Source organism: Somniosus microcephalus, chromosome 8 (assembly GCF_052327205.1).
Source record: "Somniosus microcephalus isolate GS21.2 chromosome 8, FLI_Smic_1.0, whole genome shotgun sequence".
Classification (NCBI taxonomy): Eukaryota; Metazoa; Chordata; class Chondrichthyes; order Squaliformes; family Somniosidae; genus Somniosus; species Somniosus microcephalus.
In genome coordinates, this window is record NC_140994.1 from 15,250,812 (window position 1) to 15,526,924 (window position 276,113).

The 276,113-nt window shown below is 46.0% G+C and overlaps 2 protein-coding genes across 11 annotated transcripts in view; one reads left to right on the top strand and one right to left on the bottom strand.

The window, feature by feature from the left end:
- Positions 1-21,513: 21,513 nt before the first annotated feature.
- Positions 21,514-144,201, bottom strand: LOC147113335 (metal transporter CNNM4-like). 10 transcript variants are annotated; one of them, XM_085994272.1, is made up of 11 exons: positions 142,793-144,201; positions 91,606-91,749; positions 88,079-88,216; positions 86,640-86,809; positions 78,736-78,835; positions 65,899-65,961; positions 60,343-60,506; positions 53,832-53,997; positions 36,035-36,133; positions 32,406-32,525; positions 21,514-25,627 (listed from the first exon to the last, which is right to left on the bottom strand). In XM_085994272.1, exons 1-11 carry the CDS (start codon positions 144,183-144,185, stop codon positions 25,548-25,550), a joined length of 2,637 nt encoding a protein of 878 aa, XP_085850398.1. In that variant the 5' UTR covers positions 144,186-144,201; the 3' UTR covers positions 21,514-25,547. The 10 variants fall into 10 exon arrangements, 9 of the variants coding, with proteins under 9 accessions (XP_085850398.1, XP_085850400.1, XP_085850402.1 ...); XM_085994273.1 differs by lacking the exon at positions 21,514-25,627 and adding an exon at positions 25,634-28,514; XM_085994275.1 differs by lacking the exon at positions 21,514-25,627 and adding an exon at positions 28,533-29,480.
- A 40,507-nt stretch (positions 144,202-184,708) lies between these two features.
- Positions 184,709-276,113, top strand: part of hpse2 (heparanase 2) — a 385,546-nt gene continuing 294,141 nt past the window's right edge. The window contains exons 1-3 of the mRNA XM_085994280.1: positions 184,709-185,174; positions 186,979-187,136; positions 188,328-188,489. Of these exons, the coding sequence (XP_085850406.1) occupies positions 184,894-185,174; positions 186,979-187,136; positions 188,328-188,489 (601 nt within the window). The 5' untranslated portion in view covers positions 184,709-184,893. The remainder of the gene's footprint in view (positions 185,175-186,978; positions 187,137-188,327; positions 188,490-276,113) is intronic.

The following is a 276,113-nucleotide window of genomic DNA, read 5'->3' on the forward strand; positions in this document are numbered from 1 at the left end:
CCATCTCCCCTTGACATTCAATGGCATTACCATCGCTGAATCCCCCACTATCAACATCCTGGGGGTTACCATTGATCAGAAACTGAACTGGACCAGCCATATAAATACTGTGGCTACAAGAGCAGGCCAGAGGCTGGGAATTCTGCGGTGAGTGTCTCACCTCCTGACTCCCCAAAGCCTTTCCACCATCTACAAGGCACAAGTCAGGAGTGTGATGGAATACTCTCCACTTGCTTGGATGAGTGCAGCTCCAACAACACTCAAGAAGCTCGACACCATTCAGGATAAAGCAGCCCGCTTGATTGGCACTCCATCCACCACCGGCGCACTGTGGCTGCAATGCGTACCATCTACAAGATGCACTGCAGCAACTCACCAAAGCTCCTTCAACAGCACCTTCCAAACCCGTGACCTCTACCACTTAGAAGGACGAGGGCAGCAGACGCATGGGAACATCACCACCTACAAGTTCCCCTCCAAGCCACACACCATCCTGACTTGGACCTGTATCGCCGTTCCTTCACTGTCGCTGGGCCAAAATCCTGGAACTCCCTTCCTAACAGCATTGTGGGTGTACCTACACCATATGGACTGCAGCGGTTCAAGAAGCCGGCTCACCACCATCTTCTCGAGGGCAATTAGGGATGGGCACTAAATGCAGGCCTAGCCAGCGACGCCCACATCCCATCAATTAATTTTTTTAAAAATTGAAAAAATGGGGTCAGTCCTGCCACCCAACAGATATTTGTATCTAACAGAGACGAGCTTCTGTGGGCAGTCTCTCTAATGCCGTTGCTTTGCTTAGGTCAACTCTTCTGTAACGTTCTACACCATCTTAGGTCCAGCTGGGTGTTCTTGTGCACCAGTCGCTGAAGGTAAGCATACAGGTGCAGCAGGCGGTTAAGAAGGCAAATGGTATGTTGGCCTTTGTAGCAAGAGGGTTCGAGTACAGGAACAAGGATGTCTTGCTACAGTTGTACAGGGCCTTGATGAGACCGCACCTTGAGTATTGTGTGCAGTTTTGGTCGCCTTACCTGAGGAAGGACATTCGTGCCATGGAGGGAGTGCAGCGAAGATTCACCAGACTGATACCTGGGATGGCAGGAATGACGTATGAGGAGAGATTGTGTCGATTGGGCTTATACTCACTGGAGTTTAGAAGATTGAGAGGGGATCTCATCGAAACCTATAAAATTCTGTCGGGACTGGACAGACTAGATGCAAGAAGGATGTTTCTGATGGCCGGGGAGTCCAGAACCAGGGGTCATAGTCTAAGGATAACGGGTAAGCCATTTAGGACAGAGATGAGGAGGAATTTCTTCACCCAGAGAGTGGTGAACCTGTGGAATTTTCTGCCACAGAGGGCGGTCGAGGCCAGTTCATTAAATATATTCAAGGAAGAGTTGGATATATTTTTTAAGGCTAAAGGGATCAAGGGATATGGGGAGAAGGCAGGGACAGGGTACTGAATTTGGATGATCAGCCATGATCTCATTGAATGGCGGAGCAGGCTTGAAGGGCCGAATGGCCTACTCCTGCTCCTATCTTCTATGTTTTGTCCCTCTGCTTATGGCCTGGTTTTTGATGCCAATAATACAGTATTTTTGCATAATTCCAATAGCTTATTCCTAATGCTTTTTCCAGTTATCTTTTAACACAATTTCTCAGGACTTCAAAGGTAGTAATCTCCAGATTACACCCGGTGCCACGTGCTAGTGAGTACAGAAACAGGAGGATAGAACAGATGAATGCGTGGCTGGAGAGATGGTGCAGGAGGGAGGGCTTTAGATTCCTGAAGCATTGGGACCTGTACAAGCCGGATGGGTTCCACCTCAACAGGACCGGAACCAATATCCTCGCGGCGGGGTTTGCTAGTGTGCTGTTGGGGAGGGTTTAAACTAGCTTGGCAGGGGGATGGGAATGTGAGTGGATTCAGAAGGGAGAGAAGCAAAGCTGGAAATGAAAGGCAGAAAATTAGTAAGTGAGTTTGGTAGGCAGAGGAAACAGAGGCTTGAAAATAGACAAGAAGGGAGTTTGGCAGTGCTAAATGGTATATACTTCAACGCAAGGAGTCTAGGGAATAAAGTAGATGAGCTGAGGACACAGATAGACATGTGGGTGTATGATATTAGAGACATGGCTGAAAGAAGGGCAGGAATGGCAGCTCAACATTCCTGGTTACAGGGTTTTCAGACGAGATAGAGAGGGGGGATAAAAAAGGATGGGAGGTTCGCAATATTGATTAAAGAATCAATTACAGCTGTGAGGAGGGAGGATATCTTAGAAGGATCATCAAATGAGGCCATATGGGTTGAACTGAAAACAAAAAATGCCCAATCACACTGCTGGGAGTGTATTTTTGACCTCCGAACAGTCAGAGGGAGATAGAAGAGCAAATATGTAGGCAAATTTCTGAGATGGGCAGTAATAGTAGGGGATTTCAACTTCCCCAGTATTAACTGGGATAAAATTAGTGTGAAAGGTATAGAGGGAGCAGAATTCTTAAAATGCATTCAGGAGAACTTTTTTTTAAGCCAGTACATAGCAAGCCCAACAAGAGAGGGGGCGGTTCTGGACCTAGTTTTAGGGAATGAAGCTGGGCAGGTAGAAAGGGTATCAGTGGGAGAGCATATTGGTGGTAGTGATCATAATTCAGTTAGATTTAAGGTAGTTATGGAAAAGGACAAGGATAGACGAGGAATAAAAGTTCTCAGTTGGGGAAAAGCTAATTTTATTAAGCAGAGAGGTGATTTAGTCAAAGTGGACAAGAGGCAGAAACTTGAAGGTAAATCAGTGTCAGAGCAGTGGGAGGCATTCAAGGAGGAGATAGAGTTCAGAGCAAATTTCCCCTTAAAGAAAAAGGGTGAGACTAACAAATCTAGAGCTCCCAGGATGTCAAGGGGCATACAGGGTAGGATAAAGAAAAAAGGGAAGCTTATGACAGATACCGAGGACTCAATATTGCAGAAAGCCAAGAGGAGTATAGAACGTGCAGGGGTGAAATTAAAAAGGAAATTAGGAAAGCAAAGCGAGGGCATGAAAAAATATTGGCAAGAAAAATCAGGGAAACCCAAAGATGTTTTATAAATAGATTAAGAGCAAGAGGATAACTAAAATAAGAGTAGGGCCTATTAGGGACGATAAAGGTAACCTGTGTGTGGAAGCGGAAGACATGGGTATGGTTCTTAATGAATACTTTGCATCTGTTTTCACAAAAGAGAACAACAATGCAGACATTGCAATCAGAGGAGTTTGAAATATTAGATAAAATAAACATAGTGAAATAGGAAGTATTAAGGGGGTTAGCATCTTTGAAAGTGGATAAATCCCCAGGCCTGGATGAAAAGTATCCCAGAGTGTTGAGAAACAAAAGAGAATAGCAGAGGCTATGACCATCATTTTCCAATCCTCTCTGGCAACAGGTGTGGTGTCAGAGGACTGGAGGACTGCTAACGTGGTACCATTGTTTAAAAAGGGAGAAAGGGATAGACCGAGTAATTACTGCGCAGTCAGCCTAACCTCGGTGGTGGGAAAATTATTGGAAAAAATTCTGAGGGACGGGATAAATCTTCATTTAGAAAGACACGGATTAATCGGGGACAGTCAGCGTGGATTTGTTAAGGGAAGGTTGTGTCGGACTAACTTGATTGAATTTTTTGAGGAAGATCGATGAGGGTAGTGCGTTTGATGTAGTCTATATGGATTTTAGCAAGGCTTTTGATAAGGTCCCGCATGGCAGACTGGTCACAAAAGTAAAAGCCCATGGGATCCAAGGCAAAGTGGCAAGTTGGATCCAAAATTGGCTCAGAGGCAGGAAACAAAGGGTAATGATCGAAGGGTGTTTTTGTGACTGAAAGGCTGTTTCGAGTGGGGTTCCGCAGAGCTCAGTACTGGGTCCTTTGCTTTTTGTGGTATATATCAATGATTTGGACTTGAATGAAGGAAGTATGATTAAGAAGTTTGCAGATGATACAAAAATTGGCCGTGTGGTTGATAATGAGGAAGAAAGCTGCAGACTGCAGGAAGGTATCAATGGACTGGTCAGGTGGGCAGAACAGTGGCAAATGGAATTCAATCTGGAGAAGTGTGAGGTAATACATTTGGGGAGGGCTAACAAGGCAAGGGAATACACATTAATAATAATTCAACTTTATTGTCATTGCACAAGTACATGAACAATGAAATGTGATCTTGCAAGCTCCCATGACTGGGAGAAGCAAAGCCGCTGCGTCGGTGCACGCCGCCATTCCATTTCCACCATTCCTCCTGTCCGACAATCTTCAGCCCAACGCCCGGGCCTGCTCACCAGCCACCCCTCCTTCCGTGACCTTCTCACCAACCGCCCCTCCTCGGGGCTCCTTCCGTGACCTTCTGCACCTGGTCTATCCCTGATGGTCACCCCTCCACGGTACTAACCAGGCCTGGCTCTGCTTAGCTTTCAAGCCTTGCCAGTGACCCTGTCCCAGGAAGTACAGAGGGACCTTGGAGTGCATGTGCACAGATCCCTGAAGGTAGCAGGACAGGGAGATAAGGTGGTTAAGAAAGCATACGGGATACTTGCCTTTATTAGCCGAGGCATAGAAAATAAGAGCAGGGAGGTTATGCTTGAACTGTATAAAACACTAGTTAGGCCACAGCTAGAATACTGCGTGCAGTTCTGGTCACCACATTACAGGAAGGATGTGATTGTATTAGAGGGGTTGCAGAGGAGATTTATGAGGATGTTGCCTGGGCTGGGAAATTTTAGCTATGAGGGAAGATTGGATATGCTGGGGTTGTTTTCTTTGGAACAGAGGATGTTGAGGGGGTACATAATTGATGTGTATAAAATTATGAGGGGCTTAGATAGAGTGGATAGGAAGGACCTATTTCTCTTAGCAGAAGGGTCAATAACCAGGGGGCATAGATTTAAAGTAATTGGTCAAGGGTTTAGAGGGGATTAGAGGAGAAATGTTTTCACCCAGAGGGTGGTGGGGGTCTGGAACTCACTGCGTGAAAGGGTGATAGAAGCAGAGACCCTCATCACATTTAAAAAGTACTTGGAGTGCCATAATCTACAGGGCTACGGACCAAGAGCTGGAAAGTGGGATTAAGGTGGATAGCTCTGTTGGCCGGCATGGACAAGATGGGCTGAATGGCCTCCTTCTGTGCTGTAAATTTCGATAATTAAACCTTTTTTATATTATATATGCTCACAGCAAAGCATCGGTCTCTCGCCCTCACTTTCCTTTCAGTAAATCTCAGTTTCTGACTTTATGCCAATGTCTTCAATTCCCCATTTGGTTATGTGCAGGCCATCCTTCCTGTACCTGTTCCTGATTGAGTAGAGAAATCCAACCCTTGATAAAATGAAGAGTCAATTAAAACATTCTTGCTATTTGCTTCCAACTAAGCCTTTGTTCTCGACCTGGAATCGAGCCTAGTGCTCTAAGAGCTTGTGCATATTTCTTTGATCATGGGCCTACTCTCCAATTTAAAGCTGCTGTTGCAAATATCAAGTCATTTTTAACTCCAGAAGATTCAGCAAGTTCCTTGCACTTGTAGCTCTATCCCTTTTCCTCATCTACCAGAATATGGGAATTACTCAAATTCCTGCATGAAGGGGTGCAGTATCCCATTGTTGAGAAGCCAGGCCTGAGACCTCCAGACAGCTGTGCGGCTGCACAGCTTAGCGGGAACGTTGCAATTAGGGGTAATTTTGACTTCTGGGTGATTATAAAACGGGCGATACTGGCTCGGCCACCCGTTAAAACACCTCTCTTTTGAACTTGATGAAAAGAAAAATCAGGAGATGTGTATAATGGGGTGGGCTGGCGAGCCGATATCACCTGTTTTACATGCTCACCAAAAGTCAGAATTACCCCACACCCATGTTTCTGTGCCTGTTGTTATCTCTGCTTGTTGTTATCTCTGCTTCTCTGTCCCTCCTAAACACCAAGTATACACCCCCCCCCCCCCCCCCCCCCCCCCCAAAACCCCACACACACTTTCCTCCCTGCATCTTCACTTTGGCAAAATCAAAATGTATTGCACCGTTTCCTCCTCATAATTGACTTTCCCCATAAACTCCCCGCCCCCCCCCCCCACACTCCTGCAGGCATTGGCTGCTTGCTCTGGTGCAGCCTCTAGCACCTTGCCCAAGTGGAAATTATTCATATGTAATTAAATGTGAATATGGTACATCAAAGCCCAGCCCGAGCCTGACCACAGCCATGGTCTACAAATGCTCATTTCGACCAGCTGTCCCTGGATAGTGCTTAGGAGTAGTAACCCTGTGCCATTTCTGCCTCCCTAGCTCAGGAGACACTTGAGGCCAATTGTAGCCTCCCTATTGACGGCCAAACTATAAATTAGCTAACTTGGCAGGGATCAAAATTGGGACCTTCCTAGTCCATGCGGCTCAACTATTCACTGGCTCAACTCTCTGCTCTAGCAGGAGAATCCTCAAAGACTTTTAATAAATATTGTAAAATAGACAATCTATCTCAGGAGCAAATCTTACAAAGGTTGGATGGAACACAGGCCTTTATCTGAGGCCTGGGTTGTAGAAAATAGAACATGGTTCATTGGTACAGTATAGCTGTTGATCGGCGTTTGGATTTGAGGTACACTGTTTGGCCAATGCAGATCCACCCTGCAGTTGATGCATGGTTTACCTGAAATTTCTAATGATCATCTGGTGGAAAAATTTCTGATTCTATTGTAACTCATTGAAAAGTCAAGCAGGACATCACCAAGGTTGAAATGAGGGGAAGATACATTTCAAGTAGTGCTCAAGCAACGTCAAGCTTGGATTTTAAAAACCTGTAGAGTGCAAGAGGAAGAGCAGACAGAGGGAGGTACGGAGTTCCACAGTTTCAAAATCTCTGCATTCCTCCAATTCTGGCCTCTTGCGCATCTCTCTTATTTTCTTCGCTCCACCATTGCTGGCTGTGCCTTCAGCTGTAAAGGCCTGAAGTTCCGGAATTCCTTCCCTAAACCTCTCCATCTCTCTCCTCTTCCAAGAAGCTCCTTAAAACGTACCTCTTTTACCAAGCTTTTGGTCACCTGTCCAACCACTGTTAACCTGTACATGCCTGTGTGGTAAACCACTGTTAACCTGTACATGCCTGTGTGGTAAACCACTTAACCCTGTACAAGTCCAGGCATGTCTCAGCCCCTGGCTCCACCCCTAAGCCCGGGTATAAAGGTGACTCACCACCCTTCCCCCGAGAGCTCTTAGGATGGATTCACTAGCTGAGGCATGCTCTAGTTCTTAGTCAATAAAAGCCTACTTCATTTAAGTTCATCTCGTAGTCTTTGGTATTGTTGATAGCGCATCAATTTTATTGACTAATTTTCAACATGGAGCAAATCTTGAAGCCGGAACGTTTAGACCTGGATCCTCAAGCAGCAGATGCAGCCAATAACTTTGAACGCTGGCTGAGCTGTTTCGAAGCCTTCCTGGAGGCCTCCAGCACTACTGTCACTACAGATGACGCGAAACGGCTTGTCTTGAACTCACGGGTGAGCCACCTAGTCTACTCGATCATCCGAGACGCCACTACTTACGCAACCGCCATCGCGACGCTAAAGGAACAATATGTGAGGCCTGTTAACGAGGTCTACGCCAGACACCTCCTGGCTACCCGAAAACAGCGCCCCGGGGAATCGGGCGCTGAATATTTACTGACACTGAGAGTCCTCGGCCGGGACTGTAATTGCAAAGCGGTGACGGCCAAGGAATGCACGGAAGACCTGATCCGAGACGCCTACGTAGCCGGCATCAGGTCCAACTATACTCGACAGGCTGCTGGAACAGAGGGGGCTCGACCTGCAGAAGACGGTGGCCCTCGCTAACTCGTTAGACGTGGCCCTCCAGAACATGGACGCCTACCCCCCTGACCGGATGGCCACGTGGATGCCACGGGAGCAGCCATCTTGGGACCCGGTAAGGCCACAAGCCGCCAGCAGCCCAACTACAGCTGCAATGACCAGAGGCCAGAAATGCTACTTCTGCGGCCAGGCCAAGCACCCCAGACAGCAATGCCCAGCAAAGGACGCGACCTGCTCCAAATGCGGCAAGAAAGGCCACTACGCGAGAGTGTGCAAGGCGAAATCGACCCCCAATTCCAGCAGCGCCGCGTGTGAACCGTACAGGCCGCCATTTTGGACCCCACCAACCACGTGTGAGCCATGCGGGCCGCCATTTTGGACACCACCAGCCGAGGGGGAGCCGCCATCTTGGACACCATCTCGGGACCAGGCCCTCGGCGCGGGCGAATACTACAGCGACCCACCGACCTCGACGATGGCCTCCATCACCCTGGACCAATCTAGGCCCCATCAACTAGCCAGGTCCATGATGAACGTAAAGATAAATGGCCATGCCACAAATTGCCTTTTTGACTGCGGAAGCACGGAGAGCTTCATCCACCCCGACACGGTGCGACGCTACTCCCTATCGGTTATGCGCACACGCCACCAGGTCTTTATGGCCTCAAAGTCCCATACGGCGGACGTCGGCGGCTACTGTGTAGCGACTCTGACAGTGAACGGCGTGGAGTACAGAGAGTTTAAATTCCTCGTCCTGCCACAGCTCTGCGCTCCCGTACTGCTAGGATTAGACTTCCAGTGCCATCTGGAGAGCGTCACGATGGCATATGGCGGGCCCCTGCCCCCACTTAGTCTGCAGCCAGCAGAATTTAAACACGGCACCGCGCAAAGTATGCAGCCTGTCCACCCTGAAGGTCAAACCCCCCCCCCCCCCCCCGTTGTTCGCTAACCTCGCCAAAGACTGCAAGCCAATTGCTACTAAAAGCAGGCGGTACAGTGCCGGGGATAGGAGCTTTATTAAATCAGAAGTACAAAGACTCCTGAGGGAAGGAATTATCGAGGGCAGCACCAGCCCATGGCGAGCCCAAGTGGTGGTAGTAAAGACCGGCGAAAAACAGCACCTGGTTATTGATTACAGCCAGACGATCAATCGATACACGCAATTAGATGCATACCCACTTCCCCGCATATCTGACATGGTCAACCAGATAGCACAATACCGGGTATTCTCGACGATTGATCTGAAGTCGGCATACCACCAGCTCCCCATCAGGCCTGAGGACCGCCAGTACACGGCCTTCGAGGCTGACGGTCGCCTCTACCACTTCCTCCGAGTCCCCTTTGGCGTCACCAACGGGGTCTCGGTCTTCCAAAGGGAGATGGACCGGATGGTTGACCAGAACGCGCTGCAGGCCACCTTCCCCTATCTAGACAACGTCACCATCTGCGGCCATGACTGGCAGGACCACGACGCCAACCTAGAAAAATTCCTCCATACGGCCCAACGGCTGAATCTGACATACAACAGAGAAAAATGTATGTTCCGCACCGCGCACCTCGCTATTCTTGGCTGCGTGGTGGAAAACGGAGTCATCGGCCCCGACCCCGACCGAATGCGCCCCCCCCACTGCCTAAAAGCCCTGAAGAGATGCCTAGGGTTCTTCTCTTACTACGCCCAGTGGGTGCCCAACTATGCGGACAAAGCCCGGCCCCTCATCAAGTCAACCTCCTTCCCCCTGACGGCAGAGGCCCGTGCGGCCTTCACCCTCATAAAAGAGGACATTGCGAAGGCCACAATGCACGCAGTGGATGAGTCCATCCCTTTCCAAGTGGAGAGCGATGCATCCGACTTCGCCCTAGCCGCAACCCTTAACCAGGTGGGGAAACCCGTGGCCTTTTCACGGACCCTCCAGGGCCCCGAAATTCGACACTCCTCAGTCGAGAAGGAGGCCCAGGCGATAGTGGAGGCTGTATGGCACTGGAGACATTACCTGGCCGGTAAACGTTTCACCCTGCTCACTGACCAACGGTCAGTAGCATTCATGTTTAACAACAGACAAAGGGGGAAAATCAAAAATGATAAGATATTGCGGTGGAGGATCGAGTTATCCACCTACAACTACGATATCTTATACCGGCCCGCGAAACTTAATGAGCCCCCAGACGCCCTATCCCGTGGGACATGTGCCAACGCACAAGTTGATAGGCTACGGACCCTCCACAATGATCTCTGCCACCCGGGGGTCACCAGGTTCTTCCACTTTATTAAAGCTCGCAACCTGCCTTACTCCATCGAGGAGGTCAGGACCATGACCAGGAACTGCCAGGTCTGCGCCGAATGCAAACCGCATTTTTATAGGCCAGACAGGGCACACCTGATTAAAGCCACCCGCCCCTTCGAACGTCTCAGCGTCGATTTCAAGGGGCCCCTTCCCTCCTCTGACCGCAACACGTACTTCCTCAATATTATTGACGAGTACTCCCGTTTCCCCTTCGCCATCCCCTGCCCGGACATGACCAGCGCCACAGTCATCAGGTGCCTCCACGACCTGTTCGCCATATTTGGCTTCCCCAATTACATCGACAGCGACGAGCTGCGCCAGTACCTGCTCGAGAAGGGCATAGCTACGAGCAGGACTACCAGCTACAACCCCCGGGGTAACGGACAGGTAGAGAGGGAGAACGCAACGGTGTGGAAGACCGCCATGCTCGCCCTAAAATCCAAGGGCCTCCCAATCTCCCGCTGGCAAGATGTCCTCCCCGATGCGCTCCACTCCATACGATCACTGCTCTGTACTGCCACAAACGCCACCCCTCACGAGAAGATGTTCGTCTTCCCCAGGAAATCCACCTCGGGGACATCACCACCGCCATGGCTGACGTCTCCGGGACCCGTCCTGCTCAGGAAACACGTGAGGAGCCATAAGACGGACCCCCTGGTCGAAAAGGTTCACCTCCTCCATGCCAACCCACAGTATGCCTACGTGGCGTATCCTGACGGGCGGGAGGACACAGTCTCAATTCGAGACCTCGCACCCTCAGGTACCACCCGAAACACCATCGATCACCATCCACTACCTCCACCCACCACCACTACCCACGATGCACCACCGGGGTGTCTACCACGAACTGACGACATGCCGGTGCCATCCCTACCCTGAGAGGACGACACGCCAGTGCTCCGTCCCACGCGAGAAGCGGCCGCGGGCAAAGAACCGCCGCAACCGGCACCACGAAGATCATTACGGCAGACAAGACCCCCGGAGAGACTTTCGTATACGAACTTTTGAAACACTTCACCCCGCCGGACTCTTTTTTAAACGAGGGGTGAATGTGGTAAACCACTGTTAACCTGTACATGCCTGTGTGGTAAACCACTGTTAACCCTGTACAAGTCCAGGCATGTCTCAGCCCCTGGCTCCACCCCTAAGCCCGGGTATAAAGGTGACTCACCACCCTTCCCCCGAGAGCTCTTAGGATGGATTCACTAGCAGAGGCATGCTCTAGTTCTTAGTCAATAAAAGCCTACTTCATTTAAGTCCATCTCGTAGTCTTTGGTATTGTTGATAGCGCATCAAGCTTGGATTTAAAAAACCTGTAGAGTGCAAGAGGAAGAGCAGACAGAGGGAGGTACGGAGTTCCACAGTTTCAAAATCTCTGCATTCCTCCAATTCTGGCCTTTTGCACATCTCTTATTTTCTTCGCTCCACCATTGCTGGCTGTGCCTTCCGCTGTAAAGGCCTGAAGTTCCGGAATTCCTTCCCTAAACCTCTCCATTTCTTCCAAGAAGCTCCTTAAAACGTACCTCTTTTACCAAGCTTTTGGTCACCTGTCCTAACATCTCATTATGTAGCACGGTGTCAAATTTTGTTTGATAATCGCTCCTGTGAAGTGCCTTGGGATGTTTTACTACGTTAAAGGTGCTATATAAATGCAAATTGTTGTCCTGGGAAAGAGTGAGTTAGTGGAACTGGCTGAATCCAATCTAGACTGTCATGCAGTTTCACAGTACCAACCTGTAGGCACTTCATGTTGTCCTCTGTGTACAGTTATGTCAAAAAGGAATGACTGTGAAAACCATCAGTGGAATCTATGGCCTAGAAATTGAGTTTGCGCTGCGCCAGGGCTTTAGCGCCGGAAGTTAGCGCCGGCGCTAAGTCCCTTTGCGCGCGCCTAAATTCAGTAGCACCGCGCCCAAACGGCTGCCGGCGCTACTGAAGGGTTTTAGCGCCTGAAAACTGGCGCAACGCGCCGCATTGCGGCGCTATTCCGGCGCTGCGGCGCCCGCTGCGGTGCGGCAGGCTCGGGAAGTGCAGGCCTCCTCCTTCCGTTAAGGAGGAGCTGCCTGCACCCGGCCGCGGCCCGCGCAAATCTCTGCAAAGATACATAGATACATAGAAGATAGGAGCAGGAGTAGGCCATTCGGCCCTTCGTGCCTGCTCCGCCATTTAATGAGATCATGGCTGATCCTTTAATTCAGTATCCCGTCCCCGCCTTCTCTCCGTAACCCTTAACCCCTTTTGCCCGTAGAAATATATCTAATTCCCTCTTAAATATATTTAATGAGCTGGCGTACACTGCCCTCTGTGGCAATGAGTTCCACAGGTTCACCACTCTCTGAGTGAAGAAATTCCCCCTCATCTCTGTCCTAAATGGTTTAGCCCTTATCCTTAAATTATGTCCTCTAGTTCTGTTCTCACCCGCCAAGGGAAACATTCCTTCTGCATCCAGTCTGTCTAGACCTGTCAGAATTTTATACACTTCTATGAGGTCCCCTCTCAATCTTCTAAACTCCAGTGTGTACATCCCTAAACTACATAGTCTCTCCTCATAGGTCATTCCCGCCATTCCTGGTATCAGCCTGGTGAATCGCCGCTGCACCCCCTCCATGGCAAGAACATCCTTCCTCAGATGAGGCGACCAAAACTGTACACAGTACTCGAGGTGTGGTCTCACCAGTGCCCTGTACAGCTGCAGCAAGGTATCCCTGTTCCTGTATTCTAACCCTTTTGCTATGAAGGCCAGCATACCGTTTGCCTTCTTGACCGCCTGTTGCACCTGCATGCTCGCCTTCAGTGACTGGTGTACAAGAACACCCAGGTCTCTCTGTACTTCCCCCTCTCCCAATCTATTGCCATTTAAATAATAATTTGCCCTCCCGTTCCTGCACCCAAGGTGGATAACTTCGCACTTGTCCACATTATAGTGCATCTGCCATTTATCCGCCCAATCGCCCAGTCTGTCCAAATCGCTCTGGAGCTTCCTGGTCTCTTCCTCTGAGCCCACCCCACCTCCTAGTTTAGTGTCGTCTGCAAATTTGGAAATGCTGCATCCGACTCCCTGATCCAGGTCATTAATGTAAATTGTGAACAGCTGGGGGCCCAGGACAGATCCCTGTGGTACCCCACTTGTTACTGCCTGCCATTCAGAAAATGAGCCGTTTATTCCAACTCTCTGTTTTCTATCTGACAGCCAGTTCCCTATCCACGCCAAAACTTTCCCCTTTATCCCATGAGCCTCAATTTTCCATGCTAATCTTTTATGTGGGACCTTATCGAAGGCCTTTTGGAAGTCCAGGTACACCACATCTACTGGCTCTCCCCCATCTATTCTACCAGTTACTCCCTCAAAAAATTCCAATAGATTAGTCAAGCACGATTTACCCTTTGTAAATCCATGTTGACTCTGTCCTATCCTGTCCCCATTTGCTAAGTGCTCCGCTATTTCATCCTTAATGATGGACTCCAGCATTTTGCCCACAACTGATGTAAGGCTTACAGGTCTGTAATTACCTGCTTTTTCCCTACCCCCCTTTTTGAATAGTGGGGTAACGTTAGCTACCCTCCAATCCATCGGCACTGTTCCCGAGTCTAATGAATTCTGAAAAATCATCCTTAGTGCATCCGCTATCTCTAGGGCCACCTCCTTCAGTACCCTAGGATGCATGTTATCAGGCCCTGGGGATTTGTCCACCTTCAATCCCTTTAGCTTCCTTAACACCATATCCTTAGAGATATTGATTTGCGTCAGTTCCTCCTTTGCCAATGTCCCTATTTTTCCCGATATCCCAGGGAGGTTTTTTGTGTCTTCCTTCGTAAAGACTGACCCAAAGTATGCATTTAGTTGATCTGCCATTTCCTTATTTCCCATTATATATTCCCCCGTATCTGACTGCAATGGACCAACTTTGGTTTTCACCAGTCTTTTCCTTTTGATATATTTATAAAAGCTTTTGGAGTTAGTTTTTATATTTTCCGCCAGCTTGTTTTCGTAAGCTATTTTGCCCCTCTTGATCATGCCCTTTGCCCTCCTTTGCTCTATCTTAAACTGTTCCCAATCTTCCGCTCTGGCGCTTTTTTTGGCTATTTTATACGCCCTATCTTTGGATTTTATGCTGTCTCTAATTTCCCCTGTTATCCACGGTTGAGTCACCTTTTTAGATTTCCTTTTATGCCAGATTGGTATAAACAATTTTTGCAATTTTGTCATTCTATCTTTAAATGTTTGCCATTGTTTATCTACCTCCAGTCCTCTCAGGAACGTTGTCCAATCAGACCTACTCAGTTCCCGTCTCATGGCACCTCGGACAAGTGCCGGGCTTGCATCTGTTCCGGGGGGTGGGGGGAGAAGTCCGGGGAGGGAGCTGCGGGCAGGCGGCCGGCGGGAAAGCGGCCGGCCGCCGCGCCTCCTTAAAGCGCCGGCGCAGACTCCGGCAGCACTCGTTTGCCGGAGTCTTAGTTGCGGCTGCCACTGGCAAGGCGGCCGCAACTGAATTTCGGCTTGGGGCCGGGTTACCACGGCAACCGGGACGCTGCGCACACCGATGATGTCATCGGTGCCGGCGCAGCGCTACCGGTGTACCGCCGCGGAAGGGCCCCAGGCAATTTAGGAACCGGCGCCAATTGCAGCGCTAGGCCCTCTAGCGCCGCAAAATCGGTGCTAAGGGCACTCAATTTCTAGGCCTATGTATTTTACCTGGTGAATTAAAGCTTTCAAGATTATGATGGGAAATGTAGTGAAAGAGGAGCCCCAGCAAAACTGAAGTCAAGGGGAAAACTCTCCATTGGTTGGAATCATACCTAGCACAAAGGAAGTTGGCTGTGGTTGTTGGGAGGTCATTCATCTCAATCACATGAGGAGTTCCTCAGGGCAGTGTCCTAGGCCCAACCATCTTCAGCTGTTTCATCAATGACCTTCCCTCCATCATAAGGTCAGAAGTGGGGATGTTCGCTGATGATTGCACACTGTTCAGCACCATTCGAGACTCGTCAGATACTGACGCAATCAGTGTCCATATGCAGCAAGACCTGGACAACATTCAGACTTGGGCTGACAAGTGGCAAGTAACATTCGCCCCACACAAGTGCCAGGCAATGACCATCTCCAACAAGCGAGGCTCTAACCATCTCCCCTTGACATTCAATGGCATTACCATCACTGAATTCCCCACTATCAACATCCTGGGGGTTACCATTGATCAGAAACTGAACTGGACCAGCCATATAAATACTGTGGCTACAAGAGCAGGCCAGAGGCTGGGAATTCTGCGGCGAGTGTCTCACCACCTGACTCCACAAAGCCTTCTCCACCATCTACAAGGCACAAGTCAGGAGTGTGATGGAATACTCTCCACTTGCCTGGATGAGTGCAGCTCCAACAACACTCAAGAAGCTCGACACCATTCAGGATAAAGCAGCCCGCTTGATTGGCACTCCATCCACCACCTTCAGCATTCACTCCCTCCACCACCGGCGCACTGTGGCTGCAGTGTGTACCATCTACAAGATGCACTGCAGCAACTCGCCAAAGCTCCTTCAACAGCACCTTCCAAACCCGCGACCTCTACCACTTAGAAGGACGAGGGCAGCAGACGCATGGGAACATCACCACCTACAAGTTCCCCTCCAAGCCACACACCATCCTGACTTGGACCTATATCGCCGTTCCTTCACTGTCGCTGGGCCAAAATCCTGGAACTCCCTTCCTAACAGCATTGTGGGTGTACCTACACCATATGGACTGCAGCGGTTCAAGAAGGTGGCTCACCACCATCTTCTCAAGGGCAATTAGGGATGGGCACTAAATGCAGGCCTAGCCAGCCAGCGATGCCCACATCCCATCAATGAATAAAAAAGACTCAAATACCCAGGGATGCAAGTTAAAAAGAGCAAATTAGGTGCAACAAAAGTCAGGGGCAATACATTCATGGGATCAGTTAGCTGGGATGGCCATGGAAGAAGGAAGTAGAAGTGGCTTTGAGGCAATTAGTTGCATTGCTGGTAAAAAGGATCGAAAGAAATGAGAACACTGATTAGTGGGGTTGATCTCTCAAACTGATATAGGTTTATTGGGTATACATAAAAAAATCACAATTACGACTAGAATACTTTTGCTCTAGTAAGCGGTGTACAGTAGTGGAATATTTTCATTAAATCTCATGAATTCGACCAAATGTTGTCTAGTTTTGTTTGTGGTTTGGCACCACCGAGGACTTCAAGTACTTTGATTAGGTTCTGCTGTAACTTGATAAAGATTGAATGTAATTGTGTTTAGTGATGTGATGTTATTGTGGCATAGGATCACAAAGCACAGCTGAATAAATGCTTTTTTTGGTTTGTTAACTCAATTAAGCTGGATACTGTTCGTTATTAGATTTTCTTTTGTTTAGCATTGAGAAAATGATAAAATGTTAGTATAAAGGTCAATCTTAACAGTGTACAACTTGGGCTATGCATGCACCTTGGGGCTGGAAAGGTGTCTGGAGTTTTGAGGTGTAATCAACAGAAATCATGAAATTAAAAAATCTGTAAAGAGCATTATTCACACACAATTGTTTAGTCTCGGAGCAAACACAAAATACTGCGCATTGTAGTCAAAGCTTATTAGCAATTGAAAACATGGTTCTCGTAAAGTGTACATAAAATTATTGGACTACATATCCAATCCTTTCATCCTTCTGATGAAACACTAAACAAGAGATCACATCTCCCTCTTCCAGTGATTTAGGGGAATGTCCAAGAACCTGTAACACTTTTTGGAGAGCTGTAATTCCTCCCTCAACCAGCACGACCAAATCACAGATCGACGGTTCATTCAACTCACTATTTATGAGATCTTGCTGTGTGCTAAATGGCTGGCCTATATAGAAACAATCACTGCATTTCCTCTCCATAGTTTAGGTTCCTCCTGCACCATTCTTTGGCTGAGGGCCAGTGGCAGATTGGAGCCCAGATCTTTGCCAGCTCAGCTAACTGTTCGGAGGCATAAGCACAACTTGGCTTCACTCGCCTCCCAGTTCCCTCCCTTTTCCTGCCCCTGCCAATTGACATTTCCCCCAATGGTCAATGCTGAGATCAAGAACTTGTAGAGGTCAGAAGTCTTGGCCAAAGTGTCTATACATTCTGATGCAGCAGCCAAAATGTGAGGTTGTTGCAAGAACGGAGCCATTGAACTTTTGGAGTGGAGTGACTTATATAGGCAAACGAGGCAACCTTTCTGGACCAACAATGTCTCAAACAGAAATGCAACAAATGACCAGTTAATTTGGTGGTATGGTTACCTTTAAATCTACAATACATTATAGTCCAATGCCATATTTCCTATTTTCAAAGTTATTACAGCCGCATTGAAATACTGCATTTAAAAGACGCCAGAATGTATCCCGCTGTGGTACAATTCACTCATCATCGATCTTATTATCTTCACTGATGAGCAGAGAATTACAACCAGATACAATAAGTCTTGTTCCAATTTTTATTGTTATCAACTCAACAATTACACTTACAACAGTTAGCTTTCAACTATATCAGAGTGGAACATTAGTTGTTTAAAAAAAATACATAAAAATAAAGTAAATAAGAATTTAAACTTTTTTTCGAGGTCGCGTACTTGTGATTTATTCACTGAATCTGATAGAGAGCACAATACAGTACATGCAATGATTTTTCTAGCACAAATGACAGTAAAGTGCTAATTTGATAACACAGCATTTTAAACAGTACTCCAGTATGCTTCCCTATTCTTTGTCCCAATATGAGCTATCATATAAAATCCCTACATAAAAAATAATGCATGCCTTGTAACTGCGATGTACCCAGGGTAGGACTGGAACCGTGCGCTTATTGACTAGCTTGGGCTCAAGCTACTTCCCATTATTGGCTGAACTGTGAAACAAAGCAACTGGTTTTTTTCCCCCATGCCCTTCTTCCTTCGCCTCCCTCATCATCTCTTCCTGCTGAATTACTTCCTTTGGGTTTGTTGCTGATCTTCCTTACCTGCTATTTGCATTCTTAATACATTTCTTGCAAAATGTTATGGATTTTTTTGCAATGCAATTGGCAGGCTCTGAACCCACAGAACTACAGAACCGTAGACATTTACAGCAGAGGAGGCCATTCAACCCATCATGTCTGTGCCGACTCTTTGCTAAAACAATTCAAAACTAATCCTGTTGTCCCGTGCTCTCCCAATAGCCCTGCATCTCCCTCAGCTTCAAATGTTTATCCAATTTTTCCTTAAAAGCTGCAATGGTCTCTGTCTCAACTATTCCCCAAGGCAAATCATTCCATGCTCCAAGAACCCTCTCCTCACTCTTGGTAACAATTCCCAATTGATGACCCCTCGTCACTGACTTCCCAACCACAGGAAATAGTCTTTCCCAACTCACCCAATCAAAACCTTTGAATCTCTATTAAGTCTCCTCTTAGCCTTTTCTGCTCTAGTGGAAATAGTCCCAATATCTCCTCCTAACTATAGTATTTTCTGCTCTAGTGGAAATAGTCCCAATATCTCCGCCTAACTATAGTATCTCATCCCTGATATCATCCTGGTGAATACGCATCGTATGCTCTCTATCACGCTAACGTTCTAGGCACTGTGGTTGGGTGTCATACCCATGCAGTACCCAATGAAAGTTAACTCTACATGGTGCGCCTCTCCCGGTAACGAGCACAATTTTAAATCCATGCACATTGATATTTTTTAAAACATAAAACCCAAGCTTTGAGTATTACCTATGATATATTAAAAATCATGCATATACTCAAATTCCCAATATGTGTTCCCATCACTTGATGCTCTGAGCTGGGGTAGTCAATTGTAAAGTTTACTTCATTATATAAGCCAAGGCTTGTAAAAAAGGCTCCAGTTACCACAGGAGATTGTTCTGAACAACCTTTCATTCAGTACGTAAGAATCAAAATTGAAGAGCAGCTACATAAGGCTAACCATTTCTTAAGACTTTTCTTGCCAATTTCCTCTTTTCCCCTCCTCTCCTCTCCAGAGGGCACTGTTAGGTGCACCCTCCAATACCCTTGGGCAAGTGACCACTGTTCATGAATGAGTCTAGAGTGTGTTTGCTGGCAGGCTATTCAATCGAGGAACATACATTTCCTTTTTTCCGTCACATTTTTCCAAAAGATCTTCTTTGTCAATGCATCGCGAGAACTGGCAGATTTATAGTTTGAGCGAGCCTCATTTTTCAAACACAAGGTAGATTATTATTTTGGAAAAGAGTTCCAATTCTATCGACAGACTCAAAGAAAGAACCTAGCTCAACGATACACAGGGGAAACCTCCACCGCAATGCCCTTAGTTTTGATGGTTATGACGTTGACTCACTCACTACACACGGTGCTGTCACATTGCTTGCTGTAACCTGGAGCTGTCAGTTGTCTTGGTTTTGGCACAGGCAGGCAGTTTCATTTTTAAGTGGGGTGTTTTTGTAACCCAGATACCAGTGGTCTGGGAGTTATACTTCTCTTGGCAAAAAACAAAAAAGTGGTTTTCTCCATAACTAGTCATCAAATTGCATTCTCAGAAAATACACATTTCAATGCCATGCATTCCCTTGTTTTCATTAAAAGAATGTCATTCTTCCTTCAAAAAACTGATTTTAAATAGAAGTAATTCCCCTCCTCTATTCACTTCTGTTCCTTATGACGGGAGGCACTGGCTACTAAAGTTTGCAATGTATTATCTCAGCAAACATCAGATCTCCAGCCACAATCTCACTACTACCTGGCCAGAATGGAGTTGGAAGGATGGGTCAACCTTAACCTTGGACCCATTATGTAGAGTTATAATGTTATTATTCATTGAGAATTTTAACAGGAACTTGTAGAGATAAACTATGCCAAATGCCATTCCTTTCCCTCTCCCAAAGTCTACCTAGATCATTCTCCAGCTGAGAGAGCAGCTAGCCGGTTCCTATTTCTCTCTGCCCTAATGGTCCCGGTGACTTGTACCTTGGATTTTTCTCTTCTATTTTTATGGCTTTATTGTTGCTAATAACTAGAGTCTGGCACTGATCCCGTGATGGCTCAGTGAAAATTGGGAATTCAGTCAAGTGGAAAAATCAGTTAAGTATTCAATAAATAAAGGGTTAAACAAAATAGAAAAATTTCTTGTTTGGCGTTCAGCCTTACCATCACCTCAAGGCGAGCTGAGGTCGACAGCTTCCACCTCAGTGACGCCCATTGTGAATTAGTAGCAATATATTCCAGTGGGTTGGGTTTTTCAACATTATGTGACTTGACTTTAAATAACGTCTATTTGAATTGCATTGAAAGCTTCTTAAAGATTTTGTTGCTGTGATGCAATTTGTTTCGTGCAATTGGTTCTCTTTAGGAAATACAGAGTAGTCACATCATTACTGTACAACAACAAATGCTGGAAATCTGAAATTAAAAGAAAATACAGGAAGTGCACAGCAGGTCATCGGTAGCTGAAAGAGAAAAGGCATGTTGATTTTTGGGTGTAGCCTTTTATCAGAAGTGTCACGAGTTTGGCTCATCAATGTCAATCCTCATAAAACACTGCAGCAGAAACGTTAACTTGCCGTTGTCTTTTAGAGGCTTATTGACCGGCTGTGCATTTCTGGAACTGTCTTCCCACCTTCCCAATTTTCCCTCCTGCAAGTCCTTGGATGCCAGCAGGCCCTCTGGTACCTCATCCAAGTCTTTGTGTGCGAAGCTGGAGTAAATACGAGCAGGGTATTCAATCATGAAGGCATCACCCAAAGTCAACACACACCCTCTTTCCATTAGGAGTCGCTATATGGAGAAGTGACTGATTTTACACCCCCCCCCCCCAGCCCAGGGCCGCAGAGACCAGTTGTTGCACTTTGCCACCACCATCACCACCCTGACTTAAATCAGCTGTCTCAACATAGGCCAGGAATCAAAAACGGAGAACTCCCTGGCCTGTACAAGTTACAGGAAACTTAACCGGCAAGATTCAGGAGTCGGTTTCAACTAACTTTTATAACTTTTATTACTTGCACAGCAACAAATTGAGGAAGGCAAGGGTTTGGCTGCAGCTGTTGCTAAGCTACAGAGACGCTTGCAACTTGTGGACGTTCTTCTGAAGCTGTTGCTAAGCAACAGGGTTTGTTGCTTCATACGGAGCTCTAAGGTCCGTATCTTTCACTATAGCGTCCGGTTATCCGGAATTGTTGCTGAACCGGCACCACGTCGGCCCCATCCGTGCCGGATACCAGAAAGTTTCCTGTAGTACCACACTGAGTGCTGCATTCGCTCACCGGCTCATTGAGGATTCTTTCTTGAAATTCTATTCAGATTTATCATATATAAATAATGAAATCAGTTTGCACCAATCAATCGCTTCAAGGTTAGGTGAGATATATATATATATATATATATATATAAAATCAATGCAATTTAAAAAAGCAAAAACAAATTTAAGATTTTGTTTTTTTTAATACAATATATATACAAAGCTTTTCTAACTGTTACAAGTCTTGCTGACACATCGATCGCACACGAGACATCACATTTTGTTAAAGATGCAAAACAACCTTACACAAAAAAAAGGAAGTCAGTTTCATCTCAACTTCTTCTGGCCTGCAGGTTCAACCTTACAGGCAATTTGCTGAGCTCTAGTTTGCCTCAGGAGTTTACGAAAATCTACCACTGACCTGGATTCTCACAGGGAGTACTTCAGCAGTGGCCTTAAGAGGGACAGGCCATGTCACAGCTAATGATCACAACCGTGCTCTAAGTCAGCGATGTCACAGGGGATTGGCTAGAAGTGCTGATAAGTTATTTACAAGCCAGACAGACACTGTTACAAGCCAGTGTCAAGATCCTGTTAACCTGCAGAAGCAGAGCTATATAAAACAGCCATATACATGCATCTTAAGTTAGAAAAATGCAAAACAATCTTTCGCCATGGTTTGTAAGCTACGCACACATGCGGTAATTTTCTGGCATCATGCTGTGTGGGGAGCCTCTCCTACCAATGGCGCATATTCAGGTGCACATTGAAATGAATGATTTTCCAATCATTCACATCAAGTGCCCACATTTCTGATATGCACCCCCAGCGAGCCAGACACCCTGCCAGTAATGCAAACTCTGATATTACCTCTAAATAGGGTTGCCCTGGAGTCTCCAGGAATTAACGGTTAACCTCCTTGCGAACAACCCAGGAGAACAATCATAGGGGGCAGTAAAAAAAAGAATTGGGCCAGATCTTACTGAAAAAGTAAGGGCCTGTGAACAACGCACACCGTTATTAATGCGCAAATTGGCTAGCAACTTGTAGCGAGGAAGAGATACCTTCGTGATTTGCAAATTACAAGTTGCTAGCTTTGCGAAAACGGCATCCCCATGATTTTCATTTGCACATTAATTGCCCATTAAACTCGTCACAGAAAGTCAAGTCTTGCAATTAACAGTGTAAATACCCTTTTAACAATATGACAATTTTTAAACATTTAATCCAATCTTGCTTTCCCTCTTTCTCTTTCTGTATCTGATTTGACTCTAATTCACCCTTGTTCTCAGTCCTTTGTTTATTTCTCAATCCTTAAATCTCATTGGTTAAGGAGAGACACTGTTTGTCCTGTCGTCCACCAAGGTCCCAGATACCCCGCGGCCCTCACTGTGCCGTTATCAGCTCGCACGTCCAGCAACTTTGTGGGTAAGTTTTTTTTTAAACCTAAATGTACAGGAACAAGTCTAACGGGGCTATGCTGCGAGATGCCCCGCTTCAGCAAAATCTGGCTCATTGCATTTTTTTTCATTTGCTTTGAACACTTTTGTTTATTAGTTATTAAATATTGGAGATGGGGAAAACGGTGGTTCAAGTGGACGGGGCGGTTGGGTGCGGCAGGTCATGTGGTATAACCACCAGGAATTCGTCCAACCAAAGTTGTCAAACCCACCCCTAAAAAACGGTCAGGAAGAGTAAGTACCACGTCATTACAAAAATTAATAAAACTTTTCATTATTACTTATTTAAATGCAAAGGTCCATCCCGCACACACCGTTTCTCCTTCCTCCCTTGAAGGCACCAACTGTTGCAGGGCTGTGGTTCCATGAATGTGGATAACCCTCCAGTTACTCACTGCAACAAGGGCCTTTTTTTACGTGCAAGGTGCAGACAGTATCACAGTCGACCATGGAGGGCATCACAGCCGACTGCGACATCTTACAATCTTTGATCCAAGCAATCAAGGCCAAGTGGTCAAAATTAAGAACTGCCATTTTAGTACTTGTCTGCCAATTTACCCGAGTTAAGCGGTGTGCTTATTTGTTTTTAATTGTGATACAATCCATATAAACTAACAGGATAGTGCCTCTCCTGAGGGCTCAATGAGTTTAACTTGTAAGTAGCTGACCCATACTGACCAGGAAGATATAATGTCCAATCCTACATCAGTGCTGAATTAGCAGATCTCAAACTGTGTGGTGGTACGGGTGCCAGAATTGGCCTGAAAGCCTGGGGTTAGGGAGAGGAAAATTATCCAGACGTCCTGTTCTTGCTTGCTGTCCGGTGATCCTTGCTGGAAGCGTACTTGTGTACACTTTCGGCAACAAAGACTGGGCTAAAGTGTGATGACCTTCTTGCTGTCAAACAACCTGTTATCAAGGCTGATACATGTATAATGGGCGTTGGGCCAGTTACCTCACCAAGGACTCAATGATTACAGTAGAGGAAGGGAGGCAGAAAATGGTCGAGAAAAAGAGCAGGACTACAAAAATTGTGTAATTAAAGATGTGAAAAGGTTGAATAAATCTACAATATATGCAGCCCCTGGGAGTTAAATAAGGGTATCATGGAACAGCTATGATTATGCAAAATGGTTTTTGTGTCATGATGCAAAAGCTGCGGTACAAGTTGAGAACAGTCACCAATGTGACCGTGCATTGAATTCTCAAGGGGATAGTCTTACCACTTTAATTTTCACCAGCTGCAGTATAACTGCAACAGTTGCAAGGTAAACTTTTAGAACATTTCAATGTTAGTGCAGGGCCAACTGTCCCTCCAGCTCTGTGCTAAAATTAACTGGCATTTGAACGGCTGAGCCAGCAGTATAACTTGGCGCTGTAAGATTGCACTGCTTGAGGTACCGGTCTCAAAATGGGTGACATTTTGGACAAGCAAACATAAAAGGCTCGGGAACACAAAGGTTCTGTGCGAACGTGTAGCAGTGCGATGAAGCAAAATTTGTGTCAGGAATGTTAAGCACTCCACAAAATGTGTAGCGTTTGAGAGGTAGGGCAGAAAGAGTGTGTGTATGCAAACAAAACGTGTCTGGGACTGGGGCACACGGGAAGGACAGGTGAAACAGATAGCAGAGCAAGGATACAGGAAAGCAATAGCAATGTCCTGTTTAAGACTAGAGACAGCCATTCATATACAGTACTGTTATTCATCTGAAATGAGTGAATACTTTGTCTTGGCTATTTCCTACAGGATAATGGGTAACCGTTGCAAGGCTATGGTTCAGGTGACATTATACACTGTCAAGAGCAACGTTTTTGAAACAACCGATACCACAGCGCGGAAAAAACCCTAAATATTAATTACTCTCTACAATAAATATTGGAGATAATTACAATAAAAATATTTACCTGAAGAACTACGGAGGTAATACAATTCATGAGCACAGCACTCTGCAGTGATATGAGCTGCAGCATTGCTTTGTATATATTAGACAGGATGACACATGGAGGGGCAAGAATTCCTCCTCTTGCTAGGTTAGCGACATGGTAAACATAGCAGGAAGGGTTCCCACATATACTATTTCTACTGAAATTGTGAAAGCATTCCTTTAGGACGCATTTATCATTTTACTAGGAAATGGTCCTGCTGTTTTTACAACTTTGCTAATATATTGCAACCAGAAGAAATCGGTCCCCTGGGGTATGTGTTACAAGACAAAGAATGACACATCAAAGGGGCTCATGTGATCTTGTGAACTGCAAAAGCATAGCTCAAATGGAGCATCAATGTCATGTGAAACCTGAGAGGTGTTACATTCCCGAAGCACACTCCAGTCTGTGTCACAGAAAGGGCGTGTTTACAATATCACAACACAGCACACCCAGGTTATAATGCGGGTAGGCTGACCGGAAGAGGCTTTCATGGAAAAAATAACGCGTTTTGTTGTGCAATCCTTTATATAAAATGCTAAAATCACCTAATTCAAAATCTATCCAATTTGTTCCTCTAAGTAAAATGAAACAACAGCAATGAAAGACATGCAAAACTTTAATTCTTGATCGAAAGGATCACCAAATGAAAAAAACACTATCGAGTTACTTGGGCCCCCGTTGTCACTGCTTTAGTTTACAAACCCTGCCAGTGTCGGACTATCATTGTTTGGGCTCTGGTGTAAGGAATGGTTCATAATCGGCGCGTCACTCTGCTTACAGCCCATCCTAGCGCTCCTTTGTTTTAATTTTGCTGCTTTGCTGGAGAGGTCAGATCTTCAGCTGAGGTACATTTAAATTCTCTTCAGGGCTCTTCTCACTGTCCCTGGACTTCTTCCTCTTTCTGCCACCTACACAGATTTACAAAAACAAAAATACAAATTATTTAAAATACACACACTTTCAAGACCAAGTGTGCTAGCCTGGTTGAGTTGGTAGCTCTCGTTCCTCCGAGTCAAAAGGTCGAGGGTTTCAGCTCCTAACCTAGATCGAAACTCGCCTACAATTGAAGCAATGCTCCCTTGTTGAAGGTGGAGGAGACATTAAACCCAGGCACCGCCTGTTCCTGTATTCATATGGACACCAAAGGGTCCCATTACACCCTTTGAAGAAAAGTAGAGAGTTCTCCCTGTGTCCTAGCCAAGCATTATTCCTTCAATTAATACCAAAAAATATCAACTGGCTGTCCAACTAATTACCGTATGTGGGGCACTGCAGGCACAGAGCATCTGCCCTGTCTGGTTACATAACCCTGTTCCTGGGACTAGGGACAGGGTCACTGGCAAGGCTTGGAAGCTAAGCAGAGCCAGGCCTGGTTAGTACCTAGAGGGGTGACCATCAGGGAAGACCAGGTGCAGGTGGTCATGGAAGGAGCCCCGAGGAGGGGCGGTTGGTGAGAAGGTCACGGAAGGAGCCCCGGGATGGGCGGCTGGTGAGCAGGCCCGGGTGTTGGGCTGAAGATTGTCGGACAGGAGGAATGGTGGAAATGGAATGGTGGCGTACACAGACGCAGCGGCTTTGCTTCTCCCAGGACGGTGCTATTTATGTTTAATGTTAATGTTATTTGTACTGGACTCATGGGAGCTTGCAAGATCACATTTCGTTGTTCATGTACTTGTACAATGACAATAAAGTTGAATTATAGTAACAATGGCCACTGTACTCCAGAAGTATTTGTGTGTGTAAGAACATAGGAATTGTTAGACCAATAAAGACCACGGTCCATCTAGTTTGTCTTCTACCATCCTGGTAGTTGGATGATGCGATAGTGAAGTTGTTGACTAATCGTAGCAATCAATCTCTATTAATGAGTCTACAACAGACCCAGACATGAGGCGAGGAAAACCCCCAGTGGGGGAGAGCTTTGGGAACCATAGGTCCAAAGTCTCCTGTTCCTCCCGAGCATTGCTACACTCACCACACGTCATGTCTCAAATTACTCATATACTGTATCCCAAAATGTGAGTGAAGAACTTTCAGATGTGATGAGTTTTGTAACAAATTAATTGATTTAATGACCGTCTGACCAACAGAAACACATTGGATAGCACACGAGTGGGTTTGAGACGAATGAACTACAAGAGTGTGTGATCAAATCTAAAGATTTCCTGGTCTCTATGGTTCAATACTAGACCGCACAGTGTCTTTACTGACTGAGCCATCAGGGGACTTTATTTAGTATTTCTACTCTTATATGGGACAAAAAAAATCTATCTGTACTGTACCATCCAAACAATTATTGTAGTTATGAATGAGGACAAGGTCATTTGTGTCACTCGAAGAAGTGGTGGAGAAGGTGCTAACTGAGTGGACTGACAATTGTTAGCCTTTGCTGTTGAAACAGTATCTCACTTCTTGCTATTGTCCTGAATCTCGAGGATACATGTGGACAATGTGGAGCCTGCTGCACATCTGCTTGTGGTTTCAGTCCGATGGCATGGTATCTCTCTTTTACCGCTATCTCTTCAGTGCAATACTGAGGGAGTGCTGCATTGTTAGAGAAGGTGTCTTTTGGATAAGATCAATCAAATCAAAAATCAAAATCAAATCAACTTTTATTGTCATTGTTAGTGCACAAGTGCAGTACAACGAAATGTAGGCTTGCGGCTCCCGAGAGTGTACATTTAGATTAAGACATTTAAACAGTCAACATACATTTGGCTTGTAATACATTAACATAAACATAACCATAATAAAGTGCATTGGCAGATGTGCAGGCTTTAGAGTTTATTTGTGGAGTTCAGTAGGATGACAGCCCTGGGAAAGAGGCTGTTCCTAAATCTGGTCGTACGGGTGCGAATGCATCTGTAACGTCTCCCAGATGGCAGGAGGGCGAACAGACTGTGGCTGGGGTGGGTAGGGTCTTTGATGATGGACCGTGACCTCCGTAAACAGCGTTTCTGGTATATGTGCTCTATGGTCGGTAGCCGGGTGCCGGTAATGCGTTGGGCAGTTTTGACTACCCGCTGCAGGGCTTTCCGGTCATAGTAGCTACAGCTGCCATACCATACTGTGATACAGTTCGTCAGGATGCTCTCTATTGTGCAGCGGTAAAAGTTAGAGAGGATCAGGGGTGACAGGTTACATCCCTTCAGTCTCCTTAGGAAATATAGGCGCTGCTGGGCCTTCTTCACCAGAGAGGAGGTATTGAGGGACCAGGAGAGGTCTTCCGTGATGTGGACTCCGAGGAACTTAAAGCTGTCCACCCTTTCCACCACAGCCCCATTGATGTGGATGGGGGTGTGACTTCCGCCTTTAGACTTCCTGAAGTCCACAATGATTTCTTTGGTTTTCTTGATGTTAAGGGCCAGGTTGTTATCGGCGCACCACTTCACAAGATGCTGGACCTGCCTGACTGCCTGCCTGTCCAAGTGGATGTAAAAGATCCTGTAGCACTTTCTTTGAAGAAGAGCAGGGAGTGTCCTGGCCAGCATTCATTGGTCAACCAACACCACTAAAATCAGATTATTCTCCTTATTCTCACTGCTATTTGTGGGGCCTTGCTGTGTGCAAATTGCCTGCCGTGTTTGCCCACAAAACAACACTGACTACACTTCAGAAAGTAGTTAATTGGCTGTCGAGCACTTTGTGATGTCCCAAGAACATGAAAGGTGCTAGATAAACGTGACTTTCTTCTTATATATCTTGTGCATTTTTGTGGTGCTCTTCTCTAGTTCAGGCCAGTAGGAATCGGTACGTAAACGCCTTGTAGCCTGCCGCTGGGTTTGCCACAGAAGCCTAGGAGGATCGCAAATAGGCGAGTGCTGGAAAAATAATCTAAATTGCATTTCACTTATCAAGAACTATAACTTGAACTTTAATCAGAGAGAAATGAATTTTAAAAGCAAATTAAAAACATATTTACTATATAGATGAGGAGCTCGTCAGTGCGGTTGAGAACTACTAAAACATGCCACAGATGGGGGATTATTGCATTCATACTACTCACAAGCTGGAGAGTTACCTTGTTACAGCCTGTGCAAATCAGGAACTTACAGGCCAATGCAAGTCTGAGGGAGAGCAATTATAAAAATATTCACTACAACTCTTTTTAAAATGCATCAAATCTCCTGCCCCGATTGAGACCCTCTAATTTTAGGCCTCTCTCCCCCTTCAGCTCGTCCACTGCCAGCGCTAACTGGGAACAGCTACCTATGCCCAAGAGCAACTTCATTCGTTCATTTTAATAGATTCAGAGCTTCAGACTCCCCTGGGAGCTGATCCAGAGTCTATGATCGCTGCCTCCAAACTCCAGGGAAGGAGGCCCCGGAATGGTCCCCTAGGCCAGTTCGGAATTGCGACCACCCCATCTAAAATCAATAGTGCTGCGTAGGATGTAGCGACGTTACGGGAGTGACTGGAAGGGAAGCAGCATGGAAATGGCAAACCTCTGTCATGGTGGGAACTTTAAATTATGGGAGTGCTTTGAATAAAAAAAGATACTCTCCGTGGATCTCCCTTTCCCTCTGTACTAGTTGCTAAAGGAAATTTCAAACCCAAGAACAAATGCAAGTTATGGGTGGTCGCCTGGCTCCCAACATCGGTAACCTATCAAGTTAGATTAACCCTTTGTCAGCCTACCTAATACAAGTATGATTGGCCACACATGGAGCAATACTACTGCAGGCAACAGCCCAAGTATCAGCTCTAGTTACCTTTATATCACTGCTGATCAATTTCACTTGTTCTGGGCTTAAAGTTGACCTGCAGTAAAAATTTTAATTGGTAGTTATTCTGCCTTAACTTTAATAAAATCTCCCGCTATCAGGGCAGCATGGGGCTGTGTACCAGTACAAACCTGGCAACTTGCAACATCTCATTAGTGCGAAATGCTGAGTTAACAGCAGACCAGCCACTCCACTTCGTCCTTGCACACCATCCAGCAAATAAATACAAAGGAGAACTTGGGAGGGGAAAGAGGAGGAGGTGGAAGAGAGAAAATAAATTAAACAGTGGGAAGGGGGAAGCAGTTTAAACAGAAATAAAAAGCCTCCATCTCCTGAAACCTGTCTGACAACACCACTAGGACGCAAATCAGACTGGTGCAAAAGGATCTACTGAATCATCTTCACCTTATGGTTGGAAGGTAAGCAAAGCGCACACATTCAGTAATCCAGCCCGAGCTGGGGGTTCAGGCTGATTGGAAACGAGAACAAACGGTTAACATCAGCTTAACAGGTGGTGATCTTACCGTGCAAACTTAATTTGTCCCATGGGATAAGTACAGAAAAGCAGCCAATAACCAGCATTGGCAGTATTGTGATTAATTTGTGTGACGTGATAGGGCACAGTGAGCCAATCTTTGGCTTTAGATTACCCATTGTCAACACCATATCAAATTGCATATTTTGCAAATGAATTTAGTAAAACACAAGGCTGCAAAATGAGTTACTATTTGTCTTAATTTATGGATGACAGTGAAAAAGCTCAGTGATAGTTTGAATATTTTCATGAAGACTGAAGAACAGTCCCAAACCTGTAATAATCATAATAAACAAATGATAATGTTTAATCTAGGGTTGAGAATTCAAAATTCAGATTTTGTATTCTTTGGCCCGGATTTTACAGTGGCAATGACGACGAACTGTTAACGTTCGCTGTCATTACCCCTCTGAAACTTCAGGATTTAGCGCAGATAAACGCGGAAATCCTGAAGTTGCGGTCAGTCATTCACTGCTCCACCACAGGCAGCGCTGTGGAGCTCCCCATAGCTGGCAATCAGTGAAATCAGTTGAAAACTTAAGCTTTTCCAATCTAATTACGTTGTTAAACAATCCATTGAAAGTTAAGCCTTGTTGGAACAGGTGTAACTGGAGTTTTAAGGGCTTATTGACTACCGACGACCGTTCTGGCCCTGAAAAACTAATTTTATGTTTGTGGAATGTCAAAGTTCTCCATGATGATTTAAAAATCTAGTCATTTTCTAATAATAAAAAAAAAAAAATATTTTTAAAAGATTCTTTATGAAATTTCAGCTTCTACCTTAACCCCATGGTGTATGTCCCAATCTTTATTTTGCTCTCTGTAAAAAATTTTTTAAAGTGAATTGAATCATTGCTTTTTATTTCCTGGTTTGCTGTCTGTGAGAATTCTTCAATGTGATTGGCTGCTTAGACAACTGCTGCTCTGTGCTGGGGATAGCCTTTTGACAGTGTTTTATAGCCTTTGAGTCTGACTTTAGACCAAAGGAGTTTCAGAGAAGACCAACCTCTGCCCCTACCCTTTCTTTTCCAATTTTATTTTCTCTCTCCCACATGGCAGCTGTCTTTCATTCTGTGCCATTTACACTTCTCCAGAGCCAGCTTTTGTTTCTTAACTTGCCCCATTACCATCTCCTTTTGCCTTGCACCATCTCTTAATGTCTCTTAATCTCTCCTGCCTTCCATCCTATCACAGACCTTCCCTTTTGTTCTTTCCTCCCCTCCCCCCTTTCCCCGCCCCTACACTTGCTTAAAATCTGTTACATCTCCAGCTTTTTCCAGTTCTGACGAAGGGTCATCGTCCTGAAACGTTAACTCTGTTTCTCTCTCCACAGATGCTGCCTGACCTGCTGAGTATTTCCAGCATTTTCTGTTTTTATTTCAGATTTCCAGCATCCACAGTATTTTGCTTTTGTATTAATGGTGTTCTCTACTTGGCATACTTGTGAAGTTTCGTAACAAGCACACCCCAACCAAGGCGAAGTTAAATATATCAGACCTGGCCACCCAGGTCCAAGCAGGATGTGGAGGTGACCAGAGCTGAAATTGTGGGCAGCTGAGGGATGATTTGGGTTTGGAGCTAAGGCTGGGATTGGTTCTGGGAGCATGGAGCCCACCTGGTTCACAGCCTCGATGTGCAAAGGCTTGAAGGGCAGGTCAAACTTGACCCCTGCAAGTGTGGTTGGTTGGGGTGGGTGGAGAAAGAGAAACACCCCTGATTAGCTGCAAAAGCAAATACATGCAACATTTTTTAATTGAAAAGGATAACAGAGTTGTAGATAGACCAGTTGGACGAAATGGCCTGTTTCTGTGGTATACACAATGTAATACAGGAAACACTCTGGTATCTGGCACCGACGGGACCGGGATGGTGCCAGTTGATTAAAAATTCCGGATGACGGAGAGGGTTATCTACCGAGGCTATTTTTAACAAACAAAGAGTCAGACTCTTGTTATTGAGGTGTTCGGACTTCTGACAGTGCCAAGAAGCCGAGTAGTGGCAGTTTGGCGAACTACCCACACTGACTAACTCGGCCACGGTGGGAGACTCGGACTCGGTAACATTTCCGGTTATTGAGGTGTTTTCGGAGTATGAATTTTGCCGGTTAATAGAGAATCCCGGATATTTAGGTGACGTTTAAACGAGAGTTTCCTGTAAGTTGCCAGGGAAGATTGTTGAAGTGGTCAGTATAAATGGGCTTAAGAAACAATTAGCAGTGCTTTAGGAAAAAGGGAACAAGGGATATGATGGAGTTATGTCAAAAAGGGACAGGTTTTTTGAGCATAATGAGCTGTTCCTGTTCCTAAAAATGCTTGTTTTCTCTGTCCCCAATCCAGCACAGAATCTCCATGCACTATAGCCATAATACATGTATTGCATTTCAGAGGGGCCGGGTTGTTTTTTAATAACATTAACAGTTGCACTAACTTAGTTTCCTCAGGAGCTTTTTGCCAAGTGTCTCTTCTGAACTGCTGCTAAGTGAAGTGCTGTTTTTCCACTCGGGATTGTTGACCTCAGGATCAATGTTTGTGCCGATGTTTTCACCATCTGAAAATAAACAGAAAGTTAACTCGCAGGAATGCAGCTCAAGAGGGTAAAGATCTTCGATGCAATTATTTGAAATCTTTAACTCATTACGAAAGGGCTTTGAAATGCTTTCGGTTTCTTGCCAGTTACTTCCACAGAGCGGCTCTCAAGTATCTTCCTTCCACGCCACCATCCTTTTATTTATTTCTGGCAGGCACTGTTCCCCGGTACAGAAAACAGACAGAAGAACTGCTCTCGGGACTCTGCTGCCAATGGCATCCTGAACTAACTGTTAAGGGATACAGGAGAGTAAGCATGCAGGTGCAGCAGGCGGTTAAGAAGGCAAATGGTATGTTGGCCTTCATAGCGAGAGGATTCGAGTACAGGAGCAAGAATGTCTTGCTGCAGTTGTACAGGGCCTTGGTGAGACCGCACCTTGAGTATTGTGTGCAGTTTTGGTCGCCTTATCTGAGGAAGGATGTTCTTGCCATGGAGGGAGTGCAGCGAAGATTCACCAGGCTGATGCCTGGGATGGCAGGAATGACGTATGAGGAGAGATTGTGTCGATTGGGCTTATACTCACTGGAGTTTAGAAGATTGAGAGGGGATCTCATCGAAACCTATAAAATTCTGTCAGGCCTGGACAGACTAGATGCAGGAAGGATGTTTCTGATGGCCGGGGAGTCCAGAACCAGGGGTCATAGTTTAAGGATAAGGGGTAAGCCATTTAGGACTGAAATGAGGAGGAATTTCTTCACCCAGAGAGTGGTGAACCTGTGGAATTCTCTGCCACAGAGGGCAGTGGAGGGCAGTTCATTAAATATATTCAAGAAAGAGTTGGATATATTTAAGGCAAAAGGTATCAAGGGATATGGGGAGAAGGCAGGGACAGGGTACTGAATTTGGATGATCAGCCATGATCTCATTGAATGGCGGAGCAGGCTCGAAGGGCCGCATGGCCTACTCCTGCTCCTATCTTCTATGTTTCTAGTGCCATGGGATGGGCCAATTTTCTAAAAATTCCCCATCCCCACCCAATTTTCTCCCCTCGGCTCCTGTTTGTGCCGGCACTTCCTGGGACGCTGACAGCCCTCTGATTCCTCACCCAAATGGCCAGTCTTCATGCGTCAGCAAGACATTGAGCATTGGCAGACTATTGACCACGGAGTGGGAGGGAGTATCACAGTTGAACTCAATCTGGTCCTCAAATAACAACAGAAAATGCTGGAAAAACTCAGCAGGTCAGGCAACATCCGTGGAGAGAGAAATAGAGTCAACGGGCTGGATTTTCATTCAGCAGTCGGGAAGGAGGCGGGACTACAACTTTCAGGTTTTAGTCCCGCCTCCATCGAGATGCAGCCAATCCACGCGATTTTCACTTGCTTGACCTTGTTGAGCCCGCCCAGCGGGCTCAGCAGGCCAATTAAGGGCCACCCGGCAACAGGTGACGTCACAGACTGAAATTTCATCTGTCAAGACGTGTTGACAGATGAAATATCAGTGTTTCACAGCTGCTTGAAGCTGTCAAACACTGACAGTCTTACTTCTAACATGAGTCCTTCTACGCAGACTCAGTTAGAAATCTCGCCGGCACTGAAAGCTGAAGGCTGTCACTTTTGACAGCTCGCAGCCGTTCAGCTTTCTGTGCTGGCTGAATGATGGACTCCCGAAGCCTAGAGGAAAGAAGGCTGTAAAGGTAAGTACAGGTAATTTAAACTTCTTTACACACTTTAGACACACCAAACACACTTACCTTTGCACTCATGCACCCATCACTCACCTGAACACCGACATCTCGACCCCTCCAAGTCCTTCAACCCGACGGCCCGACTCCTCTAACCGGGCGTGGTTTGGAGCCGTCGGGAATCCCACACGACACCCTTCAAAATAGGAATTAGGCTAAAAACTGCCTGTTAACAGGCAGTTAATTGGCACTAATCCCTTCCCGCCTCGGGTCGGCGGGTCCCAGTGCGGGGCGGGTACCTGCCTCCTTTGAAACTTACATGGAGGCGGGTTGGTGTCGGGACCCCTGAATTCGGGATTTTAGCCCCCCCGCATGCCTAAAAGCCCACCTCACGGCACACTGAAAATCGACCCCGACGTTTCGGGTCGAAACCCTTTATCAAGACTGAAAAGCACAGGAAATGAAACAGATTAAAAGGCCAGTTTGTGGCTGGGAGAGAACAAAAGAAGTGAAGAGACATTAAGAGGTATTCAAAACGAGATGAGATGGTGATAGGACTAAAGAGACAAAAGGCGGCTCTAGATTAGGTGTGAAATGCGCTGGCAGAATGGGAGACAGCTGCCATGTGGGAGAGAAAAAAAGGGGAGGGGAGGGCCAAAACAAAGGTGTGGATAAAAAATATAAGTAAAAATGTAATGGGGGCCGAGGTTATGATCTGAAATTGTTGAACTCGATATTGAGTCCAGAAGGCTGTAAAGTGCCTAATCGGAAGATGAGGTGCTGTTCCTCGAGCAGTCTCCACTAGTCCTATCACCATCTCGTCTCGTTTTGAATACCTCTTAATGTCTCTTCACTTCTCTTCTGTTCTCTCCCAGCCCCAAACTGGCCTTTTAATCTGCTTCATTTCCTGTGCTTTTTCAGTCTTGACAAAGGGTTTTGACCTGAAACGTTGACTCTAATTTCTCTCCATGGATGTTGCCTGGCCTGCTGAGTTTTTCCAGCATTTTCTGTTATTTCGGATTTCCAGCATCTGCAGTATTTTGCCATCAATCTGGTCCTCAGCTGATAAACACACACACTTTCTCTTGAGGGCCAATGAATGCGATCAAGAGTGGGGACTGCCCCCCCACCCCACCAAGTAATTCCCCTCCCCAGCCCAGGAAGCGGAGCCCAATTATAGTGCTCCTACTGTTTTCCCAGATGGTTTCAATGAAGGCAGCACAGACCAGAGATTAAAGCTCGAATGCTTTCGTAAAAAGTGCAGTTCAGTTACACGTCACAAATATTTACCCACTGAGCCATCAGGGAAGCCCTCGCTCAGCAACTTTATTTCGCCTTCTGGTGGGGAGGCACCTTTGTGGGCTTTTCCTCTGGATTTATGGTTCCTAGGTTCAGAGACTGTGGGATTGAGCTACCATATGATTAATGGTTATTGGCATGTAATTGCCTATGCTGCCAGTTTTCTGAAGCTAGGATGGGAACAGATAGCCCCCATGCTCCCACTTTCCCCCCCCCCACTCTTGATATCTGCCTCTCCTGTATCCTGGAATTGATTGGATCGGGGCAGTCACCAGAACATGGTAAAACCTATCCCAGGCAGGTGATGTGACAAAATAATCCCCGATTTGTTAGGCAGCACAATGGTGAACAGGCTGATTCTAAGCAGAGATTTCAGAGATCCCATGGGCACACTGAAGCTAATCAGGGCCTAAGTTTGTTTGCTCATAAGGAACACACTGTTGAGTTTAGCACTTTGTTCCTGTAATTGGTTTGAAGGTTAATATTTTGTTTGTATCCCGTCAGATATTTATTGTTAAAGTTTAATTTTAAAAAAAGAAACACTTACATTGTTCAATCTTGAGTCCAGTCATATCAGAGTTATTTACTGCATCTATTCCCAAGAAAAATAGATCGCTTGGGCTTTTCAGTCCATCCGACTTGCTGCCTATAAGTGAGACAAAAAGCTGTGCAACTGAAAAATACGTCATGTCAATGTTTGTTTTAATCAGAAAGCGATAAGTACAAAGAAAATGCACTATCGTTATATTAGAAAGTACAACAAACATTCAGATTGCACGCAGCACAAAATTGGATTCTATTGCAAGACCACAAGTTAAATGCAATTAAGTAGGACACAAGAAAGATAGCTTACCGTACAGTACACTGTGAACGCAAAGAATTAATTGCTCAAACCCCAGCCAAAAGTTGTTGGATTGTACGCTGTTGGATTAATATTCTGTTAATATCTTTTTTCTATTAATAACCCTCTTACCACCACCGATAAAAAGCTTTTGTAACAGACAGAAGTAATGGAAGGGCGTCATAAAGCTGTGAAAGGAAGTCACAAACTAGAGAAAATGAAACTTTTGCAACCTTTACAGTCATCTTAAGTGTGTCCTGTTCTTAAACCCACTGTCAACCACCATTCTTTTGGCAAAAATATTTCAGGTTTTCCACTGGAGTTTGTTTCTTCCATTATCACCACCATTGGCTGGGCAGGTTTATCCAGGCTACTTTCAGGGGAGGAGGGGAGGAGGGGAGAAATAGGAGAACAATGAAAAGAAAAATACAAAGGTCTGACTGGGTCCTTATTCTATACAGATATACGAGCTCAGTTTTACTATTTGTTGAGGTCCATCATGTTAAGCAGCAGATTCCTAATAATCTACTCTCAAAGATGCATCAACACATTGCACCAGAGTGTGCTGGGAAGGGACCCCGGTATTAATATTCAGCAGATGCTGGAATAGCTCAGCCTCCTTAGAGCAGCCCCTCCCTTCTTTTGCTGTAGAGTGAGAAAAAGTGGGGTTATGTTGAATACCCAGCTCTGTCAGCGTTCCACAACTGGTCAAGGCAACATACAGGTGATGTGGAGATGGGCCATAAATGGCTCGGGATGGTATTGTGAATGTCACTGCACTACAGCAACACTATTCAACCTACACAAAGCGGAATCTGTTTATAGGGGTTAAAAATCCCACCTCCCGTTTTACTTGCCTTGGAACTGAATGGCCCAATAATTTTGTTATCACCCACTGATGACTAAAAAAAAAATTACAGCTACTGTGTAACCCATTAGGGCCAGTGGAATGTTCCTCACAGACTCATTAAATCACTTCCTCCAATGTATTAATTATACTTGCAGAAAAGCATTCATTCCAGTTCAACTATAAGAAAGAGTCCGAGAACCATAATGTTCTTGTGAAGCTTACATATAGTTTTAAGTCTGCCCCACATCCAAACAAGTAGAGAAAAAGCCTCACAGCGTCGGCGGGAATTGCGGCAGCGGGGCTATAAAAGGCTCCAAGAGACCAGGTAGGCCTCACAGCGTCGGCGGGAATTTCAGCAGCGGCAGCGGGGCTATAAAAGGCTCCAAGAGACCAGTTAGGTCTACTAATCTCCAATCTCACAGAGAGGGAGAGAAGTAAAAAGTAATCAAAGTGTGACGTCACCAGGAAGCAGTTAAGTGATTGGTTGGTGAGTATTTCTTTTTAAACTTTAACTCTGTGGTTTAAACCTTTATAAGTTGGTAAGTTCAATTAAATAGAAGTGTGATATTCATCATCTAGAATCGGGGCAGAGGGTATTTAAAAATAATAATAATAAATTTAATTAATTACATAGAATGGCAGAGCAGGCGATGTGATTCTGCTGCAATATGTGGGAGCTGGTGGACACCATTGATGCTCACGGTAATCACATTTGCAGTAAGTGTTGGCTGCTCGAGGAACTCCGGCTCCATGTTGATGAGCTGGAGTCCGAGCTTCAAACACTGCGACACATCAGGGAGGGGGAGAGTTACCTGGACTCTGTGTTCCAGAAAGTAGTCACACCAATTAGATTAACCAATTCAGATGTAGTCCGTGGTCAGGGACAGGAGGGTGTGACTATGAGTGAGGCAGGTACGGGGATCCAGGAGGTAGTGTTGGAGGAGCCGCAGCCCTTGCTCTTGTCCAACAGGTTCGAGGCTCTTGCTCCCTGTGAGGACGGGAACAGGGACTGCAGGGAGGATGAGCAACCTGGCCACAGCACCGTGGAACGGGGGGCCATTCAAGTGGGGGGGAGTAAAAAGAAATGTTGTAGTGGTAGGGGATAGTATCATTAGGGGGATAGATAGGGTTCTTTGCAGCCGAGAGCGAGAGTCCCGAAGGCTGTGTTGCCTGCCCGGTGCCAGGGTTAAGGACATCTCCTCTGGACTGGAGAGAAACTTGGAGTGGGAGGGGGAGGATCCAGTTGTCGTGGTCCATGTTGGTACCAACGACATAGATAGGACAAGGAAAGAGGTTCTGCTGAGGGAGTATGAGCAGCTAGGGGCCAAATTAAAAAACAGAACCACAAAGGTAATAATCTCTGGATTACTACCTGAGCCATGAGCAAATTTGGCTAGGGTAAATAAAAGCAGAGAGTTAAATGCGTGGCTCAAAGACTGGTGTGGGAGAAATGGGTTTTGCTTCCTGGGACACTGGCACCAGTACTGGGACGGGAGAGAGCGGTTCCGTTGGGACGGACTTCACTTGGCCAGTGCTGGGACTAGAATCCTGGCGATTCGAATAACTAGGGCTGTAGAGAGGGCTTTAAACTAATTAGTGGGGGGGGGGGGGGAGGGAGGTTTCAAGAGAGCGAAAAATAAAAATGTCAGCGGAGAAGGCAATAGAGCAAGGTAGCAGTGGGGGAATTAAAAACCAGAGCGTGTCAGGAAGGGACAGATTATATAAAGGTAAAGTAGTAAAGGGGGTAAAAGCAGGAATAAATTGTCACAAAACATATTTAAAAGTTCTTTATCTGAATGCACGCAGCATTCGTAACAAAATAGATGAGTTGACGGTACAAATAACTACACATGGGTATGATCTGGTGGCCATTACAGAAACATGGCTGCAAGGTGACCATGACTGGGAACTAAACATCCAGGGGTATTTGACAATTAGGAAGGACAGACAGGAAGGAAAGGGAGGTGGGGTGGCTATGTTAATAAAGGATGGAATCACTGCAATAGTGAGAAATGATATTGGGTCGAAGGATCAGGATAGTGAAAGTTTGGGTGGAGATAAGGAATAATAAGGGGGAAAAGTCACTAGTGGGCGTAGTCTATAGGCCTCCTAACAGTTGCAACTCTATTGGTTGGAGTATAAATCAGGAAATAGTTGGGGCTTGTAATAAGGGAACAGCTATATTCATGGGGGATTTTAACTTTCATATTGACTGGACAAATCAAATTGGACAGGGCAGCCTTGAGGAAGAGTTCATAGAGTGCATTAGGGACGGGTTCCTTGAGCAGTACGTTACTGAACCAACCAGGGGGCAGGCAATCTTGGATCTGGTCCTGTGTAATGAGACAGGATTAATAAAAAATGTCCCCTTGGAATGAGTGACCATAACATGGTTGAATTCCAAATTCAGTTGGAAGGTGAGAGAGTTGGATCTCAAACCAGCGTACTATGCTTAAATAAAGGAGACTATGAAGGTATGAGAGCAGAGTTGACTAAAGTGGACTGGGAAAATAGATTAAGGTGTAAGACGGTACATGAGCAGTGGTGTACATTCAAGGACATATTTCACAACTTTCAAGAAAAATATATTCCACTGAGGAAAAAGGGCCGTAAAAGAAAAGACAGCCATCCGTGGCTTAATAAAGTAACAAAGGATAGTATCCGACTGAAAACAAGGGCATATAAAGTAGCCAAATCTAGTGGGAGGATAGAAGATTGGGAAGCATTTAAAAGCCAGCAAAGAATAACTAAAAGATTAATTAAGAAAGGGAAGATAGATTATGAAAGTAAACTAGCAAAAAATATAAAAACAGATAGCAAGAGTTTCTAGTTATATAAAAAGAAAAAGGGTGGCTAGTGAATGTTGGTCCCTTAGAGGACGAGACCGGGAAATTAGTAGTGGGGAACATGGAGATGGCAAAAACGCTGAACAAATATTTTGTATCAGTAGAGGACACTAAAAATATCCCAACACTGGACAAACAGGGGGCTATGGGGGGGGAGGAGCTAAACACGATTAAAATCACTAAGGAGATGGTACTCGGTAAGATAATGGGACTTAAGGCGGATAAATCCCCTGGACCTGATGGCTTACATCCTAGGGTCTTGAGAGAAGTAGCGGTAGGAATTGCGGATGCATTGGTGGTAATTCTCCAAAACTCCCTGGATTCAGGAACGGTCCCAGCAGATTGGAAAACTGCTAATATAATGCCCTTATTTAAAAAGGGAGGTAGACAAAAGGCTGGAAACTATAGACCAGTTAGCCTAACATCTGTGGTTGGTAAAATGTTAGAGTCCATTATTAAGGAAGCAGTAACAGGACATTTGGATAAGCATAATTTAATCGGACAGAGTCAGCATGGTTTTATGAAGGGGAAGTCATAGAAACATAGAGATAGGAACAGGAGTAGGCCATTCGGCCCTTCGAGCCTGCTCCGCCATTCAATGAGATCATGGCTGATCTTCGTCTGAGATCATAGCTGATCTTACCAGTTCAGTACCCCGTCCCCGCCTTTTCTCCGTAACCCTTAATCCCCTTAGCCTTCAGAAATATATCCAATTCTCTCTTGAAAATATTTATTGAATTAGCCTTCGCAGCCCTCTGTGGCAGGGAATTCCACAGGCTCACCACTCTTTGAGTGAAGAAATTCTTCCTCATCTCTGTTTTAAATGATTTGCCCGCTATTTTTAGACTGTGGCCCCTGGTTCTGTGCTCCCCGGCCATTGGAAACATTCTCTCTGAATTCAGCCTGTCCAGGCCTGCCATAATTTTATATGTTTCGATGAGATCACCTCTCAATTTTCTAAACTCCAGTGAGTACAAGCCCAAACTATTTAATCTCTCTTCGTAGGTCATTCCCGCCATTCCAGGTATCAGCCTGGTGAATCGCCGTTGCACTCTTTCCATGGCAAGAACATCCTTCCGCAGATGGGGCGACCAAAACTGTACACAATACTCCAGATGCGGTCTCACCAGCACCTTGTACAGCTGTAGTAAGGTATCCCTATTCCTATACTCGAACCCCCTTGATATGAAGGCCAACGTACCATTTGCCTTCTTAATCGCCTGTTGCACCTGCATGCTCTCCTTCAGTGACTGGTGCACAAGAACACCCAGGTCCCTCTGCACTTCCCCATCTCCCAATCTATTGCCGTTTAGATAATAATCTACCCTCCTGTTTTTACCCCCAAAGTGGATAACCTCGCATTTATCCACATTATAGTGCATCTGCCACGTATCCGCCCATTCCCCCAACCTGTCCAAATCGCACTGTAGCCTCCTGACATCCTCATCAGAGCCCACCCCTCCTCCTAGTTTAGTGTCGTCAGCGAATTTGGAAATATTGCATCCAATTCCCTGATCCAGATCATTTATATATATTGTGAACAGCTGGGGTCCCAGGACAGATCCTTGCGGCACCCCGCTGGTCACTGCCTGCCACTCCGAAAACGAGCCGTTTATTCCAACTCTCTGTTTTCTATCCGCCAGCCAGTTCTCTATCCACGTTAATACTTTGCCCCCAATCCCATGAGCCTTAATTTTGCATGATAATCTTTTGTGTGGAACCTTATCGAAGGCTTTCTGGAAGTCAAGGTACACCACATCCACTGGCTCTCCCCCATCTATTTTACCAGTTACTTCCTCAAAAAATTCCAGCAGATTAGTCAAACACGATTTACCCTTTGTAAATCCATGTTGACTCTGTCCGATCCTTTCCCCATTTGTCAAGTGCTCCGCTATTTTATCCTTAATAATGGACTCTAGCATTCTGCCCACAACCGATGTAAGGCTTACTGGTCTATAATTCCCTGCTTGACAAATTTGCTCGAATTCTTTGAGGATGTAACAAACAGGGTGGATAAAGGGGAACCAGTGGATGTGGTGTATTTGGACTTCCAAAAGGCATTTGACAAGGTGCCACACAAAAGATTACTGCACAAGATAAAAAATCACAGGATTGGGGGTAATATACTGGCATGGGTGGAAGATTGGCTATCTAACAGAAAACAGAGAGTTGGGATAAATGGTTCATTCTCGGGTTGGCAATCAGTAACTAGTGGTGTTCCGCAGGGGTCAGTGCTGGGACCCCAACTCTTTACAAGCTATATTAACGATTTGGAGGAGGGGACCAAGTGCAACATATCCAAGTTTGCTGACGATACAAAGATGGGAGGGAAAGCAGTGAGTGAAGTGGACATAAAAAACCTGCAAAAGGACATAGACAGGCTAAGTGAGTGGGCAGAAATTTGGCAGATAATGTTGGAAAGTGTGAGGTTATGCACTTTGGCAGAAAAAAATCAAAGAGCAAGTTATTATCTAAATGGAGAGAAACTGCAAAGTGCTACAGTACAAAGGGATCTGGGGGTCCTAGTGCATGAAACACACAAGGTTAGTATGCAGGTACAGCAGGTGATCAGGAAGGCCAATGGAATCTTGGCTTTTATTGCAAGGGGGATGGAGTATAAAAGGAGGGAAGTCTTGCTTCAGTTATACAGGGTACTGGTGAGGCCACATCTGGAATATTGCGTACAGTTTTGGTTTCCATATTTAAGAAAAGATATACTTGCTCTCGAGGCAGTTCAGAGAAGGTTCACTCGGTTGATTCCGGAGATGAGGGGGTTGACTTATGAGGAAAGGTTCAGTAGGTTGGGCCTCTACTCATTGGAGTTCAGAAGAATGAGAGGTGATCTTATCGAAACATATAAGATTGTGAGGGGGCTTGATCGGGTGGATGCAGGGAGGATGTTTCCACTGATGGGTGAGACTAGAACTAGGGGGCATAATCTTAGAATAAGGGGCTGCCGTTTCAAAACTGAGATTAGGAGAAACTTCTTCACTCAGAGCGTAGTAAATCTATGGAATTTGCTACCTCAGAGAGCTGTGGAAGCTGCGACATTAAATAAATTTAAAACGGAGATGGACAGTTTCCTAGCTGATAAGGGAATTAGGGGTTACGGGGAGAGGGCAGGGAAGTGGACATGAGTCTAGGTTCGGATCAGCCATGCTCCTATTGAATGGTGGAGCAGGCCCGAGGGGCCGTATGGCCTACTCCTGCTCCTACTTCTTATGTTCTTATGTTCTTTGGATGAGAACCCATGATTTCGTCCTATGTCACAGAGCAGAATGTAGTAATTTCAAGTGGAGGCTTTTATCGCAAGTTGAATTAAATGTTCCCAAGATCTGCGCTTACCTCTTTCCCAAACTGGGATGTGCTCTGGACGTTAGCTGCACGCTTTTTACAGTAGCACCCGAGGTAGGAATGAGCTGACTTGAATCAAATAGGTTTAAACCAGGATTAGAAGGTGCAAGGTTTTACTCCAATTAAATATTTAAGCTCACCCAAATAAACAAGCACAGAAATTTTACAACCCCATTTTAGATAGGGATGGATACAGACACAATTCTCAATTTGAACCATGCCTTCTGGGGAAGGGCGGGAGGGGAAACAGGGGAAGGAAAAAAATGAGCGTCAAGTAACAGCTGTATGGCAATGACACCCTCCTTCAGGGAACATTGGTGGATTGGGGGCGGTCTTATAGCAGGATTATCTCATGGCTGATCTCCCAAGATCCAGCATAGTTGAGTGCTGTAGAACATGACCTGTCTCAGTTTTCCCACTCCTCCTCTAGACAATCCATCAGAGACAGGCAAACCCAGATACCCTCGAGGGACTGGCAACGTTTTCACAACACAATACAACATGTCACCATAACCGTCATCCCAAAAATGTTTTGCCATAAAAGTTCTCCATAAGCACAGCATTATTTTAACAAATTTTAAAAAGAAATCAATTCTTTCCCTTGGCCTGGAGTTCAATCTGGGTGCTTCTTTTGGAGGGGCAGTAGGAAAGGATGCAAGTGGGTGAAGAGAAGGTAAAATGATAACTGCTTTAAATGCAACCGCAGCTCAGTTGGTTTTCACAAGATTTCATTCATTGCTACAATACAAATAATTCAGTTGCGTTCACTGTTAAATGTTCTAATTTTTTTTTTTTTTTAATTCAACAGAATTCAACATTTAGAATTCTTCATAGTTATCCAACTTGGGAAGCATGCAATGTCAGAAACAAATAGCATGAAGGGGTTGTCCTCATGCATTTCAACAGTTGTTTCAGATGTCCTGCAAGTAGAAAACAACACAAAGCAGGGGCAACAAAAACAAAAGTAGGCAGGAAGCTTGGGAGAATCCTGGGAAGCAGCGGGAGAAGGGTCTAGTCAAATGCTTTGTAAACAGGTGGTGTAATGTGATCATTCGCATTGCAATAGGTCATCGTAATACTTGGACGAAACGTCATTCTAGCATGACATGCAGCTCATTCGGCTTACCCTTCCAATAGATCAATCATGCTTCATTGAACAAATCAGTGAATTAAAGCAATGGTGACGAATTACGTGGTTTGTATTGGATACAGCATTGCTAACACTTGCCACTTACTCCAGAGTCCTGCAATGTGGGTCACGCTGAAAATGTAAATATTTAGAATTTCCTCCATAAAGAACCGGCATTAAAAAAATAAATTCTGCATTTCTGGGACTCATGAGTAAATCAGTGTGGTGGCACAAAATTTACGTCAAAAGTAAAATTTTACTGTCATAAAATACAGCAACTGGTTTTATAGATCCCAGTGTTCCAATAAAATAACAGATAGAAAGGCAGTTTGTCAAAGAAAATAGCAGCATCGTTTCCTAATGGCTCAGTGGGTGAATACGTGGCATGATGAGCCACACAGGCCAGGGAGGCCCCCATGTTGATCACCTGCCTGTGCTGGGTCAGCTGATTTGAACCACGGCGGTGGTAGGGATGTTACAGCTGGCCTCAGCGCACCTAGACAACAAGGTAAAAAAATCAGCCAGGTTTCCTACTCCAGCTTAATAGCCAGTAACCGCTGCTAGAAAGTACACACAGTTGAACACCAGGTTGAGACAGAATCGGGCTCAGCAATAATGCCCACCACTGTTTAATAGTGCAGCAGCAGTTACTATCTAGCTGACAAGTTTGTGTGAAGTACTGGAGGGCTCCCAGCATTCATGCAACTGTGTACACAGTCACTACTGTCAGGGAAGGGCAGGAGAAAATTGGGGGGAAAGTGAAAGTAGAATACTGAATGTTTATGCTTAAAAAAAAAATGTTGCTCTGACCGATTTTTAGGTATAAATAGGTTATAAGTGCATGAAGATAAACAAATACAGGAAACTCTATTATCCGGCACCAACGGGACCGGCGTGGTGCCGGTTTATCAAAAAGTCCGGATTACAGAGAGGTATAGTTTAAAAGGTACGAGAGCTCCATACACAGCAACAAATCCAGGCTTCCCTGTTGCTTAGCAACATGTGCAGGAACTCCGGCCACAGACCAAGCGTCCCTGTTGCTTAGCAACAAGTGCACGAACCCCAGTTACACGGCCATAGATCCAGGAACTGCCACTAATATGAAGTAAAACTTACCTGAACCTACTCCTGAATTTTGCCGGTTAACAGAGAGTTTCCTGTAAGTGCAATTAAATGCTGGAGAGGGAAAGGTTTATGATCGATTGCAAAAATTGGTTTGAAATCTCTCAGTGGAAGGAACATACAGAAATCATTACATGTTGACAATAGTGAAGGAGAAGTGCATAACAATGGAGTGTATGAAAGCAGGACATCTTTAAACAAGGTGCAAATAAAACAGGCAGATTAGAGTGACAGCATCCACAAAGCACAAGCCATGCAATTAAAGTTTATCTAGAACAGGTTTGAAACTAGACCCCCCCACCACCCCCCCCCCCCAAAAAAAATGAGCAGCATTAAACAAATGTTGGCAAATGCTGTAATCTACCGCTTTATTCCCAGTTGAACTGCATTTGCGCTGTGCATCCAATTACTGCTTAAAAAATCTCAGTGCTGTCAGAAATTGTTTTGCCTGCAAGGGAAAATTCCTCCAGATAAACATTATATAGTGGCCCCATTTAATATGGGCAATGACAACGGCAGACAGATGCAAGCACCACAAGGGCAGCACGGTGGCATAGTGGTTAGCACTGTTGCCTCACAGCGCCAGGGACCCGGGTTCGAATCCGGCCTCGGGTGACTGTCTGTGTGGAGTTTGCACATTCTCCCCGTGTTTGCGTGGGTTTCCTCCGGGTGCTCCGGTTTCCTCCCACAGTCCAAAGATGTGCGGGTTAGGTTGATTGGCTATGATAAATTGACCCTTAGTGTTAGGGGGATTAAATACGTGGGGTTACGGGGATAAGGTGAGATATGTGTTGGTGTAGGGGTTACGGGGATCGGGTGGGATATGTGTCGGTGCAGGCTCGATGGGCCGAAATGGCCTCTATCTGCACTGTGGGGTTTCTGTGATTCTGTGAAGACATGACACTAAAGCATTTATGCGATGTCCCTGCTGCTCAAAGTGACTTCCTGCGTTTGTTTCACTCTAAAGATTCAGCAGGAATCATGTGTCCACCTGCAGTCGCTACTATCGGTGGGCAGGGCCGGACAGCCTCAACGTATGTCTTTTATTTGCGATAGAAATGTTTTAATTACCTAGTAATTCAAATTAAGCAATTGGAATAAAACAGCGCCGGGGGCATTTTTAATGCAATTCCGATTGGAATTACTGTATCCAGCAATTCAACTTGAGCAACTTCAATTTAACAGGAGTAGACTATATTGACAACTTTTCACCTTTAGAGAGAAAATGTCCCTTTTGTTGGCCTGCAGCACATACATTAAGCAACTATTTTAGAAAAACAAATCCTTGGCATGCAAATCACCGTTTATAAACGGCAATAGATTGGGAAAATGGGAAGAGCAACTAGACCTGGGTGTCCTTGTGCACCAGTCGCTGAAGGTAAGCATGCAGGTGCAGCAGGCGGTTAAGAAGGCAAATGGTATGTTGGCCTTCGTAGCGAGAGGGTTTGAGTACAGTAACAAGGATGTCTTGCTGCAGTTGTACAGGCCCTTGGTGAGACCACACCTTGAGTATTGTGTGCAGTTTTGGTCGCCTTATCTGAGGAAGGATGTTCTTGCCATGGAGAGAGTGCAGCGAAGATTCACCAGACTGATACCTGGGATGGCAGGAATGACGTATGAGGAGAGATTGGGTCGATTAGGCTTATATTCGTTAGAGTTTAGAAGAATGAGAGGGGATCTCATTGAAACTTATAAAATTCTAACAGGACTAGACAGACTAGATGAAGGAAGGATGTTCCCGATGGCGGGGGAGTCCAGAACCAGGGGTCACATTCTAAAGATATGGGGTAAGCCATTTAGGACTGAGATGAGGAGGAATTTCTTCACCCAGAGTGTGGTGAACCTGTGGAATTCTCTACCACACAAAGCAATTGAGGCCAATTCATTAAATATATTCAAGAAGGAGTTAGATATATTTCTTAAGGCTAGAGGGATATGGGGAGAAAGCAGGGACAGGGTACTGAATTTGGATGATCAGCCATGATCTCATTAAATTAGCGGAACAGGCTCAAGGGGCCGAATGGCCTACTCCTATCTTCTATGTTTCTATGAAGCTTGCCATTTTAAAATTAATTTAAACCAGAAAAAGGCCATGGCACTGGAGAAATCTATATTCCTCCCTCTCCTGCCCAAACATCCCCCCAAAAAACACTTCCCATTCCAAAAAAAAGATATTTTGTGGTATTCAGTCCTTCAGATCATTTTTGAAAAAGCTGCAGCACTTCAAAAGCCAGATTAAGCAATATCGAGTTCTGACTAAGTCGAGATGTGTCCTTTGATGTCTGTGCTGAATTACTACCCACCCCCCCCCGCCCGCCCAATCTTTTGACTTAATGTGAACATTAGAACAATATTGTGTTAGTTGCACTGCTTCAAGCTTAACTCTTTAAAAGTGCTGGCTTTTATATACTGTCAGTTCATATCACCATGGATGGTATCAGCCATCACTGGTTCCTCTCTTTCCATTCAAGTGATAAAACTCACAATTTATGTACAGTTGCAAGCTTTATGTAATGCTATTCCCAAAATTTAATAAGCAGGAACATGGGAAACACTGATAAACAATGCATACGGAGATTAGCTCTGATGAATGAAAGCAAAAGCGCATCTTAACCAGGCTGCCAGTAGTTTTACCATGTGTAGCCACCAATACACTGAAACTGGCCACCAAAGATCATGCCAAACTCAATCGAAAGGGGTAGAGTGCAAGGATTGGAAAGTCTTGGGGGGAAAAAATTCAGTATCGCCCCGTTTGGGGCGCCATTATCGGCCGTGCGCAAAGTTTCGCGCCTGGCGCTAATTATCGCCTCCGACAGCAAACTTGGCTTTTATCGCCCCTGGAGGCGATTGGAGCGCTAAATCAGGTGCTTCACACCTGTCTTAAGGCGCAAAGGCCGAGGAGCGAGGCGCTACCTCAGAGCGCTGGCGAAACAAGGAAGGGCAAATCAAAATGAACCTGCAAAGTGCTGCTCAGCACCCAAAACCCCTTCACACAGCGTTGAATCTCTCCAGAAGTCTCTCTCTCTCTGAATGCGTGGTGCAAAAATGTCACCGACAAAAAAAGGCAGGAAGCGGTCGCCTTTAAATAGCGCTCCCCCAGTCCCTTTCTGACAGCATAACGCTCCCCTCAACCTGTCGTTGCTAGCGGCAGGCGGTAAGGGAGGGGGCGCCACTCAATATCCGGTCCAGGGCGTTGCGCGCGCGACTGACGTCACGATGTGCCGGCGCAGGAGATCGTGGCGGTAGTGTTTAGCGCCGCTGCAAAATGTCTAGTTAATTTCACGAGCGGCGCAAACATCGCCGCGCCCAGGCGCTAGTTGCTTTGCGCCCCAATTGGCGCCCTCTTAAGGAGCTAACGGGAGGTGCAAACAACTGAATTTCCCCCCTTGGTCTTCTAATTCTCTTTATTTAGGTCTTTGGAAGTTTCACTGCTCTTCCTGAAACATTTTTCTTTCACTGTTCCTCCATTAATGTTTATTGATGTTTCCTTTCTTTCCCATGATCTACACTTTCAAAACTCCTTCCAATTGTAATTCCTTGCTTCCCAGTTCATCTTTCCTCCCTTTGTTTCAAGGTACTGCCCAAAATCTCTGGTATTCCTTTGCTTCCCATGCCCCTTCCTCATCTCCAAGAACTCACAACTGAAGCCTGCAGGTAAAGATTGTGCCATTACAGCACAGTAGGAAGCCATTCGGACCATTGTGCCTGTACCAGCTCTTTGAAAGAGCTCTCCAATTCGTCCCAATCTCCCGCTCTTTCCCATAGCCCTGCAACTTTTTTTCCTTTTCAAATATATATACACAATTCCCTTTTGAAAGTTACTATTGAATCTGCTTCCACCACCCTTTCAGGCAGTGCATTCCAGATCAGAACAACTCACTGCGTAAAATCTTTTCTCATCTCCCATCTGGTTATTTTGCCAATTATCTTAAATCGGTGTCCTCTGGTTATTGACCCACCCGCCAATGGAAACAGTTTCTCCTTACTCTATCAAAACTCCTCATAATTTTGAACACCTCCATTAAATCTTCCCTTAACCTTCTCTGCTCTAAGGAGAACAACCCCAGCTTCTCTAGTCTCTCCAGAAGTCCCTCATCCCTGGTATAATTCTGGCAAATCTCCTCTGCACCCCCTCCAAGGCCTTTTTGTGTGTGTTCCCTATACTGAAACCCAAGCTTTATTTCCTGGGTACTGAACAGCAGCAAATTGTTTTAAAAAAGCACATGCATATCTTCAATTAAATAAGTTTACTTCCAAGATCCTAACATATAAAATACTGGCCCAGAATTTGCTGGAGCAGGGCATCTCGCAGCATGCACCGTCAGTTAGACTTTTCCTCTCACCCTTCAGCTTGAAAATTTGTTGGGCTGCAAAGTGTGAGATGAGAACGCAATGGGATATCTGGGAACTTGGTGAATGATGGGACCAACAGTCTATCTTCTAACCAATGAGATTTAAGGATCGAGAGAGAACCAGAGGAACGACGGAGAAGGAAATAGTGTGAATTAGAGTCAAATCAGGTACAGAAAGAAATAAAGAGAGGGAAAGAAAGATTGGATTAAGAGAGAAAGGAAAAGTAAGAAAAAAATTTAACTTTAAAAATCTCTAACAACAATTTATTACCTGTAGGAATGAGACTTCACAGTTTCATTTGTTCCCTTTCTGGGCCGGAGAGATTGAGTGGCATTGCAGGAACATAAATCTCCTCATTAAAATGGTCCTTACATTGTTAAGTGCCAGTCCTAACTTTTCTGAGGCAAATTTAATTGATAATTAATGTGCAAATGCAGCAATTTTTGAAACTCACAGGGAAGTTGAGGGGAGTTGACATTTTTCAGTGCAAATCATTCAGCAATTTGAGACGATTCGCAACTCCTCGCCACAAATTGCTGGACAATTTACACACCAATAACGGTATGCGCATTAAACTCGGCATTATTTTGCCAGCAAATTCTGGCCCATTTTCTCTTTCTCTTACGCCCACTCCCATTTTAAAAATGTTTAATTTCCCTTTAGACTTTCTTGGGCCACAGACTATTTCCTGGCTGATAGCTAGGTATTTGTGAAGAGAGCGCCCAGGCCTCTGCCAATCACGTTCTCACTCTTCATATAGGAGGTGCACAGTGACCTCAGGTAACTTACCCACCTCCACCGATTATCACTCCTCGACTCACGCCTCCTCCTCGTCATGGCATTGGTTCAGATTGGAAACTTGCATAGGGTAACACAAATGGACCATTGCCCATCATTCCATGGCACAGCATGCTGGTGCTACAGCATGCTGTCATTGTGCCATCCTACCTACCAAATCCTACAGGAAGTAGATAGGGTAGTAAACCTTTCAAAGTAAATTTAAAGTAAACAAGTTTCTGCCACCCTGCTTAATACTAGTCCCGAGTATATATTTAATCAGAAATAGCCACCTTTAAAGAGATATATCCCTTTTGTTGGTTCTTATACATTTATCTAAAATGAACTAATTTAAAGGGCAAAAGCAAAAAAGAGCAAAAGCTGGAAATCTGAAATAAAAACAGAAAATGCTGGGAAACACTCAGCGGGTCAGGCAGCTTCTATGGAGAGAGAAACGGTTAATGTTTCAGGTCGATGACCTTTCATCAGAACTGGGACTTAACTTCAAGGGCATGGAGCACCTTGCTTTCGTATTGTGAGCTTACAGCAGCACTACCAGTCGCTTATAATCACATCACACAAGAGCAATAACTTAGTTTGCTTAAAATATCGACCCTATAGGGGCTCCAGAGTTTAGTAGAGGGATGTTTATTCTCGATAACATGTTTATTCTCACTTGTGCCATCATATAGAGACACCAAGCAGAGATAAGACACTTCCCCACAGGCAGGAATAAAGTATGAAGGAGCCAGGGACGCTTCTATGCACCGATGAGTGGACAATCAGTGTACTGCAATGACTGGGGAGGGGGCAGGTCACACGGTCCTCTCACCTGGTAACGGAGAGGCGGGAAATGGAAGGGTAAAAATGTTCCGAGAGTCTATTTTCACCACAGTGTCAGCCAACAAGCTGGAGGCAGGGCGGGACTTACAGCAAAGTCTATTTAAAAAAGAGTCTCCGCGAATTGCAGCAGACAGAATTCACGTGCGAAAAATCAATCCCAGTCACTAACGCCACTTACGGTCTCCAGGCGCGATTGACGGGGGAATTACCCAACCATCTCCATTCTGGCCGGGAATAATGGTGTCACTATATGCAGCCAAAAATGTTAGCTTGTTACTAGATACAAGCCGTTTTTCTTAAAAATGCATCAAAACCCAAGATCAAGTAAATTTAGGCAAGAATAACAATAGCAAGGTGGAAATCAATAATAAGAACGCACAAGAAATATTTCAAAATTGAATTGGAATATTTAAAAAGAATTAAAACAAGGGAAATGTTCATTGTTTTAGATGACAATGTAGTTCAAGTGAAGGGGATACTCTTCCTTAAAATTAAATAATTGCCATTACATAATGGCTATGTTCATTGAGAACATAATGTCACATCACATTGACCCTTTTTTACATGAAGTTGTTATACAGATGTAAGTTTGCAGTTGAGACAAGCTTGGGGCTTTAATGGCTAATTCACATCACTATAACACAATAGGAGAGGGTAGTTACTAGCCAAAACACTTAAAGATCAAGGAATAAGTCAACATACTTAATTCTGAAAATTAGCTGAAAAACTAAGCAATAAAAGTCATCAGTCAAAAACAGCTGCCTGTGTTTACATGGTATTGAAAACTGTTCGCTAAAATAAACTATGACAAATTTTGTTTGACACAGACATCAGTCGATCAATAGAATTATCTGTTGTGTATGCAGCACTTATTGGGAAATTCCAGATTTAGTTAACATGCTGTAATTTATTCCCCAAAAGCTGAAGATAAATTCATTTATCCAGTTTTTTCAACTAATTTCAAACTAATCATAGAAAATCTCTATTATTGACTTCATGTAAATAGGGACATTGAAGTTCTTTACCCCAATGCTATTTAATCTGACTTAATTTATGCTCATCTGAAAGAATGAAATACCATCCTTAACATTAGCCTGGGACATCACTTCAATATATGGCATAATTAACGATGGAGTCGGCAATAAATCCAACAAAAGTGCACAAAGCATTATAGAATCAAGCAATAGAAAATATGTAAAATGCCAATTCTCAACAAATGTCACAATTGAAGTAAACTGATAATCATTCAGTATGTTTAAAAAATATATACTTTTGAGGTCCTTACTGCAACCACAAAGTCTGGCAACCTCATCAGTTTTGCAAAACAAAAAATATGGAATAATTGTTGAATTCCAGTAACACAGTGTCAACTAATCACATAGCTTATCACAAGACAATACATTTTAGTGAACAGATTAAGGAACAATCCATTGGTGGAGAGAGTAGGCATCAATGCACATCTTTAGAACCACCCCAGCTTCCAAAAGTTGGCATTGTAGTTAAAATGGAATCACTATCTGTCCACTAATAGTTATAATGAACAGTCCCATATGTTTTATGCTGCACTGGAGGGAGGGGAATCTTAAGCAGATTAAATTAGCTCTCAGCACCTTCCCCTTTTACAACAGAAAACTCTCGGCAACAGTTCATTACCTTGTTTGTTAATGGCTTTAAACACAATGTGCAGAAATAGTTTTAAAAAAGCATGCAGTTAGGCCAAGTTAGAAATGGCAAAAAATAAACTAATGACAAAGAAAAAAATACACAACCTTTGTGGTGCATTGCAATGCAGCATTCCAAGTGTTTTTGCAATCAGCATTCTTCACAGTCAAATACGGTTCATCAGCCTTTAATGCTCCGTGTGAGGCCGTAGACATTGTAAACATATGCAAGAAGAGTCAGTGCAGGGTTTAAGGTACAGTGGACAATAATGAGGGCAAACAACCAAGGTTACATGGTCATGGATATGAAGTTTAAAAGTACATATTAAATACCGCAGCAGCAGCAGCCATAAATCGAGGTGCAAATGAACAAGCTTGCTTCAGTTAATGCAGTGTGTTAGCTGGTCTTAAATCTCCATTTTTCCTTTATAAATTAAAAAAAAAAGCCAGAATGTTTGCCGCTGAAGTCTGTTAATGCACCGATACATCCAAGCTGATGCACTTTTAAGGACTCAGGACATCCAAGTAAGTTATACTGAATTCTCATCAAGGATACTCAGTGACTTACGAATCACATGGTTCTTCACATTCAACAAGTTAGTGGTTTCGGTGGACGTGCTAGTGGCTGGGTCTTTACTTGTCGATTCTGTTGTCGGCATTTCGACTTCAGGGGTCTGGGGAGAAATGTCCATTCGGGTTGCTGCTACTGCATTTACGTACTGCGTCCTCGTGATCTGAGCAGAAAGAAAGCCATGCAATTTTATAACACATTTGGTATGCAGGTCCTCTGAGAAATATGGTGGAGACAGGAGGGAAGCCTGAACAATTCTCAATTTTGTGAGTTAAATATCATCTATTTTTGTCTGCAAACCTCACCTAGCGTTTTTATAAATTACTCCCCATCCCAGTTTTATCCCAATTGCTCACCACCTCTCTCAAAGCACTGACTTATGTTGGGGTACAGATCAACACATGGCCACGCTCTGGAAGCTCACCCAAGTGGCTATTATACAGTACATGTGTAAGCCTGGTTGACAAGCTACTCAACATTGTATGGGGGAGGGGAAGGGACATCAGAGCCGAGCCTGACAATCTTGCCCTCACCTGAAGTCCATACACGTATACTTTGCAGCAGAAGTTAGCAGGCAACCATCAGTGGATGTCTGACCTTCTGCCCTCTTAGCCCAGGACATCAACCTGGTCTTTGTCATCTTCCACTGATTTATTGCTCGTCACTTCAATGCAAACCACTGGGTATGTTCAACTGACCTCTGAATTCTTTAGTTTCTGAGGAAAGTCAGTTTTCAACCAGTGTTGGCATCAAACAATCCTAGGTCAGGTGAGTTGCAGCATCCTGTGTCTAGCCACAACGTCAGAACAGTAACGGTATTCGAGACTGGCATTGTGAAGAAGTGTTTGGCAAAACTTGAAAACAAGAGACACCAGTCATGTGTGCACCCATCACACACAAGTGATGCAAATGATGGGTTTCAAAGCAATTTGCATCATTCCAGTATCTTTATACGAAAAAATGATTTACCAAACACTTTGTAAATTTGTCTTGGGTGGTTGCGCAAAGCAAGTGAACCTCTCTGGCCACAGGGGATGTGCCAGAGGACTGGAGAACCGCTAATGTAGTTCCATTATTCAAGAAGGGGAGTAGGGAAAAACCAGGGAACTACAGGCCAGTGAGCCTAACATCAGTGGTGGGAAAATTATTGGAAAAAATTCTGAGGGACAAAATCAGTCTCCACTTGGAGAGGCAAGGATTAATCAGGGATAGTCAACATGGCTTTGTCAAGGGAAGATCATGTCTGACTAATTTGATTGAATTTTTTGAGGGGGTGACGAGGTGTGTGGATGAGGGTAACGCAGTGGATGTGGTATACATGGATTTCAGTAAGGCCTTCGATAAAGTCCCGCACAGGAGACTGGTCAAGAAGGTAAGAGCCCATGGAATCCAGGGTGCCTTGGCACGTTGGATACAAAACTGGCTTAGTGGCAGAAGGCAGAGGGTGATGGTCGAAGGTTGTTTTTATGACTGGAAGCCTGTGGCCAGTGGGGTACCACAGGGATCGGTGCTGGGTCCCTTGCTATTTGTGGTCTATATTAATGACTTGGATATGAATGTAAAAGGTATGATCAGTAAGTTCGCGGATGATACAAAAATTGGTAGGGTGGTAAATAGCGAGGAGGGTAGTCTCAGTCTGCAGGACGATATCGATGGGTTGGTCAGATGGGCGGAACAGTGGCAAATGGAATTTAACCCGGAAAAGTGCGAGGTGATGCACTTTGGGGGGACTAACAAGGCAAGGGAATACACAATGAATGGTAAGACCCTAGGCAAGACGGAGGGTCAGAGGGATCTGGGTGTGCAAGTACACAGATCCCTGAAGGCGGCAGAACAGGTGGATAAGGTGGTAAAAAAGGCATATGGGATACTTGCCTTCATTAGCCGAGGCATAGAATATAAGAGCAAGGAGGTTATGATGGAGCTGTATAAAACACTGGTTAGGCCACAGCTGGAATACTGTGTGCAGTTCTGGTCGCCACACTACAGGAAGGATGTGATAGCTTTGGCGAAGGTGCAGAGGAGATTCACCAGGATGCTACCAGGGCTGGAACGCTTCAGCTATGAAGACAGACTGGGCAGATTGGGTTTGTTTTCCTTGGAGCAGAGGAGGCTGAGGGGGGACATGATTGAGGTGTACAAAATTATGAGGGGCATAGATAGGATGGATACTAAGGAGCTTTTTCCCTTAGTAGAAGGGTCAATAACTAGGGGGCACAGATTCAAGGTAAAGGGCGGGAGGTTTAGAGGGGATTTGAGAAAGAACTTTTTCACCCAGAGGGTGGTTGGAGTCTGGAACTCACTGCCCGGAAGGGTTGTGGAGGCTGGAACCCTCACAACATTCAAGACGCATTTGGATGAGCACTTGAAATGCCATAGCATACAAGGCTACGGACCAAATGCTGGAATATGGGATTAGATTAGACAGGGCGTGATGGCCGGCGTGGACATGATGGGCCGAAGCGCCTCTATCCGTGCTGTATAACTCTATGACTCTATGAATCAGCAGCCCTTTTTGCACTCCCGCTCGATTCTTGTTTCCACTGACCTATACCCCAGTGTCCCTTAAAGGTTCTTTGTTTAAATATGTGCAAGCTATTTGAGAAATCCTAGATAGCTAAAATCTCAAAAACATCCACAGCTAAAGCGCTCTGTAACTGTGCACGGATAGGTAGCTGAATTAGGTCATTTGAGGAGACAGAGTAGTGCTGACACTAGTGTTTATTTTAAATCAAGTACATAATGAAGCTACCAACATAAAACTGATCATATTGGTTTCCTGGTCAACAGAATTGATAAACAACAATTAGCATAATTTGCAAATCTGCAAACCAACTCGTCTGAATTTCCTGCCATTTGATATAGCTATGGCAAATGTCTGCTATGAAACTTTTTTCAGGATCACAAAAATAAATAAAGGTAAGAGGTGTTATTTGGCCTTTCTATCTCATTCTCCCACAGAAACCTCTGGTAATCCATCACTGCATTTAACTGCCTCTTGAGTGATTCCAGAGTATTTGCATCTATCCCTCTACCCTGAATATCATACTCAGTCAAGAAGTGTTTCCTATCAACAGTCCTGAATTTGCTGTTTACGAGTTCTCCCTATGTAACCTGGCACTACAGTTGTGGTTTAACTTGAAATACCATCGAGGATTTATTTTTCCTATTTCACTTAGTACATTATAGACATCTGTAACATCCTCGCTCATTCACCTGCTTTCAAGAACCAAGTTATGAATAAAGTTTAAAAAAGAGTAGAGTTTCCGCTTTGGGCGGAATCGGAGATCTGGGTGCACATTGCGCCCAAAGTCGTGCTAGTTTTGGGAAGTGTTCTCCCCCACCACCACCCAGTTTTTGCTCAAGCTCATTTGCATAGCGTCAATTCTAAAATGGGTAGCTTTTTAAGAACATAATTTACAAAAAACATATTTTTGCTTCAAAAGTATTCCTTGATATATTTAAGAGTGGTAACTTGGTGCAGTTTGATTAATACAGCTGAAAATGGGTTTATCACAAAAAATAAGCATTTTTAATCAGTGTCTCGTCCACCACGTGAGTAACCTGATTTTAAATAACCGATAGTGACTGAAAACTATGCAGAACCATTTGCTAGTTATATTGGTGTAGAGCAATCAGGTTTTTTTTAAATTAAAAAAAAATATTCAAAAGCTTTTAAAACGTGCCTATATTTAACGTGTCCTCACACCCAAAAGAACCAGCTTAATTTAGGCCTGCAAACAGGTGCAATTAGCGGAAACTCGCATTGGTGATTCATTCGATCTGGGCCTCGGCCAGTTTTCGGCATGGGGCCGGCTTCCAGCGCGATGTTTATTAAACTGGAGCAAAGGTTGCAGAAACTCAATTTGTGCTGGACGTAATTTGCACTTGAAATTCCGCAATCCTTTGCGCTGGTTTGTCCTATTTCGGGTGAATTGCGCTGGAAAAAAAACCAGCGCAACCTATTGCCGATCCTTCATCGTCGCTGGGTCAAAATCCTGGAACTCCCTACCCGGGCAGCACGGTGGCATAGTGGTTAGCACTGTTGCCTCACAGCGCCAAGGACCCGGGTTCAAATCCGGCCTCGGGTGACTGTCTGTGTGGAGTTTGCACATTCTCCCCGTGTTTGCGTGGGTTTCCTCCGGGTGCTCCGGTTTCCTCCCACAGTCCAAAGATGTGCGGGTTAGGTTGATTGGCCATGATAAAAATTGGCCCTTAGTGTTAGGGGGGATTAAATACGTGGGGTTATGGGGTTACAGGGATAGGGCTTGGGTGGGATGGCTGTCGGTGTAGGGACCGGGTGCTAGGGTTTGGATGATCAGCCATGATCTCGTTGAATGGCGGAGCAGGCTCGAAGGGCCGAATGGCCGACTCCTGCTCCTATCTTCTACGTTTCTATGTTTCTAACAGCACTGTGGGAAGCACCTTCACCACACAGACTGCAGCGGTTCAAGGCGGCGGCTCACCACCACCTTCTCAAGGATAATTACGGATGGGCAATAAATGCTGGCCTTGCCAGCGACACCCACATCCCGTGAATGAATGAATCAATAATAAAAACTCCAGGCCAGGCTCTCCAACCTTCAAAGGAGGATCCGTCATCCAAACAGGAATACAAGATAGGCAGTCACTGATGAATTTTAATAATTAAACAGCGAATAAACCGCCTTATGCCATCACACAGTCTACTTTGTAAAGGAAAGCATGCAATTTCCAATGTGTTCCAATGCAGCAATACTTTAAAGCGGAAATTATGCGATTAACCATGAAAAGCAAAGTTCAAGCAGCTGATCAATGTCATCTTCACCTCAAAAGTCATTACTGCCAGAAGATTTATTCCAGTTTTCTTTTTTTTTGCCAGTGTGGGAATCCTGGTTGGTGGCAATGTACAGCAGGCTACCATTCGTAAGTAACAAGACTTTGAAAAACAGTGGTATCAGATCTATTTAATAAATTATGCAAGGCAAAATTTGTAGATTTTGTATTTCACCACCTGCAACACGATCCTATCACCAAACTCAGCTTCCCCTCCCCCTCATAATCTCCTCTGTTCCAACACAGCTTAATGCAAGCTCAAGAACAATACTGCATCTTTCTCTTCAGCACCCTGCAATCCTCTGGTCTGAACACTGATGTCAGTAACTTCAGACTGGAGCCACAGTCTCATTTTTAAATCTGTTTTAATTTCATACCTAAGCCCTGGATTTTCCATCACTCCCAATTTCCTCAGGCCTCACTTCCTCAGCAGTTCCCACATTCCTCATTTCTTTTAATGATTTTATTTCTTCAATGCCTCTGTCTATTACTTGATCTGCGACATCATTTCACTGATGCTTCCTCTTTCTTCGATTGTATCATTCACCCTTTTCTTTTTGCTCATATTAATATGCCTATCCATATTTTTTCAGTTTTAAAGAAGAGTATGAACCTGAAATTTATGTAGACTATCTGCTCTCTCCTCAGATGCTGATTGGCCTGTTGTGGTTTTCCAGTTTTTTCTGTTTTTGTTACTGAAGAAATACTAGCAGGCCTTTATTCAAACTTCATGTAACAGCCGTAGCGCCAAAAATTTGATGGCTACATTAAGGTTAGTCAAAAGAATGGCCAGATTTTACAGGGCCGGTGACGGCGTACGCACGTCACAAGTCCTCAGAACGGCCCCGCAAGTTCCAGGTTTCCACATGCACCGCGCGTGCATGAAAACCAGGAACATGTGATCTGTCAAGTTTCTCCTTGACAGATCGTCCGCGTGCGCCCCAAAAACACTTTCGCTGGCGCAGAGTTGGGCTATTTGCCCAACTACTGCCCAACAAATGCCCACAAAACCCCTATGCCTGGTAAAAGCAAGCGTAAGGCCTGCTTCTACCAGCGTAAGGGTTAAAATAAATGTTAAATTAAATTTTTTTAAATGATTAAAACATACAAAAATATTTTTAATTAGTTCATGTAAATTTTGGGGCAGAATAAAATATTATTTTTCAAAAAATTAAATTTTTATTTTAAATGCTTAATCAAAGAGAATTTTAAATTAATTTTTTATTAGAATGGCGTTTTATTTGGGGATTTCTCATAAGCTTATGGGGATTCCATTCGCAAATGGAATCCCCTTAAGCTTATGAGGAATCCCCCTTTCTAATTGGTTGGCCTGTGTCCTGGGATCCATGGGCTTTTACGCAGGCGTACGCCTGGAGGCCCAGGACCCGAAGATTCCGAAGCTCTGGAGACACCAGCTACTTTTGGATTTTTTTTTCCGGTTCGGAGGGGTATTCTTCTGGTACGCCTCTGACCGTAATTTCAGGGCCAATGATTTAGATTTGCACAATTGCCTCAAGCTCACCATCCCATGTATAGGGATGCACTGGCCAGAGGGTTGCCATGGCGAACACAATTATGGCAATATACAGTTTTGTCACTATGCATTATTAAATATGATCAGCTTCCAGCCACACAGTGATACAGTTGAAACAACATACTTTTCCAGGATCGTAACACAGAAGGACGTTTTTACCTTCACAAACTGGAGGTCAGTTAATAGCCGTACAGAGTAGTCTGGAAGATAGCTAGAGCTACTCGGGTTTAGCTGGTGGGCACTACCCCCAAATTCAATCTGTTCTGATCGATTTACTGATTCTGACCTCTGTAATCCGTTGCTGCGAGATGGCGATCGGATGACTGGATAATACATAAAAATTGAAGACAAATAAAATGATACCCTTCAGTTGTTATCTTGCAAATAGTTTTACGTAAATGCTAGTGCAAAAACGTTAAAAGATTGGTAAGCTTCTGATAAAACAAAGTAGCTGAATTTTATCAACAAAGCAAGCTATCAGCTGAAACAGCTGATGATCCAAAGTGCTACGATAACCATTACACTTCGAAAATGGTTCCAAGGCTGGCTGCTGTTGTAAGCACCATTTCAACATTAAAAACCAGTCTGCTGAGACTCTTCACAGCGTTTCTCACTACTATGCGACCTAGTTATCATATAATTTTTTTTGACGTGAACTCATCGGTTACTGAAAAGTTTGTTTGCACTGTGGTTGAGCAACGGTTAACAGCACCATCTATTGGTCAGTAACACTTACAATTTCTCATGACCAGAAACTTTTAAGGGGCCAATTTTCCTGTGATTTCTGCCCAGGGAACGTTTATTCCTCGGGCGCAAAACACAGGAAATAGGGGCAGAAACCCACGATGTCGGAACCACAATAGTCACAAGCTAGGGTTAGTAATTTAAATGAGATGAAAGGCAATGTTCCCGACCCGTCTACCTCACTTTGTTCAAAGTTGGCCAGTGGGGTGCCCAGAAGAAGTGGGCCTTATGCCCAGCTCCTCTTTGACTGGAGGATCAGAAAGGGGCGGGTAGATACCACCAGGACCCAAACAATTTCTGTAGGGGGCACCTGGCTAGGGATTGGTGCGGGAAGCCTTCCGGCTACTATTGTTGGACAGCAGCCAGAAGGCTCTGACCACGAGTCACTGTTGCTGCTCCTGCAGGCCTCAGAACTGCAGCAACAGCAGACTTTCCTCCCCCACTTGCAGGCACCAAGCCTTGCCGGGGGAGCAGGCCTGCAAATGCAGAGGCTCAGGTCAGGCCAGGCACATCACACTACGCCTGACTAGTGCCCAGGTGTAGAGCCCATGGGGAAATTCACCCCTGAATCTCCAACCAGTCATCAGCAAATGTTAAATTTCTACCAAAGTGCACTTGGGGAAAAAAAAAAGAGATAAATACATCAAGACCAAAGAAGACTGGCTTGACCATACTCCATTTTCTCTTGGCTTTCTAGACATTCAATCGGCAAATCTGACATACAAGGTGCCCAATACAAACACTGTGCTGCTTTATAAACCACACCCAATCAATGAAATCCAAGCTGGCTTCCTATGGAAAAACAAATTGCTTTTTAACCACCACAACTCTGAACCCAGTCAGTAAAATGGCTCAATAGGTTCAAACTTGATCCTTTTCTTTCTGGCATCAGTGCTCACATCCATGGAATAAAATCTTCTCCCTCTAACAGTAGTGAAGGACCCTTGTGAATGGAATTTTGTAACAGCTTGTGGGCAAAATCTAACTCAAAAGGCTCCAATGACGGCTGGAGCAGGAAACAGATAAATAAATAAATATCCCTCCTTCTCTTCACTCATCAATGGCAGGGTCTGTCTGAATCCCTTAGCCTCTGCACCTCCCTCTCCTCCTTTAAGACCTCCCATAAAAGTTACTCCTTTGAACCTAGCTTTTGGTCACCCCTCCTGATCTCTCCTTTGGCTTAGTGTTAGCATTTACTCATGTCTCTGTGACGTGCCCTGGGATATCTTCCTGCATTAAAGGCACTATATAAATGCAAGCCTTTGTCGCTGTTGCTTTTCTGAGAATGGCATTAAGGTGCATTGTTGAGGACAGTGTAGGAGTGGTTTTACTCTGCATTATGCGCAACATCTGAACTGGAAGTGCTTGATGCTGCCTTGGACTATAAATACAGTAAGCAAAGTATTCTGTAGTCTTGCATCAACATCCTTCACCTTAGTGACACAAACTACACAAACAAACACTGATAACTGCTAACCACCTCTCAAGCACCACTTCCCACCATTAGAAATAAATGTTTGGGTGGTCAATAGTGGTACTTCTTGCAAATGCTGTGTAACTTTTATTTAAATATACTGACAAAACAAATATACAGACAGCCCAACTTTTGTTGCAATTAAACATGCCATCACCTTTTAAATAATCCATTTTTTTTTGTCAGCCAGGTATCGGACGTTAGTGGATTCCCATTATTAGGTTTTAAAATCTCCAAATCGAGCTACTGAGAAATCTGTATGTGTAGAATTTCTGTTTGCCTGCTGCATAGTGCACACTTTCCCTTCATAGGGACAGACCCCACTAACTTAAGTTCAGATAGCTTAGGTACAGGTTGGCAGAGCTGAAGCTTTGGGATTCCTAAATGTGTGCAGGGATATTGCTGGCATTTAGTCAGCTGAAACCGTGCAGCCTTTTTATTACAGAGGAGTGATGAGCATCCCACTGCTTGACTAGCTAGGGACAGCCGTCAGCTTACAGGGTTGTTTGGAGCAGAGTGGGAAGAGATCCTGGCCCCGGTGGCAGGTCTACCCCTCCATGTTCCACCAGTGAACCAATCTAGCCAGTCAATCATCAACAGTGCCTGGATACCGCAGACATTACTGGTTTGGGTATTGGATTATCAAGTCTGTCAGAGAAAGTTGGCTTTGTTACAAACTCTATTGTGAGGCACATCGTCTTAGAGCCACTTGTACCCCAAAGAATCCTGGTTGCAAGGGAATCTATGGATATGATGACTATTAATTGCAAGTAGTATTAATATTGTGTCATATGTTGCCAAATACATTATCAGAGAAATGATCGGTTGTTTCAGGTTGGACCCTTTGTCAGATGACTTGAAATGTTAACTTAACATTGTCGTTCAGACACTAACTGACCGATTGTGCCTCTGCATTATTTTCTGCTCTTATGTTGGATTTTCAGCACTAACTCTTCTTTCTATTACTGTTTTCTATTTTCTAAAGTATTTACATTACACTTCAAAGGTACTTCATTAGCTGCAAAGCTCTTTGGGGTGTCCTATGGTCATGAAAGGCACTATATAAATGCAAGTCTTTCTTCTTTCTTTTACTTACAAACATCTTAAACGTTTTTCTCATAAGCTTTTTAAAGTAAACTGCATAGTTTTTCTCTCCTATAACAAACATGTTCAGTATCATACAATGACATAAAATGGGTACGGTCATATCCAGAAAACATTCACAGATGGCTTCATTCTTAAAGCGGTATTTTTTTTTGAAGCTCTTCTAGGACAAATTGCTAGTGGTGGCTTCATATGGAAGCAAACATCCTTGACAGTGAAAGTACTTCACTGCTTGGATGAAGCCTGAAATTAAACAATCTACATACAGCAATGTTCTGGGGCCGAACTTCCCTAATAAGGACTCCTGACTCATCATTAACCAATTACTTTACAAAATTAAACAAAATGAGTTTGAGCAATCTCAATTCAGTTTCTAATGGGCATCATCCCACATGACAAAATTGCTCTTAACCTTTCACTAAATCTCATGCAAAAAGCTCACCAGAGAAACAGAAAGTGCCACACTGGTGCAACAGGGGATGTTCTTACGAGGTTGGGGTAAGAGATATCGAAGCATACGGTCTCGTACCAGCAGGTTTCGAAACAACTTCTACCCCCAGGCCATAAGACTCATGAACGAATAATTTATTATTTATTACTGTTGTCTTATTTATTATTACTGTATTTCTATTAGTATTTTTATCATTGCTATGCCATATTTATTCCAATGTTGGGAGGACTTGTAAAAATCAACATTTCATTGTGCACTACATATGTCTGCTGCATATATGACAAATAAAATTGAATTGAATTGAATATAGAGGGAACTTTACTTTGCATCTAACTGCACTGTGTCTGACCTGACTTGAGCACAGTGCTTCAGCCAATGCTAGCTCTTCAACAGGAGCACTGTTTAATACTCTCAAAATAGGTTTAAGATGAAGAAAGCCCTTCAGCCCATTTGATATTGTCCTTCTAGAATACCAACCCTACTGTCTTTCCGTTATGGCACCTAGCAGTTTTTTTTACTGAGAGGGCACTAAAAATGGAAGGTGCTCCATTCCCCAGCATTAACATTTCTTAATTTTGAACAAAGTTCACACAACCGCACGGAGATACTAAAAATACATTTGAATACACATGACAAATTCTTGATTGGTAAGTTATGGGGTTCAACCAAATAAATAAATGGCTAACAGAAGCTTATGTAAAGAAAGTAACAGACACATTGACTTGAAGAGTGTTAAGTGTTGGTTATTTTGTTTAGACAAAGAAAACAAAGAAAGAGACAGACCACACACACAAAGACAAAGTTCTTGGCATTAAGCTGTGGAATACTGGTGTACAAATGTTTAATTAATTTGTCTGAAATTCCTTCCTTGCTATTTTAACCACAGGATGTTGACTTGTTTATTTTAAAACAAACCATTACATTAACACAGAATTTTTTCTTTCATACAAATATGTTAAGCATTCATATGCTAGCACTCCATGGCGTAATCTCAAGGCCAAAGAGAACAGCAGTATGGCAACTTAAAGAAAGCAGACCATTTGGAAGACATCTGGCCTGGAAATTCCTGGGACCCTGTTCCACCAGTCTAAGTCCAGCGGAGCAGAACCCCCGCTCACCCTCTACTGCGGCCGGAGGCCTTGTCTCAAATCCCGAGAATGGGGTTATTTGCATAGACAGGGCAGCGGCTGCTGCCCGCAAGGACTCTTCAGCGCCGGTGACCTCAGCCCGAGCATGTCACCCCTTTGACCGTGCAGCAGAGTCCCCCGATACCTAAATAAAGTCTTTGGCATTCACTAGAGACACTCCAACTAGAGAAGGTAATTGATCGCCTCCAGGATCTATTAAAGGTTTTGGAGCTTCAGAAGGCCTCAAAAGGGCTCGTATCATGTCTCAACTGGTGTGAGTTCTGCTAAGGTCTTACAAGAGTGAGAGAGAAGTGCGAGAACTCCCCCCCCCCCCCCCCCCCCAATTTGCCTCCTTAACCGGACGGTCACAGGCAGAAGATCCACCCACAGCCCCTTGACCAAAATTTGACAGTCTGGTCTAAACAGGGTGACATCCTGGAAGAGCCGCGATCCAGTCCATATTCCAGGATCCCCTTGGGTGTAAATGGAACTTGCAGCCTCTCCAACCCCAGGAATCTCAGGGCAAAAAGTCGACATTCATGAAAGTTAAGCAAGGACAAGAGACAAAGATAATGGGCGAAAGTATGAAAAGCAGAAATGGAAAAATGTGCAAAATTATCAGGTGGAAAGAGACAAACAAAAATGATTACAGATAAAAGATAGAAAACATGAAACGAGACAGTGAAATTGTGTGGAGAGGGAATTTGGTGAAGTTGGATGTAGATAAATGCGATTTGTGTGTATGTCAGACATAGAAATATTTTTGAATCTATCTAGGAAGAATACAATTATGTAATGAAGCCACAGAAAATTACCTGGGGACCCAGCAAGAGATTCGCCTCTGCTGAAAGCAAAGGTTCGAGACACAGAAACGGGCACTACACAAAGACAAGGTAGAAAGGAAGGAAATGTTTTAGGGTCACACAGACAAAGAAAAAAGTTAGTACTGTAATCACAGTTCATGCAAGCCAAATACTCATTAAAACATGATAGAAACCATATTTATCCTGACAAACATACTCCATTAAATGTCTAATGCAAAGATTTGAGAAATACCTCATTCTGGTAGAGTTGTTTAATTTTTTTTTTTTAATCTCATTTATTGCGGGATAAGACTTTTAACAAAATCATTTGACGATGTATTCTTTTCATCTCTTTCCTTGGGTTTCCCCACAGAATGCACCATCTCTGGTTGAGGACAGGCGGGTGACCTGTTCCCAGACCTTGAAAGACATGTGGGAGAGTGGCCTAGTGTGATTCTCCGATTTTCCCTCTCGTCATCCAAAACTGGGGTGGGGGGGGAGTGGGGGTGGGAAGAGATTGGGAGGCACTGAAGGAACCTGGCTTCCATTCACCAGCTCCACACAATAACATGGATAAGATTGTTGCCAGGTGAAAGATCACAGTTGCAAACCAACAGCCTACCATTCCATGGCACAGTGCATGAGGGGTCCAATACACTGCGCCATCACATCTCACTATAACCCGCAGACATGGAAGCCCCTTTTCCTTTTTTACTGCTGCCGAACAGATTCATTCAATCAAATACACAGACTGGCCTGAACTGCGTGATGTTCCCAGTGTCTGTTCCTCCAAACACTTATTTCCTTCTTTCCCCCCCCCCCCCCTCTGCTCAACCCTTTGAATATAGGTAGGTAGATTAACTACCTTCTTCATTCTGTGACTATTTATCCATCATATGCTGTAGGAGCATAGCCTAGCTTGAGTTTTGAGGAAACCTCATTCTAACTACAGGAAACTCTCGATTTACCGGCACCTAAATAACCGGAAATCTCTGTTAACCGGCAAAATTCAGGAGTAGATTCAGGTAAGTTTTACTTCATATTAGTGGCCGTTCCTGGATCTGTGGCCATGTAACCGCGGTTCCTGCACCTGTTGCTATGCAACAGGGACGCTTGGTCTGTGGCCGGGGTTCCTGCACCTGTTACTAAGCAACAGGGAAGCCTGGATCTGTGGCCGTGTACGGGGCTCTCGTACCTTTTACTATACCTCTCTGTAATCTGGACTTCTTGATAAACCGGCACCACGCCGGTCCCGGATAAAAAAAAGTTTCCTGTATGCATATAAAAGTGTCATCATGACACTGTATATGGCAGTGGTACAGAAGGACTCCTACTCCCACAACACAAAAAGCTCTACATCCTGCATAACAGCACCTTTTAATTTTAAACTGAAGCCAAGCTAAAACTTAAATAACTAGCATTAGGCCCCTTAAATAATCAAGTTTTCCTTATTGGCCTCAGTTTTGCTAGGGCTCCTTGGTGCCATAGTCAGTCAAATGCTGCCTTACTTTTGAGGACAGCTATCCTCACCTCTCCTTAGCGATAAGTAGTTAATTAAGTTAGTTTAGCTTTAGTTTAAAATTAAATGGTGCTGGAGTCATACCTGACATAAAGGAAGATGGTCATGGTTGTTGGAGACCAATCATTACAGCCCAGGATATCACTGCAGGAGGCCTCGGCCCCAGCCCAACCATCTTCAACTGCTTCATCAATGGCCTTCCCTGCATCACAAGGTCAGCAGTGGCGCTGTTCGCTGCTGATTTGGTGGCATTCATTGCGCTATTCACAATTCCTATGATAATGAAGCAGTCCATGCTGCATGAACAAGAGAAAAAGCCCAGACATCTCCCCCAACCTTCAACGACGTCACCATCACTGAGTTGCCCCCACTATCAATAGGCCATAATTTGCTGTAGTGGGGCAGCTAACGGCGTCTGCCGCTAGTTAGACATGTCTTTGCATGTTTAGATTTTTAATTTTTCGCGTGGCATGTTGCTGAAAGTGCAAGCTGATAACGTCACAGGAAAACAGGGCATCTGGGAGCTGAGTGAACAGGGCAAGTAACTGTGTTGCCCCTTAACCAATCAGATTGAGAAATAAACAGCGCAAGGACTGAGAAGGAAGTGTAAATTAGAGTGGGTGAATTCAATGTCAAAACTTTTGGATATTTGTGTTTAACCATGCATCTGCCCCTCACCTGAAGTTGCTGTATCATTTGCGCATAAATAACGGTGAGTGCCATTAGCCTCAACATTATTTTGAAAGCAAATTATGGCCCAATATCTTGGGGCTCCCCACGGACTAGAACCTTAACTGGACCAGTTATATCAACAGCGTGCTACAAGAGCAGGACAGAGGCTGCATACTCTGTGGCAAGTGGCTCACCTCCCGACTCCTCAAAGCCGCTCCACCATCTAGAAGGCTCGTCAGGAGTGATGGAATACTCACCACTCACCTGGATGGGTGCAGCCATCAAGCAGCTTGACACCACCTAGGACAGAGCGGTTTTCTTCATCGGCGCTCCTGCCACTGGACTCAATATCCACCCCATCACCAACAAACTACGGCTACAGTATGTACGATCTACAGGAAGGCACTGCAGCAACTTAACAAGGTTATTTCAAGAGAGCGAGAACATGTCTCATCACGCCCTCAAGACATCCCAAAGCACTTCACTTCCAATTAATTATTTTTGAAGTGTAATCACTGTTATGTAGGAGCAAAGTACAGGAAACTTTGGTTTATCCGGAGGTTAACTGTCCGGAATGCTCGATCCACCGGCAAAAATCAGGAGCCGTTTCGTTAGGTTCTTTTCGTAGGTTTTTTTTCTTTTCGTTGCTTTTTTTTTTTAACCAGTCAGGCTCTGCAAGGTCTCGCTGAAGCTGTTGCTAAGCTACAGAGACGCTTGCAAGGTACGGCCAACTGTTTAGAAGCTGTTGCTAAGGGTTTGTTGCCAGATAAGCTCCATATGTTTCAACATTAGCGCTGGTTTGTCCGGCAGTTTTGATGGGACGGCAACAGCTCGGTCCTGTCGGTGCCGGATATCACAAAGTTTCCTGTAGTACAAATTTAGGAGAAGGGACCCCCGTTAAGTGCTGTAACATCACCAACATGCCAAAAGTGATGTGTACTGCAGTTAAATCTAGACAATAATGTGAGAGGACTGGTCCATGTGGCAGCCTTGCATGTGCGATCAATTGGAACCTGGTTGAAAAACCCCCCAGAAAGCATTCGTAGATGCAAGGACTGCCCCTAAACCTGCTCCTTGGGCCCCCTCCCAGCAAGGTGAAGCGCTTTCATATGCATGTAATTGGCTATCCGCTGATACTGCTGTGCCTTGGGTCTTGGTACAACAGAAAATTAATAACTGTCGAGACTGCTTATAATCCAAGAGATCGACTAGCATCGAATAAAATCATTGGCAGCTAACCAAAAACATTCTACCCACTTCATACATTCAAAAACTGCAGGACTTCTGCAACGTAACATGCCTATAATTTATAAAATACATTTTTATTTTGTAATTTATTGATTTTCTGGTGTTTGCATTTGTTACAGAAATAAGAGCGCGAAGCGCACGGTGTGATACTATTAGCGAATGACTTAATACAAATTTCCTCTTCTGCTGTTTAATGAAAGGTGTTAACTCATTTAAATAATTAGATTAAATAAAAGGATTAACACCTTTATTGAAATAGCAAACTAAGGAATTTCATATGAAAGCACGTGTTTGTTACTAATATTCCACAGCGCAATTTCAACTCAAACAATTTTTTATTTTAAACACCCTGGTCAGAAATGATTTGCTGTTACTTGCTCGGTCAGTCTGCGTAACTCTGCGTCTGCAGCAGTGACCAATAGCAGCCATAATACTGAGCAGAACCAAATGACCATTTAATGGATAGTCTGCTATTAATCTCAGAGCAATGTAGGAAACGTGAAAATGGTTCAAAATGGCGTCATCAAAAATATAGCAGCAATTTGGTGACTCATATCATAATAGGAAGGTAGATTGAAGCCGGTGACGGAATAGTGTAGCTTTAACAAGTAAATGCAAAGTTAGTAATGTGAACTGTACAGGAGACAACGTGAGTAATAAAAGGTGCATTTGCAAGAGATTGAGATTGTGAGTTAAAGCAAGATGCAGAGAAAGACTGCAAATAAACAAACTTTGTATAGCAGAGAATAAAAATTTGGATGCAATTTGGGGAAAGTCAAAGGCTGTGGTTGCCTTAGAGAGAAAGGGGAAGGGGGGAGAGGGAGAGAGAAGGAGAAAATAAAAAAAGGACAGGTAAAGAGGCGTAAGAACATAAGAAATAGGAGCAGGAGTAGGCCAATCGGCCCCTCGAGCCTGCTCCACCATTCAATAAGATCATGGCTGATCTGATCCTAACCTCAAGTCTACTATCACTCTCCATCCCACCCGAACCCATGTGATCTCCTGGGAGAGGCGAAAAACCAGATAAAAAACCCAATGGCCAATTTGGGAGAAAAAATCTGGGAAATTCCTCTCCGACCCATCTAGGCGATCGAAACTCGTCCAGGAGATCACTCTGTCCCTCTCCCTCAGGCACCAGTCCAGTTCTTTTCTAATTTGGGAACATCTCAAGAGAGAAAGGAAATGTCTCAATAAATTATGATGATCTTCATACTCATCAACAGTGTTAAGAAGAACTGTCTGCAGTAATTCATTAGTGGTTGTTAAGTTAAATCACGCAGGGACACCACTGCGACCCCAACTCCCCTGTTGTGCAATCGTCCTGCCCATTGAATATGGACTTTTGCCGCTCGTGTAATGATTGCAGGATTCAAGTGACACTGCTCCAGGTGATGCCAAGGGTGATGGAAATTCATGTACCTTCGAAGTGGCAAGGCAATGGTATTGTCAGAATTTAAATATATGCTTGCTCTAACCAACACACATTCAAACTTAAAATTTAGATTGCCGTCCAGTAATTAAGTTAAAACATGAGGTAAGCTTTGTGAGGTCCCATCGTTTGGTGTGGTCTTGCACAGCTGGCAGTATCGCACAATTGTAGGTGATTGTCCAAACATTGAAACTACAAAATGTACCCTTGTGTTTTGGGGTACCAGCTTCATGATAAAGTACTGTAAATCAGCTAAGTTCCATGTGATAACATTTTTCTGAAATTAAGCTTAATGGAAGTTTGCACAGCTTTAGTTTTGTGCCTGGCCTTTTTCGAACAATTTGACAATAAATGCAACCATCAAATTTTTGCAATGAAGGACAGGCATGATAGTATGGCCATGGGAAAATTATTCTATTTACAGTATTTGAGGAGAAAGAGCAATCCTTTTTTAATACGTTACCTACAAAAATGTGATGCAGTTTGGCAGAATTGTGATTGTAAACATGGTTGGTCAAATGTTTCTTCATGAAAATGGAATGCCCAGTAAAAAAAAATCTAAAAATAATTTGCAAGTCTTTCAGTGACTATTAATTAGATTAGTGCTGCTGTGTGAGTGATTGCAGCAACAGCTGGAGCATTCTGCAAGAGGTTCACCTCCATGTGGCCATAGGGTGAGGTCAGAAACTACAGATTTGTTGCATTAATTTACACTGCAAAGTGCAAAATGTTATAAAAGCAAGACAGAAAATGCTGGCAATACACAATGGGCTCGATTTTCCAAGCCCCGAGGAGGCGGGTTTGGAGGCGGGAGTGGTGGGAAAATTGCAGAATCGGGGGGCAGGAACCCATCCCGCCCCCAACCTGCCTCCATGCCAATGTCCCAGGAGGCAGGTACCCGACCTGTGCTGGGAGCCGCCTCCCCGAGGCGGGAAGGGGATTAGTGCCAATTAACTGCCAGTTTTTTGCCTAATCCCTATTTTTAGCCCTTAAGTGTGGGCTGTCCGACGGCTCTGAACCACGCCAAGTTAGCGAGGCGGACCGTCGGTCTGCAGGGGTTGGAGGGGTCGAGATGTCCGTTATGTAGGTGAATGATGGGTGCATGTGTGCAGAGGTAAGTGTGTGAGGTAAGTGTAAAGTGTTTTAATAAGTTTTACTTACCTTTACTTTCTCCTGCAGGCTTCCTCCCTTCAGTTCTCGGGAGTCCCTCAGCTCACCGGCACAGAAAGCAGAATGGCCGCTGAACTGTCAAAAGCTGCAGCCTCTGCTTTCTGGTCTGGAGCGATCTCTAACTGAGTCCGAGTAGAAGGACTCAAGTTAGAAGACAGATTGTCAGTGTTTGACCGCTTCACAGAACTGTCAAATGCTGATTTTTCATCTGTCAAAAGCTCTTGACAGATGAAATGTCAATCGCTGACGTCACCAGTAACCAGCTGTCCCTTAATTGGCCTGCTGAGCCCGCTGGGCTGGCTTAACAAGGTCAATCAAGGGAAAATAGTGTGGGTTGGCCACAAGTCGATGGAGGCGGGACTACAACCCAAAAAGTGGGAGTCCCGCCTCCAAAAGCTCCCCATTGACAAAATCCAGCCCAATAAGTCTGTGAGCGCCTGAAAAGATAGGATAACATTTTGGGTGCAGACGCTTCGTCATTTCTCAGACTCCAATGGACCTGCTGTGTTTCACCAGCATTTTGTGTTTTTATTTCAGATTTACAGTATTCACAGTCATTTTGCTTTGTATATGCACAGGACGTGACAGTAATGCTAAACCTAAGTGTACTGGAAAAGATCTTGGGATTTTTCCATACAGACCAGGTGGTCACAGATTTTATTCTCAGTCTCTACCGGGATGACGGCTGGGGTGCTATAATTGGCTTTGGTGCTCCTAGACCAAGGATGGAACAGTCAGCCAGGAGTTCTCACTCCATATTGCTATCCAATGATCCCCATATGGACATCATGTGGGGACAGCTTGGCTGTGATGCCCTGCCACGGTAAAATAGCCTGCTAACATTCAATGTGTAATTTCACACTTGAAGAGCGCCCCCTATTCATGAAGTACTGGAGGACTCTTGCGGAACTATATCACAAGAGGCATCAATATCTTCAAAAGAGGAAAAGGAAGAAAACTGCCCAAAAAGTATTAAGAATTGTAAGCAAAATAACAACAGAAAACGCTGGAAAAACTCAGCAGGCCAGGCAACATCCGCGGAGAGAGAAACAGTGTCAACGTTTCGGGTCGAAACCCTTCTACAGAACTGAGAAAAAAAGGCAGGAAATGAAACAGATTAAAAGGCAACAGAAAATGCTGGAAAAACTCAGCAGGCCAGGCAACATCTGTGGAGAGAGAAACAGAGTCAACGTTAAAAGGCAATTTGGGGGGCTGGGAAATGGGGGAGGGGATGAAAGAAGAGACATTAAGAGATATTCAAGGTGAGACGAGATGGTAATAGGACAGGTAAAGAGACAAACAATGGCTCCAGATGACCACGGATGTTGCCTGGCCTGCTGAGTTTTTCCAACGTTTTCTGTTGTTATTTCGGATTTCCAGCATCCGCAGTATTTTGCTATCGTGTAAGAATTGTAAGCAGTTAGCTTTACATAAAAAGCTGCTGCTGAGTTTTATTTCAGAACTAATTCTTTTGAAGGGCTCCTTTGTTGAGCAATATGTGCAATGGTTTCAATTGAGGATTGCATTGGAAGTATGTAGGGTGAGAGGAATATCCTCCAATAGCACATTTGCTCCAGTAATACTCCTTTAAGTGTTTACGACTAACACATAGGGCACGATCTTGCCAGCCCTGGGGAGGCGGGTATGGAGGCAGGATTGCCGGGAAAATGGCAGAATTTGGAGGAGGGTGCCCAACCCACCTCCATGCCATCTTCCCAGGAGGCGGGTAGCAGTCCCGCGCCGGATCCCGTCTCCTTGGAGGTGGGAAGGGATTAAAGCCTATTAACTATCCCCCTTTTGCCCTCACAAGTGCGGGCTTCCCGAAGGCTCCGAAACCCGCCAGGTCAGTGAGGCGAGTAGTGGGTCTGCAAGGGCCAGGGGTGCAAGTGTGCTGTGAAGGTAAGTGACGGGTGCAAGTGTGGAGAGTTGAGTATCTGAGGTAAGTACAAAGTCTTAGTGAAAGTGTACTTACCTGTGTTTCTTCCTGCAGGCTTCAGTCGGTGGGTATGCGGAGAGTCTCGCACCTCTGCGTTGGAGACGACAGACGGCCGCTGCATTCTCCAATGCAACAACCATCTCATTTCTGCAAAAGAAAGCTGGACGGACTTAACAAGGTCAATCAAGGGAAAATAGTGTGGGTTGGCCAGAAGTTGTTGGAGGCGGGACTGAAACCCGACAAGTGGGAGTCCTACCTCCAAAAGCTCCCCATTGCCAAAATCACCCCCTTAGAAGTGGACCCATTTAAAAAAGTTCCTTATAGCAACTTGCTCCTTTTACCTGTTACCCCAAATCAAGGAGGCTGAACCAGGGGTGAAGTGCAAAGGTTAACAGCTCAAGTACAAAGTGAACTCTACTGAAAAGTGTTTCTCATGTGAAAACTTGTTCCATTCCAGTATAATTTTCAATTGGGAAAATTAAAACAACCACCTTGTAGGCAAGTAGCACAAAGTACTGTAACCAATTTGAATACATTATTGTGCTAGGTTATTACAATCAATGACATAGAAAAGATGATCATAATCAGTGTTCGGTCTAATGGGCATGATGTTATTGATTTGTTATCCGTGTGCAGCGAGCTCCCACAACATCAAATTTGTAGGGAACTCAAAGATATGACGAGGCTAAAATGGGAAATGGGCAGTTTAGGCATGCCCATTAAGTAAAAATAAAATGTCATTAGAAGACGAAGACGATGGCCTACTAGCAATCAAAGCAAAATGCGGCAAAAAGTCACAATGGCTATCACCTCTGATGCAAGTTGGATACATTTGCCAACTGAGCTATTTATATCTACACTAGACTGCCATTGAAAACCACAGGAAAAAAGTTAGAAAGAATCCCACATAATACACACTGCGTCCTATATAGCTTCTCTATTAGACATGGAGTCAAATAACATTAAACATCAGAGATTATGGAATATCATTCTGCATCATGTCGAGAGGCCATGTTTCCAATTTTCTCCCGAAGCTGTTAGCTTCTTCCCAGAAAATGGTTTCAAATGTGTCAAGTCACATTCTGGTACTTTGCCCAAGTTGTCATTATTCATGTGTAAGGCTCGACAATGAGCATCAGCAGGCTACCTGACTGTAGCAGACATCACAGCTGAGACCAATCCAGTCCTCATCTGATCAAAAGCAGAAAGCCGCACTGATTTTTCTCTCCTAACCCAGAGAGCGGATGCCAATGGCAGTGGCCCAAGTACTGCCCTGGATGAGATCAGCTAATACAGCGTAGCCCGGGAATCAGATCTGGAGTCTTTCTCATCTGAATGGCTCAGCTACTTGCTGGATAAATGCAGAAAAGCTATCAAAGGAAATCTTCAATTAGCTTTAAATAGCACTTTGTTTAATTATGCAGTTGGGCAAGTGATTTATGAAATGATTTTAAAGTATTTCACATGGAGGGGGGGGGGGTGGTAATTAGGTCACATGCATTGGTACCCCCTTCCCTAATTGAAGATAACAGGAACGTAAAGTGAGCATGCTTATGGCATCCTGCGTGAGGAAGGTGGGAATTTCTGATGCCCTCTTCTACTCCCATAGTTAGTCAATGGAAGAATATGCAGCGATTTGTGCAGAACTAAAATTTCCGCAGACAGCACAGGTTTTCACGGAAAAGGCACACCCCAGCAAGATGTTAAAATTAGAGTAGCTCTGCTCCATTGGCCCACAGCTACTGATCAAGCAATGAATAATTTCATTTAATTAGCTGTCCCTTAGCAGCCAGCACAAAATAATGTGATCCCGTGCACCAAGTCATTCACAAGATAATTATGGATGAGGAAGGTCCTTCAGCCCATCGGAATTCATCCATCCAGAGCTGTTAAAGATTTTCAGCATTTGGAAGAATCTGCTCCTCTCTCCCCTCCAAATTAATAGTGTAACAGTACACAATTTACACTATCCTAGGGTGTCTCCAGGCAACAACATTCTTACAGCAGATACCAGTTTCATGGCAATAATGATGAGTGTACACTCTTCACCTCATATTGAAAAGGGCCAATCATAATTTACATTAAGATTCCTCTACATACACTATACGTTCACTGTTCTTCATTATTTACACTACACTTTTAGGAATGGGACTATGAAAAAAGAATAATGTGGATAGTCACTAATAATTTTAGTTTCATTTAATATTTTGATTCATGTTTTTGAACGGCTGTCTCTCGCTCAATGATTTCAGTCTTTCCTAGAACCAGGCTCTGCACCTTTACTGAAGTCTGCTGTTGAAGGCAGTGCAGGACCCAGGTTAGCAATCACAACAATTGCAGTAATCTCTATACAGGACTTTATGTATAAGATTACTACGATTCTCAATCAAATAGCACAAGAAGCTTTTACAGACTAAAATGAATGTAAGTATTGAACTAAAACATACAAAGAACCATACGAATTAGGACTGAAATAGTAGCATTGCTCAATAACCTATCATACAGGTCCTTTACAGTAACAAAGGGTGAATAACTTATTTTGAATCTGCTGATGGCGAAATTAAGTTGAATACAGGAAACTTTGGTTTATCTAGAGGTTGTATGTCCGGAAACCTCGATCTAACGGCAGAAATCAGCAGCCGTTTTGGTTAGGTTTTTTTTCTTCCCCTAGCATTTTTTTTTTTTTTTTTATAAAACAGTCAGGCTCTGGAAAGCGTCTCTGTAGCTTAGCAACAGCTTCAGAGACGCTTCCAAGGTACGGGCCGAGTGTTTACAAGCTGTTGCTAAGCAACAGTGTTTGTTGTCAGATACGGAGATGAAAACCTCCATATCCTTCAACATTAGCGCTGGTCTATCCGGAAGTTTTGATAGATCGGCAGCAGCTCGGTCCCGTCGGTGCCGGATATCGCCAAGTTTCCTGTAGTCGGTTTTGTAACTTTCTGGGTAAAATAAGCCTTTTTCCTTACTCTCCTGCACAATACTTTGCTGCAAACCAATCCCTCCTTAGTCAGGATTAAGAGGCAAGGCCAAAAATTCCAGCCCATTTTGGATGCAGAATAATTATACTTTGGGATGGAACTAGTTACCACTGGGTTTTATGCCATTTCCTGGCCTCTGAATAATTCTATCGGAGAAGAGCAGGGGGTGCTCCTTCCACCCTCCACCCCGCCCCCTGTCGTGACATCACATTTGGAGGCAGAACAGGTGGGATACCCGACTCTGCATACTTCATCCATTTTCTTTCTCTGTATGTCATTGTCTCTGCATATCTCATTCTCTCTTTTTTCTCCCATCTCCTATGGAGCCCTGAAACCAAGGGTGCAAAGCAGGCAACAAAAAATGGGGTACGACTCAGGTCTGGAACTGGAGCGATTGGTGCGGGGAGAGGGGCAGTCACGCAGAAAGGCTGTGGGAGTTGATTCGCCGGGATTCGCTTCTACTACAACTAGATAATCTTCTGGTACTGTTGCATAGCTGTGACTAGTACTGGCATGTCTGGGAGCTGCTGCAATACGTGCAGGCGGAAGAGAAACCGAGCTGAGGCCTGTACCCGTGAGGAAGCGGGTAGGCAAGGGCCATTGACCTGGAGTTCAGAGCAATGTCCCCTCTAAGCTGCGCAGCAATGGGAAAGGTCCCACGCAGGCCACTCACCGGCTTTTCCATTGTAAATACCAGGCATGCACAGAAATTTAAAGGGACTGCACATTAAAAGAAACAGGCCGCGCAGAAAAAAGCACAGCTTACAGAAAACATTGGTTCGGAGAGAAGGGGAAAGCTGGGGTCCAGTTCCTGGAGCTTCAACTCCATTGCTGCTATTATATTCTAATTGTGACACGAAAAATGGCTTTAAAAACAGTCTTTCCAATCTTCTCCCTCTACAACATTAAAACGTGAAACTGTATCATAAATGAAAGATCGCTATGTGTATAGTTAAACATTTATCTAGATATTTTCACAAAGTACATACAACATAACATACAGAAGTCATTACTATTATGGTAACTCATTTCAAAATAAAGAAATCAATCAATTTAAATGTTCAATACAGAAAAGTCTTTTTCCTATTTTTCTAATGTTGCTGGTCTATTTATTGTCTTAATAATATGAAGTTGGTTTTCCTTTTAAAAAGAAACTATAAATATTTCTTTAAAAAACATATTGAAGGATGGATTTAAACAATTTCAAATAAGGACTACTGCTCTGAAATTATTCCATGGGATACAAGCTTTATATGGGATTCCTCTCTCCGTTATTTTAACAGACATTAATCAGTTTATTTTAAACAGTCTGAAGCAATATGATACATGCAGTCCCCACCACTTACACCGCCCTCACTTATCACAGACAACCACCTAAATCAGGCAAATGGCGCAAACCATTTATCATCACCATATGTGTCGATTACAAAGGTGCAGCTTAAAACGTATTAAGCGCGTTGACAACTTCCTGCATTTCAGTACTTACCGACTTTTAAAAGCCGATTTAAAAAAAAAAATTTTAATGACTGCATCTAATCAACAACTCACTTTGCAACGTAAACAGGCAGATGTTAGAACCACAGAGATATAAATAGAACCAAGACACTGTAGCAAAGGTTGACCTGATCTCACGTTAAACGCATCAGCTGGCTGAAGCTGTCCGATGTCTCCGCTGCCTCCCATAGTTCCTCCTCATTTCTGTCCTAAATGGCTTACCCCTTATCCTTAGAAATATGCCCTTTCTTAAAATGGAGTTCAAGTAGGCCGAGCAAAATGAACTATGATGGTTGTAGGAACTCATTTGAAGCTGGTAGAATATGCTCTCAACTCCTACAAACAGCTTAAAATAAATGCTCTAAAATGGTATTATAAACTTGTTAAAAAGAGAAAATGCTACCTGAGGAAACCGCAGTTGAGAGTGCAGGGACTCCATAATAAGTGAAAGCTCCATTTTCAAATTTCAAGGCTTCTTTGCTTATTTCAACTTCCACCTTTCCCTGCATGAAACAATCATTGCATAGGATTACATAGGATATACGGCACAGACACAGGCCATTCGGCCCAACCAGTCCATGCCGACGTTTATGCTCCACACGAGCCTCCTCCAGTCTTTCCTCATCTAAATCTATCAGCATAACCCTCTATTCCCTTCTCCCTGATATGCTTGTCCAGCCTCCCCTTAAATGCATCCATAATATTCGCTTCAACCACTCCCTGTGGTAGCGAGTTCCACATTCTCACCACTCTCTGGGTAAAGAAGTTTCTTCTGAATTCCCTATTGGATTTCTTGGTGACCATCTTATATTGATGGCCTCTAGTTATGTTCTTCCCCACAAGTGGAAACATTGGCCCCGATTTTCTGGCCGCCGTCGGGCGGCTTTTCATGCGGCCGGGGGCCGAAAATTGGCAAAAAAGCGGGCCGGGACCACCCCCCACCCCCCCGCTCCTGATTCCCCGCCCCGTCCGACTTTCGGACCGCCGTTTTCCCGCACCCCACTTCAGTCCCAGCCGCCGCTGGTGGGATGGTCGTCGGCACACTAATTACCAATAATTACCTCGTTCAGGTAGATTTTCCAGGGCCGTTGCGACTTTGGGGCTTTCCCCACATGAAACCCGCCTGCGGGGAACCCCGCTGCTGAGAGCTGGCATGAAGCTTGCCGGCTTGCTTGCTGTCAGCTGCAGGTCAATGGAGAAGCTGCGATTTAAAGGGACAGCACTTGTATGTTGAAGGACCTTGTTGCTGAAGGCTTGGGGCTACTTCAAGGCTTAGGCACAGCTGTGGAAAGTTGGAGCCTCACACACTTCTCCAATGTGAGCTCCTGGGAAGCCCCTCTCGGCACCCTTCACTCAGCGCTTCCTCAGCGGAGGCATCTACGAGAAGCATGGCACGCCTTTTTTTCCTTCCCTTCTTGCCATTAGAGGATCTCCAGCAGCAGAGGCGGCAGCAGCAGAACCAGGAACAGCAGGATGAGCACCAGGAGCACCAGGCTGCTGCTCACTCACCTGAAGCTGCACAGGCCAGGAGGGGCCAGCGCTTGGAAGTGGCTTGAGAGCACCTTGCTGCGCTTTAGGGGGCCATGGGGACCCGTTTCTGCACTGGCAGTCCTACTCAGAAGGACTTCCATGAAGATCTGGTTTCTCTGTTCAACTGATGGCCAACGCTCCTCAAGAGATGTCATTCTCTTATCAGCACTCACCATGTTTTCCGTACCCTGGCGAGTTATCTCCTCCATGGAGGTTGCCAACCTTTCCATGGTGATGCGTTCATGCGCCAATGACTCCACAAAGGCTCTGCTCATGGTCGCTATGGACTTCTCCATTCGCTCCACACCCGCAGCGACCCTGGAAACAAAACCTGCCAGAGACTCCTGCATCTGTGCATGGAGATCCATCACCTCTTCTCTTGCGGATGGACCCAGAGGCAGAGGGTCGACATGCAGCGCAGCTGAGCTGAGCTGGCAGAGTCCTGCGCCCTCCGACGAGGACTCTCCACTGCTGTCCCTGTCTCCAGAATCTGCTGAGGCTCACCTGTGAGCTGTGAAACACCAGGTGACAACACTACTCTATGCCCCGAAGGTCCCCCAGAGGTGTGAGTGTCTGCGCTGGTGCTGGGTGCACTTACTTCTGCTGACGCTGTGCCCTCAGAGGTTGGAGCTTCCTCTGAGGAGTCTGGCTGCACAGCCTCTTCCTCCTCCACAGTGAGGACGGGGGCTCTGGATGGTACTGTAGGGGAGTTAAGGAAGGAGTTAAAGATGTAATGCCAAGGTTCTTCTGGTGACTCCCAGCAAGTTGGCATCTGCTGACACCTGCATCCATGCAGCATTGGTTTCAGTGGGAGGCCTCTTCCTCCCTGACCTAGGGAAGAGGACCTCCCTGTGGGCCCTAACCCCATCCAATAATGCCTGCAGTGAAGCCTCGTCGAATTTGGAGGCAGCTCGGGGTCTGGCACTGCCCACAGCTGCTGCAGGCTCCTCTGCCATCCTGTATGGTTCGTTTGGAAGCCTTCAGAGGATGCAGTGCTTGCTATGGACCTTGAAAGCACCACGAATGATGACATCATACTGTGGGGATTTCTGACTCTAATTGGACAATTAGCAAGGCTTCCCACATGCTGGGAATTAATTGGCCACTTGAGGGAAAATTGCATGGAGCTGGCTGACACTTTTTTGTGTGTGTCAGAAACCCCACATTCGGGGAAATCCGACCATTCCCCACACAAGCCGAAAATCGGGGCCATTCTCTCTGTATCCACTCTATCAAAATTTTTCATAATTTTAAACACCTCCCTATCTTTTCTAAATATGTTATACCCTGCAATGTTTAATTCCCAGTCCTGATTTTTCTGTAGCCATGTCTCAGTAATCCCTACTATGTCTGGTTCCTCACAACGTATGATTGCCTCCAGCTCCCCTGTTTTATTATGGACACTGTGTGCATTGCTGTAGACAGTTTAACTCATTTTTAATAGGATTCCCTCTCACTTTATGTTTACCCATCTTTTTAGACTTCTGTTCTATAACTATTTATTCCCTTGCCATGAATGTCCTCCTTACTTTCTTTCCTGTGCTGTCTTTTCCTGTTTTGTTTATATTTAGGCTGGTTACATTTCTTGTAGATCCGTCCCCTCATCTTTCTAGTTTAAAGCCTTTGCCACTTCCCTATTTACCCTTTCTGCTAGGATACGAGTCCCATCCCGGTTCAGGTGGAGCCCGTCCCATCGGTACAGCTCCTTCCTGTCCCAGAACTGGTGCCAGTGCCCCATGAAAAGGAACCCCTCTTTCCCACACCAGCCCTTTAGCTACATGTTAATTCTCCTGATCTGTCTGCTTCTATGCCAATTTGCACGTGGCTCAGGCAATAATCCAGAGATTATTACCCTCAAGTTCCTGCTTTTTAATTTAGATCCTAACTCCTGATACTCTTTCAGCAGGACCTCCTCCCTGTTCCTACCCATGTCGTTTGTTCCAACATGAACCACGACAACTGGATTTCCACCCTCCCTTTCCAAGTTCCTCTCAAGCCATCATGAGCTATCCCTTACTCTGACACCAGGTAGACAACACACCCTCCCCCCGGACAGCCTTCTGAGCCACGGTACCTTGGTCTGCATTGTGGCTGTCCTCCCTGCAGTCTTTCTCTTTGTCCTCAAAGGTAGCGAGTACATCGTACCAGTTGGACAGGACCAGTGTCTGCAGGACCTCCTTCTCAACCTCTCCTAAATCCCCACTACCCATCTCCCCAACGGTCACACCCTCCCTTTCCTGAACCTGTGCTTTCCTCTGGGGTGCGATTGTATTCTGGATAAAACTGTCCAGAAATTCCTCCCCTTTCCTTATGTGTCGGAGTGTCTCCAACTCACACTCCAACTCAATGGGGTCGATTTTCCCGCAGGCGCGGGGAATTGTCGGGTTCCCCGAATGTCGGGGTTCCCACACGAATGTAAATGGGTCTGCCAGATTGATGCAATTTTCCCTCAATTGGCCAATTCATTTCCAGCGTGTGGGAACCCTTGCTAATTGACTATTTCCAGTCAGAAAGCCCCACAGTATGATGTCATCATTCGTGGTGCTTTTAAAGTCTATAGCAAGTATTGCAACCTCTGCAGGCTTCCATACGAACCACACAGGATGGCAGAGGAGCCTGCAGCAGCTGTGGCCCGTGCCAGACCCCGAGCTGGCAGCAAATTCGACGAGGCTTCACTGCAGGCATTACTGGATGGGGTGAGGGCCCACAGGGAGGTCCTCTTCCCTAGGTCAGGGAGGAAGAGGCCTCCCACTGAGACCAAGGCTGCATGGATGCAGGTGTCAGCAGATGTCAACTCGCTGGGAGTCACCAGAAGAACCTGGATACAGTGTAGGAAACGATTCCATGACCTTCACCGTACAGGAAAAGTAAGTATGAAGTTTCCATCACCCTCAAACTGATCCCCATTGCCTTTCCCCACCAGCACTCAGCTTTAGCACTCTCTTCCTCCACATCCCACTTCACAGTCACATCCATGCACCCTTACCCATTCCCTCTCTCTAGGCTCACATTCACATAACTATTCCACCATGCAGCCCTCTCACTCTGATGCTTTGAGCACAACTGACAACACACAGGGAGAGCCCTTGGTCTTGCAGCCTCACACCATCTTTGTCTCCCTCTAAGTATCTATGCTATGCTATCTCTACACTCACTCCTTCAGTCTCAAACTCCACTTGTCTCCCTCATTGCAGGAAAAGAGAGCTCACAACAATAGAGAGCGAGCCAGGACTGGAGGAGGCCCACCCTTAGTAGCCCACCTGAGCCCCTGGGAGGAAGGAGTGCTGGAAATTGTCGGGGCTGATGTGGCTCCGGAAGTTGGGGAAGGAGAGACAGGGGCAGTCCCACAAGCTGGTGACAGAATAGTTTTCCATCTCTCTGATTGACATAGCATGAGTCGCTGTTATGAATCTGAAGCTACATCATTTGGACTTATGAACATCTGCAAAATCCAATGTGCATGTAACCTTGGCATCACATCTCCAGCTCCTTCCTTGACTCCCCCCACAGGACCATCCAGAGCCCCCGTCCCCACTGTGGAGGAGGAAGAGGCTGTGCAGCTGGACTCCTCAGAGGAAGCTCCAGCCTCTGAGGGCACAGCATCAGCACAAGTAAGCACACCCAGCACCAGCGCAGACACTCACACCTCGGGGGGACCTTCGGGACATAGAGTAGTGGTGTCACCTGGTTTTTCACAGCTCACAAGTGAGCATCAGCAGATTGTGGAGACAGGGACAGCAGTGGAGAGTCCTCGTCGGAGGGCGCAGGACTCTGCCAGCTCAGCTCAGCTGCACTGCATGTCGACCCTCTGCCTCTGGGTCCATCCGCAAGAGAAGGTGTGATGGATCTCCATGCACAGATGCAGGAGTCTCTGGCAGGGTTTGTCTCCAGGGTCGCTGCGAGTGTGCAGCGAATGGAGGAGTCCATAGCGAAGATGAGCAAAGCCTTTGCGGAGTCAGTGGCGCATGAACGCATCACCATGGAAAGGTTGGCAACCTCCATGGAGGAGATAAGTCGCCAGGGTTTGGAAAACATGGTGAGTGTTCATAATAGAATGACATCTCTTGAGGAGCGATGGGCATCTATTGAACAGAGAAACCAGACCTTCATGGAAGTCCTTCTGAGTAGGACTGCCAGTGCAGATACGGGTCCCCATGGCCCCCGATGCGCAGCAAGGTGCTCTCAAGCCACTTCCAAGCGCTGGCCCATTCTGCCCTGTGCAGCTTCAGGTGAGTGAGCAGCAGCCTGGCGCTCCTGTTGCTGGTGCTGCTGTTCCTGGTTCTGCTGTTGCCGCCTCTGCTGCTGGAGATCCTCTAATGGCAAGAAGGGAAGGAAAAAAAGGCCTCCCATGCTTCTGGTAGATGCCTCCGTTGAGGAAGCGCTCAGCGAGGGTGCCGAGAGGGTCTTCCCAGGAGCTCACATTGGAGAAGTGTGTGAGGCTCCAACCTTCCACAGTTGTGCCTAAGCTTGGAGCAAGTTGCCCCAAGCCTGAATCCTGCAACCTACAAATGCTGTCTGATTAAATATCTTCTTTCCTGATGGACCTGCAGCTGCTAGTAAGCAATCTGATATTGTGCACGCCAGGTTTCATCAGCGGGGTTCCCACCAGGCATGTTTAACGTGGGGAAAGGCTGAAAATAGCAAGGGCCCCTTAAAATGGCATTATAGATGCCAATTATTGGTGATTAGGCTCCCGACGACCAGTCCCGCCTGCTGCGGGTGGGACTGATTCGGGTCGGCTTGAAACGCCGGGGCGGGGAATCAGGCGACCCCCTAATTTTGCGATTTCCCCCCCCCCCCCCGCCCGAAACCCCGCCTGACAGCTCCAGGAAAATCAACCCCAATGACTCTGAGCCGGAGAGATTCGAGATGGAGACATCTACTGCAGATGTGTTCGCTTGGGACAGTCTCGCTCTCCATAAACCCCCACATACTGCAGTCCAGACACACAACCTGCCCTGCCATATCTTAGTCTAGCCTTATTTTATTTATTTAATTAATTAAAGTCTTTAATCAATGATTATTTAGTTATATTAATTCGTTTAACTAGTTAAGCTATAAATTTAATACAGTATGTTATAGTTTCCCACTCCTAGTTTAAACCACTGTCCTAGATTAGAGAGTAAAAATACCTGAACACTCACCAACCAATTGCATGAAGTCACATTTATATGTGACACATTAGCAAGCACTGCGATAGGCAGTCAATGTGTCAATAATTCTGGTTACTCCTATTTAATTTATCCCGCTCACTCCTTTAAATTCCATCCAAGCACCCATTTTGAATCCCTATACATCACTTGGTCTTCATATTGCATTCTTCTATTTCCTGAGAAAAGTACTTAGCCTTCAGTTTTCACCTCCTCCAGTGACCACGGTCAGAAAGTTAAGTAGGTGACCTGCAGGTGCAAATTCACATTTTGCCACTCAAACCTCCCACATTCCTTTTGTTGGCAATCCATCATGTCTAGAGCCTAGCCTCCTACCTCAGCTAGAAAGAGAGCCATACTGCATACAGTGAGGCTTCCTAATATTGAGAGATTTGACACATTTCTGAAGAGCAAGGGGATTGAGATGGTTGGTAAGTGAGATTGAGATCAATCAAAAAGAAGTGAGCTTGCTTGACTTAATGCCCATAAAATTCTTCATGTTCTGATCTGAAAGCAAGATTAGGAAGTCCCACACACTGCAGAATTTTATTTGAAGAAATGTTTGCCAGGACACCAGAGAAGACAACATTCAAAGACCAGGAGAGAAGAAAAGAATAATCAGAAGTCATATCACAGGACTATGCTTTGGCACCTCTAAGCATCTGGCTTTTGGTTTATGGTCAGCACTGTGAACTTATTGTCTTGCTTTGTTCCATCAGATTATTTTTTTCTGCTAACAACATGCACTGTGATGCCACTGAAGTATGATAATATCCACACTTAATGAACAATTTGGACATAATCATTCCGCGTTTGTTAAGATCATTTGCAGAGCTCCCTCACTGGTCAATTTGCTAAAGGTACCACTCACTGTAGTACTAAGCCATACATACCAGAAGACTCCAGGTTTGATTTCCACTCTGTGCTGAACTAGCCGATCACAGCCAAGGGAAAGTTAAGATTGCTACAATTGGACTCAGCACCCAGGAGGTGGAATTAATCAGAATTCCTACTCCTGATTGCTGTCCAGCAATCACTGCCAGAAAGTGTCTATCTCTGGGTGTTGATCAAGAACGCAAGAGAGTTTGGCTGTGATACCCTACATAATTAAACACACTCACATATGGGTACTTAGATGCAGTACCAGATGGCGACCAATACCCATGGAACCATACACCAGCAAAAACTAGCAAAGGAGCGCAGAATATTGTGGGGAGGAAATATATCTTAACATTTCCAGTTGATTACTAGTAAGTCAGATTGCCACTATATATCACAGCAAGCAGTTAGAATTCAACATCCCAACCGTAACATTAGACTGACATCCAGAAGTTTCAGCCAATTACCTTCAGGGGCCAAGGACGTTTCTTTGCTTAGAAATCTTACCTATGGATATTCACCTCCTGGAGGAAATTAAATACAGTAAGTTAATGGAATAATCTCCAAGAGTTCACATTCTAATTAAAGGAACAGGCTCAGTAGGTCAAATGATATTTTATTGTCTCATACTTCTATTTCTATCTACAGCTTTCCAGACACTTTTATATACATGAAATACATTGTAATGCATCAGTGCTCCATACATCTCAAAGCCATGTCAGAGCGAGGGAGTCAGATAGGGACGTACCTGTAGGATAAGTACAAAGTAGTCAACAGATCTATTCCGCTGGTAGAGATAGTGGTCAGCGGACAATTTGTGTTTCTCATCATACTTTAACTCACACATGACATCAGGATATTTGAGAAGTCTGAGCAGAATCTTGTCCGATACATGTATGGTTTTAAAAGGTTCCACCTCTATCCAAATGAGAAGAAAACAATTAGCTTGGTTCGATAATGTGACCTTGAATCGGTCTTTGGTATTACTGTGGTATCACCATGCTTCCTGAATTCAAACACAAAAATAAAATTGTGCTTATTTTGACCTAATTCCTCCCAATCCACAAACTTTCTTCAGCATAGAGTCTACTCTTAATTTGAAGTTATTTAATTCAAATTATCTGTTGTTTTGAATCCTTTTAAAACACAAAATGCCTCGTGCCATTTTATTTACATTAATTCATTGAATAATTAAAATATTTTCGTGCAAAATGCAACGTTAAATTATCAGGAGTAGACTATAGTTTCTTTCGTGAAAGCAAAACGAAAACTTTACAACATCCCAGAAGTTAAATTGCACAGCATTGTTTCAAGACTACAACTGGTCTGATTAGAACAGAATCAACAACTGGTGAGTAGTGAAAAAACAACACTGTTCTGATGTGAGGGGCAACAAAGTGCACAATGGGAGAAAAAGAACTAAGGACACAATCCAGGATGAGGATGAGATTTGCATTTATATAGCATCTTAGCGTGTCTCAAAGCACTTCACATACAGTGAATTGTAGAAAACGGAGTGTGGGAAGGTCACCTGGCCAAGATGACTGCATATGGCATGAAGCTCTTAAAAAGGCAACATCACTACATGATTTTATTTTCCTTCTATAAGGCCAAAGTTTCTACTTGTATGTAGAACTTGAACGAATTAGGAAGAATGTTGGTTGCTGAACACACGAAAGACCATAACATTTTGCACTGGGATGCCAAGGGGCAAGCCAGCAATGTGCCCCCTAATTCTTTTTTGGGTGCACGGTCCCTTTAACAGGCTGCACGGCCCATTCAAAATTTCGCACATGCACGAAATCTCACATTTGAGAAGCTGGTCCCGGGCTGCGCGGGACCTCCAGGCGGCTGCACAGCCTAGCGGGAACACTGCAAGCCAGAACTTACCCTGGTCTAACACATAATTCAATAACCCTGCTTCAGAAGGTGATGGTTAACTGTTTGAATTTCTACACAAACTCTAAATTTAGAATTTGTTTGGCTGTGGTCTTATTTGTACAGTTCCAGTTATGACACTTGTGCACACACACAGCAGCTACAAGCCAACTTGGGACCACACACACTTTTCTAAGGATTGCCTTCTGTTTATTATTCAATCCTGATTTGACACTGACACTAAAATGGCAAAGAAAATTCTGAGCATTTGTAGCAGCAGGAAACAACATTTCAGTCCATCTACTGTACCTGTTGCTAAAAACCGGTGAGTTGCTAGTAAAAGCTGAGGTGAAATCTTGATTCTTAAATTGGCGCCTGTGTTTTTGAACAGCGAGAAGTCGTGTGGCTTTCGTTCTCTGTGAGCTATCTTCTTTGTCCTATTGTCAGCTGCAATTGCAAAAATGAAGATTTTTCATTAACATACAGAAGGAGTTTAGCAGCGAGCTTAAATACAAGCTCTCGCTTCCCCTACCTCTTTTTTCTATTGTAGGAACCTGTTACTGTGAATCCTCAACTAATGCGGCTTGGAGAAAAACTGACTTCTCTTGGATGGGATTATGCTGCCATGTGCTGCACTAGTTAGCAGTATAACTGGCACAACATCCCCAATCAATACACTGGGCATTCAAGGTTAAGATTCAATCTCCCAACCATAAACCAGGAGCAAATAATCTACTATTAACAGCACTATTGTCACTAAAAACTGCCATCATTACATAATTGATTTTGGTACTGTGCAAAACTTAATCTAGCAATGAGTTTGAGCGGAGCTATTATTCAGTTATGGGGAGCTGAAAGACTCACCAGCTTCCATGAAGCAGCAGCATGTTTATACAATCATTTCAAATCCATAATTTATTTTTCTCCGCTACTTTTCCAGCTCATTGTAGCATTCCATTGACTGACATAGTTGATAAACCACAGCTGTGTCTGATTCCACTTTAGGATTCATTTTTCTTGAGTTAAAAAGTTTTAAAGTGAAAAACAGTCTGGGGATTTTATAGGGTCAGATTTACCCCATTCCAATGCAGATGTTAATCTATATGAAATGTCATGTATAACTGCACATTTTGCAGAGAGTTATTTTACCTTGATTCGGTATCAGGAAATTTTGTGCGCCGTCAGAACTGAGATCCAAATCATTACATGGTACGTAAATTAATGAGAGTACACATTGTAAGTGTGATTTACTGACGATAAGGAAAACGTCAGGTAAAGGAGCAAGAGACAAAAAGATATTCTCTGATGGCAGAGACCATAAAACAGGGCAACATTTCCAAACCAAAAAACTTCAAGCCAAAATGGCTCCTGAGGAGTGGAACGAAGTCATAAAACGCTAATGGTGGCCTACTGAGTGTTTCCAGCATTTTCTGTTGGTATTTCATAAAACGCTAAGCTCTACCTACAAACAAGTTGAACAGTGCAGGCAGAGTATATGGTTGTTGCACGTCAAGTGCTATTCAAGGTCACAGGATGAAGCTTAAATATCCCAAGACCACCAGATGATGGTAAAGGAGAACGTTGCCCAAATGTTCGCTCCAGAAATTTTGACAGGGAGAGTTTGGTTGTGAGGACATAGCTTCAAAGGCACCTGAAAGGAAGTTGGCAGCCAGCAAGTTCATTTGCTTCATAATCCTGTTAGGAAAATTCTGCATTTTGATAAACTTTAGTAATAAAGTATATGCTTTTCTTCTTTTTAAACCGTCTCTACAATACAAATACCCTGTATTAAAGTTGCCTTGTTTATTCCACTACATCATTGTCATGCTGAAGGGCAAATGACAAATGCAGATCTGTAAATTTAGTTGCATGTTCCATCACCAATAACTCAACAACATATGCATTGTGTCCAAATACTGAAGTGGCCTATAAGGTGAACTGATCTATGCAGACAAACTTATATGTTCCATTAGATACTTGAAAAAGACAAGAGTTTGTCTAAATGCAACAAAGCCACAGTCAACTTTTAAAATATAACTTAATCCTCATATGGGACTCAAAGAAACGATTGTCCATGCTGGCTATACTATAATCCAGTCACAATTGGCCACGGGTAAATGTAAAGAATTGCTGTAGCTCCTGGCAACATTGCAAATAGTAATTGGCTTCTTCTTCACAGACGTGCTGGGATCTACAAAAGAATTCAGTAGCTCCTATACAGGTCCACATACCTCTAGTGTGAAAGAACAATGTCTCCTCCAAATCCTTTCCATCTACAGCCAGGAGCCTTGATTAAAAGTAGCTCTGGAGGGGATGAGCTGCACCACAACGTAGCAGTGGAACCTGAAGAAAATATGGATGTCGAAGATTATGATAGTCCCCTTGATTCTGATTCAATATACTCCGATACATCCATTAGAGAAGTGTCATGTGTTCAGCATTACGTGGTCCAAATACATCCAAGTAGGACCAGGATACAAGAAGCAGCAGGAAAGACGAGGAGGTAGAGGGCTAAAAGTTTCTGGAATCCCAAAAACCGATATCCATAGTCACTTGCAAATTCAGAATGAACACAAGGAGAAAAGTTCTAATTCTGTTGCTGTCATTCAAAGACAAGCATGGATCAATTAAGCAACAGAGCAGATAGAATCTCATTAGACTGGTTGCTGTCATATAGGGCATTCAATCTGCATTGTTGTTTAACATGCCAGAGTAAGTTGTTATGAAATTTCAAGCCTCTCTGGATGTCGTTCCAGAAATATGTGGGCCTTTGTTTGTCCTGCTATACAATGGGAAGTCTTCAAATTCGGCCAAGTAACAATGTAAAATCAGAATTCCAACAGCACCTTCAGAACTATGGAATGATGGGTAATGCTTCTCAACATTTTGCATCAGTGAAAGTAAATACATCCGTTAGAAATCTGAGCAGGAACCAACTATATTAATACTATCATACATTTGCTAAAATTAGCTTGCATATTTAAAAATATTCTGGACCATGCTTCAACCTCCTCCTCTGCCCCGTCTCTGAATCTTATCAAATGATAAGAGCTTTACACTGTAGTTTGGATCTTGTGCAAATGAATACATATTTATGCACACCATTAATACCTGGTTCAATATGGTTTCACGAGCACACACCCAATGAACTCAAAACTGGAGATGAAACAGCACAAGGCCATGACTGGTTACACTCCTAATTAATGTATGCTCGAGTTGCCAGAATAACTATACATAATGATTCTACAAGTGCCCAAATTTGCCAAAATTTTGTTGTTCAAAAATGCTTTTGCATACATACACAAAGGATCAAAAACAGTCCATTCTCCACACATCATCAATTCTTGTAAGCCCCTTGGATGCACAACATTTAAAAATAAAAGAGAGGCACACCATAAAAATCCCATGCTGAGGAAGCATCTGTTTCCTGATTGCAAAGGTGCGACTCCAGATGAGTTTGGACAGTCTCAGTTTAATTCCTTATGTGCATCGTTCCACAGCGCAACTGGCCAATTTAGCACGAAATTGACAAATTCATTCAAAAATGGTATGGAAAATGTACGAGGTCATGTTAGTACAATGTTGGCATGGTCCTCTTCAGAGCTTGGCTGTGCTCCATTGTTTGAGTAGAATAGAGGGAAGCTTTAGTCAGCATCTAACTGTAATATACCTAGAACTGGAAGTGCTTGATTCATAAAAGAACAGCTGAAAAGAAAATTGCATGCTGGCAATGCCATTGAAGGAAAATGCTGCCATTTCATTAATCATACTACTATTATTAACTGAGTAAGTGGCTTACATCTCTCCAGGAGATATTGGCAGGAAGCAATACATACTGTAGATGTCTGTTTCATCTAGGATCTCTGATTTTATAATTTCTTCAATTATATCTTCCAGCGTGATGATACCCAGTACTTCATAGAAAGGATCGCCTTCTCCCTCATTGTTGACTCTCTCTACTATTGCCAGGTGAGATTTACCTGAGGAGAAACAAACACAGAAAACTGGCTCCATCATAACATTGTACTAGAAGACTAGCAAAAAACATGATGCCATAGAAAGCTTATTCACACAGTTCTAATAACATTCAGCTGTGGGATTTACTGCATCTGTCCGTAATTCATTGGACAGCAGTGTTGTCTCTGTGCCACATTACAATTATGGAGCAAGAATTAATCATCCTCACTGACTAGCTCTTATCTGACCGCGTGCTTCCTTTTTCCTACTTAGTACTCTGTAGGAGTTGAAATTCCTTTCAATAAAAAAACCTAATCATAACAAAAGCACTGCACCCGTTGAATAGTGCACTAGAAGATTTACACCTCTCTCCCTTTTCTCCTGAAACTTTTGACTCTTGTTGGGGATGTTGCCAGTTCTCCAATACCTCACCCACATGGCCATTCTTTATGCAACAGCCTAGGCAGCAAGTGCCCATAGGCTTTCCCACTGTGAAGGACATCACAGCTAAGCCCAATCCTGTGCTCACCCAATGGTTACTAGTTATCAGTCCAATCAGTAAAGGGAACACTGCTGGATTGCCCCTCCCCATCTAGCCCAGGAGTGCCAAGACCAATTGAAGCACCCCAGTACTGCCTTGGGTGAGAGATGCAAACTCAGGCAGATTGGGGATTCTTTACTTGCTGGGAAATTGGGTGAAATTCAGCCTTCACCGAAAGTTTCTCCGATTGTTAAGCGATATTGCTTCTATTTAAAAGTATGTTTGTCTACAAAGTGTCATTTTTATAGAAACAACAACATCAGGCTAGTTTTTCCATGCATTCACAGTCAGTTGGCAGAAAATGTAGTCCATCATTTATATATAACTATTTATCCATCCTGAGTTGGTAATGCTGTAACTGGCAATGCATTGAAATCAATGAGTAATGGTGCAACTGTCATGGGAACGTCCACTGTTCTTAATTCCTCTACAGGATAGCACGGTTTCCTGTAACATTGTAAGAACTCCTGTTATTCTTGTTCACTCCTGAGGTGGCACCATAACCTCTCTCAGCCTGTTATAACAAACATAGTTAAAAGAGGTTTTCTTGTGAGCAATGACGAAGGAAATTCACTAGTATGTTAATAGAGCTTTACAAATATGACAATAATTGATGTTCAGGACTTTGTACCGTCGAGGATGAGAATTGCTGCATTCTGGATTAGCTGATTTTTGTGAAGTGTGGAGGCAGGGAAGCAGGTAAGGAGAGCATTGGAAAATTAAATCCTCAAGGCCTAGACCAGGGTTTCAGCTGTAGTGGCAGGGGAGAGGTTGGAGGATTAAGCAGACCATGTACTGGAGTGGGAAGAATGCAGACTTATCAACAGACTAGATGTGGGGTTAAAATGTTCCGAGTCAAACAGCCTGCTAAGGTTCACACCAACAGATTTAGCCTGAGAAAGCAGTTGGATAGGTTGATAGGAGTCGGAGCCGGAGGTACCAGTGGTTGGTGGAAGCTGAAAAGGATGACTTTGATTTTGCTGATATTGAGGAAATTTCAACTCCTTCAGGACTTGGTGTCAGACAGGCAGTCACAAAGTATAAAATAGAAATGGTGTGATTGGCATGTGTGTGGAAACTGTAGCATGTTACTGATGAACAGGAGAACATAGTGGATGAAGCCCTGGGGCACACCAGACGTGACACGAGAGTATAGAAAAGAGTCCATTTAGGCAATTGCTCCCTAACAAACACACAACAAAATAAAATCCTGGGTCAAATCTACCACTTATGCGCCCCTGGCACAGAGTAGGAAATTGTACACATGCAGAACACAATTTTTCACCCATTCATTTTAATGGATGGAAAACCATAGGCCATGAGGCTCTGTGCTGGGAGAAGGCAAGGGGAAAATTTATCTTCATTTATTTTGGCTGTTTTGACAAAGAAAGTAATTATTCTAGTTCCTGATTTGTCATTAACGTAACCAGAACTACTATTTATGTTCGGAGTTCACTGTGAAAGAAAGGCAAAGACTTACATTTATATAGCACCTTTCATGACCACCGGACGTCCCAAAGTGCTTTACAGCCAATGACATTTTTTTTTTTGAAGTGTAGTCACTGTTGTAATGTAGGAAACAGCAATGTGATAATGACCAGATAGTCTGATTTTTTTTTTTTTTTTTTAAGTGATGTTGATTGAGGGATAAATATTGGCCAGGACACCAGGGGATAACTCCCCTGCTCTTCTTCAAAATAGTGCCATGGGATCTTTTGCGTCCACCTGAGGGAGCAGACGGAGCCTTGGTTTAACGTCTCATTCAAAAGACGGCACCTCCGCCAATGCAGCGCTCCCTCAGTACTGCACTGGAGTGTCAGCCTAGATTTTTGTGCTCAAGTCTCTGGAGTGGGACTTGAACCCACAACTTTCTGACTCAGAGGCGAGGGTGCTACCAACCGAGCCATGGCTAACACCAAGAGAGCAGAGCTGCTGAGAATTGTACTAATTGCACCGCTTCAAGCAGACATATTTTGGGCCTCTAAGCCCCAGTGTGGATAAGTTTCAGAAATTGTAAATTTATCTATATTTTATGCTTGCATTAACATGGCATCTTATTAATTGAAAAATATCTCAGTGCTTCAGACAAGGAATCACTGAGTGCAGTGAATGTTGTTACGTAGAAAAAGCAGTAAAGAAAAACTTGATATTATGTGGAAGGAATGGTGTTAAAATGTGCCTAAAACGTAACAATCTCACAGGAGAATAGTCACAGCAAACTATACTGATTAATTATGCTGCATTGTCCACGGCTTCCACCACCTAAAAGGACAAGGGCAACACGAGAACACCATCACCTCCAAGTCGCACACCAAGGCGGTTAAGGCGGCATACAAGATACTTTCCTTTATTAGCCGAGGTACAGAATACAAGAGCAGGGAGGTTATGCTTGAACTTAATAAAACACTAGTTAGGCCACAGCGTACAGCTCTGGTCACATTACAGGAAAGATGTGATTGCACTAGAGCGGGTACAGAGGAGATTTATGAGGATGTTGCCAAGACTGGAGAACTTTAGCTATGAGGAAAGATTGGTGAAGCTGGGGTTGATTTCAACAGAGGAGGCTGAGGGGAGACTTAACTGAGGTGTCTAACATTATGAGGGACCTAGATTGAGAGCATAGGAAGGACCCATTTCCCTTAGCAGAGAGGTCAATAGATTTAAAGTAATTGGTAGAAGGATTAGAGGAGCGTTGAGGAGAACTTTTTTCACCCAGAGGGTGGTGGGGGTCTGGAACTCACTGCCTTAAAGGGCGGTAGAGGCAGAAACCCTCATCACATTTAAAAAGTACTTGGATATGCGCTTGAAGTGCCGTAATCAGCTGGAAAGTGGGATTAGGCTGGAGAGCTCTTTTTCAGCCGGCATTGACACGATGGGCCGAATGGCCTCCTCCTGTGCTGTAAATTTCTATGATTCTGCCATCCCAACTTGGAACTCCCAATCTAACTTCACCACATGGATTGCAGGGTTCAAGGCGGCGGCTCACCAGCACCTTCTCGAGGGCAACTAGGGATGGGCAATAAATGCTGGCCTTGCCAGCGACACCCATATCCGGAGAATGAATTTTAAAAAAAATAAAGAATAAAAATCTACAACACTGCTGCTGGTGGAGGCAGCCCTGAATCAACAAGCAGTCGTATCACAGAAACAAACTGGCACAGTAGTTCCTGTGGCATGGAGTACCAACTCAAAGGATTTGTTTCTGCAGCACCACTCGTGGCAAAAAAAAAAACTGGAGACAGACGTTGCATTTTATAATTTTGTTCTAGTTGTAGGAAGGCAAGCGCTCAGCCCACCCTTGTGCATGCTGGGCTCTCAATCTTGCCCAGAGAGGCCAGCAATGCAGTTTTTGCAGTACTGGCCTTTACGGGTCTTCTTGTAACAGCGGGCAAAGTCTGCAGCCAGAAACTTAAAAATCACAATTCAGCCTTTTGGATACTTCTGGCCGTATAATGCTGCACAAGAGTAGCTATTCTGCCACTGCTGTCAATGTGCAGTGTAAATCTTGCAAATCAAAATATGAGACAATAATTATGCCTGTGCTGAAACACTGATAAAGCAGTCATAAAAAATTCCAGAGAGCATCTATCCATAAAAGCTACTCAGCACAGAATCATGAACATAATGAAATCAGCTCAAAGGTGTGGGAAAAACAGCTACTGTATCTCCCAATCCGACATAATGGATTGTGTACTCAGCTCAGTACTGGGTTCAGAACATCTCCTGGAATCTATTTATTTACATTATAAAGGATACTAAGAACTTGTAGAGAAATTAAAGTCCAATTATTTTCTGCTGATATCAATATAGCTTCTGTGGGTGTATAATCAGACTGAAAGACAGTGAAGTTTCCAGCCACCTCTGTAAATTGTTGCGACCTTTCTGCTGCTCAGCTAATGTAAGTAAGTGTGTAGTTCTCTGTTCTTCGAATTATATTCTAGTAACACCACCAAAAACAGATTAACTGCTCATTTGTCTCAATGTGGCTTGTGGGACAGCACAAATGTTTAAAATCTTTAAAAAAGACAGTGTGGTAGAACTTTTTCTCAACCATATCTAACTACAGGAAGAGACTACTGTATTTGGCCACATGACTTGCCTTCTGAAACAAAATGTCTAAGCGTATTCCCCAGTTATTAAAAAAAAGGGGTTTACCTACTTTGTTCAACTGGACATTATTAAACTAAATCTTTAAGTGAACTTTCAGCTCACGGGCAAAGTGTGTGGGTCAATGCGTCTCCTTTGCCAGCACTTTGCCTCTCGATTGCAAACTTGTGGGCTCAAGAACCACACACCAGTTGTTGAAGCTCACAATCTTAGACTGACACTCCGGTGCAATATTTAGGGAGTGATGCATCTTTGGAGGTGTCTTCCTTCAAAGGTTGATCAACCTAGGTCCCAGCTGCTTGTGTGTCAGCTTTGGCTTAATGGTAGCAATTATAAGAACGCAAGAAACATAAGAATTAGGAGCAGGAGTAGGCCACATGGTCCCTTGAGCCTGCCCCACCATACAATAAGATCATGGCTGATCTTTGACCGCAACTCCACTTTCCCGCCCTCTCTCACCTCTAATCATGGGTTCAAATCCCAGTGAAGAGACGTGAACACATAACCTAAGCTGACAGTACTGACGGAGTGCTACACTGTCAAAGGTGCCGTCTTTCAGATGAGAGCTTAAATCAAGTTGTGTATGTCCTGGCGAACATTTATTCTTTAACCTACATGACGAACAACAGATCACTTGGTCATTCATTTCATTGCTGCTTGTTGGACTTGGATAAGCACAAACTGGCTGCTGCGTTTCCAAAAATGATAACAGTGACTTCACTTCAAAAGTACTTCATTGGTTCCGAGTGCTTCAGGTGAATGTTAAATAATCCTGGCACTGTTCAAAGAGGAGTAGAGTTCTCTATTTCCAGGCTTAGATCAACATTCCTTTCCCAATCTTGAAGATTGCCTACAGATTTTCTAACCCTCCAGCAAGATTCGAATTTTCACCAAGTAATTATTCCCGATAACTGAGCAGGTTCACATATATTCAAGTGCTATCCTATGGATTCTGATAGGAACACCATCGGCTTTTCGGTAAGGTCGGACTAAGGGCAACATATTTACCTAAACAGAGAGAAACACGAGATCGTAAATATTTTGATGTTCCCTAGAAACTAAATTTTTGAATAGTTAGTATTCACTGACAAAGAAAAATGTGTACCAGATGTTATGTTATTATTCAGCCAATTAGAAAGCTAAACATCAGAGCTTAGTTGAAATTATGGCATAACTCAGCCTTGAGTTTTGGGTTTTATATTTTTCTGAACCTAGTTCAAAAATAAAGTCTGGTCAAATCAGACGCAAGCAGAAATATGCCTTTTTGGTCAAAATGAAACAGCATTTTTATAAATCAGAAAACTTCAGGATTTTCAATCTAATCAGTAAAATGTCTCCAGAAAGAACAAAGAAAATATTTGACAGCGTTAACATTTAGAACTGTCTTTACAAAATATAATGCTCAAAGCACCTGACGTGCATATTTAGCTGTACCATCACCCCTGAGCCTTTCTCCTCCCGGAGACTTCAGTCAGTAGTCTGTATGTGACACAGGTGACTGAAGGGGAGCGCCGTATCAGTCCTGCCTGTTGGTATGGAGAGAAAATTACGTTCTTCCCGCAAAAGAAAGCAAGCAGCTGTGGGCATCACACCAGAACACTAGATGGCAATGTTGACATTTCCAGGTTTTATCATGGTTAACCCTCATTTTTGAATTCTGGGGTTAATTATCGGGTTTAATTATAAAATCAGAAAGCTTAAGCCTCTAACAGGTTTGTTTTTTGCCGCCCTCTTTCCAAAGTCACCAATTCATGCTATAGTATATTTACTGGATGCCACCAACCCTCCAGACCTCACACACAAGTGGCCAGCCTTCAAATGTAAACCTAGGTCTTGTGTGTTGACAGGCTATTCAGCTGTGGAGGGCATCACAACTGAAGTGAATCCCATCATCTCACATTCTCCAAACAGGTGCACCTTCAAGGTCAAGTCACTCGATGATGATCAGGGGCAGGATTCCTGGCTGATTTTCTCCTCTACACCTAACTGTAGCCTCCTCCTAGCCGAGACAAGCTAACTCAGCACAGGCCAGGAAGTGAATTGGAAACGTTGCAGTGCCAAACTGGGCACTATACCATTGTGGAGGTTGAGGGCTCACCGTAACAATCGTAAAATACTTACAACACATCACCAATACCTCAGTCTGTAACAATTTACACTGTGGTGACCTCTAATGTCAGGCCATCTGATAAATAGGATAAGTGATGCTTTGATTATTTTCAACACAGTTGGACTTCAATCTGCCAAACACATGAAGGATCAAGAATGGGCAAGCACTGTCTAATATAAATCAGTACATTGCTGGAGGCATTTGAGAACAACTGCCCTCGTTAGCTTTCAAGTACATGCAGATGACAAGGTCTTATTTACGCCACTTCCTCCAGTGTTAAACATTGTTTTGAAGGCTAAGGCACAAATCATCAGTTTAAAGGTGGGATGTGAAGAGTAGCCCTGAATACCAGGAGCAATAAAAAACAGAATTAAAAAGAGAATCAGCTTTGCATGTGCCACCTAAACCAAACCATGCAATAAATGTCTTTACTAATTCGCTACTGGCAATAGCGTTAGCAGCACAATCCCAGCATGAATCCTATTTAGCCACATAAACGTTCACAACCTCATGTAATCTTCTGCACCAGTGTGTCAATGGAGCAATGAGATCAAGTGGCACAGGAAGCTTAAAGGGCTTCTTCTTCAGCTTTCTTACAACATAGATCAAGTAAACTCCTTCAAATTTGCATCTGAACTATTGAGGATGTTTGAACCACCAGGGTTAGTATGTAGAGATAAAAAGAATGCCAAAAATGTTGGAAATCTGAAATGAAAACAGAAAGTGCTATAATGCCACAGCAGGTCAGTAAGCATTTGAAAGAAAAAAAACAAATTATTGTCTGGGAACCGAAGGAAGGGTGTAAACTGAAACATTAGCATGTCTATCTCTTTCCTACGCTGATGGAACTGCTGTATATTTTCTGTTTACTAATCAATCTCCCATGGAGTTAAGACCAGGCGCAGCCATCAGGTGAAGGAGATATAATTGGACAAGGGCATGCAGACATAATCCAATCCCCATCTTAAAATCATATATTCTCATCTTATTTTTGTAATTCCATTATAAATTCCTGTGTCAACATATATAATGAAAAATGCCAATGTAAACATGTCACACTGTAATTACACCCTCCTGTCAGTGGTGGCAAGCCATGCTGTAATAGAAATGGTTGACAAGAAGAGTATGCAGATGTACTATTTTTAATATATCGCTGGCTCCCGGTCCACCAACACCTTAATTTTAAAATTCTCATCCTCGTGTTCAAATCCCTACATGGCTTTGCCCCTCCCCATCTCTGCAACCTCCTTCAGTCCTTCAACCCTCCTCCAACTCTGGCCTCTTGTGCATCCCCCACTTCCTTCGCTGCACCATTGGCAACCATGCCTTATGCCATCTAGGCCCTAAGCTCTGGAATTCCCTCCCTAAACCTCTCCTCCTTTAAGACGCTGCTTAAAACCTACCCCTTTGACCAAGCTTTTGATCACCTGTCCTAATGTATCCTTCTTTGGCTCATTGTCAATTTTTGTCTGATTACAGTCTTGTGAAGTGCCTTGTGACATTTTACTATGTTAAAGGCGCTATATAAATGCAAATTGTTATATTACAGATACATTACAGTTAGTATGAACTCTCCAAAACTTTATGAAAACAATAACAGCGCATTACAGCCCAACTTTAGAATTAACCATCCATTAAAAGGACTACATTGCTGACCCTACTTAATGGCAAGGAATTGCGAACATTTAGCCCAGAATTTTGCTCATGTGACATTTGCTAAACTGCCTATAAAATTCTAATGCTTATGATAAAACGAAAGTTAAGAAAATGTGCAGAATGAAATCTGTATTTTTGATATGCATTCACATTTCTGTGTGAGAAAATGGTTTTTGTACGCCTAATGGATTATGAAGACTCAAATTTTATTAGTCTTCATGCCCCTACTGTGTGTGCACTTTCTGACAGCTGCTGTATTGCTCAGCTGGATGCTCTGCAGCAGGTTGTTCTTCAGAAAGTACAGATTTAAATAAAGACCTTCATACTGCAATTATAAAGGGCCTTAGCACTAATCACCAAAAGAGATAAAGTATCAGTGAAATGCACTTCCATCTTCCTCCACGCACCCCTTCCACCACTCCCCACAACCCCCAAGTGCAAAAAAGGCATTATTAGAACATTCGGACTTTATGTGCAAGGGAATGCTGAAGGTGTTTCATTACATTTGGGTAAGTATAAACCCTCAGTTCAGGAAATCCATTTTTCTCTGTTAGGTTCATTCAGTTCATAAGTTTGCAAACATTCTGTAGTGTATGTGACTGTTCTATCTTTAAGAGAACTATTGTATGTAACCGTTCACCTTTAAGAGAACTATTTTAGGTGTGGCACTACTTATCTTGGCTGCTGTATACTGTAATACCGACGGTGACCACACCGGTATATAAGTGCTGTGTCAGGATTTATTGGGCGGATTCGCCCTGACCTTCGAATAGTAAAGTCCTGTTAAAGTTACTCTTGTAGTCTGTGTATTAATTCGCCATAATACCTACAGACTTTACAGTGGCGACGAGTTCGATCTTACCCTGCGGCAACAATACTTCCGAAGCAGTTAACGAGCGTCGAGAAGAGGCACCCGCCCTCGTCGTTCTGCTGAGAGAAAACTCGAGTCTGCAGAGCAAGGAAGAAGGAAGAATTCAGACACGAAGCCTTCCATCAGCAACAGGCACTGATTGTCCCTTCTGCCACGGTGGTGAGTGAGCCGATCAGCACGAGAAGCAAATCGGCCACAGTGACTGTGAGTAAAGGGAAAATAAAAAAATAAACGGAGGATAAGGGCGGTGAACTCGACCACGGTCGGGGGAAAGGAGCTGGACAGAAGTCGGGCCCAGAGGCGCTGAGACTGGGGCAGCGTGGAGCACGGAAGCCGCGGTACAAGCGGGCTGGGAGACGCAACGGCGTCGTGAGACAGCTAGACCGCGACCGGCGAAAAAGGCCGGGCAGCTTCCGAGGCCACGAGGCGCTGCGACCGGGATCGTAAGGCGCGGGAAGATAGAAAAATAAATAAACCGCGGAGAACTCAGCCGCAGCCGGGGAGGAAAGTACCGGACTGCGAGAGGGCTGGGAGGCGCGATTGGAGTGAAAAAGGCCGGGCAGCGACCGAGGCCACGAAGCGCTGCGACCGGGATCGTAAGGCGCGGGAAGATATAAAAATAAATAAATCGTGGAGAACTCAGCTGCAGCCGGGGAGGAAAGCACCGGACTGCGAGAGGGCTGGGAGGCGTGATTGGAAGCCGCTGAGGGAGAGACAGAGCCCGAGCGAGCGGGAGAGACAGAGCCCGAGCGAGGGAGACTGAGCGAGATCCAGCCAGCGGCTGAAACTGTTCGCCGTCAACGGGTTGTACCCAGCGCCGGTTGCCCTGCCGAGAAAAGGGAACAACAGAGCCCGAGCGAGGGAGACTGAGCGAGATTCAGCCCAGCGGCTGAAACTGTTCACCGTCAACAGGTTGTACCCAGCGCCGGTTGCCCTGCCGAGAAAAGGGAACAAGGAACGCACTGAAGCTGACGCGCAGGCTGCGAACCCCGAAAGCCAGTGGTCGTCGCCCGAGGGAAAAGCTTACCCCTCCCGCCAGGGGAAGAAACGCGGGAAGCCGCCAGTAGGCGGGGAAGACGACAGAAGCGGGAAACCACCATTTTGAAAGTGGGCGGGGGAAGAAGACAAGCGCGGGAAACCGTCATTTTGAAAAAAAAAGTTAAAGAAAAATTTCGTGTTTGTTTCGCAGAAAGATAGTGAGAGATAGTGAAGATGCCTAAGCATGGTAACATCAACAACTTCGATTCCGAGGTGGAAGATTGGGCCACGTACGTAGAACGTATCGAGATATATTGTGAGGCCAATAAGATAGCAGATGATGATAAAGCTCTCACCTTATTAAACGCAATGGTGGCAAAGACATACGGGCTATTGAAGCATCTTCTATCACCAGCTAAACCGGCGGATCAGACTTTCGCTAATATTGTTGCTGTCCTGAAGGATCATTTGAACCCCACACCACTGATGTTGGCGGAACGATTCAAATTCTATGCGAGAACGCAACGGAAAGAGGAAAGCAACGCGGAATACTTGGTCGAACTGCGTAGACTAGCGAAATACTGCCAGTTTGGGGAAAATCTGACAGAGGCATTGAAAGACAAGTTCGTGCGCGGGTTGTCGAAGGAAGGAACACAAAAGCGTCTGCTAGAAGAGAACGATCTCACACTTGATAAGGCTGTCCTTATTGCAGCATCGCACGAAGCCGCAGCGAGAGGCACAGCGGAAATGCAGCTGAAGGCAGCGGTACTCAGTGTGGATCAAATTACTTCGGGTACATCGAAATGTTATCGTTGTGGGAAGACAACACACGACCAGAACCAATGCTGGTTTAAAAACCAGGAATGTAGAAAATGTGGCAAACTTGGTCACATAGCTAAGGTATGCCGGTCAGGAAAGAAGACCAACAACAACAACAAAAAAAGTCACCGCAGGAAAAGTACAATAAGGTACACAAGGTGGCTGAGAAGAGTTCAGATGAACAGAATTCGGATTCAGACCCAACCGGTCAGGAACTGGGTAGTCTGAGAATTCACAATGTGAGTAAGGAAGCTGACCTGCAAACTATCTGGGTCATGCTAAAAATAGCCGGAGTCCAAGTGAAAATGGAATTGGACACAGGATCAGCCCTATCAGTCATAAATCGAAGGGATTACAACCGGCTATTCTCACACATACCCTTGAGAGATACCAAGATCGTATTGCAGACATACACGGGGCAGAAAGTATACCCCATGGGAAAGATAAAAGTCAAGGTGAGAGACAGGGGCAAAGAACACCAAGGAATGTATTTATATGTACTACCGGAGGGAGGTCCACCACTTCTGGGATGGGAGTGGATCTGGGAAATAAACATGGAATGGCACTACTTAAAAGCAATAATGAGTGAGAACTCGGTGAAGACAATCAGTTCAGACTCTGAAACGGATGACGATAAGACCAGCCCAGGTGCGAAAGACAAGTCTAAAATGGACTTGCTGACTAAGGTTGGAAAAACGAAGGAGTGCATAAATGCTTATGCTTCAGAGGAGAACAAAGTTTCAGAACAGAATTCCACTGAACAACAACATAGTTTGACAGAGAATTCTGAGTCTGTCCAGTTTACGGATATGCACAATTCTGAGGAACACCGGGCTCGAACTCAACTCCATTTCAAATTGCAACAGCAATTAGAACAATTGAGTTGCCGTTTCGAACAAGAGATGAAAGCAATGAAAAAGTTCTGTGACACAGAGTGGGAGAACCTGGGAAGACAACAGAAACAGCTGATGGAGAAAAAGGAGCAGGAGCACACAAACCGTCGGGGCAAGGAGGCCAAACGAATCAAAGCTGATTCGGTTTCTGAAGGTGCGTGCTCTAATCTGGTGGAGCAAGATGTTCAGCAACTGAAAGCGCTTGTTAGCGGATTGCAGGCAGAAAAGACTGATTTGGTCGCCATGAACTCCGAGCTCCTACTGAAGTTGGGTGCAGCATCACCGGACGATTCAAGTGTGGAAATTCGAATGGTGGAGGCTGCGGATGATGGCGAAGTAGAAACAGCAAAGGAGCCCCAGGGCAAGGTTATAAACAGCCCTGCAGCTACTGGGAAACGTATGAGGTCAGAAGAGTTAACGGTCAGCCAACTCTTTCATATGCTGAAGGACAAGACTCTGAAATGGGAACAAATTGAACATGAGTTTAAATCTTCAAAGGAGAGGGGTTTGGAGTTAACGGTCAGCCAACTCCTTCATATGCTGAAGGACAAGACTCTGAAATGGGAACAAATTGAACAGGAGTTTAAATCTTCAAAGGAGAGGGGTTTGGAGCTCCCAAAAGTTATTGAAATAGCTGAGGTTGCAACACAGACTGAGAAGATGGCAGCAGAGCAACCCTGGGATGCCAAAAGTACGCTGACTCATGTCAATGTTGAACAACAGAAGGTTGAAACAGCTGCTGCAGTAGAGGGATTGAATAGTCCGATCAACCAATCTCCGAATGAAGTTGAAGTATTGAAATCACAAATGACGTCATTAGTAAAAGACTGGCAGGAAGCCCAGAAAAAGCTGGATGAAGCTGAACGCCTGAAGAAGTCTCTTCAGGAAAGATGTCTGGATTTGGAACAAAAGCTGGCTAATGTCCAGCTGGGTATGGAGGAAATAGAAGACCCTCTCGCTGGCCTAGCTCAGGATGACACCGAATATTACCATGACCTGTTGGATGACATCGAATATTACGATGACCTGTTCTGCCCAGCTTGTGATGAAAACTCCCAAAGTGCAGAAACCATGAAGAATCACAAAAAGTCTAAGGAACATCGGGAGATGGTGGCGCTACTACGGAAAAAGGAGGACGAGAAGGAGGAACTGTGCATGCAGCTGGCAGCTGACAGTGGAGCCCAGAGAGTCTCCAAGAAGCAGAAAAGGAAAAGACGAAGCAGAAGATGATCATCTGGACCATCATCATCACTACTAGATCACGCACGGGGTCCCTTCGAACGGAGCCAAATCAGTTTGGAAGTAGAAAAACTTCCCAAGGTACTCAAGTTTTACAAGCCAACAATGCTGGTTCAGAAGGACGGAAGTTCAAGCTGTTAAGTCCAGTGAAGGACTATTGGATGAGTCACTCCAGCAACGTGAACCGACTACACCACAGGGAACTGCTACACCACTGAGGTGTTGTCAGGACCGAGTCAAGAAGCACGGAAGGCGCATCCACCGAGATTGAATCTGTGAACTGTTTTCCGCAGAGACTGAATCTATGAACTGTTTCCCGCAGAGACTGAATCTGTGAACTGTTTCCGCAGAGACTACATCTGTGAACTGTTTTAACATGAAGTTGGATATATGTTATGATGTTATGTTTAATGGGGAATAAGTATGTTGTAAGCTAAAAAGGGAGGATTGTAGTGTATGTGACTGTTCTATCTTTAAGAGAACTATTGTATGTAACCGTTCACCTTTAAGAGAACTATTTTAGGTGTGGCACTACTTATCTTGGCTGCTGTATACTGTAATACCGACGGTGACCACACCGGTATATAAGTGCTGTGTCAGGATTTATTGGGCGGATTCGCCCTGACCTTCGAATAGTAAAGTCCTGTTAAAGTTACTCTTGTAGTCTGTGTATTAATTCGCCATAATACCTACAGACTTTACACATTCGAAATGGAAAATTAGCAAATTCAGATTACAGGAAATCTTTGCTATGAGCATCGATTCAGCCGTTAGCAAATCAAACCAGTGATTTAGGCCAATTTAGATTCAAAAGAAAGTGCTTCTTTAATTAAAAATGAACCACGGCAAAATTCCAAATCTATGACATTGTATTTTGAATAGTCCTACTATTTTGTCTCTAGTAACATGTTTGATAAAGAGGTCGAGTTCCCGCTAGTAATATCAGCGCAATCAGGGCAGAATCTTCCGAACCAGCGCAAAAGATCGGGAATTTTAAAGGTATGCGAGTTACGCCCAAAACCACTCACTCGTGTTTTCCGCAATCTGTAACGCTGGTTCAAGATTCAATTCGCCCGCATCAGGCCTCGCCCACAAAACTGGCCACATCCCAAGGTCGAAACGGAGTCATTTTCAGAGATTTTAAATCAGGTTACTCACAGGTGGAGGACTGCACACCCTTATTAAAAATGCTTATTTTTGGTGTTAAACCCATTTTCAGCTGTATTAACAAAACTGCACCAGGTTACCACTCTTTAATACATCAAGGAATACAATTTAATGGAAAGGGGAAAAAAAATTACGTTCTATTATGCTGCCCGTCTGTGCTGGTTCATGGAAGATTTTACGTTTGTGAATATGCAAATGAATATTTGCGGACACTTGAAGCGTAACCTAAACAGCGTAATTTCGAGTGCATTTTGGGTGCAATTTCCTGATTGCGCGCAAAGCGGAAACTCCACCCCATTATTTCAAACCTCCATCACTCTGAGTGAAGTATGGGGGATAATCATAGTCCACTCAATCCATTTTCTCCCTACCTGTCTGAAGCAAAGCAGCAAAACTCAAAAAACTATCTAACCATATGACTTCTTTGTATATACTTTTCCCCCTATCAAAGTGGTAAGTTTACCACGAGGACTTTTCAGGCCAGAGACTCACCACTCTGTAGGATCTTACCACCACCCATATTTTGTCACCTTTTCCCTCAACATAATTTCTGCCCCTCTATCATGTCATTACCATCTTTAAAGGCCTTAAATGAAATGAGTTCAATGAAACTCCTTTGGATGAGACCACAGCACAAAATGTCTCATAATTTGTGGTTAATTGAACATTGTGACTCAGAGAGGACACAAGGATGACAGGTGTGAGATATGGCAATGCCACACAGCTGCACTGTCATCACTGAGGAGAGAAAAAAAAGTCAACCTCAAAAAGTTCCGTTTTAAGCAGTACACTGAAATGGATAACGCTGGCACAGTTGGCGAAAATCAGTTTATACACGTTGTTATAATTCGGGCATTCCCCCCCCCCCCCCCCCCCCCAACACATCTCATGAATTAAGACTTGCAACCTCAAGCATGATCTGAATGTGATAGCATATACAGGACTAACAATTAATCTTTTACTATGGTATGTGTACCAAAGGTTACATGGGCTGTCCCACCACATTCTCTTGTACACTGTGGTAGGGACTGTAAATACAGGCTAAACTAATAAGCAAGTTTACTTATAAGGAAAATACTTACATGGAAGCAAAATTCCAGCAAGAAATTAGCAGTACAGTATTTGACTTACTCAATTCATAAACTGACTTACTCAATTCATAAACCATTTCAAAACAGTAAAACATCTTGCAACTAGTAGTCCTTTCCAGAATCTTTTCATTCTGTCTCTGATGAACTGTTGTGACGAATCTCCACATAGCCCCTCTTGCTTTAATAGTAATTCAATTCCTGAGGGAAACCCCCAGCTCTTATACAAGATCTGCAACTTCCAGAGATATGGTTCGACTCCCAAGAGCAAAGAGGTTCTTGTTTAAAAGTAAGGCAATCAGAATATTATTTTGAATTATTCCTAACCTAACAGACAGCAATAGCAACAATTCTTAGTACAAAAGCAAAATACTGCTGATGCTGGAAATCTGAAATAAAAACTGAAAATGCTGGAAATACTCAGCAGGTCAGGCAGCATCTGTGGAGAGAGAAACAGAGTTAACGCTTCAGGTCGATGACCCTTCGTCAGAACTGGAAAAAGTTGGAGATGGAACAGGTTCTTAAGCAAGTGCAGGGGCAGGGAAAGGGGGGAGGGGAGGAAAGAACAAAAGGGAAGGTCTGTGATAGGGTGGAAGGCAGGAGAGATTAAGAGACAACAGGGATGATGGTGCAAGGCAAAAGGAGATGGTAATGGGACAAGTTAAGAAACAAAAGATGACTAGATGAAGTGTAAATGGCAATGGCAGAATGATTGACAGCTGCCATGTGAGGGAAAAAAAGATAGGGGCAGAGGTTAGGGTCTGAAATTGTTGAACTCGATGTTGAGTCCAGAAGGCTGTAAAGTGCCTAATCGGAAGATGAGGTGCTGTTCCTCGAACTTACGTTGAGCTTCATTGGAACAGTGTAAGAGGCCGAGGACGGAGAGATCTGAGTGGGAGTAGAGCGGAGAATTAAAGTGACAGGCGTCGGAAGCTCGGGGTCACCCTTACGGACTGAACGGAGGTGTTCCACAAAGCGGTCACCCAATCTGTGTTTGGTCTCCCCAATGTAGAGGAGACCGCATCGTGAGCAGCGAATGCAGTATACTAAATTGCAAGTACAACAAGTAAATCGCTGTTTCACCTGGAAGGAGTGTTTGGGGCCCTGGACAGTGGGAAGGGAGGAGGTGAAAGGGCACGTGTTGCTTCTCCTGCGCTTGCATGTGAAGGTGCCGAGCGAAGGAGAAGGGGTGTTGGGGGTGATAGAGGAGTGGACCAGGGTGTCGTGGAGGGAGCGGTCCCTTCGGAATGCTGAAAGGGGAGGTGAGGGGAAGATGTGTTTGGTGGTGGGATCACGCTGGAGGTGGCGGAAATGGCGGAGGATGATCCGTTGAGTGTGGAGGCTGGTGGGGTGAAAGGCGAGGGCAAGGGGAACCCTATCATGGTTCTGGGAGGGAGGGGAAGGGGTGAGAGCAAACGTGCGGAAAATAGAACGGACATGGTAGAGGGGAATTCTCAGTTGAGGAAAAAGGAAGACATGTCGGAAGTACTAGTATGGAAGGTGGCATCGTCAGAGCAGATGCGGTGGAGGCAGAGAAACTGGGAGAATGGAATAGAGTCCTTACAGGAAGCGGGGTGGGAGGAAGTGTAGTCCAGGTAGCTGTGGGAGTCAGTGGGCTTATAGTGAATGTTTGTCAATAGCCTATCCCCAAAGATGGAGACAGAGAAGTCGGGAAGGGAAAGGAAGAGTCGGAGATGGACCATTTGAAGGTGAGGGAAGGGTGGAAATTGGAAGCAAAGTGAATGAAATTTTCTAGTTCAGGGCGAGAGCAGGAAACAGCACCGATACAGTCATCAATGTATTGGAGAAAGAGGTGAGGGAGGGGAACGGAGTAGGACTGGAATAAAGAACTGTTTGATAAACTTTTGAAAAAAAAATTTTTATTCACTCACCCCACCTCTGGAATTCAGCTCCTTTGTCCATGTTTGGACCAAGGCTGTAATGAGGTCTGGAGTGAGTGGTCCTGGTGGAACCCAAACTGAGCATCAGTGAGCAGGTTATTGGTAAGTGCCGCTTGATAGCACTGTCGAAGATACCGTCCATCACTTTGCTGATGATTGAGAGTAGACTGATGGGGAGGTAAGTGGCCAGATTGGATATGTCCTGCTTTTTGTGGACAGGACATACCTGGGCAGTTTTCCACATTGTCGGATAGATGCCAGTGTTGTAGCTGTATTGGAACAGCTTGGCTAGAGGCGTGGCTCGTTCTGGAGCGCAAGTCTGCAGCACGACAACCGGGATGTTGTCAGGGCCTATAGCCTTTGCAGTATCCAGTGCGCTCAGCTGTTTTTTGATATCACGTGGAGTGAATCGAATTGGCTGAAGACTGGCTTCTGTGATGGTGGGGACCTCAGGAGGAGGCCGATATGGATCATCCACTCGGCACTTCTGGCTGAAGATGGTTGCAAGCGCTTCAGCCTTGTCTTTTGCACTCACATGCTGGGCTCCACCATCATTGAGGATGGGGATATTCATGGAGCCTCCTCCTCCAGTTCGTTGTTTAATGGTCCACCACCATTCACAACTGGATGTGGCAGGACTGCAGAGCTTTGATCTGATCCATTGATTGTAGGATCACTTAGCCCTGTCTATAGCATGCTGCTTCCTCTTTTTAGCATGCATGTAGTCTTGTGTTGCAGCTTCCCCAGGTTAGCACCTCATTTTTAGGTACGCCTGGTGCTGCTCCTGGCATGCTCTTCTGCACTCCTTATTGAACCAGGGTTGATCCCCTGGCTTGATGGTAATGGTAGAGTGAGGGATATGCCGGGCCATGAGGTTACAGATTGTGATGGAATACAATTCTGCTGCTGATGGCCCACAGTGCCTCATGGATGCCCAGTTTTGAGCTGCTAGATCTGTTCGGAATCTATCCCATTTAGCACAGTGGTAGTGCCACACACGATGGAGGGTGTCCTCAGTGTGAAGACGGGACTTCGTCTCCACAATGACTGTGCGGTGGTCACTGCTACTAATGCGGTCATGGACAGATGTATCTGCGGCAGGTAGATTGGTGAGGACAAGGTCAAGTAGGTTTTTCCCTTGTGTTGGTTCTCTCATCGCCTGTCACAGGCCCAGACTGGCAGCTATGTCTTTCAGGACTCGGCCAGCTCGGTCAGTAGTGGTGCTACCGAGCTACTCTTGGTGATGGACATTGAAGTCCCCCACCCAGAGTACGTTCTGTGCCCTTGCTACTCTCAGTGCTTCTTCCAAGTGGTGTTCAACATGGAGGAGTACTGATTCATCAGCTGAAAAAGGGTGGTAGGTGGTAATCAGCAGGAGGTTTCCTTGTCCATGCTTGACCTGAAGTCATGAGACTTCATGGGGTCCGGAGTCAATGTTGAGGACTCCCAAGGCCACTCCTTCCCACTGTATGCCAGAGATAAAAGGGGACAAAGAAAAAAAATATATTTTAATTAAATTCTGAAGGATTGAGACTCCACACTTATAAAATTACATTTTCAGGGTCGGAGAGGTTGTTTGGCAGTAATTAAGACTTATCACTTCATTAAGAATTCACTTACACCTGAATGCATCAGCCCTAACTTTTTCTGGCATGTTTAGTGGGCAACTCGTGGGTAAGTACAGCAACTTTACGTTCTTACATGGATTTCAATGATGGGTCTCTTGGTGAGGTACCAGTGGAGCGGAGCAGCAGGGCAAATCAGACAGCAACTTCCGGATTTCCACATTTAACTGCACATGTCCGGACTCCGGAAGTTGCTGTCCGATTTACTCCATAATAAAGGTGAGCGCTGATAGCCTCACCATTATTCTTGATGCATAATCCGGGCCTATATATCTGAACTGTAGCTAATTGGAGTCAATTTTAAAACAGATTGTTCTATGTAAAGTCATCCTATTAAAAAACTGCACAGACATTTTCCTTTCTCAGGCATAACAAAGCTCTCCATCCATCAAGTAAATTGCATTTCTATTTTTGAACAAGAAAGCTCTTCTGTCAGGTCAGTTGGTTAGGATGGTGAGTAGCTGAGTTATACAGACCAGAAAGATCCCATGTGCAAATCCCCCTTCTATGCCGAGTTAGTTGATCTCAGCCAGGTTGGTGGTAGGCGTGCTCCAATTAACCTCAGCACTCCGCGGTTAGGAATTAGCAACTGCTGTACAGTGATCCCTGCTGGAAAGATGTGTAGATGTTGGGTGATAACAAGCTCATTCTCAGCTGTGATACCCCCTGTGGACCAATAGCCTGCCAACACACAAGAGTCCAGGCTTAATGAACAACCAACTGGGTGAACTACTACAGGATTCTGTTAAGGACCCCAGCAAGGAGTCAATTTCTTCAGCAGAAGAGGAAGCGAGGGAAGGAAATTGGGGAAAATGGAGAACATGAATATTCTTGAACTAGTTTCTCAATCCATGTATGGACTTCGAACAGTGCAATTACAAGCACAGATATTTCATCTCATTAACTTTCAGAAAATAAGTGCATTTGTGTTCTTTGAAGAAATGCTATATGTCTCCCAAGTGGTTTATTTCATCCTCAGTTCTGAATGTACTGCACTTATCCCAAACTGCTTTCCCTCCTTTCCTATTTAACCATCACTAAATTAATTCCAAAGTATTTACAGAACTGTGATAATTGATCATGTTTTCCTGCGCTGGATGCAAGCCAAAATACTTAAAAGACCAACCACCACAGTATCTTACCCTGCTTTGTTGTAGGCATTCCATTTGATGAGCATTTTCTTTTCCCAATCCCAAAGGAGTATTTGGCCATTTTTTACTGTAATTTGGAAATCCATTTTGTTGCTTGGTACCACACCTTTAAACTATAAAGATACCATTTAAGATTATGATTAAGACAGAGAGGCCCACACAGAAAAATGCAGTATGAGCACCTTTTGGAGAGGCTTAGGAACATTTCATTTGTGCATTACGTTGACCAGCAAATAGACAAAATTCAGCCTCCAACATAGCGAGGGAGCGTTTTTCTTTACTTCCTTACAGTCTATTTATATGTTCAATCTTGCCAGCATTCCCCAAAAGAGTGAAGTATAATCGAGGAAATGATGCACCAGTTATCCTAATGCAGTAGTGGGGAGAATGCTCATGAGTGTTTTATTGGCCGTTGTTAATGTACAGATCCATAAAGAATACTACAGATGATGCTTCATCCACAAGAATCATTTTGAGGTGGTAACTAAATTGACTGTCGAGGGCAACCCAGTGGATATACGCTCATTGGATTTTTAGAAGGGATTTGATAAGCATCCACATATCTGAGGCCGAGAAGGATTAAGGATTGCGTAAATAATGGCTAATTGAAAATTCAGGTAACAATTGAAAACAGAAGATGATCATAAATGGGAGAGCTCTTTTGGGGCCAAGTGGAGTGCCACAGGATCTGTTCTGAGCATGGTTTTAAATTTGTTCATAAATGATATGAGTACTTGCTCATCCATCAATCTTAAAACATCTGCTCATACCGCCAAGCTATGTAGCCAGATAATGTGCCAGAAAAACTGAGATGGCATCCAGAGATCTAAACCAATTAAGTGAACGGGCTAAGGAATGGCTGATAGAATTTTAGATCAATATAATGTAAGGGTCACGCTGGAACATGGACCAATGAAGGGATATTTTTTAACAATGAGGGAAAAAGGAAAAGAATTGGGGGCAATTACTGGCTTTTATTAGACATACCTACTCAATGTGCAGCAGATATTCAAGAGGCATTCAAGCAATGGTGGCAGTGCAGAGAAGAGCCTCATAGCTGATTCCTAGTATCAGAGGTTTAAGGAGAGATTGAAGAAACTTGGGCTCAGACGTGAAAGGAGATTTCCAAGAGGTTATCTTCTAGCAATGCATAATATAGTTAATAGTGTGGAAAAAGTAAACCTGTAAAATTACTTTCAAGTAAATTGCATAGGTAGGATAAGGGGGGGCCCAGATTCAAATTAGAAAAGGCATTTTAGAATGGATATGATGAAATTCTTCTTCACATAAAAAGAGTGATCAATGCATGGAATGAATTTCCAGATTGGGTAGTGGATGCAAAAACCACGGAATCTTTACACAACCAATTGGATGCTGCAATGGGGTATTCTAGTTCATCCATCCAGAACTATCCTAGGATACGCAAATGGCATCCCTCATCCATAATTGTGATTTTGTGAAGTGTAACCAACTACTGCGCTGCATCGCTAGGGTATTTTGACTGTAGGTTTTAGCACATTACTCTCACTTTACATCGGTCATTGGTGAGGCCACATTTGGATCAGTATGTGCAGTTTAGGGCACCCCACTTTCAAAAGGCTATTAGAGTAGATTGAAAGAAGAGTGACAATGAAGATTCAGGTACTTAACATGCTGAACTACTGTACAAAGAAAGACAGAGTTAATCTTGTTTTTATTAAAGAGAAGACTGAGAGGACGCATGATTTAATTTTTAAAATGCTGGCAGGATTGGATAAAGCAAATAAAAGCCTGTTAATAAGTTAGACTATGAATATAGAACTAGAAGATGAGTATAAAGTTAACATGCCTCAAGCAAGACGAGATCAGAAGGAATTGTTCACCTCTGTTCCAGAATAGTAGATAAATACAAAAGTAAAAACAGTAAAAGTTGTGCTAACTAATGGATTTATAAAAAAGCTGAAATATCTTGTTTTGTAAAGATGCTGTATGGAATACAATCAGTCCTAAACCCCACCTCGAGATCATGGAAATATCATGCCAAAATAACCATTTTTGCATATCCCCACTTCTCGTGACAGTGTTAACCCTAACAGCTATTGGTCATATGTAAGCCTTGACCATGAGTGAGCCTAATGTTGCCCTCACCCGATGTTCACACACATGCATTGCCATCAGGAACCTTGTCTGCCTTTCCCCCTTCTTAACCCAAAGGTGCTGAAGCCCTGATATCACCCTCGTTGATAATCAAGTTCAACGGGGATAAAACCTGGGACTCTTGTCAAATCAAATCAACTTTTATTGTCATTGTTAGTGCACAAGTGCAGTACAACGAAATGTAGGCTTGCGGCTCCCAAGAGTGTACATTTAGATTAAGACATTTAAACATTCAACATACATTTGGCTTGTAATACATTAACATAAACCTAATAAAGTGTATTGGCAGATGTGCAGGCTTTAGAGTTTATTTGTGGAGTTCAGTAGGATGACAGCCCTGGGAAAGAAGCTGTTCCTAAATCTGGTCGTACGGGTGCGAATGCATCTGTAGCGTCTCCCAGATGGCAGGAGGGCGAACAAACTGTGGCTGGGGTGGGTAGGGTCTTTGATGATGGACCGTGACCTCCGTAAACAGCGTTTCTGGTATATGTGCTCTATGGTCGGTAGCCGGGTGTATGGCTCAGTTACTCACTGGATAAACTCACTGGATAAACTCACTTGAGTCACTGGGTAACTTTAATTTAGCAACCTGATCATGTGTGTCAGAAACACTGTTACAAATGTATTTGTACTAATACAGACAGAGGCTGCAGTCCTATGTCTATGTGCCAAGAACGAGTTCAGAGTCAAACACTTGAATATTTACTAAGGGTTAAATAAACACATTCACACCCAACACCACGATTACAAGAGATGTTTTGCTTTAGAAGAATGCACATTCCAGCCATTTTTCAACATTTTTATAACTTTCTAACAATATTATTTCACATCACCTTGATGCACTTTACACTAGTTCTCACTAATCTTTATCAAGATCTTCCAAACATCTATCACCCAAGGCTAGCAGGCATTTAGGTTCTAGCAAAGCATAGAATGCACTATATTTCAGCTTTGCTACAAATAACTTAGTCTTGAGGCATACTGGTGGACAGCATCGAGGTCCACGGCAACCACATTTACAGTAAGTTTTGGTTGCTCGAGGAACGTCGGCTCCGTGTTGATGAGCTGGAGACCGAGCTTCAAACACTGAGACACATCAGGGAGGGGGAGAGTTACCTGGACGCTCTGGGCTGGAGAGGAACTTAGAGTGGGAGGAGAAAGATCCAGTTGTCGTGGTCCATGTAGGTACCAACGACATAGGTAGGACAAAGAGGTTTTGCTGAGGGAGTATGAGCAGCTAGGGGCTAAATTAAAAAGCAGAACCACAAAGGTAATAATCTCTAGATTACTACCTGAGCCACGTGCAAATTGGCATAGGGTCAATAAGATCAGAGAGATGAACAAGTGGCTCAAAGATTGGTATGGGAGAAATGGGTTTTGATTCCTGGGGCAGTGGCACCAGTACTGGGAGAAGATGGAGCTGTTCCGTTGGGACAGGCTTCATTTGAACCAGGCTGGGACCAGTGTCCTGGCAAATCGAATAACCAGGGCTGTAGATAGGGCTTTAAACTAAATAGTGGGGGGGGGGGGGGCGGTGGAGGGATACGCTGAGCGGAAATTAAAAAAGTCAAAGAAAAATTAGAAGGCAAAAGTGCAGGGTAGCGATAGGGGTAATGATAACCAGAGTGTGACAGGAAGGGACAGAGCGTATACACATAAGAGTGCATCAGAAAGAGGGGTCAGAGTAGGGAAAAATGGTAAAAAGACAAAATTAAAAGCTCTATATCTGAACGCATGCAGCATTCGGAACAAGATAGATGAGTTGACAGCACAAATAGAAAGTTAACAACTGATCCAGCATCAATTGCTGTTTGCGGAAGAGAGTTTCAAACTTCTACCACCCTTTGTGTGTACAAGTGTTTCCTAACTTCACTCCTGAAAGGCCTGGCTCTAATTTTTAAGACAATGTCCCCTAGTCCTACACTCCCCAACCAGCAGAAATAGTTTCACTCTAGCTACCCTATCAGATACCCTTAATATCTTGAAAACTTCAAACAAATAACCCCTTAACCATCTAAATTCCAGGGAATATAACCCTAGTTTGTGTAAAATCTCCTCATAATTTAACCCTTGGGGTTCAGGTATCATTCTGGCAAATAAAAACTGAAAACGCTGGAAATACTCAGCCGGTCAGGCAGCACCTGTGGAGAGAGAAACAGAGTTAACGTTTCAGGTCGATGACCCTTCGTCAGAACTGGAAAAAGATGGAGATGGAACAGGTTTTTAAGCAAGTGCAGGGGCAGGGAAAGGGAGGAGGGGAGGAAAGAACAAAAGGGAAGGTCTGTGATAGGGTGGAAGGCAGGAGAAATTAAGAGATGGTGCGAAGCAAAAGGCGATGGTAATGGGACAAGTTAAGAAACAAAAGATGGCTCTAGATGAAGTGTAAATGGCACAGAATGAAAGACAGCTGCCATGTGGGAGAGAGAAAAATATATATAATAAAAATAAATAAAATTAATGGAAAAAAGAGCAGGAAATGGCACCGATACAGTCATCAATGTACCGGAAAAAGAGGTGAGGGAGGGGACCGGAGTAGGACTGGAACAAAGAATGTTCCACATATCCCAAGAAAAGGCAGGCATAGCTGGGACCCTTGCGGGTTCCCATAGCAACACCTTTAATTTGGAGGTCTGGCAAATCTACGCTGCACTCCCTCCAAGGCCAATATATCCTTCCTAAGGTGTGGTGCCCAGAACTGCTCACAGTGCTCCAGGTGTGGTCTAACCAGGGTTTTGTACAGCTGCAGCATAAATTCTACCCCCTTGTATTCCAGTCCTCTAGATATAACGGCCAGCATTTCAATAGCCTTTTTGATTATTTTCTGTACCCGTCCATGACATTTTAATGATCTATGTACATGGATCCCCAAATATCTTTGGACCTCCACTGTTTCTAGCATTTCACCATTTAGAAAGTATTGTTTTAGGTCCAAAGCGGATGACCTACACTGAAATCCTTTTGCCACAGTTTTGCCCATTCACTTAATCCGTTAATATTTCTTTGTAATTTTATGCTTTCATCTACACTGCTTACAATGCCACCTATTTTTGTGTCATCGGCAAACTTTGATATGTGGTTTTCTTTCCCATCATCCAAGTCCTTAATAAATACAGTGATTAGTTCAGGCCCCAACACAGGACACCACTAGTCACATCCTGCCAGTTAGAGGACCTGCCCATTATCCCTACTCTCTGTCTCCTGCCGCTCAGCCAGTTTCATAACCAGGGCAATAATTTGCCTTAAATTCTCTGATCTTCAACTTTAGCTAACAGTCTCTTATGAGGGACTTTATCAAATGCCTTCTGGAAACCCATATAAATAATATTCATAGACAGTCACCTGTCCACTACTTTAGTCACCTCTTCAAAAAATGTAATCAGGTTCATCAGACATGACCTACCTTTCACAAATCCATGCTGGCTCTCTCTGATCAGCTGAAAATTTTCAAGGTGTTTAGTCACTCTCTTTAATTATAGACTCTAGTAATTTCCCAACAACAGATGTTACATAAGAACATAAGACGTAGGGGCAGGAGGTGGTCATTCGGCCCCTCGAGCCTGCTCCGCCATTCAATAAGATCATGGCTGATCTGGTCTTGGCCTCAACGCCACTTTCCTGCTCGCTCCCCATAACCCTCGACTCCCTTATCTTTCAAAAATCTGTCTATCTCCACCTTAAATATATTCAATGACCCAGCCTCCACAGCTCTCTGGGGAAGAGAATTCCAAAGATTCACAACCCTCAGAAGAAATTCCTCCTCAGTTCCGATTTAAAAGGGTGCCCCCTTATTCTGAAATTATGCCCCCGAGTTCCAGATTCCCCCCCATGTTAGGCTAACCTTCTGCAGGCTTTTAAATTTTTAGATGTTTAACGATACAGCTAAATACAAAATGGATTCCTTTACTAGCCCTGGATCTTGATTTCAAACACCACCGCAAAACATAGAATGAACTACATAGTGCAGTAGAGCAAGTTATTATCTTAATGGCAAGAAACTGGAAAGTACTGAAGTACAAAGGGATCTGGGGGTTCTGGTGCACGAAACTCAAAAGGTTAGTATGCAGGTGCAGCAAGTGATTAAGAAGGCCAATGGAATGTTGGCTTTCATTGCTAGGGGGATAGAATATAAAAATAGGGAGGTATTGCTTCAGTTGTACAAGGTATTGGTGAGACCGCACCTGGAATACTGCGTACAGTTTTGGTGTCCATACTTAAGAAAGGACATACTTGCTCTCGAGTCAGTACAAAGAAGGTTCACTCGGTTAATCCCGGGGATGAGGGGATGGACATATGAGGAGAGGTTGAGTAGATTGGGACTCTACTCATTGGAGTTCAGAAGAATGAGAGGCGATCTTATTGAAACATATAAGATTGTGAAGGGGTTGGATCGGGTGGATGCGGGGAGGATGTTCCCGATGATGGGTGAAACTAGAACTAGGGGGCATAGTCTTAGAATAAGGGGCTGCTCTTTCAAAACTGAGATGAGGAGGAACTACTTCACTCAGAGGGTGGTAGGTCCATGGAATATGCTGTCCCAAAAAGCTGTAGAAGCTACGTCATTACATAAATTTAAAACAGAAATACAGTTTCCTAGAAGTAAAGGGAATTAAGGGTTACGGGGAGCGGGCAGGAATTTGGACATGAGTCTAGGTTCGGATCGGACATGGCCCTGTGGGTAGCGGAGCGGGTCCAGGGGCCGTGTAGCCTGATCCTGCTCCTATTTCGTGTGTCTAATTCTGTTAGATTCAGGAGATGGTTCTGTGATAGTAGATTGGCGGTTAGGATCAGATCAGCCATGATCTTATTGAATGGCGGAGCAGGCTCGAGGGGCCGATTGGCCTACTCCTGCTCCTATTTCTTATGTTCTTAATGTTATGCAACCTTGTGCACAGCAAGGGCCCAGAAACAACAATGAGATGAATGACTAATTAATCTGTTTTTGGTGGTGTTGGTCAAGGGAGATATGTTGACCTGGGCACTGAGAGTACTCATTGCTCTTCTTCAAAGAAGGCCATGGGATCTTCACCGTCTACCTGTATAGGCAAACAAGGCCGCAATTTAACAGCTCAGCTGAAGGAAGGATGATGTATAATGTAGGATTGGATAGGCATTCTGCACTTTTGTTTGATTTTCCTTGGGGGGGGGGGGGGGGGAGGCAGGGAGAAACTTTGTGGGACATTCCTCAAGAAATTAAATTGGTAGTATTCAGGATCTGATTTTACAAAGTATTCATACAATGATTAGGATCTTTTAGAGAATGCTAGGTCAAGTGAAATTTTGAAGACGGAGATTGATAATTGTTTCGGTAAGGGTATCAAGGGATATGGAACAAAGGCCGGTAAATGGAGTTGAAGTATAGATCAGCCAAGATCTAATTGAATAGCAGAACAGACTCAAGGGGCTGAATGGCCTACACCTGTTCCTATATGTAATCGGTGTGCAGTGCCTCGCTAATTAGCAAAGTTCAGATCAGGAACAGAGTGGGACTCCAAACCGCAGCCTCCCACTCAGGTCACAGATAGTGCCAATATTCAGTTGCAGTCTGCTTTTATTATGTAGATTTCTGCTGGCAGAAGACAGTATTTGCAATTTCACCACCAATGATATCAAATTACAGAAAACACAAAATTAAAAAATGAGAAAAATATTCCTGCTATTATTTCCATACTTCTTGCACACTCATTAACATTTTTAAAAAATTTTGTTTGAATAGGATGTGGGTGTAGAACAATAGCACAATCAGGCAAAATCTGTCACACAGCAATTTCTGTTTCACAAAATGAGTAAAAGAAATGTTATGCAACATAATTTATAGATGATCATACATAAAACAGTCATTTAATTCATATTTAATAAAAGCGCATAAATAAAATAAATGCGTAACATATGTTCCTTGGCCCCAGATTTACATTAAAACAGTGTAACAGCACCCCCGATGGCAAATGCACCACTCAGTGTGGAACGAAGCCATACAGACCAGCAAATTCTTAAAGCCAAAAACTCTGTTCCCTAGCCATCGATTTCATCCCCCTCCCTGGTCACTGTCTCAGGCTGAAGCAGACTGTTTGCAACCTCAGCATCCGATTTCATAGAAATTTACGACACAGGAGGCGGCCATTCAGCCCATCGTGTCTGTGCCGGATTTGACCCTGCGCTTCCAAACCCATATCCTCTCCATCACCAAGACCTCCTGCTTCCCACTCCATAATATCGCTCGTCTCCACCTCTGCCACAGCCTATTTGCTGCTGAAACCCTCACCCATGCTTTTGTTACCTCCAGACTCGACTATTCGAATTCTCACCTGGCTGGCCTCCCAACTTTCACCCTCCATAAACTTAAGCTCATTGAAAACTCTGTTTCCCGTATCCTAACTCACACCAAATCCCATTCACCCATCACCCCTGTGCTTGCTGACCTACACTGGCTCCCAGTTACCAAACACCTTGATTTTAAAATTCTCATCCTCGTGTTCAAATCCCTCCATGGCCTCGCCCCTCCCTATGTCAGTTACCTCCTTCAGCACTACAACCATTCGAGAACTCTGCATTCCTCCAATTCTGGCCGCTTGTGCATCCCCCACATCCTTTGTCCCACCACTGGCAGCTGTGCCATCAGCTGCCTAGGCCCCAAGTTCTGGAATTCCCTCCCTAAACCTCCCTGCCTCTTCACCTTTAGGACTTCCATAAAACCTCTCTTTTTGACCAAGGTTTTGGTTACCTGTCCTAATGGCTCCTTCTTTGGCTCAGTGTCAATTTTTGTCTGATTACAGTCCTGTGAAGCACCTTATTACGCTACATTAAAGGCGCTATGTAAATTGGAAGCTGTTGTTCAATCTCTACCCTGTGCTGTTAGCTTGAGGCAGTAGTGAGGGAATTACAGCTCGTCTCTGCCCTAAAGAAGGTGCAAAAATCAGCTAGCGTTCCCACTGCCAATTGGGATTGCTACAAATGCCCATTTGTGGATATTGGGTGAGAAGAGGATCAAGCTTGGCTCGGTTAACCATTCCACATGGTCGAATAGCCTGCCCGCAAGCAAATGCGTACACACACATGTTCTAAAGGGTTCCTCATACTTGTACACACACACGCACACTCGAGGGTCATGCATGAAGAATGGCCATGTTCTGAAGAGTTTCTCATACTTGTGGAACCATATCCCAGCATGAGTAAGTGCCTCAGAAGAGGAATGGAAAAGAATTAAAAGCAAAAAGAGCTACAAATGGCTCGGAATTTTGGGACGCACTTGACGCCAAGTTAAAAGAAAACTAAAAGTGATCGACGTCTCACTTTTAACTGAGAACAAAGTTAACTTTGCATTCTCCATGTGACTAAAACCCACTAGTTGCAAAATCTTAACACTACCTCTAACTTCTTCACTCAGTAAGTTATGTGGTGCACTGATATGGTGCAACATGATTGTGGCGTATATATTTTGAGGGAGGTGACACTTTTCTCTCTCAAAAAGACAGAACAAGCATACAATAACATGGAAAAGTCCTCGTTTTGGACACTCGATGTGGCACTTTAATGGAACTGACTATTTAAATTTTCATCTGTTTTTCAGTGAGAGGACATGAATAATGAATCATCTTTACTGCAGGTACTGGAATCACTTCCAAAGAATCAGCAAGCGGGCTGGATGAAACCAGGCTTCCTACTGCGGCCAGCTTCCTAGAAGCAATCACATCTGGACAAAAACAACAGCACTGAAGGTAAAGTATCCTGATGTACCAATTTTTTGTGTCTGCCATGTACATCAAGTCAATCATCTATGTCATAACTGTCAAGCCTGCTTTCTGTTGAACCAATCACCTTTCTTCTTCATCCTCATTGGTTAAATGTTTAACTTGCTATGTTTTTCCTGATTTCTAATAGGTTATATTCTGCCTTTGTTATTATTGCACAAAACCTTTCTCCCAATCACATTCCACCAAAAAAGATTATACCCAATCATATTTGCAAAAATAAATCTCCTGGGTGCAGCTGCCGTGACAGCCAACAATGCTCCGACAGGACAAAGCACCCCACAGGCCCTTTGAACACCCTGGATCACTTCCTCCCATACTTCTTGACTGCCATCCAGGCAGCTGACTTTCCTATGCAAGTATCCCGATGAGGAACAAAAAGCAAAATGCACATGCGGAAAGAGCCCCACACAAGACTATTAGTGTAACTGCCACATTAGAAGTTAATCATTCAGGTCTGGGAGCAGAAACCTCGGTAGAGAGAAAGAGAGAGATCTGAACATGTGGGTAGTTCACATACCTCATCCATTTCCTTTGGAGCTGATGGCATCAATCCAGGACTCAGTCCCGTCTCTCACTAAAATTTCCAACTGTCCCAGCCAATTAGTATGTCCAAGTTGACGCCAACAGTAAATGTGGCAGACTTCAGGGAGAGTGGGAACCCGCCCTCAGCACTCTCTCCTCAGAAAGTAAAAAGGCTGCAGCAGCAGCAATAAATAATGAGAAAGCTGACAAAGGAAGATATACTGAACAAGAGCGAGGGAGAAATATTGAGGGGGAAGAGAAGCCGAGGTCCATTTTAAATGTCAAATATTTTCCTATTTAAAATTTCATACAAAAAAGATGTAGTAAAGTTTTTATAGTTTGAAGATGGAGCATTGTTTTGTTTTTCTTCTTGGGCGTGGGCGACATCAACAAGGCAGCGCTTAATTGCCCCTCACTAGTTATCTTGAATGCATTAAGAGTAAACCACATTATATGGACTGGGGTCGCTGTTATGTTCATTAATAAATAGACATTCTTATTATGAACACAGCTAGCTTTTGCTAGTTATTTTATTGAGCACATGTGGATTTGTACAGCATCTTGTAGAGGCTTCCATCTTGACTGCTGCCTTGTGGGTAGCCTAGCCTCATGGGTAATGTAGTCTTAATATAATATATAGCTGGGTAGTGTAGTCTTATACATACAGCTATATACAGCTCCACCTAGTGTTCACTATAGAATGACATGCTATTGATCACTACAGTCGCGTGTAGCCCGGACCAAGTAGGTAATAACTTGTATTTATATAGCGTCTTTAACGTAATAAAACGTCCCAAGGCGGTTCTCACACGAGTGTTATCAAAAAAAAAATTGACACCAACCCATATAAGGAGATGTTAGGGCAGATGACCAAAAGCTTGGTTGAAGAGGTAGGTTTTAAGGGGCATCTTAAAGGAGGAAAGAGAAGTGGAGGCGGAGAGATTTAGGGAGGGAATTCCAGAGCTTAGGACCTAGGCAGCTGAAGGCATGATTGCTAATGGTGGAGCATCTAAATTCGGGGATGTTCAAAAGGCCAGAATAGGTGGAGCACAGAGGTCTAGAGGGATTATAGGGCTGGAGGAGATTACAGAGCTAGGGAGGAATTTGAAAACAAGGATAAGAATTTTAAAATTGAGGCGTTGCTTAACTGGAAGCCAATGCAGGTCAGCGAGCACAGGGGAGATGGGTGAGCGGGACTTGGTGCGAGTTAGTACACGGGCGGCAGTTTTCGATGACCTCAAGTTAATGGAGGGTAGAACTAGAGAGGCCGGCCAGGAGTGCGTTGGAATAGTCACGTCAGTGAATTGAAGGGCAGCAGTGAACTGGTCAGGTCTTTAAAAAATCAAATCAAAATCAAATCAACTTTTATTGTCATTGTTAGTGCACAAGTGCACTACAACGAAATGTAGGCTTGCGGCTCCCGAGAGTGTACATTTGGATTAAGACATTTAAACATTCAACATACATTTGGTTTGTAGTATATTAACATAAACATAACCCTAATAAAGTGCATTGGCAGATGTGCAGGCTTTAGAGTTTATTTGTGGAGTTCAGTAGGATGACAGCCCTGGGAAAGAAGCTGTTCCTAAATCTGGTCGTACGGGTGCGAATGCATCTGTAGCGTCTCCCAGATGGCAGGAGGGCGAACAGACTGTGGCTGGGGTGGGTAGGGTCTTTGATGATGGACCGTGACCTCCGTCAACAGCGTTTCTGGTATATGTGCTCTATGGTCGGTAGCCGGGTGCCGGTAATTCGTTGGGCAGTTTTGACTACCCGCTGCAGGGCTTTCCGGTCACAGTAGCTACAGCTGCCATACCATACTGTGATACAGTTTGTCAGGATGCTTTCATACTGCAGTCCAACAGCTTTCATGGACATTTTCTTCTGGTGCTAGCCCACAAATTACCAGATTTATTGTATTCAGTTTTACAACTTTCCATGGTGGGATTTGAACTCTACCTCTGGGGTTCTAGTCCAGTTCACAGGACTCAAAAAAGTCATTATGCCTTGCCAAGGTAATAGACCCAACTGAGACATCAGCCAAATTACATTGCATAGTGCCATCTTTTCAAATTACATTATAGTGCCATATTTTGTAGAACAGCCAGAGCTATTCTACAAAATACACCATTCGTGGGGACATGTCCTGTCTGGTGTGGAAGGCCCATGGTCCCAGCAGTTGGCACAATTGCTTCCACTGAACTGGGCTGGGGAGGAAAATATAGTCAGGGTTCTGGCTCCAGATTGCTATCCAGTGACCACCTACTGGAACATGTGCTTGTGGAGTAAAGAGAGGATAGACTCAGGCTCAGCTGTGCTGCGCCACATGGACATCCTGCGGACACTCATTGCTTACGCTCGTACCTGAAGAATGGCAACGTGGGTGAGGCATCAGGGATTGCCCAGCACCTGCGGGACCTCACCCCAGAATGAATCACCACTCTCAGCAGAGGAGCGGAGAAACTGGAGCATATTGCTTTATTCAAAGAAATATGACAACAAAACTAAGTATTAAAATAACCCTGCAATGATTTTGTAAACATTTTGAAGAATGTGGTTTTTAAAGCATTACTCCATCAGAAGTAGGAACTTCACATTCTAATGAATGTTAATTCTACCATCTGATGCTCTGTGCTGAGAAATTACATCTGTATTTGTTTTATGGCTCACTGATCAGTCATTACAGTTTAATGGAACCCTAAGTTAAATATATGCAATAACAATGTAGCAAACAACATTACAGTTAACCATCTCTCCTGCTATAATCAAACAACTCAAAAGCAGGGGGCGGATTAGAAATTTCTACAAAAACAGCACAATTTATCCTTTGGATTAATGCCAAAGAAGCATGGCCTCCTTCTGTGCCATAAGTTTCTACGATTCTAAGCAGTTTTAACCTTTTGTAAAAAATGTGAAAGATCAACCCAACATCTTTCTGTTTTTACTTTTGTTGATTTTTAAGTAGAGAATCTTGGTACGAATCCTCTATGGTGTGAGGGAGTTGAATGAATGTACACTGTTAAAATGGCACAACTGTTATAGCATCTATAAGTTAATGATAGTGTCTTCTGATGGTTTCTTAGCATGCTTATATGCCAGGGCTATTTTCGAAGACAGTTATATATTATAAATGAGATGTGATTTTTTAAAGCTGGGAACACCATCTCTGCCTGTGGGGGTAAAACACTACCAGTGACCAGGTAAATGCTGACTGCATTTTTCTGTCATGTCTGCCATTTTGTTCTGACCACAGCCCATTCATAATGTCCAGCAATTCAATTTGTACATTGCTGATCTGTATGGATTAGTGCTAAAGTCGTGGTCATTGGTTTTGAGCAACTGCGCACAGTTATTTTGGTGGTGTTGTTTGTTTCCAAATCCACCCTGCACTACAACATACGCTATGTTCCCTGTAATTATTTTGGGGGCCACGCAGCCCCTTTAATGAGCTGTATGGCCCATTCAAAATATCGCACATGCGCAGTTTTTCTATTTAAAAGCCGGCTGCGCAGGACCTTCAGAGAGCTGCGCAACTTAAAGGTGTTGTGTCTCAAGGGGTTTTATACCCTTACTTATATAACAATTAAGAAGGACTCCGGGGTGGAGAGTTTAGTTAACGGCCATTTTATTTACAATGTGCTTCTTCACTCAATGCACTACATTTCCCATAGTGCATTGCAAATCACCACTATGGTATCCCATGTGGGAAAATTCTAATACACATTCAAAATACACAACAAAAGGGAACATTGGCTACCAGATCGTATTGCAGAACCACTCCTCCCAGCCAACTTTCTCGATGATGTTGACACCGAGCAGCTAACTAAAATTTATTCCAGACACAAACGGTAAAATACAGGTTCTAGTCCACAATTCTCCACATAGTAAGTTCTGAACCACAGATACATAGCCAGCAAGATCAAGCACTTCCTCACAGGAAGGGAATGTAGTAATCAGATAGTCCTTTCACACTTATCCCAACAGCAGGAGGCTCCTGTGGACACTAAGATCTCAGTAACGCCAAATGGTGGATATGTGAATATTTCATATTACAGTACGTCACTTCAACTGTGAGAAACAATTACGGAACTATATATTTGCCTTCAAAACTTGCGTTGTATCTGCAGATAGCACTTTGAGATGTATAATTGCACAGTGAAGTATGTGAAAGAATATGCCATATTCAGGGAAAAAAAACACCATCCTATGAACAGAATTTTGACTTTATTAAAACATGACATACTGGGTCTGGAAGCCTTAACAATCAAAAGCTGTAAACAGCATACAGGCTTTTGAGATAATATAAGTTGTTGACACTGAAACAATAGCCCTATTGAAGCAGCAGATTGGAGGTTCCTATAAGTTTGCAGCATTGGAAAAAAGACAATGATACACCCAGTTTAAGTGTTATAAACCAACACTTTGGAAAGAAACACAGAACATTAAAGAAACATGTGCCTTTGTAAAAATGACATCAAGTAAAAGAAACACCTGACATCAAATGAAACACGGGAGGCACCAGCCATCACATTGTTTTTGTGTTGAACTTGGAACACCTAGGAGACACAAAGTCTGTATTGCAACCAGTTGAGGTGTTCTAAATGCAAAAGATACAAAGAGGAGACTGAGAAAAATGACATCAAATAGATACATCTGTTACAACCGTTATTTATGATAAGCTTGAGACACCTACACAGCAGCCATAATTCTGCAAGCTACCAGCTGAACTGACTAAGAATAGCAGGGGTCAACAGAAAAATGACTAGAGATAATTAGCTTACATCAGCAGAAAACTTCAAAGGACATACCACTGAAAAAAGGGTATAAATATAGAACTTTCAAATGGGAAGATAGATTCGCTGAAAGGGGCAAAGCAATTCTCAGGCTTCAGAGGCAGGTTCTGTAAGTCTTTAACTCTGAGTCTCGGGTATCAAAGGTATTTGATTTTGGTGGATATCCTGGAATAGACTAAGAAATGTAAAAATGTAACGAAGTTAAGATTTGAGAATAAGGATCTCTGATAAGATTTGTAAGCTTTTGTATTTGGAACTGTTAATGTTGTGACTGAATCACCAGCTGTAATTACATGTCGGTTCTTTAATAAATCTATATTTTATTAGAATTGTCTCACATAGTACTTCTGTATTAAACTCGCAAATTCAATCTCTGTACACTCTTTGGTGAGGAGTTGCAGAATTCTGGGGGAGTTATCTGGACCCTCATAATATCCGGTAGGTTACAGTCTAGTTAAACTTATTAAAAGTGCTATCTGGAGGACGGTAACATCTTCAGGTCGTTCCTTTCCTTTAGGGAGAGATAGTCTGGACCTTTAGACCCAATTAAGCGTCTTTAGGATTCGGCTACCTCTAACTTTAGTTGAAGGTGAACGTCTGGGGAATACGCCTGATCCGGAGTAGCCCTAAAGGGGCTAGGACTAGTAATTATCCCTTCAAGTATAGAATCATAGAATAGTACAGCACAGAAGGAAGCCATTCGGCCCATCGAGTCTGCGCCGGCTCTTTCGAAAAGCAATCCAGTTAGTCCCACTCCTTCCTCATGTCTCTGCAATTTTTTTCTGCTTTGTTATCCAATTCCCTTTCGAAGGCTACTACTGAATCTGTTTTCACTACCCTATCAGGCAGTGCATTCCAAATCCTAACCACTCGTTGCGTAGAAAGGTATTTCCTCATGTCACCTCTGGTTCTTTTGTCAATGACCTTAAATCTGTGCCCTCTGGTTATCAACTCTTCAGCCATTGGAAACAGTTTCTTTTTATTAACTAGCGGAAACAGTTTTGCTGAATGCTTGAAGACTCCCAAGTCACCAGTGTGACAATTTATCAAAAAATCGCAGGTGCTGCTTTGCCCGTGATGTTCTGTCCACTGAAATTCACGTGATTTTTCAGTAAGCTACCGGATGCGTTTGAGATCCGCATGCAGTATTGGGAATTTCTGTCCTGTATATCTAGTTTAGATTTATTTACTGCGTCAGGGCTGGCAGGAGCAGAGCTTCTTCCTGCCAGCCTTGAAGTGCTGTATTTAGTGGAGCAGTTGCTTCCTCGGGTCAGTATGCTTTAATATTGTGCACTGCGCATCTTGTGTGAACTCTTATTTCATCACCTTAAATTAGTTCCAGAATTCCCCCATTTGCTCAATTTTGAATGACGATGAAATTATCCCTGACAATGCACCATATATGATAGCCTACATTGTGACATGTCATGTTGTCTCACTTTTTATTTTTCTAGAATTCCGAAATGTTAGATTCTAAACACCCAAGTGTAATAGTAGAAAACTCCCAATTCACAATTCTAGCTATGCAACCATGTTTCTGCATTTGAAAACTTAGGTTTCTGGATGAATCTGCAGGATACTTAAGTCTCTTTAAAATGGTGCCTCAGCCTCAAGCTGCTCCGAGGAGCTAGTATTTTATGATTATTGAAATGACTGCAGGAGGGAGGTTATCATTTCATTACCAAGACCAGCAAGAATAATGCAGTAATGGCATCACTGATATGTTAATGTCATTACATCACTGCTACAAATTTGAATCTTTGAAGTAAAAACTAACAATGGTGCAATGTGTTGGAGGTTTAGTGTCCTGCATCATACAGCAATACACAGGTACAAGCCTGCGATTCTCTGCATTTCAGAGTCCTTAATCTCAATGCGGCTATCATGAAAAAGCAACATGCAGAGGCCACATATGTGCCATCGGGAAAGGGGAATAGCAAGAAAATGCCACAGAAGATGAACTAATTGCAAAAGCTAGAGCTGTGACAGATACACCATTTGCAAGAAGTTATCCTTTAAGCATTTGCGCTGACTCTTAAAAAAATAGGACATTTCTACCTGTTCCAGTAATGTGGCCTTCACCAAACTCACCAATACAGTAACAAAACCTCAAGGGAATAATAGGATACATTAGATCATCACTGAAATACCATGCCTCACTGGTTAGATATGAATTCAGAATGCATTTGGAATTCACATTAAATTTCACATCTGGCATGTGCATTAACCACATCTGGCATGTGCATTAACCAATCAAGATTAAGACTATATTGCAGCATTTGTTTGCTTCTTACATCAATTGCCTTCTATATAAAGATCTAAGCAAGTCAATTTAGTAATGTACAATGTCTACAATAGCAGGTTAGATATGCTGATAAAAGGTTTAAATTTTAATAAATTATAAATACCCATACAAAAATATAGAGATAATGTAGAGCAGGGTGTGATCTCACAACTAATCTAAATGGAGGATTCGTGAGAAGCCATAAACCAACAGAGTCAAGGTTTGAAATTACTGCTTTCTTTTTATGTTCATTTATTTCCATATTCTGCCAAATCACAGCACAGGAGACCATTCGGCCCATCGAGTCTGCGCCGGCTCTTTCGAAGAGCAATCCAGTCAGTCCCACTCCCCCGCTCTTTCCTCATATCCCGGCAATTTTTTCTCCTTATATGTTTGAATTGCTGTAATTAGAGTGTTTACCATTATTGATGCAGTGAAGATTTTTATAATGGAGGATATCATAGGACTTGTACCACAAGTTGTACTTGTGTTAGGTCATTCAGCCCCTCGAGCCCGTTGTTCTACCATTTAATTAGATCATGGCTAATCTATACCTCAACTCTATTTACCAGGCTTTGTTCCATATCCCTTGATATCCTTACCCGACAAAAATTCACTCGTGAATGGCCTAGCTCTTAAGATGGTGCCCTCTTGTTCTGGACTTCCTCACCAGAGGAAATAGTTTCTCTGTATCTGCCCTTTATCATTTTAAATACCTTTAGATCACCCCTCCATCTTCTAAACTCATGGGACTACAAGCAAAGAATGAGCTCACTCTTCCCCACATTGAACTCCATCTGCCATAGTTTTGTCCACTCACTTAGTCTGTCTATGTCCCTTTGTAACTTCCTCCTCGCATCCATCCAACTTACTGTGCCTCCTAACTTATTGATAAATGTGGAACCTTTCCTTCCACTGATTTTAAATCTGCTAATTTTCCATACAGGTTCAGCTAATGAACAAACATGAAAGAACAACCAAAGGAAGCTTTAGCCACTTTTTAAATATGACTGAGTGTCTACCAGGACTGGGGTTCAAATATACGCAGTCATACGTCCATTGGACGTAAAGCCCAATGCATAGAAAAAAATAATTAAAAATGCAAGATTCTCTTTTAGAAATTTAAAAGATTACACACGTGGGGAAATATATGCTAAATACAAACAACTGCTAGGATTGTGCTAAAAGGCTATGAGAAAATTGGGTGATTTTGATTGCATCTTAAGCAGCAAGAAGCTATGAAGTACACATCAAGAACTACTAGATTACTTTAAACTCATGACATACCCTTAGTCATTTGTTATTTCTATATACCAGAAACCTCTGTTAACCGGCAAAATTCAGGAGTAGGTTCAGGTAAGTTTTACTTCATATTAGTGGCCGTTCCTGGATCTGTGGCTGTGTAACTGGGGTTCGTGCACTTGTTGCTAAGCAACAGGGACGCTTGGTCTGTGGCCGGAGTTCCTGCACATGTCGCTAAGCAACAGGGAAGCCTGGATTTGTTGTTGTGTATGGAGCTCTCGTACCTTTTAACTATATCGCTCTGTAATCCGGACTTTTTGATAAACCGGCACCATGCCTGCAATTTATATATGCATAGACATTTCTGTTTCCTGTTAGGGAGTACGATTGCATAGTGGTCATGTTCAAGAAAGGAGGGTAGAGAGAAAACAGGGTACTACAGGCCAGTTAGCCTGACATCAGTCGTCAGGAAAATGCTGGAATCCATTGCTAAGGAAGTGATATCAGGGTATCGAGAAAATCATATTATGATTAGGCAGAGTCAAAATGGTTTTATGAAAGGGAAATCATGTTTGACAAATTTATTAGAGTTTTTTTGAGGATGTAACTAGCAGGGTAGATAAAGGGGAACCAGTGGATGTAGAATATTTAGATTTCCAAAAGGCATTCGATAAGGTGCCACATAAAAGATTATACAAGATTAAGGCTCATGGGGTTGGGGGTAATTTAGTAGCATGGATAGGGAATTGGTTAACGGACAGAAGAGAGAGTAGGGATAAACAGATCTTTTTCAGGCTGGCAGGCTGTAACTAGCGGGGTGCTGCAAGGATCAGTGCTGGGCCTCAGCTATTTACAATCTATATTAATGACCGAGATGACGGGACTGAGTGTAATGTATCCAAGTTTGCTGACGATACAAAGCTAGGTGGGGCAGTAAGCTGTGAGGAATGGGGACAGTTGGTAAATAAGCGCCCTAGAGTATATCTTTAACTGGTGGTATTGAATTAATTTAAATTAATTAAAGGGGTAAGTCATGCCAGGGGAGCCCAGCCCCGTGTTATGCGCCTCTTGCTCTATGTGGGAATTCAGGGACGCTGCCAGTGTCCCTGATGATCACGTGTGCCAGAAATGCATCCAGCTGCAGCTACTAACGGGCTGTATTGAGGCGCTGGAGCTGCGGATGGATGGGTTGTGGAGCATTCACGATGCCGAGAGGGTCGTGGATAACACATATAGTGAGTTGGTCACACCACAGGGTAGGGCTGCGCAGGCAGAAGGGAAATGGGTGACCATCAGGCAGAGCAGTAGAGACAGGCAGGTAGTGCAGGGGACTCCTGTGGCCATCCCCCTTTCAAACAGGTATACGAATTTGGATACTGTTGAGGGGGATGACTTATCAGAAGGCGGCAGCAGCAGCCAACTTCCTGGCACCAGGGGTGCTTCTGCTGCTCAGGAAGGGAGGAAAAAGAGTGGGAGAGCACTAGTGGTAGGGGATTCTATCGTAAGGGGAACAGATAGGCGTTTGTGGCCAGAGACGTGACTCCAGGATGGTTTGTTGCCTCCCTGGTGCCAGGGTCAAGGATGTCACTGAACGGCTGCAGGGCATTCTGAAGGGGGAGGGTGAACAGTCAGAGGTCGTGGTTCACATTGGGACCAACGACATGGGTAGGAAGAGGGATGAGGTCCTGCAGCAAGAATTTAGGGAGCTAGGTAGCAGATTAAAGAGTAGGACCTCAAAGGTTGTAATCTCTGGATTACTCCCGGTGCCACGTGCTAGTGAGTATAGGAATAGGAGGATAGAGCAGATGAATGCGTGGCTAAAGAGTTGGTGCAGGAGGGAGGGCTTTAGTTTCCTGGATCACTGGGCCTGCTTCTGGGGAAGGTGAGACTTGTACAAGTCGGACGGGTTGCACCTGAACCAGAGCGGGACAAATATCCTTGCGGGGAGGTTTGCTAGCACTGTTCGGGGGGGTTTAAACTAAAATGGCAGGGGTTGGGAACCTGAGCAGGGAGACAGAGGAAAGGAAAACAGGGATAAAAGCAAAAGATAGGAAGGATAAAAGCAAAAGTGGCAGTCAGAGAAATCAACGGTTTAAATCAAACATGGCCACAATAAATAATAATTCTAATAGGTCTAAGAGTGTTAAAAAAAAACAAGCCTGAAGGCTTTGTGTCTTAATGCGAGGAGCATTTGTAATAAGGTGGATGAATTGGCTGCGCAAATAGAAGTAAACGAATATGATTTGGTTGGGATTACGGCAACGTGGCTCAAGGATGGCCAAGACTGGGAACTCAACATCCAGGGGTATTCGATATTCAGGAAAGATAGGCAAAAAGGAAAGGGAGGTGGGGTAGCATTACTGGTTAAAGAAGGGATTAATACAATTGTAATGAAGGATATTAGCTCTGATGATGTGGAATCTGTATGCGTAGAATTGAGAAATACTAAGGGGCAGAAAACGTTAGTGGGAGTGGTATATAGACCTCCAAACAGTAAGGCAGAGGTTGGGGATGGCATTAAAAGGGAAATTAAAGAAGCATGCAATAAGGGCACAGCAGTCATCATGGGTGACTTTAATCTACATATAGATTGGGCCAACCAAATTAGTAACAATACTGTGGAGGAGGAATTCCTGGAGTGTTTACGGGATGGCTTCCTGGACCAATATGTCGAGGAACCAACCAGAGATCAGGCCATCTTAGACTGGGTATTATGTAACGAGAAAGGATTAATTAGCAATCTTGTTGTAAGAGGCCCCTTGGGTCGGAGCGATCATAATATGATCGAATTCTTCATTAAGATGGAGAATGAAGTATTTGACTCAGAGACTAGGGTCCTGAATTTAAATAAAGGAAACTACGATGGTCTGAGGAGCGAGTTGGGTAGGATTGATTGGGGAATGGCACTCAAAGGGTTGACGGTGGTAGGCAATGGCAAACATTCAAAGACCGAATGGATGAGCTACAGAATTTGTTCATCCCAGTTTGGCATAAAAATAAAACAAAAAAGGTGACTCAACCGTGGCTAACAAGGGAAATTAGGAATAGCATAAGATCCAAGGAGAGGACATATAAATTGGCTAGAAAAAGCAATAGTCCTGAGGATTGGGAGCAGTTTAGGAGTCAACAAAGGAGGACAAAGGGATTAATTAAGAAAGGGAAAATAGAATATATGAGAGTAAACTTGCACGGAACATAAAAACTGACTGTAAAAGCTTTTATAGATATGTGAAGAGAAAAAGTTTGGTGAAGTCAAGCGTAGGTCCCTTACAGTCAGAATCAGGGGAATTTATAATGGGAAACAAGGAAATGGCAGACCAACTAAATACATACTTTGGTTCTGTCTTCACAAAGGAGGACACAAATAACCTCCCAGAGATGCCGGGGAACATAGGGTCTAATGAGAGGGAGGAACTGAAAGAAATCAGTATCTGTAGGGAAATGGTGTTAGGAAAATTGATGGGACTGAAGGCCGATAAATCCCCAGGGCCTGATGGTCTACATCCCAGGGTACTTAAGGAAGTGGCCCTAGAGATAGTAGATGCATTGCTGGTCATCTTCCAGAACTCGATAGACTCTGGAACAGTACCCATGGATTGGAGGGTAGCTAATGTTACCCCACTATTCAAAAAAGGTGGGAGAGAAAAAGTGGGGAATTATAGGCCGATAAGCCTGACATCGGTAGTGGGGAAAATGCTAGAGTCTATTATAAAAGATGTAATAGCAGAGCACTTGGAAAGCAGTGACAGGATCGGCCAAACTCGCATGATTTACCTTTTGTAAATCCATGTTTTGACTAATCTACTGGAATTTTTTGAGGATGTAACTGGTAAAATAGATAAGGGAGAACCAGTGGATGTGGTGTATTTGGACTTTCAGAAGGCTTTCGATAAGGTCCCGCATAAGAGATTAGCGTGCAAAATTAAGGCACATTGGATTGGGGGCAAGGTATTGACTTGGATAGAGAACTGGTTGGCGGACAGAAAGCAAAGAGTTGGAATAAACGGGTCATTTTCCGAGTGGCAGGCAGTGACTAGTGGGGTACCGCAAGGATCGGTCCTAGGACCCCAGCTGTTCACAATATATATTAATGATCTGGACGAGGGAATTGGATGTAATATCTCCAAATTTGCAGACGACACAAAGCTGGGTGCGAGGGTAAGCTGTGAGGAGGATGTCGTGAAACTCCAGTACGATTTGGACAGGTTGGGTGATTGGGCAGAAACATGGCAAATGCACTACAATGTGGATAAATGTGAGGTTATCCACTTTGGTGGCAAAAACAGGAAGGCAGATTATTGTTTGAATGGCAATAGATTGGGAGAAGGGGAAATGCAGAGACCTGGGTGTTATTGTGCACCAGTCGCTGAAAGTAAGCATGCAGGTGCAGCAGGCGGTTAAGAAGGCAAATGGTATGTTGGCCTTCGTAGCAAGAGGGTTCGAGTACAAGAACAAGGATGTCTTGCTGCAGTTGTACAGGGCCTTGGTGAGACCGCACCTTGAGTATTGTGTGCAGTTTTGGTCACCTTACCTGAGGAAGGACGTTCTTGCCATGGAGGGAGTGCAGCGAAGATTCACCAGGCTGATACCTGGGATGGCAGGAATGACGTACGAGGAGAGATTGTGTCGATTGGGCTTATCCTCACTGGAGTTTAGAAGATTGAGAGGGGATCTCATCGAAACCTATAAAATTCTGTCAGGTCTGGACAGACTAGATGCAGAAAGAATGTTTCTGATGGCCGGGGAGTCCAGAACCAGGGGTCATAGTCAAAGGATAAGGGGTAAGCCATTTAGGACAGAAATGAGGAGGAATTTCTTCACCCAGAGAGTGGTGAACCTGTGGAATTCTCTGCCACAGAGGGCAGTGGAGGCCAGTTCATTAAATATATTCAAGAAAGGGTTGGATATGTTTCTTGAGGCTAAAGTGATCAAGGGATATGGGGAGAAGGCAGGGACAGGGTCCTGAATTTGGATGATCAGCCATGATCTCATTGAATGGCGGAGCAGGCTCGAAGGGCTGAATGGCCTACTCCTGCTCCTATCTTCTATGTTTCTAAAGGGTCTGCAAAGGGATATAGATAGACTAAGTGAGTGGGCAGTAAGGTGCCAGATGGAGCATAATGTAGGGAAATGTGAGGTTATTCACTTTGGTAGGAAGAATAGAAAAACAGAATATTTTTTAAATGTTGGTGTTCAGAGAGATTTGAGTGTCCTTGTGCAAGAAACACAGAAAGCTAGCATGCAGGTACAGCAAGCAATAAGGAAGGCAAATAGCATGTCCGTCTTTATTGCAAGGGGGTTGGAGTATAAGAGTAAGGAAGTCTTGCTACAATTGTACAGGGCCTTGGTGAGACCACACCTGGAGTACTGTGCACAGTTTTGGTCTCCTTATCTAAGGATATTCTTGCCTTGGAGGCGGTGCAACGAAGGTTCACTGGACTGATTCCTCGAATGAGAGGGCTGTCCTATGATGAGAGATTGTGTAGAATGGGCCTATACTCTCTGGAGTTTAGAAGAATGAGAGGTGATCAGATTGAAACATACAAGATTCTGAAGGGGATTGACAGGGTAGATGCTGAGAGGTTGTTTCCTCTGGCTGGTGAGTCTAGAACTAGGGGGCATAGTCTCAGGATAAGGGGTCGGCCATTTAAGACCGAGATGATGAGGAATTTCTTCACTCAGGGGGTTGTGAATCTTTGGAATTCTCTGCCCCAGAGGGCTGTGCATGCCGAGTCATTGAGTATATTCAAGGCTGAGATTGATAGATTTTTTGACTCTAGGGGAATCAAGGAATATGGCGATCAGGCGAGAAAGTGGAGTTGAGGTCAATGATCAGCCATGATCTTATTGAATGGCGGAGCAGGCTCGAGGGGCCGTATGGCCGACTCCTGCTCCTATTTCTTATGTTCTTATGTTATTGGACTAGTAATCCAGAGGCCTGGACTAATAATCCAGAGAATGCGAGTTGAAATCCCACCATGGCAGTTTGAGAATTTGAAATAAATTTATTTTAAAAAAAATGCTGGTATCGATAAAAGTGACCGTGAAGCTGTCAGATTGTCGTAAAAACCCCTACCTGGTTCACTAATGTCGTCCTTACCTGATCTGACCTATACGCGACTCCAGTCCCACACCAATGTGGTTGACTCTTAACTGTCCTCTTAAGTGGCCTAGCAGGCCATTTAGTTTTACCAAACAGCTACAAAAAATAAACAATCTGCACCACCTTCTCAGAGCAACATGGGGTGGACAATAAATGCTAGCCTTGCCAGTGATGCCACATCCCGAGAATGAATTAAAAAAATTAAGATAACACCAGCTTCTGTGCTCGTGTTCTGTCATTCAAGTCAGTATCTTGTTACTAATGGCACTATGGCTCCAATTTTTTGAATATCAAAATCCATTGTGGTAATATTCATGGTTCTGTGGTACAGTATGATATTCAGATCACCAGTGAAACAATGCTGCAATCAGAAATCCCAACTTTGTAAAAACCTCGATATAATTCTAGTTTATGTAATCTCTCCTCATAATTTAACCCTTGGAGCCCTGGTAACTTTCTGGTGAAGCTGCACTGCACTCCGTCCAAGGCCAATATATCCTTTCTAAGATGTGGTGCTCGGAACTACAGAATACTTCAGATGTGGTCTAACCAGGGCTGTGTATAGCTGTAGCAAAACTTCCTCCCCTTTATATTCTAGCCCTCTAGAGCTAAAAGCTAACATTCCATTAGCTTTTTTGATTACTTTTTGTACCTGACCACTACATTTTAGTGTTCTTTGTACATCTGTAAATCCCTTTGGACCTCCACTGTTCCGAGTGTTTCACCATTTAAAAAATACTCAAATATATCCCTTGTTGGTTCAAAATGGATGACCTCACACTTACCTGCATTGAAATCCATCTGCCACAGTTTTCCCCACTCACTAAGAATCATAGAGTCACACAGCACAGAAGGAGGCCATTCAGCCCATCGTGCCTGTGCCAGCTATTTGGTAGAGCTATCCAATTAATCCCACTCCCCTGCTTTCCCCCCACCCCCCCAGAGCCCTGTACATTTTTTCCCCCTTCAAGTACCTTTTTGCTCTTAGCCCCAAACAAACATTCATTTTCAGGGAACAAATTCAGCAAAAGCAGGTTTTCAATTTCTATAACGTTATGCTGATAGTGTTAGATGAGGAGGGGTGGCGTGAGGCTCGTGTACAGCGTTAACGCTGGCAAAGAGCAGTTGGGCCGAATGGCCTGTTTCTGTGCTGTGCACTCTATGTAATCTATTTATCCAATCTCTTTTGAATGTTACTATTGAATCTGCTTCCACCACCCTTTCAGATGTTGTGTTCTGGAACGCACTATCTTGCTGTGTAAAAAAAAAAGTTTCCTCATGTCGTCTCTGGTTCTTTTGCCAATCATCTTAAATCTGTATCCTGCCACTGGAAACAGTTTCTCTTCATTTACTCTATCAAATCCATTCATGATTTTGAAAACCTCTATCAAATCTCCTCTTAGCTTTCTCTGCGCTAAGGAGAATGCCAATCTTTCTGTCATCGGCAAACTTGGATATATGGCTCTCTATTGTGCTATTTAAGTCATTAATAAATATAGGGAATAGTTGAGGCACCAGCACAGATCCTTCTGGGACACCACGAGTCACTGACGAAAGGTCAACGACCTGAAACGTTAACTCTGTTCCGCACTCCACAGATGCTGCCTGACCTGCTGAGTATTTCCAATGTTTTCTGTTTTTATTACCACTAGTCACTTCCTTCCAATTCAAGTATATACCCATTATCCCTACTCTGTCTTCTACTGCCTAACCAATCTGCTAACCAGGTCAATAGTTTGCCTTCAGTTCCATGAGCTTTCATTTTAGCTCACAATCTCTCATGTGGAACCTTATGAATGCTTCTGGAAGTCCATATATACTACATCAATAGACATTCCCTTGTCTACTACTTTAGTTACTTCCTCAACAAATTCAATTAGGTTCATTAGACATAACCTACCCTGTACAAATCCATGTTGGCTCTCTCTAACCAGCTCAAATTTCTCTAAGTGCTGAGTCACTTTGTCCTTAAGTATAGATTCCAATTACTTCCCCCACAACAGACATTACACTAACAGGTCTATAATTTGCCGGTTTCTCTGCCTCTCGCCTTTCTTAAATAATGGAGTTACATTTGTAATTTTCCAATCTAAAAAGGGACAATTCCTGAATCGAGCACGCTTTGGAAGATTATGGTTAAACCATCTGCAATTTCCTTATCTTCTAGAGCTTATCCCTTTAGTTTGTACTCCAGCTCATCCAGCCTTGCATCCAACGGCTTTTTGAATGCCCATCTTTGATTCTGCTGCCTTACATGTAGTAACATCCAAAAGTCATAGGGGGAGAAATTGGGTGAGTAGCGCCACCTGTTAGCGCCTAAAGAGGCAGCCAGTGGCTGCGTCTCCCGCGATATTCAGTAGGGGCGCTAATGGTGGCGTTAGGCATTTGCGCTGCGCCGCCACCGATGATGTCATCGGTGTGCACAGCACCCCATTCGTGCCCTGTTCACGATATTTGGTAGCGAACGCCGCAGTTGCGCCGTTCGCTACCCGCGCCCAGTTCACGGGGCCTTACTGTGCCGGCAGCGGCGCAAGTTAAGGTGGAGGTGCGGGGCGGCCGCTTTTTCGGCGGCCGCCTGCCAGCACCTCCGTCCCCGGCCTCCTAACCACCCCCCCCCCCGCGGCATTGCCGGCTGTTTCCCGAGAGCCCGGCACTTCTCCTTGGTGCCGGGCTCATTTGCCGGCACTCGCGAGCGGGGATCACGCTGTTGCAGGCACCTCCCCCTTAACAGTGGGAGGAAGGCCTGCAGTACCGCAGCGTGCCATGCCGCAGCATGTGGCGCTGCGGCACGTTGCGCTGCGATAATCAGTTTCAGCGCCCTAAGAGGGACGCGGAGCGCCTCGAGCCTCTCCCAGAGTTCCTCGAGGGGCACTGAAACTGAATTTCTGGCGATCGGTATCACTCCGATCGCTGCGCTAAATCCTGCGCTCAGGCGACTTTTGCGCCCCAACCCAATTTCTAGGCCATAGTGTCTTGCGTGCAAGTCTCACAATTGCAGAATATTTTTAATGCTTGCAATACATGCAGGAAATTTAAATATGTAGAACGGCATGTTTAAAGTTTCTCATGTGAATTGCGAGCATTAAAAAAACTTCCACTGGACTTGCAAATGGTGGCAACCTGGATGCTGATTTCATAGGTTATAATAGCTTTTTTGTAACACTTTTGCATCACATTATAGATTGACAAAAAACAGCAACAATTCCTTTTAAAGTTGGGTAAACCCTTTTTCTAGCAGCAGCTATTTGTCAAATGTGAACCAATTATTGTAAATTCTGCATTACAGGTCACAGTTGTGTACCATACTCCTATTTTGACATATTTTGGTTATAAAAATTACATCAGACCTTCAATATTTCTTAAATAAATTGATTTCTCATGGCATGACTTAGAAATCAATTAAAAATTCTTGCTCTTCTTGAAACGGTGTCTCTGCTTCGCTCACTCTGCGTGACTTAGTTTCCCTGTTTTTCTGTCTTCTATTATTCTTCCTTCTTTGTGTCACTCTGCATGCCTCACACACTTTTGTCAGGTTTTATTTTCACTTTTCTTTTCCAACTGATTAAATTACCCACTTCTCATCTCTCTATTGCACCATATTTCCATCTGTTTTTTCCCCTTTGTTGCTTTCGCTTTGTCCATTCAAACACACTTTTCTCATCTGTGTCCCTTTTTTACATCTAATTTGCTGTTGATGAAGGTCCGGCCAACAGTTATATGTGCACAGAGAGGCAAACAATATTGGGAAGGACGGCAAAACTGAAAGATCCTGGCTCCGTGAACAGGGCAGGAGGCAAACTCAAAGACCTTGAGAGAGGAGCAGGCTGTGCAGAGAAAAGCTGTTGGGAGGGATTAGAAGATGGATGTCTTCGACAGCACCTCCCAAACCCGATCTCTCTTCCACTTAGAAGGACAAGGGCAGCAGACACATGGGAACACCACCACCTCAAAGTTACACACCATCCTGACTTGGAAATATATCGGCCGTTCCTTCATCGTCGTTGAGTCAAAATCCTGGAACTTCCTCCCTAACAGCACTGTGGGAGTACCTTCACCACAAGGACTGCAGCGGTTCAAGGCGGCGGCTCACCACCACCTTCTCAGGTGCAATTAGGGATAGGCAATAAATGTTGGCCTCGTCAGCAACGCCCACATCCCAAGAACAAATTTTTTTTTAAATGGAATGGATAAGTGTGTTTTTTCCCCCAGAGTGTGTTTATGTTACAAATGGTAATTTTTAGTAACAAATAGAGAGGTGCATCATGAACCAACATGAACATTAAAGGATTGTACATTTTTTCAGGGATTTGATCGGTTGTTTTGTGGGTTTTTTTGCATTTTAATGATACAACTTTTTATAGCGATAATTTTTTCCCCACATACCAATAGTAGTGTAATATTAACCCAACCAACATACCTCTTGCCCTGACAGATCAGACATGTGCCAGAAGTAACAGTTTTAATTACATACAGATAAAAGTACACTTTATACGTTAGGAATTAAGACACATGAATCAGTGTTATTATTGAACTTACTTAGCATATTGGTACCAATATAGTATGGGAGAAAAACATACTTAAACCCACATACTTTACTGTTGGGCCAATACATTTCTTGTGTTACTCTTACTTCAAATTGCTCCCACTACTACCAGTGGCAAACATGTAAACATCCCAGCAACCCAGTTCAAAGCACTCATTCAATATAAGACATAGTTTGTCCTTCCAAACCTGTCATCTAGGTCTTTTGCTAGTTGTTCAGTCACCATTGACCAGAAACTTAACTGGACCAGCCACATAAATACTGTGGCAACAAGAGCAGGTCAGAGGCTGGGTATTCTGCGGCGAGTGTCTCACCTCCTGACTCCCCAAAGCCTTTCCACCATCTACAAGGCACAAGTCAGGAGTGATGGAATACTCTCCACTTGCCTGGATGACAACACACAAGCTCAACACCATCCAGGACAAAGCAGCCCGCTTGACTGGCACCCCAGCCACCACCTTAGACATTCACTCCCTCCACCACCGGCGCACCGCGGCTGCAGTGTGTACCATCTACAAGATGCACTGCAGCAACTCGCCAAGGCTTCTTTGGCAACACCTCCCAAACCTGTGACCTCTACCACCTAGAAGGACAAGGGCAGCAGGCGCATGGGAACACCACCACCTGCAAGTTCCTCTCCAAGTCTCTCACCATCCCGACTTGGAAATATACCGTTCCTTCATCGTCGCCTAGTCAAAATCCTGGAACTCCCTCCCGAACGGCACTATGGGAGGACCTTCACCACACGGACTGCAGCGGTTCAAGGCGGCGGCTCACCACCACCTTCTCGAGGGCAATTAGGGATGGGCAACAAATGCTGGCCTTGCCAACGACGCCCACATCCCGGAACAAACAAACAAGAAATAGTCAAGTCTAAAGGTTACGAAGGCACGGACAAGGGTTGCAGCTGAGCTGAGACGGGGCGGAGTCGGGTGATATTACGGAAGTGGAGGTTGGGGGTCTCGGTGACAGGAGAGGATATGTGGTCGGAAGCTCATCTCGGGGTCAAATATGACACCAAGGTTGTGAACAGTCTGGTTCTGCCTCAGACAGTTGCCAGTACAATTTCAAATACCGAGCAGAACACTTTCTGGAACCCCTAGTGACAACATTGTCCCATCCAAAGTCAAACTCTTCTCTGGGCACCAGCTGACTGAGAAACGCAGCTGTCCGTCACGTTGCTGCAATAACATCTGAGGATTGTAAGTCAAAACAACGCAATTATTGCACACAGCATTTTGAAATAGACCCTGGACAGCTACCGCTGAAACATTTAATTCCAGTGGATTTCTGAACCTGTGAACAAGCAAGTTTTGCTGAATATCTACAAAGTCGACTTGGAATCTTACAGCACAGAAGGAGGCTCTTTGAAAGAGCTGTCCAATTAGTCCCGCTCTATCGTCCTGAAATGTTTTCCTTCTCAATTATATAACCAATTCCAAAATAATAATCCAACAGGTTAAAACAACTGCCACTTCTAATAATAGTCTTGAAAGCAAAACACCAGCGAAGCAGCTCAAATTCTAAACTACTAAATGTACAGCCTCACCTTTTTTAAATTCTTCCAGCACCACATCCAGTTTTGCGTCATTAAACACGCAATGCAGAGGATGGTTATAAAACTTGGTCATCGTTGCTAAAGGCATGTCGTCATCTGGGTCCACAAACGCCAGATCTTTCACGAAAAGTAGGTCAACAATGTTTGAGCGCTCGTTTTCATAAATAGGAATCCTCGTGTAGCCACTCTGCATGATCTCCGACATCGTGCCGAAATCCAGGATCGCCTCGGAGTTCAGCATAAAGCAATCGCTCAGAGGGGTCAGAACGTCCTCGACCGTCTTATTCCTGAGCTCAAGCGCTCCCTCGATAATGTTGAGCTCCTCTTTCACCAGATCATTGTAAGGATCAGTCACCCGGAGCATCTCCAGCAGCTTTTCCCTGGTGTAGAAATTGCTTATCTGCTGGTGCAGGACCAGGTCCAGCAGTTTGCTGATGGGATAGGAGGCGGGAAAGGTGATGACCATGAAAAGTTTGGTCACCCAGACGGTCTTGGACGCCAGGGCCAGGCCATGCCTGGAGCAGACGGCGTGAGGGATGAGCTCGCTGAAGAAAAAGATGCAACAGGTGCAGACCAGGATCGTCAACCAGGTGCTGTGGAAGATCTCGCACAGCCACACGGTCAGCGAGCAGTTCATCAGGACATCGCCCAGCATCAGGGTGCACAGCAGGTAGTTGCCGTGCTTGCGCACCGATTCGATGTGCTCCGAGTACTCCTTCTCCTTGTCGGTGCCGCTGTTCTGGATGACCCGCAGCTCCACCGGGTCCAGCGCCATCAGGCTGATGTTCAGGCCGCTGAAGAGGGAGGAGAGGCAGACGAAGAGCAAAGTGACCAGCAGCTGGAGCCGCAGGGTGCTGCGCTTCTCCTGCTCCACCACGGCCAGCTGGAAGTCGGGCGTGCTGAAGTGTACCCACTGGCGGGCCCCCAGGCCGCCCACCCGGGCGCACAGCGAGTAGCGCTTCATCTTCTCGCCCTTGCGCAGGTACAGGGCCTCCAGCTCCACCAGGGCCGAGCGCTCGCTGAAAGTCGAGCCCAGCACGGCGATGTCCGAGCTGTGCTGCTGGCAGAGCCGCTGCTGCCCGCCGCCGGTGTCCACCAGGCCGCTCATCTCGATGAACGACAGGCCGCGGCCTCCTCCTCCGTTGCCAAGCAACCCGCTGCGTCGCAGCCCGGTGCCGTACAGCCGCAGCTTGAAGCGCGTCCCCTCCGCCACCTTCAGCAGCCCGCCTTCCAGGAACACGGCGCCCGCCGACGTGCTGTCGGGCCGCATGCTCAGTAACTCGGCGCGGCGGTACGCCGGCTGGAAGGCCGTCTGGGCCACCGCCAGCCCGCTCCACAGCCACAGGTAAACGGCTAACGGCGGCTGGCTGTATGGCACCGCCATGATGCTGAGCCCAGTGCGCGTGCGCGCTGGCTGGCTGGGGCGCTCACACCACGTGACCGACCCTTTTTTTTCCCCCACCCAGCTCGCCAGCAGCGCAATCCTCACCTCGCCAGCAGCGCAATCCCAGCACGCCAGCAGCGCAATCCACCTCGCCAGCAGCGCAATCCACCTCGCCAGCAGCGCAATCCTCACCTCACCAGCAGCGCAATCCCCACCTCGCCAGCAGCGCAATCCCAGCACGCCAGCAGCGCAATCCACCTCGCCAGCAGCGCAATCCTCACCTCACCAGCAGCGCAATCCACCTCGCCAGCAGCGCAATCCTCACCTCACCAGCAGCGCAATCCCAGCACGCCATCCACCTCGCCAGCAGCGCAATCCACCTCGCCAGCAGCGCAATCCTCACCTCACCAGCAGCGCAATCCCCACCTCGCCAGCAGCGCAATCCCAGCACGCCAGCAGCGCAATCCACCTCGCCAGCAGCGCAATCCACCTCGCCAGCAGCGCAATCCTCACCTCGCCAGCAGCGCAATCCCCACCTCGCCAGCAGCGCAATCCCCACCTCGCCAGCAGCGCAATCCCCACCTCGCCAGCAGCGCAATCCCCACCTCGCCAGCAGCGCAATCCCCACCTCGCCAGCAGCGCAATCCCCACCTCACCAGCAGCAAAATCCCACCTCACCAGCACGCAATCCCAGCACACCAGCACGCAATCCCAGCACACCAGCAGCGCAATCCCCACCTCACCAGCAGCGCAATCCCAACCTCACCAGCAGCGCAATCCCAGCACACCAGCAGCGCAATCCACCTCGCCAGCAGCACAATCCCACCTCACCAGCAGCGCAATCCCACCTCACCAGCAGCGCAATCCCCACCTCGCCAGCAGCAAAATCCCACCTCGCCAGCAACGCAATCCCCACCTCACCAGCAGCGCAATCCCACCACACCAGCAACGCAATCCCACCACACCAGCAACGCAATCCCCAGCTCACCAGCAGCGCAATCCCCACCTCACCAGCAGCGCAATCCCCACCTCACCAGCAGCGCAATCCCCACCTCACCAGCAGCGCAATCCCCACCTCACCAGCAGCGCAATCCCCACCTCACCAGCAGCGCAATCCCCACCTCACCAGCAGCGCAATCCCCAGCTCACCAGCAGCGCAATCCCCACCTCACCAGCAGCGCAATCCCCACCTCACCAGCACTTGTCCTGGAAGGTGTTGCACGGAGCAGTCCCGTCCAATAAATTATTAATACAAAAGCAAAATACAGTACTGTGGATGCTGGAAATCTGAAATAAAAAAAGAAAAATGCTGGGAATACTCAGCAGGTCAGGCAGCATCTGTGGAGAGAGAAACAGAGTTAACATTTCAAGTTGTCAGAACTGAAAGTCGGTTCACAGACTCTCAGGCCACCTGCCTTTTCTGCGGCCTGGAGGAGTCCGCGTTCCACGTGTATGTGGAGTGTGAGAGGTTGTAGCCCCTCTTTCACTATTTGAAGGGGCTGCTCCTCGATTTTTGGCTGCACTTCAGTCCCACACTCCTGATCTTTGGTCACCCGGTGCGGTGGGGTGGGAGCGGGAAGGTCGGGTCGGGGGGTTGTGGGGGGTGTGACCTCCTCGTAGGACTGCTCCTGGGCCTGGCCAAAGTGGATATCAACTGGTCCAGGCAGCGGGCGGTCGAGGGGGTCGTTCGGCCTGACTGCCTGCCTCTCTTCCATGGCCACGTTCGCGCCCGGGTGGCCCTGGAGATGGAGCACGCGGTGTCTGCCGGCACACTTGAGGCCTTCCGCGACCGGTGGGCACCGCGGGGACTGGAGTGCATCATCACCACCGGAAACAAAATTTTAATTTAATTTATTAAGTTTCATTTGTTGTGTTTTTTGTTAAGTTACAGTTTTAGTTGGCCAAAACATGATCCCACCACACCAACTTGCACCCCAGGTGAAGACATCTTCTCCGCCCGCTCCCCCCCAGAAGAACATCAAAGACTTTGTGCACCCCTGCAAGCACCCACCCACCATCGGAGGGTGGCAAACCCGCCCCTGCGGCCTCCCTCCTTCCCCACCCCCTCTCTCTGACAGGCACCTTAATTATTTTATTGATTGATCATTGAGCAGAGGGAAGAAGGCCACTCTCCCATCAATCAACAAAGGGAGAGGTGTGCCTTCATTTAACAGCACCCTCTGCTCAAGGAGCAAAAAAAAAACCCACACCAACTTGCATTTATACAGCGCCTTTAACTTTTGCGCTACCCCAAAGACAATAAACTAATTCAAGGATTTCACTGAAGGTATGGAAGCAAAGTCAGCAGAGCTCTGACCCTTACTGCTACAAGTCACCATTTGTTTCTCTGTCTCGTGCTACTAATAATCCTGGGGTCACATTGCCACCACATCAGAAGGCAGTGCCACGTTGCACTATTACTGCCTTTATTGCCTTGGGGAGGGTGCAGAGAAGATTTATACCCCAGGGCTGAGGGACTTCGGTTATGTGGAGAGACTGGAGAAGCTGGGATTATTTTTCATTAGAGGGCACAGATTTAAGGTGATTGGCAAAAGAACCAGAGGCGACATGAGGAAAAACTTTTTTAGGTAACAAGTGATACATTTTGGTAGGAGGAACGAGGAGAGGCAATATAAACTAAAGGGTACAATCCTAAAGGGGGTGCATGAACAGAGACACCTGGGGGTGTATGTGCACAAATTGTTGAAGGTGGCAGGGCAAGTTGAGAAAGCAGTTAAAAAAGCATACAGGATCCTGGGCTTCATAAATAGAGGCATAGAGTACAAAAGTAAGGAAGTTATGATGAACCTTTATAAAACACTGGTTCGGCCTCAACTGGAGTATTGTGTCCAATTCTGGGGACCACACTTAAGGAAGTTGAGGCTTTGGCAAGGGAACAGCAAAGATTTACTAGAATGATTCCAGGGATGAGGGATTACAGTTATGTGGATAGACTGGAGAAGCTGGGAGCGTTCTCCTTAGAGCAGAGAAGGTTGAGAGGAGATTTGATAGAGGCGTTCAAAATCATGAGGGGTCTGGAGAAACTGTTCCCATTGGCGGAAGGGTCGAGAACCAGAGGACACAGATTTAAGGTGATTGGCAGAAGAACCAAAGGCGAAGTGAGGAAAAACATTTTTACGCAGCGAGTGGTTATGGTCTGGAGTGCACTGCCTGAAAGGGTGATGGAGGCAGATTCAATCATGGCTTTCAAAAGGGAATTGGATAAATACCTGAAGGAAAAAAATTTGCAGGGCTATGGGGAAAGGGCGGGGGAGTGGGACTCGCTGAGGTGCTCTTGCAGAGAGCCGGCATGGGCCGAATGGCCTCCTTCTGTGCTGTAACCATTCTATGAACAATGATCTGTTGCGTAATATGTGCGAGCTTTGCAATTGTCAAAATGTATGTGGATAAATACACAGGACTAGACTGAAATGCTGCCAGAGTGGCTCGGCGGGTAACACACTCACTTCTGACTCAGAAGGTTGTTGGTTCAAGTCCCACTCCAGAGACTTGAGTACAAAAATCTAGGCTGACTCTCCAGTGCTGAGGAAGGTCTGCACTGTTAGAAAAAGAAAGACTTGCATTTATATAGCGCCTTTCCCGACCACCGGACATCCCAAAGTGCTTTACAGCCAATGAAGTACTTTTGAAGCGCAGTCACTGTTGTAATGTACAAAACGCGGCAACCAATTTGCGCACAGCAAGCAGCAATGTGATAATAACCAGGTAATCTTTTTTAGTGATGTTGACTGAGGGATAGATATTGGCCAGGACACTGGAAGAATTCACCTGCTTTTCTTCAAATAATGCCATGGGATCACTTATGTGCACCTGAGAGAGCAGACGGGCCCTCGGTTTAACGTCTCATCCAAAAGACGGCACCTCTGACAGTGCAGCACTCCCTCGGAGTGTCAGCCTAGATTTTGGTGCTCAAGCGTCTGGAGTGGGACTTGAACCCACAACCTTCTGGCTCAGGTGAGAGAAAGTGCTACCCACTGAGCCACGACTGACACTATTCTGAATGAGATGTTTTAAATTTATCATACAGATTTTCAAAACATAACCACTTATTGTATATAGTTATTCCTGTTATGCTATGCAACATAGTTATCTAATGCAACGCGTAATGTATACATAAAAGATACACCCTTTATAACTGCAAAACGTAGACAATAGATACACAACAATAACTTGCATTTATATAGCACCTTTAACGGAGAAAAAGTGACCCAGAAGCAAAGTCAGAAATTAAATAGACATCATCATAATAGTGCAACCTGCTCACAGCAGTCTAAAGTAGGTACCTATGTGATACCTAAGGATACGTAGGGAAATGTGAGGTTATTCACTTTGGTAGGAAGAATAGAAAAACAATATTTTTTAAATGGTAAGAAACTTTCAAATGTTGGTGTTCAGAGAGATTTGTGTGTCCTCGTGCAAGAAACACAGAAAGCTAGCATGCAGGTACAGCAAGCAATAAGGAAAGCAAATGGCATGTTGGCCTTTATTGCAAGGGGGTTGGAGTATAAGAGTAAGGAAGTCTTGCTACAATTGTACAGGGCCTTGGTGAGACTACACCTGGAGTACTGGGCACAGTTTGGTCTCCTTATCTAAGGAAGGATATACTTGCCTTGGAGGCAGTGCAACAAAGGTTCACTAGATTGATTCCTGGGATGAGAGGGCTGTCCTATGATGAGAGATTGTGTAGAATGGGCCTATACTCTCTGGAGTTTAGAAGAATGAGAGGTGAGCACATTGAAACATACAAGATTCTGAGGGGGATTGACAGGGTAGATGCTGAGAGGTTGTTTCCCCTGGCTGGAGAGTCTAGAACTAGGGGGCATAGTCTTAGGATAAGGGGTCGGCCATTTAAGACCGAGATGAGGAATTTCTTCACTCAGAGGGTTGTGAATCTTTGGAATTCTGTACCTCAGAGGGCTGTGAATGCTGAGTACTTGAGTATATTCAAGGCTGAGATAGATAGATTTTTGTACTCTAGGGGAATCAAGGGATGTGGAGATCGGGCAGGAAAGTGGAGTTGAGGTCGATGATCAGCCATGATCTTATTGAATGGCGGAGCAGGCTCGAGGGGCCATATGGCCTACTCCTGCTCCAGTTCTTATGTTCTTATGATAGGCACGTTTAGATTATGAAATAGAATAAGCGAGTTGGCATTATATAGAATTATATAAGTTGTTGAGCTAGAGTACTGTAGGGTTAAGGTTAAAACACACTTCAGACAGACACACAGATGGACCAGGCAGGCTCTTCTGCACAGCAGGGGTGAGTGAGAGAAAGGAATGTCAATTGCTGAATGGACTCCAGGGTGGCTAGAAAATAAGTCCCTTTTTGCAATAAAGATCGGAAAAGATAAGGGTTTAAAGGCTACAGGGAATATAATGAGCCCTCATGCATGGGGAGCATCCAGGGTGTAATAAACCTTAAATGACATTAATTGACATGTGGACCGAATGATAGCAGCTTCACTTAACCACTAAACAAGCTGAGGTATCAACAGCGTGTGCACAGAAGGTAATGAGGTATTGGACCCAATAGTTAACCATATAGGTACAGGCTACACTGCTGTACTTTCGGAACTCTGTGTAGTCTGACCAGGACTACTGTGAGCGGTGGAGACAACTCATCAGCCTTGATGAATTCTTTGTCTTTGAATATTTTGCGTCAATCTCATGGACACTGCATGTAATGGGTTGTATTAGAGTTTTTCTTAATAAAAGATATTAATCAGATGTCTCTATATTTCCTGGTCCTTGAATCTGCATTGAGGTGAAGGGTAGCAAGTATCCAAAAAACCTAACAGTATCTGCAGTGTAACTGCAGCACAGTATTAATAGATTGAGATAAGTGTGAGGTGGTACATTTTGGTAGGAAGAATAAAGAGGCCACATACTCCTTGGAAAATAAGTGTCTAAATGGGGGAGCGAAACAAAGCCATTTGGGGGTACAAACACAAATCACTAAATGTAGCGATACAGGTTAATAAGGCTATAGAAAAAGCAAACAAAGCACTGGGATTCATTCTAGAGGGATAGAATTGAAAAGCAGGGAAGTTACATTAAACTTGTATAGAACCTTGGTTAGACCACACTTGGAGTACTGTGAACAGTTCTGGTCTCCATATTATAAAAAAGGATATAGAGGCTCGTGTGGAGATAAACACTGGCATGGACCTGTTGGGCCGAATGGCCTATTTCTGTGCTGTAAATACTATGTAAGTGACAAAATAAACCACAGAAGAAAGCTCAAACGACTTGAACTCTGCGATTGTGCTACAGGTTTGTCTGAAATTATTCTAACCAGCTTGCATGTGCACATTTCCTTTCCATCATACTGTACTTCAGATGTCACTAGTGTAAATTTCTGTATCACACTTTTTAAAAAGTATATAGAAACAAGGACAGTCACTTATGACAAACAGAACATGCTCCAGGAAGAGGAAATACTAGACCCACAATATCTGCAGGCTCTTAATTGATATCCCCCCTCCTCCCTCCCCTCTTTGCCCCTCCCTCGTCCCTCCCCCTGGTACAGATGACGTTACAAGGTCCAGAAGCAATTTGTAATCCTCTCATTGTCCGTTTTTTTTGTTCAAAATCAGAATCTGCTGCTTTCCTTGCAAATTGGAATATATGTCAATCTACTTTGCGTGGCATGAGGATATACACATGAACAATCAGCCTACGTGTCAGCAGCGTCCATTGAATGCACAGGTCCCGTCTAGGCTCAAACTGAATGCCTGCTTGGGATATAGGAGGACTTGAGGTATAGGAGAACTGCCAGCACCTATAAAATTCCATTCCAGCTTAAATTACAGTCTTCAGGCAAGATGTATAGAAAAGGGAAGATATTGGAGAAATCAACTATTTCTATAATATCCACATAAACCAGCAGTTCATCCTAAATGTGTTGTGTTTTGTACAAGCCAGCATTGGAATATTTGTACTCGAGCATTATTTCCACGGTGGATGGCGGCAGCAGAAACAATAATGCGAATATCAATAGTCAAAGCAACTTTATGTTTATCTCTATACACAAGAATCTGAGAAAATACTGCCCAAAGAAAGCTCATTTGGGCCTTCAAGCCCTGTTTACTGCCTTATCATAGGTTCTACCTCACCCACTTAATCGCTCGAGGGAAAGTTCTAAATAAAAACGCCCTGATCCCCAAAGGCTATTAAAGAAAACTTCAGAATAATAGTCCAACCTCACGTCTCTACTAAAACAAAAGGAAAATACTGTGGATGGTGGGAATCTGAAATAAAAACAGACATGCTGGAAAACACCCAGGCGGTCAGGCTGTGGGGTGAGAAACAGTTAAAACGTTTCAGGTTGATGACCTTTCATCAGAACTGGAGAATGTTTGGAGTGATTATTTGCAAGGGGTCTTCTGCATCCTTGCTGCCCCCACCGGAACCACGCATGCGCACCGGAGGTTCCAAACATGCATGCGCCTAGCCGCAGGGCTGGGGCATGCGGCCTCAGCCATGCTCTCCTCCCTGTGGGGACGGTCAGGGGATCCGAGGGGGGAAAGGAGAGGGGATCAGATGAAGGTGAGGAGGGGGGTTGGATGGGGGAGAGGAGAGGGGATCAGATGGGGGAATCGGAGGGGGGAGAGGAGAGGGGATCAGATGAGGGAGAGGAGAGGGGATCAGAGGGGGTTGACATGAGGAGCTAGGACGGGGAGAGGAGAAATTTATTGGAGGGGGGAGAGGAGAGGGGATTGGAGAGGGAGAGGAGAGGGGATCAGAGGGGGGAGACAAGACGGGATTGGAGGGGGGGAGAGGAGCTTGGAGGGAGGAGAGGACAGGAGCTGGGAGGAGAGGAGAGGAGCTCAGAGGGAGGAGAGGAGCTTGGAGGGGGAGAGGAGAGGAGGGAGGAGCGGGGAGAGGAGAGCTCGAAGGGGGGAGAAGAGAGGAGCTCAGGGGGAGGGAGAGAAGGTCAGGAACTCGGGTGGGAGGAGAAGGTCAGGAACTCAGGGTGTGGGGTAGTTAGAGCATGGAGGGAACAGTGGGGATGGGGGAAGAACGTGATCCAGGCCTAGGTGGGGAGAGGGGGGGAAGGAGAGCGAGAACGTGTTCCAGTTGGGAGGACGGATCACGTTCTCCTCTGTTAGCTGTGGATCACTTTCTTCCAACCGGATTAATTAGTAAATCCTTCTCACACACTGAGCAGGTGAAAGGCCTCTCCCCAGTGTGAACTCTCTGGTGTATCAGTTGGATGACTGAGTGAATCCCTTCCCACACACAGAGCAGGTGAACACCTTCTCCCTAGTGTGAACTCGCTGGTGTGTCAGAAGGTAGGATACGCACATGCACCACACACACCTCGCACACACGCACCTCGCACACACCCCACACACGCACCCCACACACACACGCACCCCACACACACACGCACCTCACTCACACGCCCGCACCCATTGGTTTATTGACTGGCAAATCCTTACTAGCTTCCTGCTATTGTAGCACCACCTGAGATCCGGAAGCCATTGAGTAATTGCATTTCTTGTATTCCATTTCCTATTTTAATGAGCGTTTCTTAAAGTTGTAGGGGAAAAAATTCGGTTGATTTGTGCCTCCCGTTAGCACCTTAACAGGGCGCAAAGCAACTAGCGCCCGGGCGCGGCACCACCAACGTCTCCCGCGAAATTCAGCAGGAGGTTAGCGGCGGCGGTAACCGTTAGCGCCCCGTGGTGCTGCACCGCCGGCGATTACATCATCGCCGTGCGCAGCGCCCCGCTCGCGCCCCAGCCGCAATCTTCGGTAGCGCCCCCTGACTTACCGCCGGACGCTATGTCCGATGGGGTCAGGGGGACCTACCTGCGGCCGGGGCAGCGCTATTTAAAGGCGAGGTGCTGGGCAGCCATTTTTGTTGCTGGCCGCCTGCCAGCACCTGCCTCCACTCCCGTCCCCGGCCTCCTGACCCACCTCCCCCCGCAGAGTGCTGGCTGCGCTCCATGAGCCCGGCACTTCTCTTGAGTGCCGGGCTCTTTTGCCGGCACTCCGATCCCCGGTGGCCCAGCTGGGCCCCGGGTCGCGCTGCTCGAGGCCCCTCCCCTTTAAGAAGAGGAGGAAGGCCTGCAAAACCATGGCGCAACGTGCCGCATTGCCGCATTATTCCCTCGCAGCGCCCCAAGAGGGAGGTGGGGCGCTTCCAGTAGCGCCCCGCTTCCCTCTTGAGGCGCTACCGCTCAATTTCGGCCGTGGGGGCGCTAATTTTTCCGGGGCACTAAAAGAAGCACCCCGGCAAAGTTAGCACCCCCGTATCTTGACCTTGGTCCCTTCATTCTGAATTAAAGAATTTTGATCATTTGCAGAAGGAAAAAAAAACAAAGAAATAACTAAACCACTAATTAGAGTATAAAGTCTTTTATTTTACCAGCCAAGAACAACTATAATTACAATTGCAGAACACTAGATAACAGAGGATCTTCACAAAGCTAACTATAGTTCTACTTTCTGTAGCTTGACAAGACTGGATCAAATTACACATTGCAGGGTTGGCTACAGCAGGCAGGATCAAATTACACATTCCAGACAAACTTTTGGGTGTGTCTTGTCCTCCAAGGGGACCAAGCAGAAATCTGGTCCAACCCACTGGTGTTGCAAATAAACACAGCCGAGAATGCAGAGATTAACAGTTTTTAAATAAGTACAATGCCAGGGAAGAAGGGTGGGGTGCAGGAAAGAACAATGGAGAAGGTCTGTGATAGGGTGTAGGATAGGAGTGATTAAATCACAAAAGGGATGAGGGTGCAAGGCAAAAGTGGGTGGAGGGAAATATGTAAAATCTGGTGGGTTGCCATGGCTTGGGAATGTGGAGAAAGAAAGGCAGGTAGACTCCAAAAAGTGCGGACCACTCCGCCGGCCATGTACCGATAGGAGATCTCCACCCCAAACATCCCTGAGGTCTAGCTGCCTTTCACAATAAGAATTTCATGATAACCGGAAAAGCACAGTTCCTTCATTTACAGGATATTCCTACATTCCACCTTTGAGCACACACTCCAGACGCGCCATCCACGTTGCATGGGTTCCTGGCGCAAAACCAATTTCTTCCCCCTATATGTTCAAATCCCGCAGTGGAGTACTGAACACACACAACCTTCTGAAATCAGAGGCAAGTGTTCTACTAACTGAGCCAAGGTGACAATGCAGACAAAATTACAGTTACTGCAGTGGGAGCAGCCTGAAAATTTGCATTAAAACAGTAGCAGTGGAAAAATTCTACTATTTGTTCCAGCAGGAGTGGGAGAAGTAATAATTAAAGTACAGGAGCTGGAGGAATTTGTTTTTATAGAGCAGTAATGTTCAGAAATAGCTCTTAAACCTTGAGAGCAGTAGGCTTGTTTTTATATAGCCCAGAAGCAGTAGGAAAACCATTTTATATAGGATTGCATAAAGAAATCAAGACAGAGCGTGTGGGACTTTTACGATTACATCAGCAGAACAACATAGATTTTGCAGAGCTATGGACATTGGGCAGGCAAGGGGAAGGCACAGGAAAAAGCTGGAATCATTAAAGATTTCTGAAGACAGATGAAGAGGAAGAAAGGAAATAAAAACTTTAAAATGGGAGAACAGCGATCCTTAATTGTATTGTTCAAACTGCAACCTTATTGTTTTGCCACGTTGCTGTTGTCCTTCTTCATTTGACTTTAAAACTTTTTTAAAAATGTTTTCTTCTTCTTAATATTCTCTCCCACTCCCCTGAAGGCACTAACTCTAGACAGGGTAGAGTTGCATGGGCGCACCTGATGACCCTGCAATGGCGGCTGGTGCCCTTCTGGACAGGTGGGGCACGCCCTACACCGCCATCACGTTGCCATGGCAACGGGGCCCTGGGTGCGGCGTGGACAGGCTGCGCTTTCTTCTTGACAGCAATTATTCTAAGAAGAATGCAAGGGCCAAAGGAAAGAGTAAAGAGGGTGTGGGGCGATAAACAAGGAGGAGAGGAATTAACAATAATTACCATGGCAACGCCAGCTCCTTTTCTCCAACTGTGACCCCTAAAGAAAGCCTAATGCCCAGGCCCAAGACCAGCCACTATTAACCCACTCAAAAGAGCTGCTTATCAAGAATGTAACTCAACTCATCAGATCTGCTGATGCCAATGCTTGCTGGAATTCTCCAAGTAAAGAGAAAAATAATTATTCCAGCAAGCACAGCTTGGTCAAATCAATAGGAAACTTGGACACAATGGGCAGGATTTTCATTGGGTCGTGGAGTCGGGATTGGAGGCGTGCGGGGAGTTAAAATCCCAAAATCAGGGGTCCCGACCCCATCCCGCACCCAAACCCGCCTCCATGCCAGTTTCAAAGGAGGCGGGTACCCGCCCCGCACTGGGACCCACCTACCCAAGGCGGGAAGAAATTAGTGCCAATTAACTGCCTGTTAACAGGTAGTTAACAGGCAGTTTTTAGCCTAATCCCTATTTTTAAGGTTGAAGTGTAGGATTCTCGATGGCTCCAAACCACGGCAAGTTAGAGGAGGCGGGCCGTCGGGTTGAAGGACTTGGAGGGGTTGAGATGTCGGTGTTCAGGTGAGTGATGTGTGCAGGAGTGCAAAGGTAAGTGTGTTTGGTGTGTCTAAAGTGATTAAAGAAGTTTAAATGACCTTTTCTTACCTTTTCAGCCTTCCTTCCTTTAGGTCCCGGGAGACACTCATCTCACCGGCACAGAAAGCAGAATGGCTGCGAACTGTCAAAAGTGACAGCCTTCAGCTTTCTGTGCAGGAGAGATTTCTAACTGAGTCTGTGGAGAAGGACTCAGGTTAGAAGTAAGACTGTCAGTGTTTGACAGCTTCAAACAGCTTTCAAACACTGATATTTCATCTGTCAAAACCTCTTGACAGATGAAATTTCAGTCTGTGACGTCACCTGTTGCCAGGTGGCCCTTAATTGGCCTGCTGAGCCCGCTGGGCGGGCTCAACAAGGTCAATCAAGTTAAAATCGCGTGGATTGGCCGCATCTCGATGGAGGCGGGACTACAACCCCAAAAGTTGTAGTCCCGCCTCCAACCCGACTCCTGAATGAAAATCCTGCCCAAATATCTCTACTCATAATTCTAAAGCCAGGCACTTGTCTCACCTGATACCTTGTCCAAGTAGCCATTCCTCCTGTGTGTCCAGACAGTTAGAGGGGTGATGGGTATACAGGGCAGGACTGATTGTCTGCTCACTCCACATACACAAAGTAGAAGATAATAGAGAGTGATCAGGAGTGAATCGCAGATTAACATTGCTTTATTTTGTTGGGTTCTGGAAAAGCAGACACTTTTTTTTTGTTTCTGAACACTTGTTGATATCAAGACATCAAACTATATGAAACCAGCAGATGTCTTTACATCTTGAGAGAGGAGAATTTTGTTTATGTATAGATCACCTTCAAAGGTTGAAAAGAAACATGTTTTTTTCCTTTGGGTTCTCGGGACACTATATACTCTGCAGTGTATAAATTTCCTGTTGCTACAACTTCCACTGATGCTGGGGAGTCCCACAGGCATTCAGCCACAGTAGGGCAGCACTGTAAAATGCAATGTAGGAACTTGCAGGAGCACTATAACATCCAGCAAGTGGCGCTGCTGAAAACATTTTGACAAGGTTTGAGAAACAGAACAGGCGCAAACAAAATAGGACAGACCCCAATGACACAGGGCAGACCCCAATAAAACAGGGCAGACCCCAATAAAACAGGGCAGACCCCAATAACATAGGACAGACCCCAAAAACATATCACAGACCCTAATAACACAGGGCAGATCCCATTAACAGAGCAGACCCCAATAACACAGCACAGACCCCATAACACAGGAGAGACCCAATAACACAGGGCAGACCCCAACAACACAGGACAGTCCCCAACACAGGACAGTCCCCATTACACTTTACAGACCCCAATAACACTTTACAGTCCCCAATAACACAGGGCAGACCCCAATAATACAGGGCAGACCCCATAAAACTTTACAGTCCAGGACATAATACAGGACATAGCCAAAAATAAGAGACACACCAAAAACACATGACATACCCAAATAACACACCCAAAACACAGGACAAACCAAAATAACAAATGACACCCAAAACACAGGACAAGCCCTGATGTAATAAAGACTCACTACGCACTTGGTTGAACATAAAGCAAGGTGGTCTAGTTAGTAGTCACTAGCTTCCTGTTTCCAGATTGTCTCTGGCCAAGTTGGGCCCACGCCTGAGTATTTATACTCCTCAGACGGCGCCCTCAGCTGGCCATCCAGTAGTACTTCCTGAGTTACTTCTTGTAGAAGTTGCGATTATGACATTCTTCCTCCCTAAAAGGTTTGGAAGTCCAGTCTTCCTTTAACGGACTAGGCGGACCAAAAATAGCCGTAGTCGTTTAACTTTCTGCTTGTGACCGGAAGGCACGTCTCCCCGGACCGTGTCCTGGTCCCTGGGTCGCTTGGCCCGTCCCGGTAAGTCGTTAGAGTCCGCGTCATCTTGATTGTCCTGTGGAGGACTGGGAATATCATGACTCCGGGTGCGGGTCCCCACAGGCGCAGAGCTGGCCTCATCCTGGGTCGTAGCCGGAGATTGTCCAGCGTCCTGGTTTCGGGTGGCCATCCTACGGGGAGCGTTCGGCTCCCTGAGTTGATCTGGTAGCACTGCCGGCAGATCCCTCGATGTCCCAGGTAGGGCGTCATCTTCTTAGGGGTGCAGAGTGTTGACATCATCGTCATGGGATCCTTCATCATTTGGGCCCGTGTGACCAGTTGGGCAGGGAGCCAGATCTCTGAGCGAGACGGTGGACTCCTGGCCATCAGGGTACCGCACGTGTGCATACGTGGGGTTTACCTCCGTTAACTCCACCTCGTCAACGAGAGGGTCGTTCTTGGCAGACTGGACGAACCTCCGGAGTAGCACAGGGCCTGGAGCCACCAACCATGACGGTAGAGATGTCCCATGTGTAGAGCGATGCTGGAACTTGAAGAATCGCTCATGAGGCGTGACATTAGTGGATGTGGAGAGAAGAGACCTGATAGAGTGTAACATGTTGGGGAGCACAGTTTCCCACTGCTGGTCTGGTAGGTTGCGTGACCTCAGTGCCAGACGGACAGCGTTCCAGATGATGGCATTGTATCGTTCAACCTGTCCGTTGCCGATTGGGTGATATGGTGTCGTCTTACTCGAGGCGATTCCCCGTTGGGAGAGATAACCTTTAAGTTCACTCGACATAAAGGAGGGACCCCGATCCGTGTGGATAAAATTGGCCGTCCCGCAAAGGGAAAAGACCCGATCGAGGCATTTAATTACCGTAGAGGTAAGCATATTAGGCCAGGGGAAGGCAAAGGGAAAGCTTGAATACTCGTCTACCATCGTAAGTAGGTAGGTGTTCCGCGTAGATGAAGGCAATGGCCCTTTAAAGTCTATGCTGAGCCTCTGCATAGGCTGCATTGCATGTATGAGTAAGCCATCTGATGGGTGGAAGAATTGTGGTTTCAATTCTGCACAAATCCTACAGGAGGAGCATGTTTTCTTTACGTCCTCCGTTGAGAATGGTAGATTTTTGGAGCGCACAAAGTGCAACATACGGGTAACGCCAGGATGGCATAAGTCCATATGCAGATCTGCCAGAGTCGACGTTGACATTGAAGAGCAAAATGCCCGTGTGAAGGTATCTGGGGCCACATTCTGTTTGCCGGGTCGGTAACAGATAGTATATCCAAAGGCGGCCAGCTCCGTCCTCCAGAGTTGAATTTTATTATTTTTGACTTTCGTGCGCTTCCAGTTATCCAACCTGAAGGCCACGGAGCGCTGGTCAGTTATGAGCGTGAAATGACACCGAGCAAGAAAATGACTCCATTGGCGTACAGCCTTGATGATGGCTGTAGCCTCCTTCTCGATGGGGGGAGGGGGTAATGGAGCTTGCTACCCTGCAAGGTTCTGGATAGGAATGCCACGGGTCGACCACCTTGATTCAAGGTAGCCGAGATCGCCACCTCCGATGCATCGCATTCGACCACAAAAGGAAGGTTTTCGTCAATGGAGCGAAGCGTGGCTTTCTCCAGCTGTCGTTTGAGGAGGTTGAAGGCAGAAATAGCCGTTGCTTCCAATGGAAAAGACTTCGCATGAAGCAGGGGCTATATTTTATCGGAGAAGTGAGGTATCCACTTTGCGTAATAAGCAAACATGCCAAGTGCCCGACGAAGAGAGCCGAGATTTGTAGGGGGAGGGAGCTCCTGAAGTGGACGAAGTCGCTCTGGGTCCAGTTTAATAACACCGTTGCCCACCCAGTAGCCAAGAATGTTCACTGATGGCACCGATTTCACCGATTTGGATTCGTTTAACGTTAAGTGGCGACGACGGAGAACGTCAAAAAATCTCTGAAGATTGGCATCATGCTCCTTTTGATCATGGCTGGCAATAGTGATATTGTCTAAATACGGAAAGGTATCCATCAAGTTCTCTTGCCGGACTAGGCCATCCATTGCCCATTGGAAGACGGCCACCCCATTGGTGACCCCAAATGGAAGGCGACGAAACTGATAAAGCCGACCATTGGCCTCAAAGGCCGTATACTTTTTGTCAGAGTCTTTCAGCGGTACCTGATGGTACACACTCTTTAAATCGAAGGTTGAAAATACCTTGTATTTGGCAAGGTTGTTGACCATGTCATCTATGCATGGTAGCGGGTAGGCATCCAGATCGGTATATTGATTAATAGTCTGCGAATAATCAATACACAGACGTTTCTTATGTTGTTTTAAAGGGGTTTTCACAACGACGACTTGAGCCCGCCAGGGAAATGAACACGGCTCGATAATACCGTCAGCTAAAAGGCGAGAGATTTCTGCCTCGATAAATGCTCGGTCGTCTTGGCTAAAGCGCCGCGATTTGGTGGCTATGGGTTTACAGCGGGGGGAGAGATTGGCAAACAGGGAGGGCTCACCGAGTAAGGCCGCCGAGAGCGCACAAAACGGCACCTTAGAAATGGTAAGCTCCGGCTTCGACCCTCCAAACTCAAAAGTGAGTCTTTTGTGCTGCTTCTGGAAGTCCTGTCCCAGAAGCACATCACTGCATAAGTTTTTGAGTACTCCGAGCCGGGTGGAGAGATAAGTGCGGCCATTGAGAATGAGGTTGACAAGACAGAAGCCAGAAGAATTGGTGGTCAGAGTCGTCAGAGCCATTGCAATCTCCCTGTCCGAGGGATAAACGCGCAGTTTTAACCTGCTGACAGCCCGCTTACTAATGAAGCTGTCTGAGCTGCAGGAGTCGATTAGCGCGCTTAGAGTGTGCCCATTTACTGAAACCTTCGTGGCTGCATGGGACAAACTTTGGGGAAAAACAGCTGTGATGGGAGGAGGGGCAATTTTTCCTTCGGCAGCTGTAGCCTTAGCAGTGGTTCTTGGAGGAGGAGCAGCTCCATCGATAGCAGCTGTGAAGCTAACAGGGGCTCTTGACCGGTATACTTTAGAGGAGCAGCCTTTCTTGTTAGCAGAGGCCCGTGACTGACATACTTTGGAAAAGTGTCCTTTCTTGCTGCAATGATTGCAGGTCGCATTACCAAGCCGGGCAAAATTTTCTGTAATGGAACGTACCTCCACAAAAGAAACACTTTCTTCCTGATTGCCAGCATGCTGCTAGGGCGGGGTCGTCATCAGCGAAGGCCTCTAGGGTAGGATCGTCGCCCGTTAGAGTAGTCATCATCAGCGGGGGCATCCGCCCGAGACCTATCGAAAGACTCATTAAAGGTGATAGCCGCCGCACGTGCATGTGGTGGGAGATAAGTGTCTGCATTCTTCTTGGCCAAGTCCAGGGAACACGCCTGGTCATAAGCAGCCCGTAAATTGAGGGTTTTATTTTCCAGCAGGCGCTGACGTATAAAAGGGGACGCAATCCCATTGATAAAGGAATCGCGGATTAGTTCTTCTTGATACTGTTCAGCTGTAACCGCTTTAAGGTTACAATCTTTGCTGAGCCTGCGAAGTTTCTGGAGGAATTCATCGAGTGATTCCCCAGGCTGCTGCCGAGTTGTGGCCAGTAGGTGTCGAGCAAAGATTTCATTCGGGGACTTGACATATAGCTGCTGTAAAATTTGGATAGCAGCGTCGTAGTCTATACAGTCCTCAATATAATCATACACATGAGGGGCTATGTAGTTAATAAGCATTCGTAACTTATTAGGGGCATCCGCCCCACATGCTTCAAGAAAGTTGCTAAAGGTACGAAACCAATGCTTCCATACCTTCGCTGCCGCAGGTGCATTCGGGTCCAGGTCGAGACGAGCGGGTCTAAGGAGTTTTTCCATGATGGATCAGTTTCTTGCCCAAGTTCCTTTCTGCGATGCGAGTTGCAGCTGGTTGTTCCGAATCACCCAAAACGTGGAGACGATAACAAGTCGAAGAAATTGACGTAATAAAGACTCACTACGCACTTGGTTGAACATAAAGCAAGGCTTTAATCAACTTGTAACAAAACATGGAGGTCTAGTTAGTAGTCACTAGCTTCCTGTTTCCAGATTGTCTCTGGCCAAGTTGGGCCCACGCCCAAGTGTTTATACTCCTTGGACGGCGCCCTCAGCTGTCCGTCCAGTAGTACTTCCTGAGTTACTTCTTGTAGAAGTTGCGATTTATGACAAACCCAAAAAACAAGAGACGCCCACAACACAGGACAAACTCATATAACGAGAGACCCCCAAAACACAGGACATACCCAAATAACAAGAGACACCCAAAACACAGGACAAACTCAAATAACGAGAGACACCCAAAACACAGGACATACCCAAATAACAAAACACCCAAAACACAGGACATACCCAAATAACAAGAGACATCCAAAACACAGGACAAACTCAAATAATGAGACACACAAAACACAGGACATACCCAAATAAAAAAACACCCAAAACACAGGACATACTCAAATAACGAGAGACACCCAAAACACAGGACATACCCAAATAACAAGGGACACCCAAAACACAGGACAAACTCAAATAACAAGAGACACCCAAAACACAGGACAATCTCAAATAACGAGAGACACCCAAAACACAGGACATACCCAAATAACAAAACACCCAAAACACAGGACATACCCAAATAACAAGAGACATCCAAAACACAGGACAAACTCAAATAATGAGACACACAAAACACAGGACATACCCAAATAAAAAAACACCCAAAACACAGGACATACTCAAATAACGAGAGACACCCAAAACACAGGACATACCCAAATAACAAGGGACACCCAAAACACAGGACAAACTCAAATAACAAGAGACACCCAAAACACAGGACAATCTCAAATAATGAGAGACACACAAAACACAGGATATACCCAAATAACAAGAGACACCCAAAACACAGGACATACTCAAATAACAACACACCCAAAACACAGGATAAACACAAATAACAAGAGACACCCAAAACACAGGATATACTCAAATAACAACACACCCAAAATACAGGAAAAACTCAAATAACGAGAGACACACAAAACACAGGACATACCCAAATAACAAGAGACACCCAAAACACAGGATGTACCCAAATAACAACACACCCAAAACACAAAACATACCCAAACAACAACACACCCAAAACACAGGACATAACAAAATAACACACTCAAAACACAGGACATACCCAAATAAAAAGAAACACCCAAAACACAGGACATACTCAAATAACGAGAGACACCCAAAACACAGGACATACCCAAATAACAAGGGACACCCAAAACACAGGACAAACTCAAATAACAAGAGACACCCAAAACACAGGACAATCTCAAATAATGAGAGACACACAAAACACAGGATATACCCAAATAACAAGAGACACCCAAAACACAGGACATACTCAAATAACAACACACCCAAAACACAGGATAAACACAAATAACAAGAGACACCCAAAACACAGAATATACTCAAATAACAACACACCCAAAATACAGGAAAAACTCAAATAACAACACACACAAAACACAGGACAAACCCAAATAACGAGAGACACACAAAACACAGGACATACCCAAATAACAAGAGACACCCAAAACACAGGATGTACCCAAATAACAACACACCCAAAACACAGGACATACTCAAATAACAACACACCCAAAACACAGGACATACTCAAATAACGAGAGACACCCAAAACACAAAACATACTCAAACAACAACACACCCAAAACACAGGACATAACGAAATAACACACTCAAAACACAGGACATACCCAAATAAAAAGAAACACCCAAAACACAGGACATACTCAAATAACAACACACATAAAACACAGGACATACTCAAATAACAAGAGACATCCAAAACACAGGACATACCGAAATAACACACTCAAAACACAGGACATACCCAAATAACAAGAAACACCCAAAACACAGGACATACCCAAATAACAACACACCCAAAACACAGGACATACTCAAATAACAACACACCCAAAACACAGGACATACTCAAATAACGAGAGACACCCAAAACACAGGACATACCCAAATCACAAGAGACACCCAAAACACAAGACATACCCAAATAACAACACACCCAAAACACAGGACAAACTCAAATAACAAGAGACACTCAAATCACAGGACATACCTAAATAACAAGAGACACCCAAAACACAGGACAAAACTCAAATAACACACCCAAAACACAGGACAAACTCAAATAACAAGAGACACCCAAAACACAGGATTAACTCAAATAAAAAGATATCCAAAACACAGGACATACCCAAATAACGGGAGACACCCAAAACACAGGACAAACTCAAATAACAACACACCCAAAACACAGGACATATTCAAATAACGAGAGACACCCAAAACACAGGACATACCCAAATCACACACACACACAAAACACAGGGTATATCCAGATAACAAGAGACACCCAAAACACAGGATATACCCAAATAACAACACACCCAAAACACAGGACAAACTCAAATAACAAGAGACACTCAAATCACAGGACATACCCAAATAATAAGAGACACCCAAAACACAGGCCATACTCAAATAACACACCCAAAACACAGGACATACTCAAATAACAACACACCCAAAACACAGGACTAACTCAAATAACAAGAGACACCCAAAACACAGGACATACCCATATCACACACACACACAAAACACAGGACATATCCAGATAACAAGGGACACCCAAAACACAGGACAAACTCAAATAACAAGAGACACTCAAATCACAGGACATACCCAAATAACAAGAGACACCCAAAACACAGGACATACGCAAATAACAACACACCCAAAACACAGGAGAAACTCAAATAAAAAGAGATATCCAAAACACAGGACATACCCAAATAACGGGAGACACCGAAAACACAGGACATACCCAAATAACAACACACCCAAAACACAGGACAAACTCAAATAACAACACACCTAAAACACAGGACATATTCAAATAACGAGAGACACCCAAAACACAGGACATACCCAAATAACAACACATCCAAAACAAAGGACAAACTCAAATAACAGAACACCCAAAACACACGACATACCCAAATAACAAGAGACACCCAAAACACAGGACATACCCAAATAAAAGGAGGCACCCAAAACACAGGACATACTCAAATAACAACACACCCAAAACACAGGACATATTCAAATAACGAGAGACACCCAAAACACAGGACATACTCAAATAACAACACATCCAAAACAAAGGACAAACTCAAATAACAGAACACCCAAAACACAGGACATACCCAAATAACACACCCAAAACACAGGACATACTCAAATAACAACACACCCAAAACACAGGACATATTCAAATAACGAGAGACACCCAAAACACAGGACATACTCAAATAACAACACATCCAAAACAAAGCACAAACTCAAATAACAGCACACCCAAAACACAGGACATACTCAAATAATGAGAGACACCCAAAACACAGGACATACCCAAATCACACACACACACAAAACACAGGACATACTCAAATAACGAGAGACACCCAAAACACAGGACATACCCAAATCACACACACACACACAAAACACAGGACATACTCAAATAACGAGAGACACCCAAAACACAGGACATACCCATATCACACACACACACAAAACACAGGACATATCCAGATAACAAGAGACACCCAAAACACAGGACAAACTCAAATAACAAGAGACACTCAAATCACAGGACATACCCAAATAACAAGAGACACCCAAAACACAAGGCATACCCAAATAACAACACACCCAAAACACAGGACATACTCAAATAACAACATGCCCAAAACACAAGACAAACTCAAATAAAAGCACAGCCAAAACACAGGACATACCCAAATAACAACACACCCAAAACACAGGACAAACTCAAATAAAACACCCAAAATAAAGGACATACCCAAATAACAAGAGACACCCAAAAGACACGACATACCCAAATAACAACACACCCAAAACACAGGACATACACAAATAATGAGAGACACCGAAAACACAGGACATACCCAAATCACACACACACAAAAAAACACAGGACATATGCAGATAACAAGAGACACCCAAATCACAGGACATACCCGAATAACACACCCAAAACACAGGACAAACTCAAATAACAAGAGACACTCAAATCACAGGACATACCCAAATAACAACACACGCAAAACACAAGACATACCCAAATAAGAACACACCAAAAACACAGGACATACTCAAATAATAACACACCCAAAACACAGAACATACCCAAATAATAACACACCCAAAACACAGGACATACCCAAATAATAACACACACAAAACACAGAACATACCCAAATAACAAGAGACACCCAAAACACAGGACATACACAAATAACAAGAGACATGCCCAAAGCACAGGACAAACTCAAATAACAACACACCCAAAACACATAGAAACATAGAACATAGGAGCAGGAGTAGGCCATTCGGCCCCTCGATTCAATGCGATCATGGCTGATCATCAATTCAGTACCCTGTCCCTGCTTTCTCCCCATATCCCTTGATCCCTTTACCCTTAAGAAATATATCTAACTCCTTCTTGAATATATTTAATGAATTGGCCTCTACTGCCTTCTGTGGTAGAGAATTCCACAGGTTCACCACTCTCTGGGTGAAGAAATTCCTCCTCATTTCTGTCCTAAATGGCTTACCCCTTATCCTTAGACTGTGACCCCGTTTCTGGACTCCCCGACCATCGGGAACATCCTTCCTGCATCTAGTCTGTCCAGTCCTGTCAGAATTTTATAAGTTTCAATGAGATCCCCTCTCATTCTTCTAAACTCCAGCGAGTATAAGCCCAATCGACCCAATCTCTCTTCATACGTCATTCCTGCCATCCCAGGTATCAGCCTGGTGAATCTTCGCTGAACTCCTTCCATGGCAAGAACATCCTTCCTCAGATAAGGCAACCAAAACTGCACACAATACTCAAGATGTGGTCTCACCAAGGCCCTGTACAACTGCAGCAAGACATCCTTGTTCCTGTATTCAAACCCTCTCGCTATGAAGGCCAACATATCATTTGCCTTCTTAACAGCCTGCTGCACCTGCATGCTTACCTTCAGCGACTGGTGCACAAGGACACCCAGGTCTCGTTGCACTTCCCCTTCTCCCAATCTATTGCCATTCAGATAATAATCTGCCTACCTGTTTTTGCCACCAAAGTGGATAACCTCGCATTTATCCACGTTATATTGCATCTGCCATGCTTCTGCCCAATCACCTAACCTGTCCAAATCATCCTGGAGTTTCTCGGCATCCTCCTCACAGCACACACGCCCACCCAGCTTTGTGTCGTCTGCAAACTTGGAGATATTACACCTAGTTCCCTTGTCTAGATCATTAATATATATTGTGAATAGCTGGGGTCCAAGGACCAATCCCTGCGGTATCCCACTAGTCACTGCCTGCCACTTGGAAAAAGAGCTGTTTATTCCAACTCTTTGCTTTCTGTCTGCCAACCAGTTCTCTATCCAAGTCAGTACCTTACCCCCAATCCCATGTGCCTTAACTTTACACGCTAAACTCTTATGCGGGACCTTATCGAAATCCTTCTGAAAGTCCAAATACACCACATCCACTGGTTCTCCCTTATCTATTTTACCAGTTACATCCTCAAAAAATTCCAGTAGATTAGTCAAGCACGATTTACTTTTTGTAAATCCATGTTGACTTTGTCCGATCCTGTCACTGTTTTCCAAGTGCTTTGCTATTACATCTTTTTTAATGGCCTCTAGCATTTTCCCCACAGGACATACGCAAATAATGAGAGACACCCAAAAGACAGGACATACCCAAATTACACACCCAAAATACAGCACATGCCCAAATAATCAGAGACACCCAAAATACAGGACATACCCAAATAACAACACACCCAAAACACAGGATATACTCAAATAATGAGAGACACCCAAAACACAGGACATACCCAAATCACACACACACAAAAAACATGGGACATATCCAGATAACAAGAGACACCCAAAACACAGGATATACCCAAGTAACAACACACCCAAAATACAGGACAAACTCCAATAACAAGAGACACCCAAAACACAGGACATACCCAAATACCAAGAGACACCCAAAACACAGAACATACTCAAATAACAAGAGACACCTAAAGCACATGACAATCTCAAATAACAAGAGACACCCAAAACACAGGACATACGCAAATAACAACACACGCAAAACACAGGACATACCCAAATAACAAGAGACACCCAAAACAGAGGACATATTAAAATAACAAAAGGTACCCAAAACACAGGACATACACAAATAACAAGAGACATGCCCAAAACACAGGACAAACTCAAATAACAACACGTCCAAAACACAGGACAAACCCAAATAACAAGAGGCAACCAAAACACAGGACATGCTCAAATAACAACACACCCAAAACACAGGACATACCCAAATAACAACACACCCAAAACACAAGGCATACCCAAATAACAACACACCCAAAACACAGGACATACCCAAATAACAACATACTCAAAAGACACGACATACCCAAATAACAACACACCCAAAACACAGGACATACACAAATAATGAGACACTGAAAACACAGGACATACACAAATCACACACACACAAAAAAACACAGGACATATCCAGATAACAAGAGACACCCAAATCACAGGACATACCCAAATAACAAGAGACACCCAAAACACAGGACATTCTCAAATAACAAGAGACCCCCAAAACACAGGACAATCTCAAATAACAAGAGACACCCAAATCACAGGACATACCCAAATAACAGCACACACAAAACACAGGACATACCCAATTAATAACACACGCAAAACACAGAACATACCTAAATAACAAGAGACATGCCCAAAGCACAGGAGAAACTCAAATAACAACACACCCAAAACACAGGATATACCCAAACAACAAGAGACATGCCCAAAGCACAGAACAAACTCAAATAACAACACGCCCACAACACAGGACAAACTCAAATAACAGCACACCCAAAACACAGGACATACCCAAATAACAACACACCCAAAACACAGGACATACCCAAATAACAACACACCCAAAACACAGGACATACCCAAATAACAACACACCCAAAACACAGCACATGCCAAAGTAACAACACACCCAAAACACAGGACATACACAAATAACAAGAGACACACCCAAAACAAAGGTCATACTCAAATAACAACACACCCAAAACATAGGACAAACTCAAATAACAGCACACCCAAAACACAGGACATACACAAATAACAAGAGACACGTCCAAAACATAGGACATACTCAAATAATAACACATCCAAAATACAGGACATACCCAAATAACAACACACCCAAAATACAGGACAAACTCAAATAACAACACACCCAAAGCACAGGACATACACAAATAACAAGAGACACACCCAAAACACAGGACATACACAAATAACAACACACCCGAAACACAGGACATACCCAAATAACAACACACCCAAAACACAGCACATGCCAAAGTAACAACACACCCAAAACACAGGACATACCCAAATAACAACACACAAAAAACACATGACGTACACAAGTAACAAGAGACACACCCAAACCACAGGACATACTCAAATAACAACATGCCCAAAACACAGGACAAACTCAAATAACAGCACACCCAAAATACAGGACATACCCAAATAACAAGAGACACCCAAAACACAGGACAATCTCAAATAACAAGAGACACCCAAAACACAGGACATACCCAAATAAGAGCACACCAAAAACACAGGACATACTTGTGGTAAACCACTAATCTGCCTGTACAGAACATGTCTGGGCATGCCTCAGCTGGCTCCGCCCCTGGCTCCACCCCTAAGCCCAGGTATAAAGGTGATTGACCTCCAGTCCCCCTGGCTTTAAGGATCGGTCTACCAGCAGAGGCATGCTCGTATTCTTTTGTTAATAAAAGCCTACTTGTTATAAGTTTAACTCTTAGTCTTCTGGAGTTATTGATGGCGCATCAATACTCAAATAATAACACACCCAAAACACAGCACCTACCCAAATAACAACACACCCAAAACACAGGACATAAACAAATAACACACCCAAAATACAGGACATACCCAAATAACAAGAGACACCCAAAACACAGGACATACCCAAATAACACACACACAAAACACAGGACATACCCAAATAACAACACACACAAAACAAAGGACATAGCCAAATAACGAGAGACACGCCCAAAACACAGGACATACTCAAAAAACAACACGCCCAAAACACAGGACATACCCAAATAACAACACATCCAAAACACATGACATACTGAAATAACGAGAGACACCCAAAACACAGGACATACCCAAATAACAACACACCCAAAACACAGGACATACTCAAATAACAAGAGACACTCAAAACATAGGACATACCCAAATAACAACACACCAAAACACAGGACATCTTCTTCTTAGGCAGTCCCTCGGAACTGAGGATGACTTGCTTCCACATTAAAAATGAGTTCGCATGTGACTGATTAGTCCAATGCGGGACCTACAGTCTCTGTCACAGGTGGGGCAGACGGTGGTTGAAGGGGCAGGTGGGTGGGGTGCTTGGGTTGATGTGTGCTCCTTGCGCTGCCTGCGCTTGGTTTCCGCTTGCTCCCGGCGAAGACTCGAGGTGTTTGGCGCCTTCCCAGATGCTTCTCCTCCACTTTGTGCGGTCTTGGACCAGGGATTCCCAGGTGTCGGTGGGGATGTTGCACTTTTTCAAGGAGGCTTTGAGGGTGTGAAATAAAGAGTAGATTGCCTTTCAAAAGCTAGGCTTTATTAACCTTAAAAAACCAGCAAGTACATGTTGAGCACCCAGTCTCAACCAAACTGTAGAAAACTGAATTTAAGATGGCCACCACAGGTCACATGGAATCAACTAACCAATAAGTTTACAGCATATATCTCAAGGCAGGAAAACAGGCAACCAATTACAATGCTTCTTATAAAACAAGAATAATCACCACATTCACCCCTCCTTTTAAAATATACTTCAACCTAGGTAGCCTTTACAGTTTACAATTAGTTATTTATGACTAGAGCAATACATGTATAATGCCTTCAACAATTTTAAAATTTTACTATTAAATTATTAATTATTTTAAAAGTCCATTTTTAATCGGTCGACCGGATATCTTGTTCGTGTTGACCTTCTTAGCCTTGGTGGAGTTCCTTGCCCTCCCACACCAGGAGACACAGAAATATCTTCTGCAGGGAGGCTATCAATATCCCGATTATCAGCGGTTTCCGGATTGGAAGTCCCATTAGAAGGTAGACTGGGAGGGTCATGAACATCCATCGGGGGCAGACTAAGAGAGTTGTAAGTGTCTGCAATAGGATTGGAAATGTTCGTAGTATCTGTGATGACATCAACATTATCTGAATTATGGCTATTGTTAATGTCCTCAGGAGAGGGCTGGCCACCACAAGGAGCTAAGTCTTTAACTGAAACCGTACTTTCTTTCCCATCTTGGAATCGAATGTGAGCATATTGGGAATTTGCCTCCAATAGCTCCACCTCCTCCACTAAAGGATCATACTTTGACAGTCTAACATGGCACCGGAGCAGCACAGGTCCCTGCATAGTAAGCCATGAAGGTACCGAATATCCCGTAGTGGATCTCCGCGGATAGTTGAAGAGCCTTTCATGGGGGGTCACATTAGTAGCCGTTGAAAGCAATGATCTAATGGAATGCAGGGCATCAGGCAGTACCATTTCCCACTGTGTATTCTTAAGGTTCCGGGATGTCAAAGCCAACATAACTGCCTTCCAGATCACCCCATTGTATCGTTCGCACTGTCCATTACCCTGGGGATTATACGGGGTAGTTCTGCTAGTAGAAATTCCCCGACTCTGGAGGTATTCCTTCAACTGGGAAGACATAAAAGAACTTCCCTGATCCGAATGGATATACGCAGGCATCCCAAAGATGACAAAAAGTTGAGTCAGACATTTAATAACTGTAGCAGCTGATACATCTGCACAAGGAAAAGCAAAAGGGAACCTTGAAAACTCATCCACAACAGTAAATATATATCGATTCTGAGTCGTTGAAGGAAGAGGCCCCTTAAAATCAACGCTCAGGCGTTCAAAGGGAGAAGTAGCCTTTATAAGATGAGCTCGTTGAGGCTTAAAGAAATTCGGTTTACACCGGGCGCAGACAGAGCATGACGAAGTCATCCGCTTGACGTCTTCAACTGAAAAGGGCAAATTCTTACTGCGTACGAAGTGTATCATCCTCGTAACACCAGGATGGCACAAAGCATTATGAAGATTAATAAGCGTATCTCCGTGAAGCACAGAACAATAAGCCCTCGACAGCGCATCAGCGGCAACATTATCCTTCCCCGGACGATAGACTATATCAAAATGGTAGCATGCCAACTCGATCCTCCACCTCATTATTTTATCATTCTTAATCTTTCCGAAATGTTTGACATCAAACATGAAGGACACAGATTTTTGGTCAGTTACTAACGTAAAATGTCACCCAGATAAATAATGTCTCCATTTACGCAGTGCTTCTACTATTGTGTACGCCTCTTTCTCTATTGATGAATGTCTCTGCTCACTATTGCTCAGAGTACGTGAGAAAAAGGCCACAGGTCTTCCATTTTGGTTCAGGGTAGCCCCAATTGCAAAATCGGAAGTGTCCGTCTCAATCACAAAGGGAACCTGCTCATCAATAGAATGCACAACTGCTCCAAGGATATCCTTTTTAAGATTATCAAAACACGTCCTGGCCTCCCATGATAGAGGATATGTCGTAACCTGAATAAGGGGCCGGATCTTCTGCGAGAAATTTGCAATCCAATTAGAATAATAAGAAAACAGTCCAACAACTCGTTGCAAGGCCTTAGAATTAGTAGGGCAAGGTAAATCAATCAGTGGTCGCAGCCGTTCTGGATCTGGTTTAATCTTGTTTCCCGAGATAATATACCCCAGTAAATTTACCTCGGTGGTCGAAAAGATACACTTCTCTTCATTGAAAGTTAAGCCAACTTTTTCCGCAACTTGAAGGAATCTTTCTAGATTAAAATTGTGCTCCACCCTTGATTTGCCACACACCGTGATGGCATCTAAATATGAGAAGGTGTCAGAGAGAGAGTTATCACTTATAAAAGCATCCATTGCCCGTTGAAAACAGGCGACACCGTTAGTAACACCGAATGGTACTCGGCAAAACTGGTACAGCTTTCCGCCAGCTTCAAAGGCTGTATATGGTTTGTCCCTCTTAGCGATAGGAATCTGATGATAAGCACTCTTCAGGTCAATAGTGCTAAAAACCTTATATTGAGATACTTTATTGATAAGCTCATCAATCTTAGGCAGGGGGTACGCATCTAATTGAGTATACCTGTTAATAGTTTGAGAGTAGTCTATCACCATTCGCTTCTTATGTCTCATTAGTGGTGACAACTACCTGTGCCCGCCAGGGCGAAAAACTAGGTTCAATGATTCCTTCCGATAAAAGACGTTGAACTTCAGAATTAATAAATTCTTTATCCTGACTGCTATACCTTCTTGACTTGGTAGCAATTGGCTTACAGTCCGGCATCAAATTGGAAAAAAGTGATAATGGAGAAATGAATAAAGAAGTTAATCCACAAATAGACAAAGGTGGCTTGGTTCCTCCGAAAGAAAGACTGAGGGACTCATGTAATTGAAGCACATCATGACCAATCAAAATGTCCGCACAGAGATTAGGCAGAACGGATAGGCGTATATCAGTATACGTATTACCTAGGAGAATTAATTTCACAAGGCAACAACCAGCTACTTGTGAGGTGAGAGTCGTCTGAGCCATACACACCTGATAGGAAACAGGCGAAATTTTCAAACGCTTCTCCCTCACAAACTGAAGACTTATAAAGCTCTCAGTACTGCCCGTATCTATAAGGGCCTTCACTTCTAACCCATTAACTTGGGCCATAACTATAGCTTTGTTTAGGCCATGGGAAAAGGCGGCAGAAACTGATGCAATAAACGCCCTATCTGAAGGCTGACTGGTCGCAGAGGAGGCAACCAATTTGCAAACACGTGCGTAATGACCTCCCTTGCCACATTTACTACACACAGCCTCCCGGGCAGGGCATTTCAGACGGGGGTGCCGGGCGTTCCCGCAAAAATAACACTTCTGAATCCTAGAGGCAACAGCTGCCGAAGTAGAAACTGTTTCGGAATCTGATAAACCACTCCTATTAAATCCACGTAACTCCCTTTCATCCGGAACTGCCGAAACCATGGTCGCAGGCCGATCAAAAAGAGCATAAGAATCCGAACTTCTCTGAGCCAAATCCAATGTAGAGGCTTGCTCAAAAGCACTCTTAAGATCCAAGATCTTATTTTCTAATAACCGCTGACGAATTGATCTAGACAGTAATCCATTAATAAATGCATCCCGTACCGACTCTTCCCTATGTTCTTCTGCAGACACGGCCTTATAATTACAGTTAGCACCAAGGCACCGGAGTGCTTGTAAATAAGCATCCAAGGATTCTCCCGCCTGCTGCCTACGGGCAGATAAAAGGTGACGTGCAAATACCTCATTTTTGGGTTTAACAAAAAAAAATTCCAACGTAGCAATAGCCAATTCATAAGTTTCACAGTCCAAAATATACTTATACACATCCAGAGCAATGTAGTTGATTAGTATATCCAACTTATTTAGAGATTGCTGATCCAACACACCCAAAAAGTTTTTAAATGTACGATACCAATGTTTCCATTGATCATCCACTCCTGCAGGATTAGGGTCAGCATTAAATCGTTCCGGTCGAAGATATCGTTCCATTATAGCAAAAGGTTAATAAATTGAAATAAAGAGTAGATTGCCTTTCAAAAGCTAGGCTTTATTAACCTTAAAAAGCCAGCAAGTACATGTTGAGCACCCAGTCTCAACCAAACTGTAGAAAACTGAATTTAAGATGGCCACCACAGGTCACATGGAATCAACTAACCAATAAGTTTACAGCATATATCTTGATGCGCTATCAATTACTCATAAAAGACTGAGAGTTAGAAGAGTAACTAAAGGCTTTTATTAACAAAAGAATGGAGGTCTGCCTCGAGTGGTCGACCGGTCCAGAAATACAAAGGGCTGGGGAGCAGCCACCTTTATACTAGGACTTGTGGGAGGAGTCAGCCGAGGCATGTCCAGGCATGTACACAATGGAATGCAAACAGTATACAAACAGTGGTTTACCACATTCACCCCTTGTTTAAAATTGAGTCCGGCGGGGTGAAGTGTATTAAAAGTTAGTGTATTGGAGTCTCTCCGGAGGTCTTGTCTGCCGCTGTGATCGGCGTGGCGACGGCAGGGGTAGTGAAGCTTCCGGCATCAAGTCCCGCGTAGGCTGTGGCGCTGGCGTGTCGTCCTCGTAGATGTTGAGCGGGTCGCGGGACCCAGGCCTGCCGTCTGCTGGGGCTGGATATCGGATCGTGGGGGGGGGTGGTAGTGGGTAGTGGGTTACTGCAGCCCCCGAGGGTGCAAGGTCTCTTATGGAGACTGTGTCCTCCCGCCCGTCCGGGTATGCAATGTAAGCGTACTGGGGGTTGGCGTGGAAGAGGTCGACCCTCTCGACCAGGGGGTCCGTTTTATGGGTCCTCACGTGTCTTCTCAGTAGGACCGGCCCTGGGGACGTCAGCCATGGCGGTAGCGATGTCCCCGATGTGGACTTCCTTGGGAAGACAAACATTTTCTCATGAGGGGTGGCGTTAGTGGCAGTGCAGAGCAGTGACCGAATAGAGTGGAGCGCATCGGGTAGCACATCCTGCCAGTGGGAGGTTGGAAGGCCCCTAGACTTTAAGGCTAGCAGGGCGGCCTTCCAAACTGTCGCATTTTCTCTTTCCACCTGTCCGTTCCCCCGGGGGTTGTAACTAGTGGTCCTGCTTGTGGCAATACCCCTAGTTAGCAGGTACTGACGGAGTTCGTCGCTCATAAACGATGAGCCCCGGTCGCTATGGATATAGCTGGGGAAACCGAACAGGGTGAAGAGGTCATTTAGGCATTTAATGACCGTGGCACTGGTCATGTCCGGGCAGGGGATGGCGAACGGGAAACGGGAGTACTCATCAATAATATTGAGGAAGTACACGTTGCGGTCGGAGGAGGGGAGAGGCCCTTTAAAATCGACGCTCAGGCGCTCGAAGGGGCGAGTGGCTTTTATCAGGTGAGCCCTGTCTGGTTTATAAAAGTGCGGTTTGCACTCAGCGCAGACTTGGCAGTTCCTGGTCATGGTCCTGACCTCCTCAATGGAGTAAGGTAGGTTGCGGGCCTTGACGAAGTGGAAGAACCTGGTGACCCCTGGGTGGCAGAGGTCATTGTGGAGGGCCCGCAGTCTATCGATCTGCGCGCTGGCGCAGGTGCCACGCGATAGAGCATCCGGGGGTTCGTTGAGCTTCCCGGGCCGGTACAAGATCTCGTAATTGTAGGTGGAAAGTTCGATTCTCCACCTCAAGATCTTGTCATTTTTGATTTTGCCCCTCTGCTTGTTGTTAAACATGAAAGCGACTGAACGCTGGTCAGTGAGCAGGGTAAATCGTTTTCCGGCCAGGTAGTGCCTCCAATGACGCACAGCCTCCACAATAGCCTGGGCCTCCTTCTCAACAGCGGAGTGTCTGGTCTCCGGGCCCTGGAGGGTTCGTGAAAAGAAGGCCACGGGTCTCCCCGCCTGATTGAGGGTAGCGGCCAGGGCAAAGTCGGACGCGTCGCTTTCCACCTGGAAGGGGATGGATTCGTCCACTGCGTGCATGGTGGCTTTGCCGATGTCCTCCTTGATATGGTGGAAGGCTAAGCGGGCCTCTGCCGTCAAGGGAAAAGAGGTGGACTTGATCAGCGGACGGGCCTTGTCCGCATAGTAGGGGACCCACTGGGCGTAATAGGAGAAAAACCCTAGGCACTTCTTCAGGGCCTTGAGGCAGTGGGGCAGTGGGAGTTCCATAAGGGGACGCATCCGGTCGGGGTCGGGACCGATGACTCCGTGTTCCACAACACAGCCAAGGATGGCGAGGCGGTTTGTGCGGAATATGCACTTCTCCTTGTTATATGTCAGGTTCAGGAGTTGGGCGGTGCGGAGGAATTTTTCGAGGTTTGCGTCATGGTCCTGCAAGTCACGGCCGCAGATGGTCACATTGTCCAGGTATGGGAAAGTGGCCTGCAACGCATTTTGATCTACCATCCGGTCCATCTCCCTTTGGAAGACGGAGACGCCGTTGGTGACGCCAAAGGGAACCCTAAGGAAGTGATAGAGGCGGCCGTTTGCCTCAAAGGCAGTATACTGGCGGTCCTCAGGGCAGATAGGGAGCTGGTGGTATGCTGATTTCAGGTCAATGGTCGAGAAGACGCGGTACTGCGCGATCTGATTGACCATATCAGCTATGCGGGGGAGTGGGTAAGCGTCCAGTAGGGTGTAGCGATTTATTGTCTGGCTGTAGTCGATGACCAGGCGCTGCTTCTCGCCGGTCTTAACGACCACAACCTGGGCTCGCCAGGGGCTGGTGCTGTCCTCAATAATCCCTTCCTTCAGGAGCCGCTCCACTTCGGTTTTAATGAAAACCCTGTCCCCGGCGCTGTATCGCCTGCTCTTTGTGGCGATGGGCTTACAGTCGGGGGTGAGGTTAGCAAACAGTGGGGGGGGGGTGACTCGGAGTGTGGAGAGGTTGCACCTGGTGCGCGGCGGGCAATTTGGAAGCTGCTGGCTGCGGACTGTGAGTGGGGGGAGGGGTCCACCGTACGCCATCGTAACACTTTTAAGGTGGCACTGAAAATCTAACCCCAGTAGAACGGCAGCGCAGAGGTCGGGCAGGACCAGAAGTTTAAAATTATCGTACACAGTCCCGTCTACTATGAGTGTCACCACGCAGTAGCCGCCAATGTCCGCTGACTGGGACTCGGAGGCCATAGAAATCCGCTGGTGCGCAGGCAGGACTGGGAGAGAGCAACGCCGCACCGTGTCAGGGTGGATGAAGCTCTCCATGCTCCCAGAGTCAAAAAGGCAGATTGTATCGTGACCATTTACCTTAATGTCCATTGTGGAACTGGCCAGTTGGTGCGGTCTCGCTTGGTCCAGTGTAACGGATGCCAGCGTAGGGGTCGGTGTGTCGCTGCGGGTATCAGATGAGGCGGTGTCGGGGGCCTGCTGCGTCCCGGCTGTCGTCCAAGATGGCGGCGTCCATGATCCCCATGTGGCTGGAGGCGTCCAAAATGGCTGCTGTACCGGTGATTCGCACATGGCCGAGGAGGCCCAAGATGGCGGCCCGCATGGCCCACACGCGGCGCTGCTGGGGTTCGGGGTGGCTTTGGCCCTGCAGACGCTAGCGTAGTGTCCCTTCTTCCCGCAGCCCGAGCAGATCGCGTTTTTCGCCGGGCAGCGCGCTCTGGGGTGTTTTGCCTGGCCACAGAAGTAGCATTTCTGGCCTTGGGGCACTGCTGTCTGGCCTTGGGACACTGCTGCGGTAGTTGGGCCGTTGCTGGGGTGTGGCTGGGGTGGCACGGCGCTATGAGGCGGTCCTACCATGTCCCAGGCTGTCGTTCCCCGCGGCGTCCACGGTGCAGAGGAGTAGGCATCCATGCCCTGGTAGGCTGCATCCAATGATAGTGCGAGTTCAGAGGCCTTGTTGAGGTTGAGGTCACTCTGCTCCAACAGTCGCTGTCGGGTGTAATTGGATCTGTGGCCCGCTACAAAAGCGTCCCGGAAGTTCCTCTGTGTACACGGCGGCCTTTACATCCTTACACCCACAGGCCCGGCCAAGCACGGACAGTGCCTGAAGATATTCCACGGTCGATTCCCCAGGTTGTTGCTTACGACTCCCCAGAAGGTGCCTGGCGTACACTTCGTTCACTGGGCGCGTGTACTGGTCCTTGAGGAGCTTGATAGCATCCACGTACGAGGTCGCGTCTTGGATGACCGAGTACACTCGGTGGTTCACTTTGGAGGTCAGGACATCCAGTTTGTCCTCTTCCGATTTGATTGCTTCGGAGGCGGTCAGGAATTTTTCGAAACACTTAAGCCAGTGAGTAAACTTGGTGGATGAGTCCGCCTCCCGATGATCTAAGTCCAGGCATGCTGGTGTGAGGATCTTTTCCATTATAAAAATTTTGTTAATAAAATTGATGCGCTATCAATTACTCATAAAAGACTGAGAGTTAGAAGAGTAACTAAAGGCTTTTATTAACAAAAGAATGGAGGTCTGCCTCGAGTGGTCGACCGGTCCAGAAATACAAAGGGCTGGGGAGCAGTCACCTTTATACTAGGACTTGTGGGAGGAGTCAGCCGAGGCATGTCCAGGCATGTACACAATGGAATACAAACAGTATACAAACAGTGGTTTACCACATATCTCAAGGCAGGAAAACAGGCAACCAATTACAATGCTTCTTATAAAACAAGAATAATCACCACAGGGTGTCCTTGAAGCGTTTCCTCTGCCCACCTGGGGCTCTCTTGCCGTACCGGAGATCCGAGTAGAGCGCTTGTTTTGGGAGTCTTGTATCGGGCATGCGGATGATGTGACCTGTCCATCGGAGCTGATCAAGCGTGGTCAAAGCTTCGATGCTGGGGATGTTGGCCTGAGCAAGAACACTGACATTGGTGCGTCTATCCTGCCAATGGATTTGCAGGATCTTGCGGAGGCAGCGTTGGTGGTACCTCTCCAGTGCTTTGAGGTGCCTGCTGTATATGGTCCATGTCTCTGAGGCATACAGCAGGGTGGGTATCGCTGCTGCTCTGTAGACCATGAGCTTAGTGCCAGGTTTGAGGTCCTGGTCTTCAAACACTCTCTTCCTCAGGTGACCGAAGGCTGCACTGGCACACTGAAGGCGGTGTTGGACTTCGTTGTCGACGTCTGCCCTTGTTGACAGTAGGCACCCGAGGTATGGAAAGTGGTCCACGTTGTCCAAGGCCTTGTCGTGGATTTTGATAATCGGGGGGCACTACTGTGTGGTGGGTGCAGGTTGGTAGAGGACCTTTGTCTTACGGATGTTTAGTGTAAGGCCCATGCTCTCGTACGCTTCAGTGAAGGTGTTGACAATGGTTTGGAGTTTGACCTCCGAGTGAGCGCAGACGCAAGTGTCGTCTGCATACTGTAATTCGACGACAGAGGATGGGACAACTTGGATCTGGACTGGAGGCGATGGAGGTTGAACAGTTTCCTGTTTGTTCTGTAAATTAGCTCCACTCCAGTGGGGAGCTTACTGAGGGTGAAATGGAGCATTGCAGCAAGGAAGATCGAGAAGAGCATTGGTGCGATGACATAGCCTTGCTTGACCCTGGTTCGTACGTGAATTGAGTCTGTGGTGGAACCGTTGGTCAGGATCATGGCTTGCATGTCGTCGTGAAGCAGGCGGAGGATAGTGACAAACTTTTGAGGGCAGCCAAATTTGAGGAGGACACTCCATAATCCCTCACGGTTGACAGTGTCGAAGGCCTTTGTGAGATCAAAGAAGGTCATGTACAGCGGTTGGTGCTGTTCCCTGCATTTCTCTTGTAATTGACGTGCGGTGAAGATCATGTCCATTGTGCCCCTTAGTGGGCAGAATCCACATTGCGACTCTGGGAGGAGCTCTTCAGCCACTGGGAGAAGGCGATTGAGGAGGATTCTTGCAATGACTTTCTCTGTGGCAGACAGCAGGGAAACTCCTCTGTAATTACCGCAATCGGACTTGTCACCTTTCTTGAAGATGGTCACAATTACAGCATCTCTGAGATCCACTGGCATGCTCTCCTCCGTCCAGATAAGAGAAATTAGTTCATGAATTCGCACCAGTAGTGCTTCTCCGCCATGCTTTAGTGCCTCGGCGGGGATTCCATCTGCTCCTGAGGCCTTGTTGTTCTTCAGTTGTCGGATGGCCTTTTCAACCTCACGCCGGGCTGGGGTTGTGCTGAGATGGTGGCGGATAGCATGCTGTGGGATGGAGTTGAGTACACTCGTGCTGAAGACAGAGTCGTGGTTAAGGAGATCTTCGAAGTGCTGCTTCCAGCGGGCACTGACTCCCTCTCTGTCCTTGATGAGTACCTCTCTATTCTTGGCCTGCAGTGGGGAAGGGCCTTGGGTGCTTGGGCCGTAGATGGTCTTGACTGCGCTAAAGAATCCACGCATGTCGTGGTTGTCAGCTAGCTGCTGGATCTCCTGCGCTTTCTCCACCTACCATCTGTTCTTTAGGTCGTGAGTTTTTTGTTGGACCTCGGCCTTCAGGCATCTGTAGAGCTGCTTTCTTGCTCTCGAGTTGTGATGCTGTTTCCAGATCAGGAATGCCTTGCGCTTGCGGCTTATTAGCTCCTGGATCGTATCGAACCAGTCTTGGTGTTTCGTGGTCACAGGACATACTCAAATAACAACGCACCCAAAACACAGGACAAACTGAAATACCGAGAGACACCCAAAACACAGGACATACTCAAATGACAACACACCCAAAATACAGGATAAACCCAAATAACACACCCAAAACACAAGACAAATGCAAATAGCAAGAGACACCCAAAACACAGGACAAACTCAAATTCAACAAAGGAGGACAAAGGGATTAATTAAGAAAGGGAAAATAGAATATGAGAGTAAGCTTGCAGAGAACATAAAAACTGACTGTAAAAGCTTTTATAGATATGTGAAGAGAAAAAGATTGGTGAAGTCAAGCGTAGGTCCCTTGCAGTCAGAATCGGGGGAATTTATAATGGGGAACAAAGAAATGGCAGACCAACTAAATACATATTTTGGTTCTGTCTTCACAAAGGAGGACACAAATAACCTCCCAGAGATGCCGGGGAACATAGGGTCTGATGAAAGGGTGGAACTGAAAGAAATCAGTATTTGTAGGGAAATGGTGTTAGGAAAATTGATGGGACTGAAGGCCGATAAATTCCCAGGGCCTGATAATCTACATCCCAGGGTACTTAAGGAAGTGGCCCTAGAAATAGTAGATGCATTGCTGGTCATCTTCCAGAACTCGATAGGCTCTGGAACGGTACCCATGGATTGGCGGGTAGCTAATGTTACCCCACTATTCAAAAAAGGTGGTAGAGAAAAGGTGGGGAATTATAGACCGGTAAGCTTGACATCGGTAGTGGGGAATATGCTAGAGTCGATTATAAAAGATGTAATAGCAGAGCACTTGGAAAGCAGTGACTGGATCGGACAAAGTCAACATGGATTTACAAAAGGTAAATCATGCTTGACTAATCTACTGGAATTTTTTGAGGATGTAACTGGTAAAATAGATAAGGGAGAACCAGTGGATGTGGTGTATTTGGACTTTCAGAAGGTTTTCGATAAGGTCCCGCATAAGAGATTAGCATGCAAAATTAAGGCACATGGAATTGGGGGCAAGGTATTGACTTGGATAGAGAACTGGTTGGCGGACAGAAAGCAAAGAGTTGGATTAAACGGGTCATTTTCCGAGTGGCAGGCAGTGACTAGTGGGGTACCGCAAGGATCGGTCCTAGGACCCCAGTTGTTCACAATATATATTAATGATCTGGACGAGGGAATTGGATGTAATATCTCCAAATTTGCAGACGACACAAAGCTGGGGGGGAGGGTATGCTGTGAGGAGGATGTCGTGAAACTCCAGCACGATTTGGACAGGTTGGGTGATTGGGCAGAAACATGGCAAATGCACTATAATGTGGATAAATGTGAGGTTATCCACTTTGGTGGCAAAAACAGGAAGGCAGATTATTATTTGAATGGTAATAGATTGGGAGAAGGGGAAGTGCAAAGAGACCTGGGTGTTCTTGTACACCAGTCGCTGAAGGTAAGCATGCAGGTGCAGCAGGCGGTTAAGAAGGCAAATGGTATGTTGGCCTTCGTAGCAAGAGGGTTCGAGTACAAGAACAAGGATGTCTTGCTGCAGTTGTACAGGGCCTTGGTGAGACCACACCTTGAGTATTGTGTGCAGTTTTGGTCGCCTTACCTGAGGAAGGACGTTCTTGCCATGGAGGGAGTGCAGTGAAGATTCACCAGGCTGATACCTGGGATGGCAGGAATGACGTATGAGGAGAGATTGTGTCGATTGGGCTTATACTCACTGGAGTTTAGAAGATTGAGAGGGGATCTCATCGAAACCTATAAAATTCTGTCAGGCCTGGACAGACTAGATACAGGAAGGATGTTTCTGATGGCCGGGGAGTCCAGAGCCAGAGGTCATAGTCTAAGGATAAGGGGTAAGCCATTTAGGACTGAAATGAGGAGGAATTTCTTCACCCAGAGAGTGGTGAACCTGTGGAATTCTCTGCCACAGAGGGCGGTGGAGGCCAGTTCATTAAGTATATTCAAGAAAGAGTTGGATATATTTCTTAAGGCTAAAGGGATCAAGGGATATGGGGAGAAGGCAGGGACTGGGTACTGAATTTGGATGATCAGCCATGATCTCATTGAATGGCGGAGCAGGCTCGAAGGGCCGAATGGCCTACTCCTGCTCCTATCTTCTATGTATCTATATAAATAACAACACACCCGAAACACAGGACTACACAAATAACAAGAGACACCCAAAACACAGGACATAACCAAATAACGAGAGACACCCAAAACACAGGACATACACAAATAACGAGAGACACACAAAACACAGGACAAACTCAAACAATGAGAGACACCCAAAACACAGGACTTACGCAAATAACACACCCAAAAAATAGGACATACCCAAATAATAACACACCCAAAAGACAGAACATACCGAAATAACAAGAGACACCCAAAACACAGGACATACCCAAATAACAACACACCCAAAACACAGGACATACCCAAATAACAACACACCCAAATCACAGGACATACACAAATAATGAGAGACACCCAAAACACAGGACATACCCAAATAATGAGAGACGCCCAAAACACAGGACATACTCAAATAACACACCCAAAACACAGGACATGCCCAAATAACAACACACCCAAAACACAGGACATACACAAATAACGAGAGACACCCAAAACACAACAGTCCGCAAAACGCAGGACTGACCAAAAAAACAAGACAGCAGACCCAAAGCGTTCTCAGTCATATCACGGAAGTCTGACCTGGCGCTGCAGAACAAGGTTCAGGGCACAAGGCTCAACCTTTACATGTCTGATTAAATAATGAGCACCTCTTTAAATCCAACACATGGCAGAATTATTTGACAGATAATTGAATCCGCTCAGTAACGCGGTCGTTTCACTTTGCGTTGGAAATGAAATAAACAAAAAAGAAACTATCAGTTCTGAAAACTACGCGCTTTCTCTGTTCTTGCACAAGCGGCCAAACCTAAAGAGGTTGGAAGGTTTCCAATCGGAATAGGATAGGATTGCCCAGGGGCTGCCCAGAAATTACATAGCAGCGGCCGAAACGCGAAACAAAATAAAAATACAAGGTCCCACTCTGAGACTATATTCATCATTTATGAGGACCTCGTTACACAGAGTACCAGGTATTGATGCATGAGCTTTGCTTTGGGTTCACGTTGCCTGAATTGGCTTGTTAACATCGATCTATGAGAGATTAAAGAGGAACGGTGGAAGCAGGTCTGATCAGAAAGACAGGTTCAGGTTTGGAGTAGGACCATGCATTAGCCCCCCATTCCAACAAAAAAAGAGAAAATGAACCTAGTTCTGTGACGGACCTGTTGTGCCACAGTTTCAGTTTCTGCCGCTGATCTCCCCTCAGCTGCTTTCTCTCCTCTCTGGGAGGACTCTGGTGGTTCAGTTAATGTACAAGGTGATTGCACGGGAGGCGCAGGAGGGGAAATTGTGTTGTTGGCTTTTAAACCGCAGTCTGGCTTTTGCCGTCAAGAATGAATGGGACGGTGCCTCGGGGTGCAATCGGCGCTACAGTCTGGTAGAGGCTTATCTTAAAGGGCGGGGGGGGGGGGTGTGGGCTGTTGCTGGAAGAGGCTGGCGGAGAGGGGGCGTGGAGTTGCTAACCACGCCATCAAAACATTGTAAACCACATACACACGGGCAAGATAAAGAAATAATTCACTGTGGCCACCGGCTTGAAAGTTCCCATCTGCCGAGCATTGGGAGATTTTGATTCGATTTGATTTGATTTTCTCTCCCCCTCTCTCTCTGTCTGTCTCTCTCTCTCTCTCAAACCATGATGCCCCCCCGTGCCTTGTCTCACTGCATCCTCCCGAAGATCTTGTATTTCTTCGCATCCCTCCCCATGCTGGCTCACCTCCCGGCCGGGGCTCACATCGGAGAACGAAGATCGGCGGCCGGGGGTCTCAGTCGTGCCAGGAGTCACCCGAGAGAAATGAAAACCCTCATCCTGTTGGATGTGAGCATCAGGAGCTCGATCCGGACCGTCAGCGAAAACTTTCTGTCCATCCAACTCGACCCCGCCGTGGTGCACAATGGCTGGATCGATTTCTTAAGGTACAATCTTATTATTCTGGGAGCCAGAAAAGGATAGGTTTTTTTTTGTGTGTGTGTTGAAATATTTTTTTCTCTCTCGGGTTAATAATCTCCAACGTTGAAATTGACACGCTTTTTTTCATTCGGTTTAATTTATTTACTTTCAAAAGCGCGCGGCAGCGAATAGCCTGAAACTGACTGGAAATAGATTAAGATCAACTTTCATTTAATTAAAACACACACACACACACACAATCATTTCGCTTCTGTGCATTCGGGACGTGGCGTATTTCATATCTAATCCAGGCTGATCAAAGGTCTATTTTATGGTCCGGATTATTCAGAGACATTTATCTTTCAAGCTGTTCCTCAATTCGGACAAAAAAACTAAAAAGAAATCTTAATATTTGAACCTGTGAAGCGATTTGGGGAAAAAAATGCGACTTCATTTCAAGAAACAGAAATGCCGTTGAATTCGATAAAGCGAAACCAGATTTTTTTGTTTTGTTAAAAAATCAGGAAATCGTTTACAAAGCGCCGATCAGAACTCGCTGGAATTACACCGCGAGAAACATTTAGGATAAGAGTTGAGTTTTTCCAGCATTTTCTGTTGTTATTTAGGATAAGAGTTAACCGGTTTGCCTCATTGACAACGGGACATCGAAAAAATAATCTCAATGGAGCGAAATGACGGCAATGCGTTCTGTTTTTTTAAACCGAGACTTCAAATGATTAAAATAAAGCAGAGTAGCTGAATATTGGACAGACCCCCCCCCCCCCCCCACCGCGGTAGAATTGAATTGTCAGCACTGAGATTTCCCAAGTCTGTCCAACTGGGAAATAAAACCGCTTGGCTTCTCTCGTGTCCCTTCGCGGATTTTCGTTTTTTTTTTAAAAAAGACTTTAAAAAAAATAAATAAAATCGATTTCACACAATGATAGCGACCCATCTCAACTATCGAGTGGAACCCTTCTTATCAATACGGATCGAGACTAGGCAGGATTTGAAACCATCGAGGATCAAACCCCCAGTTATAACACCCAGTAAACTGGGCTGTCTGCGGAATTTATTTGGTCCATCTAAGTTCAAAATGTTGAGCGTGAAATCATTTTTTTTTTAAAAAGGAGCCAAAATGTTTATTTCTAGGGGCGAGAGTCCCAGGTGTCCTATTTTAAATTCCTTTTAATTTTGGATTTCTACTGCCAACTCGTCCCCCTCATTGTTGTAACCAATATTCTGTAAATAGTTACTGTGTGTGTGTACACGAGTAAAAAAAAAACCTCCTCAATAAAGAGCAGAGACTCCTTCCCTTCCCCATGCATCATTTTCACTCAAGTATGTTTTCCACTGTAGCGAGCATGCCTGGATTAGGGCGAAAAATATCAGAGCTCGTCCCTTGGAAAACCAAAAAAAAGAAACCTCCATCAAACCTTAACAGTAAATAAACCCGACCACCATCAGTTTACCGGCTCAAGCTTGACTTCCAATCTCAGTGGTCTCTGTATAAAGAACTCGCATTTATCCAGCGTGTTACCAGAAACTAGCCGCAACATCCCAGAGCGCGTCGTGTACAACTGCTGTTTAAGTTTGCAACACTGCATGGGTCCAGTTAAGAGAAAAGGGGCTCCTTTTAAATACAAAAACTCTTTTTAACTTCACCCTCCTTATGTTTAATGTACAACTCGCGCAAACAACGTGCCTTTATGTGAGACGATGTTTTTTTTTTGCACACACAGGCAGTGAAAAGCTGAGGTTAAAAACTTTTTTTTAAAAAGGGTCCCTTAAAATGAGTGTGTGTGTGTGTGTGTGTGTGTTTTTCCACAGCTCCAAGAGGCTGGTAACGTTGGCGCGAGGGTTGTCTCCAGCCTTTCTGTGGTTCGGTGGGAAACGGACGGATTTTCTACAATTCCAGAATCACCGCAATCTGGCGAAGCACAGGGGCGAGCTGGGGCCAGATTACTACCTGAAAAACTACGAAGACGGTATCTGCATCTTTTTTGACCACCTCTGGTCTCTCAGCACTGCTCTCAGTATCTCCTTCTCCTGTCACCCGCCCCTTGCTAACACTAAATGCTGTTTCAACACCGCTTGCTGCAGATAGTATATAGTCACGTTTTACAATTTGTGCAATGACATAGTAGACAAAATATGCATAAAAGGTACTGAAAGATGTTTCACATTAATTATATTTGAAGCGCTTTATATTCGTGGCATTTTGTATCTATATATAATATACACATATAATGAAACAAATGCATATTATTATACATATACTCTCCCTATATATTCTTTCTACACACTATCTCTGTATATATTATCTCTTTATCTTTACAAAAATCTAGGCTGACACACCCAGTGCGGTGCTGAGGGAGCGCTGCACTGTCGGAGGTGCCGTCTTTAGTATGAGACGTTAAACCGAGGCCCCGTCTGCTCTCTCAGGTGGATGTAAAAGATCCCGTGGTCACTATTTCGAAGAAGAGCAGGGCAGTTGTCCCCTCCTGGCCAATATTTATCCCTCAATCAACATCACTAAAAACAGATGATCTGGTCATTATCACATTGCGGTTTGTGGGAGCTTGCTGTGCTGCTGCGTTTCCTACATTACAACAGTGACTGCACTTCAAAAAAAGTACTTCATTGGCTGTGAAGCGCTTTGAGAGGTCCGGTGGTCGTGAAAGGCGCTATATAAATCCAAGTCTTTCTTTCTACCACAACATGTAAATCTGCCGCATTTCCTACTGTATATGCCATGTATATATCTGTTACATGTCAAGCTGTTTATAATGTAATAAATGTATATAATGCATGAATTGCCTGCATAACTCGCCACGGGTCACGCTGTGAATGTTATAGTTACATGTAAGACGTGTTACCTGTCACACTTTGTGCATATTTCATATTTCCATTAACTTTCATTAAACATTAAACATCCCCGGCGTTCCGGTTGGGAGATGGTATCAAAATCTTGGGTAAAATATCCCCGGGTTGTTCCCTTGATGGGATTTCCAATGTAAACGAATGTTTAATTTGAAGATTAAAAATGTTCCTGTTAATTCCCTGTGTTGAGCGATCAGAGAGTATGTTTTTTTTTTGGTGTGGCGGTGGGGGAAGGGGTGATAACTACCAGGACAGTAATTTCACTCACACGTTGAGGATTTTGTTTGAAATTTCAGATATTGTCCGCAGTGACATCGCCCTGGATAAGCAGAAGGGCTGTAAAATCGCGCAGCACCCGGACATCATGCTGGAGTTACAGAGAGAGAAAGCATCGCAGATGCAGGTGGTCTTGGCGAAGGAGCAATTCTCCAACACCTACAACAACATCACGATAACAGGTAGGAAGAGCAGGCCAGGCCCTCGGGGTGTGGTGGTGTTTTGGTTCAAGGAAGTACAGGGGGACTTCGGCTGAATGCGGCGGAGAGAGAGAGGGGTTGCGCTGAACGAGGGAGAGCGACTGACTTGAGGCAGCGTGTTTGATTCCTTCTCCCCGGAGCTCAGTGACCGCACGATTCATTCTTTTGCAATTTTGTGTGGCAATGTCGATTTCTGTGCTGAATGTCATTTCCTAACCCAGGTGCTTTTGCATTTTGCAAGAAACTTCTCATCGTGGAGTTAAGTTTGCAAAAGAACGGGAAGTAAAAGCGATAATTTAATTGCAAAATCAGTTTATTTGTAACAATTGCTACCAATTAAATAAAGTTTAACGCTGTGGTTTGCGAATGTCCGATTTGATTTCGATATTTCATGTATTACTTTTGAAGAAATTCTGTGTAAAATGCAACGTATTAAATGCGGAGGAATAAGAAGGAACGTTTAAATTTAGCAAAATAGCGTGTGCACAATGTACGTGGTGTGTCAGTTGCATGGGTTGTAGCTAGTTGAATGTAGTGTACTCGTTGCACGTAGTGTACCTGTTGCACATAGTGTACCTGTTGCATTCAGTGTACCTGTTGCACGTAGCGTACCTGTTGCATTTAGTGTACCTGTTGCACATAGTGTACCTGTTGTATTTAGTGTACCTGTTGCACGTAGTGTACCTGTTGCATTTAGTGTACCTGTTGCACGTAGTGTACCTGTTGCATTTAGTGTACCTGTTGCACATAGTGTACCTGTTGCATTTAGTGTACCTGTTGCATTCAGTGTACCTGTTGCACATAGTGTACCTGTTGCAGGTAGTGTACCTGTTGTATTTAGTGTACCTGTTGCACATAGTGTACCTGTTGCATTTAGTGTACTTGTTGTATTTAGTGTACCTGTTGCATTTAGTGTACCTGTTACATGTAGTGTGCCTGTTGCATTTTGTGTACCTGTTGCATTTAGTGTACCTGTTGCACGTAGTGTACCTGTTGCATTTAATGTACCTGTTGCACATAGTGTACCAGTTGCTTTTAGCATTTAGTGTACCTGTTGCATTTAGTGTACCTGTTGCACGTAGTGTACTTGTTGCATTCAGTGTACCTGTTGCATTTAGTGTACCTGTTGCATGCAGTGTACCTGTTGCACATAGTGTACCTGTTGCATGCAGTGTACCTGTTGCACATAGCGTACTTGTTACATTTAGTATACCCGTTGCACATAGTGTACTTGTTGCATTTAGTATACCTGTTGCATTTATTGTACCTGTTGCATGTAGTGTACTTGTTGCATTTAGTGTACCTGTTGCATTCAGTGTACCTGTTGCATGTAGTGTACCTGTTGCATGTAGTGTGCCTGTTGCATTTTGTGTACCTGTTGCATTTAGTGTACCTGTTGCACGTAGTGTACCTGTTGCATTTAATGTACCGGTTGCACATAGTGTACCAGTTGCATTTAGCATTTGGTGTACCTGTTTCATTTAGTGTACCTGTTGCACATAGTGTACTTGTTGCATTCAGTGTACCTGTTGCATACAGTGTGCTTGTTGTATTTAGTGTACCTGTTGCATGCAGTGTACCTGTTTCATTTAGTGTACCTGTTGCATGTAGTGTACTTGTTGCATTCAGTGTACCTGTTGCATACAGTGTGCTTGTTATATTTAGTGTACCTGTTGCATGCAGTGTATCTGTTGCATTTAGTGTACCTGTTGCACGTAGTGTACTTGTTGCATGCAGTGTACCTGTTGCACATAGTGTACCTGTTGCATGCAGTGTACCTGTTGCACATAGCGTACTTGTTACATTTAGTATACCTGTTGCACAGTGTACTTGTTGCATTTAGTGTACCCGTTGCATTTATTGTACCTGTTGCATGTCGTGTACTTGTTGCATTTAGTGTACCTGTTGCATGTAGTGTACCTGTTGCATGTAGTGTGCCTGTTGCATTTTGTGTACCTGCTGCATTTAGTGTACCAGTTGCATGTGCTGCACCAGTTGCATGCAGTGTACTAGTTGCATGTGGTGCACCAGTTGCATGCAGTGTACCTGTTGCATTTAGTGTACCTATTGCATTTAGTGTATCAGTTGCATGTGGTGCACCAGCTGCATGCAGTGTACTAGTCGCATGTAGTACCCCAGTTGCATGCAATATACCAGTTGTATGTGGTGCACCAGCTGCATGCAGTGCGCTAGTCGCATGTGGTACCCCAGTTGCATTCAGTGTACCAGTTGCATGTGGTGCACCAGCTGCATGCAGTGTACTAGTCGCATGTGTTGCACCAGTTGGGCTGACTGAGTGGGATAAACCAACAGTGACTTTGTTCTGAAGTGACCCATCAGCTGCTTTTCGTCTAATGATTTCACTTGTTGGCCAATTGCAGTTTGTCAAAGTGACTGGGAAATCTGCTAAACATTTGTATTAAATGTACCCGAGTACTGGGATTTCAAATTTCCAGAATGCATGAAACACATTTAAGTAATTACGTTAGGCCATATCGGAGAGTTAGTGTTATTGAATGGAGACCCGCTCTGAAGTAAAAGCATTTAATGGAAATTAATGACACTGCTAGATGTTACTCTCATATGTTGGTGAATATTCTTTGAAAATTGACCCTCATAGAGCTGATCGCAATTAGTCTAGAAATTTTGCTTTAAATGCACAGTTGTCCTTCAGACTGGTATTTGTGAGCAATTCATAGTTGGCAAATCTGGGTTATACTGCTGATGCCCTGAGGTCAGTGATAAAGGAGCCATGCACACGCATGCTTGGGGACACGCACAGAGCTTTGCTACCCAGATGGCTAATTTGTAACATTGAGAGAAAGCGGGTGGGAGAGCAGGCCTGTGCTGAGATTTAAAAACATAGAGCAGTAAGTTTATAAAGTTCTCAGGAGGCCTAGGGGATGGATTTGGGCAGTTTTAAAAGGCGGCTTTTTTGCTGGGCTGGAACTGTCCCGCATCTGGTGTGAACTCAACCTGACGTGAGCTGTGTGGGAAGCTCACACCACTTGGCTTTGCAGACTCGAGAACCAGATTGGGACCTGAGTTATATTTCCATGTGTGTACAAATGCACATCCTAAGCCATTTGGCGACAGCATGAAAGTAGCAGTATAACAGCTGGATTATTGAAGCTTTACCATCTAGCTCCTTCACAGACCCCTGTGTAAATCCCGGTACAGTACTAAATTGTGAGGCAGGTGCCAGACTTTAAAAAAACTGTGTTGAGCAAATATTCTCACCTGTACTATAACATGTGTACAACTACTTCATTTCTAATGACGCGTGCCACAGTTTTTGTAATTATTTCGTAACTATTAATTGAATTTGAAAAACAGATGTCTTCATATGTTCTTAAAGAGTCCATGCACCAGATTACCCTAATGTGTTAAGAGGGTCTGAGCACACCAGCATGATTCTGGAAATGGTAGCCTTGATCGAATGTTTCATTTATACTGCAGGCATGGTTTGAGAGAGTTATCAGCGTTTACAGTGGTGGCATGACATTATACCGCTGCCATCTCACCAATCTCAAACTGGGTTACAGTAAAACAGCGTGCACGTATGTTTAAACACACACATTTTTTGCTAGACAAGGGTATAAAAGAATATGGAGCCAAGGCAGGTGGATGGGGTTAAGATACAGATCAGCCATGATTTCATTGATTTGCTGAACAGGCTTGAGGGGCTGAATGGCCTACTCCTGTTCCTATGTTCCTACATACTGCTTGCTGGTATCTGAAATCAGGAACATTTCTGATGCTGGCTACAAACTGAGTATCCTGGACAAACTTTTTCCACTTTAATATAAAGGTTAGCTTTAATATATTGGAGCCAACGTAAGCGCCCAGAGATTTCTGGCTACCTCTTTAAATGGTCTTAGAAACTGAAGTCAAAGCTCAACTACAGTTAATACTGTCCGTTTCAACTAACCGGGAAACAGGAACTGCTTCTCAGCAACAGGAAAGGTTCAGTATATTTGTGACGCCACAGTGCTGAGCTCTCACATCGTGCTTTAATTCATCTTGACTCTATGTCCACACTATTGTATAAACTGTACAACTTGTTTTGCCTTAATTTCTTTCCCTTAATTTCCCCCCTTTTGACCTTAACTCATGCTTGGGAATGGGTGCTAAGTGGCCTCTAGTACTTCACCCCCAAGTAGCTATTGTTCCTATGTGAGATCAGGTGGTCAGTGTCAGTCAACCAAAGTATCATTGATACTCCTTTTTATTTCAAGCAGTTAATAGCAATTCTAACTAGGGAATAGGCCTAGCACATTGTTCGTTAAAATGAGCAACCTAGGTTTACGTTGAGCCTAGGCTGATGGGATGAAAATATACTCTACCCGCTGCCTGTAAGGTGCCCACATGTAATAAAAATGGGCAGTATCACTCCAGTTCCTCGTGGGCATGGGCCGACAACACTAAACGGCCACTAATTCAGCACTAATGTCACTCAGAAAGGTCATAGGTTAGCTGATGTGGGAATTTGAAACATGTCACTCTACTGCAGTAGGGCATGAGGTTGGGGTTGAGTTTGACAAAGCAGTCCGCTTGATTGGCACCCCATCCACTACCTTAAACATTCACTCCCTCCACCACCGGTGCACCATGGCTGCAGTGTGTACCATCTACAAGATGCACTACAGCAACTCGCCAAGGCTTCTTCGGCAGCACCTCCCAAACCCGCGACCTCTTCCACCTAGAAGGACAAGGGCAGCAGGCACATGGGAACATCACCACCGCCAAGTTCCTCTCCAAGTCACACACCATCCTGACGTGGAAATATTTTGCCGATCCTTCATCGTCGCTGGGTCAAAATCCCGGAACTCCCACCCTAACAGCACTGTGGGAGTACCTTCACCTCACGGACTGCAGCGGTTCAAGAAGGCAGCTCACCACCACCTTCACAAGGGCAACTAGGGATGGGCAATAAATGTTGTCCTTGCCAGCGATGCCCACATCCCGTGAATGAATAAATAAAAAGTATATTCCAACTAGCTGCTTTTACATTGCATGAGAGCAATGATAGTGCTGCCTGTCCCTGAAAGTGCAGGCTTCATGCAGCTGGCTGCAAGTTGAATGTAAGTCTGCCAGGACACACTGAGATCAATAGCCAGCAAGATCCATTCTTAGTGCTATTAGGCCGTCAATCTTAGCAAGCCCTGGCAGTTTTACATTTAGCTTCTGGGAACCAACTGCACTAGCGCAGGTCTCACATAAAGTGAAAACAGCTAATGCGATACAGTTGAACTGTAACTGCTTGATGCTGAAATCCGGTGCTTGAAAGGACAGCTCTTTAATTCTCAACACTGACATCCTCAATCTGGATGAGCACGAAAAAACCTTAACGAAAAATATCAGGAAGTTAGGAGTAGGAATGGACAGTTAGACGGAAGTTTTTTTTGTGTGTGGATTTGTTACCAGACGAGGTTATTTAAATATAAATAGGCTCAAGAGACAATTAGATGCATTTCTGGAGAGAGGGAGGACTGAGGGATAGGGCGGGAAGGTGGGTTTTGAGATCTGTCAAAAAGGGACAGACTTTTTTGGACACAGCGGTTTTTTTTTTCCGTTTCCCAAAAGTTATTTATGTTCTTAATTGATAGCATATGATTATTACATTAAAATACGAGGGGAAAAAAAACCCCATTTTGTTCTTATTTGTCACTTGAAACCCTAAACTGCAATGGATGCCACTTACGAGCGGAAACAATTAAACCAAAAATCAACGCACATCATCAAAGGATGGTTCGGATTGTAAAGCCAACTCAGAATTAAGACGAGTGCATGATGCTTCTTGTGGAGGGCGTCAGTGTTATTGAGTCTGTCAGCATCAGAAACAGCGAGGGACCCATGGAATAAAGTATTTGTCGCTTATTTCTTTAAACTTGGATATATTTTTTTTGACGGAAGCACCATTGCCACAGATCTTGTTTACAGTGACTAGTGAGTGACGTCTAGCAGTTTCGCCCCCCCCCACCAATAATTTTAAATTGCACGCCGCCAATTTGTGTTTAACAGTGATTCCTCCGCCATGTGAGTATAAAAACATGTAACTGCATGAACAGCTTGATGCAGTAAGTAGTGCAGCTTTCAATTCACCTCCAGATAGTCAAGAATTTCGGTGCTGCTTTCGGTCACTTCAATCTGCCTGCCAGAGCCTGTCTCTTCTCAGCTTGACAGATAGGTGGAGTGCTCCTCTGGAGGAGGACAGAGGGAGTTTAGCCCCATCGCATAGTAATACTATAATGATACCCTGGCAGTAGCCAGAAGGGCAGCAAATTGCTCCCTGGGCCAGGTATAAAGAGGCCGCATGTCTGACTTAATATGATTCTACAAGGAAAAGCAGGGTAAAATCTAAGAAATTTCCATTGCTCTCTTAACCTTCAATTAGAAAAATAAAGATTATTCAACAGATAGATTGTGTGTTGACTGATTAAATCTCAAGTTCCATAAGTTATCTGTTGAAAAGACGTATTGCATCTTTAAATAATTTTAGTGTGTATGAAAGCTAGGCACTATTAATTAAAGCTGAGATATCAATGATATCCTGACCTATGTCAGGTACTAGAGCTGTTTGCAGTGTGGAGATCTTCCATCTGTCTCTCCACAACTTAATGCTGTGCCCAGGTCTCTCTCACACAACTTACACCCTGTCTCCTTTACTGGGTTGCCTCCTTGGCATGTAGTCTAAACATTGCAGTGGCAGTGCCATTGCAGTTGCTGCAACCCTCCTCAGAGTGGGTATTGCTGCCTTGCCATTGGAGGCATAAGTGGCAGTGGCGGGAAAGATTAGATGGCTACTGCTGCTGCGACTGGGCGTCAGGTCTTCTGTGGGTGGCAAAACCCCATTGTCCTACTCTCATATGTGGGCCTCCTGTCAGCTGATCACACCATGGCATCGCTGATGGGGTCCACAGAGAAACCTCTCGTCCATCTATTTCACCATGTCATCCTGACTGACCGAGGAGGCCAGGCAGTCAGCACCAGCAGTGGGGGATTCTAAACAGGGAGAAAGTGGGGGAGAGGGTGAGGTGAAAAATGGAAAAACAAACACTACAAATATACCAATGCTTGAATTCACTATCACAGGTCCAGTGGAAAAGATACTAAAACTTTAAAACTCCTATTGCTTTATCTTTCATGACAGTACGTTATATCCGGGCTTGAAGTTACTATATTTCATACACATGGGGAGATTACCAGGAACAGCTGTCCAACCCAGTATGAACTAAATATACTACGTTGCCAAATAAAAGAAGTTTGGCTCCTTTATAACTCAATCCGCATTGAGACAATCTCTAAAGGAACAGATGGCTTGAAATGTGCGGTTCATTGACACCGCTCTGAGAAGTCTTTATTTTGTGGTACTGCCCGAAGGTATCTGCCAGCTTAGCTCAGTTGGTAGTACTCTTGCCTCTTAGTCAGAAGGTTGTGGGTTGAGGTCCCACTCCAGGCCTTAAGTACATAACTTAAGGCTGCCATCTCACCTCGGTGCTGAGGGAGTGTTCAATTGCTGTTGCATTTTGGATGATTTGGACAAGTTGGGTGATCGGGCAGATGCATGGCAGATGCAGTATAATGTGGATAAATGCGAGGTTATCCACATTGATGGCAAAAACAGGAAGGCAGATTATTATCTGAACGGCAGTAGATTGGGAGATGGGGAAGTGCAACGAGACCTGGGTGTCCTTGTGCACCAGTCGCTGAAGGTAAGCATGCAGGTGCAGCAGGCGGTTAAGAAGGCAAATGGTATGTTGGCCTTCGTAGCGAGAGGGTTCGAGTACAGGAACAAGGATGTCTTGCTGCAGTTGTACAGGGCCTTGGTGAGACCACATCTTGAGTATTGTGTGCAGTATTGGTCGCCCTATTTGAGGAAGGATGTTCTTGCCATGGAGGGAGTGCAGCGAAGATTCACCAGACTGATACCTGGGATGGCAGGAATGACGTATGAGGAGAGATTGGGTCGATTGGGCTTATACTCGCTGGAGTTTAGAAGAATGAGAGGGGATCTCATTGAAACTTATAAAATTCTAGCAGGACTAGACAGACTAGATGCTGGAAGGATGTTCCCGATGGCCGGGGAGTCCAGAACCAGGGGTCACAGTCTAAGGATAAGGGGTAAGCCATTTAGGACAGAGATGAGGAGGAATTTCTTCACCCAGAGAGTGGTGAACCTGTGGAATTCTCTACCACAGAAGGCAGTAGAGGCCAATTCATTAAATATATTCAAGAAGGAGTTAGATATATTTCTTAAGGCTAAAGGGATCAAGGGATATGGGGAGAAGGCAGGGACAGGGTACTGAATTTGGATGATCAGCCATGATCTCATTGAATGGCGGAGCAGGCTCGAGGGGCCGAATGGCTTACTCCTGCTCCTATCTTCTATGTTTCTATGAGATATTAAACAAAGGCCCCCTCTGCCTGTTCTGGTAGTTCCAAGTGGTTGCAAAAGATCCTATGGCACTATTTAAAGAAGAGCAGGAAGTTCTCCCTGTGTCCTGGCCATCATTCCTCAACCAACACCACCAAAAACAGATTAACTGGTCATTAATATCATTTGCTGTTTGTGGGATCTAGCTGTAGTAAGGTGAAATCTACTTTTAGATTGTTCTTTTAATTCAGATCATGGGAGGCTAGTACCCATGATGAACTAGCTCCGGGTGTTTATGCTGTAACCAGAGTCTGTGCCACCGGTCTGCAGGGAATGGATTTAACAGAACAATCACAGGAGGCAGCTTCGCTGTTAAGCTTTTGCCTCTAAATCAGAAGGCTCTGGATTCCAGCTCCACTCGAGGACTTGAGCACATTTTAAAAAAGCACTAAGTTGATACTTCAGTATTAAGGAAATGCTGTATTATTGGAGGTGCTGTTGCTTGGTTGCTGGTTTTTTTTTCTTGTGCTGTTGTTTGGTTGTTATGCCCTGTCTTGCTGTGCAGGTCGTTAAAATCCCATGGCACTATTTGAAGAGTTTCTTCTTCAAATAGTGTATTGGACCCTTCAACCTCAACCACCTGAACAGGTAGGCAGAGTCTTGGTCTAAAAGCTGAAAAGGCACTTTGCCTCCGAAGGCAGGGAGCAAAACTCATTCCTGAGAAGGGCTTCGGCAACTGAAACAGCACTGCTACTGCATTGTTCTCCTGGTGTCCTGGCCAATGTTTCTATCTCCACCAAAACCAAATTGACCGGTCATTCACCTCATAACCGTTTGCCGTGGCAATTGTGGCTGCACTTCAAAGTAGCTAATTGTATGTGAGGTGCTTTGACGCTTTGAGATGTTTCTGAGAGATGTTTTATTATAAATACAAGGCTTTAAAACGATTCCTTCTGATTGTCCCCAAGATCAAGAGCAAGACCAAGTACAAAGCCTGCATCTAATGGATGAGGGCACTATTGAACAGGCAAAGTCATTACTGTAACCTAGTCAGTAATGTTGGACAGTATTTATGAATAGCTAGGTGCAGTTGGGATTTATCCTGCTCTATCATTCAACTCCAGTCTGTTTGGGATTAGACCATCCATTTTTTCAGTGCGCTGTCCAGCAAATTCTAAACTGTAAACCAGGTATCAAAAGTCTGATTTTTAAAATACAGGTCCAATTTTTCCACATCTTATGATGTGAAGTCATTTGTAATTAAGGTTTGCAATTCATTTTCATCAGCAACAGCGAAAAAACTCGGAGCTCACATAATGATCCCATCACGTATCTTGTCTCTATCCAGCCCTCTGTCTAGCTTTGTTAAAAGGTAGGAAACCCTGAGAGCAGTGCCAAAGACGAGGAAATGTCTGTTCTTAGAGTGGAAAGTCCAGTTCCTTGAAGAGCGCTCTGTCTGGCCCAGTAACCCCGCTGGGATGCCCGGTCTTGTTGCTTGAAGTGGTAATGACGGCTGACTGCTGACGAGGTTGGTGGGTTTGGTAAATGCATCCAATGTTGGGCTGGCTGCCTGATCTGGCAATTCTACTGGGTCTGCCTGGTCTAGTTATCGTGTCAGGATGCTGACTGGGTCACCTGTCTAGTTTAGGGATCGCGTCAGCGTGCCTGAATCCGGCAATTGTGTCCGGACGATGGGCATGGTACCTGGTGCAGTAATCGTGTCAGGATGCTGACTGGGCTACCTGGCCTGATAATCGTGTCAGTGCTGGGCACGGTTTCGCGGTCTGGTATTTGCACCAGGATGCTGGGCCGGCTGCCTGGTCAGGCAATCGCGCCGGCATCCTGGTTGATGATGTGGCAGCTGCGGGAATATGATTCTGACTTCCACAGCTGCAAGATCATACGAGCGGTATGAAAAGGAATTTTATTTTCCATGGTTTCTGGGTCCACATGGGTGTTATAAATTGTAACGATCGCTCTTTGAACCCACATCCACAATTAATTTGCATTCATCCAGTCAGGGAATTTCTTTGTCCTCCAAAGGCAGTTATTTGAGAGGAAGTTTTTTTTTTATAAGTAAAGAATTGACGAGGGCAAAGGGGTAAGAGAATCAAAAACATATGTCCGAAAGCATAAAGCTTTTATGTGCCATCATTTTCTTTCAGCAGTGTAATGAACTGGCAGGTTGTAATCAAACAATATAATTATGATCCCACAGAAGGGAAAGATTACATTTACCAATAAATCACAAGATCACTCGAACCCTATCATGGTCAAATGATAAACATAAAACTCCGCTGCCGAGGCCCATCAGATAGCTCCCAAGTGACAGTGGTGAGGGATGATGTAGTCATCCTCATCAGCAGACATTATCTGTCTTTTCATGTTGATTCTTTCTGTGAATGCTTTGCCCATCTAGGCGAGGGAGGTTAGTGCTGTGAATGGAACAACTGTCCACTTCCATGACCCGTTAGCATCAGGAATTCTCAGGTTAGGTGTAACACGCTACCCTGTCCCATCAACACGCCTCAGCCCCAACCTCGGATGAGCAACCTCCCACTTCACTAGTGTGACATTTTCTCGCTTGCTATACCAGCTGCCATCTTGTGGCCTCTCTGGGTATGATCGACAGTTGACACAAAGTTAGGGCTACTGACTAGTCGGAACTGGGTTATGACTGATGAAAGTCACTTTATGTTGGATCCCTACAGCAAACAGGCAGGGGAGACTTTTCATCCCATCAGACACTAAGTTAAGCGGCACAGTAAGTAGTGGAGATGGGAGTAGAAAGTTGCAAAGGGGACATCGATAGATCAAGTGAGTGGGCAAAATTGTGGCAGATGAAATTCAACATGTGGAAAAGGGTGAAGTAATGCACTTTGGAGCTAAGGGAGACCTTTTCTAAATGTTCTAAATGGTGAGAAGCTCGGAACTGTGGAGGAGCAGAGAGATTCAGTTATCCAAGTACAGAAATCACTAAAGACTAGTGGACAGGTACAAAAAAATAATTAAAAAGGCTAATGGAATGTTAGCCTTTATCTCAGGGGGCTGGAATACAAAGGGGTGGAAGTTATGCTACAGTTGTACAAAGCTCTGGTTAGACCCCATCTGGAGCACGGTGTTCAGTTCTGGGCCCCGCACCTCAGGACGGCTATATTGGCCTTGGAGAAGGTGTAGTGCAGTTTCACCAGAATGTTAGCAGGGCTAAAAGGGGTTAAATTACGAGGACAGGTTGCATAGACTAGGCTTGTATTCCCTCGAGTATAGAAGATTAAGGGGTGATCTAATCGAGATCTTTAAGATGATTAAAGGTGTTGATAGGGTAGATAGAGAGAAACGATTTCCTCTGGTGGGGGGAGTCCAGAACAAGGGGGCATAACCTTAAAATTAGAGCCAGGCCGTTCAGGGGTGATGTCAGGAAGCAGTTCTTCACACAAAGGGTCGTGGAAACCTGGAACTCTCTCCCCCAAAAAGCTGTTGAGGCTGGGGGGTCAATTGAAAATTTCAAAACTGAGATTGATAGATTCTTGTCAGGCAAGGGTACAGGAAACTTTGTGCTATCCGGCACCGACGGGACCGAGCTGTTGCCGTCCCATCAAAACTGCCAGACAAACCAGCGCTAATGTTAAAACATACGGAAGCTTTTGAGCTCCGTATCTAGCAACAAACCCTGTTGCTTAGCAACAGCTTCTAAACAGCCGGCCGTAGCTTGCAAGCGTCTCGGTAGCTAAGCAACAGCTTTAGCTAGACCTTGCAGAGCCTGACTAATGAAAAAAAAGCAACGAAAAGAAAAAAAACTTACTGAACCGATTCCTGAATTTTGCCGGTGGATCGAGCATTCCGGACAGTTAACCTCCGGATAAACCAAAGTTTCCTGTATTAAGGAGATTTGGAACCAAGGCAGGTAGATGGCGTTAAGCTGCAGATCAGCCATGATCTAATTGAATGGTGGAACAGTCTTGAGGGGCTGAATGGCCTCCTCCTGTTCCTATCTTCTAATCTGGACTGGCTTTGATCCTGAGTCCTAACAGTGAAAGGCCATTGTCCAGCTCGCTCTGCAGCCCAGTGTCCCCGAAGTGCAGCCTATGATATTTCCCTGCAACACGCAGTAACACATAAAGATAAATTAAGAAGGCTACAAATGTTGTAAATCTAAAATAAAAACAGGAAATGCAGAGCAGGTCAGTCACCTTCGGAAAGAGAAAGAGAGGTTAATGTTTCAGGTGGGGGCCCTTCCTCAAGCGTTCTGATAAGCTTGTTATAGGCTCACACACGATGAGAGACTACTTTGAGCGAGGTAGCAGAGGGCTGCTGGCGATCGTGAAACTATAGCCCTATTAATGGAAAAGGGAGAAAAATGAAAAAGAAAATTCAGCCGATGGTTTAATCCTTGATACTGTATAAGTTCTTCCCAACTGGTGTTCTTGAAAATTAATATTATTATTTTAAATTAAGGCCTTTTTCATTTCATAGCTTTTTACATAACAAGTAGGGGGATGAAACAGAAAATTAAATTGTATTAAAAAGCAATACCAAACTACGCCTCAAATTCTCCAGTATATAAACTTATCACTATCTATGACTAAATTGAGTGTAACATGCTCATCAGTATTATTACCTGTAATCACCAATTCTGATCAGGCAACAAGGTTTGGATTAACCTGATTGTTGACTCCCCACCCTATCAAAACGCATCATAATTTAAAAAAAAACTCAGCAAAATCTCTCCTCAGCTATCTCTGCTCCATTGGAAATAATCCCACTATGTCAAATCAATCTGTCCTCATATCTTTGACAAGGTGTCAGCCTTTGCTCAGTGGTAGCACTCTTGCCTTTTATCCTTGGCCCCCTCCTATTTCTCATCGACATGTTGCCCCCTTGGCGACATCATCCAAAAACACAGCGTCAGTTTCCACATGTACGCCTCACGACACCCAGCTCTACCTCACTACCTCTTCTCTCGACCCCTCAATGGTCTCTAAATTGTCAGACTGCTTGTCCGACATCCAGTTCTGGATGAGCAAAAATTTTCTCCAATTAAATATTGGGAAGACCGAAGCCATTGTTTTCGGTCCCCGCCACGAACTCCGTTCCCTAGCTACCGACTCCATCCCTCTCCCTAACATCTGTCTGACGCTGAACCACACTGTTCGCAACCTTGGTGTCATATGTGACCCTGAAATGAGCTTCTGACCACATCTGCACCATAACAAAGACCGCCTATTTCCACCTCTGTAACATCACCCGTCTCCGCCCTTGCCTCAGCTCATCCACTGCTGAAACCCTCATTCGTGCCTTTGTTACCTCTAGACTTGACTATTCCAACGCACTCCTGGCTGGCCTCCCACATTCCACCCTACGTAAACTTGAGGTCATCCAACACTCGGCTGCCCGTGTCCTAACTCGCACCAAGTCCCGGTCACCCATCACCCCTGTGCTCGCTGACCTACATTGGCTCCCAGTTAAGCAGCGCCTCAATTTCAAAATTCTCATCCTTGTTTTCAAATCCCTCCATGGCCTCACCCCTTCCTATCTCTAATCTCCATCAGCCCCACAACCCCCTGAGATATCTGCGCTCCTCTAATTCTGCCCTCTTGAGGACCCCTGATAATAATCGCTCCACCATCGGTGGCCGTGCCTTCTGTTGCCTGGGCCCTAAGCTCTGGAATTACCTGCCTAAACCTCTCCGCCTCGCTACCTCTCTTTCCACCTTTAAGACACTCCTTAAAACCTACCTCTTTGACCAAGCTTCTGGTCACCTGCCCTAATTTATCCTTATGTGGCTCGGTGTCAAATGTTTTGTCTTACAGTAATCCTGTGCAGCACCTTGGGACGTTTTACTACGTTAAAGGCGCTACATAAATACAAGTTGTTGTTGTTTAGTAAGATGGTTGTGTGTTCACGCTCCACTCCAGAGACTTGAGCACTTAAAACTAGACTGAGGGAGTACTGCACTATCGGAGGTGTTGTCTCTTGGCTGTGACATTAAACCGAGGCCCCGTCCACCTCTCAGCTGGACATAAAAGATCAAAGAAGAGCAAAGGAGTTCTGCTGGTGTCCTGGCCAATATTGATCCCTCAGCCAACATCACTGAAGAACAGATTATCAGGTCATTAATCATATTGCTGTTTGCGGGACCTTGCTGTGCGCACCGTGGCTGCTGCATTTCCCTACATTACAACAGTGACCACACTTCAAAGAGCACCTAATTGTGTGTGAAGCACTTTTGGATATACTTAGATCATGAAAGGCACTATATGAATGCAAGGTCTTTCGCTCCCATCGCTGGTATTATCCCGGTGAAGCTAAGCTCTATACTTTTTCGGGCTTTAATGTGCCTTCTATAATGGGGGCTCCCCAAACTGCACACAACGCTCCAACTGTGGTCAGTTCCAATGCCTTGTAAAAAATTTATCATTACCCATTTACTCTTGTGCTCTAGGCCACTATTTATAAAAACCCATGTGATTGATTATATGACATCATTTCCTGCTTTTTACAGTTTAATATTTTCTTTGAAACTAAACTGAACCCCGCCCCAGTCCTGAAAAGGCCAGTGCGCCAAGCCACCGAACCAGCATTTTCCATTTTATTTTATATTCTTATTGTACAGGCATATACTGACCATGTTATTTATAATATATACACGGTACTGTACTAATCGTATTTTGAACAAGAAGAAATAACAGATACTTGTACTGGTGCAGTGCCTTATCATTTTACAACGTCTCAACGTTCTTCACCATGAGTTATTTGTAAGCTGCAATGACCGATGTCATGTAGGCAGATGCCAGAACCAACTTGTGTCGGCAACATCATAAGAACATAAGAAATAGGAGCAGGAATGGTCCACTTGGCCCCTCGAGCCTGCTCCGGCATTCAGTAAGGTCATGGCTGATCTTGGGCTCAAAGCCACTTCCCTGCCCGCTCCCCATAACCCTTCACTCCCTTATCTTGCAAAAATCTGTCTATCTCCACCTTAAATGTATTTAATGACCCAGCCTCCACGGCTCTCTGGGGCAGAGAGTTCCACAGATTTACGACCCTCTGAGAGAAGAAATTCCTCCTCATCTCAGTTCTAAAAGGACGACCCTTTATTCTGAAAATATGCCCCCGAGTTCTCGATTTCCCCACAAGGGGAAACATCCTCTCTGTGTCTACCTTGTCGACATCCCACAAACAGCAATGAGATGAATGATCGGTTGATGTGTTTTATTATTTTTTTGGTGTTATTGTTTGAAGAAGGAAATTCGACCGATATGCTGGGAGAACTCCCTGCTGTACTTTTGAATAGTGCCATGGGACCGTTAACATCCACCTGAACCACAGACAGATGGGACCTCGGTTTGACTGTTATTTACAATGCGCACTCTTATTTTCCAGCAATAAACTGCTAATTATTATTGCTCGATATAAATTGAAGGGATTATGTTCCAGGCACTAATGTTTCAATGATGAAGCCACCACACCATTATGTAGACTATATGGGGGAGAAATTCAGTTGTCTGCGCCTCCTGTTAGCGCCTTAAGAGGGCGCTAATGGGGCGCAAAGCAACTAGCGCCCGGGTGCGGCGATGTTTGCGCCGCTCGCGAAATTAACTAGACATTTTGCGGCGGCGCTAAACACTACCGCCGCGATCTCCTGCGCTGGCAGATCGTGACGTCAGTCGAGTGCGCAAACCCCCGGTAGCGCCCCGGACCGGATATTGAGTGGTGCCCCCTGCCTTACCGCCTGCCGCTAGCAACGACAGGTTGAGGGGAGCGTTTTGCAGTCAGGAAGGGACTGGGGGAGCGCTATTTAAAGGCGACCGCTTCCTGCCTTTTTTTGTTGGTGACGTTTTTGCACCACGCATTCAGAGAGAGAGAGACTTCTGGAGAGATTCAACGCTGTGTGAAGGAGTTTTGGGTACTGAGCAGCACTTTGCAGGTTCATTTGGATTTGCCCTTCCTTGTATCGATTTAGAAGCGACTGTGGGGGCTGCACTCTGAGCTCTTTCCCTGGGCCTCTCCATTGTTCTTTCCAGCAGATTTGATGTACAGGTCTCTCCAGGCTGAGATTCAAGGCTGCAATGAGCAGGATGTGGATGGAGTGCAAGATCAACCCTCCCCTTTAAGATAAAAACAGAAAATGCAGGAGAAACTCAGCAGGTCAGGCAGCATCTGTGAAGAGAGAAACAGAGTTAACATTTCAGGTCGATGACCATTCAACTCCCCTTTAAGAATTGGCCGGTGCCAGTGTGTCTGTGTTCCATTGCTGACTGACATCACATGAGCTTCGCCAGCGCTGTGAGGTAGCGCCTCGCTCCTCGGCCTTTGCGCCTTAAGACAGGTGTGTAGTGCCTGATTTAGCGCTCCATCACCTCCAGGGGCGATAAAAGCCAAGTTTGCCGTCGGAGGCGATAATTAGCGCCAGGCGCTAAACTTTGTGCACGGCCGATAATGGCGCCCCAAACGGGGCGATACTGAATTTTTCCCCATATATTCAGAAAATGTTACAAGAAGAAGTTAATTTGTATCTGAAAGAGAAAGGCAGGTTAACGTTTTGCCTGAGATCATTCATGAAAATTGGCATGCTCAGGCTAGAGAAGCTGCTTTTTGTAGGATTCATGAGGAAATGTCTGCAGAATGCTAAAAAAACATAGAGAGGGAGGGGAGAACGACAGGCAGAGATCACAAGTTCAGATCTACTGGCCACTTTCACAAAGATTGAATGAATGAGGTGAATGGCTAGGGTCGCTAACCCTGCTCGGGTGTATTCCTGGACACATGACCTGCAACCACAAAGTCCCCCTCCCAACCCCCACACTCGCACCATTGGCCCATCCTGCCTCCCCATTCCAATTATAAAGTTAATTTTGACTGAGAGTGAAAACAGCCTTTTTTCCTCCAATCTCCAATATTTTTCGGAAAGTGTTCAAAGAAAACGAAAAAAAACCACGCAGTTTTGTTTAAAACCCCTGTGATTTCTCTCCTGTGTTGTTTGCAGCAGTGTTAGGAGCAGGAGTGGGCCATACGGACCCTCGACCCCAACTCCACCTTCCCGCATTATCCCCATATCCCTTTGATTCCCTTAATATTCAAAAATCTGTCGATCTCAGCCTTGAATATACTCAACGACTGAGCATCCACAGCCCTTTGGGGTAGAGAATTCTAAAGATTCACAACCCTCCGAGTGAAGCAATCCCTCATCTAATTGGTCCTAATTGGCCAATCCCTAATCCTGAGACTATGACCCCTATTTCTAGGCTCTCGTGGAGATTAATCTTCAATTCCTGGAGATGCCTGATTTTATAATGCTGGGGTGCCCAAACTATAGCCTGTGGACCACATGCAGTCTGGCCCTTAAAACCCAGGCAGCTCAGTCCTATTTGCCTTTATATTTATTATTTGCTGGTTTGCCCCATTTGAATTTGGCAGCCCCGAGGCTTGGAAAGGCTGTGTTTTTATCCCTGTTGCCTTGTCGGTGAATAAGTTCATAAATCTGTTAGTGTTGGCGATTCGAGATGCACGGGGATTAGGATTTAAACACCACGGGCTGGATTCACGGTGGAAACGGCGCGACAGCACCCCCAAAAACAGTGAGCGAAGACCTATCGCCTCGTTTCTGCTGTGACCATGGGAGTGCTCCCCCGGGCCTATGGATGGGCGGCTGGAGCGGCTCCCTGAGTTAGACCCATTTAAAATGCTAATTGGCGTTCTATGGCATACCTAGGACTCCCCCGATTGCGGCTTTTGATTGAACTGGGTGAAGTGCGTGCCATTCCGACCATTATCAGCTGGCAGCCCGGCCGAAGAGGATACCCAAGGTACGTTCCTCTTTTTGTGGGGCCAGGAGAAGCAGGAGTGTTTCTCCAGGAACGACCAAACCACTGCCACTCTGGCTCTTCCCCCCGCCATGGACCTACCTTCTTGCGGCCTAGAAGTAGACCTACCCCGGGGCGCTCGAACTATGGCCACAGCCCGCCGTCTGGACGCTCCTGAGGCCCGGCCCTCAAAATGAACCTCACTTGGAAGGAAAATCCACCCTTATGTGTGGTCCCCGAGGCTCCGTGATATGTCAAATATGCCTCGTGACGACCAAAAAAGCTTGGACAGCCCCTGCTACACACTATGCAGAGATCATCGGAGAATAGGCGTTTGAAAAATAAAGGGACTGGCGGGACTGTAGAGTAAGTCAGACATAATGGATATGTGGGAGTGATTATGACACAGCAATTTTGCCTCGGGATTTTGATGAATACTGTTAGACTATAAACCTGTCAAGCGTTGCTCTCGCTGTTTATGTCATCTTCTGAGGCAGAAGTTCCTGTTTACAGAATGCCCATGAGGTTATTGTTCTTAAGGAAATGCCCAGCTGGAGTTAATACCAGCGATAACAGCAGACACATTGCACCTGTAATGATTTTTATATGAGCTGTTTCTGAACAGTTTTAAAAGAAAGGTCATGTAAAGATATTTTTATCAAGATCCTGTTTTGATGATGCCAAAACTTGTGTCTGATTTGGATCCGCACGCTGCTGGGAGACACAAGGATCTACCCTACTCCTATCATGGGCACTGGTGCCAGTGGAGGAGGGAACTGTTGTTTTAGAAGTTGCTTAGAAGTCCCGAAATCCAACTTTATCAGCGTCAGCTGTGGCTCAGTGGGTAGCACAACTCACCTCTGAGTCAGAAAGTTGTGGGTTCAAGTCCCACTCAAGTGCATAAAACTAGGCTGACACGGCAGTGCTGAGGGAGCGTTGCACTGGCAGAGGTGCTGTCGTTCAGATGAGATGTTAAGCTGAGGCCCCATCTGCTCTCTCAGGTGGATGTAAAAGATCCCATGGCACTATTTCAAAGAGCAGGAGAGTTCTCCCCAGTGTCCTGACCAATATTTATCCCTCAACTAACAAAAACAGATTAACTGGTCATTATCACATTGCTGTTTGCGGGAGCTTGCTCTGCGCAAATTGGCTGCCACATTACAACAGTGACTCTACTTCATTGGCTGTAAAGCGCTTTGAGATGTCTGGTGGTCGTGAAAGGTGCTGTATAAATGCAAGTCTTTTTTTATTTCTGGCAGCAGACCTTTCCCAGTGCCTGGGGGCTGTAGCTTGGGGGGGGGGGGGGGGGAAATGGCAGCCCTGGGCCAAGGTTATGCTAGCGTAGTAGAGGCCTGGACTAATAATCCAGAGAACGCGAGTTCAAATCCCACCGTGAAAATTTGAATTCTGTTTAGGGTTGAGAGTCTTTGGAATTCTCTACCCCAAGAGGGCTGTGGATGCTCAGTCGTTGAGTATATTCTAGGCTGAGATGGACAGATTTTTGGACTGTAGGGGAATCAAGGAATATGGGGATCGGGCGGGAAAGTGGAGTTGAGGTCGAAGACCAACCAGGATCTTATTGAATGGCGGAGCAGGCTCGAAGGGCCTGTATAGCCTACTCCTGCTCCTAATTCTTATGTTCTTATGTTTAAAAACAAAATCTGGAATTAAAAAGCAGGTAAAAGCGACAATGAAGTAGGTGGATTGTCATGAAAAAAACCAACTGGTTCACTAATTTCCTTTAGGGAAGGAAACATTTACCAGGCTGTATTTTGTGACCCCTACAGCTGCGTACGAGGTGCGCACGCGCCCGTAGGGACCGCGCAAGTTCCGGGTTTAGTCGCGCGAAGTGCATGCGCTGAAACCCGGAACTTGCAATCTGTCAAGAATCTTTAGTTTTAAAAAATTGAAAAATAAAATTTTATCACTCATTTATACATTAAAAAATCCTGTCCAATAAGGTAAGTTTATTTTTAGCCCCGTTAAAACATAATTTTTTTTTAATACATTTTATTTAAAATATTTAAATAAATAGCATTTTAATTAAATTTAAATATGTATTTAAAAAAAATGTATTTCATGTGTTCGTGTATTTTTTAAGTGATCCCTGTGCTCCAGAACTAGCCGCGCCTCTAGCCAAGCTGATCCAGTACAGCTACAACACTGGCACCTATCCGACAATGTGGAAAACTGCTCAGGTATGTCCTGTCCACAAAAAGCAGGACAAATCCAATCTGGCCAATTACTGCCCCATCAGTCTACTCTCAATCATCAGCAAAGTGATGGAAGGTGTCATCGACAGTGCTATCAAGCGGCACTTACTCACCAATAACCTGCTCACTGATGCTCAGTTTGGGTTCTGCCAAGACCACTCGGCTTCCGACCTCATTACAGCCTTGGTCCAAACATGGACAAAGGAGCTGAATTCCAGAGGTGAGGTGAGAGTGACTGCCCTTGACATCAAGGCAGCAATTGACCGAGTCTGGCATCAAGGAGCCCTAGTAAAACGGAAGTCAATGGGAATCGGGGGAAAAACTCTCCACTGGCTGGAGTCATACCCGGCACAATGGAAGATGGTTGTGGTGGTTGGAGCTCAATCATCACAGCCCCAGGTCATCGCTGCAGGAGATCCTCAGGGCAGCGTCCTAGGTCCAGCCATCTTCAGCTGCTTCATCAATGACCTTCCCTCCAACATAAGGTCAGAAATGGGAATGTTCGCTGATGACTGCACAGTGTTCAGCGCCATTCACAACTTCTCAGATAATGAAGCAGCCCATGCTCGCATGCAACAAGACCTGGACTACGTTCAGGCTTGGGCTGATAAGTGACAGGTAACATTCCCGCCACACAAGTGCCAGGCAATGACTATCTCCAACAAGCGAGAGTCTAACCACTGCCCCTTGACATTCAACGGCATTACCATCACCAAATCCCCCCACCATCAATATCCTGGGAGTCACCATTGACCAGAAACTTAACTGGACCAGCTACATAAATACTGTGGCAACAAAAGCAGATCAGAGGCTAGGTATTCTGCGGCGAGTGTCTCACCTTCTGACTCCCCAAAGCCTTTCCACCATCTACAAGGCACAAGTCAGGAGTGTGATGGAATACTCTCCACTTGCCTGGATGAGTGCAGCTCCAACAACACTCAAGAAGCTCAACACCATCCAGGACAAAGCAGCCCATTGGCACCCCATCCACCACCTTAAACATTCACTCCCTCCACCACCGGCGTACCGTGGCTGCAGTGTGTACCATCTACAAGATGCACTGCAGCAACTCGCCAAGGCTTCTTCGGCAGCACCTCACAAACCCCCAACCTCTACCACCTAGAAGCACAAGGGCAGTTGGCGCATGGGGACACCATCAACTACAAGTTTCCCTCCAAGTCACACACCATTCTGACTTGGAAGTATATCACCGATCCTTCATCGTCACTGGGACAAAATCCTGGAACTCCCTAACAGCACTGTGGGAGTACTTTCACCACACGGACTGCAGCAGTTCAAGAAGCAGGCCCAAAGTCACCTTTTCAAACCAACTAGGGATGGGCAATAAATGCCGGCTTTGCCAATGAGGCCCACATCCCGAGAATGAATAATAAAAAAATACATTTGTAGTGATGATGCTGCTGCTTTCAGAGGCAAGCAAGCGCAAAACTCTTGAGATTGATTTCCGTTCCTCCTTAAGCAGTTCCCTGCCTCATTTTACATTACAGTGCACTTAAGTTGAGATTTTAATGTAAAGGAGTATAAAAATTCCAAGAAATCTGCCTTGTCTCAATTGTGGACAGATTCTACAGTGTTGGCAGTGTGACAGAAATGAAGCATTTTTGTCCATAGTGTATTATTTTAATGCTTTTCTTGGGTTATGGTGCACACGGTTAAAATTAAGATTCCCGTTAAGAAAATAGCACAGGAGTTTTCATACACACTGGGGTAGATTTTCATCTTCACCACATGGGCAGTAATCTGGCAGAGTGGTTCAGCTGCCCGTTATACAATCTTCCTGATTTTCATTCCATTGAAATGAAATGGAATGAAAATTGTGCAGGTTCAATAAAGGGCAGGTGATCTGCTCTGCCAGATTTTAAAAAATATTTATTCATGGGATGTGGGTGTCGCTGGCAAGGCCAGCATTTATAGGCCAGCATTTATTGCCCATCTCGAATTGCCCTTGAGAAGGTGGTGGTGAGCCGCCATTTCAGAGGGTAGTTAAGAGGGTGGGTCTGAAGTCACATACAGGCCAGACCGGGTAAAGATGGCAGATTTCCTTCCCTAAAGGACATTAGTGAACCAGATGGGTTTTTACGACAATCCGGTAGTTTCATGGTCAGTATTACTAATACTAGCTTTTTTTATTCCAGATTTAATTAATTAACTAAATTTAAATTCCCCAGCTGCCGTGGTGGGATTTGAACTCGTGAACACATGACCTTCTGACTCAGAGGCTGTTGTGTTTAAAATGTTATTACTTATAGGCATTCATTGGATTCTTCCAACAGCATTTCAGTGGGACAGGATAATTTCTTCCCCAGGCAGAGCGGGGTGGGGGTGTCAAGCCATTAAATTCAAATACAAACATCTTTTGGTATATGCTTGACTGTCAGCTCTGGCTGAATTCAAGAGAAACATTTCCTCTGTTGCAGTATACTGAAGCCATGATAGAGAGAGATATGCCAGAGCCTTTGTGAGTCGGTCAGCAGTGAGCCACCATGTAAGTTTAGTTGGAGACCATGTGTGGTAAACCACGTTCACTATCGTTAGCACTGTTCACCACTGTTCGTTATAACTGTATCACTGACCACTATTGTATCACGGTACGAGGTCGCCTCTTGCCACACTGCTATACCTGGGATGACCACTGCCGACTCCGCCTTGGCTCCACCCACCAGGCCAGGTATAAAGGTGAGCGACTGGCTGGTATTCCTCCTGCTTGGATCGGATCACCCACGAGAGTGGGCTGTTATTTAGTCAATAAAAAACCTTTAGTCACCTTCGTAACTCTTCGCCTTTTATTGGAGGAATTGATAGGTATATCAATTTTATTGACTAAATTTAATGATGTCCGACAACGAGTCACAACCGGCGGAGGAGCCACCAGCGCAGCTCCCAGGAGCACAGCCACACCAGCCAGCTTGGCTGCGAGCCCTCAGACCGCCGTACCTGGACCTGAACCCACGAGCAGCAAACTCAGCCGCAGACTTTAAACACTGGCTGGTCTGCTTCGAATCATACCTGAGAGAATCCAGCGTCCCTCAGGCATCCAAACTAAGTGTCCTGCAGGCACAACTGAGCCCGAGAGTATACACTCTCATCGAGGACATGACTACCTACGAGACCGCCATCAACCTGCTGAAACAGAAGTACCGGACCCCGGTAAACTACATGTACGCTAGGCACCTCCTAAGATCACGGCCGCAACAGCCAGGAGAATCAGTAGCCGAATTCTCACAGGCGCTATATGCACTCGCCAGGAACTGTGACTTTAAATCGGTGTCGGCAGCCGAAAATACTGAAGATAATATCCGCGACGCATTCCTGAAAGGCCTACGGTCCGAGTACTCACGGCAAAGACTGCTGGAAGCTAAAGACCTCAGCATGGAAAAAGCTGAAGCCCTCGCTATCTCCCTGGAAGTGGCCCACCAAGATCAGGAAGCATTCACCAGGTACTGCTCGCGACCCTGGGACTCGGGCCCGACCCCTACCACAGCACCCTTCCCAGCGCCGCCCCCGGGACCTACCTCTGCGTCGGCGTCCCGGACCCGACCGGCCCCGCCACCCCCGGCACCGGCCCCGACATCGGGCATCCGCGATCGGGCCGCCGGCTGTTTTTTTTGTGGCCAGGAGAAGCACCCGAGGTCGCGCTGCCCAGCCAAGAACTCCATATGTAGAACCTGCCTGAAGAAAGGCCACTTCTCCAAGGCCTGCAGGAGCGGATCCTCAGAGGCCAGCAGTGCCGCATGCGAACTATGGGGGCGGCCATCTTCGTTTAGGGCAACTGAGGCCAGCATCCCCACACATGAGTCATGGGGGCGGCCATCTTTGTTTAGGGCAACTGAGGCCAGCATCCCCACACATGAGTCATGGGGGCGGCCATCTTTGATTAAGGCAACCGACCCCAATAGTGCCTCATGGGGCCCTACCTCGTGGGAGACGCCATTTTACTCACCACGCCCGACCGCCTCGCCCGCAGATGACAACGACTCGCTCAGCTACACACTAGCTTCCGTCACCCTGGACCAAGCCCGCCCGCACCATCTGTCCAAGTCAATGATGGACATCAAAGTGAACGGCCACGCCACGACCTGCCTGTTCGACAGCGGAAGCACGGAGAGCTTCATCCACCCAGACACGGTGAGCCACTACTCCCTCTCTGTCCTACCAACGCGCAGCCGAATCTCGATGGCATCGAGGTCCCACGCCACGGACATCAGCGGCTACTGTGTCGTGACCCTGTCGGTTAAGGGCACGGAGTATAAAAACTTTAAACTCCTCGTCCTCCCCCATCTCTGCGCTGCCGTCCTACTAGGGCTGGACTTCCAATCCCACCTCCAAAGCGTAACCCTAGCATACGGTGGACCCCTCCCCCCACTCACAGTCAACAACCAGCAAACGTTAAACCGCCCACCGCGTAACACCTGCAGCCTCTCCACCCTCAAGGTCCCGCCACCCTCTCTGTTTGCTAACCTTACCCCTGACTGCAAACCCGTCGCTACCAAAAGCAGGCGGTATAGCGCCGGGGACAGAGCCTTCATTAGCTCTGAGGTGCGGCGCCTCCTGAAAGAGGGCATTATCGAGGGGAGCAGCAGCCCCTGGCGTGCCCAGGTCGTAGTCGTAAAGACCGGCGATAAAAACCGCCTGGTCATCGACTACAGCCAGACCATAAACAGATATACCCAGCTGGACGCATACCCCCTCCCCCGCATATCTGACATGGTCAATCAGATTGCACAGTATAAAGTATTCTCGACCATCGACCTGAAGTCGGCCTACCACCAACTCCCTATCCACCCTGAGGACCGCCAGTATACCGCCTTCGAGGCGAATGGGCGCCTATACCACTTCCTTAGGGTCCCCTTCGGTGTCACTAATGGGGTCTCGGTCTTCCAAAGGGAGATGGACCAGATGGTTGACCAGAACGAACTGCAGGCTACATTCCCCTACCTAGATAACGTCACTATCTGCGGCCGCGACCAGCAGGAACATGACGCGAATCTGGAGAAATTCCTCCGTACGGCCCAACGGCTGAACCTCACCTACAATAAGGAGAAATGCGTGTTTAACACCACGCGCCTTGCCATCCTCGGCTGCGTAGTGGAGAACGGAATCATCGGCCCCGACCCAGAAAGAATGCGCCCCCTCATGGAGCTACCCCTCCCCCACTGCCCTAAAGCACTTAGGAGAACCCTGGGGCTTTTCGCCTACTATGCCCAATGGGTACCCAATTACGCGGACAAAGCCAGACCCCTCCTGAAAGCCACTTCCTTCCCCCTCACGGAGGAGGCGTGCGCGGCCTTCTCCCTCATTAAGGGAGACATAGCCAAGGCCACGATGCACGCAGTGGACGAGTCCATCCCCTTTCAGGTGGAGAGCGACGCCTCCGACTTCGCCTTAGCCGCCACCCTAAACCAGGAGGGGAGGCCAGTGGCCTTCTTCTCAAGGACCCTACAGGGCCCCGAGATCCGACATTCGTCGGTCGAGAAAGAGGCCCAGGCGATCGTGGAGGCAGTACGGCGCTGGAGGCACTACCTGGCAGGCAAACGATTTACCCTCCTCACCGACCAGCGTTCGGTGGCTTTCATGTTTAATAACAAGCTGAAGGGCAAAATCAAGAATGACAAGATTTTGAGATGGAGAATCGAGCTCTCCACCTACGATTATGAGATCTTGTACCGGCCAGGCAAGCTGAACGAATCCCCTGATGCCCTTTCACGAATGACATGCGCCAGCGCGCATATCGATAGGCTTCAGACCCTCCACGACCAGCTCTGCCACCCCGGAGTCACCAGACTCTACCATTTCATTAAGGCCCGCAACCTGACCTACTCCATCGAGGAGGTCAGGACCATGACCAGGAACTGCCAGACCTGTGCGGAGTGCAAACCGCACTTCTATAGGCCGGACCGAGCAAGCCTGATCAAGGCCACCCGCCCCTTCGAGCGCCTGAGCATCGACTTTAAGGGGCCCCTCCCGTCCTCTGACCGTAATGTGTACTTCCTCAACATCGTTGATGAGTACTCCCGTTTCCCCTTTGCCTTCCCCTGCCCCGACATGACCAGTAGCACGGTCATTAAGTGCCTGAATGCCCTCTTCGCCTTGTTCGGGTTCCCGAACTATATACACAGCGACCGGGGCTCCTCCTTCATGAGCGAGGAACTCCGGCAATTCCTCCTAGAGAGAGGTATTGCAGCAAGCAGGACCACCAGCTACAACCCCAGAGGTAACGGTCAGGTGGAAAGAGAGAACGCGACGGTATGGAAGGCCGTCCTCTTAGCCTTAAAGTCTAAGGGCCTCCCAACCTCCCGCTGGCAAGAAGTCCTCCCGACAGCGCTGCACTCCATCCGGTCATTACTTTGCACGGCCACTAACACCACCCCCCATGAACGAATGTTCGTTTTCCCCAGGAAGTCGACTACGGGAACCACTCTACCAACCTGGCTGACCGCCCCGGGGCCGGTCTGGCTGCGGAAACACGTGAGGACCCATAAAACGGACCCCCTGGTCGAGAGGGTGAACCTCCTGCACGCCAACCCCCAGTACGCCTACGTGGCGTACCCAGACGGGCGGGAGGACACTGTCTCCCTACGAGACCTCGCACCCTCAGCCGATCCGGAAACACCGCCACCACCCCCCCCAACCTCAGTCCAGGTAGACGGCATGCCGGAACCCCACGAGCCCTCGCCGACCACGCAAACACCAGCATCAACACCGGATAAGGCACCAGCACCGGATAAGGCAACACCACCGCTGCGGCGATCGGAGAGGCTTACGAAGCCTCCGGACAGACTGACCTACCAGAATTGGTAGTACACTTCACCCCGCCGGACTTAATTCTAAACAAGGGGTGAATGTGGTAAACCACGTTCACTATCGTTAGCACTGTTCACCACTGTTCGTTATAACTGTATCACTGACCACTATTGTATCACGGTACGAGGTCGCCTCTTGCCACACTGCTATACCTGGGATGACCACTGCCGACTCCGCCTTGGCTCCACCCACCAGGCCAGGTATAAAGGTGAGCGACTGGCTGGTATTCCTCCTGCTTGGATCGGATCACCCACGAGAGTGGGCTGTTATTTAGTCAATAAAAAACCTTTAGTCACCTTCGTAACTCTTCGCCTTTTATTGGAGGAATTGATAGGTATATCACCATGTCTCTGGGATAGGTTACGGTGAGAGTTAACACAGGCAAGGCACTTTGTTGTTTTTTGGTATTCTGGGAAGGAATAGTAAATTCTGAATTTACCCTAAATGTACTGCTTGCATTTGACACAGTTGATTCATCTGATTACCATCCAGTAAACTTATCTACCAGTTTATACAGGAAACTCTTTATTATCCGGCACCAACGGGACCGGCGTGGTGCCGGTTTATCAAAAAGTCCGGATTACAGAGAGGTATAGTTTAAAAGGTACGAGAGCTCCGTACACAGCAACACATCCAGGCTTCCCTGCGTGTGCAGGAACTCCGGCCACAGACCAAGCGTCCCCGTTGCTTAGCAACAAGTGCACGAACCCCAGTTACACGGCCACAGATCCAGGAACTGCCTCTAATATGAAGTAAAACTTACCTGAACCTACTCCTGAATTTTGCCGGTTAACAGAGATTTCCAGTTATTTAGGTGCCGGTAAATCGAGAGTTTCCTGTAGTCTAAGCCATGCTCTGACACAGTGTCAATTCTTTTGCCTTCCATAGTCAAGAAAATCACATGAGGATACATGGTATATCCAGTAAGTCGAAATACAGTGCATTGGAGGCGGTTCAGAGAAGGTTCATGAGGTTGATTCCGGAGATGAGGGGGGTTGACTTATGAAGAAAGGTTGAGCAGGCTTGGGCCTGTACTCATTGGAATTTGGAAGAATGGGAGGTGATCTTATTGAAACATATAAGATACTGAGGGGGTTCGACAAGGTAGATGCAGAGAGGATGTTTCCCCTCGTGGGGAAATCTAGAACTCGAGGGCATAGTTTCAGAATAAAGAATCACCCTTTTAGAACTGAGATGAGGAGGAATTTCTTCTCTCAGAGGGTCGTAAATCTGTGGAATTCTTTGCCCCAGAGAGCCGTGGAGGCTGGGTCATTAAATACATTTAAGGTGGAGATAGACAGGGTTTTGCAAGATAAGGAAGTGAAGGGTTACCGGGAGCGGGCAGGGAAGTGGCTTTGAGCCCAAGACCAGCCATGATCTTATTGAATGGCGGAGCAGGCTCGAGGGGCCAAGTGGCCTATTCCTGCTCCTATTTCTTATGTTCTTATGTACAATGACAGTGGCCCTGAATTTGCAGTCGGTATGACGGCATGCTCTCAGAGTAAGGCGTCATACTGCCTTTGAAATTGACCACAAGTTTGGGATTTCCACACGCGCTTGCACATGCACTGAATCCCAAGCTTGCGATCTGTTAAGTTCCGACTGCGCATCGGCCTCGCTGTACGTTTCACCGACCCATTCAAGTCAACGTGCTGGCGAAAAGTTGGGCTAATTGCCCATCTGCTGCGCATTGATTACCCTGAAAATTTTTACATCTAGGTGCAAGCAGGCGCAGGAGCCTGTTGCACAGTGTACGGTGAGGGGGGGGATGAGAAAATTGTACTAGTTTATGCTACAACCCATAACAATGAGGCACTGGTTCATGACTGATCGGATACAAACTTTGAAAGAAACTTTCATTTGTTCGAGTTTGAAAACAAGACCTTTTTGTGTCACTGTCTTTGCTGCCCCAAAGGCCTTTTGTAGTTTTGGTTTAATTCTGAACTTCTATTTAGATAGGATTTAATTCACTTTCATGATTTCTTCATGTTATCAGACATTTAAACTCTCGATTTTAGATTATTTAAATTAATCAAAAGTTATTTAGTCCAATAGCGGAGAAACAAATTCAATAAGACTGTAATTATAGATTTGTGTATTATAATTTTGGTTTGTGTATTAACTACTATTGCAATGATTGTAATTTATTAATAAAATAGCTTTTCTGGCTGCTAAATTATTTAAAATGAGTTGTGGACAAATCAGCAATCTCCTTTGTTTCCTGATTGGCTTAGAATCAGGAAGTGAAAGGAGCACCGCCCCACGTGATCCCAGGTTCGCATACGCACAGCGGTGCACCCCCGGCGATCCGTGGGTGACTACGGTGCACACAACCCTGCAGCGTTTGAAAGCGCCTTTTCGAAAGGGGGGGGGCATTCGCACAAGGTAAGTGCGGATTTCGTTTGGATGTCGGCGGCGTAACTCCTTAACTAGGCCACCGACCGTGAATTCAGGGCTAGTGTGTTTGATCCTTGGGCTCAATACAGTATTGAGAAAGTATGTACTCCAGGTGATAGGGAGCAAGGGCTCGCTTACAGGAGTGGTCTGTGATGCTGAACTCAACGTGTAGGGTAAAAACCCCAAATAATAGTGGCTATGGACAAGGAATTACACCTCTGCAAAATCGCAGCTACATAAAAGTCTATGTGCAAGGTAACTTTCTCTGTTGTATATTTGTTGGTGTGGTAGATTTAACTCATCAATGTAGAGAAGTTATGCTGAACCTTTATAAAGCGCTGGTTGGGCCTCAACTGGAGTATTGCATCCAGTTCTGGTCACCACAATTTAGGAAGGATGTGAAGGCCCTTGAGAGGGTGCAGAGGAGATTTACCAGAATGGTTCTGGGGAATGAGGGATCTTAGCTACAAGGACAGGTTGGAGAAGCTGGATTTGTTTTCATTAGAGCAAAGGAGGTTGAGGGGTGATTTGATAGAGGTGTACAAGATTATGACGGGTTTGGATAGGCTAGACGGGGAAAGGCTGTTCCCACTAGTTGATGGTACAAGGACTAGGGGACACAGATTTAAGGATTTGGGCAAGAGATACAGGGGGGAAGTGAGGAAAAACTTTTTTACGCAGCGAGTGGTGATGACCTGGAATTCGCTGCCGACGGAAGTGGTGGAAGTGGAGACACTCGGGGAAAAATTGGGTGAGTAGCGCCACCTGTTAGCGCCTAAAGAGACAGCCAGTGGCTGTAGCACCACTGGCTGCGCCTCCCGCGATATTCAGCAGGGGCGCTAATGGTGGCGTTGGCCTTTTGCGCTGCACCGCCACCGATGACGTCATTGGTGTGCGTAGCGCCCCGATCGCGATATTTGGTAGCGAACGGCACTGTAGCCCCTGCTGAATATCGCGGGAGGCGCAGCCAGTGGTGCTACAGCCACTGACTGCCTCTTTAGGCGCTAACAGGTGGCGCTACTCACCCAATTTTTCCCCCTGAGTGTCTCCACTTCCACCACTTCCGTCGGCAGCGAATTCCAGGTCATCACCACTCGCTGCGTAAAAAAGTTTTTCCTCACTTCCCCCCTGTATCTCTTGCCCAAATCCTTAAATCTGTTTCCCCCTAGTCCTTGTACCATCAACTAGTGGGAACAGCCTTTCCCCGTCTAGCCTATCCAAACCCGTCATAATCTTGTACACCTCTATCAAATCACCCCTCAACCTCCTTTGCTCTAATGAAAACAAATCCAGCTTCTCCAACCTGTCCTTGTAGCTAAGATTCCCCATCCCCAGAACCATTCTGGTAAATCTCCTCTGCACCCTCTCAAGGGCCTTCACATCCTTCCTAAATTGTGGTGACCAGAACTGGACGCAATACTCCAGTTGAGGCCCAACCAGCGCTTTATAAAGGTTCAGCATAACTTCTCTACATTGATGAGTTAAATCTACCACACCAACAAATATACAACAGAGAAAGTTACCGGCACTTCTCCTTGGTGCCGGGCTCTTTTGCCGGCACTCGCGATCGGGGATCGCGCTGTTGCAGGCCCCTCCCCCTTAACAGTGGGAGGAAGGCCTGCAGTACCGCAGCGTGCCGTGCCACAGCGTGTGGCGCTGCGGCACGTCGCGCTGCAAAATTCACTTTCAGCGCCCTAAGAGGGATGCGGAGCGCCTCGAGCCGCGCCCCGTCTCCCTCTAGGAGCACTTCAACTGAATTTGCGGCGATCGCGGCGCAAATTCCAGCGCCCAGGCGAACTTTGCGCCGCTTGGGCGCCTCAGGCCAATTTCTAGGCCTCAATGTTTTCAAGGGGAGACTGGATAGGCACTTGAGGGAAATAAAGTTGCAGGGCTACGGGGATAGAGCGGGGGAATGGGACTGACTGGATTGCTCCACAGAGAGCCGGCATGGACTCGATGGGCCGAATGGCCTCCTTCTGTGCCGTTATGACTCTTATAACTCTAATGTGTATCATGACAGTGTTGGGAGTGGAACATTTTCCTGCTATTGGCTTCATGAATCGCTTCAGCTGATCAGTAAAAGCAATGGATGGATGCACGGTAAAGCTCTCTACACGGTCTCGCTGAGTGAAATTGCCAGCTTAATGTCAGTTCTTGCCAAATTATAGACAGCTTTATTCTGCCAAAGTGCGGCAATTGAGAACCGGGTTTAAGAGCGCCAGCTGAAAGAGTGCAATGTAATATTTCTGTCGTGCTAAGAGGGGTGACTAAGAGTTACCTACATAACTATCTTTGATATGGCTCATGCTACCATCGCTTGTTGACATTCATTTGAAGACAAAAATTTCTACCTGACTCTGGCTGGGATTTTCCACATTGAAATCCAGGCTCAACCTCGGCACAGTGGGGGTTTCTGCGTCTCCTCGGCCCATTATTGACCTTGACCAATTTTCCAGGGTCTTATCCATATTTTTGGTGGACCTATCTGTGAGATTCCGCCTCCATCGGGGAGGGGACACGAATGGTTTGTGGAAGGCCTCTGGCATCTGCTCCTGGGTATTACAGAATGGCTTCACCAGTGTTAAGATGTGCCTGTGGTACAACGTTGAGAAATGACTTCATTTCAGGTATACCAGTTTTGGTTAAGAGGACCCACCATTTTGCCTTGTGTTACCTCACACTTCTGGTTCCCAAGGACCAATCCCTTCCCATTTACTCTCCTTGTTTATAATTCCAATATGCTAAATCACTTCAGACACACCCTCTTGTGTAAAATTCCAATGCGTTAAACCCTTTCCCATTCACTCCTATTACAGTATGTAGAATTCCAATGGACTAAATCACATATCATGGTGCAGAATTCCTGATTTAAGCATCACAAGCTCCTAATCTCTGAGTCAGATGTTCATGGGTTCAAACCCTACTCCAGAGACTTGAGCCCAATAATCCAGGCTGACACTGATCTCATAGCACTAATCCAAGAGTAGGGGAGTTCTCCGGGTGTTCCAACCAACATTTATTCCTCAACCAATATCATTTATCTTATTTGCTGCTTGTGGGACCTTGCTGTGCACAAATTGGCTGCCGTGTTTCCCTATATTACAACAGTGACTACACTTCAACAGTCTTCCCGGGGCCACAGCACAAGGTCTGCCCAGTGGAACTGAGCGTGCAGTGGCCGATACCCGCGGTCCTTAAAGGGCCGCTCACAACATGGGGGTGATTTTCTCAGTGGGGAGCTTTTGGAGGCGGGACTCCCACTTGTTGAGTTTCAGTCCCGCCTCCAACAACTTCTGGCCAGCCCACGCTATTTTCCCTTGATTGACCTTGTGAAGCCCGCCCAGCGGGCTTAGCAGGCCAATTAAGGGAAAGCCGGTTGCAGAGAACGTCAACGTATGACAATTCATCTGTCAAAAATTTTTGACAGATGAATTGTCATTGTTTGACAGCTCTGTGAAGCTGTCAAACACTGACATTCTCTGTAGCTTGATGAGGTCTTGAATTCAAGACCTCATCAAACATCTTTCTTTTGCAGAAATGAGATGGTTGTTGCGTATGAGAATGCAACAGCCATCTGTCATCTCTACCACGGAGGTGCGAGACTCTCCGCATACCCACCGACTGAAGCCTGCAGGAAGAAACAAAGGTAAGTACACTTTTACTAACACTTTCCACTTACCTCAGACACTCACCTCTCCACACTTGCATCCATCACTTACCTTCACACCACACTTTTGCACCTCTCTGACCCCCGCAGACCCACTACTCGCCTTGCTGACCTGGCGGGTTTCAGAGCCTTTGGGAAGCCCGCACTTGTGAGGGCAAAAAGGGGATAATCCTATTTTCTGCCTGTTAACTACCTGTCAACAGGCAGTCAATAGGCTTTAATCCCTTCCCGCCTCCAAGGAGACGGGATCCGGCGCGGGACGGCTACCCGCCTCCGGGTAAGATGGCATGGAGGCGGGTTGGGCACCTGTTCCCAAATTCTGCCATTTTCCCGGCAGTCTGATACCTGGGATGGCAGGAATGACGTACGAGGAGAGATTGTGTCAATTGGGCTTATACTCACTGGAGTTTAGAAGATTGAGAGGGGATCTCATCGAAACCTATAAAATTCTGTCAGGCCTGGACAGACTAGATGCAGGAAGGATGTTTCTGATGGCCGGGGAGTCCAGAACCAGGGGTCACAGTCTAAGGATAAGGGGTAAGCCATTTAGGACTGAAATGAGGAGGAATTTCTTCACCCAGAGAGTGGTGAACCTGTGGAATTCTCTGCCACAGAGGGCGGTGGAGGCCAGTTCATTAAATATATTCAAGAAGGAGATGGATATATTTCTTAAGGCTAAAGGGATCATGGGATATGGGGAGAAGGCAGGGACAGGGTACTGAGTTTGGATGATCAGCCATGATCTCATTGAATGGCGGAGCAGGCTCGAGGGGCCGAATGGCCTACTCCTGCTCCTATCTTCTATGTTTCTATGTCCCGCCTCCATACCCGCCTCCCCAGGGCTGGCAAGATCGCCCCTTATGTTCCTAAACACCTTTTTCCAACAATGTTTGGATGGGGCCCATTTCCGACATGGCTTCATGGAGGAGCTGCCATATTTCCTAACACCACCCTCCTCCCCACCCCGATAGGCGAGCTGTCTGACAATGCTCATTCAGGCTGGCAGATCGCCAGTATTATTTGAATGAGGCCCGACCATGAAAATAGTTTGGACTGCCGGTGAGCTTCATCGGCCTGACGAGCGCCGAAAATTAAAACTGGCTCGCAGTCGCTTCATGTTTTTTGGTGCTTGAGAACAGCAAAAGCGTTGAATCCACTATTAAATGACACAGCGGGGCAGATTTCACCACGTAGAGCGTCCAGCGCTGAACTTCACAAGCTGGGAAAGTTACTTGGAATATCAGATAAGAAACATAGAAACATAGGAGCAGGAGTAGGCCATTCGGCATTTCGAGCCTGCTCCGCCATTCAGTATGATCATGGCTGATCCTCTATCTCAATACCATATTCCCGCTCTCTCCCCATACCCCTTGATGCCTTTTGTGTCCAGAAATCTATCGATCTCCTTAAATATATTCAGTGACTTCTGTGGTAGAGAATTCCACAGGTTCACCACCCTCTTGAGTGAAGAAATTTTTCCTCATCTCTGTCCTAAATGTCCTACCCCATATCCTGAGACTGTGACCCCTCGTTCTAGACCCCCCCCAGCCAGGGGAAACATCCTCCCTGATGTGCCTCAATAATTCCGAGACTCGATGTTAGCGAAACAAAACAAGGCTTTTATTAACTTAGAAGATCACACGCAGTGGAGAGAGATATCTTCCCTGGAGGTCTGCAGTACTGGCTGTGAGGCCAGACTGAGCTGGCTTACATAGAGGCCAGGTATGGGCGGAGCCCTACACACAACACATTCCATACATTCCAATACACAATACAATGGTGAGGAGAAACCTGAAACCAACCACAGTCACAGGCAATACAATGGTAAGGGGGAACCTGAAACCAACCACAGTCACAGGCAGTGATGAATGGAATATTTCATCACATTCACCCCTTCTATAGATTTAGTCTGTTCGGGGGTTTGGTAGTCCTCTGCGACCGACGTGGCTGTTGTGGTGTTGCGGGTGTCGGCTGGGTGTCCCCGGTGGCCTCCTGGGTCTCTGCCGGGGGTGCCGCCAGGGTTGTTGAAGGGGTAGTTGGTGGGGGTGCCGTTGGTCGATGTTCTTCCGGGGGTGATGAAAGAGTAGTGGGTGGGTAAGAGTTGCTGTGGTCATTGTTGCTGCTATTGCCGTGGTTGTTGTCGTCACCGGCTGGGGCGACGTCTTTTATTGACACGGTGTCCTCCCTTCCGTCGGCGTGCCGGACATACGCGTATTGGGGGTTGGCGTGGAGTAGGTGCACTGGCTCCACGAGAGGGTCCGTCTTATGGCCCCTCACATGCCTTCGCACGAATACTGGACCCGGGGTGGAGAGCCATGATGGCATGGATACGCCTGAGGTGGATTTCCGGGGGAAGCTAAACATTCGTTCATGAGGCGTGGCATTAGTGGCAGTACACAATAGCGACCGTATCGAATGGAGCACATCTGAGAGGACTTCCTGCCAGCGGGAGATAGGGAGGCCCTTGGTCCTTAGAGCTAGAGTGACTGCTTTCCATACTGTCCCGTTCTCTCGCTCCACTTGACCGTTACCCCGGGGGTTGTAGCTGGTGGTACGGCTCGTGGCGATACCCCTGGACAGCATGTACTGGCGTAGCTCTTCACTCATGAAGGACGCCCCCCTATCCGTGTGGATGTAGCTCGGCATACCGAACAGGCAGAACAGGCTGTTGAGGCATTTAATGACCGTGGCGCTGGTCATGTCTGGGCAGGGGAAGGCGAATGGGAACCGGGAGTATTCGTCCACAATGTTCAGGAAGTAAACATTGCGGTTGACGGACGGGAGGGGGCCCTTGAAATCTAAGCTGAGCCGCTCAAAGGGCCGTGTAGCTTTGATTAAGTGGGCTCTATCAGGGTGGTAGAACCGAGGCTTGCACTCAGCGCAAGTGCGGCAGTTCCTGGTCAGAGACTGAACTTCCTCAATCGAGTAGGGTAAGTTGCGGGACTTTATGAAGTGGAACAGCCGCGTGACCCCTGGGTGGCAGAGGTCGTTGTGGAGGGTCTGTAGCCGATCCCCGGTGGCGCTGGCACACATCCCTCGTGAGAGGGCATCTGGGGATTCGTTAAGGGCCCCTGGCCGGTAAATGATGTCATACTCGAAGGTGGAGAGCTCGATCCGCCACCTAAGAATCTTATCATTTTTGATCTTCCCCCTCTGTTTATTATTGAACATAAACGCTACCGACCACTGGTCGGTAAGTAGGGTGAAGCGTTTGCCGGCTAGGTAGTGGCGCCAGTGGCGCACTGCCTCCACGATGGCTTGGGCCTCCTTTTCCACGGAGGAGTGTCTGATCTCGGGCCCTTGGAGGGTCCTCGAGAAGAAAGCTACGGGCCGCCCCGCCTGGTTGAGGGTGGCCGCCAAGGCAAAGTCAGACGCATCACTTTCCACTTGGAATGGAGTGTTCTCGTCCACTGCCTGTAGCGTGGCCCGCTCAATATCCTGCTTAATGCTTTTGAAGGCGGCGTGGGCCTCAGCAGAGAGCGGAAAAGAGGATGCTTTCAAGAGGGGGCGGGCTTTGTCAGAGTAGTTGGGGACCCATTGGGAATAATAAGAAAATAACCCCAGGCACCTTTTCAGGGCTTTGGGAGTGTTGGGCAGGGGCAGCTCCCGTAGGGGGCGCAATCGGTCGGGGTCTGGTCCGATTTCCCCATTCTCCACCACGCTGCCTAGTATGCAGAGGCGCGTGGTGTTGAAAACGCACTTGTCCTCGTTGTAGGTGAGGTTGAGTTTTTGTGCGGTTTTCAGGAACCTCTCGAGGTTCGAGTCGTGATCCTGCTGGTTGTGACCGCAGATGGTGACGTTGTCGAGGTAGGGGAAGGTTGCCTGCAAGTGGTGGTCATCGACCATGCGGTCCATCTCCCTCTGGAAGACCGAGACCCCATTCGTCACCCCAAAGGGGACTCTGAGGAATTGGTAGAGGCGTCCATTCGCCTCGAAGGCGGTGTACGGGCGGTCCTCTGGTCTGATAGGGAGCTGGTGGTACGCTGACTTGAGGTCGATGGTGGAGAACACCCGGTATTGGGCGATTTGGTTCACCATTTCTGATATGCGGGGTAGCGGGTAGGCGTCTAGTTGGGTGTACCTGTTGATCGTTTGGCTATGGTCGATCACCATCCGTTTCTTCTCGCTACCCCTTACCACCACCACTTGGGCGCGCCACGGGCTATTGCTGCATTCAATAATGCGCTCTTTCAGGAGCCTGTCTACCTCGGTTGCGATAAACCGCCTGTCCTCCCAGCTGTACCTCCTGCTTTTGGTCGCTATTGGCCGGCAGTTAGGGGTAAGGTTCGCGAATAGCGAAGGCGGCTTTACCTTCAGGGTAGCCAGGCCGCACACTGTGAGGGGCGGCTGGGACCCACCGTACTTGAGCGTGATGCTTTGGTGGTTGCACTGGAAATCCAGGCCCAAGATCACGCTCGCGCATAGATTCTTCATGATTAATACTTTAAAATTATCGTATACAGTCCCGTTAACGGACAATTGTACCGTGCAGTAACCCAGAATGGTCGATGTCTGGGTTTTATCAGCCATAGAGATGGTACCCCGAGTAGGGACCACCTTTAGGGAGAGTTGTCGTGCCAGTTCCGGGTGGATAAAACTCTCCGTGCTTCCACTGTCAATTAAACATTTAACCCCGCACCCGTTTACCTCGATGTCCACCATTGATTTGGATAGCGGGTGGGGCCTGGTCTGGTCCACTGTGACCGATGCCACTGTAGGGCCCTGATCGAGACAAGATGGCGTCCGCGCTGTCTGCTCACAAGATGGCGGACCCCACGAGGTCGGGCAAGATGGCGTCCAAGATGGCCGCTCCCACGGCGCACACGCGGCGGTGGCGGGTTTTGGTTTTCCAGCGGGGTTCCCTCTGCACACCTTCCCAAAGTGCCCCTTCTTACCGCACTTAAAGCAGGTGGTGCCTTTCGCCGGGCACAGGTTTCTGGTGTGCTTTGGCTGCCCGCAGAAGTAGCAGTTGGGTCCCCGACGCGTCGCGGCTGTCGTAGGGCTTCTGGGGGGAGAGCGGGGCCCCGACGGTGTCGGGCTGCCGGGCGGGGAAGATGCCTTCCAAGATGGCGGCGCCCTTGGTGCACACGTGGCGGCGTGGACGACGCGGGCTGAAGAGTAGGCGTCCGAGTTTCTCTGGGCCACATCCAGGGATCGCGCGGTGTCCGCAGCCTGTTTCAGGTCCAATCCTATTTTTTCCAGCAGTCTTTGCCGGATGTAAGTGGAGCTGAGGCCTGTGATAAAGGCATCGCAAACAAGCTCGTCGGTGTACACTGCGGCTTTTACATCTCGGCAGTTGCAGTCTTTGCCAAGCATTTTCAGGGTGCCTAGGAACTCCTCCACCGATTCCCCAGGTCGCTGTGCGCGAGTGGCGAGCAGATGCCTAGCATACACCTCATTCGTAGGCTGCTGGTAATGCGCCTTTAAGATGTCGCAGGCGGCCAGGTACGTGTCGGCGTCTTGGATGAGGGGGTAAACCCGGTGGCTTACCCAATTCCGCAGAATTCCGAGTTTCATACTCGCAGCGTCCGTAGCGTCTTTGACGGCTGCGGAATTGTCCAGGAAGAATTCCATACACATAAACCAGTGTCCGAAGCGTGCTGATGCGTCCGGAGCATGCTGATCCAAATCCAAACGTTCGGGTTTCAGGAGTTGATCCATTGTGTTGAAAAATAAGTTAATAAAATTGATGTGCCTCAATAATTCCGAGACTCGATGTTAGCGAAACAAAACAAGGCTTTTATTAACTTAGAAGATCACACGCAGTGGAGAGAGATATCTTCCCTGGAGGTCTGCAGTACTGGCTGTGAGGCCAGACTGAGCTGGCTTACATAGAGGCCAGGTATGGGCGGAGCCCTACACACAACACATTCCATACATTCCAATACACAATACAATGGTGAGGAGAAACCTGAAACCAACCACAGTCACAGGCAATACAATGGTAAGGGGGAACCTGAAACCAACCACAGTCACAGGCAGTGATGAATGGAATATTTCATCACACTCCCTGCATCCAGTAAGGTGGTTAGTGCGCCAATTTCAACGGCCGCCCAACTTGGAGTGCTGTGGCCGCTGCACTCGTCTGGGCGGGTGGCGAGTATTTCAACATGCTGCTGACCGGAGCATTGTCGATAGTCTGTGATCCTTGTAGATAGCATTGAGGGGGGGGGTTGGGCTGGCGAGCCATTAATGGGCAGTAAATTGGCCAGACTGTAGAGGCCAATTCATTAAATATATTCAAGAAGGAGTTGGATATATTTCTTAAGGCTAAAGGGATCAAGGGATATGGGGAGAAAGCAGGGACAGGGTACTGAATTTGGATGATCAGCCATGATCACATTGAATGGCGGAGCAGGCTCGGGGGGCCGAATGGCCTACTCCTGCTCCTATCTTCTATGTTTCTATGACAGTTGAGTGGGGCATGCTCGCTCCCACGTGCGATATCCTGATTACCGCTCTTGGCACTGGGCACACTAGATCGTAAAATCCGCTCCACAGTAACGGTAGCACACTTCACAAATCTCATTTCAGCCAAGGCAGCAACTGGAGTATTACAATTGACTTCAGCGCCCCGAGGCTTGGAAAGTGAGGGGAGGGGGGGGAACGGGGGAAGAAAAAATCCTGCGTCCGTCTGATCACTATCCACTGACCCCGGCTGGTAAGTGTAAAGCCGCTGCCTCTGTTCAGTGTTTGCTGTGGGTTTTTTTTTTAATGAGATTAAATTGCTAGAATAAATGATTACATGGGCCGTGGTACAAAGAGAAGCAATTTGCCTGTGTTTGTCTGGCGCTTTGAGCAGCTTTGATCCAAGATCTTGATCAGTACTTGACAAACTAGTAAAACGTTTATGAGGATTAGGCTGCAGTGATGTTTTGTCAGGCAAACAAGAAGATTAGATTTAAAAGATTCCACTGTATTACAGTCTGTGATACTTTTACAAATTAACCTTCCGGGAAAGTAGCTCCCATGACGCCTCGGTTGGTAAATGCACTGCCCTTCTTTTTCTTAGGCAGTCCCTCGGAACCGAGGGTGACTTGCTTCCACATTAAAAATGAGTTCTCAGGTCCAATGCAGGACCTACAGTCTCTGTCACAGGTGGGGCAGATGGTGGTTGAAGGGGCGGGTGGGTGAGGTGCTTGGGTTGACGTGCGCTCCTTGCGCTTGGCTTCCGCTTGCTCCCGGCGAAGAGACTCGAGGTGTTCGGCGCCTTCCCGGATGCTTCTCCTCCACTTTGTGCGGTCTTGGGCCAGGGATTCCCAGGTGTTGGTGGGGGGATGTTGCACTTTTTCAAGGAGGCTTTAAGATCTGCACTGCCCAATGTGGAACTGACTCACACGGACCAGGAACGGCCCAGCTTTCATCGTCTCTGGTCTGTACTGACTGAGCTCAGCTTAGCCAGTGCAGCAGTAAGGACATTTATAAATTGGCACTGCTTTAGTTTAGATCATGGGAGAAAGGCTCCCTGCGCTTAAAGTGAAACAAAAGGGGTGAAAAATTCGGTATCGCCCATTGTGGGGCGCTAATATCGACCAGGTGCAAAGTTTAGCGCCCAACGTTAATTATCGCCTCCGACTGCAAAATTCGCCTCTATCGCCCCGGGGTTGATTTGAGCGCTAAATCTGGCGCTACACGCCTCTCTTAAGGCGCAAACGTCAGGGAGCGAGGTGCTACCTCAGAACGCTACCGAAGCTCAGGCGATGCCAGTCACCATAGAAACCAGACAGACTGGCGTCGTCCAGTTCTTAAAGGGGAGGGGCCATCTTGCTGGCCAGCCACACCCTGCTCATTGCAGCCTTGAATCTTGACCTGGAGAGACCTCAAAAGCAATAGTGTTGGAAGCACTAATGGATAGGCCCACAGAAAGAGCTTGGCGCTTAGGAACCTCAGAAGTGGTGCTGAGGGCCAAATCACCTTAGGACAGCGTTAAAACCAAAAATGTTGCCGGCAAGAAAAGGCAGGAAGCGCCCACCTTTAAATAGCGTTCCCACAGCCCCTTCCCGACTTGAAAACGTTCCCCTCTACCTGTCGTTCCTAGCGGCAGGCGCTAAGGCAGGGGGCGCAACTCAATATCCGGTCTGGGGTGCTACCGGGGCGTTGCACGCTTGACTGACATCACGATCTGCGGGTGCAGGAGATCGTGGCGGTAGTGTTTAGCGCCGCCACAAAACGACTGGTCAATTTCGCGAGCGGCGCTAACATCGCCGCACCTGGGCGCTAGCTGCTTTGGGTGCTAACGGGAGGCGCAAAGCAACCGAATTTCCCCCCCAAGAACTTGTATTGATATAGCGTCTTTCACAACCTCAGGGCGCCTTAAAGCGCTTTACAACCAACGAAGCACTTTTGAAGTAGGGTCATTGATGTAGAGAAACGCAGCAGCCTATCTGCGCACAGCAAGGTCTCAAAAACAGCAATGAGATAAATGACCTGAAAATGGGGGAGAAATTGACCCCCGTCGGGCCCATTTTTTGGGCGACAAATTAACATTGGGATGGGGAATAACAATTTCGGGGAAAGATCTCTCGTGCCTGATCTCCCCCCGGAAGTGCATGGCTGCCGAATTGGAAGCTGCCCGCCCAAAACAGTTGTTATGCCCCTTGAGAATGCTAATCAGGGTCGGAACGCCTGTTTTAGGACGCCTCCCGCAAATTCATCATAAACTAGGCAGGGCAATGCGCTACGCATGCTCCGCTTAGTTTTTCTGGATTCACAGCGGTTTAACCAGCAGTCGTTAAAGTGACCGCTGGAGACTGCTGATGGAAAAGTAATCTAACTGCTTCTGTTTACTTACCTTAATGTGGAGCCAGATGGAGGAGCTGTGCTGCTCCAGGCTCCACAATAGTACAACAGCAAAATACTGCGGATGCTGGAAATCTGAAATAACAACAGAAAATGCTGGAAATACTCAGCAGGCCAGGCAGCATCCGTGGAGAGAGAAACAGAATTAACGTTTCAGGTCTGTGATGATGCGGTCTCCTCTATATTGTTAACCCCGGGAGCTGGTTTTAACAATGTTAACCCTGGGAGTTGGTTTTAACAGTGTTTACAATCACACCCATGGTAAACCCCATTGCGTACATGAAATGAGCCATGGATAAACTATAATTTATTTTACGTGGTACGAAGCAAGATTAGACATCTAATTGCATCCTATTAAGTAAATTATTGAGGTGTACCATTGTAAATGCATGAAGCTGGTTTTATCAGTGTAAATCCAGAGAACCTTTTTCCATTTTCCCTTTCCGACTTTTGCTTTGCATCCATTATCTTTTCTCCTGAATGCAAGGCACTGTTGAAATATACATTGTTAGAACTCGGGGGGGGGGGGGCGGTAGTAAAGGTCAACCAAAATGCAAACACAAGTAAACAGGAGAGCAAGGGCAGTAGAACGCAAGAACTGGCTTTTCTTACATTTTGGTGCCAATCAGGGTGTTGCTCCTTTGCTGAACTGTGTGTTCAAAGGCCAGCCCATCACAAAAATCTTTGCTGTGGACTGTCAAAGCCTTGGTAAGAGCCAGTCTTGAGAAATTCTGGCCTAAGTACTTGGGGTAAGTGAATACAAAGATTGAGGTCACTATTAAGAGTTAGTTTTTGCAAAGGAAGATGAGAAATATTAAACAGTGTACCTAAAGAAACAGTGGCCTATTTAGGGGCGATGCGGCTGTATCCCCCACATTAACCTGTTAATCTCGCAGCCCCAACTGAATTGAACTCCTGTTGCCAGCCCAGTCTGATTCCTCCTCGAGCCTTGACCCAATTTTCAGTGCAAAGCTGGTGTAACATTGAGCGAACCCCATCTTATCTCCTGCTGGCAGATCCAATAAGACTCCTGCTGACACAACTGAATTCCTGTTGGCAGACTTGATTCAACTCCCTGTTGGGATACCCAATGCAATTCCTGCTGGCAGCCCCAAACCTGAGTCCTACATTGATCTAGCTTGTTTACTAAATTGATCCCTGGGACGAGAGGGTTGTCCTATGAGGAGAGATTGAGTAGACTGGGCCGATACTCTCTGGAGTTTAGAAGAATGAGAGGTGATCTCATTGAATCATGTAAGATTCTGAGGGGGATTGACAGGGTAGATGCTGAGAGATTCTTTCCCCTGGCTGGAGAGTCTAGAACTAGGGGGCATAGTCTCAGGATAAGGGGTCGGCCATTTAAGTCTGAGATGAGGAGGAATTGTGAATCTTTGGAATTCTCTGCCCCAATGAGCCATGATCTCATTAAATGGCAGAGCAGGCTCGAGGGGCCAAATGGCCTACTCCTGCTCCTATCTTCTATGTTTCAAAAGGCTGTGGATGCTGAATCGTTAAGTATATTCAAGGCTGAGATCGATAGATTTTTGGAGTCTAGGGGAATCGAGGGATATGGAGATAGGCTCAAGGGGCCCGTATGGCCTACTCCTGCTCCTAATTCTTATGTTCTTATGTCCTGCTGGTAAAGCCAATGCGACCCGACTCCTGATAGACCCAACTCAGCTTCCAGTGACTTGACCCGATTTCCTTGGCACCTTGATTCAACTCGCGTTGGAAGATGTGAAGTAACTAGACTTGCTGTGTCACACCAACCTGATACCACTGGCAGCCCTGCCACCATTTACAATGCCAAGTCACATTTGCAAATTAATGAATTTACAGCTGACGCATTAACCAGAAGTTTACTGATTTGAGTATGTATTTTTTCTTAGTTCACTCACATCTTTAAAAAAGTAACATTTACAACCTTATCCCCCTTAAATGTTACCCTCTCCATAGTAACCTTGGCATCATCTGTAAGTCATTCATTCGGCTGTGTGCAAAAAGGGCCATCTCGTGAAGGAACAGAATCTGCTACAAATAAACAGATTGATGTATTTGTAACAGGCACAAAGCATGAAATTATGCACAGCTGATATCCAACAGCTCCCACCAAGTGCCTGCTGCCATGATAGTTGATCCAGGATGTTGGCAGCAATTCTGGGATTGTAGATGAGCCCCAATCGATGACGTAATTAATAATTTAATATGCGCCTTATGTGCTGTTTAACAGGCCAGCAGAACCATTCGAATGAACGCTCCACAAACAAGTGCAGAAGCCCCGCAGTGAGGGCAGCTGGTGATTTTTTTGGCAAAGACAGCCCTGCATTAGATATAGCTTCTCTTCTAACTCTCCCTCACAACAGGTAAATACGCCCCTTGCTGTTGCTGCCCATTGCGATGAACTTTTTTTGAACTTTTTCTTCAAGTGTATAAAGAAAAGTAGAATCTCATGAAAAAAACGACGAAATGAGAACTCGAGGTGGTAATGGGATGGGCGAGGGCGGGGTTGAGGATGAATCAAGGATGGAATCAAAATTGGATGAGTAAAGTTCACGACTGCAAGCCAGCAAGTCATATTCAGCGAGGCTGGCGAAGAAACCAATTAGAACATAAGAACATAAGAAATAGGAGCAGGAGTAGGCCATACGGCCCCTCGGGCCTGCTCCGCCATCCAATAGGATCATGGCTGATCCGAATCTAGACTCACGTCCACTTCCCTGCCCGCTCCCCGTTAGGGCAGATTTTTCTGCCCTTGGCGTAATCTATTGCCTGGGCGGGGTGCAGAGAGGAAGGGAGGGGGGGGGGGGGGGGTCGCAAGTCCGTCCATTTAAATTAATAGGTGGAAATCAGGCAGGCTGCTTCACCAGTGTCCGGTCCTGCCTCTGCTCACCGCCCCAGCCATTTCTTCCCTTTATATCACAGGAAAATCTGCCTCGGTGCGACTTGCTGATCTACAACAACAACTTGGATTTATATGGCACCGTCGATGCAGTGAAGCGTCTCTCACGACGCTTTGCAGGAATGTAATCAGGCAAAAATTGACACCGAGCCATTAGGACAGGTCACCAAAAGTTTGATCAAAGAGATAGGTTTAAAGGAGTGTCTTAAAGGAGGAGAGAGAGATGGAGAGGTTTAGGACCTCGGAGGGGGAGTTAACAAAGCCCCCCCCATCTCCTGGTGCGTTATGAACTTCAGATACATATCTCACACTTTAGGGCCATGTTATTTTCAAGGATTCTTACCCCCCCCCCCACCCCCGTTTAATCTCCTCTCTACCATCTGAGCTGGCCTCCAAGCGAATAGTTTGCACTTGCTTTGGATGTCACTTTAGTAGCTGGCCTCTGTAATGGATCCCAATGTAGCGTGGACTCTGGCTAAAGGATTACCTGGAAAGAGCTTAAAAAAATACCAGCTGGAGATACATCTGTCTGCAATCACTCGAAGTCAGGCAATATCTGCGGAGAACCGGGGCCAAGCTGACATGGTAGCTTTTGCAAAATGAAGCAGTGCTTATCATGGTGATCAAATTGCCGCTTCAGAACCACTTGTCAGGTTAACAGTCATTGCCACATGAGGCACAAGCTGGGTTTTCGAGTGCCAACACACCTCCAGCGATGAGCCCGTTTGCCTGCGCTCATGCTCAATAATTTGATATTTTTCACCCTTTGAGAGAAGTTAGAAGTTGTTTAAGCGTAGGCTGTGGATCAACATCAAAACAGAAGCTGAACGACACTGAGAATCTAGCGCAAAGCTATCATCACATGTTCCGCTTTCTATCTGTTACCAGAATCACGGCTTTTTAAATAGGGTTCACGATCTGAATACACAGCTTCAGCGCTGGAATGCAAACAGAGACCAGACAGCAGCAGGAATAGGAGTACAGGAAACTCTTTATTATCCGGCACCAACGGGACCGGCGTGGTGCCGGTTTATCAAAAAGTCCGGATTACAGAGAGGTATAGTTAAAAGGTACGAGAGCTCCGTACACAGCAACAAATCCAGGCTTCCCTGTTGCTTAGCAACATGTGCAGGAACTCCGGCCACAGACCAAGCGTCCCTGTTGCTTAGCAACAAGTACACAAACCCCAGTTACACAGCCACAGATCCAGGAACTGCCACTAATATGAAGTCAAACTTACCTGAACCTACTCCTGAATTTTGCCGGTTAACAGAGATTTCCGGTTATTTAGGTGCCGGTAAATCGAGATCTTCCTGTACAAGAAAGCAGGGAATGATGAACTTCTCTTTGTCCCAACAAACCTGCTTCTTCTGCATACCATGTGCGATCTACTGTACAATGGACTCTACACGGCCCGTTTACTCTGCTGAAGAGATTACGGAGGCGGAGCACATTTGAACATGAGGGGCGCGATCTTGCCAGCCCTGGGGAGGCAGATATGGAGGCGGGACTGCCAGGAAAATGGCAGAATCTGGGGGCGGGTGCCCATCCCGCCCCCAACCCGCCTCCGTGCCATCTTCCCAGGAGGCGGGTAGCCGACCCGCGCCGGGTCCCGTTTCCTTGAGGCGGGAAGGGGATTACAGGTAGTTAACAGGTAGTTAAGAGGATTATCCCCATTTTTCCACCAGAGGCGCGGGCTTCCCGACGTCGGGAAACCCCGCCAGGGTCACCGAGGCGAACAGTAGGTCTGCGGGGGGCAAAAGTGCGCTGTGGAGGTGAGTGATGGGTGCAAGTGTGGAAAGGTAAGTATGTGAGGTGAGTGGAAAGTGATAGAAAATGTTTACTTACCTTTGTTTCTTCCTGCAGGCTTCAACAGTTGGGGATGCAGAGAGTCTCACATCTTACCGGCAGAGATGACAGATGGCCGCTGCATTCTCCGATGCAACAACCATCTAATTTCTGCTAAAGAAAGAGGCTTGATGAGTCTTGAATACAAGGACTCATCAAACTACAGAGAATGTCGGTGTTTGACAGCTTCACAGAGCTGTCAAATGATGACAATTCATCTGTCAAAAATGTTTGACTGATGAAACGTCATACGCTGACGTTCTCTGTAACCGGCTTCCCCTTAATTGGCCTGCTAAGCCCGCTGGGCGGGGCTTAACAAGGTCAATCAAGGGAAAATAACGTGGGTTGGCCACATGTCGATGGAGGCGGGACAACAACCCGACAAGCCTCCAACGCGTCCCCATTGGCAAGATCGTCCCCTAGGGTTCAATGGTGTACCGGAGACAGGGTGCTGACTGAGACAGCAGATTAACAAATGGCAAGGCGAGTCCAATAACAGAATCAGGCTGAAAGCAGATTAAAGAATAAGGGGGTAAATCTAATACAAAAGCAAAATACTGCGGATGCTGGAAATCTGAAATAAAAACAGAAAATGCTGGAAAAACTCAGCCGGTCAGGTAGCCTCTGTGGTGAGAGAAACAGAGTTAACGTTTCAGGTCGATGACCTTTTGTCAGAACTAGTGAAGAGTTTCTTCATACAAAGAGTAGCCAACACTGAACAATGCTTTCCTACATTTTCATGCTAAATTATAACAAGAAACTATTAGGTGCCACCTTGTCAATGGATGGAGTAACACCTAAGTAGAAAGAAAAAAAAATCTACCATTGACTGGAATGGATTTAAAGTTGATCTAAATCTTATCATTAGGCCCAATGCTTAACCTACATAGGAACAGGAGGAGGCCATTCAGCCCCTCGAGCCTGTTCCGTCATTCAATGAGATCATGGCTGACCTAACTCCATATACCCGCCTTTAGCCCATATCCCTCAATACCTTTGGTTAACAAAGAGCTGTCAATCTCAGATTTAAAATTAACAATTGATCGAGCATCAATTGCTGTTTACAGAAGAGAGTTCCAAACCTTTACCACCCTTTGTGTGTAGAAGTGTTTCCTAATTTTACTCCTGAAAGGTCTGGCTCTAATTTTTAGACTCTGCCCCCTAGTCCGAGAATCCCCAACCAGCGGAAATAGTTTCTCTCTATCTACCCTATCTGTTCCCCTTAATATCCTGAAAACTTTGATCAGATCACCCCTTAACCACCCCTTAACCTTCTAAATTCTAGGGAATGCAACCCTAATTTGTGTAATCTCTCCTCTTAACATAGAAACATAGAAGATAGGAGCAGGAGTAGGCCATTCGGCCCCTCGAGCCTGCTCCGCCATTCAATGCGATCATGGCTGATCATCCAAATTCAGTACCCTGTCCCTGCCTTCTCCCCATATCCCTTGATCCCTTTAGCCTTAAGAAATATATCTAACTCCTTCTTGAATATATTTAATGAATTGGCCTCAACTGCCTTCTGTGGTAGAGAATTCCACAGGTTCACCACTCTCTGGGTGAAGAAATTCCTCCTCATCTCAGTCCTAAATGGCTTACCCCTTATCCTTAGACTGTGACCCCTGGTTCTGGACTCCCCGACCATCGGGAACATCCTTCCTGCATCTAGTCTGTCTAGTTCTGTTAGAATTTTATAAGTTTCAATGAGATCCCCTCTCATTCTTCTAAACTCCAGCGAGTATAAGCCCAATTGACCCAATCTCTCCTCATACGTCATTCCTGCCATCATTAATGCCGTCATTAACTTAACCCTTGAAGTCCAGGTATCATTCTGGTAAACCTACGCTGCACTCCCTCCAAGGCCAATATTACAGCCTTGGTTCAAACATGGACAAAGGAGCTGAATTCCAGAGGTGAGGTGAGAGTGACTGCCCTTGACATCAAGGCAGCATTTGACAGAGTCTGGCATCAAGGATCCCTAGTAAAACTGAAGTCAATGGGAATCAGGGGAAAACTCTCCACTGGCTGGAGTCATGCCTAGCACAAAGGAAGATGGTTCCCCTCCAAGTCACACACCATCCTGACTTAGAAGTATATCGCCGATCCTTCATCGTCGCTGGGTCAAAATCCTGGAACTCCCTACCTAACAGCACTGTGGGAGAACCATCACCACACGGACTGCAGCGGTTCAAGAAGGCGGCTCACCACCACCTTCTCAAGGGCAATTAGGGATGGGCAATAAATGCTGGCATTGCCAGCGACGCCCAGATCCCGTAAACGAATAAAAAAAAATATCCTTCCTAAGGTGTTGTGCCCAGAACTGGTCACAGTGCTCCAGGTGTGGTCTAACCAGGGGTTTGTATCGCTGCAGCATAACTTCTACCCCCTTGTATTCTAGTCCTCTAGATATAAAGGCCAGCATTCCATTAGCCCTTTTGATTTTCTGTACCTGTTCATGACACTTTAATGATCTATGTAACTGGACCCCAAGTCTCTTTGGACCTCCACCTTTTTGAGCTTTTCACCATTTAGAAAGTACCCTGTTCTATCCTTTTTAGGTCCAAAGTGGATGACCTCAAAAAGGATAGAACAAGATACTTTCTAAATGGTAAATATATTCAGACTGAGGCAGGTTGATTGTTGTTGGTGATTATGTTGTAGCTTTTCCACCGTTGTTGTCAACAACAAAACAACAACAACTTGTATTTATATAGCGCCTTTAACGTAGTAAAACTTCCCAAGTTGCTTCACGGGAGCGATTATCAAAAAAAAATTGGCACTGAGCCACATAAGGAGATATTAGGACAGGTGACCAAAAGCTTGGTCAAAGAGGCAGGTTTTAAGGAGCGTCTTAAAGGAGGAAAGAGAGAGATAGAGATGCAGGGAGGTTTAGGGAGGGAATTCCAGAGCTTAGGGGCTAGACAGCTGAAGGCACGGCCGCCAATGGTGGAGCGATGAAAATCAGGGATGCGGAAGAGGCCAGAATTGGAGGATCGCAGAGATCTCGGAGAGTTGTAGGGCTGGAGGAGGTTACAGAGATAGGGAGGAGCGATTTAAAAACAAGGATGAGAATTTTAAAATGTCTCAGGATATTAGCTGCAAGCCCCTCATCGCTAATGGGCACTGAAGTGTCAGAAACGTTTCCCCTTTCTCACCCCACGTAGGTTGAGACAGTAACTGGCAGTGTGTTTCTGGTCAACAGAAAATGCCTGCTGAGGGCAGCAGGTTGAAAGGAAGAAACTATAAGGAGCTTTAGGAATTCAGGCTGGGTTTTTGCTTGAGCTGATAAGTTCACTAGATGTTAGAGGTAGTGGGGGTAATTTTCAACTTCATTGCCTGGTCGGTAATGTGGCGGTGCAGATTGCCTGCCCATTAAAGAATCCACCCGATTTATTGACAGGTTACCGCCCAGGCTGTGACTTTAAAAATTGCCTCCAGTGAGTCATCATTAGTTTCATATTGCTACTGAAGAGAGCAGAGATATTTAGTCGCTGATACATGTTTCATAAAGAAATTTTGTTACTATAGACTCTTTGGCTGTGAAATTCGGCTCCTTTGCGCCTGCCATTAGCGCCTCCGGGTGGCGCTAATGGTGCGCAAAGGGCTTATCGACCGGGTGGGGGCGAGCGCCCCCCGAGATATTAGGCGGGCGCTACTGAGGTGCTAGCGCTGCGCCCCCGCCAGTAGAGCCATTGGCCGCTGCGCCACCGGCGATGACGTCATCACTGTGCGCCGCGACCCCTTACCACCCCGTGGCAGAAATTCGGCTGCGTCCCGCGAGGCTGCCGTGGGCAGTGTCAGCCTCGCGGGTGGTCAGCTGGGCCGACCTCTGCTCGCGGTGTGCTAATTAAAAGGAGGTGCCGCCGTTGTAGTGTATGTACTTTGAAGAAGGAACTATATTCTGCAGCCCCTGTATACTGCAGTACCAGTAGTGACCACCCCTGTATAATAAGCCTGTGTAGTAACTTTGTATAGTAGTTCCAGTTTTGTCTCCACTCAGTAAACACCTGTTATAACCAACTCCTACAGTCCGTGTCTCAATTACACACGGACGTAACACTGGCGACGAACAGATCCGAACTTACCTACAGTTCTGCACCACCTCATGGGGATCCATCCCTGAAGCGAAGTTGTTAGAGGTTGAGGCCAGAAGGAAGAAAAGAAAAAAAAAAACAAACAAACAGAAGAAACGGACGTCGACTGTGGGCAACCGCCTCTGATTCATCGAATTCGAAGATTTGCAGGAGAGGCTGTCGAGAGCGGGGCTTGGTTATCCTGTCTGTGGTGTTCCAGCTAATCGGGCTGGTGGCAGGTAGTACACTGATCCTTCCTGGGCTGCGGTGGGCTAGAGCTCGATTGGGTGGCTTTTCAACGGGGTCGAGCAGCGTTGTCGGGAAGAGGAGAGAGAGAGCTGGGTGGAGCACACAGGGCGTGGCCGGTGCTACGAAGCCGGGCAGCGTACAGACCCGAGAAGAGGGAGGAAAGTGTCCCGTAGGGTTTGCTCTGACGACGGGAACAGTAATTAAAATAAAAGAAATTAGAAGCGCAGAAAGCCGCGAGTAGCTGCAGTTTGCCACGGGGACTGCGGAGAGCAGCGTTAGCAGCAGCGCGGGGGGGTAAGTGCGCGAAGACCATAGGGCATTGCCATCAAGGCATAAAAACGCCAGCAACAACGCTAGCAGCAGCGGAGAAGACAGAAAGCGCAGGAGGCGCCATCTTAATCCAGCGGGGAAGAAGGCAAAGCGCGGGAGGCGCCATTTTGTTCAATCGGGGAAGAAGGCAAAGCGCGGGAGGCACCATCTTCGATCTCCAAGATGCCGAAGACTGGCAATATCACTGCCTTCGATAATGCAATAGAAGACTGGACCACGTATGTGGAAAGAGTCGAAGTATATTGCAAGGCAAATGAAGTAGCCGATGAGAAAAAGGCATCGGTACTACTAAACTTAATGGGCGCAAGAACGTACGGCCTATTGCGGAACCTGATCACTCCAGCCAAACCGATGGCGAAGAGTTTTAACGAAATTGTTGATATCCTACAGGAACACCTAAATCCTACACCGCTGCTGATAGCAGAAAGATTTAAATTCCACAGGAGAAATCAGCATAAAGATGAGAGCAATGCTGATTACCTTACGGAACTACGCAAGCTATCAAAGTACTGCCAGTTCGGAGCAGGACTGGCAGATACCTTACGGGACAAATTTGTCTGTGGAGTCCTGAGTGAAGGAACTCAGAAGAGGTTACTCTCAGAGAAAGAGCTGATGCTAGATAAGGCTTTCAGCGTGGCAGTATCGTACGAAGCAGCAGCAAGGGGAGCTGCGGAAATACAGCAAAAGCCACAGGAATACGGCACCCATGAAATGACACGGGGATTTGCAAAATGTTATCGCTGCGGCAGAACAACCCATGACCAGAAGGACTGCTGGTCCAAGGACAAAATATGCAGGCAATGCGGAAAGATGGGACACATTGCACGAGTTTGCAGGTCCGGGAAGAAGACTAACGACAACAAAAAAGCTACTAAGGAACAGTACAGGAAAGTACAAAAGATGACGGACAGTAGTTCCGAAGACCAGAAGAGCGATAGTGAATCCGGGAACAAGAGACTAAGCTGTCTCAAACTTCACAACGTAATCGCAAAAGAGGATCACCGAACCATTTGGGTCACCCTCACGATAGCAGGGTCCCAAGTCAAAATGGAATTGGATACAGGATCAGCCCTGACCGTCATGAATCGACGAGACTACGAGCGGCTATTCTCACACATACCCTTGAAAGACACATCCGTTGTCTTGAAGACGTATACGGGGCAGAAAGTATACCCCAGAGGGAAAATAAGGGTGCCTGTCGAATACAACGGCAAGGAAATACAGAAATTGTACCTGTACATACTGCAAGATGGTGGACCACCGTTATTGGGATGTGAATGGATCCGAAAGATAAGTTTAGACTGGTACTCCATTCAGGCACTGACTGTGGCTGGTAAAAAGGATGACGACGTCACACCTGGACGATTGTCAAAAATCTTAGCTAATGCTAAAGAGGTATTTCAACAAGAACTGGGAACTCTTAAAGGCGTAACCGCCTCGATAAAAATAGAAGAGAATGCAATTCCCAAGTTTTTCAAAGCAAGACCGGTACCGTATGCAATTCGCCCAGCCGTCGAGGCAGAGCTGGAGAATCTGGAGAATGCAGGCGTGTTATCTAAGGTAGACTGGAGCGAGTGGGCGACACCCATCGTTCCTGTCATGAAGAAAACGTTAAACAATAAGTCTGAGGAGCCAAGGAAGGTTCGCATCTGTGGGGACTTCAAGGTGACGGTGAACCCAGTCCTTCACACAGTACAGTATCCTCTCCCGAGGATAGAAGATATTTTCGCCTCACTATCTGGAGCGAAGCGTTTTACAAAAATTGACCTAGCACAAGCATATTTGCAGATGAAGAATCCTCTAGGAAGTATCTCACGATAAACACTCACAAAGGTCTTTACCAGTATAATCGACTGGTATTCGGAGTAGCATCAGCTCCGGCGATATGGCAAAGAGCGATGGAACAAGTCCTGCAAGGGATTCCGGGGACTCAGTGTTACTTGGACGGCATCCTAGTGACAGGTGAAAATGACAGTGAACACCTTGCCAACCTAGAGCACGTGCTCACTAGACTAAGAGAACATGGGCTACGAGCCAATCGCCCCAAGTGCGAGTTTTTTAAGAAACAGATATCGTATTGTGGCCACGTGATTGATGAAGAGGGGTTACATAAGTCCCCTGACAAAATTGAAGCGGTAGTTAAGGCTCCAGCGCCTGAAAATGTGTCGCAACTGAGGTCATTCCTCGGATTGGTGAATTACTACCATAAGTTTTTGCCGAATTTGTCCACAATTCTGCACCCACTGAACGCCCTACTACAAACTGGAGTAGCATGGAAATGGAGCGATGAATGTAAGCGGGCCTTTCAGAAGAGTAAAGACCTAATCACTTCAAGAGAAGTATTGGCTCACTACAACCCATCACTACCGATAAGACTGGCGTGTGATGCGTCTCCCTACGGCATTGGAGCGGTACTGTCACATAAATTCCTTGATGATTCAGAGAGGCCGATAGCTTTTGCGTCACGCTCGTTAACTTCAGCCGAGCGTAACTACGCCCAGATTGACAGAGAGGCCCTCGGCCTGGTGTGGGGGGTGAAGAAGTTCAATCACTACCTGCACGGTCAGAAATTGACTCTACTAACTGATCATCAACCTCTTGTCTCCATTTTCAACCCTCAGAAGGGCGTCCCGATAATGACAGCACAACGGCTACAGAGGTGGTCCCTTTTCCTAGGGGCACACCAATATGACATCGAGTACAAAGGAACTAAACAGCATGGGAATGCTGATGGATTGTCGCGCCTACCGTTGCCGACGGTGGAAGAAGAACTTGCATTGGATCCTGTGGAGATATTCCACTCGACCATAGTCGAATGTCTACCTGTGACGAATGCAAACATAGAAAAGGAAACACGAAATGACCCGACAGTCTCCTGGGTCTATGATTTAACGGTGAAGGGATGGCCAGCACATGGCGAACCACTGTTGCCAGCATTCTCGCCGAGAAGAGAACAGCTGTCAGTGTGCCGAGGAACCTTGATGTGTGGATCCAGAGTAGTAATTCCACCCAAATTGAAGGATAGAGTGCTCAATGAGCTTCATGAGGGTCATCTGGGAGGGGTAAAAATGAAGAACTTAGCCAGAGCGTTTGTGTGGTGGCCAGGAATCGATAGAGAAATCGAAGAGATGACCAAGAGCTGTACAGGATGCCAGTAGGTCCAAAACGCCCCACCACATGCCCCTCTACATCCATGGGAGTGGCCCTCATCTCCATGGCAAAGGGTGCACATTGATTTTGCTGGTCCATTTATGGACTCGATGTTTTTAATTGCGGTGGATGCACATTCAAAGTGGCCAGAGGTAATAAAAATGTCCTCAACCACCACAGAAAAAACTATCACAGTCTTCCGCACCATATTCGCCAGAAATGGGCTGCCTGAACAGATTTGCTCCGACAATGGACCACAGTTTGTGTCTGAAGAGTTCCGGAGGTTCTTAAAGAACAATGGTGTTAAGCATTACACATCCGCCCCATATCATCCAGCCACCAATGGATTGGCTGAGAGGTTCGTTCAAACATTCAAGAAGGCTATCAAGGCAATGTGTAATGAAGACATACCCCTACAACACAAGGTGGATAACTTCTTGTTCGCCTACCGGAATGCGACACATGCGGTTACCAACCAAACTCCAGCCATGATGTTCTTCAATCGAAGACTACGATGCCGCTTGGATTTGGTTAAGCCAAACATCAGAAGAGATGTGGAGAACAGGCAGTTTCAGAATATGAATGAAAGGCCGACCAGGAGTTTCAAGATAGGTCAACCAGTTTTGGCCCGGGACTACCGCACAGAGAAATGGCAGCCAGGAACGATCTGCACACGGCAAGGACCTCTAATGTATACTGTGGACGTTGGAGAGAGCATTGTAAGACGCCATGCTGCCCAGATTCTAGAGTCACTGGAAAACGTCAAATCCACACCACGCCTGAACTGTGAGGGAGCCGATGTCCTCGGGGTAATATTTTCTAGGGTGGTTCGGGAGGATTTAAACTAATTTGGCAGGGGGATGGGAACCTAGGTAGTGGAAAAGAGGGAAGTCATATGAAGTCAGAAATAGATGGTAGAAAGGTGAGAAGCAATAAGCAAAGGAGAGAAACACAAAGGGCCAAACTAATTCATAATGAGAGTGTGAAAAAAGCAAGCCTGAAGGCTTTGTATCTTAATGCTAGAAGCATTAGGAACAAGGTGGATGAATTAGTTGTGGAAATAGAGGTAAACAAGTATGATTTGATTGGGATTACAGAAACGTGGCTGCAGGGTGGGCAAGGCTGGGAACTTAACATCCAGGGATATACAATATTTAGGAAGGATCGGCAAAAAGGTAGGGGAGGTGGGGTAGCATTGCTGGTAAAGGAGGGGATTAATGCAATGGAAAGGAAGGATATTAACTCGGATGAAACGGAATCTGTATGGGTAGAAATGAGAAATAGCAAGGGGAGGAAAACGTTAGTGGGTGTGATATATAGGCCTCCAAATAGTAATATGGAGGTGAGGGAAGGCATAAAAAGGGAAATTAGAGAAGCGTGCGATAAGAGCACAGCTGTCATCATGGGTGACTTTAATTTACATATTGATTGGACTACCCAAATTAGTAAAAATTCTGAGGAGGAGGAATTCCTGGAATGTTTTCGGGACGGTTATCTGGACCAATATGTCGAGGAGCCGACTCGAGATCAGGCCATTTTAGACTGGGTATTGTGCAATGAGAAGGGACTTATCAGCAATCTTCTTGTACGAGGCCCCTTGGGTCAGAGCGATCATAATATGATCGAGCTCTCAGTCGAGATGGAGAGTGAGGAAATTGAATCAGAGACTAAGGTCCAGAACTTAAATAAAGGGAATTACGAGGGTATGAGACGGGAATTGGGTAAGATTGATTGGGTGGTGTTTCTGGGGGGATTGACAGTGGATAGACAATGGCAAGCATTCAAAGATAGAATGGAAGAATTCCAGAACATGTTTATACCGGCTTGGCATAAAAATAAACCTAAAAAGGTGACTCAACCGTGGATAACGAGGGAAATTAGGGACAGCATAAAATCAAAAAAAAGGGCATATCAACTGGCAAAAAAAAGCACCAGACCGGAAGATTGGGGGCAGTACAGGATACAGCAAAAGAGGACAAAGGGATTAATCAGGAAGGGGAAAATAGAATACGAAAGTAAACTTGCAGCAAACATAAAGACAGACTGCAAAAGCTTTTATCGGTATATCAGGAGGAAAAGACTGGTAAAATCCCAAGTCGGTCCCTTGCAGTCCGATTCGGGAGAATATATAATGGAGAATAAGGAAATGGCAGACCAATTAAACTCATACTTTGGTTCTGTATTCACAAAGGAGGACACAAATAACCTCCCAGGAATATCGGCAAACATAGGGACTAATGAGAGGGAGGAGCTGACAGAAATTAGTATCTCTAGGGATATGGTGTTGGGTAAGTTGAGGGGACTGAAGGCCGACAAATCCCCGGGGCCTGATAAACTACATCCTAGGGTACTTAAGGAGGTGGCCCTGGAGATAGCAGATGCTCTAAGGATCATCTTCCGGAACTCCATTGACTCGGGAACAGTACCCGTGGATTGGAGGGTAGCTAATGTTACCCCAATATTTAAAAAGGGGGGTAGAGAGAAAGCAGGGAATTATAGACCAGTAAGCCTTACATCGGTTGTGGGCAAAATGCTAGAGTCCATTATTAAGGATAAAATAGCGGAGCACTTGACAAATGGGGAAAGGATCGGACAGAGTCAACATGGATTTACAAAGGGTAAATCGTGTTTGACTAATCTGCTGGAATTTTTTGAGGAAGTAACTGGTAAAATAGATGGGGGAGAGCCAGTGGATGTGGTGTACCTTGACTTCCAGAAAGCCTTCGATAAGGTTCCACACAAAAGATTATCATGCAAAATTAAGGCTCATGGAATTGGGGGCAAAGTATTAACGTGGATAGAGAACTGGCTGGCGGATAGAAAACAGAGAGTTGGAATAAACGGCTCGTTTTCGGAGTGGCAGGCAGTGACCAGCGGGGTGCCGCAAGGATCTGTCCTGGGACCCCAGCTGTTCACAATATATATAAATGATCTGGATCAGGGAATTGGATGCAATATTTCCAAATTCGCTGACGACACTAAACTAGGAGGAGGGGTGGGCTCTGATGAGGATGTCAGGAGGCTACAGTGCGATTTGGACAGGTTGGGGGAATGGGCGGATACGTGGCAGATGCACTATAATGTGGATAAATGCGAGGTTATCCACTTTGGGGGTAAAAACAGGAGGGTAGATTATTATCTAAATGGCAATAGATTGGGAGATGGGGAAGTGCAGAGGGACCTGGGTGTTCTTGTGCACCAGTCACTGAAGGAGAGCATGCAGGTGCAACAGGCGATTAAGAGGGCAAATGGTATGTTGGCCTTCATATCAAGGGGGTTCGAGTATAGGAATAGGGATACCTTACTACAGCTGTACAAGGTGCTGGTGAGACCGCATCTGGAGTATTGTGTACAGTTTTGGTCGCCCCATCTGCGGAAGGATGTTCTTGCCATGGAAAGAGTGCAACGGCGATTCACCAGGCTGATACCTGGAATGGCGGGAATGGCCTACGAAGAGAGATTAAATAGTTTGGGCTTGTACTCACTGGAGTTTAGAAGATTGAGAGGGGATCTCATCGAAACATATAAAATTATGGCAGGCCTGGACAGGCTGAATTCAGAGAGAATGTTTCCAATGGCCGGGGAGCACAGAACCAGGGGCCACAGTCTAAAAATAGCGGGCAAATCATTTAAAACAGAGATGAGGAAGAATTTCTTCACTCAAAGAGTGGTGAGCCTGTGGAATTCCCTGCCACGGAGGGCTGTGAAGGCTAATTCAATAAATATTTTCAAGAGAGAATTGGATATATTTCTGAAGGCTAAGGGGATTAAGGGTAACGGAGAAAAGGCGGGGACGGGGTACTGAACTGGTAAGATCAGCTATGATCTCAGACGAAGATCAGCCATGATCTCATTGAATGGCGGAGCAGGCTCGAAGGGCCGAATGGCCTACTCCTGTTCCTATCTCTATGTTTCTATGTTTCTATGATACACCTGGTGATGAAACTGAAGTACCAATTGCATCTACCTCAGAATCGGTGATATTGGAAGCAGATGAACCAAACAACGACGTTGATCCCGAATCAACTTTGCCAGAAGAACCTGATACCCCAAAGAGGCGTTATCCGGACAGAATCAGGAAGCCTCCTCAAAGACTGAATTTATAATTGCTTAACTTCAGCTAATCTATATAGCAACTGTAATTGTAAATATGTTATTTAATTATTAATCGAATGTTATGTACTGTTTAGCTAAAAGGGGAGGAATTGTAGTGTATGTACTTTGAAGAAGGAACTATATTCTGCAGCCCCTGTATATTGCAGTACAGGTAGACTATCCTTTATCCGAACTTCCGAAAACCGAAAACCTCTAAAAACCGAAAGTTTTTTCGTTCAGCGTAAGTCGTGCGCACGACATGACCAGAGTGGCGCACGACTTACGCTGAGCAGGGCAGAGGGTCACAGAGTTCCCTCCTGGGTAGGAGATTGCAGGCCGAGCCGGGCAGTGTGAAGGAGATACCGGGAGAGTGAACCCAACAATACAGCGGCCCGTCCGATATTCTTTTCTCCACCCCCCGACCCGTCCGATATTCTTTTCTCCACCCCCCACCCGACCCGACCCCCGACCCGTCCGATATTCTTCTCCACCCCCCCACCCGACCCGACCCCCCGACCCGTCCGATATTCTTTTCTCCACCCCCCCACCCGACCCGACCCGTCCGATATTCTTTTCTCCCCCTCCCACCCGACCCGACCCCCACCCCCCTCCGACCCGAACCGCGGCCCGTCCGATATTCTTTTCTCCCCCCGCCGACCCCCCCCCGCCGACCCCGACCCCCCGCCGACCCCACCCCCGACGACCCGACCCCGACCCCCCACCGACCCCCACCCCGCCGACCCCGACCCCCCGCCGACCCCGACCCCCGACAAATTTCCCAATATCTTCTGAAATCCGAAAAATTCCGAAAACCGAAACTCGGCTGGTCCCAAGGCTTTCGGATAAGGGATAGTGTACCTGTACCAGTAGTGACCACCCCTGTATATAAGCCAGTGCAGTAACTTTGTATAGTAGTTCCAGTTTTGTCTCCACTCAGTAAACACCTGTTATAACCAACTCCTGCAGTCCGTGTCTCAATTACACACGGACATAACAGCCGTGACCTGCGCCGCCATTTTTTTTTGGCGGCCCTTGGTGTGGTCCGTGGCCGCCATCACGCAGCCCGGCCCCGTGTCTCAGAGCCGGGCTGCAGCCACGGCACCACGCCGCCCTGGTGGGCTAGTGTGGGCCATCGGAGGCCCTGCAGAGCCCGCAGTGCCCTTCCCCTTTAACGGAAGGGGAGGGGCGCTGAAACGCATCAGTGCTACGCGGAGCACTCCAGCACTACCGTGCTTTGCGCCCTCAACACCACCCGAAGAGGAAGTGGAGCCCCAAGATAGTGCTCTGCTTTCTTGCCGGGCGGTATACCGAATTTAGTGGCCGGTGTCATACTGCTGCGCCGGGCGCTAAATCTCTGATGATAATTTGGTTACCGCCCCCGAATTTCGCTCTCTTTAAATTTGAAAAAAAGACTTGCATTTCTACAGCGCCTTTCATGACCACCGGACGTCCCAAAGTGCTTTACAGCCAATGAAGTACTTTTTGAAGTGTAGTCACTGTTGTAATGTAGGAAACGCGGCAGCCAATTTGCGCACAGCAAGCTCCCACAAACAGTCATGTGATAATGACCAGATAATCGGTTTTAGTGATGCTAATTGAGGAATAAATATTGGCCAGGACACCTGCTCTTCTTCAAAATAGTGCCATGGGATCTTTTACATCCACCTGAGGGGGCAGACTGGGCCTCGGTTTAATGTCGCATCTGAAAGACGGCACCTCCGACAGTGCAGCACTCCCTCAGTACTGGCATGCCAGCTTCGATTTTTACACTCAAGTACGCTCTGGAGTGGGTTTATAGACCCCGCCACCTTTTGACTCAGAAGTGAGGGTGCTGCCCACTGAGCCACAGCTGGCACCCAGATGAAGGGTGAAGGCCCATAGTGGAGGACACCACCAAGGTTGCTGAGAATAGAAGAGAGGACAGGATACGTTAAGAAGTCGTAATATGCTTACATTCTCTTTTTTGCCTCCCACTTGCTCACTGACTGGTGCCTCATCCTGTGCCATGTCTCGCCTGGCAGCTTGTGCCTCCTGGGAACAGCTTGCCCTCGATGGCCGCCACCACTTACTCTGTCGGTGCTGTTACAGGCCAAAAGGTTATATCAAAAATCTAGTGATATATCAACGACTGTAACTTCTGAGAATGATGTCGTATTAGAGACAGAGTTGTGCCCTCTTTGGTTATGTATAATTTTATAAATTGCCCTTTGCAACAGTGATCAATGAGCTCACACTGTTGGGTATACAATGGCAGGCCACCAGGACAATTCAAATACCCTAATTAAAAATCATATTTTATTTAGGATGTATATATAAGCGCCTTGGGATGTTTTGCTACGTTAAGGGTGCTATATAAATGCAAGTTGTTGTTATTTATACTGCAACTTTAGCATTGCTGGGCAGCAGTTTTCACTTTGCAATGAAACGAAAGTAGCAGTGTAATTCTGGAGTTGAGTGAGGAGTGATACCTGGGATGGCAGGAATGACGTATGAAGAGAGATTGGGTTGATCGGGCTTATATTCGCTAGAGTTTAGAAGCATGAGAGGGGATCTCATTGAAACTTATAAAATTCTAACAGGACTAGACAGACTAGATGCAGGAAGGATGTTCCCAATGACGGGGGAGTCCAGAACCAGGGGTCACAGTCTAAGGATAAGGGGTAAGCCATTTAGGACTGAGATGAGGAGGAATTTCTTCATCCAGAGAGTGGTGAACCTGTGGAATTCTCTACCACAGAAGGCAGTTGAGGCCAATTCATTAAATATATTCAAGAAGGAGTTGGATATATTTCTTAAGGCTAAGGGGATCAAGGGATATGGGGAGAAAGCAGGGACAGGGTACTGAATTTGGATGATCAGCCATGATTGCATTGAATGGCGGAACAGGCTCGAGGGGCCGAATGGCCTACTCCTGCTCCTATCTTCCATGTTTCTATGAGTGGGGTGAGGTGCCCCGGAGGACACAGTCTCACACGACTTGGGGTTTGATGTTCCATGGAGTATAGCTCCAGTGTGGTGTCGAACCTGATTTAAAAAGTGTTCGTGGCCTCCTGGATACCTTATAAACCTACCTGGGGTTGATTTAAAACGCATGGAGAGTGTGAATGCTTCGCCCATGATCTCAAACCATCTAGGGGTCAAAATTCTTTGGCTGTTCTGATGGACTCTCACTGTGGCATCAGGAGGTACCTGATACCGCGCCCCTCTCCCCACCCCACCCACCCCCCCCGGTCCTGGCAGCTTCGGGTAGGTGGCTGGGAAACAATTTCCAACTTGATGACAGATCCTTTCCAAAGCCAATCATAGGTCTTTTCCTAACCTGATAGCTGAACTCATCCAAAACAGAGTCAAAATTAAGTGACTGATCCCACACACTCTGAGGACACCAGCAGGTGTGACCCCAGTGTAAGTGCTGAGACTGTAGCCCATGGAAAGTCAGAGCCTGAACATTTGTCAAGCCATGGCTCAGTGGGTAGCACACTTGTCTCTGAGTCAGAAGGTTGTGGGTTCGAGTCCCACTCCAGAGACTTGAGCTAGGCTGACACTCCCAGTGCAGTGCGGAAGGAGTGCTGCACTGTCTGGAGGAGCCGTCTTTCGGATGAGACGTTAAACTGAGGCCCCGTCTTCCCCCTCAGGTGGATGTAAAAGATGACACTATTTCGAAGATGAGCAGGGGAAGTTCTCCCCGGTGTTTTGGCCAATATTTATTCCTCAACCAACATCAATAAAACAAATTATCTGGTCATTATCACATTCCTGTTTCTGGGAGCTTGCTGTGCGCAAATTGGCTGCTGTGTTTCCTACATTACAACAGTGACTACATTTCAAAAGTACTTCATTGGCTGTAAAGTGCTTTGGGATGTCCTGAGGTCGTGAAAGGTGCTATAGAATTGCAAGTCTTTCTTTCTTTAGCTGCCTGGATGGGGAGCTCTTTAACCATAACTGCACATGACTATCTCTGGAAGAATTCAAATTGGAGCCAAGTAGTATGAATGAGTATGGCCTGCCTGGAACCAATACTGTATAAATACTTTCTCAGTCTACAAATTCCCAAGATCTTGATGACTAATTGCAAAACTTTTCAGGGATTATCTGCTATGTTGGAATCCATGTTGGCAGGGTGCTTGCTCTATTTAAATGAAGAATGGACTTCATTTAAATAGTCGTGAATTTCTTGCCAGAAAATGTAAGTTATGGAATGCACTTTCTCAGTCACGACGCACAGAAGTGCACGCTCTGTGCGGTTCTGCTCTCCGTAATGCAAAAAAGGATACTGAAGCACTGGAGAAAGTGTAGAAAAGATTTACAAGGATGTTACCTGAATTAAGAGGATGCAAATCTCAGGAAAGATTGAGCAAGGCTGGGGCTCTTTTCTCTGGAAAACGAGAAGACTAAGAGGAGACCGAATAGAGGTCTTACAAATTACGAAGAGGGTGGATGTGGAGAAATTGTTTCCACTTGTGGGTGAGGCCAGAACAAGGGGAGGCATAAATATAAAATAGCCACTAACAGATCAAATGAAGAATTTAGGTGGAATTTCTTCACCCCGGGAGTGGCGAGCGTGTGCAACGCACTGTCACACGGAGTGGTTGAAGCAGAGAGCAACGGTGCACTTATGGGAAGGCTTGATACATGAGGGAGAAAGAAAGACTTGCATTTATATAGCGCCTTTCATGACCACCGGATGTCTCAAAGTGTTTTACAGCCAATGAAGTACCTTTGAAGTGCAGTCACTGTTGTAATGTAGGAAACGTGGCAGCCAATTTGCGCACAGCAAGGTCCCACAAACAGCAATGTGATAATGATCAGATAATCTGTTTTTGTTATGTTGGTTGAGGGATAAATATTGGCCCCAGGACACCGGGGAGAACTCCCCTGCTCTTCTTTGTAAATAGTGCCATGGGATCTTTTTACGCCCACCTGAGAGGGCAGGCTGGGCCTCGGTTTAACGTCTCATCTGAAAGACGGCACCTCCGACAGATGCAGCGCTCCCTCAGCACTGCACTGGGAGTGTCGGCCTAGCTTTTTGTGCTCAAGTCCCTTGGAGTGGGACTTGAACCCACCAATCTTTTGACTTGAAGGTGAGAGTGCTGCCCACTGAGCCACAGCTGAGAATAGAGAGATAGAGGAGCCGGGTGTGAGGAGGTAAGCAGAGTGGGAGGAAGCTTGTGTTGACTATAAACACCGGCATAGACCAGTGAGGCCGAATGGCCTGTTTCTGGACTGTGGATTCCATATAATTCTACGTAACACAAGAAAGTAATAAAAATTCACCCTGGTATATTATTTGCTACATGGAGAAACCCATATATTAGGTCATGCCTCAAACCTCCTGACAACACAATTTATTCCACATTTAGTCTGGGAAATGAAGACATCTTGTTCAAAGGACTATTTATAAAATATGGTGGAATTGTATTTAGTTAGCATTAAACTATATCAGTGCATTTAAAAGGCAAATGTTTCTGTAATACGATAGTATTTAGATCTTGGATGCAGTGCTCGTGGATTGAATTCCAAACATTAGGAGCTTGCTGATTTATGGTGTTGTGGTGATGATGGGGCCTGTTATGACCCAGTGTATGTGCTGTTCATTGGGAAGCAGCTGCTTCCCCAAGTCTTATTATTACAGCCACAAAAAGTCAGGTCTGAGTGTAAATTACATCCTCTCTGGGAGTGCGCAGAAAACCCATGAGGATAACACAGCTCCCCAAACCCCTCACACAGCTCCTTGAAAACCACTTACAGAATCCCTCACTAAACTGTTAACACTATTCCCAAATTGGTCGCAGATCCCCTCCAAAGCCGATCGCTGATTTTTTTTTTAACCTAAAAAAAGTAATTTCTTTATGTTGTTTTGTTGTTGTGCTCATGTGTGTGAGTGTGTGTGAGTGAGTGAGTGTGTGTGTGTGTGTGTGTAAGTGAGTGTGTGTAAGTGAGTGTGAGTGTGTGTGTAAGTGTGTGTGTGAGTGAGTGTGTGTATAAGTGAGTGTGTGAGTGAGTGTGTGAGTGAGTGAGTGAGTGTGTGTGTGCGTGTGTGTGTGCGTGTGTGTGCGCGTGTGTGTGCGCGTGTGTGTGCGTGTGTGTGTGTGTGTGTCAGGGAACACTCCATTTTCAGGCACTCAGTGCCAGCAACAAACGCTCCCAGGTGAGGAGGTTGCAGTTCATTTTGAAAAGCATTCACAGAACCTTGTAGAATCACCCACATGTTCCTTTCAGAAACTGACCTCAGAACACCCTCTCTCTTGTAGCAGGGCTTGTACGCTGTCCGGCCGGGGCTGGACAGGCGAGCTTTTAAGTGAAATTTAAAAAAAAAAAAGTAGAAAAGGCCGGAAAGGCTCAGGCAGCATTTGTGGAGAGAGAAACAGAGTTAGCGTTTCAGGCCCATGACCCTTCGTCAGAAACCGTTCGTTGTTCCCAACGTGGACTTCATAAAAAAACTGCAAATCTGCTCCTTCTGCCTTTGAAGATAAGTGGACTTGTGCTCTGCCAGATGAACTATTACTGGGCCCCAACGCACCTGTTAATTGGCGGTGTTGGCCAGCACACCGGGCAAACTTGCTTTTCTTCAACTATTGCCATGGAATCCCCAGCACCTACCTGAACAGGCAGATAGGGCTTCAGTTTAACAGCTCATCTGAAAGACAATGGGGGTGGAAATTGAGTTGCTTTGCGCCTCCCGTTAGCACCCCCAGGGGGCGCCAACGAGGCGCAAAGCCCCCTAGCGCCTGGGCGCGGCGCCGCTAATGCCTTCCGCGAAATTCAGCGGGAAGTTAGCGGCGGTGGTAACCGGTAGCGCCCCGCGGCACTGCGCCTCCGGTGGTTACGTCATCGCCGTGCCCCGGCCGCAAACTTTGGCTGCGCCCCCCCCCCCGGACCTATCGGCGGACGGTATGTCTGACAGGGCCTGGGTGGCGTTTCTGCAGCTGTGGCGGCGGTAGTAAAAGGGCAGGTGCCGGGCTGCTTTCCCGGCACCCCGCTCCCCGGTGGTTCAGCAGGGCCCCGGTCCGCGCAGCGCTAGGCCCCTCCCCTTTAATCAGGGGAGGTAGGCCTGCAATACCGCGGCACTACATGCCGACGAGCGTCCCGCTGTTACACGTAGCGCTGCGATATTCACTGGTAGTGCCCCAGGAAGGAGGGGGAGCGCTTCCAGCAGCGCCCAGCCTCCTACTTGGGGCGCTACCACTGAATTTACGGCGCAGGGGCGCTAACTTATTCGGGGCGCTAAAAAGCTACCGAATTTTTGCCCCAATACCTCCAGTAACATATCACTCCATCACCACTGCACAGGGCTGGAGCTTCAACCCCCAACCATCCGACACAGAAGTAAGAGGATACCAACTGAGCCAAGCTAACCGTGTAATGCATGTTGGGCAGCACAGATGTCTATCTAACTGTTCAAATGAGGTATCCTTTACTTATAAGTCCAATGGTGCCATGGTGAACTATCGTGGAAGATTTTACAAATTTGATGATTAATTTAATGATTATGTTCCAGGATTCTTAACACCTTGTAAAAAAGCAGGCAGTCATTTTTCAGAATTTGTCACCAATATTAGCACAGGAAACTTTCGTTTAACCGGAGGTTAAATGTCCGGAAAGCTCTATCTACCGGCAAAATTCGGGAGCCGTTTCCTATAAGTTTTTTTTACTTCTCGTTGCTTTTTTTTTCCAGTCAGGCTCTGCAAGGTCTAGCTGAAGCTGTTGCTTAGCTACAGAGACGCTTTTAAGCTGCGGCCGACTGTTTTGCAGCTGTTGCTAAGCAACAGGGTTTGTTGATTCACACGGAGCTCAAAAGCTCCGTATGTTTTAACATTAGCGCTGGTTTCTACGGCAGTTTTGATGGTACGGCGCCAGCTCGGTCCCGTCAGTGCCGGGTACCAGAAAGTTTCCTGTAATCTGCCTGATCTCAGAAAAACTCAAAGGAGTGATAAAAATGTGGAATGCGCTACCACAGGGAGTAGTTGAGGTGAATAGCAGAGATGCATTTAAGGGGAAGCTAGATAAGCACATGAGGGAGAAAGGAATAGAAGGATATGCTGATATTGTGCGATGAAGTAGGGGTGGGAGGAGGCTCGTGTGGAGCATAAACACCGGCATGGACCAGTTGGGCCGAATGGCCAGTTTCTGTGCTGTAGACTCGATGTAACTCGATGTGACAGAATTTTAGCAGCGGCTTTAGAGTATTCAATCAGGCCAGATAATCCAGCTGTCCAATCCTTAAATCACCAAACCCAACTCCCGGGCGGCCCAGTTTATAAATGCATTGCTTGGTGTGAGCCTGAGCCGGTCTATGCGGAGCGAGCGGATTCAGCCATGGCGTCGGTAGGATGGGGTTGGGCTTCAATTGACCTCAGGGAGAAACCAGCCTCCCTCCTGATTGTTACCACATGCTGGAAAGTGTGCGTGTGTGGACTTTGGGCGACTCGGGAATCGGGCTTGGGCCTGCTGATACTCACCGCCTTGACTCACACTTCAAGAAAGGCCACCTGGATGAGGTACCCGAGCCCTGCCAGCCCCCACGGAACTGTACCCTAGCATTAGTCACAGGAGCGGGTCGGAGAAAATGAATGAAATTTATATTAAAAATAAACAACATTCATCAGAAGCTGAGCTTTGAGCCTAGCCCACAGTTACGAGCAGGGCCCTTTAAGAAGCTAAAGTTCATAAACATGAAAGAGTATTTTAAATTCTTAGAAGTGGATAGAATTGCTGAACAGTTGGATTCCTCTAAGGAACTCAAAACTTTCATTTTTCTCTAAGTTATCACACCTTTCCTTCACCTCATAAATCTGGGCCTTCTGGGCTGCCTTCTAAAAATATTTTAGCCTCAGCATATAGAGCTTCCAAAGCTCAACACAAAAGTCAAGAAACATGTGCCCTTCAAATTGTTTGGTGAATTTAGGATTTTTTTCAATCTTATTTCCCTTCACCTTCAAGTCAGAAGTTGATGACAGGAAATTCTGCACTGACATCCTGTAGGGGATTTGCCATCGCAATGTCTTACATGTGGGGGGTAAAGTGCTTTCACCTGTGAGGTAGTGTGTGGGAGGAATCGCTTGTGAACTGTGTAGCCAGTACAGATACAAGCCCGGAATTTCCTCAGTTTTCCCATCCACCCATCTAATCTTGTGCAAACGTGGCAATAAAATCATTCATTCAGGAAAAAAGAAAGCAAGTACATTTCTCTACAGCCTTTGTATGAAAAAGAAAAGAAGGAACTTGCATTTATACCGTGTTTAATCAGGAGCATCCCAACGCGCTGGATGACAGACAGAAAGGAAGAAAATAGAAAGAAGGAAGGACAGAAAGAAGGAAAGTAACAACGAAATAAAGGAGGAAATAAATAAATGCAGAAGGATAGAAGGAAAGAAAGAAGGAAGCAAAGAAAGAAAGAATGAACAAACTTGCCTTTATATAGCACCTTTCACCACCTCAGGACATCCCAAAGGGCTTCACAACCAGTGAAGCCCTTTTGAAATGGAATCCCTGCTGTAATGTAGGGAAACTCTGAAATCCAACGAGGCAAATGCAACAACCATTTTGCGCACAGTCCGCACAAACAGCAGTGAGATAAATAGCCAAGTACAGGAAACTTTGTGTTATCTGGAGGCTAACTGTCCGGAATGCTCGAGCCACTGGCAAAAATCAGGAGCCGTTTTCGTTAGGGTTTTTTTTCTTCTCGTTGCTTTTTTTCTCAACAGTCAAGCTCTGCGAGGTCTGCTGAAGCTGTTGCTAAGCTACAGAGATGCTACAGAGACGCTTGGACTGTTTAGAAGCTGTTGCTAAGCAACAGGGTTTGTTGACAGATACGGAGCTCAGAAGCTTCCGTATCTTTCAACATTAGCGCTGGAGTGTCCGGCAGCTTTGAGGGAACGGCAACAGCTCGGTCCCGTCGGTGCCGGATAGCACAAAGTTTCCTGTAATCTAATCTTAGTGGTGTTGGTTGAGAGAGGCATGTTGGCCGGGACACTGGGAGAACGCTCAGCTTTTCCTCTTTAGTGCTCACCTGAACAGGCAGAAGGGAGCTCAATTTAATGTCCCACCACGTAAAAAACCGAAACCTCCGATAATGTAGCACTCCCTCAGTACGGCACTAGAGTGTCAACTTAGATTACTTATTGATGTCCTAGCGTGGCGTTTGAACACACAGCTTTCTGACTCCAAGACAAGCAAAGCTGATTGAAATATCGATTACCATTACAGCACAATGAATAACAAGAAAGACAGCACTGTACTGTGACAACAGTGGGGTTCAGTTCTAGCCACCTTCTGTTACTTCACCCAAGTGCCTATACTTCATGGGTGAGCCTAGACAGTGAGGCCTAGAAATTGGGTTGGGGCGCCAAAGTGGCGCAAAAGTCGCCTGAGCGCAGGATTTAGCGCAGCGATCAGAGTGATACCGATCGCCAGAAATTCAGTTTCAGTGCCGCTCGAGGGACACTGGGAGAGGCTTGAGGCGCTCCGCGTCCCTCTTAGGGCGCTGAAACTGATTATCGCAGCGCAACGTGCCGCAGCGCCACACGCTGCGGCACGGCACGCTGCGGTACTGCAGGCCTTCCTCCCACTGTTAAGGGGGGCGGTGCCTGCAACAGCGCGATCCCCGCTCGCGAGTGCTGGCAAATGAGCCCGGCACCAAGGAGAAGTGCCGGGCTCTCGGGAAACAGCCGGCAATGCCGCGGGGGTGGGGGGGGTGGGGTTAGGAGGCTGGGGACGGAGGTGCTGGCAGGCGGCCGCCGAAAAAGCGGCCGCCCCGCACCTCCACCTTAACTTGCACCGCTGCCGGCACAGTAAGGCCCCGTGAACCGGGCGCGGGTAGCGAACGGCGCAACTGCGGCGTTCGCTACCAAATATCGCGAACGGGGCACGAATGGGGCGCTGCGCACACCGATGACATCATCGGTGGCGGCGCAGCGCAAATGCCTAACGCCACCATCAGCGTCCCTACTGAATATCGCGGGAGACGCAGCCAGTGGCGCTACAGCCACTGACTGCCTCTTTAGGCGCTAACAGGTGGCGCTACTTACCCAATTTCTCCCCGAGTGTTTTATAAGGCCAGATCTAGGTTCGATGTCAGGAGGTGGTTCTTTTCCCCAGAGAATAGTGGGCCTCTGGAACAGGCTGTCATCTCGTGCGGTGGACGCTGATTCGCTGGATTCCTTCAAGCGAGAGCTGGACCTGTTTCTGGGCTGGGGCGGAGATCACCTCTTACAGAAGGTGGGCACTGCAGGGAATTCAGGGCCAGAGTGAGCTCCTGGATTAATTCCGATCACCTAGATGGGCTGGAGAGGAATTTCCCAGATGTTTTTTTCCCAAATTGGCCTGGGTTTTTATCTGGCGTTTTGCCTCTCCCAGGAGATCCCATGGTTTCGGGTGGGGTGCAGAGTGTATGTTGTGATACACAAGGCATCGAACAGTGACGGACAGGTAAAGATCCTTTGGTCCATCGAGCCTGTCCCAATTGTGTGGGTCAGACTGGATGGACTAGAGGGTCTTTACCTGTCTGTCATTGTTTGTATGTTGGCAGCCTAATCAGGCTGGGGTTGTTTTCCTTAGAGCAGAGAAGGCTGAGGGGGGACCTGATTGAGGTGTACAAAATTATGAGGGGCATAGAAAGGGTAGATAGAAGGGAACTTTTCCCCTTAGTAGAGGGGTCAATAACCAGGGGGCATAGTTTCATGGTAAGGGGCAGGAGGTATAGAGGGGATTTGAGGAAAAACTTTTTCACCCAGAGGGTGGTTGGAATCTGGAACTCGCTGCCTGAAAGGGTGGTCGAGGCAGGAACCCTCACAACATTCAAGAAGCATTTAGATGAGCACTTGAAACGCCATAGCATACAAGGCTACGGACCAAGTGCTGGAAAATGGGATTAGAATAGACAGGGCTTGATGGCCGGCGCGGACACATAGAAACATAGAAGATAGGAGCAGGAGTAGGCCATTCGGCCCTTCGAGCCTGCTCCGCCACTCAACAAGATCATGGCTGATCATCCAAACCCTACCACCCGGTCCCTACACCGACAGCCATCCCACCCAAGCCCTATCCCCGTAACCCCACGTATTTAATCCCCCCTAACACTAAGGGCCAATTTTGTTATCATGGCCAATCAACCTAACCCGCACATCTTTGGACTGTGGGAGGAAACCGGAGCACCCGGAGAAAACCCACGCAAACACGGGGAGAATGTGCAAACTCCACACAGACAGTCACCCGAGGCCGGATTTGAACCCGGGTCCCTGGCGCTGTGAGGCAACAGTGCTAACCACTATGCCTCCGTGCTGCCACGATGGGCCAAAGGGCCTCTTTCTGTGATGTATAACTCTATGGGGGAGAAATTGGGTGGAGCCGCAAACGGGGCGCCAAGCTCGCCTGGGCGCCGGAATTAGCGCAGCGATCAGAGCAGTAGTGACCGCCGGAAATTCAGCTTGAACGCCCCAAGAGGGACACGGGGCGCTGCTCGAGGCGCTCCGCGTCCCTCTTAGGGCGCTGAAACTGAATATCTCAGCGCAACGTGCCGCAGCGCCACACACTGCGGCAGGCATGCTGCGGTACTGCAGGCCTTCCTCCCATTCTTAAGGGGGAGGGGCCTGCGCCAGCGCGATTGGAGATCGCGAGTGCCGGCAAAAGAGCCTGGCACCGAGGAGAAGTGCCGGGCTCTCGGAAAACAGCCGGCACTGCTGCGGGGGGAGATCAGGAGGCCGGGGACGGAGGTGCTGGCAGGCAGCCGCCGAAAAAAACGGCCGCCCCGCACCTCCACCTTAATTTGCGCCACTGCCGCCACAGGTAGGCCCCGTGAACCGGGCGCGATTTGCGAACGGCGCTACAGAGGCGGGCGCTACCGAATATCGAGATCGGGGCGCTGCGCACACCGATAACGTCATCGGTGGCGGCGCAGCGCAACAGGCTAACGCCGCCATTAGCGCCCCAGCTAAATATCGCGGGAGGCGTGGCCAGTGGCGCTAAAGCCACTGACTGCCCTCTTTAGGCGCTAACTGGTGGCGCAGCCCACCGAATTTCTAGGCCTATGACTCTAACCCCAGGGTACGGTGGAGGGCATATCTCAACCAAGCTCAACCAAAATCCATACACGCAGACTTTCCAGCTGGAGTCATAGGATTCAGGAGCGGGCGACCTCACTCATTTCAATCTCACTGGGCAAGGGACGCTGAGATCAAATGTAAACACCTCTGCTGATATACCAACTGAGAGCATCTAATGCAGCACAAGCCAGGCATTAAACCTGGGACCTTCTTAGTCTGTGTAGCAAAATGCCACACTGGGTAGTGCATTTACCAACTGAGCCATGAGGGGAACTTTTCAATTAAAATTGAATGGGAAGAGATAGATGATGTTACTGCTTGTGAAAAGTGATCAGTTTCTGCTATATCTGAATCCAGTGTCAGGTATAACATGGGCTAGAAGCTTTCTCCGTTTAAGCATCAGTGTATCAGACTGTTTTTTCCTCTCTCCTAATCCAGCTGCGCTTCTCCGTGTGAGACTGGGTTTTTTTCTGGGGATGCAGGTGACGCATGCAAGGCGATATCGTTCATCTGTAGTTTCCCTGAGGGTATTAAAAGTTAACCACAGCGAGTGGGATTGGAATCATGTGAAGGACATCAGTTGGGTTTCTGCAACGAACCACCAGCAGCTTTTCATGGTCATTGTCTGCTGCCAGCTCGCAAATGACGAGACTTATTGAAAATCATATTCACAACTTACACTGAACTCACAGCCACTGGATTACTCGCCCAATACATTAAGGACTAGGCTACTGCAGGTTAAGGACACGTTAGTGCCGTCGGCTGGTGGCCACCAGAAACTGAGTTGGCGCGGCCCAAAGCCACTTCATTAAGACCCTTCCAGCTATAGGAACCAAGAGAATTTCAGCAAAAAGAAACTTGGACATTTCAAGCAGCTTCCCACGCGAAGAAAAATCTCAAAAGTGCATAACGAGTCTTCTTTTATTCATTCTCGGGCATCGCTGGCAAGGCCGTCATCTAAGGATAAGGGGTAAGCCATTGAGGACTGAGATGAGGAATTTCTTCACCCAGAGAGTGGTGAACCTGTGGAATTCTCTGTCACAGAAGGCAGTTGAGGCCAATTCATTAAATATATTCAAGAAGGAGTTGGATATATTTCTTAAGGCTAAAGGGATCAAGGGATATGGGGAGAAAGCAGGGACAGGGTACTGAATTTGGATGATCAGCCAGGATCTCATTAAATGGCGGAGCGGGCTCGAGGGGCCGAATGGCCTAACACCAAGAAAACAAAAGAAATCATTGTGGACTTCAGGAAGTCCAAAGGCGGAAGTCACACCCCCATCCACAGCAATGGGGCTGTGGTGGAAAGGGTGGACAGCTTTAAGTTCCTCGGAGTCCACATCACGGAAGACCTCTCCTGGTCCCTCAACACCTCCTCTCTGGTGAAGAAGGCCCAGCAGCACCTATATTTCTTAAGGAGGCTGAAGGGATGTAATCTGTCACCCCTGATCCTCTCTAACTTTTACCGCTGCACAATAGAGAGCATCCTGACAAACTGTATCACAGTATGGTATGGCAGCTGTAGCTACTATGACCGGAAAGCCCTGCAGCGGGTAGTCAAAACTGCCCAACGCATTACCGGCACCCGGCTACCGACCATAGAGCACATATACCAGAAACGCTGTCTACGGAGGTCATGGTCGATCATCAAAGACCCTACCCACCCCAGCCACAGTCTGTTCGCCCTCCTACCATCTGGGAGACGCTACAGATGCATTCGCACCCGTACGACCAGATTTAGGAACAGCTTCTTTCCCAGGGCTGTCATCCTACTGAACTCCACAAATAAACTCTAAAGCCTGCACTACAGAAAATGCTGGAAAAACTCAGCAGGTCAGGCAACATCCGTGGAGAGAAATTTGAGTTGACGTTTCGGGTTGGACCCTTCTTCAAAACTGGAAAGAAAAGGAACTAGATTGTAAAGCCTGCACATCTGCCAATGCACTTTATTATGGTTATATTTATGTTAATATACTACAAGCCAAATGTATGTTGAATGTTTAAATGTCTTAATCCAAATGTACACTCTCGGGAGCCGCAAGCCTACATTTCGTTGTACTGCACTTGTGCACTAACAATGACAATAAAAGTTGATTTGATTTGATTTTGCTCCTATCTTCTATGGTTCTCTGTCATTTATAAGCACATAAGAAATAAGAGCAGGAGTCGGCCACACGGCCCCTCGAGCCTGCTCCGCCATTGAATAAGATCGTGGCTGATCATCGACCTTCCACTCCACTTTCCCCGCCCCCATCTCCATATTGCCCCGAGCAGGTGCTGATACAACTTATTGGCTTCCTAGACCACTTACATAAGAACAGGAGTGCGCCATTCAGCCCCTCGAGCCTGTTCTGCCGTTCTGTTAGATCAATGCTGTTCTGTACCTCCACTCCATTTACCCGCTTTTGCTCCTTATCCCTTGATTCGCACACCGAACAAAACTGTATCGATCCCAGTCTTGAAAGTTCCAGTTGTCCGAGCATCCCACAGCCTTTAGGGGGAGAGAGTGCCAGATGTCTACTACCCTTTGTGTGAAAAAGTGCTTCCTGATATCAGTTCCAAATTTAAGATTATGCCCCCTCATTCTGGATTCCCCCGCACCCCCCCCCCCCATACAGTATCTACTACAGGAAACTCTCGATTTACCGGCACCTAAATAACCGGAAATCTCTGTTAACCGGCAAAATTCAGGAGTAGGTTCAGGTAAGTTTTACTTTATATTAGTGGCCGTTCCTGGATTTGTGGCCGTGTAATCGGGGTTCCTGTACCTGTTGCTGTGCAACAGGGATGCTTGGTCTGTGGCCGGGGTTCCTGCACCTGTTGCCATGCAACAGGGAAGCCTGGATTTGTTGCTGTGTACGGGGCTCTCGTACCTTTTACTATACCTCTCTGTAATCCGGATTTTTTGATAAACCGGCACCAGGCCGGTCCCATCGGTGCCGGATAAAAAAGAGTTTCCTGTAAATTGAATCCCGTTATTAATTCAAACACCTTGATTAGATCACCCTGCGACCATCTTAACTCAAGGGTTTACAAGCCAAGTTGAGGCAACCTGTCCTTATAATTTAACCCATTAAGCCCCGGTACCATTCTGGTGAATCTGCGCTGCTCCCTCTCCCAAGGGCCAGTATATCCTTCCCCGAGGTGCGGTGCCCAATGAATGGAAACCAGAAATAGGGGAGGGTTATTTTAAAGTTTAGTACTAGTGATGCAGAGTTCTGTGGGAAGGGAGTGCGTATCAAGGAATACTGGAGGGGAGGTCAGCGCGCCAATTCACAGCTCGTGCATGTTTAATTTTAATGGGCGGAAGTTCCTGCAGGCAGCACTTTGGGCGACTGAACTGCTGTTGGCAAAGTTCTGCGCTGGGAGTGCCAAATTGTAGCGTTTACTCTGTGGAGAAAGAAAAGCGGAATTAGAAACAAAGCTAAATTATTTAAAAAGCTGCTGTTTTATTTTTCCACAACAACCACGGGGACAGTTTAATGCGCAGGAGGGAGCTAAGAAGTGTAAAGGAGTGAGCTGGTGGGTAAATGTACCTCTTGTGCTGTACAGACCGGGAAAAAGTCCAAGGTGCTGATCCCAGCCGCAGCAGTAGCAGCAAGAGGATTGTGACGAGCGTGGGTATAGTAACGTAATGGCCATGTTACTGGTAGATCCAGTAGACCGGGACTAATAATCCAGTAAACTGCGGGTTCAAATCCCGCCAGGGCAGCTTGAGAATTTGAATTTAGTTTTTTTTTGAAAAAATCTGTAAAATAAAAAGTTGATGCCAGTAAAAGTGATCATGAAGCTGTCGGGTTGTTGTTAAAATCCCTAGACACAAAAGGCATCAAGGGGTATGGGGAGAGAGCAGGAATATGGTATTGATAGAGGATCAGCCATGATCATATTGAATGGCGGAGCAGGCTCGAAGGGCCGAATGGCCGACTCCTGCTCCTATTTTTCTATGTTCTATGTTTTCTATGTCTATCCCAACTGGTTCGCTAATGTCCCTCAAGGAAGGTAAGCTGCCATCTTTACCCGGTCTGGGCCTATATGTGATTCCAGTCCTGCACCAACGTGGTTGACTCTTAACTGCCCTCTGGTGGTTAATTGCCAGTGACGTCACATTCCGAGAAGGATAGGGGTGGGATAAGGAGGGGAGACACCAGCTAGGGTTCCACCCCTATTTGCCATGCAGTGACTCAGGAAACAGGCCCTGACCAAAATCTACCCCATTGTTAGCTTGGCAGGTGGGGGATGGGCAACAACTGTGCGCCCAGTTTATTATGACCACACGGTATGGTAGGACTGATGATCCAGAGATACGTAGTTCTAAATCCCACCACGGCAGCTGGGGAATTTAAATTCAGTTAAATTAAATAAATGGAATAATTAAATGTTGTCGTACTAAACCCGTCTGGTTCTTTAGGGAGGAACATCTGTCACCTGTGACTTCAGAACCACACCAAGAAGGCGGCTCACCACCATGTTCTCGAGGGCAATTAGGGATGGGCAATACAGGAAACTCTTTGGTACCCGGGACCGGCGTGTTACCAGTTGATCAAAAATTCCGGATGACAGAGAGGGTTATCTACCGAGGCTATTTTTAACAAAGAAAAATTAAAAAATCAAGAAATGTGCAGTATACTGTAATTGGGTACTCACCTACAGAATGTTGTGTTAAATGGATGGTGGAAGATGCTTGATTAAGTACAGTACTGCCAGTTGAGGGTACTGCAATGCAATGACTACCAGCAGCGTGGGAGACGCACAGTACCCCTGTAAAATGGCGGATCAGAAGAGACTACCGGCAGCGCGGGAGAGTCAGACTCCGGTTACAGGGGTATTGAGGTGTTCCGACTTTCGACAGCGCCAAGAAGCCGAGTAGTGGCAGTTTGGAGAACTACCCCCACTGACTAACTCGGCCACCGCGGGAGACTCGGACTCGGCAACATTGCCGGTTATTGAGGTGCTGCTTTCGGAGTGAGAATTTTGCCGGTTAATAGAGAATTCCGGATATTTAGGTGCCGTTTAAACGAGAGTTTCCTGTAAATGCTGGCCGTACCAGCAATGCTGACATCCCATGAATGAATTTTTTAAAATCCGGTGGTAATGGCATGTTCCCCGGTGCAATTGATGAATCTAATTGCTAGACGCCATTCCAAGGTTGTGTGTTTAAGAACTGAGCTCCATCACAAAACGCATAACTTTAAAAAAAAAGAGTGCAGGTGGCGAGGCTTTGAACGGGATCCTGATGGCAAAAAATCCCCCCACCCTGACCTTATGTTGCATAAGTAATGGAGCAGGCTTCAGTGAAGTGAACAAGAGAAGGCAGAGACTGGCTTTTAAATCGCATTGACACTAAGCAGACGTACAGTTAAATGGAATGGACTGTATTACCTGGCTTGGGAACAAGCACATCAGGTCTGCATTGTTCAATTTCAGACTGCAAGGGAACTCAGCAAGCTGGCTGCTCACCACATCATCTTGATTGTGACTCGGGAAGGCAAGGGCTCAGGCTGTTTTAAATTTTCCCAGTGCGTCTGACATCATTTCGCTTTCATCATCGCAGCTGCAGCTGAGGCAGGTAGAATGTAACTGGCACACGTCCCAGGGACAGGTGTACAGCTGTATAAAGCTCCGGGTTAGACCGCATCTGGAGCTTTGCGTTCAGTTCCGCGCCCCGCACCTCAGGAAGGATATATTGGCCTTGGAGGGGGAGCAGCGCAGATTCACCAGAATGATTCTGGGGCTAAAAGGGTTCAATTATGAAGACAGGTTGCACAGAAACATAGAAGATAGGAGCAGGAGTAGGCCATTCGGCCCCTCGAGCCTGCTCCGCCATTCAATGAGATCATGGCTGATCATCCAAATTCAGTACCCTGTCCCTGCCTTCTCCCCATATCCCTTGATCCCTTTAGCCTTAAGAAATATATCTAACTCCTTCTTGAATATAGACTAGGCTGGTATTCCCTTGAGTATAGAAGATTAAGGGGTTAGCTAATTGAGTTGTTTAATATGATTGAATTAATTGAGTTGTTTAAAAGCCTACATTTCGTTGTACTGCACTTGTGCACTAACAATGACAACAAAGTTGATTATTATTATTATTATTATTAAAGGATTCGATAGGGTGGATAGAGAGAAACGATTTCCTCTGGTGGGGGGAGTCCAGAACTATGGGGCATAACCTTAAAATTAGAGCCAGGCCGTTCAGGGGTGATGTCAGGAAGCACTTCTTCACAAAAAGGGTCGTGGAAATCTGGAACCCTCTACCCCAGAAAGCTGCTGAGGCTGGGGGGTGACGTAAGATAACGACTCGGCACTTGGTCTGAGTATTAAACAAGGCTTTAATCAACTGTTTTTCAACATGGAGATCTAGTTGTGTCCTTCACTAGTTCCTGTTAAAGAATGTCCTGAGCAAGCTGGGCCCGTGCCCGAGTAGTTATACTCTCCCTGGACAGCGCCACCAGCAGGCCGCCCAGTATTATTACATAAGTCATTTTCACATGAATGACAAGATTCATGTCAGGGGGGTCAATGGAAAATTTCAAAACCGAGATTGATAGCTTTTAGGCTGGCATTTAATCGCCCCCATCCCGAGATGCCCGGCGAAGGTGGCGCTGGGCCTCCTCCTTGAGCCGCCGCAGTCCTTGCGACTCCACGCAGTGGTGCCGCGCAGGGGACTCCAGGATTTTGACCCAGCACCAAGTTTTTTGACGGCGGGCTGCATCTTCCATTAAATGGATTCCACCTTCCGAAAAGTCACTGTTGGGAAAGGTGGGCCAGAAGTTGCTCAGTGGAAATATTCTGCTGTAGGAGGAGGCAGCTGTGAAGTGATTCTGCAACGAAAGAAAGGGGGGGGCGCAGTTGTTTTCTGGTAAAGGATCTTGTACACAATTTTTTTTTTTATGTTGTTGCCAGTTTTCTTTTGAGGGCACTGACTCAAAGTTTGATCAGCACCGCCAAGCTAACAAAGCGGACCTTCCTCACATACCAAGACAGTGAGTGCTGGTCAACTGTTCAGCCTTGGGGGGCAGCACAACACCGTTCACATTTTAGCTGCTGAATATGATCTAGACAGCCAACATAGTTGAGCTTGAAATAACAACAGAAAATGCTGGAAAAACTCAGCAGGCTAGGCAACATCCGTGGAGAGAAATTAGAGTCAACGTTTCAGGTCAAAACCCTTTGTCAGTCTTGACAAAAAGGTGTTGACCAGAAACATTGACTCTAATTTCTCTCCACGGATGTTGCCTGGCCTGCTGAGTTTTTCCAGCATTTTCTGTTGTTATTTCGGATTTCCAGCATCTGTAGTATTTTGTTATTGTAATAGTTGAGCTTAAGCCGGTCTTCACTTGACGTCCAAGGCACGTGTGTTTTCCAGCAGGGGGCGCTGGGTAGCAATCGGGCAGGAACTGTGGCTGATTATGACTCTGCTAACTAGTGGCCTTGCAGCTGCCCCAAGCTGAGTTCAACTACCGTAGGGGCCTGCACTATTAATTAATCCTTGAGTTCCACTCGGGTATCGGGAGCCTGAACAACATGTTGCTTTAGCAACATGTTAAAAGTTCAGTTGCAGCACAAGCCAAGAAGGTTGAGGGACGTCAGTGCTGGGAACACTTTTGGCCGTTAGTACCCAGGTCTGGTTTGGCACACATGGGTCAGACGCAGGCTAAACCTCACTCGACTTGGTTCCCAATGTGCCTTAGCCTCCAAGGAGCACCTCGGACATTTCTCTTTCATTCGGCAGCCATCGTAGTGGCTACTGAGTGATTTCCCCACTTACTGTGGCGATATGAGGTGTTAGAATTCCTGCCTCTGTGGATGGCTTAAGCGACACAGTTAATAAGCAGTTGTTTGGAGTGTTGTACAGCAATCTGACTTAATGAAGTTCAACTCCTAAAGTTGCTGGTTGCCCAACAGATTCGTTTTTTTTGTGGATGAAACATAGAAGTGAGATGCTGAAAGAAAATGCTGTTTATTAGAACAGATTTTTAATGACTTTTTGCTCTATTTTTATGCCAACTAGAGTGATTTAGTCACAACATTATAACATTTCTGGCATATAAAATATCTTTTAGCAATTGAAATCTGAGAAAATATATCTATAAGTTCCTTACTCATAAATCCCAAAACAGCAAACCAGCTTGCCGAAGATGTTAGCAAGTTTGCAATGGCGCCACCATCTATTATCACAGTGTAGAATTCAAAGACTTTATGCCAAAAAGCTATGAGGGAAGCTCAACATCTTTAGTGATCAATCAGTCAGCCAACTCTCAGGGGGAGCCTTGCCTACTTGGCCGCGCATGTCAAATAAGCACAAGTAGGCCACCCACGATTTTCAATCCATTTAATACCGTGCGCATAGAGCCCCTTGAGTATCAGTTTTCATTGCCTTTTTAAAAATTTGTTCATGGGATGTGGGTGTCGCTGGCAAGGCCAGCATTTATTGCCCATCCCTAATCGCCCCTTGAGAAGGTGGTGGTGAGCCGCCTTCTTGAACTGCTGCAGTCTGTGTGGTGAAGGTGCTCCCACAGTGCTGTTAGGGAGGGAGTTCCAGGATTTTGACCCAGCGACAATGAAGGATCGGCGAAATATTTCCAAGTCAGGATGGCGTGTGACTTGGAGGGGAACTTGGAGGCGGTGGTGTTCCCATGCACCTGCTGCCCTTGTCCTTCTAGGCGGTAGAGGTCGCGGGTTTAGGAGGTGCTGCCTTTGAGCGGTTGTGTAGGTGACACATGTCAGGGACCAGTGGTTTGAGCAATAGCACCCACTGACTGGCATTAGCCACACAAATCTTGAGCATTACAGAGTAAATAAATAGAGACTTAAGAGCTTGTTTTGGGTAAGCCCAACATGGTTTCTGTTCATGCAAGATTTCGAGTGGGATTCATTTCTTCTAGCTATATACCTAGAATCATAGAAATTTATGACTCAGAAGGACACCATTCGGCCCATCGTGTCTGTGCCGGCCGAAAAACAGCTCTCTAGCCTAATCCCACTTTCCAGCTCTTGGTCCGTAGCCCTGTAGGTTACAGCACTTCAGGTGCATATCCAAGTACGTTTTAAATGTGATGAGGGTTTCTGCCTCTACCACCCTTTCAGGCAGTGGGTTCCAGACCCCCACCACCCTCTGGGTGGAAAATGTTCTCCTGAGCTCCCCCTTAATCCTTCGACCAATTACTTTAAATCTGTGCCCCCTGGTTATTGACCTCTCTGCCAAGGGAAATGGGTCCTTCCTATCCACTCTATCCAGGCCCCTCATAATTTTATACACCTCAGTTAAGTCTCCCCTCAGCCTCCTCTGTTCCAAAGAAAACAACCCCAGCCTATCCAATCTTTCCTCATAGCTAAAATTCCCAGCCTAGGCAACATCCTCGTAAATCTCCTCTGTACCCTCTCTAGTGCAATCACATCCTTCCTGTAATGTGGTGACACCAAGATTCTTTTTCACTTAGTTTCAGGTGTTCTGGATGAAACAACGAACGGGCATGAATTTAGAGGCTTGCAAGGAGAGCACACAGTGATGTCTCATTGTGCGGGCTTAAGCATTTCGATCATTTTGCACATTGCCAGTTGGAGGCTGGAAGTTGAGATTGTTCTGAAAGTTTCGAGAAAGTCAGCCAGCAATGGATTTTTTCTTTCCTTATTTTTGAGGTCAGATACTTAAAATGAACATAAATCAAATAACAAAATAGATAATAATTGATATTGATCAAGATAAAGAATCACCACTTGTGGCATTTTTAATCGATTTGCCTGCGTGAAGCCACACTTTGGATAAAGTGTCAACAGTGATAATGACTGATGTCCACTCATACAGTTCCTCTCATCTCTGTTACTGATGGATTCTTACCTAAAGAGAGCCTCCTGTTGCATCACTGGTCAGTGCTTACCCTAAGAGTTCCCCAGTACCATCACTGATGGGTTCTTAGCCAAAGAGTTCCCCTGTATCACCACTGAATGGTGCCTACCCAAAGACTTTCTTGCTGTGTGTCAACTGTGGCTCAGTGGGCAGCACTCTCGCCTCTGAGGTCAGAGGGTTGTGGGTTCAAGTCCCACTCTAAAGACTTGAGCACAAAAATCTAGGCTGACACTCCAGTGGAGTGCTGCACTGTCAGAGGGGCTGTCTTTCTAGATGAGACATTAAACCGAGGCCCTGTCTGTTCTCTCTCAGGTGGACGTAGAAAATCCAATAGCACTATTTCAAAGAAGAGCAGGGGAGTTATCCTGGTGTTATGGCCAATATCTATCCCTCAATCAGCAAAACAGATTACAGGAAACTTTGGTTTATCCGGAGGTTAACTGTCCGGAATGCTCGAGCCACCGGCAAAAATCAGGAGCCGTTTCGTTAGTTTTTTTTTCTTTTCGTTGCTTTTTTTTCACCAGTCAGGCTCTGCAAGGTCTCGCTGAAGCTGTTGCAAAGCTACAGAGACGCTTGCAAGGTACGGCCGACTGTTTAGAAGCTGTTGCTAAGCAACAGGGTTTGTTGCCAGATACGGAGCTCAAAATCTCCGTATGTTTCAACATTAGCGCTGGTTTGTCCGGCAGTTTTGATGGGACGGCAACAGCTCGGTCCCGTCGGTGCCGGATAGCACAAAGTTTTCTGTATCTGGTCATTATCACATTGCTGTTTGTGGGAGCTTGCTGTGTTTCCCACATTACCACAGTGACAGTACTTCATTGGCTGTAAAGCGCTTTGAGGGAAGCCCAGTGGTGCTAAATAAAAGCAATTCTTTCTTTTTTCTGACCTTAAATCATCTTTAGTCTGTAGTTTTGGTTTATCTTCGTTGCATGGATGCTTTCTGACCTCTCAGAAGATGCATTTTAAGAGGCTGTGTGGAGTGGCTGGCCTACACTAATTTCTATTAGATGATCATCTCCATTGTGGCCATTCTGTAGAACATAACATTTGCTACACAACCAAAGCACTTCAAAAAAAAAATACAGTGTATGAAGCAGTTTGAGACATTTGGGGGGGAAATTGGGTCGTGCCCCCGCGCTGGAAATTGAATGGTAGCACCCCAAGCAGGAGGCAGGGCGCTACTGGAAGCGCTCCCCCTCCCTCTTGGGGCGCTCCCATTGAATATCATGGCGCTACGTGCAGCAGTGCCATGCGTGCCGGCACGTAGCGCCGCGGTACTACAGGCCTCCCTCCCCTGATGAAAGGGGAGGGGCCTGGCACAGCGCGCACCGGGGCCCTGCTGGACCACCGGGGAGCGGGGTGCCGGCAAAAGAGCCCAGCACTCAGGAGGAGTGGCGGGCTGAGCGATCGCGGGCCGGCACCCCGCAGCAGGAGGCCAGAGGGGGCAGGTGCTGGCTGGCGGCCCAAAATAAAAGGCCGCCCGGCACCTGCCCTTTAATTTGCGCCGGCCCGGCTGCAAACACGTCACCCTGACCCTGTTGGACACAGCGTCCGGCGGTAGGTCAGGGGGCGCGAGCCAAGTTTGCTGCCGGGGCGCTGCGCATGACGATGACGTCATCGCCGGAGGCGCAGTGCTGCGGGGCGCTACCGGCTACCACCACCGCTAACCTCCCGCTGAATTTTGCGGGCGGTGTTAGCGGCGCCGTGCCCGGGCGCTGGGTGATTTGCGCCCCGTAACGAGAGGTACAAAGCAACCCAATTTTACCCCCTTGGTATTGTCATGAATCTTACCATTCATGAGATAACACTGGGCGGCCAGCTGGTGGCGCCGTCCAAGGAAAGTATAAATACTCGGGCGTGGGCCCAGCTTGCTCAGGACGTTTTTGTAACCAGGAACTAGTGATGTAACTAGAACTCATGGTTGTGAAACAGTTGATTAAAGCCTTGTTTTATACTCAAACCAAGTGCTCAGTAGTTTTCTTATGTCAGGTATATTGAGGCACCACGTAAATCCGAGGCTTGCTTTCTTCAGCAGTGCTATCTGCCAGGCCTGGCTGAGGCAGTTTGCCACTGAGTATTAACTCTACTCTGGCACACCTATCCGCGACGGTATGTGTCTTTACAGTTACTTTCCCCTTTACCCTGTTCACAAAACGTCCACATCTCTCAGCTAAGAAAGCTGGCTATTCCTGTCTCTCAGGCTTCTTCACATCGCTTCTCCAGGGGCTGCCGTTTTACATTAAAAAAAGAAACAAAATTAAACAATACTTGGCCCTACGCCTGGTCGTGATGAAAGCAGTCAGGATAATTCGCTGCCTTGGAACGCACTCAGTAGATCTTCACTTTATGTTTATTACAAATGGCATTGAACTTCAGGAAAAAAAAAAATAGGGTGCAATGACTTGAAGTTTTCTATTCGAGTCTTGTAAACCAACCGCTATCTCTCTCGGCCTCATATCGAACAGTGAAGTCGTGCATTTCTTTTCTCTGCTTCCAGGGTGCAGCACATTAAGTTACAACAGTAATAGTGTGCACATGGCGATGTTATCAGGAGACTTGTACTGAAGTGATTTTCCTTCTAACGGCCCGGTGTTTACCATTAAAAAAACATGAGGTATTACTTCACTGCAGGAAAACACAGGATTAGCACTGGCAGCGACTCAGTCCACAGGCTGCCATGTTAGTCCATGGGAAGGCAGAAAACAGAGCTGGAATCACGGCTCCGGCCGACTACCTGCTACTCGTAAGTCGTTTAGTTGGATTTTCCCGTGTCGTACCTCTCTTTAATACTCCAGTATCAATGTGGATCAGCTTACACGGTCACTTTGAAATGATTGACACACACGGGCATGACACAAAGCTGGGTGGGAGGGTAAGCTGTGAGGAGGATGTCATGAAACTCCAGTATGATTTGGACAGGTTGGGTGATTGGGCAGAAACATGGCAAATGCACTATAATGTGGATAAATGTGAGGTTATCCACTTTGGTGGCAAAAACAGGAAGGCAGATTATTATTTGAATGGCAATAGATTGGGAGAAGGGGAAGTGCAAAGAGACCTGGGTGTCCTTGTGCACCAGTTGCTGAAGGTAAGCATGCAGGTGCAGCAGGCGGTTAAGAAGGCAAATGGTATGTTGGCCTTCGTAGCGAGAGGGTTTGAGTACAGGAACAAGGATGTCTTGCTACAGTTGTACAGGGTCTTGGTGAGACCGCACCTTGAGTATTGTGTGCAGTTTTGGGCGCCTTATCTGAGGAAAGACGTTCTTGCCATGGAAGGAGTGCAGCGAAGATTCACCAGGCTGATACCTGGGATGGCAGGAATGACGTATGAGGAGAGATTGCGTCGATTGGGCTTATACTCACTGGAGTTTAGAAGATTGAGAGGGGATCTCATCGAAACCTATAAAATTCTGTCAGGCCTGGACAGACTAGATGCTGGAAGGATGTTCCCGATGGTCGGGGAGTCCAGAACCAGGGGGTCACAGTCTAAGGATAAGGGGTAGGACATTTAGGACTGAAATGAGGAGGAATTTCTTCACCCAGAGAGTGGTGAACCTGTGGAATTCTCTGCCACAGAGGGCGGTGGAGGCCAGTTCATTAAATATATTCAAGAAAGAGTTGGATATATTTCTTAAGGCTAAAGGGATCAAGGGATATGGGGAGAAGGCAGGGACAGGGTACTGAGTTTGAATGATCAGCCATGATCTCATTGAATGGCGGAGCAGGCTCGAAGGGCCGAATGGCCTGCTCCTATCTTCTATTTTCTAGTACACGCCGCAGAGTGTGGAAGGAAGGCTGGGAATAGAGATAGGTCGCTGTTTTTTTCCCCCCAGATCAGATTTCGATGGTCCGTCCCTCACACAAAGGGACTGGTCTCGATCCCTGGGAGCTAAGGTGCATCCTACCCCCCCCTCCGCCTCCTCCCCACCCTCCGCCTCCACCCCCTCCCCACCCTCCACCCCCTCCCCCACCCTCCGCCCCCCTCCCCACCCTCCGCCCTCTCCCCACCCTCCCCCCTCCGCCCCCCTCCCCACCCTCCGCCCCCTCCCCGCACCCCTCCACCCCCTCCCCACCCTCCCCCCCTCCGCCCCCTCCCCACCCTCCCCCCTCCGCCCCCTCCCCACCCTCCGCCCCCCTCCCCACCCTCCACCCTCCACCCCCCTCCCCACTACACCCACGCTTCCACCTGCAAACCTTACCTAAGGTCAGACCACCGCAAGGTAAATAGACACATTAGACTGAAAGTTACCGATGGCAATAATGGCCGAAGAACACTTAAACGCTAATATGACATTCCGCTGTCTTCTATTTTATCAGACTTTAGCCTATTTATTTTAAGTGGATTAATGCCTCTGTTAAAATAGAAAATAGAGGCATGTTGTAAGTACACACTAAACTATTGTCACATATGATCATTTATAACCAAAAGAATGAACTTGTGCTAAGGCAGCGCCTTATCATGTCTTCATGATGCCTCCGTGCTCTTTAGATCCAGTGAATTACTTTTGAAATGTTGTTTTACAATTGAAATTTGAAATGTCACTGTTGTTGTGCAGGCAAACATGACAGCCAATTGCACACAGCAAGATCCCGCAAACAGCCATTCAGATAAATTAGCAGTTGACCATTTTGTTGTTGGCTTTTGGCCAGGAAATGCAATAATGCCGTGCTCTTCTTTGAATAGTGTCTTGGGATCATTGATATCCACCCGAACTGATGATGCCCAGGCCTTTGGTTAGCTTTTCATCTGGAAAGGCAGCGTCGTTGACAAGACAGCACTCCATCAGTATTGCACTGAAGTGCCAGCCTAGATTATGTGCTCAACTCCTGGAGTGGGGCCTTGAACATTGTAGCCTCCTGACTCAGAGGCAAAAGTGTCAGCATTTTTTCATGGGGTGTGGGCGTCGCTGGCAAGGCTGGCATTTATTGCCCATTCCCTAATTGCTCTCGAGAAGGTGTGGTGAGCCGCCTTCTTGAACTGCTGCAGTCCGTGTGGTGAAGGTGCTCCCACAGTGCTGTTAGGGAGGGAGATCCAGGATTTTGACCCCACCGACGATGAAGGAACAGCCGATATATTTTCAAGTCAGGATGGTGCGTGACTTGGAGGGGAACTTGGAGGTGGTGGTGTTCCCATGCACCTGCTGCCCTTGTCCTTCTAGGTGGTAGAGGTGCTGTCGAAGAAGCCTTGGCGAGTGCTGCAGTGCACCTTGTAGATGGTACACACTGCAGCCCACGGTACGCCGGTAGTGGAGGGAGTGAATGTTTAGAGGTAGTGGATGATGTGCCAATCAAGCGGGCTGTTTTGTCCTGGATGATGTCGAGCTCTTTGAGTGTTGTTAGAGCTGCACTCACCCAGGCAAGGGGAGAGTATTCCATCACACTCCTGACTTGTGCTTTGTAGATGGTTGAAAAGCTTTGGGGAGTCAGGAGGTGAGACACTCGCCGCAGAATACCCAGCCTCTGACCTGCTCTTGTTTGCCATAGTATTTATCTGGTTGGTCCAGTTAAGTTTCTAGTTAGTTAAGCATCTGAGGCAAACTAACATTAAAGACACTAATCGACACTAATCTTCCCTATGCCAGAACACCAGAAAAAATGGGCCGTAATGAGCACTTGATCGATATGGATCAGACTATCCTTGGTCACGCAGGATGCAGTGGTTTTTGCTCCTCTATTTGTAGTGAAATTGTAAATCTGCGTTTAAATACACGTCACTTTCAAATGGTGCAGGTAATAACCCATACCCAGTGTGGAAGAAACGATGGAAGTAGGGGCAGGAATTTGTTTTATGATTTTACAACAAATAACAAACAATAGAAATCTCCCATCAAGACAGCGAACTAGCAGGTTGACAGGAACAGAGCATATCTCTATATATAAATCGGTACTTCTGTCTGTCTGTCTGTCATTCTGTCATTCTGTCTGTCATTCTGTCTGTCATCGCCGGTGCGTCTGGCGGGCTATGCGCTCGAAAGTTACAGGGCGTACCTACGCG

What these genes read in the sequence shown, in the direction of transcription:
- LOC147113335 (XM_085994269.1), bottom strand. Translation starts at nt 144,185, where the DNA reads ATGGCGGTGCCATACAGCCAGCCGCCGTTAGCCGTTTACCTGTGGCTG. An exon ending in AGATGAAACAGACATCTACA is followed by an intron (nt 88,217 to 91,605) that starts GTATGTATTGCT and finishes TTGCAATTGCAG; the next exon opens with CTGACAATAGGACAAAGAAG. An exon ending in ATCTCTTGCTGGGTCCCCAG is followed by an intron (nt 60,507 to 65,898) that starts GTAATTTTCTGT and finishes TGTATTATCCAG; the next exon opens with TCATCCGATCGCCATCTCGC.